Source organism: Cynocephalus volans, chromosome 3 (genome assembly GCF_027409185.1).
Source record: "Cynocephalus volans isolate mCynVol1 chromosome 3, mCynVol1.pri, whole genome shotgun sequence".
Classification (NCBI taxonomy): domain Eukaryota; kingdom Metazoa; phylum Chordata; class Mammalia; order Dermoptera; family Cynocephalidae; genus Cynocephalus; species Cynocephalus volans.
The window spans coordinates 175,602,221-175,808,253 of NC_084462.1; the positions used below are offsets into that span (position 1 = coordinate 175,602,221).

Below are 206,033 nucleotides of genomic sequence, written 5' to 3' on the forward strand. Positions count from 1 at the left end.
ACTCTGTCGTCATCATCCTCATTATTACCATGATTGTTATTATGTTTCATGGCTGTGCTTTGCAACCTACCTAGGGCTTTTACACACATGACCTCATTCAAGCCTCACAATGACCCATTGTTCCCGTTCAGTGGATGAGAAACCGAGGCTCAGAGAAGTCACTTGACCTGCCCAGAATCACCCCGGGGCCCATGCTCAGGCTCCCCAACCCCAAGGCTATTCTGTTTGTAGCCACAGTCTGCTGTGCGAATGAGGCCTGGGCTCCGAGCTGGCCTAGAAGAAGAGCCATGGACAGACGCGCCCGGCTCATGCCACTGTGTGAATGTGGGCATGTCACTTCACCTCCCTTCGTCTCAGTTTCCTCATCTGTACAGTGGGAACAAAAACACCCATCCTTCCTCCCAGGCATGTTGTCAGGACCAAGTTACCGAAAGCCCCGCAGCAGACTCGACCCTCAGCAGATCACGAATGTGGCTGATCCTGAAGGGTCAGATCTGGGCTGCAACTCCAGCCCTGGGGGAGGCCGGAATGAGACCAGCACATTGAGCAGGTCTTCCTCGGCACGTGGGACTCCTTAGGGGCTCCCTCTGCACACACAGAGAAGAGGCTCGGGAAGGAACAGCATGAGACCCCATGGGCTTCCTAATGTACATACAAGGGCTGCTGGGGTCACTCACTGGGCATCTGAGAAATCAGGGTGGATTGGCTGCCCGTGGCTGCTGTAACAAAAGACACAAGCCGAGTGGCTTAAAACAAGAGAGATTTATTCTCTCACAGCTCTGGAAGCTAGAAGTCGGAAGTCAAGGTGTCAGCAGGGCCGTGCTCCCACTGCAGGCTCAAGAGGAGGCTTCTTTCTTGCCTCTGTCCTAGCTTGCCGTGACTGCCAGCAAGCCTGGCATTCCTTGGCTTGTAGACGCATCACTGCAGTCTCTGCCTCTGTCTGCACATGGCCTCCTTCCCTGCATGTCCCCCCAAATTTCCCTCTTCTTATAAGGAAACCAATCATTGGATGGGGATCCACCCTAATCCAGTATTTCCTCATTTTAACTTGATTACACTAGCAAAGGCTCTATTTCCAAATAAGGTCACATTCACCAAGAGTTAGGACTCAAACATATCTTTTAAGGGGAAACAATTCCACCCACAGCAATTGATGTGCTTCGCTTTTCCCCTCTTGCCCTCTGGCAATACAGAACCCACCGTGTTCCTCCTGCCCTCAGGGATATATACATGAGTATTTATGTGCATGCATGTGTGTGCATGTGTGTGTACCCGTGCTATAAATTGCTGCAGGGCACTTTCTCGCTTTTTCGTAGTCACTTGGCAAAATACAGCCCCAGGTGTCTTAGAGTGGACACCTGGCAAGAGATTCTGAGATGGGAGTTCCTCGCAGAAGGTAACTGTGGGGTGCTCCTGGGGGAACCCGGCAGGAGTAGAAGGCAGGACTGGGCAGCGGGAGAAGCTGGCAGGCAGGCAGCTGTACCTGAGGCTCCAGCCAAAACCCCAGGGCACTGCAAAGGAAGATGGCCCTTGAGAACTGTCCCAAATCAAGGCAAGGGTGCCAGCCAGTCATTGGCTATGGACTGCCCCTTGGGAGGGGCCTGTCCTCAGTCAAGGCAACCCCTTGAAGCTGAGGGCAAAGCTCAGAGAGGGACACAGCTGGGAGCCATCATGCTCATATCCCCAGCAGCTGGAGGTAGGTGACTGGGTCCTGAAGAGGGGCTCGGGGAGAGCCACCCAGAACCCGCTGCACTGGGTAAATCCAGCACTCAGCTTGCTCCACACCAGCACCCTTAAGTCCACCGCGGTGAACTTCAACTGGCTCGTTGCCACCACCTGTCTGTCATACCATCGCCTGTCAGTCATACAGTGTCAGCAGTTCATTCACTAACCCCGCCCTGACAAGGACTCAACACCTTCCCATCAGTTCTCAAACCTCAGTGCCCCCTGCCCCTCCACCTCAGGTCAGGACCTCACCTCCTTTCTCATTGAGAAAACCCAACCAATCATTGGGGGTATTCCAGATTCCCAGCTATCAGCATTGGTAGTTACAGCCTTGACCTTCCTGCCCCTTTATTAAAGATGAGCTACCTTAAAGGTGGCCAGATGCTGTGTTGTCCAAACTTTCCTAACAGTGGAAGAGGGCACTGAAATAACACAAAGTGTTACACACACTGACAGATTGGTCCTACTGCACTGATGAGGTTGGAAAGTAGCTCCAGTCAAAAACTGTTTTCAAAAAAATCATGCATTTGGGCCGAGCCCGTGGCGCACTCGTAGAGTGCTGTGCTGGGAGCACGGCGACGCTCCCGCCGCGGGTTCGGATCCTATATAGGACTGACCGGTGCACTCACTGGCTGAGTGCGTGTCACGAAAAAACGACAAAAAAAAAAAAAAAAAAAAAAATCATGCATTTATAGAAAGGAAGGAAGAAAGGAAGGAAGGAAGGAAACATACACCAACAAATGGGTTGTATTATATTGATGGAGTTTTAAAGTAGTTCTAGTCAAAGCTATTTTCAAAAAGTCTTTTTTTTCTTTTCTTTTTTGAACATATTTTTTTAATTTAATAAGTACGTTCTAAGATGTTGTTGCAGGGGGCAGGTCTGGCCCATGGGGGTGGTGGGGGAGGCTTCTGCTCCCCGGCTCTGTCTCTCCAGCTTGGTTGCAGTCCCTAAAAAGTCTTTACATATATAGACATGTATGCATATTAAAGCAAAATAAAACATTTTCTTTATGCTAATTAACTGAACATTGAAAAATAACATAAAATCATTGTTCTTGTTACATATCCACGTGCAACAATCAGTTTCTTAAGCTCTCATCTGACTCTGATAGGGTGTCATTGGCATTTTCCTGAAGAATGTGTTTATTTTTCAGTGCGTTCTTATTATTTTTAGTTTTTCCATATAATTGACTGAAATCTTTTTCCTTAAATTTTAGGGTTAATAAACTTAAATTAGTGCCTTCAGTTGATTCTTCTCTTGGATTATAATATATTTAATTGAGAAAACGTCTCCTCCATAGATGCTGAGGTATCTCCTAAGCTCTCAGCAAATTCTACCAAGTAGAAGTTACACTTAAGTCCAGTTCTCTGCATTAGTTCAGCCCAGATATTTTCACGGGTGCTGACTCTATGCCATAGTTCGAAGTTCCTTTCTTTAACAACTGTTTTTACCAGACTACACCCTTAAAATAAGTTATAGATATTTATAATTTTTGAATGTTTTGTCAAATTTAGATGCTGCAAACCATAGGCTTTCTTAATTTCATCACATTTCTGTACAGAACATAAATTTATCCAATTAAAAAGATGCTTCCTGCAAATTGAGACATTCCAAAGCTCATTACAGAATTTCAAAATTATGTCTTGTGCAGCATTTGATTACCATCATTTCCTGTCTTGCTCTTTGAGTAACAAATTTTAATGACTTTTCTGCATGCAAGCTTTGTTTTTAATAACTATGATCTGCTAAAAGCTTCAAAAACTTGTTTTGGTGCTCCATTTATGGATTAACTTGATTAAATATTTCCAACTGATTTGGAGCAAAATTCAGCAAAAATCTAGAGATCTGTTTTAGCAAACAGTTTAGTAACATTTTAAGGCACTGAGACTCAGTGTCCTTTAAACTTGATTGATAATGGGCGTCAAGTAAAAAAAAAATGCTTAAGTTTAGTTTCTTAAAAACTAAACATCAACTTCATCACAAAAAGTTTCTGGTTCAGTAAATCTGTGCTTGTTTTAAAATTTTGTAAATTTTGTCAGACAACATCTATTTTAATTGCTAGAATATTGAAACTTATTCAGTGTGTACCATGACCTGTTCCAATTACATTTCCATTTCATTGGTCTCTTAGCTCAGTAAGAATATTGTTGTTACCGAGACACTGTGCCCCACCAAAATTTGTATTATCCTCACAAAAAATACAATAAACTTAGAGCTAGATGGTTAGTTTCGTTGGTTACAGCACAGTGTTATAACACCAAGGTCAAGGGTTCAGATTCCCACACCAGCCAGCCACCAAAATATATATATGTAATATATATTATTATATATAATATACATTATATATAATAACTTTATTTCCAAGGTGAAAATTTTAAACTGAATTTAGAATAGCTCTCACAAAAAGTCAGTTGTTTCATTTTGCCAGAATGAACTTCCAAAAGCTCCACTTGGATTCCATGAACTGAATAAAAGAATCAAATCATGATTGGAATTGACTGATTTTTCTATTTAAAGAATCTGAGGATACTGATATTAAACTGGCAGCACTTCACTGCTTGTGAAGTTCTCCTTCTGGGGCCAGTGCATAACCAGCCATCACTTCCATTGTTATATGTACACAAGAAAAAAAAGGAACTAAACATGATCTGAATTTACTTAAGTAGTCATTTGATCTAAGTAAAAAGCCACGTCTCCCGGAGTGATCTATAACAGCATCTTCTGCAATTACATGTGTGAAATCAGTGTCTTAGGGCATGATCCTCTTAAAATTGCTAACTTCTAAAGTAGCAGCTTTGAGTCTTAAGTTTTCTCGTGGTCAATGAAATCTATAGCAGTCAGTGTGGTGTAAATGTCAACAAATATTTTGTGCAAGTTACATGTTCAACATCAACTTACTTGACAGAAGGTCAGTACCTAAATTTTCATTCAACACTTTTTTTTATTTCCTCACTGCTGAAAGGGTTTATTGCAAAATTTAAAAGGATTGCTAAATAAAATAACAAATATATAGTTGTGTCTTGCAATAAATGACGACACCACTGTAACAAGAGCTTCCAGACTCCTCCAAATGCTCTGGCTCAGGACGGCTCAGCCTCCGCATGTCACGAAGTTTCACAGCCACCAAACCATCACTGCCCAAGTTTTCCACTGGCCTCCCAGAAGCTGGTCTCTTCTCTGTCTATTCTCTCTCCTGGTGATTTCATCTGGTCTTGTGGCTTTAAATACCATCCGGCTGATTGCAACTTCCAGTTGTGTATCATCATCTCAGATCTCGTCTCTGAATGCCACCAGACTTGTACACCTACTCGCCCACTAGATGTGCCCACCTGATGTCCAGGAGAGAGCTCAACCTTCACAAGTCCAAAATTGAACTCCTGGTCTTCCCCTGAAAAAACCTGTTCCATCTTCACTCTGCTGTCTCCATTTCTGTTGTTGATAACTTCATGTTTACAAGTGCTCAGGCCAAAAACCTTGACACCACTCAACTCCTTTCTCACACCCAAATTCAGCTGAAAATCATGGTGGTATTACCTTCAGAATATCACTTCTCACCACCTCCATGGCTACCCCTCCCCTGCTATCACCTGCTAACATATTTATTTAGGATGTTTACTATTTATCAACCCTCTCCTCCCACTGGGCTATAAGCACACAGAAGGCAGGGAATTTTTGCCTGTTTATTCACTGCTGTGTCCCAAATCCCTAGAACAGTGCCTGGCACATAGCAGTGGCTCAGTAAATACTCATCCAGTGGAGGAACCAGTGAATTATGCCCCAGTGTGAATGACTCAGTGTGTGAGTGACGGGAAAGAATGTCACAGCCAGAAGGGACTCTTCAGGTGATCGTGTACTCCTCAGATGAGGAAAGTCAGGCTCAGAGACATGAAGTGACTTACCTGAGGTCACACAGCCAAATAAACTTCCAAGATTAATTCTCTCTTATACTTTATCTTTTGTTAGATACTTCAAGGCTCTGCCTAGTCAAAGGAATCTCAAGCATCAGTGAGTAATGACAATAATGATAATAGTACTTAATGTTTATCGATCACTTATGACAAGTCAGAAACCCTCTTAAGCACTTTGTGTGTATTAACTTTTCCAGGTAGTGGAAGGATTTTTAGGTGCTGGAGCTCATCTGGAGCCTCAGAAATCCCACAGTGCAGGCAGTTCCTCACTCCACATGTGGGACTTTGTGGGTCCCCTGAGTTGGCTGTGGCCAGCTTTGCTGGCAGGCACCCACAAATCCAAATCCACAAGTACAGGATGTGATCCTTTCCCTCATGAGATCACAGAGGGCTGGGAGACATGGTCTACCCTAAGGAAGGAGGCAAGTTTTCCCTTTCTGTCATAATCCTTCCCCTGCTGAAACTCGGTGTAGGTGACTGCAAGGCAGGTCGGCTATGTGGCTGTGAACATGGCCTTTGTGGTCAGGGCAGACCAAGGTTCATAGCCTGGCGCTGTCTTACCAGCTAGGTCTCCTCCAACAGGCTGGTCACCTTCTCTGAGGCCGGCTCACTCGTCCACCCAGTGAGGATGAAAACTGCAGCAGAAAAGAGTAGACAGCCACAGAGCCTCTCTGATCAGACTGCCCGAGTTCATCCAGGCTCCACTACTGACCAGCCATGTGACCTCAGACAAGTGACTCAGGGTCTCAGCATTCACTTTTCCAAGTGGTCAAATGGAGATGACCACAGCCCCTACCCCACAGGGCTGCTGGGAAGATTAAGTCAGAAAACACTTAAATGTAAAACACTTAGAACGGTGCCTGGAACACAGAGACCATGTAATACATCATAGTTGCTATTCTGATTATTTTATTACTCATATTTTCAAGCCTAGCTGAGGAAGCTTCTCATTCTGGAAACCTTCCACCATTGCCCCCATTCTATCCTCCCTACCAGTCCCAGCCCCCAAAAAGCAGCTCCCCGCTTGGCTGTGCCTCTTCCTAGCCTCTGTTTAATTCTGTCTTAGGTCATGACCAATGTCTCCTTGTCTGCAACCCCTGCAGATGGTGAGCACCGTGAGGTTGGAGCTGTTCTGTCCTGTGTATCTCCAGCACCTTGCAACATGCTGGCACAAAGTAGGTGCTCATTAAATGTGTGTTAAATGCTAATAAAACAATATGGTCATATATGAGACTAATTGCCACCTTCCACTGAGCCTTTCCTCTATGACAGGCACCATACCAAGCACTCCATAGATACTACCACCAGCCCTTGTCACAATCCCACAAGAGGGATATGATGTGCTCAAGTTTTTTAAAAGGAGAGTAGAAGTCAGTAGGTCTAGGTAGCTCCTGGTTGTACCATGAATTGAACTCAGGTGTCAAATCTCTAGTCCCTTCCTTTAAACAAGAGGTCAGCAACTTTTCCTCTAAAGGAACAGATGACAAATATTATCAGCTTTGCAGGCCAGCCAGTCACTCAACTCTGTGTTCACAGCACAAAAGTAGCCATAGACAGTATGTAAATGAATGTGCCAATAAAACTTCATTGTCCAAAACAGGTGGCAGGCTGAATTTGACCAGTGGGCTGTCATTTGCCACCTTCTGCATTATTCTACATGCTGTTCATTTCAGGTCACTGTGGATGGCCTCCCAGACCCTCCTGGAGCTCCAGTCCTCCAACCAGAGCCAGCTCTCCCCTCCCAATGCCACATCCTGTGACCATGCTCCAGAAGCCTGGGACCTGCTGCACAGACTATTACCAGCATTTATCATCACCATCTGCTTCTTCGGCCTCCTGGGAAATCTTTTCGTCCTGTCTGTCTTCCTCCTGCCCCGGCGGCGACTGAACGTGGCAGAAATCTATCTGGCCAACCTGGCAGCTTCTGATCTGGTGTTTGTCTTGGGCTTGCCGTTCTGGGCAGAGAACATCTGGAACCAATTCAACTGGCCTTTCGGAGCCCTCCTCTGCCGCATCGTCAATGGGGTCATCAAGGCTAATTTGTTCATCAGCATCTTCCTGGTAGTGGCTATCAGCCAGGACCGCTACTGCGCACTGGTGCATCCCATGGCCAGCCGAAGACAGCGGCGGCGACGGCAGGCCCAGGCCACCTGCGTGCTCATCTGGGTTGTGGGGGGCCTCTTGAGTACCCCAACGTTCCTGCTGCGATCCGTCAAAGTCCTCCCAGATCTGAACATCTCTGCCTGCATCCTGCTGTTCCCGCATGAGGCCTGGCACTTTGCAAGGATGGTGGAGTTAAACGTTCTGGGTTTCCTCCTCCCGCTAGCAGCAATCGTCTTCTTCAACTATCACATCCTGGCCTCCCTGCGAGGGCGGGGGGAGGTCGGCAGGACACGGTGTGGGGGCCCCAAGGAGGGCAAAACCACGGCGCTGATCCTCATGCTCGTGGCCACATTCCTGGTCTGCTGGGCTCCCTACCACTTCTTTGCCTTCCTGGAATTCCTCCTACAGGTACGAGCCATTGGAAGCTGCTTCTGGGAGGATTTCACTGACCTGGGCCTGCAGTTGGCCAACTTCTTTGCTTTCATCAACAGCTGCCTGAATCCAGTGATCTATGTCTTCGTGGGCCGGCTCTTCAGGACCAAGGTCTGGGAACTTTATAAACAATGCACACCTAGAAGTCTTGCCCCAATGTCCTCGTCCCCTAGGAAAGAAATCCTCCAGCTTTTCTGCAGGAATTAAAACAGCCGTGAACCAAGAAGCTTGGCTTTCTTATCAATTACTTCTGACATAATAAGTACTATGGTGGTAGGCCAAATAATAACCCCCAAAGATATCCAGGATCTGGTCCCTGAATGTCACCTTATACAGCAACAGGGACTTTGCAGATTGTATTAGTCCATTTCTGTTGCTTATAACAGAATACCTGGAACTAGGTAATTTACAAAGAAATAAAATTTATTCCTTACAGTTTGGAGGCTGGGAAGTACAAAGTCCAGGGAACACATCTGGTGAGCCTTGTTGGTGATGACTCTACAGCAACGCAGGGTGTCACATAGTGAGAATGGCAGAAGTAAGAGAGAGCAACCTCTTCACTCGCTCTTTCTTTCTTTCTTTTTTTGGCAGCTGGCCAGCATGGGGATCTGAACCTGTGGCCTTGGTGTTATAAGGCTGTGCTCTAACCAACTGAGCTAACAGGCCTGCCCCTTTCTTGCTCTCCTTTTTAAGCCATCAGAACCACGCCCATTACTCCCATTAAACCATCAATGGATTAATCCATTCACTAGGGCATGGTCCTCACAATCTAATCACCTTAAAGGCCCCATCTGCCAATTACCAGAACAGGATTTCCCACTTCAACACTGTAACAGCAGGGATTAAACTTCCAACATGAGTTTCGGGGGAACAAACATATCCAAATCATATCACACATGCAATTAAACTAAGGATCTTGAGATGGAGAGATGATCCTGGATTATCCAATGGGGCCACATATAATCACAAGAGTCCTTTTAAGAGGGAGGCAGGAGGGTCGCAGTCAGGAGATGTGACAACAGAAGCAAAGGTCAGAGTGATGCAGAAAGGGCCTTGAGCCAAGGATTGCAAGTGCCCTCTAGAGGCTGGAAAAAGCAAGGAAAGGATTCTCCCCTAGAGCCGCCAGAAGGAATCACACCTGCTGATACCTTGACTTTAGCCCAGCAAAACTGAATTTGGATTTCTAACTTCCAGAACTGTTAGAAGAATAAATCTGTGTTGTTTTAAGCCATCTAGTTTGTGGTAATTTGTTACAGCAGCAACAGGAAACTAATACAAGTATCCAGTAAGAGTCTCATACCATTTCCATTTGTCCACTCAAAATCTTCTAGGTTAATTCTTAGGAATACAGAAATGATATAGCTAGAGATCCTATCCACAAAGAACTCACATGCATCAAAATATTACAATACAAAGAAGAAAATGAGAGATTGCATGAGCACACTACAGATCCAGCATCTGGAGCCTTCAGAGGGAAAGGTGACAGGTTCCCTCTCAGGTTATATGAGAAGACGTTGTGAAGGGAGTAAACTGGGAGCTGAGTTTCAACAAAAGGAGGAATCTGGAGACAGGGAGGAAGGGCTGGTGGGGAAATGTGTGTGCTGCTCACAAAAGAATACTGTGCGTGTTTTTGTTGAACACTTAATGCATCCGCGTTCCTGCTACCGGGGACCCAGCAGTGAGCCTGGCAATGTCTCTGCTCTTTAAGGAGCTCATGGCAACAGGGACGATAAGTAGGAGAGTGTCATAGCGTGGGATAACAGCCACCATCAGGGTGAGGGACGGTGCTACAAGAGCACAGAGAAGGGCATCCAGTCTGGGTGGCTGGGAGGGATGGTTAGAGAGGGTTTCCCAAAGGAGAAGACATAAGCGGAACCCCAGAGAACAAGCAGTTGGCCAAGGCAAACAGGGAAAAGGAGTGTTCCAGACAAGTGAAACAAACCAGGCCCAGAGGCAGGTGGGTTTATAGGTGAGGAGGGAGAGGTTGAACGTAGTAAAGGACAAGGGAGGTCAGGAGTTTGGGGTTGGAGGAGCATGGGCATGTTGGGAGGGGCTATGTTAGGAAAATGCAGGAAAATGGTCAGGGCCCCTCAGATGTTTAGAATCTTGCTGAGCATTTGATGTAAATAGGCACGTGTGCCCAGGTGTTCCTTGGTTATTGTCTAGTGTGATTGCGCATGTGCACCCAGGTGTCCTGGGTTATGACTTAAGCATAAAGGATGAGTGGCCCTGATCCACGCTGCCCCCCAGTCCTGGGATGTCACCGGGGAAGCCCCGGGGAGGACGCTACTGCTGCTGGAGGCTACTGCTGCTGCCGCCAGTGCCCCAGGGATGCCCTGAAAGGCTGCTGCTGTCACCACCGCTGCTGCTGAGGACTGAGCTCGTGTGGTCTGCCAACAGCTCCCGGGATCTTTCCCAATTACCTAGCATGGACCTGCATGTGAGGGGTCTGGTGACCCAGCCTGTACAACGGGTTTGAAGGGTCTGAGCCCTAGCCCTAGCTCTAACAATATAAATGGAAACTTAGTATAACTAAAATAATGAAACACTTTAGCTTTAGTCATTTGCCTTCCTCGACAACCGGCGTGGTTGTGTAGCTTTACAGGCTACAACAGTTAACAAGCAGAGAGCGCTCACTGGGGAAGCAGGGAGGTGCTCTGGGGGCTTAGAGGGCCCAGCCGAAGCTGGAGAGTGTAAGTTTGTCATGTGCATTTACTCTAGCCATGCTTGGCAGGCCCGAAAAAGACACTTGGATCACTCCAGAGCTGGGGTTTTGCCAGATGGACGGCCACGGTTCACAGGAGTTGGGGATGCTGGTCAGACTGTGGGGAATGGCTGAAGTACGGAACGAACACAGGAGGTGAGGGACATGGAGAGGTGTCGTGTGCTGAAGGACAGGTGCAGTGGGAGCCCCTGAATGACAGCAGCGATGTCTGAGGGAACATTCCAGAGGGAGAGCCACCCCAGGAGATGACGGGGCCACGTGTGGCCATGACAGATGAAATAGAAGGAAGAAGGGGGTGGAGACAACACAGTCAAGGAGCCGTGAGGTCAGGTCAGGGGTGGGCTGTCCACGGGGCCCCCACAGGCAGGCAGGACCTGCAAGGCCCTGGGAGGAGAGAGTCAGTGGGCCAGGAGACGCGTGCAAGGTCGGCTTCCACGGAATGCGGGAGAGGTGCCACGCGCACGGCCAGACCCTAGGACACGGTGGGGGCGTGAGCAGCCCCCACGGCTGCACAGGGAGGGCTGGTCCTCTCGGAACAGCAGCCTGATTCAGATTCCCTCAGGAAAGGAAGGAGGCCAGTGTTCCTGGAGCCTGGCGATGGGTCTAAGAGGCTGGCAGGGAATGGACCACCAGGACCTTAACTGTGATAACTCTGTGTTCTGTGCCTCAACCTCTGAAGGTTTCTCTGTAGAGAGCAGAGTGTGCTTTAGATGGCCTGAATTTGGATCAACAAGCAGGATCCAGTCTGCACCTTTTTTTTTTTTTTTTTTTTTTTGTCCTTTTCGTGACCGGTACTCAGCCAGTGAGTGCACCGGCCATCCCTATATAGGATCCGAACCCGCGGTGGGAGCGTCGCCGCACTCCCAGCGCCACACTCTCCCGAGTGCGCCACTGGCTCGGCCCTGTACCTGTTTTTGATTTGGACCACATGGTGTTTAAAAATGCTTTTGAGTTGATTACCAATATTTAAATTCCAGATAAGAATGCAGATTTCCAGCTTCTCGTGAACATTCGGAAGATCTAGCAACACTAGTCTTGCTCAGTCATCTCTTTTCATCTTCTTAACTCCCTTGGGAGGTCAACTTCATTGTGTCCATTTTCCAGGTGAGGAAGGAAAGGACATGGAAGGAAGATCGTGCCTGAAGGGCGGAGGCTGGATTCGCCCGCTTGCCTGACTCCAACACCAATGCGGTTTCCAAGCCCCAAGGCAGGAATTCAGGGGGCAAAGGCTCAGTAGCAAGGTGACAAGAGTAGCCGGGAATATCAGGCAGGAATAGAGAGCTGGAAAGGGAAAATAATATCCAGTCTCTCCCCGACTCTGTGTGAGTTGACCCAAATTGCCCTCTTTCCTTCCTTCTTACGTGCGTTAAGCTTGTGACATAAAATTTCTTTGTAGGGGTTGCAAGAAATAATCCCACATTCAAGCAGAATGTGTTGGCCTGTGAAATCAGAGAACATTGCTCACAGGCCTGTAGTTCAACTGGAGACCACAAACACACTCTCGGATAAGTCAGGCACTTGATTTGCAGAACACATAGGACATTTACCATAGCCCTGCAAGCAGCCCACCAAAGGAGAGAAATTGGCAAACCCACGCAGTAGGAATTCCGTTGCGGAAGGTCAATCATTTGTTTGCAGAGGGAGAAGTTCCTGCCTTGGTTAAAAAGATCAATGCTGTTGAAGAAGATACTATTTTTTTAATTCCTGTGTGTCTGATTGTCAGTCTCGCCTGGCATGTCTCACACCTGGGTTCAGCCCCACGCCGCACCTGGGACGCTAACCCCCTGGGTGGAGGGATGATTCAGCAAATGGTCTTCCAGCATCCCCAGCTCCAGTGCCCATGTGGGCTCCCACTCGTTCTCTGAGAAGGGCAAAGTAGAGATGTGGGGCCTCTTGTCCAATCCACTCCCACCTTTGGGCCTGTCCTGGGTCTACAAATCATGAGATTTATTGCTCTTGTGCTGCCCACCTCCTTCCCCCCACCCCCCATCCATCACCCCATCCCTCACGGGGACTGAGCAGTGCTAAACCCCTGCAAATCCCAGCCCCGGGAAACTCCCTGATGTCGCAGTGGCCACAGGTGGGCTCTTGTCCTCCAGAGACAAGTCATGAGCTTGATGAGGAACAGTGGGAAGTGTTTCAGACACCTCCTCCCCACCCCCCACTCCCGCCCCAGCTCCCAGGGTTCTGGGGGCTTGGCCAGGGCTGAGCCGAGCCTTCGGGTCTCTGCTGAGCTCCTCTCTGGTCTCCGTGCACCTTCAGGACCTTCCTGCTTTTTCTCTTTCCCACCAGCCCCCATCGTGAGTGCCCGAGAAGGTAGGGCAGGGTTTGGGGTGCCCTGTGCCCAGCCCCTTTCTTCATACTCTCTGGATTCCTTCTCAGCAGCCTCATGCCTCCCTGGCCCCCCTGGCTCGCCCCCGTGTTCAAGGAGGGTCTCAATGTGGGGCTGCTGACCGCACCACGTGGCACATCAGAAGGGCCTGGGCCTCTGGGTCAGGCACTGAGCTCCAGGCCCCCCTCCACCAGCATGGGAGCCTGGCTGGGCCACAGAACCCGGGCATCCCATCGATAAAATGGGAGGAAGAACAGCAGGTCCTCGTGGTCCAGTGGGCTGCCTCATGCCCTTTTTGGAAAGAGGCGATGAACCAAGAAAGAGAAAGAAAGGCGGAAAAGAGGAAGGGAGGAAGGGCAAACACATAGGGAGGCCCTGAGAGGAAGCCCACCGCGGCAAGCACACAGCAGGTGCTGTTTTCTCCTACAAGCTGGAAGAGGCTTAAATATCACCAAAATGACTGTCAAAGCAGGGCCCCTGAGTAAATCCAAAGAATCGTATTTCCTGACTATGCTATGGTACCACGCTTGTGTGAGATGTCACTACTGGGGAAAGTAAACGAAGGGTACAAGGGATCTCTCTGTATTATCGCGTGTGAATCTACTGAAAACTTGAAAGAAGAAAACATCAAGTTTACTCCCTTTGCTTTACAGCAGGGAAACCAAGGCCCAGAGATGGGCAGAGACTTGCCCAAGGTTACCCAGTGAGCTGGACTCCTACGGCAGGGCTCTGGCCAGATCCACACTGCCTGCTAGGCCCTGGGGACAGGTCTCAGACCATGAGGTCAGAGAAGGGGCCCGAGTGCCAGGGATCCCACCAACTGAGTGGACTTGAGGGCAGCAGAAATTCCCTGTGGCTGGGGTTGAAAGTAAGGCAGTGAGCAGGAAGCCAGGCTTACTTTCCAGGAGCATCAGGGGACAGAAAAGTATCAGAAAGGGTCAGTTGGGGCTCAGCAAGTATGAGGGGAATACATTTCAGGGTTTTAGTTGACAGGAAGCCCAGTGCGCTCTGGCTGCCAAAATAGCTGCCAACTCTTGGCTGCATTAATAGGAGTATAGCATCTAAAATGAGGAAGGTGATATCCCATTAACTTAGCACTGGACTGGGTCCATGAGGAGTATTGTGTCCAGCCCTCGGCTGATTCAGAAGAAAGAGATCAGATTGGTGAAGGATTCAACAGCATACCCTCTAGACAAAGGCCTGAGGGGGGTAAGATATGACTTATGGGTGGAGAGAGAGGAACAAATGTACTTAATGTGACCCCAGTAGTACCAAAGGAAAAGAAATTCCTGAGAAACACATTCTGACTTAATTTGAAGAAGAGCTTTTTGACACACAGCCCACGATAGAACCCATGGCCTTGGCTAACAGTGTTTTCTCTGTCTCTGGAGGGGCCCCACAAGGCTGCAGGGGTCTCTTGGCAGGATGTCACAACAAGGACCCAAGAAGCATTTACTGCACACCACCCTCGAGGAGCTTACTGCATGTAGGGGAGGCAGATAAGACTCATACACATCAGTATGAGATGTGTAATCATGGGGTGACCGAGTGTACCCAGGAGGAGTTCGAGAAGGAAAGGGGTGCCCCAAGCTGGGTCTTGAAGTTAAGTAGGACAATGAGGGTGTTGGCCACCTGCAGCCTTTCCCTCACCCAAATTCTCAGCCAATGAAATCAAGGGCTAAAAGAATTACACCAAGCCTAAGGGGTGACTGTTACTCTCTAAGCCACGTGAGTCAAAGGAGACTCTGAAAGGGGAGTGGCACATTCAGAGCTGCATGTTAGATGGAGAGCTTTCATGAGAATATGAAGGGTGGCTTGCAGAGTGCATCAGTTATCCATTGCTGTGTAACAAACCATCACAAAACTCAGTGATTTAGAACAACCACCTCAGCTTACAATTCTGTAGTGGCCCATTCAGGCTGGGTTCAGCAGGTGGTTCTTCTGCTGGTCTTGGCTGGGCTCCCTCATGCATCTGTGATCAGCAGCCAGCTAGTAGTGGCTCTGCTTCTGGAGGATGAGCAGGAGGGTGCAGCAGGCACAGGGCTGACCTCTGGTTGTTTAGGGATAATGATGCTAGACCATGGAGCACCCCAACCCTGACCTCCCCAACCTAAGACAGAATCAGAGCAGCTCACTCACTCACTGCTTTGCCTACACTTATTAAGTGTCCAGTTCATGCCATTAAATTGTGCTAGGCCTGAGGCGCAAAGTAAAATAAGACATTTTCCTACCTTTGGAGAGTTCATGGGATACAGAAGAGGTCATCTAGTGCAATGTGCTCATTTTACAGATGGGAAAGCTGAGGCCCCGAATGCTCTGTCCTGTCACATGGTGACAAGGTCAGTGTGAGGTCTGGGATCAAGTGCCAACCCTTCCACTCTGCCTAGTACCCTAGTACAGTGGTTCCCTAGGAAATTGTTCCTGGGAACATATTGTCTTTCAAACAGAAATGCTCTGGGGCCCATGTTGATGGGGGTGTGGCAGGGGCAGGAAATTCTTCCTCACTCTTCTGTGAGAGGCTTCACTGCAGCTCAACAACAATTCTAGTTCTCTACTCCTTCTGGAAAATGGGAGAACTGAACATCCTCACTCCATGAGACTAAGTGTGGCCTTCTCATGTGCTTTGGCCAATGTAAGGTGTATGTCACTTCTGGGCAGAAGAAGAAGATTTAAGATCACAGTTCTCCATGCTCTCTCTTTCTCGGCAGTAGTAAGCTAGAAGGTTTGTGTTAAGATGGGGGTGTCATTAATATCTGGAAATCCCACCAGTGTAGACTCCTGAGTGACTAAGAAGAGCAGAGCCCCCTACCAACCTACATTATACATGTAGTGTGACTCAAAAATAAACCTTTGTTTTAAACAACAGAGTTAGGGGATGTTTATTACAGCAGCAGAACCCAGCCCATCCTGACTGATTCTTCAGGTTTTGATTAGGAGAGATTTTTTCCTACACTTTTGATCTCCTACCCATCCCTTACTCTTCCCCATGGAAGAGGGGTGACTTATCTCATTGATTAGTTTAAAAAAAAAATTAGGCCTGCAGGGTCCAGCTCCTTTCTTCATTCTCACTCTTTGGGGAGTGCCCATCTGTCTGCAGACTCTGGTCCTCTCCCTGCCACAAGATGAGCCTGAAATTACAGGCTCTGCCCCAGTGGAAGATTCGTCAGCCTGGGCCTGTGTAGGTAAGTCGGCCTCATCCAGGATTCAGATTCAAGAAGTCCATGTGGCCACATGCCATAGGAACATCTTCCAGCTTAGCCCTGTCAGGAATAAAGATGACATTGTCATCCCCGTACAGTGATTCCTCTGTCTGCCTCATTTAGTTCAGCACTCAGGAGGGAAAACAGGAGTGCTCACAAGCCCCAGCTCCTACTATATCATCCATCCCTTATTACAAAGGACTCAAAATTCCAAATATTTCTTTCTCCTTGGGCAAACACATGAAAGCTCAAACGTGACATGCAAATCTGACTCCTAGGAGACTTTTCATGAAATCCTTAGTAACACCTTAGTGAGTGCTGACGCAAGGTTTCCAGCACTGTATATTTTGGTGCAGATAGTTCTTTGTTGGGGGGTGGGGTGCTGCCCAGGGCATTGTAGGATGGTTAGTAGCTTCTCTAGCCCCTCCGTGCTAGATAGATGCCAGTAGCAACCCCCTTCCTCCAGCCATGACAACCAAAATGTGTCCAGACATTAGCAAATGTCCCCTAGGGGGCAAAATCACCACCCTTTCCCCACTCACAGGAGGTTTTGAGGTTTTATTCATCATAGATATTTTTGCATTAATTTTGATTTTTTAAAAAACATTGCATTAAGTAATTATTTATTTTGACAACTGAGGTCCCCCCACTCTTAAATTTTGTGCCCTGGGGGAGTGTCTCATTTGCCTCACCTAATCCCAGCCCTGAGTGGGAGAATGGGGGCAGGGGGCGGCACAAAAGGTGAGTTGTACATCACTCTTCCTCCAGTAGAGGAATCCAGCAGAGAAGCTTCAACAGGCTTCTGTTTCAGCTCACCTTGAGATAACCCTCAGGGAAAGCAACCACGAAAGATCTTTATCTGAACATAAAGCATATTTCTATCCTCTCATGCCCCAAATATTCCTTATCAACCTGTCGTGACAGCCTCAGGGACTGAGAAAGGACCTGCTGTATGCTGCAGCTGAGTCCGGTATTCACAGGAAGAAATTAATCGTGAAATGGAATGACATTTTTATTTGGAATTTAAACAGTGTCCTCGAGAAAGAGGAAGCTGTCACGGACAAGCCTTGTGTAAGAGGATAGTTAGGATCTTTCCAGAGCCTTCCCACGTGCACGGGGTCAGAATTTGTACAATCTCTGATGCCGGTGCTTCGCAGGGGCGATTTCCAAACCAACATTCCACTGAGGAAGACAGCGGGCGTCCCCTGCTGGCACCAAAGATGGATTGCTCTTTCCCCAGAAATGATTCTGCACACATTTTCTTTTCTTTTCTTTTCTTTTTTTTTTTAGGTTATTCCCCATACCCACCCACCTTTAAAAAAAAAAAAAAATTCTTAAATGCTTTTTTAAACTTAATTAATTAGAGCTCTTCCACATATCTTGGTTGAGAAATATCACATACACACAACGTATAGACAAATGGACAGACAGAACTTGACCTTATAGCTTTCTCTGCACACATTTTCAAAGCAAGGCCTTACATGGGTGACAAATGATCTGCTCCAAGCAAAAAAGAACATGGAAACAGAACAAGGCAACGATTCATCTTGAGTGGGGTTGGTTAAGGATCTCTTCAAAAGGAAATTTTTTAAAAATTATAAACCGTGATGGTGGGTATGTCATGAGGTAATTGGCAATGGCCACCCACATTTTCAGCGGATGTCACACATCACTCACTCAGTTTTTCCCCTGTGGTGATTCATCCAACAGATGCACTCACAAGAAAGGGAGGTGCAGTGAACTGAAGTAATTGGCCCGGGTGAATCTCCGGGGCGGAGGGCTGGCTGAAACTCCAGTTCAGTTAGCACCAAAGCAAACAGGAAGGAAAGCCTAAGCCACTTTAAGAAAATCACTTTCAAAATCAAATCTGGTATGAAGGAGTGAGAAAGGTTTGAAGAAAATAGTATGTCTTGAAGGGGCGGATGTAAATTCTTCCGTTTAAACTGAAATGGAGAAGAGAGGGTGTATTAGTCAATTTCTATTTCTTATAACAAAATACACAGAAATGGGTGATTTGTAAGAACAAAATTTATTGCTCAGAATTTTGGAGGCTGGGAAGTCCAAAGTCCAGGGAACAGTTATGATGAGGGACTTCTTTGGGGGTGGATTTACCACAATGCGGTTGTCTCACATGGTAGAAAATGGCAGAGCAGAGAGAGAGAGAGATAGTTCCTCATTTACACTTCTTTTAAAGCCCTCAGAACCACGCCCATGACTGTCATTTTTAATCCATTCACTAGGCATGGTCCTCAGAATCTAATCACCTCTTCAAGACCCCACCTGTCAATTACCATAATAGGATTTCCCACCATCTTAACAATCACAGTGGGGATAAAGCTACTAATACATAAGACTTGGGGGACACAATCCATGTCAGATGAAGATATTCATTTGACTTTTAAAGTGTTAATTGTGGCTTTTTCTTGCAACTGGCTGGCATGAGGAACCAAACACTTGACCTTGGTGTTACAAGGCCACACTCTAATCAACTGAGCTAACTGGCCAGCCTGGAAGTGCTTATCATAAATGGAAGGAGGATTTCTGACTATGGAGCTGTAGCATTGGTGATGTGTTCAAAATAGCTTAGTGGTGGGCAGGGGGCTGTGCTTAACTTTTACTGAATGGTAAGCGTTTTATGGAGGTATTGACTTGAAGTCTTCATCACTGAGAATAATTTGGCCACATCTCAGCTGACAAAATGCTCACATTAGGGTTTTGAAAGCAAAGTTAGTACTTTGCACTGAGCAGTCATGTTTTCCTCTGTATCTCAGTGGGATCCAAATTTAAAAGAATGTTTTACTCTCTTCTGGTAGTCTTAGAAATTCTTCCTTATAAGGATGTGCTAGTGTTCATTTTTCTCAGTTATCTCCAAACCCAAAAGTCTTTCCCTCCAATACCCTCTTTGAATTTTATTTCCAGACACTACCCAAGATGAAATCAAATTTCCCTGTAACTAGGCAACCCTGAACATCAGGCTAAAAAGGGAGCCAACTCCCCCAGCCACCCCAAGTCTCCCCAGCCCTGTGTTTAATGTGAGGCAAGCAGATGTCCAAATGATTGCGGGATAGGAGACCAGGTGGTGTCTTCAAACCCACAAATTCCAATTCTAAAACAGCTCCAAGTGGTTTATGTTCCTTTCCTCAGCTTCATGAAACACTATTCAATCTCTTGGGAGCAAAACAAATTGATCTATATTTATAAGGAACAAATGGCTGGAATGATTAGCTGTGTCTCATCTATTTCATATTGGAGTTTGATGTCTTTCCACTGGGTTCTGAGCTCTCTGAGAGCAAAGAACATCTTTCTTTTCTAGCACAGGTCCTTACACATAGCAGGCATTCGGAAAACAGTAACAATAGTATCTAACATTTACATGGCACTTACATTGTGTCAGGCACTGTTCTAAGCACTTTGCATATATTTACTCATGTGATCCTCATAACAACCCTATTATCCCTATTTTATAGAGAAGGAAACTGAAACACAGAGAGGTTAAGTAACTTCCCCAAAGCCACACAGATCACAAGTAGCAGAACCTGGTTTCAGCCCCAGGTAGCCCAACTCTAAAATCTACATTTTTTGCCACTGTATCTGTGGTTCCCAACTTGCCTGCACATAAGAGTCACCTGGAGAGCTTTAAAAATACACCCCAGAGTTTATGATTTAATTGGTCTTGGATGTTGCCCGGGCTTTGGAATTTTAAAAAATCCCCCAGTGATTCTAATGTGCAGACAAGTGTTCAGAACCACTGCATTGTACTATACTGCTCATTCCCCAGCAAATGTTTGCTGAATGTAGTTGGTTTGCTCCATGTGGAACTGATTTCAGGAATATAGACAAGAGAGCCTAGGAGAAAAAAATCCTCCCTCTGGCCATAGCAAATTATTTGAGTGCAGCTGATTCTAATTCCAATAGAGTATGTGCTAAAGAGCATGGGTCTGGAGTCAGACATTCCTGGATCCAGATTCTAAATTGGTTGGTTATGAGTTGCAGGTAGCAGAGTCTGATTAGGTACTCCCTAACTCCAATTTCCTTCCTTCCTGGGCTCATAGCTGGACTTCACTACCCAGGTTCCCTTGGACTGGGTTGTGACAGGATTCTGACCCATAGAACATAGGCAAAAGTGATGTTTGCCTCTCCTAGGGCTGTCCATAAAAGCAGTCCTCCTCCCTATCACCTGCAGAGGTCCCAGCTGAGGATTTGAGGGCTCCAGGGAATGCAGAGCTACAAGATGGAAGGAGCCTGGGTTCCTCCCCTACTGCTTGAAGGAAAGCTGCCAGGTATTCAAGAGCCAGACTGGACTTTATGTAAATGAGAAACTTCTCTTTTGTTAAGCTGCTGAGATTTGGGGGTTTAGCTGTCATTACTGACTAGTGTTCCTTAACAAGTACGTTATGTGGTTTGGGATGGGTCACATATCCGAAGGCTCAGTTTTGTCACTGTAAGGGAAAATGAAATGGATAAATGGTCAGGATCCTTCAGGGGTTTGGAATCTTGCAGAGCATTTGCTGTAAACATAACTGGGCATGTGCACCCAGGTATTCTTTGGTTTTCTGACTCCACCCAAGTGTTCCCGGGGTTAGCAGACTTAAGTATAAATGATGAGTAGCTCTGATCCACAGTGTCCCCTGCCCCTGGGATGCCCGGGGGGGGGGGGGGGGCACAGGGAGGCTGCTACTGCTGGTGGAGGCTGTGACTGAAGGCTGTTGCTGCCAGGGCCCCCAGGATGCTCCGGGAGGCCACTGCTGCTACTGTGGATCTGCTGAAGGCTGCTGTAAGCTGCTGCTGCTGCTGAGGAAGCTGAGGACTGAGCTCGTGTCGTCAGCCAATGGCTCCTGGGGTCTTTTCCCAATTACCTAGCTCACGACCTGTATGTGAGGGGGTCTGGTGACCCAGCCAGCATAAGAGAGGACTGGTGACCCAGTTTGCCTATGAGGGGTCTGTGACCCAGTCTGTACAATGGGTTTGAAGGGTCTGTGGGCCCTAGCCTGACGGTCACCTGCAGAATGAAGATACACATGCAAATGAGACAATGCATGAGTGCTGGAGGTCTTCAATGCCCCTCCACATTCCCTCTCCCTTCCCTTCTGCCCTCCCCTGCACTCCGCACCAGGAGGCTGGGCCCTATGGACAGGACATGAGTGGGTTTGACCTATGGGAGGCTCCACAGGAGATGTGAGGGTAGGAGAGTGAAAGTGGAGATTTATCCCTCTGGCTACTTCACCTGCCTAGGGCCACAGCTCCTGTCAGGAGCCCCTGCTTCTGCTGCAGGTTTGTGAATCCCCTCTCCCTTTGTCCCTTCAGTCCTGTGGTGGGTGGGGCTCAGCGGTATTTCAATCTCAGGAGATGGGATGGGGAAGGAGGAGAGACACCCTGTTCCCAGAGAGCCATTGCCTCACTTGTCTGAGGCCCAGGACAGGCCCAAAGATGAATGTGGACTAGAGGAGAGGTACCAAATCTCTACTTGGCCCAGAGTCCACCCATGAGATGCCTATGGGTTTCCCTCACCCTACCCAGCCCGTGCTCTGTAAACAATTCCTTCCTTACAGCTGCCCGTCGCCCCTAGGGGCTGCACTTCCTGCCAGGGCCCTGGCTGATACTGAACGTGTTGAGTGCTGAGCAGTTGTCACTTAGTAAATGTTCAACAAATGTTGAACTTTTATTTCACATATACTCATATTTAAAAATTAATGTTACTAGTATTGCTAAAACCAAGAAAAAGTGAAATTACATTGAATAAAGGACATCTTTAAGTACTAACCATGCGATCTTGGGCAAATAACTTCCCCTCTCTGGGCTTCAGTTTCCTCAACTGCAAAGTGACTATATGGGACTAAATGACCACTAAAGTTCATGTGTTCATTCATTCATTCACCATCCACTGACTCCTTACTCTGGGCAAAGCAATATATATGTGTGTGTATATATATATATAGTACCCTGCCCTCAAGGAGGAAGGTAGACAGTAAATAGAAAAACAAATAATGTGGATTTACAAAACGAGAGAAGTTCCATAAAGTTTAAAAAGAAAAAAGAAAGAGGGTTACGCCACAATGAAGAATAAAGAGGTAGGTAGGGCGGCAGGGCCTGTCTGGAAATGGAAACCTTTAAGCTGAGATGTGGAGGAGCCCGGCAGAGCATCCAGACTCTAAGAAAGGGATTCGGACAGCTGCTAAGGCACTTGTGCTCTCCACAGGCTGCACATGACTTTCTCCAGGACAGCTTTCAGCCCAGTGGTTTTTAGAGGGGTTTTTGCCCCCCCCAGGGGACATTCAGCCATGTCTGGAGACATCTTTGGTTTTCACGGTTGGGGGAGGGAAGTTTGCTGCTGGCATCTAGTTAGTGGAGGACAGGGATGCTGCTAAGCATTCTATAACGCACAGAACAGTCCCATTCAACAAAGAATTATCCTGCCCCAGATGTCAAGTGCGGAGGTGGAGAGACCCTGTTTTAGCCCTCTCTCAGATTTTGATTTATTAGTGTTGAGTGGGGCCTGAGCTTCAGAATCTAACCTTTTTTTTTTTTTTTTTTTTTTGTCTTTTTCCGTGACCAGCACTCAGCCAGGGAGTGCACCGGCCCTTCCTATATAGGATCCGAACCCGCGGCGGGAGCGTTGCCGTGCTCCCAGCGCTGCACTCTCCCAAGTGCGCCACGGGCTCGGCCCGAGCTTCAGAATCTAAAGAAGGAAATTCACCAGGTGGCTCTTAGACCCTTGCTCATTGGCACACGGCAGAACTGACCAAGCAGTAACTGGGGCACAGCCAGGAGAGGGCAGAGGGGCTGGGGATGCAGGTGTGAAGACCAAGCAAGTTGTTTTTGGCTCAAAGACCTTGGGCCTTTAATGTCAATCTTCTAGTACAATTCCCTACTTAGTTTCCTAATTAGTGAAGTTTCCACTACATTAGACAGCTGCTCAAGTTGCTCTTCAATGAAGTACAGGAAAGAGCATGAGGTTGGGAGTCAAACCATGTGAACTTGAGCAAGCCTCTTGACCTCTCTGAACTTGTCTCCTCATCCGGAAAACAGTGACTGTAGTAACTGCCTCTCAGGGAGCTATGAAATTATGTAAAGAATACACTAGAATACCTGGCACACAATAAGCACCTCACCCCTTCCCTCTCTTTCACAAGAGCCGTGTGTGAATTGACTTGTCATTTCCCCCCAATTGTTCAAGGTGGACGGTTATGTGACATGTGTCACATCGAAACCTCTTTTAAAGTCATTTGTCTTTTAAAATACGTAAAATTTAACATATTCCTTTTATAAGTAAAATATTCCTCCAAATAGAACAGATTTATCAAGTATTTATCTAGGTCCATAAGACCAAAACTACAAGCTGTACTTGCCGCAAGTCCACACTGTTGGGATAAAATAACTAATATAGTGGATTAATATCCAAAAGGGGAGAAGAGGCAAATTTTAACATTATATACTCCATATATCTCAAAAACTGGTGGCAGATAGATATAAGATTTGCACTCAGAAATACCAGGATCATAGGAACATCATTTCCAAATAAGAGTGTCTGTCATAGACCTACCCCCCCCCAACTCAAAAAGTATTTTATACAGGCTTTAGGAACAGTTTTTGGCAAAAGACGATAGTATTTAAAGCAAAATCCAAAGAGCAAATATTTTAATTTCTTTCAAGAGTATTCTTAATTTTATAATATTTTAAATAGTCACACTAACAAGTTACATTGCCACAAAAATACTTGTACAGCATCAGTATTCTTAAAGTATTCACATCTATAGTTATGGTAATTAGGAAACTTAGCAACGACAGTCAATGTACACACAAATGTTCTTTTACTTGTGGTGAGTTAAACTCAGTGTCTAGAATAAGTAAGGCTGGGATCAACATAAAAACTGAACTCGACGCCCCTACCAAATTTCTCAATGAAAAAGCAAATAGTCCTGTGGGACCAACAAGTTATATTCAAACAATGCAAGACAAATCCAACTAGAAATTGGAAGCTGCCATTTCATACATACAAAATACATATGAAACAGCAAAGTAAACATTTTAAACGGAGGGGCTGCTATTTCAACCACCGGGGATATCAGAATGTAGTCAAGCCAGCTGACATCACATTTACAATCTCTTGAAATACAGCAGACAGCACTCTGGTGTGTACTATAAAGCAACATGCTTGAAACCAAGGGACCAGTGTTGTAGGAGGCCAAAATAACCCTCAACACCTACATTTACAAAAACTGCTGACATTTCAAAATACGAATTGTTGAAACAAATTCTCATCCCAAAAGAAGCCTATCATAGTAGTTGTGTTTGAATGCTTTTTCTATCTGATTTGCAGACACTATGATGAAAACAATTCTGAGTAAAACTGGCTGACTTGCAACTGTACATGTAATGTCTATTAAAGGATCCTGAAAATGTTGAAATAAATGTAAGTTGACATGAAAACACTACGTTTTTCTTATATGAAAAGAGTGACTATATCTTCCAGTAAACAAAAATAAGATTCCCCGGTAATGAAAAAGAAATCTTTTTATCCTTCATTATCTATACTATACAAATGATCTTCCTTTTAATCGAAGACTCAAAAATTTGTATCTGATTTATTCTATTTGATATGAATTGGTATGTCCACTTGATGCATTTGCAGATACAAAACAATATCACTTTGTGTTTGGACAGTCCCTTACTTTCATGGAACTTAAAGGACTTTATGGACTTCTCTCTGATGTCGTAAGTGTAGGTCAAGAGAAGTGAAAGGAAAAAAGGTAAGGGGTGCTCCTCATAGCCCTGCCACACGTCCCGCCCCCGGGTCTGAGGAATTACACTCAGTGCAGGTGTAAGCAAACTGAAGCAAAGTTGAGTGATTTTTCTTGTCATGCTTTTTACATATGTAAAATTTAAGACAAAATCCTGAAACCATTTAGTGCAAGTGTGGATTCCTCATTTGAAATCACTACTTTAAATTTCAACTCTGACTGCTGTCTCTCCACTCTGGTGAGTACACACAGTGCAAAGGACACAAATCAAAGGACACCTGAAGGGGGCACACCGCCCTTGGACAAATAGCCTCTGCAGGGGCAGACGTAGTTGTTTGGACTTTTTTGAAACTGAACGAAAGCCACCCAACTTACAAAACAGTTTTTAAAGGAGATGGTTAAAAAGTAATTTCCTCAAAGCCATAAATATTTCAATGGCATCTAAAAGTGACATATGGCAGGAGACAGGAAACACAGGTTTTTAGTATTTTGCCATCTTAGGCACACTGCTTCTTGGAAAGATTATTTTTTCTTAAACTGAGTTTTGCATTATAAAAATATTGATGTCAAATATATGTACTTAAGTGGAAATCCAATTTGTACCCAACATTTATTAAAATGAAAGTCTACTGCTATGATATCAAGAAGAAACATTGTGTTTTATCTATCTTAAAGGCAAATGTTCAGTGGACTTTTTTCTTGTAAATTACAGCAAGCTGAGGACAGACAGAAAGGGAAAATTGGGGGTTCCAAATCAGCCCCATTTGAGAAGACGACAATGCCATGGCCTTCTCTGCCTTTCTACTTGTGATGCACAGTGGTCTTAATGTGTTGATAGCACTGTGAGGTTCTGAAACTTGCTGACAGATCTGGATCAAGCTTGCTTACCTGGACTCCTTGGACTGACAACTATAAGGACTCAGCAGAGCAACAAGAAGACATGTGCAGTCTGCCTGGGTCAGAGGGATCACAGAACTCAACCACGCAGGCACTGTGACAGTGCAGAAATGGATTGTTCTAAAGTAGCACACAGCTGCTCCATGTGGGATGTGTGTACCAGTCTGAGGCGTCATAGGCCTGGGCCACTGTACTGAGCATTACTTCACATACCATCATACCATCATTCACACACACGCATGCATGGCCTAATCATCCAAAAATGCCCACTGGACTTTGTCTTAAGAAACCCCTTTGTTTACAGAGAGGGACATGGAGGCTTAGAGAGGATAAGTCTTGGCCAAGTTGTCCACTTGGCAAGTTGCAGATCTGGCAACTCAAGGATCCTGCACAACATTCTTTTTACTATGTCAAAAAGACAAAAGTTTGAAAAGACACTTTTTAAAAAATTAAGTATACTTAATAATGTAGAAATGTTCAAATATAGATAGGTCCTCTACAAACATGTCAAGTAAAGAGCATCTTGGCTAATCTGACAATGAATAGACCCTTGAGACAATCTTTCTGAGGCACAAGGTTTTGTTACCAAATGATGATTCTGTCAGTAGCAGGTGCAGGAGGACAAAACAGAGAAAGAACTATGAAAATTACATTATAAAGATATGTGTTTATATGGGATTTAGAAAATTTGTTAAAAGGGTCTATTTATGACTCAGAATGCAAGAGGAAGATAAATTATTTATTTCTATACTACACCTAGTTGAACTTAAGTATAACTATAGAAAGTATATTTAAAAGTTAGAGATTTAAAATTCTTAAGTTATATCAAGTGTTTTTCAGTTTGATTAATCATAACCACTATCATACATAGCATGAAGAATACTGGGGTTGCTGGGCAGGGTAGTCAGAATGTGCCCCAGAAGCAGGATGAGCCTTCATGGTAATAAACAGTATTATAACCTGTTAGCATTTAGTCAGGATCACACGCTATATGGACCCCATTTAATAGGGATAGAGTAACAAATGGTTCCATGATGCTTAAACAGGTGGTTCCTCTGAGCAATGCCCTTTTAAAATTTTCCAGCAATAAAAAGGAAATAAAATAACAATTAAATTGGATACTATATAACACAATGTTTATAAATTTTAAACATTTGGATTTTTGGTTTACATTGCTTTTCCTGCTTTAATTTCCTATAAAATTTAAAGAATGAAACTGATTTAACTTCATTTCTAAACCCCAAATTGACATGCAGTTCTGAAATCCAAATTTACCTCAATGATATTCCCCCTACTTTAAAAAATGAGAAGTCATAACACCCAACTTTAAACAGCAGATGAATACAAAATTCCACATTTTCTTTCTGCTAATCTAAAGTCTGGGATTGAGAACAATTTCCCTCTTCTCCTAAATAATGATTTACTTGATATTAACCAAAATCGATTTTGAGGAAGTGTTCCCAAATATCTTGGGGTAAATCATTGTATTGCACCTATGAATATGCTCTAAGAAAAGCAAAATATTCATGGAAGCATTAAACAATTTTACCTTTAAATAAAAATACTTTATTCATTCCTGTCAGGTTATCAAAATGTACACTGTTAACCAAGTAAAAAATGGTACTTTGAAATAGCTGACTAGGGCATATCTGGAGGACTTCTGGTAAATTTTAAAAGAATAAAAACCACTTCCAATCTCTCTTTCCACACATTCCTAACTAGCTTGCACTATACCTGCTTAAAATCAAACATATAAACAACCAAATGGGCCCCAGTTCATCAGAGAATACACACTTTCATTTACACTTACAATAAAAGAAACTATTACATTTGGGTTACCTTCTTTTGCCAAAAACTTTCAAATGATTTTACTCCTCTTTATATTTTGTGTAACTTTGTAAATTACATAAAGAATATAGCACATAACTTGTATTAATCTAAAACACACACACACACACACACACACACACACACACACACACACACACACAGGATAAAGTGCAACACCACAGAACACGTCTGCAACATTCACTTTCCCAAACCCCCACAGGAGGATGTTCTAGTAAATGGAAATAGTGCTGTTCTCAAGTGCATGAACACTAAATCCAACAGAGTTGGCTACTATTTTCACACTGATATTTATATGGAAAATCCTACTTGCTTTGCTTCCCCAGTGGCTTCTGTTTCTCATTCTCCATGAAAGTTTTGAAGCTGTGATTCTTTTTAAACCTTGAGGAAAAACCAACTCCCCAGAATTACACAAATAGTGCTTTAAGAATGTTCAAATGTTTTTTGAGCACTCTAGACTGTAGAAGGAGGTTTCCAATGATATCTCAGCTGTAACAAGGAGAATTATAGTTATTTTAATAAATATAAGCATTCCCCTAACTTGGCAACAAATGCTTTAAGGATTTTTGACCCCAGCCACCAAACATTTCTACAGGCAAGTACTAAACTAGCCCTAAAATGTCAGAAGTTTTTGGTTGCATGTTGTTTTGATATTAAATTATTTAACTAAAAAATGCTTTTGTTCCTGAGATGAGCACAATAAAATTAAATGAGTTTCCACTAAAGCTGCCAGTGGGACACTGGGCTCTTTGTAGCCACCCTCATTATCTTCATTAATCGTCACGCTGGAGACATCAGTCTTCCCCATGGCGCCATTTCTGTGACTCGTCTTGCCGAACATCTGGTCTGATTTGGTTTCTCATGCCACCTAGCACGTTTGATGTGGCTTCTGTGGCGACAATCAGAGGCTTCACCACGGCCGGAGGGATCTGGCGCAGGACCTCACCCACGGCACCGGTTACCCCTCTGCTCTCGTGTTCTCGAGCTGCCGTCTCATAGATGGTCTGAGCCGTGTCTGTGATTCCCTGTGCAGAGGGTGGGAGGCACGGGGAGAGAAGGAGAGTAAATTACTGGTCAGAAAACTCTAAAACTTATCCTTTAATACACTTTTAGTACAGTTAATCATTATGTTTGTAACTAAAAGAAAAAAATGCTTTTGAGAAAACCAGGATAATTATTTTTATGACAAAATTCTAATTATAAGGGAAACAGGCAATTATTGTGATTTAGTATTTTATTATGACGCTGGTCTGTGGAAAATGTAGCTACGCTACAATTTCACATAGGGAAGCTTACGGAAATATTTAAGAGTAGCTTTTCTGGAACTACTCCAGTTAAATCAAACTTAGCAAACAAAGCTTCTTGAATAAATATACCCACTAAAGGAATATAGTGATAGCTCCTTTGATTTAGTACAAGAAAACTTAATTCTACTAAGCTCCAGGAAATTATTTAATTTGTTTTAAATTACTGGCCGTGTATTCAAAAAGATAACTGTAGAACATTCAATTATGATAAAAAGCTAAATAGAATATTTTATTGTATTAAACAGAGAGAAAATTATGAGAACATAAAGCAGGAACATGTTCAATAATTAGAGACAAAGCTTCTACATCATTTTCCATCTTTCTTATAACTATATAACCTTAAGATAATCATAATTGCTAAGCTTTGAAGCTAAACGTGTAGGTCAGGCCAATGCGGTAAAACTTCACATGACTTTCAAAACTCCACAATTTATCTAACTTAAAAATCCCTGGAGACAGGAAGCACAGTTCCACTGTGGCAGCTTTCAATGATGGAAGAAATTCAATGATTTTCTCCAGGGAAATCAATGACCTTGCCCTAATCCTGAACCTAATCATCCCTTTGGCAAGCTAACAAGAATATCATTTCACTCAGTGCAGCATGCAAAAACATGTAATACTATGGGCATAAAAATAAACAAAATGAAGTTCAGAAAAACTAAAAAAAAAAATGGAAGTGCTATTTTTAAAACTGCCAGGGTACTTCAAAAAGTTTGCAGAAAATAGAATTAAAAGATAATGCAAACCTTTCCACGAACTTTTCGAAGACCCCTCATATCTAAAAGATAATAGCCAGTAAGAGAAACTGAGCACAGTAAAGAAAATACTCACAATTTATACATTTCTCTTCATCATCTTTCTCCCCTCTGTGCCGGTCCCCCTCCCTATCCCACTAACAATAAACAGGTGTTAGTTTATTATAGAATAATGATTAACACCCCCAAGTTTGGAAACCACAGAAATAAATTCAAATTTCAGCTCCATCACTCAGCTGTGTGACCTTAGACATGTCTTTAAATGGTAAATTGAAATACTGCCCACCTCCTTTGGTGACTGTTAGAATTAAATAAAATAATTCATCTGAAGAGCTTGACACAGCTTGGAAGACAGCAAGTGTCCAATAAATAATTCCTAGAGAACTACTGTTACCCTCACAACTACCTGACCACCACCAAACAGAATTATGAAAGGTAGGGCTTGGCAAACTTTTTCTGTGAAGGGCCAGATAGTAGAAATTTGTGGGCCACACAGTCACTATCACATATTCTTCTTTGTTTTTGGTTTTCTTTCTACCATCCTTTAAAATTGACCTGCAGGCTAGTTTGTTGTTACTGATCTGAAGGATGAGCCTATCTGTGAAATATATGAGACATTTTCTCTTCATCTTTGACTTACATCTAAAGTGAGAAAGAAATATTTATCACCATTTAGAAACCTCTATTTAAAAAAATCTTTTTATTTGGAATTCAGATTCAGTCTACTCAAGCACACCCTACCATCTCGATCCTTGCTTACCATTCTCACCTCCCTTTCCTCATTCTTCCTATTGACAGTTTTAGAGAAAGAGAACTGAAGTTTAGACCCAATTACCCAGGTCCAATCCTGGCTCCACTGCAGAGATAAATAAAGCAATGTATAAATATGTGTTAAATCTAGATGAAGAGTCCATGGGCATTTGCTTCCATCATTCCTTGCATGCTTCTGGATGTAAAGAGGGAGATCAGTCAGTCCACCTAATCACCACTCCTCGTGTGACCCTATCAGTCACAACTTTGCCCTCTTCTATCACCTCATGCTGTTGGTGGCACCTTACGCCACTGGTAGCAGTTCTGAATTCACTCCCAGGGGTTTCTCCCACATAAATTAAAACCATGAATGCTTTTAGGTGAAAGGTGGGAGAGCATGCAAACCAGTCCTGACTTGTCCACTCAAGTCTTCACCTACCTCCTTCACAACACTGTAGGCCTTGGCCACTCCTTCCCTCAGGTCTACTGGCTGGTGGGCTAACCGGTGATGAGGAAACCTTTTGGTCTTCTTGGGCTCAATAGAAAGGGTAGCAGGAGACACCATGTCATATGCAGTCTCTGCTGCTGCCTGGATCATTTTTTCAGAAGAAAGAAATGAATTAGAAGAAAGTCTGGAGAGTTGGGCACCAACAGCGCACTTCCTACAGGGAGTGAGGAAGAACAGCAGAAGGACTCACATGCCCTTTTTTAAATTTAGCCATGATCTCTTCATGCACATGTGGTGAAATAAATCCTCCACTAACCTTAATGGTTACAATTTACCTGAAATAGGCAAACAAATTTGACACTGTGTTCCACTGCTTTAGTCTATTAATTATCTAACACTAGACAGCTAAGCAATAAAACAAGCATAATATTAAATCACTACAAATAAAATATCTACTCTCAACATTTTATATATTTCCACAGTACTGTTTTAAAAACAACCCAATTGTTTTACAATGGCTCTTCTTCTTTGTACAGATTACGGTGGTCTAAGGAAAGATACCTGTATAGTTTGGACCATTCTGTTTGTTAGTTCTAGAGCAGCCATTGCTGTTGAGGTACCAAATGAAGCAGCGCCTCTCTGAAATCCCCTGACAATGCGGCCATCCTTCCGGTACTGCTCTATTGGTAACCAGACCAAGTCCTTCAGGCCTTGCACTAGAAGAGTCAACACACAGAAATCAGCTCAAATGCTGGAGTTTAGACCTTTGCCACCATTCTCATTCCAACCCTGAGGTTTCTAACTCCTGAAACTAGAGGCAAAGTTTTGTGTGAGTACACATGCAGATTTTCTAGAAAGATGGTCCTCACATAGACTCTCAAAGGCATCTATAACCCCAAAAGGGTTAAGAATCACTGATGAGGCAAAATAAATGATCTTTTGATTAAAGAAAAGAAAACTCACCTAATTGTACTAGTGAATGCATAGGCCCAACACCTCCCAGGATTCCTGGTAGCTGGTTCTTCTTAATGTCATTAAGCCATTCAGTGATTGCATATGAGAATAATTTGTCAACACCTAGCAAACTAGAGCAAATAACTATTAGTATATAGAATGGAGAAATAAATTTATAGATCTAGATAAATTTTGGGGGGGGGGGAGGTTTTAAAGACAAAAGAAAATTCACAAATTACAAGGATAAAATAGTTTAGATGCTCCCCAAACAGCAAAACATTTTTTAAATTTATAAATCCAATTATAATGTTAATAATTTCTACAAGGCTTAGGTAGTATGTAGTGTGTTTTTTCCACTGTTCTTATTTCTTGAACATCTAAGGCTCTGCATAGGATTAATCCAAATGTTACTAAGAACTGCAATCCTGTGACTTCCTGTCTTCTCACTGAATAAGCTAATTTATAACTTTAGAAAATTATTAAAAATATCCAAAACTGTAGCTATTTTTGAAAAATACTACTCTGTTCAAGTTACTTCTATTTCCTCAGAATAAAAATTAGCACCTAATCATTAAGGGTCCTCTAAAAACAACCTCTCTGCAGATAATACTGTAAATTTAAATTATGTATTCTTGCTAAAAATCTCAGTTTTTAATTTGCTATAAACTAATTTTGGTAACTTCACCTTCAAGCTTCATATAATAAATCAACTTACCCATGCCGATAGAAAAGCCTCTTCAGCTTTAGTTCAGAGCAGTTTAATTGAGCCAGACCAATCAAAATCCCAGCTAATGTACCCTTTAAAATTAAAAAAGTCCAGATTAGTCTGTAATTTAACGAGACACTCAACATTTAAAATAGTTGTTATTTTGAAAGCAAAGCAATATTTATTAATAACACTAAAACAAAATATTTACAGCAAAAATATGTATATTTTATAACATGTATGACCCAAGATATATCGAATTTTACTCATGGTACTTAAATAAATGATATTTAATTTACTTTAAAAACAATTAATTTTAAAAACCTTGTACTTCATTTCAAACATGTACATAAACTATGACAGAGCAAACTTCTAAAAAAATGAGTTCATTAGAAAAACAAATGAGATAATTTTGTAGAGTACATTTGAGCAGTTTCCAAACCTGATCCATTGATAAGTGTTTGCCATGATAATCAAGTCGAATAGGAACTTCTGATGTGAATCTAAATTCTCTGAAAATAAAGAGAGTAGTTATTTATATTTAAAGTTACTAATAGTTAAAATTAGATATAAATGAATTTGCTCAGTTGGAGAATAAAAACAAAACCACAAAAATACTTGTATTGTTAAGTATCTTAGGGCCTAAATGAATGTTTTTTAGCTCTACCTTGTTTTAAGGTAATATAACAACTAACAGATGTTAATCATCTTATAAATTGTATTTATTTTATTTAAATTTACTCACAAAAACCTTCCCCTAGTTTATAAAATGTTTATTCTCAGAAAAATTTATTCTGGTAGATATTCTCTGGTAGATAAACAGAGAACAAATTAATAAAAGCAACTTCAAGATTAAATCAGATAATTTAATCATTACCAAGAAGTAAGGTAATTATTTTAGCTCCATGGTGATACAGAGTCAGAAAATCTGGGCATGAATCCCAGGACCATCAGTTATATAAGATGCAATCGTGGGCAAGTAATTTAAACTCTCTGAGACTCAATGTCTTCATCGGTAAATTTTTTAAATGCCACCTACATTGGTAAATTTTAGTGAGAATTCTTGAAATTAATGCTTGTAAGTAGGATATTGACATACAAATACTGGAAATTGTGTGAAAATAAAATTATAATTATACACTGATGGTACACATCAAACAAAATGAGCTGGCTTCCTAAAGTGGACTGTAAACTGGATGTCTGGAACTTGAAACACTATTTTTCCCACAAAATTAATGTTGGTGGTTACATCCTAAGCCATCTCACAGAAGTCCTTAACCTACAATAAAAAGGAAATGCTGTATTCCAGCAATTCCAAGTCAACCCTCATCTTCCCAATACTTGTCTCCATTTGGTTCTCTGGGCAATACCCTCTCAAGAACCCCCGTGTCCTTTCCCACTCTTTTTTCCTCCATGGCACATATAACAGGACAAAACCATTTAATTATTTGTAAGCTCAATTAAATAAAGATTTTTGTCTTTGTTCACTGTACCTAGACCAAAACCTGCATACATATGTAAGTGCTTAGTAAATATTTGTAGAATGAATAAATTTTTATGGAAGAGGAAAGAGATTACTATGACATCCCTGGAAAATGCACTGGATCTTCTGGATTTGGGATTATGAAGCACTGTGTTCTAGTCCTGGTTAGGCCACTAATTGCGTGGTCTTGAGCAAGTCAGCTCACCTCTCTCTGAGCATTAACTTCCTTATCTGTAAGGTGAGTAATTTGGACTATATCACTGATAACCACCCCAGGGGCTTGGACCCTCTAGGAGCTTTTAAAAGTAGAAATGGAAATCTATAAGCTATTCTCAATATTTTAAGTAGTCTACTGAAAAAAATAAACATCTACCTAAGTCAGTAAGTAGAGTTAAAAAAAAAAATGTATCAGGACTGGCTGGTTAGCTCAGCTGGTAAGAGTGTGGTATAACACCAAGATCAAGCATTTGGATCCACGTACTGTCCAGCCACCAAAAAAAACAAAGAGTGACATATTTCTTTGCTTTTAGGCCCATGTTTACAAAAACCAAATTGGTAGTTTATAAGTGATTAATATAAAATAAGAATTCAAATTATCACTACATAATTTTTTAATGGAAAAAAAAATTTTTAATAAAAGGATCAATATGAGAAAATAATAAAAGAGGTTCTTTCTTTTTGGGGTGGAAAGGTTCAGAATTACTAGAAATCATCTTCCAGAATCTTTCAAATTCTCATATTCTATTATTTTTTTCTATTTTCATCAGTATACAAGACATTTAAAACATGACAACACTTTTAAATAGTAATACTGCCCACTTTGGGCCATACCTAAAGTCTAACCTCAAAATATAGAAGGAAAGACAGAAACCGGGCACCCTGGATGTCAACAGGAGAGGGGTACAGAAAACCAGGGAAGATAACTAATTGTCCCTCACCACAGAGGGGACTTTGATCTTCAATCCCTTCTCTTTCCTGTAGTGCCAAGCCTCTACCCATTCCATCAAGGGTGAGGAAATAAAGAAGATGGGAAGAATGGATGGGTCTGGAAATGAGGGATAAACTCCAGTGTTCTGAGTTCCAAGCAGTTGGGCAGCAGCCACAGCAAACAGCAGCAGTGCAGGGGACTTCAGTTTCCCAATAGTACCCACTTAGCCAGGGAGGGAAGGGTCCGGAAAGACACACTAGTCATGGCGAAGGGCAGACAGAGAAAAGTCGGTAGAAAAGTCCTATCAGGGAAAAGGCCAGCATGCCAAAGTTGGGGTGTGTAAAGGGAAAGAAGCAAAAAGACAACATCATGTTTGAGGAGGTACACAAACACTATAAAAGTGACTGGGAAGAAGGGGACAAAAGAGGAAAAAAGGAAGAATCTAGGAGGAAAGGGAAATTCCTGCCTAGAACCAACAGAGAGATGAATCCTGAACCAGGGTTACTATGTGCAAACGAGAAATCTAAGTTTGGTGGGGACCACATACAAATAAACACACCAGTTGATTATTTGACAGTAGAAAGAAAAGCTAATAAAACCTCATGATGACCAGTACACGTACACATTACAGAACGATCTTCAAAACTCTAAAATAACTTCATTTGTTATCAAAATCAAAGTATTTACCTAAAAAACACAGGCTGATGTGATGATGCTTCTTCAGCAAAGTCCTTCTCTTCCACCCCATTAACCACTTCCACTGAATTGGCACTATCACTGTGGGAAGGTTGCTTTGGCCCAGGGAAAGAAAGAACTAGATTTGGCTCCTTTGAGGTACTCAAATGCCTTGGCAAACTGCAAGTGACATCAGCTCCAGGAGACTTTTTAACTGAAAATGTAAAGAGTACCTTTGAAAATTTAGGTATGCTTCTTTAGAGCAGCCGTTTAAATCAATATTGATTCAACTTGTTTTGCTTCATTTAATTTAATAAATATAATTCCTGTTACAGAGAATATTTGCTTTCACCTTCTAAATTATTACTTTTACATAAACTACATTTGCATAAATTAACAAAAATAAACACAAACACATTTATATAAATGGGAATAAAGATTGTAAGTACATTCTCTGAAAAAGCCTCATTACAATCTAAATCAATTCAAGTACTTATAGCCTTTTCAAACTATTTGTACTTAATACCTTCTGGATCTGGAGTCATTAGAAGCTCTACTTCTGTAGAAAGACTTGTGAAGAAATCCTTCAGGAAGAACAAGGCATCCTAAAATTAAGAGATGCAATTATAACTAAAAGGAAAAAAAATACATCTATTTCTAAAACTATGATAAAAGTATCCTAAAGTCTCATATTTTGTTCATTATTCAAATATAGCTATAATTTATTGAATACTCTGTTTTGGGTATTATTCCTATTCTCTCTCTCGTCTTTCTCTCTCACCCATGCTCTTACACACACAGTCTTCCTGGCTAATTCTCACAATTCTATGAGAAAGTTAATTTATAGATGCAAAAACCAAAAAACAGAAGTTAAAAATTACAAAGCTAAGAAGGATTTCTAAATCAAGTACATTTTAGGTTTTCTTAGAAATAGAGCATTCTCATTCTTATTTGGCATTAGTTCTCATTCTAAATTGATAGTGGTAATATTACTAACAATAATTATAGCAGCTAGCATGTACCAGATACTTATTATGTGCTTTGAAGGTCCTTACTGACTTATTTCTGATTTTATGATTATGTTATACTGTCTTAACACATATTACTAATTGGACATAATGTTCAAAATAAAAATTAAAAATAAATAAAAATCATCATTCGGTGTGGTCTCTTCTGAAATCATATAATTATACATGAAAATGTACGGCTCTGTCATGACATTGTACCTGCCATTACCGGCAGCTTTATTTTGCCTACCTCACTCAAATCGACAAATACATTTTGGAGGACATAAAAATTAAATATATGAGGCCCTTCTTTCTTATTCTTCCTTTCCATTTAAAAAATAAATCCTAATTTAATGTAAAACATTAATACTGTACCAAAATGCAATGTGAAGGTGAATTAAAGAGTCACAATATTTGTTAGCACACCCAAAAAGTTTGACCCACAATTCCAAAGAAACTGATTGCCTACTGATCACATGTAAAGTATAAATGCTGCAAGTGAGAAGTATTTTCTAGGTAACATGGCATACAACAGACTGAGGAATGGGACTGAAGAACAAGCAGGTAGTTTCAACAATATTGTAAATATTCTGATTCTAAAGCAGGCTAGTGGATTCACGAATTGTTTATTACACTGTTATGCTTTACATATGTATTAATGTGTATATTACATATATTATTCATATTACACCCATTTATTATATATTACATATTCTTTATATTATATCAAATATTACATGTTAAATGTAATAGTACATAAAACGTTATTCTTTGGCCACTAGATGGTGATATTTTAATGCTACAAATGTTTTGACTCCAAGACTGCCTTCAAAAAACCAGAAAATTTCAGGTATCAATTTGTTCTTTAAGTAAAAAGGAAAACTAAAGACACAATGGTATTTACCCATTTTTTTTCACCACAAATGCGAAAAACAGGCAAAAGGATAGCAATCACCAGCTTTTTTAAATGTTCTCAAAATTTTCTGATTGGTATTTATGCTAAACTCTTTACAACTCAGTAAGACAAACAACCCAATTTTAAACTAGCAAAACAAAGACACTTCACAAAAGAAGATATACAAATGGCTAATAACCACATGAAAAAATACTCAACATCACTGGTCATCAGGGAAATCCAAATTAAAACTACAATGAATACAAAGTAACACAGCTAAAATGAAAAAGATGATACCAAATTTAGCAAGGATGTGCTGCAGCTCTCGTCAGTTACTGGTGGGAATGTACAATGGGACAGCCACTTGGAAAACTACTTGGCAGCTTCTTATGACAATTAAACATACACCTATCCTATGACCCCAGATACTCTGCTTGTGTGTGTGTGTGTTTACCTAATAGAAATGAAAACATATGTCCATAAAGACTTGTACGCAAATTTCATAACAGATTTATTCATAAGAGCCAAAAACAAGAAACAACCCAAATGTAAATCAGCAGGTAAGCAGATAAACAAGTTGTGGTGCAGCCACAAAGTGAACGCTTCTCAAGCAATAAAAATGAACAGACTGCTGACACATGCTATAGCACGGGTGAATCTCACAGACATTATGTTGAGTACAGAAGCCAAATTCAATTCCATTTATGTGAAACTGCAGAAAGGAAAAAACTAATCTATGGTGACTGAAAGATCGGTGGTGCTCTGGGTGGTGTAGACCGACTACAAAGGGACATAAGGAGACTTTGTAGGGTAAAGAAAATGTTCTACATTCGAATTAGATAGTAGTTACTCAAGTGTACAAATTTGCCAAAGCACCATTGTACACTTAAAATCTGTGCATTTTATATATAAACTATACCTCAATACAATTAATTTTTTATAACCTTAAAAAATTTGGTTATTTATGCTAAACTTCATAAAATATTTATGTCTAGCTTCAGGTCCTATAACAAAGGATATTAACAGTGTAATATGACTTAAAGTGTTATAAGAATTATTTTTAATGTCACCTCAAGCAATGATGATGAAAAACACAAATGTGCAAACTGGCGCTTATGCATATACATCCCATCGAGCCTCAGCTGAGAACTTATCAGAATGATCTCCCAGCCCAGCCCACAACCTGAGTTAGGCCCTCAGTGCCTTTACAAAAATCTTAACTGCCTTAACTCCATTGTACTCCCTAAGTCCCAGCCTAAACGTCACCACCTCCAGAAAGCCCTTCCTGATCATCCCTCACCCTTCCAAACTCCTGGCCTAGTTTTTAGGAGCCCTCTCCTGGTCAGGCATCATCCTGTGCCTATATTAAAATTATCTGTTTTATATCAGTATTCCCCACTATAAAGAGTTAATTGAGGATAGGGATATCTTACTCATCTTTGTATCCCCAGCATCCTACTACAGAAGCTGGGACATGGCAGGCATTCAGCAAATGGTTTTAAATTAATTAGCATATCTTCCCTACACAGGTTTCCAGGCAGGACAATACTAAAATGAACACTAGACTAGGAGTGCCAGGAAATGTGGCCCCTTCGTATTTCAGATCTCAAAAACTGCTTGACCATATAACTTGGTCATTTTCTTACCTCCCAGACAGGACTCATTCCATCTGTGTGGTTTACTGCCTACCCTGTGGGGACACTGAGCTTCAGAAGCAATTGCATTTAACTTCAACAGCAATGCAGCTTTTAAAAACACAAGAAAACAATGTGTTGTTTTACACTTAATGTCCACAATCAAGATGAATACGATTGGGATGAGCTCGGCAAGAAAACTATTACTCAAAGCACTATCACTCATCAACTGATTTGTTTTCACAAGGAAAAAACGAAGAACAGAAATACATGGTTCATTCTACGCAGATGACTGTTTGCTATCTCAAAATATGGTATGTTAATCTTAGCAGATGCAAACTAAAAAGGATTTTTTTGTTTAGTTATATACCTCATGAAGGCCTACATATGTGTAGCATGGCTCTGTTTCCCTAGGTTTTATGTCTTAGAGAATTATTTCCCATTCTTCCTCAGTATAGTAAGAAAATTTATTTCCCTGTTTCTCTAAGAATGATATTTCCCCATTTTAAAATCATAATGCTTTATAGTTCTATGGAAGAAATTACACTCAATACTTTTAAAAAGTGTCTATTAAATTGGGCTTGCTAAGTTTGGTAAAGTCATGCCATAATGATGTATCTTACTCAAAGTCTTGCCCACACTGGTGATTTCCACAGATCAATTTTTCCATAAATACTTCATTATATTTCTACTAGGACAATATATGAATAAATTAAAATATGGATATCAAAAGGTATTCTTCTCATAATGAGAAAACATAAATCTCAAGTTCTAATTGGCAAGTCTGACCCAGCTCAAGAGCTACGAGCATGAGTGTAAAGTTATGCTAAACTTCTGTACTTCATTTTCTCTGAGATTGTGCCTATATTTTGTTTACAGTATAAATATTATTTCAGCTCATTCCTGAAATACCTGTTCCTTGCTCTTAATGGGTTAGTCATTCAAGATTTTATTTAAATAACTAATGAACATTACTCAATCTATTATTTAAGCAAATGAACAACGCCACCCCATAAATAAATACTCTACTTCAAAACCTGAGTTCACATCAATATAAGGTATATCAAGAGGGCTTTGTTATCTCAAAGCAAATTATTTAAAAACTCCATTTATGTTCTGTAGCTGTTATGTGCTTCAGTTAATAACAACAACACTCCAAGGTCCAGGATTCAATTCCTTGCACTGACCAGCCACCCAAAAAATAATAACAACAGCAGTTAACATTATTTGATCCTTAACATAGTATGCCAGGCGCCAAGCTAAATGTTTTTCATACACTAATCTATTTCTTCATTTAAAATAAAAATTATGATACATTTATTACTATTTCTCCCATTTTATAAATGAGGAAACTGAGGTTAAGTAACTTATCCAAAGCCACACAACTAGTAAAAGTTAAGGAACTGATATTTGAACCCAGGTCTGCCTGTAAACTCATGCTCCTCACCACTACACTATACTTAAGCATCACATTTTTATATATCTTGAGTAAAGTTTCTGGGAGAGGCACCAACTGTTTTAAACAGCTCTCTAGATCACAGGAAAGCCCAGAAGAATTTGACGGGAAGCTTACTAGAATATGAGGAAGTGGATTTCTTTATGCCTCTCCATAAATCACTGTTATCTGTGACCTCTTCAGGTACCAATTGACTAATCTGTCCTTTTGCCCAGAGCATAAAGAATTCTCTTCCAGATGCTGTGATTAAAACACAATCCCTTATATCATTCAACCCATCAGGGAGTCCTTTAATATTTTAATAAAATATATGTACAAAGGGTCTTCAAAAGTTCATCAAAAGATTCTCACTATCTTTTCACTGCATTTTTCCACAAACTTTTTGAATTACCCCCATATATCTGAAATACAAATATGTATATGAGGACTAGTGAGACAAAGAACAGGCATTAAGTCCTAGATCACACAGATAATAATATCATCCTCTAGTCTCCTACTGCTGGTCAGAATAACTACAGTTCAGATTCCAAATGTCTAATGAATTTGCCCTGTTTTTTACCACAAGTTTGCTTTAATTATTTAACTTCCATAAAAGTTTGACAGTCATAAACACTATAATTTCCTTATTCTGAAAGTGGGGTACATGTCTAATCATAATTGCAGAAATCATGCTCACACTACAAACCTGGTCGATATTGAGGCGAAGAGGCATGAGAGCCACTCTCAAGCAGCATTCCTGTGGTGACCTGCCAGACTCTGGACGCACATGTAATGCTTTAATTGTCAACTACAAGACAAGAAAGAGAAAACCATTTTTCCCCAATGATATAATGACCTTGTTCTCACTAAAAATGAGAAAAGAAAAAAGAAAAAATCCTATTCCTATATGACAACAAAAACAGAACTCTTTACCCTCTTTCCCTAGAAGCCTGACTTAAACTTTTTTGGGTCACACTCCCCTTCAAGAATCTGATGAAAGATACGGACTCTCTTTAGAGGAAAAATTGCAAATGGATAATGTTTACTTACAAGAGTAAAGGAGTTTGCTGAGCCCTGGAAGCTAATCCATAGGCCTGTATTCCAATGTCAACTTCAAGAAGAACCTCCAAAGTCCTGAGCTAATCATTACGATCTTACTACGATGTAAACAGTATTAGAAATCTGGAATCCTTTTAGCAACAGTAAATATTTTGTGTAGATCACTATGGACTTGTGATTTTCCTCAGGTATCAATATATTAGCAATTACAGTTAATGGAGTCTACAACTGACATACAAAATAACTGCCTAACATAATACTTTAAGCAGCACATTTAAAAGAGATTTTTCATATCAAAAGGAGAAAAAACATCCAGTAATTTTCCCCACTCTAATTTTCCTGCAGTTAGATATAATAAAAACACTTTTCAAAAACTAGTAACACCACAAATGAGGGTTTAAATCTTACCATGTTGGAATGAGCTTTTCGAGGCATTTCCTTACTGCAATACAGGTACAAAAATTTATTCATTTGCGATGTTGCCAGACGATCTCGAATTTCAAGATCCTGCACGATGAACACCTGCCGGGAGACAGGGTGTTCTACGAGGCTGGAATCGCATTCTGGTTTGCATGCGGGGTAGACTTCATGCTGAAACTTCACCTTAGTAGACAAGAAAAAGGAACACAGAGAAATCTTTACATTTTATTTAAATTAGATTTTCTCTTTAAACCACAAAATATTAACTCATCATTTTCTATAAGTTCTACCTCAGCTTATAATTTCACTTTCAAATAAGTAAATAAGCCATTCCTTCATTTGTTCCCTCATTTATTGATTGATCTATGCACACCCTACCATACACAGATAAGCTTAATATTACTTACTTGACCTTGGTAAAATCCCTTATCCTTTTCAAACAAATCCTCAATAGGAGTAAGACAAAAAGTTATCATCTTGCATACCTATGAAATTTCTTGAAAAGGAATCAATGAAGGCAGGGTTCAAGTTCCAAAGGAATGCAAAGATGTGATTAAATATATGGAACTGTCATCACAACAATATTTCTATGGTAATTATCCTAAAATATGACACTTGTTACAATCTCAGACAAGCTGACAATTAAATGCATATAAGTCATCAGTGGTTTAGCTCTACTAGTCTCTATATCTTCAAAAGAACCTGCCATGTGCACTATTCGAATGCAGGCCCTTCCAGAAAAATACTCAAGGGTAGTGGTTTCCCCAAGTGTCCTAAGAAAAGTAGAAAACGCATTGCCTGGGAACTCACCAGGAATGCAAATTCCTGGGCCCTACCCCAGGACTTACTAAATCAGACACTGACGTAGGGCTCAGAAACCTGTGTTTTAATAGGCCCTCCAGGGGATTCTGAGCTGCTCAACTCTGAGAACCACTGCTAAAGGGGCTGCCTGGGAAAACAAAAACACCTCACTCTTCTCCAGAACATCTCAGGAAGAAAAAGAGGTAAGAATTTTTAAAAAGATCTTTGCATTTTTCCAATTCAAAGGATTAGGACTTAAGGCTCAAGAACGGGGGTTGGAGGGTAACCAAAGAACCCCCACTAGTGGTCCCACATAAGTGGATTTTTCCTCTCAAAACACCTTCTTACCTTACTTAATTGTATTTCCATTAAAAAGTCATGGTTCCTTCCTTTTCCCCCATATACCATATTACGACCATGTCTTGTGGGTGTGTGAGAAGGTGAACCATGGGGACTACTAAAATTGGGGGGAAGAAAAAGAAACCTTTTGTTAAAGGAATATTCAAAGAAAGTCAATGAATGACATCAGGAAAAATAATAAGATGAAAAGAGAAAATAAGATTACAGAACTATCAGAATGTTGTCACAAATTATATCACTATAAATCAAAACCATATCTTTTATACTTTGGAGACATTGAAAACACACATTTTATCATTGCTATTAGAGTAATCATCTGCTTGCTAAATATTCAGAACTACAGAAAACCTAATTATGGTGCTGGGGTCCAAATCACAGGATACACTTAGAAATGAGAGCTCCTTATAAGTTTCTTGTTACTTCAGAAACCCTTTACAGTCAGAGCACAAGTCCTAGAAATCCCAGTCAATACAGAAAAGAATTACAGTAAAGTCAGAAGTGTTTTTAAATCACTTTTAAGCAGAAAAAGTTGCTGAACTACTGTGCGAAATGTTACTGCCCCATGAAGCCTTTTATGCCACTCCCCACCCCAATAAGAACGTTTGCCCCGCTCTATCTGTTATCTCCACCTAATTCTCTTCTAGCACTGCAGAACATTCCATTCTTTAACACACTTCTCAGCACCTACTTTCTGCTCGGTGCCCTGCTGGATGCAAAGCAGGCACAGTCCCTGCCTGCTGACACGCTCACTTCACTGTCCTCAGTTCTGCACATGACTCTCCCTTTGGAACTAAGGGCAAGCACTGGATCTTATTCATTTTTGAGAATAAGCACATAGTAGATGCCTGAAAACTTTTGCTGAATGAAAATCATGTAAGTCATTTAAAATAAGATGGACATTTAAATTACATAGTTTTTATACTACTTTATTAATAATTCTTAAAATGTTAAATTCTATGTATTGTTCTATGAAAAGAATATAATGGCCTGCCAAATCAACTTATATAGAAATTAACTTACGTAGTATAACTTTTAGCTGGAGAAGTAGGAGGGACTGTTCCAAAATCCTTTCCTCCATAAAGATGCCAAACAAGAGAGACTTCCTTAACAACATACCGAATTATAGGAATGGGAAAGTGTAATGGGGCTTTGCTCGTATCTGTTTTCTTAACAGGCAGACTGAAATAATTGTCTCTTATCACAATTGCATCATCAACCATGACTTTTATAACTGGTTCTTCTTCTTTCTCCTAAAACAAACAAACAGGCAGCACATACTCTCTTCTCTAATTAGAAACAACTGATTATGCTGCATATCTCAAGGGTATTTCTTGATTCTACATTCTTTCTAATAATTTCAATATATAAAATGGGGTAATAATTACTGACATTAATTATCATATAAGATACTCTGCTTTATTAACCATAAAATGAACTCTCTGTTCTATGTAAACTATTCCATAAGGATTTTTATAGTTTACAATTTGGCTTTTACTACTTGTTTGATAATAAAAAGGCACAGATTTCGTATGTGTGTGTTTTGTTGTTTAATTTGTTGTTTAATTTAAAGTCACTGATGAATTCCAAACCAACACTTGATAAAATTCAACATACTGATCAAATTACCATGTATATTAATAATAGGTTTATCCTGAGTTTGATTGCTTTGATTTTTAAAATTTAACCAGACAGTTCTCAGAACTTAGTAAACAAATATAGTCACCTACTAAGTTACTACTGAGCAGTTTCCCCCAAGTAAATAAATAAATAAGTATATTATTATGATGATCCAATGATTACAACCAACCATCAGCCTTCACACAAACCACATCTTTCCCAATTCTTGGACTGGCAACAACTCTATGCAGCACATCTTTCTGCCATTTAATTTTATTACCTTTAAGAGTCATCTTACAACATACATCTGTAGTTCAACAATTTATGTAGGAAATTTCACAAATACAGAGCATTCTTCTCTGAGTCTCTAAGACATGTGTCATAGAAATAATAAAGTATAACACCCATTTACAAAGCGTCAACAGTAAATTACAAAATAAAGTCATTCTGAACTGTAAAAAGCTAACAAAATCTAAAGAATCTTCAGGTACCCTTTGGTCAGTTCAATTTGTGACATTATTTTAAGTCCTCAATAATGTTATCAATTTATTACCTGGACAGTTGCTTTTGGTGCAAAAAGAATGCAAAAGTCATCACTTTCAATGGGCACACCTGTCACTGTATCACTCATCAAGTGGTGAGTGAATGAGGCATAAGTGGGGCCGGGCTCCTGGGACACATTCCCACTCTCATCTGGAAACAGGAATAGGTCTGAACAACATGGCTCCTGAATTTGAGATTTGTCATCCAAAACACCTAGATGAAAAGAAAAGATTACATTTTGGGACACTTTAAAACATCACAACAATAACATTTATTAAGTATTTTAACCACGTGACAGATACATGTTATGTTGAGTGCTTTCACCTGATATCTCATTTCTTACAATAACCCTATGAATCCAAGGCTTCAAGAGAGCTCAAGTAACTTGTCCAAAAACACTTCAGCAAGAGGCAGAAATATATCAAAGATCACAAATTAAAAAAAAAAACTAATGATAAATTTGAGGTTCTGTAAGAAAATAGTAAATGATAGTGTCATATAGTAAAGACAGTTCCTTCTCAGTTATTTGATATTAGAGCAGCTCAGGAATTCAGCAGTGGGTACTTAGTGTTGACTGGAGTTTTGCTTTAGCTGGGATTTCATCTTGACAATTCTGACCTGCGGGTAGAGCTCTGGAAGAAATGTCTTGGGCAATAAGTACTGCAAGTGTAGGGGAAATTGGTTACATCTAGCAGATCCTCACCTAAAACTATAAGAAATCTCTGGAAAGAGAAAAGGGAAGAGGAAAACAGTTACCACACAAGTTTTGGGCAGGGGCGGGGGGCAGTGATTCCAAGCAATGCACAGAAGACTACTTCTCGGGGCACAGGATACCCAAACTGGACACCTGCTCTCAGGTAGCTCTCTCAATACGAAGGTCACAAAAGATGTTATGAGCACCAAAATCTGTACATGAACATACATTTTTATACATTTATATTACATATACCATCACTAATTCTTTCTCCATTCATTCATTCAAACCAAACATTGTGATGGGGCTGAGAACACTAGGATAAAATAGTGACATTTTAGTTTCAAGAGGCCCAAAGACTAGATTTTAAATTCTTCTATGGCAGCACCTCAGACTTACTCATCCTTTTAAGTGCCCAGTGCCTAGTACAGAATCTTGTGTATTGAAGCCACTCAGTACATACACATTAAATATTCTTTCCCATGTAATTAAGATAGGTGCTAATATTTATTACAAATAATGTAGTATACAGGAAGCTAGAAGTCCCAGTTTGCTTCTTTAGTTCTAATTTATCCTAAATTAGAATAAAAGTAACATTTCATGCTAAACTTTTATACCACCATGAAATAATTATTTATATTTTAAAATTAAGATTTCATAATTTATACAAACAGCTATGTCCATCTAACTAGAAAAAAATATTTTTGGAATAGATGCTCCAAAATATTCAGATGCTTCCATTTGGCTTTCAAGAATCTCTAATCACTGGGTCCCCGTCTCTGCTTATCCAACTTTACTGTCTAAGTCTTTTCAATAAGAAGGGAACTTTTGTTTCAGTAATAGCCTGAATATCACTGCTAGGTAAGGTTCATGCATGCCTTTGTCTGTGATCTGCTGATTTTAGTGACCTTGCCAAGAGTACCTTCTTCCTCCTCTCTACATACCTAAATCCTATCCACTTTTTAAAAGCCAACTCATCTCAGCTTCACTAAAGTCTAATGAAACTATTCCAATCCTTTTCAGAGCATAGTAGAGTACACAACACATTCTGAAGTGTTTTCATATAAGCGGGGCCTTCGATAGCTCAGTTGGTAGACCGAGGACTGTAGTGAAGTGTTTTCATATATCATGTATCAATTCTTCTAAGTACTAGCATCAGTCTAGTGCCAATTTGTTTTACTAGGCTATAAGCCACAGAAAACATAAACATTGTCTTCTACTTACTCTGTATTCCCCACATCACCCTGGCCAGTGTTATTTATCTACTAGACACTCAATAAATACAAGCTGACTGATAAATATACAACAAAATTCAGATGTGTCCTTCTTTAATAAGTTACCTATTGAAGAATTTATGAGAACACAAATAATGTAAACCTCAACTACAACATCAGTGCTCCCAGAGAAAAGGTCCTGCTCCTACCATTAGCCTGTGGTTTTAAGGGTGAAGTGGTTTGTTGCATGTCGATCTCCTCCATCGCATCACTCATCAGATCTCGTAAAATCTGTTGATCTGCTTCAGGAAGTGCTGGACCTCGTGAAGATGACTGACCACTGGAATCTACCTATAGCCAAAAAGCTTAATTAAAAATAACTGAATATGCTCTGAAAAAGCAAACTGCTTCCACTTATTTTATCCTAGAAATACACTAGATTTTACAAAAATACCAGGAACAGGAACATACTCATTTTTCTGTATTCTTCCCAGCAGCTGTTAAAATCATTTTAAGTTTTTAGTACTATTATCACCCTAATAACTACTGGCAAATAGAAATAAATGTGTCATCACCCCAAAGCCAGCACAGTGAACTGGGATCCTGAAGAGGCAATACATTAGGAGGAAGGAAAGGTTAAAAAACCATAGTAAAGCTGGGGAAGCGGGGATGGCAAAATATGTTTGATCTGCTCAAATACGATGACTGCAACGACTTTCACCCCCTTGAGACAAAGCCACTGTAGGTCAAAGCTTCATTTCTCGGACACCTAAGGAGAGCAGGAGACATACACGGGAGAAATCTACTAACTGATGATTCACAAAGTTCGACTGCAGCACTGATACTAAGCCATTTTGGTTAGTGAACTGTGGATTCACTAAATCTAGACCATGCTTTTTAAATGTGAGCATGACTCTAAAATGGAAAGATCCAGTTGCAAGGGATAATTTAAAATAACTTTTAATAAACTGGAGAATGTTTTTAAAAACAAAATGAAGAGTAGAGAGATGCAGTGTCATAAATCACTTTATTATCAGTGGGAATACAGCAGGAGCAAGGAGTCACAAACAGAAGTGTAACACAAATGAAATGTAAGATACTCCTGAACAAAAGATAATGCAATGCCAGACTGTTATTAACATACATAATCTCAGAGGACTGAGAATTCTAGCCATGAATAACAATGAAAAATAAAAAATGCTAAACAAACTGGACATTGTTCAATCTGGACATAACAGAGGTCAGAAAGGTGACACTTGTGGCATAACAAAGGTTTGACTGGGAACCAAAATATCTGGGTTTGTTGCTGTTTCTACTACTAATTAATGCAAATCACCTAAATTCCCTAGGTCTTGACTTACTCATCTGTAAAACAGAGATAATAATCTTTAACCTCTCTATCTCACTGGGTTATCATGAAGGGAAAAGAAAATCACATATGAGGAGTCTTCAAAAAGCTCATGGAGGGGCTGGCTGGTTAGCTCAGTTGGTTATAGTTCAGTGTTAGAACACAAAGGTCTAAGGGTTCAGATCTCCATACCAGCCAGCCACCAAAAAAAGTTCATGGAAAATATGTACTATGAAAAAACTGCATTGATTTAAAAAAAATTTTGCACAAAAATAAACATGTACTAACTTGTTATAACATGTCTGAACAGGATCTAGTTTGAGGCACTAAGAAGGAGAAGATATCAGTTTGAAAAGAGCCCTTATCGGGGCTGACAGGTGAGCTCAGTTGCTTAGAGCACAGTGTTATAACACCACGGTCAAGGGTTCAGAACCCCAAACCACCCAGCCGCCAAAAAAAGACATGAATTCTGTTAAAACTGAAGCAAGAACAAACATCAATTTTATGGTGAAGCTTGGGTGAAAGAATGGTGAAACCACTGATGCTTTATGAAAAGTTTAGGGGGACAATATCCTGAGGAAATCAGCAGTTTACAAATAGAGAACTCATGTTAAGAAGGGATGAGACAATGTTGAAGACAGAGCCCACAGTGGCAGACCATCCACATCAATTTGTGAAGAAAATATTAATCTTGTTTGTGCCCTAATTAAAGAGTACCAACCATTAACAGAAGAAATAATAGCCAACACCATAGAAATCTCAATTGGTTCAGCTTATGTAATTCTGACTGAAAAATTACAGTTCAGCAACTTTATGCTCAAGGGTGCCAAAATTGTGCACAGATCAGCTGCAAACAAGAGCAGAGACTTCAGTGGAAATTTTAAACAAGTTGGATCAAGATTCTGAAGCATTTCCCTTCAAAGAACTGTAACAAGAGATGAAACATGTCTTTACCAGTATGATCCTGAAGACAAAGCACAATCAAAGCCATGGCTACCAAACGTGGAAGTGGTCCAGTCAAAGCAAAAGTGGACTGGTCGAGAGCAAAGGTCATAGCAACAATTTTGGGGAATGCTCAAGGCATTTTGCTTATTGACTCTCCAGAGGGCCAAAGAATAATAAAATCTGCTTATTATGAGAGTGTTTTGAGAATGTTAGCAAAAGCTTTAGGAGAAAAATGCCTGAGAAAGCATTTTCCCCACCACAATGATGCTTCTGCTCATTCCTCTCCTCAATCAAGGACAGTTTTGCAAGAGTTTCAATGGGAAATCATTAGACACCTATCTTACAGTCTTGATTTGGCTCCTTCTGACTTCTTTTTGTTTCATAATCTTAAAACATCTTTAAAGGGCACCCATTTTTCTTCAGTTAATAAATGTAAAAAAGACTGCACTGATATGGTTAAACTCCCAGGACCCTCATTTCTTTAGGAATGGACTATATGGCTGATATCACTTACAAAAAGTATCTCAAACTTGATGGAGCTTATGTTAAGAAATAAACTTTGTATGTTTTATTTTTATCTTTTAATTCTGTTTTTCCATGAACTTTTTGAAGTCCCCTCATATGAGAAAGTACACCGAAAACTGGGAAGTATAAGAGGTAACAAATAAGGAAGATATTATTCTACAAATAAGCCTTCTGATAATAATACTAACATCTGCCATCTACCTTCTCATAGCATTTTTACATACAACTTGCATATAACAAGCACTTACATAATAAATGTTTTTTTTCTTCCCTAAGGACAGATGAAAATAACTTAAGTCTGGAAAAAGTATTGTGTTCATTGAGAAGAGTCATGCTCTGAAACAAAGAATATCAGATAGTAGAATGGTTTTTCAAAAAGGCCTAAGGAATCACCTTTCCAGATCCCATTATTCTGAAGATAAAGAACAGATAGATGACTTCAAAGTTTCTTTTCTGCCTTATGACTGTCATGAAGACCTCAATGATGTAAACACGTCACTCATATGTCAGGGATTGGGAAAATGACATTGCTGACTGTACCTGTGGCTTTCTCTGAGGGGCTCCAGGCTTCATTTCCGTCTTGGTAGGTGCATGTAAGTCACCGTAGCTTGCAATGTACTGAATGAGATTCATTAATGCAGCACAAGAGTCTGAGCACGTTCTGATATGGACAATATCACTGGAACAGTGTAACTCAAAGCGGGGCTCAGTCTAGGACAGGACACAGGGGAAAAAAGGATAAAAATGTTTTCCAAAGAAGAGACAAAATTTATTTTGCATAGATTAATATTAAATAAAATATATGGTAATTTGTCTTGCACCAGGAAAAAAATACTTATAATAACTCAATCTTAATTTTAAAATATTTTATCTTTTTTGAACAAAATTAGGTAAATGGAAAAAATTTTTATGGTAAACTCAATTTTTTCTCTCAAAAAAACAGGACTTAAAAGAAAAATTTCCATTTATTTTAATAACTTACTTGCTCTCCATCAGAATCAGACTTCACTGCAGTTATAGTTAATTCCAAAAGCCCCATATCCATCACACGAACATAATCTAAAATTTTTTAAAGTAATTAATACAATGTCTGAGTACAGCTTTCAAAAAATGTTTATCCAGCCAGTACCTAATAAAACTAGCATTTATTTAAAATTCACTGCAGATAGTGTTACAAATATTTATAACGAAATGGAAATATACTTTTATCCTACAAAAATCCTAAAGTTCAATTTATTTTAGTTAGAAACAAAATTTGTCTTACATTAAATAAATATTAGAAGTATATATAACTTGATGTACTTAACTAACATCATAAGAACATTACAACTTCAAACTGAAAAACCAACATCTGAAAAACATGATCATGATATACTTAAATATTCTTTAATCTTTAAGGATCCTTACAAGATCCTTAGTTCACTTGGTATTACCTCAAAGTTAAAATGCTTTAATATTCACACAAAAAATAAAGCAGCATTCATCTATTTCAGATTTCATTTTTTTAACTCTTACCTCTATTCAGATTTATAGTGACAGTATTACATTTGTCAGACAGATGTAAAGCAGCTTCATCCAAGATTATTCTGAGGAAAATAAGATAAAACCAATATATGAAGAACTAAGCTTTAAATACATACCACATGATCACTATATGCTTAATCTCATCATTCTTTCCAATATAAACATTATCAAAATCATATGCAGTTTCTAACTTGTAATTGTCATCTCACATTTCTTTTTAAACTCACTGTTTGAGTGTTAGGAATATTTAAATGGGGTATAAAATTAGATTAAATCATCTAATCAAATTAATTCTAAATTTCTGGCATTTTTTTTTAAATAGACGCCCAAATTCACAATTATGAAGTATATCGGGTATTATGGGAAGTTTACCATATGTTCTAAAAAGCAAACTAAGAATTGCAATTAATTTTTTTCACCAAAAAAGAAATGCAATAATGAAAAGAGTAGATGGGACAAGTCACCTAAGAAAGAAAAATTGAGTAATTGGATAAAAGGATATGACTATTAGTAAAAGAATGTTAATTTTAACAAAAGATTGACTTTAATAAAATGGTTTAGGTAAACATCAATTATTAAGTTTTAAACAAATATATTTAATATACAATGAAGTTTACACAGGTACCTGAGAGTAGAAGAAGATTTATCCAACGCCACAATACTAGAAACACTGAATGTTTCAACAGTAAGAAGAGATCGGATTGGCAAATAAAGGGGCCTAATACCGAAAAGAAACAACAGAACATCAACTTGATGCACCAACAGAAACTCTCTTAGAAAAGCATTTTGAACCTTAACTCTACTAAGTTATATATATATTTTTAAAACTTAGTATATATTTTAAATAATAAAACTTGGTTTTGTTCCATTTGTGAACTTACCTATAGTCAAGTGCACAGCTCCAAAGATGAACATGAAAAGTTGTAAATGAAGTTGGAGGATTATATCCCAAAACAGGTTCATCAGCAATATTCAAGAAGTATAAAATCTATAATCACAAAAATATAAAATGCCCTGCTTTAGAAGAAAAAAAAGTTTTGATATAATATCCTTAATACCAATGTGAAACAAAATATCTCACAGAAAAAGAAATCATTTAATTGGAAAATCATAATCCTAAGAGAAAAAAATCACTATTTGAAAGGAATTTGTTTCAGAAAGTACTTGTACAAAAAAGGGGGTAACTATGGAAGGTGATGGATTTGTTAACTTGTATGACTACAGTAATCATTTCATGAATATATTTATCAAAACATCACATTGTGCACCTTAAATATACTATACAACAAAAATAAATTTGAAAAAAATTACTTGCTAAATTAGAATTTGAAATGAGGAGGCCCATCCAACAATTCAAGTGCTATAGAAGCCTTAGAAAATTATGTTATGAAATTAATAACAAAATACGCATAATATAATTTCACACTATTTTACTTGGAACAATTCTTGAAAAAATACATTTAACTAAAGAGTGCTTAAAACTATCAGTATGGTTTCCTATATAACCCATTGTGGTGGGTGGGGGGGATCTGGTTTTCTATATGACTCACTGTTGGAGAAAGTTCTTTTTCTATAATTTATACCTAGTTCAGTCTGGAAACCAGTCCCTTTCACCAACGTCTGTTCTCTCATATTTCTAATCTAAGCAAATAAGGAGCTTATGCTAAATCTCTCCCTTATAACCAGCTACTGTTTATACTAACCATCTCTCTACTCCCACTAGATAGACAAGACAGATAGATAGACATCTCCATGTATCCTAAATGTTTTCATGAGAAAAGCACTTTAAAAACATTCAAGTTTTAAAATAATTTGTTATTTTCCCAGCACAATGAAAAAGTTTGTCTTTCCAAGAAACATGAGAAAAAAATCACAGCGCAATAGTTTTCATTCTCCCATAAAGAAAAGTTAACTTCTTATTCAAAGTTAGCTCTGAAAAACAACCAACTATATTTTGTTAGCATAAAGTTATTTAACTGGAAATTAATTACAGAAATACTGATAAAATGCTTTAAACCAGTGTCATATTATTGGCCTAGGGAATAATAGGGAAATCATGACAATTAAGGAACTTCTGGCTATAAAAGCATTAAACACACCATTTATTGCTCCCCTATGCCAGACACTCTACAGGTACTGGGACACAGAGTTTCTTCCCTTTCTTTAATGACATAAAAGACAACTCTGCCATTGAGAGGTTTTAGGGATCATAAGATAAAAATCAAGTACATTCTGAGGTGATAATAATGTTCTATTTCTTAACCTAAGAGGTTAAGACACAGTAGTGGTCAGTTCATGATAAATCACTGAGCTGAGCATTTATGACTTGTAAACTTTTCAGTATGTGTCTTATATGTCAACATAAAATTTAAAATAGATACCTACATAACCGCTCTCTTACCTGCTCATGCCAGCTAAGCCCAGAAGGTAGCATTCTGTGCTGAAGAGTGGCTCCTTTCAGTCCTACGGCAATGAGAAATTCCTATACAGAGCAGTAATACAAAGAACTACAGTTACCACCTATATAATCCTGTAACTCAAAAGTTTTTCCAACAAAATATATTTGTTGCACTTGATGCAATCATTTGTAGCTAGTAATCATATCAATAGCAAGTATTTAATGGTTTGAAAGTACAAAACACAAACCTTTGTATTGGACTCTGATTGATCAGACAATATTTTAACCGCAACAGAGAGCATATTCAAACTGTCTCCTCCAACACCATCTGAAGAAGTTCTGCTGAGGCCATCTTCTTCAGAGGAATAAATAGTAGGTTCCAACCAATGTGGGCGGGTTGAACTAGGTAGTCGTGTTTCTGTAGGAAGAATCACTCCATCTACTATGCCTAGATCCAAAATGAGGTGACAATATTAACAAAATGATTACTTGAAATTAGTGCACAGACCTCTATAATTCAAATCAAAAATCCATGTACTTCCATTGAATATATATAATCCTGGAGGCATGATGACCAAGAACCAGCTTGGCATTAATAATCCATTTCTCTCTGCTAATGTTAGAATGACTGACAGTGTACAATTTAAAAACAAACAAACAAAAAAACCCTAAGATTCTGAAATGCTAGAAAAATTAAATTTAAATGGGAAAAATCTCATAAAAATTAAGAATGTGCAGGTATCTCATGTCTATTCACAAGGTGACTCAGGCAACTGCTCAAAAAATGATAAGCTCTCTATCTGTAACCAAAAGGAAATATTCCTGAAGCAAGACTAAAGAACATGAAGTCCCATCAACTGATGAATGGATAAGATGCAGTATATCCATACAATGAGTTATTATTTAGAAATAAAAAGGAATGAAGTACTTATAAAACATGTACGAACCTTGAAAACATGTCCAATGAAAAGAGCCAGTCATTGTAGGATTCAATTTATATGAAACTTCCAGAATATGCAAATCCACACAGACAGAAAGTAAATAAGTGGTTGCTTAGAGCTAGGGGAGATAGGAGGGCTGGAGGGTTATAGCTAAAGTATATGAAGTATCTCAGGGTGATAAAAATGTTCTAAAATTAAAATTGACTCTGGTGATGGTTGCACAACTCTGAAATACTAAAAACCCTTGAAATGCACACTTTAAATGAATGAATTGTATGGCATATGAATTATATCTCAATAAAGCTATTATAAAATGAATATAAAGTTGACTTCTAATTTACAATAAGTATTACTTTGACAGTAGAATCAGAACCCCCCAGAGAAAATAATTTCTAATACCAAAGTTCTGTTCTCAATAGATTTTCTTTAGTAAACAAGAAATTTAAACATATCTAAACAGAAGTGAACAAACATTTGTCCTACCTTTGTGATATAGACTGAAACTGCTAGAATGAAGGCAAATGTAGTGCTTGTCATCAAAACCTTCATATTTTGTCACACAAAATAATGAACCATTACTGAACTCTAACCAGAATTCACCATGTTTGTTTTCCAGCGGATCTCCATCATCTTGCTAATAAAAAGATCAGAAAAACATAAAAGTCATTATTTAAATGCAGAAAAGTAAGAGTCTCCCTTGGCATGCAACTTAATTCAGCTCAGGAAAATCTCCTACATCGCAGCAAGGCAGTCTAATTCTTGAACCATTCAATATGGTGGTAAAAAGTAATAAATAATTTAAAATAAATAAATAAATAAATAAGTTTATGCATCTGCAAAAAAAAATAATAATAATTTAAGTGCCATGTAGGAACACTTCTGCCAAATTAATCTTTGTACTGCATTCTTCTTTATAACAGCCAAAGTACTAACTTCCACCCTTAGGAGCAGAATTAACAACTGTTTTCCAAAGGCAGGGCCATACAAAGTTTGATCTGCAATAAAAGCTAAGTTCCCATAGTTGCTGTCATCATGGTGTGCCTCAGAACACTGGTCTCTATCGGTTACTGAAACAACCTCAAACTACTTCAATCACTGGATGTATACTTAAAATAAGACATATTTGGAAAATAAGATTTATGTAAAATAAGATACATTTGGAAAAAACACTTTGGATTTGTAAACATTACCTTTACATCTGTGAACACTGCCATTAACCCATGGTTAATATTCAAAAGAACTGAGAGAAAACTCTGCGAATTCTTGTTCTGAGAGTCTGGTTTTTTTTTCCTACGGGAACGATAGTTTGGATCAACGGTAGAAAAATACTGCAAAGTCTCCTCCTCAGATCCACTTTCCTCATCTATGAGAAATAAACATACAATTACATGATTCTGATAGCTTACAAAATAAAATAGCAACTTAAAAATTATCAAAAAAATTATACTCTTATAACCTGCTTATTTTTATAAAGAATATGGCATGACAATAAAAATGTACTTTGTTTTTTTCTTTAGCCCTGAACTTCAATGTGTACATTATCACTCTAAAGAAAACATATTTAAGTGATAATGATATTCTCAATATACAGGTATAATTGGGAAAATACTCTTATAAATTACAAAACAAACAAAAAAAAACTATAAAATACAGTCACAGGGCTGGCCAGTTAGCACAGTTGCTTAGAGCATGATCTTGTAACACCAAGGTTAAGGGTTTGGTTCCCTGTACCAGCCAACCAAAAATAAATAAACAAATAAAATAAAATATAGTCACAAATGGGAAACATAGTCAAAGAAACATTTTTGAATCCATAAGTGAAAAGATTACTACTTTGTTAATTGATAAAGTAGGCATTTTAATTCAGAATAAATTTAAAATATATTACCATAGTGAACTGTAGATTTAAATGGACTAAAACTATCTTTGCTGAAGGTATTAATCAGTTGACTGGCTACTGAAAGCCCAATACCATAGGAAATATTTTCAAATGTCTCCACTGGTGAAGGAGCTGTTGGCTCCCACAGTAGCAAGTCATTAAAGATCCTATAAAAACAAAAGTTAAAAAATAAATATGTTAACTTGTAGTTCAACTTAAGACAAACTAAAGAATATCCCTTCAAGAGACCACATGAGCAAAAATCTTTTTTAATGATGAAATGGAAATTAGATCCTAAAAAAGAGTTTAAAAAAACAACAATTATGTGCTTTTGGTGGAAAAGTAACTAATATGGCTATAATGCACGGCAATGAGAAAGGAATCTGCATAATTAGATACCGAATTAGATACTTGCCTAGTTTTGCCTGTGTTTTATGCAATTTACAAACTCATATTACATATCTAAATATACTTTAAAGATGGAAGCTAATTAAAAATAATAACCCACAAAGAAAAAAAGGGAAGACTGTTCACATATACAAGTGTGAGAGCACTTCGTAAACCAGAACTGATAATTCATCTCTTGAGCCTCTCATCAATCCTGGGGCAGCCAGAGGAGAATAAATACTCTCACTTTATACTTGAAGAAACTGCCTCAAAAAGGTTAAGTGACCTGCCCAAGGTCACATAGCTACTTAGGGAAAGAGATGGGATGAGAGTCCAGATTATGTCCAGCTCCCAATTCAGTTTCTTCTCTAAATACAGGGCTTTCTCTCTCTTCAACAGAAAGCATAGCTTCCCTGGGAAGATTCCATGAGATAAAGAATGCACATGGAGCAGGAAATAAGGAGAGGATGACCCTTCTAACTAGCTAGAATAGCCCCATCAGTACTAGTGACCAATGGAGTGACAGGTGTCACAGCTAGGCTACCACTGCAGCCTACTTTCTCAAAGATATATCTGTCACTACTCAGATGCCCTTCTGCCCTAGCCTCCCCTCAGACCCACCTGCTAAGCTTTCAAGAAAACACAAACTTGGGCCGAGCCTGTGGCGCACTTGGGAGAGTGCGGCGCTGGGAGCGCGGTGACGCTCCCGCCGCGGGTTCGGATCCTATATAGGACTGGCCGGTGCACTCACTGGCTGAGTGCTGGTCACAACAAAGACAAAAAAAAAAAAAAGAAAACACAAACTTTACAATGTCCTCTAGGAAGCCTTTTGTTAGGTTTGGACCCATAGCATATCCTTCCCACCTACCTATTTCAATCACAGCACCTATAACACTCTACTTTTTTTCTTCTTTTCCCCTTCCTAGACTGCAAGCCCCCTGAAAGAGGGACTGTGTCCAATCTGTATATGTGCCTAGCCAAGCAGCTGTCACATAGCAGGTACTGACAGCTGACTAGGAAAGGACAAGTGGATGACTCACATGGAAGGACTGCCAAAGCACAGACTCATCGTAAAGCCTAGTGTGACTACCAATCAAGGTGCCAAGCGATGAGGCAGCTCTGTCCTTCCTGTGAGAAGCCACTTGCCAGGCTAATTCCTGAGCTTCTGAAGCCCTAGAAAGTATAAGCCAGGACTAAGCACAGTGACTCTTAGGACATTACAATCCCCACCCAAAAAGTCTCTTAATCACTATGTTAAGGATACTGGGATATAGGAATAAAAGATATTACATCTCAGACACACTGACAGCTATGTCTCAAAACTCTGTGGTACAAATTTGGCTTACTACTTCCTGGGCATATTACAGGACAAAGAAACAAAGAGTATAAATATAGATCTTGGTCTAAACTCCTATGTATATAAATAATGAAGGAAGAAAATTAAGAATTTTCTTAAGAAATGCTCTTCCTTTACCCTATTTCCTATGAGCATTCTCTTACCTTCACAGTTTAAAGAAAAGCTATTACTTTCAATAAAACCTGGAATTCATGGTATGTGAATTGTAAATGCAAGTTTCATACAATTTTAGTATGTTTTCCTTACTTATATTTTGGTTTAAACACAGTGTGGATACCATTAATACTATAAAACATTGGATGTTTCTAATATCAAGAAAGAAAACAATGCTTAAGATATTTAAGGACATATACCATGATTTTGTGTCTATGAGCCTGAAACATAATAGATGCCTAATAAATATTTGATTTAATGAAACAGAATTATTTTTTGTATTATATTCTAAAGGACTTTTGACATAGAAAAAATCCTTCTGTACCTGACATTGTCTTTCTAAAAAGAACCAGTAGACCAAGGCACTAAAAAGGAGTAAGCCAATATTTTAAATGTGTGAAGTAAAGGCATATTTGTTTAATTCCTTCTCAGAAAAGATTTAAAAATAAAATAAAATAAAAGGATGAAAGAACATTATTAAGACACTTAGTAAAATTTAAATGGGGTAGGAAGATAAGATGGTAGTACATATCAATATTAACTCCTGATTTTGACAGCTAAATTACAGTTACGTAGAATGTCCTTGTTTGTGGGAAATACACACTCAAATACTCAAGGTTGAAGGGGCACCAAGTCAGCAAATTATTCTCAAATGGTTCAGGGGAAAAAAACTCTTTGTACTGTACTTGCAAATTTTCTCTAAGTCTGAAAATGTTTGAAAATTGCAAAAATAATATTAATTTGAAAATATAAAGCCAATTATGGGGCAAAGAATTCACACCCTAAGGAAGTGAGACATGAGATTTATATGGTCCACAGAGTGAGGGAGCACTTCAGTATTTATGTAATTCCAGGGGCCTGAGACACCAGGAAGTGGGCGGAATAAGATAGAACAGAAACTCTCCTAAGCAACTCCCATGTAACCAACTACCCAGATTAATAGATACTCTAGTTTCCTAATTTAAGGAATCAACTACCCAATTACCCCCAACTGTTATAATGATGGACGTCCCCTCTGTGCTATCTGCTTGCTGCTGGCAAACCACTCTCTAGCATATCTGGGAACTTCTGCTCCTATCGGTTCAGTTATATAGTTTATTTATTCACCATGGATCGATTGTGTTTGGCCTCAAATTTCCTTGTATTTGTTACTGTAAGTACAGTTTAATTAAATACTTTGCTGATTAATTTTAAGTACGTAGTCTGGGGTGAAAAAAATCTTTAAAACCTACAAGGATTCACTTGGAAAAAAAATTATTTTTTTTTGTTTTACTTTTTAAAAAAACAGAACTAAAAATTGCAGACAATACTTCTTGGTATACTTTATGCAAAAAAGATAAGGGGGGTCCAATCATCAGCTCATACTCAAAGGAAAGGCCTTGCTCTATATTTTAAAAAGAAGTGGTAAATGAATATACATTTATAAATTGAATGTTTAAGGTATGTATTACTGTTCTTGATATTCTCATTTAACCAAAAGCAACCTGCTCAATCAATGTAGAAAGAGAAAGAAATCGGTCAAGCCCTTCTGACGTCTGTGCTGGACCTTGAACAAGTCCTTTCATTTCCCTCAGTTTTAACCCTATATGTGAATCAGCTCTTAGCAGACATCCCTCAACTATAAAATAAAGAGCCCAGAGACCAGTGGTTCCCAAACTATAGATCATGTGTAAACAAACACCAACAGTGAAACCCCTCTAAGGTGAATTTACACATTATCTGATACTACTGATAATGTATGCTATTTAATGTGGGCCCTGGAATCTTTCCTGGAACTTAATTTTCTAATTCTAAGACAACATTCAATGATAATCAGTGAGAAGACCCAGAATTTATTATTAGCAGTTAAGGAATAAAGGCCCAGGGATATCTGATACCAAGCAAACCTACAGCAGAAGCAACAGTTTGGAGATTTTGAAGATTAACAGAAATTAGAATAATCTGTTTACATGGGAGAAGCTAGAGATAATAAACTCTAAGAAATTCTTTTTTTAGAAATCCATATGACCATCTTTCAGGCATGCTATAGAAGAGATCCCTCGGTGGGTGGAAACTATAACAATGAGAGATGACTATTAAGTGCTTATTATATGCCAGACACTGTTCTCAGAACTGAGTTACGCTGTGAGACAAACACGAGTATCTTCTCCATTTTATAGATGAGGAAATGGGAGCTTATGGAAGCTATGGAAATTGTCCAAGGTCACCAGTGTATGACCTAGAATTCCACTTATTTCAACATATTTGCTTGATGAGGTATTTAAATATAATAAACTTAAATTTTTGTATACAAATTTATAGTTTAGAGTTTAGAATTCCTAAAAGATGCCTTTTTGAATTCTGAGAAAAGATGCTCTTTGTACAATGACTCTAGGATTCTGACCCTACTCCAGTATCTGCTAGCCCTCTATACATGTACCTCCTAACTCTTTTCATGTCACCACAAGTGTACAAAAGAAAGTACCTGCTCGTTAACCTGCAGTAAACTGACAGGGCAACCAGCCAACCTGCAGGCTGAGGGAAAAAATATCTCACACAGCAGTAACCCAGGCACCAGACACACTGGTTAGGAAATTCTGCTACCACAATAGCACGTTGTAATGGTAATAGTTCTATATTCACCATCAACACCATACAAAGTGCACTGAGATGACAGATAATATTAATGCAAGGAAAGAAAAGGAGGAAGGGAAGAAACAGGGAGGCAGGTACACAGAAAGTCTGATTCCAAAGACCCAACTAAATGTGTTTTAACTCACCTATTATAAAGCTTCTCATAAAAGCTTTTACTAGGTAGTGTTATATGAATATTTGGTAACGTAAGTTCCAGCACATAGTGAGAATTGCTGATTGCTTTATCCTGAAACTCTGTCATTTCTACAGGGTCTCCTGGCATCACCATCTAAAACACAATAGTTTAGTGCAGAAAAAGGAATAAAATAACTATTTTATGTTTAAAACAGTAGTAGCATCTTAACCTACCCATAGGACTTGGTATGTGAGCAAATAAATAAGCACATAACATTTAACTGGGAAAAATATACAGCAAAAAAATAAACAAACAGATATCGTTCAATCTTGGAGTTAAAAACCCAGCAAACACATTATACAAAGCATTGTTTAAAAGATAAAGAATTAAAACTGTTGCTATATGACAGAGGAGAGCAGTATTCATTTGTTGCTTGCTCACACTTTTATTTTACCTGTTCATTTTCAAACATTACTCTACGAGAAGAAAAAGGAGATGGAGCTGGTCTTCTCAGATCACAAACATCTTTCAGGGAATGAGCACCTCCTTCCTCTTCTTCCTGGTAGTGACCATCATTTTCTTCTTCTTCCTCAGCTGCTATTCTCTCCAAAATGGAATGCATAGCTGGTGGATTTACTTTCAGTACAATTCTGATAGCAAAGACAATAAACAAAAAAAGAATCAAGATCTAAGCATAAACAGCAAAATTTTAACTTTTGTTCAAATTAATGCAAAGACCACTGATTAAATCTTAATGATAGGATTACACTTCTCTACAAAGTCTAATTATGTCTAATGTAACACACTTATAAACACGTTGTAATCTTCAAAGTGTGAAAGTGAAACAAGTAAATAAAAGAAGGATATTAACATTTTTCCTGTGCAGACCAGTCCTCCCAACACCCTCAAAAAATTGTACTTGGCTAGCTGAAAGTCTGACCCATTGTGGGCCAAAAGGTTATTTTTAAATTCCATCAACATCCAACAAACTTTACCTTAGAATTCTAGTTATCGTTAAACCAAATCCTCTCACATACAGTCTGTTCAGCTATAATGGAATAATTGCCTACCCAAGTAACCTCATATTATATAAATTGTCCAAATGGCAAAAGGAGAAGTTGATCAGGGAATAGTTTCAGAACTGCAACGGCAAAGTTATCTCTTTCTCCAGGAATTCCAATAACAAATGCTATTGATATTTTGTAGTTACAGATCCTAAAAATCACTGAGCTAATGCAGCCTTTGACTACAAAAGCTAATGAGCTTTTACTCCAGAGTAATACCATTTATTTCCTAATCTTCTGCAGAACATGACCAGCACAGGCTTTTTATCCTCCTTTTTAATCACCATATTAATCCACTATTATTATGAGGCAGGGAACCCTCAAACAAAACAGCTGTGCTGCATCTATAAACACTTTTTTCCCCACTAAGTAGGTAGTCCCATTTGGTTCTAGTAAACTACCACAAACTGTTGCCTAATTTTTATATATCCTAATGTAAATTGTGCTTCCAAATTACTGAATTGAAGTAGATCCAATTCTTACGATGAAAACTCATGCTTATTATCAGGCATGGATTGCTAAAGCCTGTCCTAAAACTCTGACAGGTCTAACATATAGCAGAGAGAAGGTGTAAAAGAAGGCAAGCAGAGAAATAGCATAAAAAGGATCATTTAAATTCTTAGAGAACTTCCAAATAGTTTTCAATATAATAATGGATTGTTATTTCATGTAAACAAAGTTATTTTAAATATGATCCAAGCCCACTATCAGGCTAATATAATTTATGGAATGACTAATCTTGTCTAAGAAATCCTAAAGCAGTGGTTCTCAAAGTCCAGCTGCATACTGGAATCCCCTGGTATAATTTTAAACATACGCTTATGCTCAGGACCTATCCCAGAATCTCAGGGTGGGGCTCAAGAATCAGTATTTTGTAAAAGCTCCCCAGATTTAAAACGCATTGTCCTCTCCTAAAGCAATCACTGATTATAAAATTCATTTGACAATTAACTACATGGTGCCTTATGATATCTCTTCTACTGTAGCCTTGAAGTACTTTTAAAATGGTTAATGATTCTTCTGTCCTTCAAATTAGACTAAGTAACTGGAGACCACAGAACACATTTTATACTTCAATCTCTCACAATATCTAACACACACCTTTCATAGAGTAGTGCTCAACATTTATTTTTTATTTGATTTGTCCATCTTCCTCTGGGTTCTCTCATCAAGGCTGGATGTTTTTAGCTTAAATAAACATATACAACATTAAGTTCTACAGCATTTATTCATTTGTTCCTGTTTCATGGGTACATTGGGTAGACAGGAAGGGTAGATAATTTAAAGGGGCTGTTTTGTGTTAATAGCCAAAGTGTTGGTTAAAAGGACTACAGTACTTTATTTTTGAAAGGAAAATACCACTAAACCCATACATTTGTTCACTCACCGTGGCCAGTCAAAGTCATCTGATGATGTTGTATCTCCATCTATTCTGCTAGACACGTGGAAAAACTTAACAGATGGTTCTCCTTTCTCTTCCTGGAATGACCCTAATAAAACAAGACCAATTTACTGAAATACATTTCTAATCAAGTGCTTAAAAAAAAAAAAAAAAGATCTTTCTTCTTTGAAGGAGCAAAGATCCTCTCAATCAGGGACATATGCAACATTAAGTTCTACAGCATTTATTCATTTGTTCCTGTCTCACAAGTACATGGGGTAGATAGGATGGGTATAATTTAAAGATGCTGTTTTGTGTTCATACTCAAATAGTTAAATACCAACATTTGACGTATAAGGTGCAAAAACATGACATAGCAAATACAGCAGTTACCACTTACTGAGTGCTATTAATGATTAATTCTTCGTAAAAGAAAAATTTATGCAGTTAATCTACCAAAAGAAATATAAATACATTTATTGTATATTTTATACCAAGCACTGTAAGAACTACCTCTATTCAAAATAATGCTATACATGTTTTTTCATTTCATTTTACAAATAAAGATTGGCTTTCCTCCAGAAAGAGACTATTGCCACTGGAGATAAGGAATGATCAGATAACAGCTAAAGGCCCTTTCATGAAGTCATAATTGGCAAAAGTCAATTTTAAATATCTCTAAAGATATGTAAAACTCAGAACAAGGGAAGGGAAACTTTTGCAGCCTATTCCCAGAGAGGGGATAGCAGTCCGGGACTGGAGTCTGGTGGCAGAGGGAGGGTGCTATGGCAGAGGCAGGTGGCTTAGGAACTACGGAGTGTAAGATCTTCCAGAGTTCTTCATGGACTTGATTCACTCTACGTTTATGCACATTCCCTTCATTAGCTGACAAAAACAAAGTAATACAGGAAAACTCAAAACAAGTTTTACAAAGAAAAGCCATTAGAGATTAGTTAGTATAATGGTGGAAAGCTCAAGCTCTAGGGTCATATTTGGGTTCAAATCTTGACTCTGCCATTTACTACAACAAGAACTTAAAAGATACCTCCTTCTAACTCCACAGATTTTCTCATCTATTAAATTATCAAAATAATTGGAAAAATTAAGTGTATGGTGATTATGATGATTTAAGGAAACAAGATAATGTATGTGAAGTGCTTAGTACAGTACCTAATACATACTGGCACTCAACAAATCCTGGCTGTTATCAGCCATGCAACAAATAAGTGGTAGGGGATGATAAAAATGTAGGATAAAGCACTAAATTCCCCTGCAGAGAATAAGTATTTTAACAAAGTGAATAAATCATCATGTTTAGTAATTTTTTAAAAAACTGACTTATATCACATATTTGTATACAATACTGGAAAAAATGGGCTCTTATTTTCTAAAATAATGTTAATTTTATTATGGGCTGTCAGACACTTTCATGATGTAAGATGCAGTAGCAGCTTTTGTATCTAGTCTGGCTCTTTTATAAACACATTCAATCTTACCAACTAGTTCTCTAAAGGTAAGTTCCAACTTAATTTGTTCTGGAGTTGATCCTCCTATAAATTCAGTCTTAAATTCTAGATCTGTGAATGCTAAATGAAGGATCTCCTTCTGAAGCGACTTCTTAAACCACGGTCCTCTTTCTTGATCTGATCGAAGATCAGGTATTGGGAAGCGAACAGACAGGTTTAATGCTGGTGTGGCAACTTGTATTGATATCCGACAATTTGCAGGATTATGTGAATCATCTAAGAATACTTCAGTGAAAGCCTTGTGCTAAAACACAAAACAGCAAAAATATGCCAAAATATTAAATTAAATAAATAAGCATTAATAATGTAAATTAGTATTCTACATTACAATATGTGCAATCACTACTTCCCCATTCAGTATAATGCATTAAAATACAACTCAAAATAACTACTACCACATTAATTTAGTGTAATGAAATTTTATAATGCAACAACTATTGGCAAAAGTCGTAACTACTGGCAAAAGTTAAACCCTGATATAAAAAAAACAAAAATAAATCAAAATAAAAACTGAATCCAAGTGAAGACAGACATGCTTACAGAGGCATATATATCTTATTAAAAACTAAAGCAATAGCATATAAATTAGCCTATGAAAATATTCAATATGGTTAAAAATCATCATAGTATCCAACATTCAATTTGAAGGATTTATCTACCAATATGCTACTTTAAAGAGATTCTATGTGAAAACAGATTAATTATATGAAATACAAAGGCCCACCTCTGACTCATCTTTGTATTTACAGGACTAAGCCCAGAGCCTGGCACATCATAGGTTTTAAATAAGTATTCACTAAATAACTCTCCCTGAGCTCTTATCTAATCCAAGGACATGATCCCATCAAATGGCTCTTAAAAACCAAAAACATATGCACTATTTAACCAAAGCCATGTTATAATAAAAGGGTCAAAGAACATGCCATTCAAATAGAAGTCCAATTCTAATTTTTCTCTAAAATGTATTAAAACTAATAAAGCTTTATTTAGTCCACTGTAAGTGGTAACATTCCTTAATTTCTTGAATCAGTCTCTAACCTACTAGATTAGAAAGTTCTTTTCTTATGCTAGACTTGGATTTTTTTTTTTTTTTAAACATACACTTACTCAAATTTAATATCCATGTAAATGTCATCTGCCATATATATATATTTGGTGGCTAGCCTGTGTGGGGATCTGAACCTGTGACCTTGGTGTTATAATACCACGCTCTAACCAGCTGAGCTAACTAGCCAGCCTAGACTTGGGTTTTTAACAAAGCTATTCTCTCTCTCCCCTATTTGACTTTCTAATACTAACCCCCATCCTCAGGCAAAAATAAAACAAGAGATTAAACCATCATCCCAATACATCTATGGCTAATAGCAAACACAGAGACTCGCCACAGACCACAATCAAGCCTGCCAATTGGCATATTTCTATCCACTCATTTTCTATACATCAAGTTTATTTACACAGCTATAATAAAATTTATGTCGTATAATATATTCTACTTTTTCACTTAATACTTCTTGATGCGCCTTCTTCATGTTGCTACACCATTTAATAACCATCATTTAAAATAGCCACTTAGGGGCTAGATGGTTAGCTCAGTTGGTTGGAGTGTGGTGCTGATAACACCACAGTCCAGGGTTCGATCCCTGTACCAGTCAGCCACCAAAAAAATTTTTTTTAAATAAATAAAAGTCACATAAAATTTCATTCAGTATATTATCAAAACTTATTTAGCTAGTCTACCGTCAAGACATAAAAGATGTCTATATTTTTTCCATTATTATAAATAATGCTGTTTTAATAATATATAAATAATATATCCTTTTTAATCTATTAGGAATACTGAAGCTCAGAAATTATCCCAATAAGCCTAGCAGCTAACTATAATTATGATTAGCATCTGTAATTTTTTAATACTTACCAGATTAATATGCTTATTATATGAAGTATACATGTGAGATGCCATCATCTCTACTGTAGTAAGTTTTTGTGGTTGAAGCAAGGAATTTAACCTGTCCACAATACTGATATCCAGTTCACAACACACTGGATTTAATTTAATTTGTAATTCTGCCTTCTGAGGAACTGAACTAAGTCTTGCTTGATTGCCCTTAAAAAAGAAAGAGTTCAATCACTAACAATACTATAAAATTAGGTTAAAACTTTACAATTGTGATATAATATATATCAGATGGAAATTCACAGGTGGTAATTATACAAAAAGATCTCTTACTTGGGGTCCTCTAGTCTCAGAATGCTTATAATGAAGCTGAAGACACACAGGGGGATGGGAATCAGTTCCTTCTTTGGAATGGAACATTAAAAGCTTAAAAGCAAAGATGAAGATAAATTAAATATAAGATATTAAGTTATACATAATCACATGAATTAATATAAGTGCCAGTATAACAGTGGGAAGAGCTTTTTGAAATCAGAAATGCTGGGCCGGCCTGTGGCTCACTTGGGAGAGTGTGGTGCTGATAACACCAACGCTGCGGGTTTGGATCCCTATATATAGGGATGGCCGATTAGCTCACTTGGGAGAGCGTGGTGCTGACAATACCAAGTCAAGGGTTAAGATCCCCTTACCGGTCATCTTTTAAAAAAAAAAAACAGAAAGAAAGAAAGAAATCAGAAACACTGGCTTTAAGTTTCATTTTTGTCATTTACGAGTAATGTAAATCTTTGACAAGTTATTTAACTTCTGTGATACTTAGTATCTCATCTGCAAAACGGAGATGAGGTTTCCAATAAATTAATGCTCAAGAAAGTACTTTGAAAATAAAACAATATATAAGGGCAAAGTAACAGTAATAAATGTTATTTGACACTTAACATTATTAACATTAGCAGAATAAATGTTATTTTGAGTAATAGTCATTATTTAGTAACAGTAATACAAGTTTCTCTAGGTCACAATTTCACATTAGGAAAAAAATCAGGTTAATGGTAAATAAACACAAGACTTTCACTTATCCTGAAAAGGGCTTAGCACACAGCAGGCATTCAGTATTTGTTCAATAATAGAATTCTTCTGAAATGAAGAGTGCTTTGAAAATGAGTGAAATGAAGTCATTTGTCACATAATCTGTCTTCCACTCAAATACAGGTCAACTCTAAATTAAAAATTCTAACAGATTCTTACAATGGCCTTGAATGCCGTACTCTAAAATCTGTTCTCTCTCTCTCTCTCAATCTCTCTCTCTCTCTCTCTCTCTCTCTCTCTCTCTCTCTCTCTCTCTCACACACACACACACACACACACACACACACACACACACACACAAAGATAATGCTCTTCCTATGACTTCCTATACATTTTTTTAAAAAGTCATTGTTGTTCATACAATTCTTAAAAAGCAAGATAGATTTAAAGAATAATCTTAAAAGAAAGGTATCCAGCATTTACCTCTGTATAATGAGGAGGAACAGAATGAAAATCAGTTGGAAATAGGCACTCCAAAAACTCCATTTGCCCAATGGACATATCAGTACTAAAATACCGGGAAGCTGATCTTTGTCTTTGTTCATAGGATACTTTGATGCCAGTACCTATAAACCTGTTATTAAAAAATGCAGCACTGAAAAGTATCCACATACTTCTAGTTTAAAAAATGTATCATAACATATTTACTCTATGGCAACATAAGTAGTCAAGGAATAGTACACAAGTGCATTGTACATAACATATAATAATTACCCACCTATTCTGGCAAATTCAAGTTGTTAGCCGTAACTAACATTCCTTAGGATATTAATCAGAAAAATTGCTTCAAATTTCCCTCTGATATAAGTTAAAGAAATCTGTTGATGGGAATTTTTCCAGGATATATTTATTTCCCAACACTACCTTTCCTTCTTCCACATTTAAAATTTTACACTGCAGTGGATAAAATCTTTCAAATAATTGTGTAAAACATGTAAAATAGTTTCTTAAAATTATTTAAAAATTTCATATGATATTTTTAAAACTTTGATCAGTAGGCCCCAAATTAAATCTACCTCTAGTTTCTGTTGCTCCTGTTATAATTTCTATTGGCAAATATTAGAAACATTGTCAAAAATGGAAAGAAAAACATGTTTTATAGTGTTCAGGACCATTATAAACACTATGGTCCTGAACTGTAGGGTTTCTTTCACTAGGTGTCAAGAATACTTTGCATATCAATTTTAATATTTCAAAAAAGTTAAAAGCCCAACATATTTTCTAAAAGTTTTAGCATGTGTCTAAACCATTGTATAAAATATCACTCGACAATTTATAGATCACTTTCATGTGAAAATAAATAGTATTTCCATGTTACCAATACTATACTTACAAATCTGATTTATCTTCTCATCTAGTAGGGCTCAACCCATGAAAGGATCATTGGCTATTTGGACAGCTTTGATTTTTTTAAGCAGAAGTTGAGAATGTAGCATCCAAGCTCAGGATCAGCTTTGGTATTATGTCCCACATCATGGCCTATGGCACGTGGGTCATTTCCAAGTCCTTTCTCATTAGTTCGTTCCACTCTTACCATCACTATCATCTCTGCTAATGCCAGTGACAATAAGAACTGTTTTCATGATTGTAATGGTACCAGTAGGAACGATGGTAAAATGTGGTCAAAGAAACCAAACAAGACCAGGGCAGGCTACTAAAGAGATAATTTAGAAAACTCCAGATTCTATATTAAACATCTTTACAGCATTGCAAAAAAACCTGACTCATTTACAAATAAAATGTGAATTAGAAAAACAAATGCAGATAGGTATACATATGGATACAAAAGTCTACACTTGGTTCTTTTTCAAAGATCATTAACAAATATGAGAGTTTACCTAAGGTGATCGTGTGAGCAAGCTTCTGCAAATACTGCTCGGAAAGACTTAAAATCTTCTGTTGAAAATCTCGCTGGATCAATCTTTTCTATACAAGTAAAGAAAGCTATTGCCATAGGTGTCAATGGATTGAGGTTCAGTGATGTTTCAGGTGGAGATAAAGGATCAATGTGAAGCACAGAGACTGAAAAAGTTCCCACAGCTAGTCTGAAAATAAGTTCAGGCCTGGATTCATCCACTGAAACAGATCTAGATGGGAGTGCTGAAACACATGAGTTAAAATTATATATATATAAAATTTAATATTTAAAAACAATCCATTATATCAAAATTATAAAACATTCATATATTAGCTTAAAAAAACAAACAAACAGGTGATCACACAACAGTTTGAATGATATTAAGCAATTACAATAAAATGAAATAAACTGTTATATTGCTGCATCTTATATCCAGGATCCTTGATACTTGAAATACAAAAGAGTATGTTACAATAGTAAAGGTATGAACAAAGCTAGTGCATTAATATAACTACTGAAAAGTCAAGAAAACCAAAAGGTGTTCACCAAGTTTTCCTTTAAGCCTTGTATTTATTTCAATTAAATTTTTTAGAGAAGAAACTCGAGGTTCTCTTTCAAGGATATATAAACAGTGATACAAAAATCAAATGGTTGACTGAGACTCCTAAACTGCAATAATAATATAAGACTTATGGTATACTTTATCACTAAAAATAAACTAAGTATTTATATACACAACAAATACAATGAATGAGCAACTATATTAAAACACTTCACAGTGAATTGTCCAAAAAAGCTTCATTTTCTTTCTGAACTTTGTTAAATGGCCTAGATAAGAGAAAAAGAAAATGGCAAAGAGAATGGGATTTAAAAAGAAGAAACAAATATTTATTTTTTTTAATTTTTAAAAATTCCAGTAGAAACAACAAATGTCTTATTTTGTACTTACAAGTCTTCTGCAAAGATGCTGGGTGAACTAGAGTGGATGGAAATGTTGACCCTCTCACTGGCTGTTCTTTATGATGGTCAAGGAAATCTCCCCAAGTTGGCTGAAGCTATAAAATATGTTTTTTTAAAGTACATGAAAAAAGTGCAAATTTTTAGAAGCAACATTTCAAGAACAGAACAAAAATTAAATAATACTTTACCACAGTAGCACTTAACGGAGATCCTGCTGGGGTATTTGTGTATGTACTAGTTAATGATAACTCAAGGTCCATATTTGGTGGGTCCCCAAGGGGTGGAAGAGAAGACAGACTATGGGACATGTCCATATCAGCCATGGAGAAGAAAACTTCTTCTTCTAGAGAGAATTAAACTTTGTCACTTCTATTATAATCCCACCAATTCAAGTCTTTAAAGTAAGTTAACACACATTAATATAATCTGTCTTTAGATTATGTGAGATATAGTGATGCTCCAAATTTTATGGTACTTCCAATAGGGTAATTTATTTGAATCCAATATATTAATGACACAGGAAAAATTCAACTGAACATAAATTAACAAAAGGTTAAGCTATCCTACTGATGAACATGTTTTGTTTTATTTTAAAATATTATGATATGCAGCATTACATGATATATTTTTAAGTGTCATATGACAACTTAGCATTCAAAATCCAGATTTTAAAATAGTATAAATATATTACAACTTCTGGTTTCATATGGATGCAGCAGTCATTTCTTTTCTTAAAAAAAAAAGAGCCAACTACATTATTTAGAATTCTGTTTACATTTCAGTTCCTTCTTTCTGGAGATTGGTTTACCTTCATGCAAATGAAGTTTGTTATAGCCAAAATTTCTTGAGTAGGCTTTAATTTTTTATTTGGCTCAACATTCTATACTTAAATTGATACTTATTATTTATATTAGTGCTTATACATTCTGAAACATCTGTAACTGTTAGGTAAGCTGGGTAAAGATTATATTCACGTATAGTTAATGGAAAGATTAATAAAGAAAAGCTACCACTTAAAGGATTCTAACGTAAATCATTATGTAAAGACATAATAATTTGACAAAATGAATGATTACTTCCGATTTATCTTTCGTGTAAATTTACATTTTCATAAATTGACTTTCCTCAGAATAAATCACCACTTACAAAACAAAACTACACAATCAAAAAGACAACTTGTGCTGCTGCATCACTATAATGCTGTGCTTAGATTAATTTATAAATTAAAACTTTCTAATAGTATGGATATTCTGTCTTTTCATTGATAAACTCCTTTTCACAGCAGTCAAAGTTTAATTTTATCTGTTATAATGTACGATTCTGATGTCAACTGTTTGAGTTGCTTACCACGGCTAGAAGGTGTACGAGCCGTTTCTGTCTCATAAAAGCTTTGCTCTGAAGATACACCCACAGAGAGGGAATCTTTTCTCAAATAATACCGGTTTAATTCCATCTGAATTCGATATTCATCTTCCTGCTGCATGGGTCGATTTTTCTTATCTTTATTAGCTAACCCTATTTTGCTAGAATTTTCTACAAGGATACAAAAGTAAAGCAAACCAATAATTAAATTTGATGTTACTTACTTAAGCATTTCTTTCCCAAAACCCATTTATCCAATACCAATGGCAACTCAGCACCATAGTACAAAACCACCACTATTTAATAATAACAATAGTAAAGCAATGGCTTTCAGCAACTAGCCAGGAATCACAAAATCTTATTTCTGATCAATGAGTCATTAAAAGTATTTTTAAATGTGTGCCAAAAATTATAGTTTCTCAGCTGAATGAAGTACTATCCCCAACCAAAGCAGTAAGTCAGAACAATTCTGAAAAAGTTAAGAATGTTACACAAACTATCTGAACATAAATTTGTGCCATGGTAACAAAATTCAAAAACTCAATCAAACTTAACCATTTAGAATTCTTATTTACAATACATCTTTAATTTTGCTTATTCAAAAACAACAGACTTTCTTATATGTATGTTATATATTTTAATTAAAAAATTTTAAAGAATTAAAAATAATAATAACAACAAAGTTATACTTGCCTGGTCCAGCAATAGCTGCCAACATATCCAAAAGCAAGTGTACCTGCCTTGGTGACAGGAATAGATGAATAGAGTCTATCTGTCCATCAACATCCAACTTCCAAAAAAAAAAAAAAAAAAAAAACCTCATCACCATAAATTTTAGTATATTTTAATGCACTGAGATGAATATTGATTCTTTAGTCTTTGATTTCTTCACCTAAGATTCCTTCTACTAATTCACACAACTTAAATGAAGAGACTTAAAGGTCACCAAACTGTTGTGCTAAGAGGGAAAATCTTTCGGAGAAATTCCATGGTGGCAAGTCCAATATAATTTCATCTCTTTACATCTTCTGAATATTTAAGGTAATCGAGGAGGCCTTAAGACATAGTCTCCAAGAAAGAATATTAAGGTAACAGTAGCACAGTACTCACTGACTTTCAAAAGACCAAAATCATAATCCTTAAAGTTTGATTCAAACCACGAGCAAATAAAGTTGGCTTTCCTAACTTTGCCCACTGACCCTACACTGTGGTAGGGCATGTGAGGACTTTCTCTACAAACAGCGTGCCTCCTGCAATGCCTACTGTGTTCCACAAAGCCTACCCTCTCCTGAGCATGGCAGTGGAAGCTACAGCAGAAATGTGGATAGAAGACGGTACTTATATAAATGGACTTCCCTTCTCTTTTCCAACTCTTCACCCATTTTTTCTTCTAAAAATAAAATCTTCACCCCACTCTCTTCTTGATTCTTGTGGAGTATACTCTGCCAGAAGCAAACATTTACTCTCTACACCACATTCTAAGAAGTCAAATGTCTCTGCCTTACTTTTCATTCACCTCCTTAGTTCTAATATGCTAACACTCCTATTATCTTTATGCCATTTTACAACTGAAAAATAATTCAATCAATAAAACACATTTAAATTTAAATTTGGTTTCTTCCCTAGGAGAAAAACAAATACCTTCTAATTCTAAAAACAAAAAATAAATTACAAAGTGACTTTCAGAAATTTCCATGATCTGAGAATATAATACATGCTTCAATAATAATAATCATTATTATTACTTTTTTTTTTAGTATTGGGGTACTAGGCTAAATGCTTTTATATCTATGTCCTCTAATTCTTATTACTGATCCTGTTCTACAGATGAGGAAACAAGTTCACAAAGATTAAGTGATTTGCACAAGGCCATGTAACAAATCCAGAGCTGGGATCTTAACCTAGGCTGACCCAGATACAAAGCCCTCCCTCCTTCCATTGCATGGCTCCCCTCTGTCCTACCTATAGACTGTTTGTTTTATGGGGCTCTCTACTGAGTGCTGTGGTCCCAGGCTATAAACCAGGAAGGAATTAAGGCTGGGGAGAGTAGGAAAATGTGTTTCTAATTATATGCCAAATTTTAAAATTGCTTTTTAATTTCTTAGTATTGAAAACACAATCTCTGGGGCCAGCCTGTGGCTCACTTGAGAGAATGTGGTGCTGATAACACCAAAGCCATGGGTTCAGATCCCTATATTGGGATGGCTGGTTAGCTCATGTGGGACAGTGTGGTGCTGACAACACCAAGTCAAGGGTTAAGATCCCCTTACCAGTCATCTTAAAAAAAAAAAAAAGAAAAAGAAAACACAATCTCTGACCTTCATTAGAATGAATGACCAAGAGTGTTATTTCTAAGTCATAGAAATTAAAACGTTCATATTTCATTACTAGTACATTCTGAGTTTAGTATACAAAGAACAAAGTATATATTAATTACTTTTGGATATATAAAAGATAGAACATAACTAAAAAACGAATTTCAACTCAATATAACATGGTAACTGAAATAAAATACCTCTCAATTCAATACAGGCTGTCCCCTATTTTCATACACAAGTATAATGCATTCCTGAAAACACATGCTAAAATTGAATATGTGAAACACCAGATAAACACACTACTCAAGGAGGAACTATTCTCACAGAACTAAAAAGAAAAACATGAAATCTTTCATAACATTTTGAACCTACAGTTGAAAGACTTAAGTCTAATGAACATCAGAAAGAGATTAAAGATGTGACACTGAGCATCCCTAACTGATGTCACCTTTGTCTACACCGTATTAAGGATATGAAGTCCATGTTTCTCAATGCTACTACCCAGAACTTTTGTTTTTCCATTTAGCATTCACTTTCATTAAATAAGAACAAAATGTACTCAAATACTCAAGTTACTAAACAAAAGTTACCGTATAGGCAAAGATGGTCATACAAGGGTACTTCAAAAAGTTTATGGAAAGATTCATATTATTTTTTAATTCCATTTTTCTATGAACTTTTTGAAATACTGCATATCTCCAAATATTAAACTGGCTGGCTGACAATACCACCATGTAATATTTCCAGATGTTTACTTATCATCTAATATGCAGAACTCCAAAAGTAACATATAAAGGGCATTTACACAAATCAATACATAATGAGCAAAAGTTTGGGTTTGCATGAAGATCAAAAACATATGAATGTTAGGGTTTGGATCCCCATACTTCCAAAAAACATAAAAATGTTGAGGTCTATACATAATTGATCAAAACACAACTATAAAAGTTATTCCTATGATTCTTCCTTCTTAAGAAAATGGCAAATGCTCTCTAGGTCAAGATACTAAGGAAAAAAAAGAAATAGCAAATGCATTCCCCAAAGACACAGACATAGTAGGTTTCCAAGGATGTTAGCACAGCAGGGGATTCCCTATAGTTTTTACACACACCTATAACTATCTGCTCTATTAACAATTCCATCGTGTTATTTTATGAAGAAGTTTAAGACCTGTGAAAGGATTCTGTACCACCTGAAGTAGGACAGAACAGTAAACAAAGCGGGAGTAGTCACTAATAGGAACGTCTTCATTCTAATTATCACTCCAACTCTAATCAGGTGTTCCAACCCAAGAAAGGGCTTCTGGGGATTCCTCAATCCTATGAAAATCTTTTTATGTACATTCACATGTATTTAGTGGCTCCTCCTTCCATGTTCCCTCAAGAGTTTCTAGATCCCTCATTGTATCTTTTATTAAGGCAAAGATTGTATCCCACTCATCTCTGCATCTGTACCAAGAATTGCACAGGACTTGGCATACAGTAGTCACTCAAACATCTACAGCTAGGTAGATCAACAAATAAACAAATGAATATATCATTCTATCTTCCTAATTTAAACAACATTTTATAGAGTTTATACATAAAGTTAGTTTTCAAAGTATAAAAATAAGGGTCGACAAATACATTTTTAACTGACTAAATAAATTCAAGTTTCCTAATTGTCCAACAGAATGAATCAATATTGTTCCCTAAGAAACAAGTACAGTTGTTTTTATACAATGTCTTCAAAAAGCTATGAGACATAATGGAAAAAGTCATCTGTGCTCATAAATATTATACAATTATAAAAATGGTCATTCTGTCCAAAATATAGATGAGTAGACAGTTTTACATATATATAATTAAACAAACATCTTCCACAGTCAACTTCTTGCTTTCCAAATCACTTCTCCTTTGTAAACTTAATTTTATGATGATAGAAAGAGATCATTTAATAAATTCCTAATTATCTGAACTAATGAAACCATGCCTAATACAAAAAAGGGGTTTTTTTGGTTTGTTTTTGAATTGTTAGAATTGGGGAGAGTGAGTGTAAAAGGCAGCTCTTTATAAAACCCAAGTTGTAGCAACAGGGTAAAGGCAGTCTTCAATGAATTTTGTGACCTAAGGACAGAGGCACCAACTAAGAGTAAAAATGCTAATTCTGAGATGGCAGGTACCCTAAGTTACAGGATAACCTATGGTAATCAATCAGTGGGTCACTGAATAGATTAAAGAATACTTGTAGTTTTATTTTGGTTTTTACTATGGAGAATAAAATGAACACTGACCTTTGCTCCAGGAAGTACTTCATTCTGTTTCAACGTGAGACTCAACTCCATCCTACCAATTAACCCTCCAATCTGCACTGGGTCAGAGGGTGCTATCTCTGGTAAATTTCTAGTTAGTTGTGGGTGTGGCTCATAAACAATTTTGGGGTTCCAGCTAGGTGACAGCTTTGGCTCAGTTTCCTACAATAATGCAATAAAAATAAAGTAACAATTTAAAATACTTTAGTGTAAATAAATTAAAATGCAAAATATAAATGTCAAGAAGAATAACATATATGGAATGTAAAACCGTATTATGTTACAATGGATAAAACAGTATATTACAGAGAAAATGAAACACCGTAACATGTTAACACAGTACACTGGTAACAAAGGCTAAAGGCAAATCATGGAAAACAATTTTATGAAAAAAAGCACAATATCTGTTCAAGTTACAGCAATAAAAAAACCTAATAGAGATTGTATAATTAAGAAAACTTGATTTGTGAAATAACATGAAAGGTAAGTTACGGAATGACTGACTTATAAAAGGATTCTCTGCTCTTGGAAGGGATTAACAGAGTTCCTTAAATATAAAGCTTTTTAAAGACATGATTTATTAGATAAATTTTCAACAGTACACTCGCTATGTAAGGTAAATGTGAATACTGCTTGATTTCCTGTTTTTCTTGTAAAAGGATATTAGATGTAGTATACCATTTTCCCCCAAGACATACAAGAGTACTTCAAAAAGTTCACGGGAAGATTCATATTATCTTTTAATTCTGTTTTTCCGCAAACTTTTTTTTTTTTTTTTTTTTGTCTTTTTCGTGACCAGTACTCAGCCAGTGAGTGCACCGGCCATTCCTATATAGGATCCGAACCCGTGGCGGGAGCGTCGCCGCGCTCCCAGCGCCGCACTCTCCCGAGTGCGCCACGGGCTCGGCCCTTTCCACAAACTTTTTGAAGTACCCTCATAGTATCCAACATTTCTTTATCAAACTAATACACAACTAACTGGTAGGAAAGACATTAAGTATAAACATGAGTATTTTAAAATCTCTGAAATATATTTCCCCATTACTGAACATTTGTTAACTCTCAAAGCAGATGGAGACTCATTAACACATATTATCCTAACAAAATTTAACAGCCCTCATTTAAACCTTTTAAAAATCTATGATTACGTATTGGGGGTATTTTTGTTTAGTTTTTCTTACCACTGGTGCAGTTGAACACACTGGGGAAGATTTTGCTGATGCAGAAAACTCATCCCAGAAGAGAGACACTCCAGAGAGCTGAAGTAACTTGTGAGCAAAAGCTGTGGGTTGATGGACATTAATTCCTGAGGACTCGTCAGTCTCATCACAGTATACAGTTCTAAAAATTAAAAACAAAGAGAACTTACACAAAACTCCTAGAAAAACCTATTTGCAATGATAAGAAATACACAATGCTTTTTTAAGCTAAAGGGATTTTCAAGTGTTAGCACTTTTCAGAACACGCCCATAATGTGGGCCAGCAACACCATGCTCAACTACAGTAAATATTTTCATGAAGAGACCTTAGCTCCAAAAGAGGTAAATTTATGAGGCTCTTACATATGGGGAAAAAAATAACTTACTGAAGTTATCTTCAAGGAAAACAGTTCCTGCACTCTCTCACAAAACATCTCTTGGTAACAGTGAGACAGCATATGGCTCCAAATCACAACTCTGACATGAATGACATTTCTCAAATTCTTATACGTGTGACTAATCTTCAGTTTAAACAAAACACAAAATGTGGTTCTTAATGCGTGAGATTTTAGATATTTTTTAACACCATTTAAGGTAACACATCCTAACTTCAAAGATCTGTTAACAATAACTGTTTTACTAATAGGTATGTTCTATGAAAGACAAAAACCATAACATATCTGATTAAAATTCAGTAAAGGAACCCAATAGATACACAGAGTGTCTTTGGTGCTCAGTGGCCATACTTCATCCTGCTGAATTCTGTTGGCAGTTCATACGACATGAACTTAAGACATATTTTAACCTGAAATCAACACTAACATACTTCATCCTGCTCAATTCTGTTGGTAATTCATATAGCATTAAGACACAGGTGAACCTGAAATCAATGCTAAGGTGTGTACATATTTTAGAGCTATTTTTAGGGGGTCCAAGTGGGCATACACAGAAAACTAAAAGCAACTACTACTCTACTGTAAAATAAGTCCTCTACCTTAAAATATTAAGGTAGTAAAATATTATTTTACTACCTTAAAATAGTCCTCACAGAATCCTCAAAAGAAACAGTGGCCTTAGCCTTTCTCACCAAAACAGCACTTAGATTAAGCACAGCAAAGCAAAGAAGTCTTTCACATTAATGAAACATTCCTAAATATTACATCGTTCATATGAAAAACTGAAACTCTCTAACAGGAGTGCCTCAAATTTAGGTAGCACTCAAACACAGCTTCTGTATCTTAATCTACAGCTTCTGCATCTATGGATGCAACCAACAATGGATCGAAAATATTAGGAAAAAACTGCATAAAAATTGCCTTTTTCTTGTCATTATTCCCTAAACAATAGAGTATAACAATTATTTACACAGCATTTATGTTGTATTAAGTACTGTAGTAATCTAGAGATGATTTAAAGCATATAGGATGATGTGCATAAGTTATACTATGCCATTTTTTATCAGGGTTATGAGCATCCCAGAAATCCAAGAGAGGTCCTGGAACCAATCAATGGATACTGAGGGGCAACTGTACTTCTTATTTTGATTTGATATTAACAGAAAATTACTTGGAATTCACCACAGTATTATATATAATTATACTCCAACTGGTACTTTAAGTTTTCAATAATGGGATTAGAATATAACTTGGAGAGCAGCACTTTACTTTGAAATTATGAAATATTTTAATATCAGCCTCTAATCTCCAAAAGCATCTTGAAATTTAATGTGAGAGTTAGAACAGGGTCATTTGTTTTCAGATATAAGAATTCTTACCTTTCTATTCGAATTTCGAGTGCAGTTCCAGTTTTGGAATTTTCTGGCACATGTTCAATTCTTAAGACAGTATCTATAAAAGTGACTTTTACTCTTCTTAGTACTAGAGTAAACAAGTAATCATCAATGTAAGAGACAATACACATACTAAATAACTTCTAACGAAAGGAATATATATTAGTTTGATAAGAACTTACAAAACAAAAAAGCTGAATTTCTTTCCTTTAAAAATATCCCCAAATCCTAACACCAAGGTCCAGGGTTGGATCCCTGTACTAGCCAACCAAAAAAAAAAAATGAACGAATGAATGAACGAATGAATGAATGAATGAATGAATGAGAAAGAAGGAAAGAAGGAAGGAAAGAAAGAAAGAAAGAAAGAAAGAAAGAAAGAAAGAAAGAAGGAGAAGAGAGAAGGAAAGAAATAAAGGAAAGAAAGAAGGAATGAAGAAGAAGAGAGAAGGAAAGAATTAAGGAAGGAAGAAAAGAAAGAAAGAAGGAAGGAAAGAAAGAAAGAGAGAGAAGGAAGAAAGAAAGAAAAAAGGAAACAAGGAAGGAAGGAAGGAAGGAAGGAAGGAAGGAAGGAAGGAAGGAAGGAAGGAAGGAAGGAAGAAGGAAGGAAAGAGAGAAGGAAAGAAGGAAGGAGGAAGGAAAGAAAGAAAGAAGGAAGGGAGGGAGGAAAGAAAGAAAATCCCCAAATCCTGGGTTTTGTAATAAATATTTTGCCTTACAACACTTGGGGCAATGACTAATGCTATCTGTTGAATTCTAATCCCTTCATATGCAAGCATAATAAAATAAAGGAGAAACTAGGGTATGAAAGAAACAACAAGCAATTAACCTCAATTCTAAGGTTCTGAAGTGAGAACAGTAATTTTTAAAAAACTCACTCCAATGGATTTGCCTTACACAGGCTTATTAAATAAGGTACTAAAATCTAAAATTTTGAAAATATTCAATAATGCCAAACCTGTTTCAATAGTTTCAGCAAACTTTTCCAATCCTTCAAAAGGCTGGGATCCTTCTCCTTGTTCATCTGTCAGTTTCTGGCTAAGACATTCTTTTGCCAATTGCATACTGCTGGTCATGAAACTTGACCAATACATAGGCTCAGAACCAGTTGCTGCAAAAAGTATGGATTAATCCTAAATAATTCCTCAGAGTTACAACCATGCCATTTCTTAAAATAACACATTTCAAACAGATAAATTCTCAGTCCCTCACAAGATTTTTAACATCACGATGTTACCCAGGGAAACAATATTCTAGAAATTACTTTTGAGATTCAAACATTACATTATAACTGAGATAAAAAAAAAATCACAGATAAAAGTCCAGAGACATGTGTCTCATTGCATATTATATTTTTACCAAATATTAATTGGTGTATTCATTCAATAAGTATTTAATGGGCATCTAACATGCATGGTGCTGTTCTAAATATTACAGAGCAGGGGTTGACAGCTTGTTCTGTAAAAGGTCAGAGAGCAAATATTTTAGACTTTGTGGGCCACATGGTCTACTCACAACTACTCAACTCTCCCACTATAGTGCAAAAGCAGCCATAGAGAGCAAATAAATAAGCATAGTTGAGTTCCAATAAAACTTTATTTATGCAAACAGGTGACAGGCCCAATTTGGCCTGTAGGCCATAGTGTGCTAACTCTGCTGTAGGAGATAGAAAAATAAATTATGAATTCTACCCTCAGAGAGCCTACAATCTGGTGGAAGAAATAAGATATGACTAAAAGTATTAGTAGGCAACTACTGAATATCAACAGAAAACATTATGAAGTCTAAGAAAAGAAGAAAATTCTTCTAGCTGAAGGAATTAACAGAAAATCTGATAGAAGTAGCAGTGACATAGGCTTTGGAAATTAGTAAAAATGTAGATAAAACAGAAGAGCATCCTTGCAGGAGGAAACACACGAACTGTGAAAAATTCTTTCCAGATCTTCCCTCATGAGGAAATTCTACCACACCTCCTTCCATTATTCCAAACAGACTGACAGAGATTACTAGTTATTGCCTTCCAAAATGGAATTTAAAAGCCCTTTTAATGGAATATCTCAAAAGGGTCAAATATTTAAAAGTCTGATTTTCCATAGGGAAGTATTACATCTACTTAGCATGGTTAAAAGAATATTCTTGTAAATTAAATATCAGATTATTACAGAGGCTTTCTATGCATGCATTATCAATTTTCAAAATACAGGTCACTATAATTCTACTAAGAATAATTTAAACGTTGGTGTTTCGGGCAGCACTTGGGATTATAATTCTATCATTGCACACCTACATATCCTTCACCTGGGTTTATCAATGCTATCTAATTCCATCGTTTTTTTACACATATAAGTAGGTATTCTACTGTAAAGAAAAGCAATTCCTTCTCTCTGCCAACCTTATATACTTATTTATTTGTATCATTATGGATTTAAGGATTTTTTTAATTTAATGGGTTATAATCCATTACTATCATAATTATCTTTAATATTAAATTTGTCCCAGATGTGGCCAATGAAGCCCCTTAAAGCTCAGTCCTGTGTCCTTTTAACATTTCTCCATCAATCTTTGAGCACTCTTCCTTGCTTTCTGGCACAATACTTTAAATCTTTAATACAAGTCAGTTTAGATAATTGGTACAAATAATTAAGTAAACCAAATCATCTGTATACTACAGTTCCTGTAAGTAAACAGAGAAAGAAACAACTCTAAAGGTATAATCACACACATCCTAGATAGAGCCAAGTCTTTAATATTTTATCAACCGAAAATCTCACAAACACAATGCAAAGTGATAAATCAAATACTGAATTCAATTCAATTAGGTTACTTTCCCAATCTCTGAAAAAAATAAAAACAGAAACAAATAAAACAGAAATAAATAGCACACCTACCTAGGCGAGGTCTAGGTCGAAAGACCATTTCTAACCCTTTCACCTCCAGTGCACAATTATCCTGTAGCAAGGAGCCCCATGGAACTGACAGAGAAATTGACTGAATGAATCCTTCAGTGACTTCTAAAGGTGCATCTGCTGACTCCAGGATTTCATTGAGACACTAAAGAAAAAAGCCAAATTCAATTTGAAATGATACATATAAAAACACAAAATTGTTAACTTACTCAAAGATGCTGAATACATCCACACGTCAGGCATTGGGGATAAAGAAAGCAGAGAATAAGATAAAGATGATTCCTGGTCCTCACTAAGTTTACAAGATAGTATACCATGAAAGAGACACGTAATTAAAGTGTGATGAGTTGTATGACAGAGGAAATACATTGTGCTACTAGAGCACGTAATCATATCTAACCTGGAGATTCAAGGCAGGCCACCTGATGAAGTGCTGTTTTAAGGTAAGACCAGAAGTCTGAGAAGGAACTAACCAGGCCAGGCCAAGTGGTCCAGGAAGAGACAATAGCATGTGGAAGGATTAAAAGAAAGCAGAAGTTAGAGAAGTACAAGCATATATATTTGAGACACAAGAGTATTTGAAAAAGAAAAGCTGCTTTAGATTTTAGCAAGGTGCTTTAGGTTTTGCCAGCAGAGATAAGTCCAGATAGATAAGAGACAATGGGATCCAAAAAGCCTTGTAATGCCATTAAAGAATCTGAAATTTATCTCAAGATCAATGTGAAGTCATTAAAGGATTTTAAGCAAGGCACGGGCCGGCCCCGTGGCTCACTCGGGAGAGTACGGTGCTGATAACACCAAGGCCCCGGGTTCGGATCCCATATACAGATGGCCGGTTTGCTCACTGGCTGAGCGTGGTGCTCACAACACCAAGTCAAGGGTTAAGATCTCCTTACCGGTCATCTTTAAAAAAAAAAAAAAAAAAAAAAAGCAAGGCTACCTTGATGAGTTTCAAACTTTTAGTGGGCCCCTCTTGCTGACATGTAAAACCTTAATTGGAGAAAAGCAAAAACTCCTGCAGGAAGGTTATAATAGAAGTTATCGATATTGATTTGGCAAGGATAGCAACACTGAGAACAGTTAGAAGTAGAGGGATTTTTGAAATTTCTTTAGAAGCAGAATGAGTAATTGCATCATGAGGGATAAAGAAAAGAAAGAATTAAGAATGACATCCAGAAGGAACTAATAATGTACAAAATTACAGTTAGATATGAGACGAAGTTCTGGTGTTCTATTGCACAGTAGGGTGACTACAGTAAACAAGTGTATTGTATATTTTAAAACAGCTAGAAGAGAGGATTCTGAATGCTTTCACCACAAAGAACTGATAAACGTTTGAGGTAACGTATGCTAATTACCCTGATTTTATCATTACACAATATATACATCTATCAAAACATCACACTGTACCCCATAAATATGTGCAATTATTATGAGTCAATTAAGAATAAAATAAAACTTAAAAAAAAAAAGAGAACGACACCCAGGATGTTGGCTCAGGCAGTTGTTTATATAGAGGTACCATTTACGGAAACGGAGATGGAGATGGAGAAACCTAGAGAAGCAGGTTAGGGGTGAGATGAGTTCAGTTCCAAAGTGTGCAGTGAGGAGATATCTAGGTGGAGGTGTCCAGGAGGCAGCTGGATATTCTGGTCTAGAGCTTAGGAGCATCATCTGGACTAGAGATAGAGATGGACATTATAAACATAGGGATAACAAAAGCCACAGAGATGAGAAGAGATGCCTTTGGGAACTTACATAGAGTAAAATGATGGGAGATCTAACGCAGAACCCTAAGAAACACCAACATTTAAGAAACACTTTCAGAAGGAGGAGACCGCGAAGGAAACTATGAAAAAGGCAGACAAAGAAGAACAGGAAAAGTCAAGAATATCTCATGTCCCAGAAAACCATGGAAAGACAATATTAAAGAGAAGAGTGGTCAAGAGTGACAAAAACAAACAAGAAGTCAAAGATTTTTAAATGTGATTCAGTGATATTTAAAGTATTGTTGACCCCATCAAGAGCAATTTCAGCAGAGAGATAGGGCAAACCAGACTACAACAGAAGACAGATTGGATGTAAATAAAATTAGCAGAACAATTAAATGCAATTTGGTTTGTTTGTTTTTTACAGTGTGCTTTTTATTTTGTTGGTTTTTGTTGCTGTTTTTGCCTTTATTTTGCATTTTTTTGCCACTGGCCAGAACAAGGATCCAAATCCTGACCTTGGTGTTGTAAGACACACTTTAACCAAGGGAGGCAAGCCGACAATATACTCTTTAAATTAAAATAACAAATATTTGTTAAATGCCAGTTTACATGTAAAGTACTTTCTGTGTGCTATGTTGCATGGGGTAGTATTCTAATTCTTTTTCTTTACCCTAAAGCTAAATAGTGAGATTTGATATGGCTCATGTTTTATCTTTGGAGATTACTATTTTAAAAAGGCTTTCTTCAAGCTGAAGTTTGTGTAATCCTAAAGACTTTCCAAGGAATACATGGGCATGGATGGCTTTAAGGCATAAACATGCAGATCCTCTATCTCCAAATACATTCTCTCCTAAAACTGAGAAGAGTACATACAGTGGTGGCATCATATTGGGTCTCCTGTCCCACGGTCCCCTTGTACAATCTTCCTTCTCCCACTCAGTCAAAAAAGCCACATCTTTCTCCCTTCCTATATCCTCCTTTAGGTGCTAAGGCATAAAAACCTCCAGGCAGGGCCAGCAGTACAATTTCTGATCTTTCCCTATCTTATACAATTTTTTTGGCGTAAGAAAGTCAAAGAACTAAATGATACCACTACTGCGAAATCCCTCAGTTCTCATCTACTTATTTACAACATCAGTATTTCTCAAACTTGTGTCGATTTTAAAAATTTAGAATAAAATTTACGCTGAGCCTTACTGAATTCTCTCTGTAGATATATTCATCTATGGATGCATGAAATAATTAGGGAAGAGGAGAAAAAAATTAATTTTTAAGAAATTAATTTCCAATAAAAGTTTTTGTTTAAAAAAAAATCAGAAAAAAAATTTCTTGTGTTTAATTATCAAAATGTATAATAAATTTATATCAGTTTGATAAACTGCACACTTATAATAATTGTAATAACACAATCCAGAGGAAAAATCTTAACACTTAAAGGTTAATGATTATCTGAAGATACTGATAAGATGAATATGGTAAGCCCTAGAGTAACCACTGAGGAAATAACTAAAAAAAAAAAGATATTGTTAAAGGAAATATAACACTAGAAAATATTAATTTAATGCAAAAGAAAGCCCATTATCAATTTTAATTTATTCACATTTTTATCTAGAGAAATGATAACTATCAGTAAAATATTTAAGCATAAAATATATAAATTATGAGAGAATTTTACGTAAGGAGTAGAATGGACATTTGAGTACAATAGAAAAAGATACGATGTCAAATTTCCAAATATTAATGAAGAGCTTGTTCAAGTATTTTGAAATGGATAATGGTGGGTATTTAGATTCTAATAAGCAAAAAAAGTTATATTTTTTATAGCAATACTTCAACACAAGTTATCCTCTATAACTATTTAAACTTAAAATAAAAATTTGTTTAATCAAATTAAAAACATATAAGGGAATACGGTTTAAAAAAACAATTTAAGAGATAATTGAACAAATGTTTAAAGACCACACCTTTAAAACACAGCTTATATTCAGGTCCTAGCTCAGTCACTTACCAGCTGGATGGCTTTGGACAAGTACTTAACTTACGAGTCTTAACTTCCTCATCCTTAAAATAGGGCTAGTACCTATTTCATAGGGTTATTGTTACTATAAATGAGATAATACATGTAAAGCTACCATCATCGTTCCTGATACCAATTAAACACTTTTTAAATGTTGGCTATTCTTTATCTTCCATAGTGCTTACCTAATACAATTTTGAGCTTTATTAGAAATTCAAGGTGTGCTTGACAATTAAAGAAAAGCAAACATTACACGTTCCTTTTAATACTTATTTCTATAAGATTAACTGGGAAAAGAATACATCCTTGTCAATTTGAACCAAGGCATCAGAATTAAAATAGAGATACAATAGAGCATAACAATTTGCAAAAACTAGGGCTCGCAGTTAGCTCAGTTGGTTAGAGCTGGGTGTTTAGAACACCAAAGTCAAGGGCTGGGATCCCCATACTTGCCAGACACACACACACACACACACACACACACTGACTTAGATCAATTAACATTTAATTAGCACCTATTAATTTGTAAAAGGTCTTCGATTAATCACAGCAGAAACAAAACTAAAAAAAGAGAGTACGTTGGATTTTGTTGCTGAAAACAATGTCTATTAAAAATACTATTTTTTTAAAGTCATTATCTCCACAGGTTACGAAAGGTTTGAAAACATAGAAAGACTATCCCAACAAATCTAAAAGTCTTCTGAGCAAAGAGTTTGAAAAACAAATGGGTTTTAAACCCAATTTATACATATATATATATAAACCTATATATATAAACCTATATATATATAAACCTATATATATATATAAACCTATATATATATATATGCAACACTTTCCAATTAATTAGCAAAAATAATTAATTGAGATCAGGGAGGAAGGGAATGTCACTGCCAATTTGAACAAAATCCTTTACATAACTGATAGCTCAGAACTGAAACTTAGAGCCAATGATGCAATACTTCCATTAGGATCTATGAACCTTTGTAGGCATTTTTTTCAGTCATGAAAGTCAGTAAAAGTAAGTGTGAAAAGGAACTGAATCAGAACTTTGAATAGTTACGTCCAAGTGTCACATCAAGATCTTAGTTATCAACACGGCACACTAAAACAAATAAATCAACAACAGCATATGTTTACTGGATGTTCTGACATTCTTTTAGTCGACATAACCCTCATCTTGAAAGAGAACGAAACATAATCCTCATATTAAGTCTAGGCATAAACTGTTTTGCCAATGATCCTGAAGTCAAACTATAAAATTCAAATATCATCATCTCTGATTTCTCACAAGAATTAAGTAAAAACACACAAATGAAAGTGCCTAACACAATGCCTGACATAAATAGATGTTCAATAAATATTAACTGCCTTTCTCTTGGTCTAAAGCCATGTGATGTAATGAAGAAAGCATGGGCTTAGGAATTAGACAGGTTTGACCTCACACTGTACCACTTGCTAGCTGTGTGACTTGGGGCAAATTATTTAACTCCATCTGCAAAATGCAAATAATAATGCCCACCTTATAGGGTTAATGTGAAGTCATTAAAGAATAATGCACATAAAGACTCTTCACCCACAAAAGACATTTAATAAATGTCCAACAGTCCTCTTTCAAGAGTCTATTCATAACTGTACCAAAAGTATAGAATAACGTGTTGTTGAATTTAAAAATATCCATCAAATCCCTATCTTCTGGTAAGAATTATAGCAATACCTTGATACAGTACCTGGTTCCGTTTAATGAACTCAGGTGAAGTACTATGTCCAACATCACTTCGTTAATTATGGCAGCCTAATGTAGGACAGGGTCTTTCCACTACCTTGTGTACTCTCCCTAAAGTCATCCACTTACTGATGAAAGTATATGCTTATTTACACTCTCCACCACAAATTAATTTAAGGATAAGAATAAGGTGTTACCATAACTTAAGCTTTTCTATGGCTAAAGATGTAAGGGGAGAAGCCCCTCCAAACCCAAGGCTGAATATACTTTAAGTAAAATACTATGCACTGAATACACAAATGCGGGTAAAACTGTATCTGGTGAGTTGAAATATACATGAAGTACCTGCAAGACACGAGTCAACTCACAGCCTCTGGATGACATGTAGAAAACAGGTTTTAAAAATGTCTGAAAACTGCAGCTTCAGCGCTTTTGCAACACCGGCTTTTACGATCTGTCACGTGACGCAAACAGGCATAACTAAACAGCACTACTAGGGCCACACAGCCAGTCACAGTCTGGAAGCACAAACTGGCCTGGTAACCATATAATCAAGCAAAAGCAGGCAAACCGGCAGAGGAGGCCTTCACCTCACTTTTTTCCAGATGGCAAAATGCTGTTCCGAGACAAACAAGCAAACGCGGTGTGCAGGTAGCCAACCCAGAATAAATAACTAGGGATTCTGACATCCCAAAGGTCCTCTCCATCCGCAATCTTTCCGGAATGTCGCCCCATGAAATAGGGTGAAATTTGGTCGTCTCGGAACCCCGCGGCCCCTCACATCCCAACTGCAGGACTGATCACCTTTTCCCTGGACTCTTTTCAACCTGCTTCATAGATCCCGAAGCACTGACTCAATTTTTCCCATAGTGTAGACTCCATTACATGTGTTAAGTTTCTGGAACACGTGATTTGAGGGAGCAAACTTGCTAGAAACTAGATTAAACACCACTCTAACACATTTCTCTGAGCCCTGCCACACTTAGATCCAAACAATTCCCAGGGATGTGGACGTCACCAATCTTGGATGACACTCGGTCAAATCGCTCTAAGGAGAGCAGCGAGTCCCGCCCGGCTCGTCGCCGGCAGCTCTTACCCATTTGTCCAAGGGGACCTGGGCGAGGGACCCGGTGCCCTGATACAGGTCCAGGCTGAGCTGCTCCAGGCTCAGCTTCTCCTGCAGGAAGTGGCCCAGATACCTCTGCAGAAGGTACCGACAGGCCCTCTTCTTGATAGACTCCGAAAACGGCCAAGGCATGGTGAGGGGTGACAGCTGGGCCGGCTGGGGCTGCGGGCTGCGACGGCTCCGGCCTCGGGGTCCAAGCTCCGGCTCCAGGCCGCAAAGGCGGCGCCTCGCGTCCCGGCCGGCGTCTTCAGGCCGTGGCGGAGCCTAAGCCCGGGGCGGCCCCTTCATGCCCGCTCGGAGCCGGGCGTCCCTCAAGGCGACCCCATAACCTGCGCCGCGCCGCTCACGCTAGGCCTGGCGGGGACACGGCGTAGAGGAGTCCGGGTCGCCCCAGGCCCGGGGGCTTCCGAGGGGGTCCTGGTCGGCACAGAGAGAGAGTGCGAGGGAGCGCGGGGAGAGGCTACAGCGGCTGAGGCTGAGACTGAGGCAGACACTTCCACCGCCGCCGCGCGATGTATTTGTTGTCATCCGCGGGGCGCGCTCCCGGCTCTGGAGACGCTCCCAGCGCGTTCGCGAGACCCAGACTCCCCGCGCGCCGTCGGGCACTGGCGGAAGTGACGCCACACTGGGGGCCGGAGGAGGCGGGAAGAAGAGCCGGGAGCGGAACCGTTCCGTCGCCCAGGGGGCGGGGCAGACGGGGGTGGTGCCGGCTCGGCTCCAGTCGCCTCTCGCGGGAGGAAGAGGAGGATGCGGGCGAGTGCAGGTGAGCGGCTGCGGGGCCGGCTGCGGGCTAGCGCGCAGCCGCCGAGAGGGCTTGGGGGACGTGGGCGGGCGGTGGGGCCCTCCGGACGGAGACCTGGCGCAGCTGGGCAGGCCGCGAGGGGCGACGGGCAGAAAGGGCCCTGTGCCTGGGCTGACAGGGGTCTGGGGGCGGGTCCGGCCTGGGCTGTCCAGGTCCCCTCATACTCCGGCGCCCCGGAAACTGACGCTCTGGGGGCACTGGAGCCCCTCTCGAGCACCCCCACCCGACCCCCCCCCCCCCAGTATTGACCGGTGCCCACTGTCAGCGAGTTGTACGTCCCGCGCCTCGTTCAGGTATTGTTCGCAAAGCTTCCTCTTCGTCACCGTCCGTCTGGCGGTTAGCAGTTTGCACAGCGCTTCTCGTAGACGCCTACTTTGTCCTGGTTGTGCTACGCAAACGACCAGGAAGCTGGGTTTTCGAGACATTTGTGGGCAAAACTGCTCTCCCGGTCCCGCGGGAACCTCGGCGGAGCACTCGTGCTGGTGTGGGAACCTGCGCAATTGTATTTGCCTTTTAGGAGACGGCTCCTGCAGAGGCGGAGCCGGCTCTTGAGTTAGTCAACCCCCCGGGGCCTGGGTGCCGGGGTTCGGTGGCTCAGAAGCCGGATGTCCTGGGTTACAGTCCTTACACTGACACGTATGAGCCGAGCCACCTCGACCCGGCCACTGCCCTCTTGAGCCCCCTTTGCCAAGTGTGAGCGTGTTAGTATGTCCAAGGATTGTTAGGAACCATGAAACGGACGAACCAAAACTGAGACCTGAATTTAAATTGCTGTTTAATTAAGGATAGAAAATTAAGACCACCAGTTTAAGGAGTTAAACATCTACTATCTTGATAACTGTTTTATGAATACATTAGAAATACTAACATAGCCCAGAAATGTTGGGAGATGGAGAAAGACTGGGTTTTGTTTGCCGTAACCACCTTTTTGTTTTGGAACCAGTGTGCTCTCCAGTATATGTAGTTGCTTGGATTGTTAATCCCTCTCATTCTTTGTAGACTTATACCTAGTAATCTCAGTAACTTCAATTCCCTTGCTCTTCATTCAAAAATAATTGTTAAGTGTCCGTTGAATGAAAGTCACCGAAGTTGGTGGTGCGAAACATGTAAAGAAGAATCAGGCAAAACCTTCAGGGAGCTTATGTTCTGGAGTGGAATTTCCATTCATCTATTCTGTAAATATTTATTGATTATCTGCTATGTGCCAGGGACATGCTGGGTGCTGGGGATACAGCAGTGAGCAGATAGGTCCCTGCTTTTATGAAGCTTAGACTTTATCGAAGGGAGGAGAAACAGACAATAATCAGATGATATGCCACGTAGAGATAAATGCTGTAGTAAGGAAACAAAGGCAATGTAAAGGAAATTGAGGTAGGGGAGAGATTTGCCATTTTTATATAGGGTCTGAAGAGAAGGCCTGACTCACTTAATAAGATGCCATTTTAGCAGATACTTGGAGAAAGCTAGGAAGCAAGGGACCTGGGTACCTGGAAGAGTTGTTTTCCAGGCAGGGATAACAGGAAATGCAAGGCCCAGTCACAGGAGCATGCTTGATGAGTTCAAGGAGCATCAGGAGGGAGTGAAAGAAAGGGTGGAAGCTGAGGGAGAAAAGGGGAAGGAGCAGTCATATAGGGCCTTGTAGCCCATTGTAAGGACTTTGGTTTTTACCCCGGGTGAGATGGGTTTGAGATGAGGAGTGACATAATCTGGCCTAAGGTTTTACAGGATCTTTCTAACTGCTGTGTTGAAAACAGACTGGTGTGGGGGTGGGAGGGCCAAAAGTGAAAACAGCAAGATCAGTTAGAAGGACATAGCAGTAATCCAGGCAAAAGATGACTGTGGTTTAGACCAAAATGGTAGCAGTGAAGATGGTTAGAAGCAGTTGGATTCTGGATATATTTTGAGAATAAGACATGTTTGCAGATAATAATCATGATACTTGCCATAAAAGAAGTATAAACAAAGTGGTATGAAAAGTCAAAGGTGGGATCTCACCTGGTGGGGAATTAGAATAAGCCTTGGGAGGTTTGAACTGGACTTCTGATGAATGGGTGCAATTAGGGCTTTCAGTAACTGTTAAAAAAGTGGTTTCCTTTGCAACATAGAATTACATTCAGGCTATCCATAGGATGCCTGCAATTTCAGATATCAAAAAGGAAAATAAAAATTGAAGATTTTGCAATAACAAACATACTCCATTCAAAGTGTTAAGTGTATTGCCTTGTACATTTTATGCTTTCTAGGAGGAATTCAGCATAAATTTTAAGGTTTAGGACCTGTCATTATTACACCTTTAGCTCAAATAGGATACAAACTCATCCCAAGTCACAGTGCTATTTTTGGGTTTTATCAAAGTACCTATTACAAAATGTTAACACCTGGCATGAATTGAGGAAGATGAAAATAATTACTTACCCAAATATTGTCAGCTTTTTATGAATCATTTAAAGAGGTTTGAAGTGACAAGTTAGAAATTATATACCAGAAGCTTAATAGGTCATGTCAAAAATAATGATCTTTCAAAGAAATCCATGTTAACATGTGAAATAAAAGCCAGTGAGTTGTTGTTGACCTTTTTTTTTTAAGACTTGCACCAGAGGTAGGAATATGACGTCAGGGCTCCCATGTCCCTCAGCTCTTGGAAGAACCATACAAGACAGCAGCAGTTGCCACCCTACGCGATGTAAAGAACGCTGAACTTGGAATCCAACAGCTTGAGTTTCAGGGTTAGCACTTCTTTAAATATGTTTTAAATACTTTATTTTTAATATAGGATAATTGACAGATAATATTTCTTGAGCCTACCGGTGTCCAGCACTATTCTAAGCACTTTCCATATATTTACTCATTTAGTTTTCTCAGTATCACTCTCCCCTCCAATTGGCTGCAAAAGTTCAGCTGTTTGATAACAAATGCTCCCCCCATCCTCACCCTTACCCCATCACAGCACCCTGAGAATCATGGGTCTGACTATGTCTTGGTGAACAGGGGCAGCAGGTGAGGGGCTAGTCAGGTCTCTGTGCTCCAGGCCACTGACTCCTGGGAGCACAGAATCAGGCTGGGCATAGAGGCCTCTTCTCTGCCCAGACACCAGCAGGAGCTCCATCCAAGGGAGGCCAGGGCTGGCCAGAGGAGGAAGGGGAGGACAACAGAGGGGACTGGCCTATCACCAAGTTTAGGTCCTCTGGCCCAACTCTGCCATGTGCAGCTGCTGGGAGCTGGCCTTGGCTTAGCGAGGGGCCACCAGCACTCACACCGGCCTTGACTTCTTGGCCTTCTTCTCAGACCTCACAGCTTCATTGTGGGCTTTCTGCTTCTCTGCCAGTTTGTTGGCCCTACAGATTTTCCTCCTCTTGCCAAATATGATCTTGTTGTAAAAGTACTTCTTCCACTTCTTCATCATCACGATGGCCAGGCACTTGGCCTCACTCTCCTCCTCCTGGGCCAGCCACTGCTTGTCCTCCAACTTCACAGTGCCCACTGTCACCCTGGGCTTCTTCCCCTCTATTCTCTGCTCCTCCAGGGCTGTCAGTTGGGCCTCTTTTTCTGAACCAGCCTCCTCATCTTCCTCCTGTTCTTCATTTTCTCCCCCTTCATCACCATCACCTTCATTGTCTTCTTCCTCTTCCTCCTCCTCTTCATTCAAGTTTCCTGGTTCCTTTTCCCACTGCAGATTCGGCAGCTTCAGCTTCTCGGTTGGGATGTATTCCTCGTCCTCCTTGGACACAAAGGGCAAAAGGTGTGGGGCAGCTGCACCCCGGGAAGGTACTCTGCCACTGGGAGGAGGAGCCAGGCATTCAGAGTCAAACACCCACTTGGGCTGCTTGTAGTACCTGCCAGTGACAGAGGTCTGCTGCCCAGGCCGGTTGACAATCTGGTAGGTGTTGCAGGAGTCCATGACATCATAGGTGGCACCAATGCACAAAGACTTGTCCCAGGACACATCCTCCCCGAAAGTCCTCATGACAAAGGCCAGGCCCTCGCAGGACACCTTGCGATTCAGGAAGAACTTCAGGCCCTTAAAAAGCTTCTTGTGCTTTTCCTGTGCCTCCAAAAACAAAAACAAATTATACCAACAGATAGAGAAAGAGCTGGTATCTAAGTAATTTATTTTTGATGTTTTAAGGAATCATTTTTGGAAACTTTATACAAGATGATGTAATCTGCCAGAATAACTAATAGCAAGTGTAAGTTATTCCAATTTTTAAAAGTGCTGGCAACAGAATATTGCTCAGAATCTGGTAGAGAACCAACTTAGAGTTTAAATGGAAAGCAGTGGGGTTTTCTATTTTAAATGTCTATTTTTGTTTGTTTTTGGCAGCTGCCCAGTATGTGAATCTGAACCCTTGACCTTTGTATTATAACACTGCACTCTAACCAGCTAAGCTAACTGGCCAGCCCATATATCTGTTTAAATATCGATTTGTTTTATGTTATTTACAATGTACTTTATTTAAATATATTGCCAAATAATACTTATTTCCTAGGGGATTATATAGAAATAAGACTAATTTCTGAAATTTTTTTAACATTCATTTTTGAGAGTTTTTCCTTAGAATCTCATTTACAATTTCTTGTTTTGAAGAAAAGGTTTACAGAATTGTGATGTTGCTGCTTATTTATAGTTTTAAAAACTTTTCAGATTAGCACTATATTTCTTCACCCCGTCCTTAATCAACAAAAGCACAATGCAATTCTTTTGCCTCGATTTTTGATTGCTAGGTTGTGTATGTCTGTCATTGCTGAAAGCAGGGTGCAGAGTAATTTTATAAATTGATGTGTAAATGGAAAAATAGCCATTTTACTTGAATTAAAAGTACTCTGAGGGCCGGCCTGTGGCTCACTTGGGAGAGTGTAGTGCTGAGAACACCAAGGCCACAGGTTCGGATCCCTGTATAGGGATGGCCAGTCAAGCTCACTTGAGAGAGCGTGGTGCTGACAAAACCAAGTCAAGGGTTAAGATCCCCTTACCGGACATCTTTAAAAAAAAAAAAAAAAAAATGAAAAGTACTTTGTATTTTTAGTACTACAAATGATTCTGACATTTCAAAATAATGCCTCAAAGCTACCAAAATTAATCAGCTTTATTCATCTTTACTTTCAAAACAGTTGTTTGAAATGCAGATTAATTCAAACCTCTATTTCATTTGAAACTGACACTACTGGTTAGTTTAGCTACCAGTTTTTTTTAACTATCTTAATAATAGCCTTGTTTCTCTAAGAAAAATGTTTCTGCTTCCTACATCCTATACTTTCCAATATATCACATTTTTAATAGTTTTTTTTATTGCAAACATAATACATTTTCTTGTCACTGTAGAAAAAATAGAATATTAAAAAATTAAAGCCCACTATCAATAATTACCTTAACTTTTGGGCTGGCCCGTGGCTCACTCGGGAGAGTGCGGTGATGATAACACCAAGGCCATGGGTTCGGATCCTAGAAAAAATAATAATAATAATAATTACCTTAAGAAAGAACAATAGCATAACTGAAGTAAAAAGAGTTATAAAAACTTAAAGATGCCAATAATAAAGGTGTGGCCAAATATATATATATAAACAAACAAATAAAACTTAGAGAAGGCCTGACTCAGCACTAACCTTCCAACCTTCTACCAGCTCCTGCCTCTTCCTATTAACTTTATACTGCCAGACACAGTTCCTGGAATTTCTATCTTTTTAAATTAATTCCTTGAGTTAGGACAGTACTTCTCAACTTTTCACTTAAATGTTCCTCACTCAAATATTCCTGTAAGAGGCAAAAGAAACCCTAGTAGTATAGGGGTATAACCTAAAGAGGACATGGCTTGAGACTTCCAAACTGTCTTAGTCCATTCAGTGCTGCTATAACAGAATACCTGAGACCAGGTAATTTATAAAGAGCAGAGATTTATTTCTTACAGTTCTGGAGGCTGGAATGAGAGGCCCACATTTGTCTAGGGTCTTTCTGCTGCATCAATCCCATGGCAGAAGATGAGTGAGAGTGCGCAAGAGGGGGCTGAAGTTGCTTTTATAACAAACACTCTCGTGATAGGAAGCCCACTCCTGTGATGATATTAATCCATGCTTAAAGGTCCCACCTACCAATGCTATTTCATTGAGGATTAAGTTTCCAACACATGAACTTCGGGGGGTAGTTTCAAACCATAGCATAAACATTTGTGTTTTTTCCTTTAAAATTTTAGGCAGTTTTGCATCGTATTCCATAATATTGATACTATAACAATGTGAATTTTCTAAGAATGTCTCCATGTTTATCCTGTGGCTTTGTATTCCCCTTGTCACAGAGCTGAGTAACAGCTTGAGAAGCAGAGTTAGAATTTTTTCTGTGGTTTATTCATTCAGAAAATATTCAGTGAAGGGCTGGCCCATGGCCGTCTCACTCAGGAGAGTGTGGTGCTGATAACACCAAGGCCATAGGTTCGGATCCTATATAGGGATGGCCAGTTAGCTCACTGGGTGAGCATGGTGCTGACAACACCAAGTCAAGGGTTTAGATCTCCTTACCGGTCATCTTTAAAAAAAAAAAAAATTCAGTGAAGACCTTCTTTATGCCAAACACTTTGCTAGTGGTATAGACATCACAGGCCCCCATATTCCTTATTTGCACTGAGAAAAACTTATTTGCAAGGAGATATGATAAGTACGATAATACCAATGCAGAGATACTATTAAGGACAATATAGTGATTAAGTCTGTCTTGAGATCATTTGTGGAATCCTGTCTGAGCTGAAATTTGAAGGGTTAAAAGTCTTCAAGGTAATGTCAAAAGACATTTTTTTAAAGTTGAAAACGTGTATTACAGAAACATATGATAAGCATGTATCAAAATGTATGTAATTCATTAATGAAGGAACCAGCAAGATGGTAAAGTTGGTTCAGAGTAGTATTGGAGAGACCAAAGTCAAAGAAAGAAAAACTGATGGAACAGGATTTCAGTTAGTTCAGAACTGACTAGTGGGGTTTCCACTTCTGGCCAAGATAGAGTAAGAGACCACCCTATCTTAAATAACTAAAAAGTAGGCAAAAATATATGTAACAATGGTTTTCAAGACTTTGGGCATCAGGCAATGGACATTGATCCCTGGGAGGCAAGAAATAAGTGAGATAAGCTTATTACCCCAGTTTATGTCCTGGAGATGCTCTTGGTATGGCACTGAGAGGGAAAACCCAGGTAAAGCTTGACAGTCTTTCTGAATTGAGAAGATGGAGCTAGGAGCCCAGGAAGGCCAAGGCAGCTAGGACAGTGCTAGAAAGTAGAGAACTTTGCAGAGAGAAAGAGAGATGTGGATATATACAGAGGATCCCCCTCCAGCCTGTAACTGAATACTGATCAACCCATGGCTATGAGGACAGTATGGGGAAAGAACTACCCAAACAAGTTAGAGTAAACAATTTTCTGAGCTAAAGCAGAACCAGGGTGAAGGAGGGAGCAAAAATAAATAAGTAAATATAGCAGGACTAAGCATAGCTCCTGGTCTGTCACACAGAATGGAAAACCTCATAATTCACAGGGCATTGGTTAGTGTACTCAGAAAGGTTTTACCTCTAGTGGGACAAAATTAACCAGAGATTAAATGCAGATTTGGTATAGCCTAAAAAAGCCTAAACACATGTCCCAAAAGATTCAAGCTATTTACAGATAACTTAACTGTACCCCAGGACAATGTTCAATAATATTTATAGGAATATAAAAAATATCCAGCATCAAATTCACAATGTCTGGCATTCAGTCAAAAATACCAGGCCTATAAAGCAGCCGAATATAACCCATAATGAGGAGGAAAAATCTCAATTAAAACTAATCCAGAAGTAACACAATAAAATCAGTAGACAGGACATTAAAACACTTACTGTAACTGTATTTCATATGTTCAAAAAACTAGAGAAAAGATTGAACAAGTTAAGCAGAGACATGAAATGTTTTTTAAAATGATGAATTGATTAGAGACTGTAGAAGAAAAGATTAGCAAACTTGAAGACACAGCAATAGAAACTATTCAGAATGAAACACAGAAAGAAAAGAGACTGAAAAAATGTGTAAAGCAGAGGAATAGGACGCCTTCATTTGAACTAATATGCATGAAATTAAAGTCTCCAGAGAGGGGAGGGACAGATAAATGTGTGAAGAAATAATGGCCAGAGTTGTTCCAAATTTGTTGAAAACTATAAACCCACAGATGCAAGAAACTCAAGGAACCCCGAGCAAAAAAAGCATGAATAAAATTACACCAAGAGGAACAAAGATAACAATTTCAATTTTAAATTGACATTAGTTTTCTTATGAGAAACAATACAAACAAGATGATAGTAGAGAAACATCTTTAAAGATTTGTAAGGAAAAAAGACTGTCAATCTAGGATTCTATACCCAGCAAAAAATATCTGACAAAAATGAAGATGCAAGGAAAACTTGCTCAGATATTTCAAAGCTGAAAGAATTCATCAATAGTAGATTTACACTAGGGGAAATGACAAAGGAAGTCCTTCAGGTAGAAGGAAAATGATTCAGATCATATATGTAGATATAGATCAACACAAAGGAATAAGGAGCACCAGAAATATTAACTGTGGTTAAATATAAAATGCATATTTCTTATTATCCAAATTTTTTTGAAAAATAATTGGCTGTTTAAAGCAAAAATAACATGTATTATGAAGTTTCTAACATTTGTAGAAGTAAAATATATGACAAGGCTATACAGTATACTCATCAGATTTTTTTTTTTTTTTTTAAAGATGACGGTAAGGGGATCTTAACCCTTGACTTGGTGTTGTCAGCACCACGCTCTCCCAAGTGAGCGAACCAGCCATCCCTATATGGGATCCGAACCCGTGGCCTTGGTGTTTTCAGCACCACACTCTCCCAAGTGAGCCACAGGCTGGCCCTAAGATTCTTGTGCTGTATATGAAATGGTATAATATCAATTGAAGGTACATTGTGATAAATTAAAGATATATATTATAAAGTCTAAAGTAACCACCAAAAACATGCAACAAGAAATTATAGTTAATAAGCCTCCAAAGGATATAAAATAGAATCCTGAAATGTGGTCAGTCCAAAAGTAGGCAGAAAAATACAGAAAAGAAAATATAGTGTAGATGGGACAAATAGAAAACAAACAGTAATATAGTATATTTAAGCTCAACCATATCAATGATTATAGTAATCATATTAAACATAAATGTTCTAACCACCCCAAATAAAAGATAGAGTTTGCCAAATTGGATAAAAAAGCAGGACCGAACCATAAACCGCTAATAAGAAACCCACTTTTTATATAACAACATTATTTCCATTCTCAAGGCCTTAAAGCAACGTATTATATCAAAATCAAATTCCCATATCTATATGTCCGCACCCTGTCAAATTGAGCCTTCCCTACCTATCCATTATTCCGTTAACATTTTTCTCGTATTTCAGCTAGGCTAGTCTCTTTACAGCTCCTGCCACACCCCGTGCAGACATTTACTTAAGCTTTGTTGCTTAAGAAAATCCTTCACAACTCTCAAGACCTTTCTGCTTATCCATAATTATTTGTGCTTATTCCAGACCAGTTTTGACTGACCTGTTCCATGAGTCAAACCACATTGTAACTAACAATTATGTCATAGATCATGGAAAGTCAGAGCTCTTAGAACAGTGAGATATTTTCTGTCCATTTTCCTTATTTTATAGTTGAGAACCCCCGTGAGCCAAATGAGGTTGAATGGCCAACCCGGGTTCATACAAGTCTAGTGGTAGAGTTTGTAATAGGACCAAGATGTATCTTTATTTCTGTAATTATCAGCCACTTACAATTAAGTACATTTCTTTGGTTGTAATTATGATGTGTATGTGTGGCAGTAATATATGTAAATATGTCATGTGCCTGTCTTATTTCTCAAAATAGACTGTAAGTTACCAGTAGACATCTTTAATTGGTATTCTAGTGCTTATAAAAAAATGCTAGATATATTGATACACAGTGGATTATGATATTTGATTAATAGACTTAGAGTCTAAATAGACAAGATTGTAAAATGTAAGAATTCATCAGTTTTTACTATTTGAAACAATGATGGTTGATCTGCCTACACAGAGTAGTTAGGATTCAATTGTTATTTAAACAATTTTCAAATTTTGCTATTCATATAAAATAAGTTTAATTCATTGCCTTTACATCTGATTTTTTTCAACCATCATATAAACTCACTTCATTATCATATTATCTGCAAGTATACTGTAATGGATTGAATTATGTCCTCCCAAAACTCACTTGAATTGTGTCCCCCAAGTTTTATGTATTAGAAACTTGGCTCAAAAAAAAAAAAAAAAAAGAAACTTGGCTCCCACTGTGACTGTTCAGAGGGTAGGAGATCCTGTTATGGTAATTGAAAGGTGGAGCCTTGAAGAGATGATTGGATTGTAGGACCCTGCCATAGTGAATGGATTAAAAATGGTGGTCAGGGGCGTGGTTCTGAGGGCTTTAAAAGAAGAGAGAAGAGAGTCTTTCTCTTTCTTGGCCTCTGCTTTCTCTGCTCCACCATTTTCACAATGTGATACCCTGCCATCACTGTTGCCACCACCAAGGCCTTCACCAAATGTGTTGTTTGGACTTTGGACTTCCCAGTCTATGAAACTATAAGCAATAAGTTTTGTTTTCTTTACAAATTACCCAGTTCCATGTATTTTGTTATAAGCAACAGAAACAGACTAATACATACACACAGGGGTCTAACCTGTGCTTTCTGATGCAGTAGCCACTAGCTATTTAAATTTAAAAGAATAAAAATTAAACAGAATTTTAAGTTGAGGGAGAGGTTTAGGTCAAGGTGGCAGAATAGAGAGTCCCCAGTGTCGCTCTCTCCCACAAATCAATCAATTTACAACTATAAAAATGTAACATCAGCCAAGCTGGAGCTGCTGGAGCTCAAGGAAAGAGGAGGAGAGACTTACAGAGTTCATGAGGGCAGGAGAAACCACGATGAGAGAAAGAAAAAACTCTAAAGTGTTTCATGCCACGGCTGCTTTAAGGCTGGAACTGCTGAGCACATGGAGCAGTAGCTGGCAGAAGCCGCAGCTGTGCCCTTCAGATGGTGTTACTTGGAGGCGGCAGGGGAGAAGAGGGCCTCAGTGGCCCCTAGGACAGCAAGATCACTAATAGGGTTCCTGAGGACTGATGCAGGGGCAAGGAGCCAGAACAGCTGAAAAAGGGGAGCCATTCAGAGGCTGGTGAATCATTGCAAGAGACTGGCGCAGGGCCCACCCCATGGGAAATGTTTGGAGCACAGGCAGTGGGGGAGATAGGCCCACCAGGAGAACACTGGGACACAGCAAGGACAGCTCATCTGCTCCCCCAATCAGTGCAGGACCACTCAGAGGAGACTGATCAGGAGTATAGAATTGCATAGGGTACAGTTTGATGAAAAATCTCAGGCCCAGATCAGAGTTTCTACACAACCCAGGTGCACCAGGACTCTGGAGAACCCAAAGTACCTATAAGGTCAGCCATTAAACCCTGAGCTGCACAACAACCCTTCCCTAAGGAAACAGCAGCAAAGCAGCAATTTAGCTCAACAACACAGCTCAAGTCCTGGTTCCCACCGGAAGTTCCACCGTTTTAGAAGTAAGCAAAGGACAAAAAATTAGTTCTGGCCCAGGCACACCACCAGCGCCTTGGGGTCCGCCAGGGGACATGAGGTATGGAGCTGGGCACTGGACCCCTGCCCACAACCACTCATACCATCAGCACCTTGGGGCCCTACCCAGGAGCTTGGGACATGGAGAAGGGGGCCGGACCCCTCTCCCACAACCAGGCACACCATGCCAGCACATTGTGGCTTGCCTAGGGACCTGAGGCATGGAGAAGTGGACCAGACCCCCCCCTTCCCACAACCAGGTACACTGCGCCAGTGCCTCAGGGCCCACACGGGGACCTGAGGCATGGAGAAGGGGACTGGACCGCCCTCCCACAACCAGGCACACAGCACCAGTGCCTTGGGGCCCACCCGGGGACCCAAGGCTTGGATCTGGGGACCAGACCCCCCTCCCACAACCTGGCACACTGCCAGCACCAAGGAGCATGCCAAAAACATCAGCTCCATGTGGGTGGCCCACCACAGCCACCACAATAACCATTGCTGCTGCAAAAGCAGTTAGACACCACAACCACCATGCAGATGGTCCGCCAGCCACTGGAGTGCATTGACACAAGGAGAGTCACCAGCAGAGATAAAGAAAAGAAGAAGATGTCTTTCACCACAAAGCCCATTTCGGAGTGACAGAAAAAGCATCTGCTCTGTGATAATATTGGGGAACTGATCATATCTCTCAGCATTGAACAGATCATCTAGGCAACAAATCAACAGAGTAACCATTATTCTTTCAGAGGGAGAAAAGAAATCTAGGGTAATTAGAGGGGGGAGGGGGGAGAGAAAGGGGGATAGGGAGAGATTGGACAAGGGGCATAAAGAACAATTATGATTTGTAACAATATATATGCTAGTAATATTGATTTGATCAGCATATCTCAATGTCAAACCCCCAAAATATAATCAATTTTGATTCAATAAAAATTTTAATTAATTAATTAATTAAGTACCTCTGTCACACTGGCCAAACTTCAAGTGTTCAGTAACCACATGTGGTTAGTAGCTACTATATTGGACAGCACCAATGATGAACATTTCCATCATCACAGAAAGTTCTGTTCATCTAGAATTTCTTATATGATAATAAGTTATTTTGCCTACACAAAGGAAAACCAAAGATTTTTACATGATTCATGTTGATGGGTGAACCATTCTGGTAACCTGACAGCAGCTCTGATGTGTCAGTAGTAATTCTAGTAGTTGTCTCTTTGCTGAAATGGGCATGCAACCATCTTCAATGGTACAGGCTTCCGTAGTTGGGTATGTAGATAATCCATTGAGAATTAAGAAGAAAATATGTCTATTTCATTTTTACTTTCTGTTTAAATGCATATGTATGTGTTTCTTTGGGATTGTATTTATTTGGGGGGGGGAAAGAAAACGTTTTTTTTGCTCTTATTTTTTTTTTTTAATTGTACAGTTTTATGGGATGCAATTTGTTGTTTCAATGTATGTTTATATTATATAATGATTCAATCAGAGTAACTAGCGTATCTATCACTCTATTAGACCATTTCTGTTGCTTATAACAAAATACCTGAGACTGGGTAATTTGTAAGAAAACAAAATTTATTACTTGCACTTTGGAAGGCTGGGAAGTCCGAAGTCCAAGGAACACATCTGGTGAAGACCTTGGTGGTAACAATGACACAGCGGTCTCACATGGCAGAATGGCAGAGCAGAGAGAGAGAGCCCCTCATGCGCTCTCCTTTTAAAGTCCTCAGAGCCACACTTATGATCACCGTTAAACCATCAACTTATTAATCCACTTACTTGAGCATGGTCCTACTACCTAACCACCTCTTCAAGGCCCCACCTTTTAGTTACAGTAATATGATTCCCCACCCTCTTAGTTGAGTTTCTAATACATGGAACTTAGGGGACACAATTCAATCCACAGCAGTCTCCTAAACATTTATCATTTCTTTGTGGTTATGACTAGCTATTTTGAAATAGCAATACAATATTATTAGCTATCATCACCCTAGAGCACCAGAACTAATTCTTCCTATCTAACTGGAACTTTGTACCCATTTACCAATCTCTCCCCCTTCCCCTCTCCCTACTCCTTCCCCTTCCCTGTCTCTGTTAACTGCTATTCTACTTTTTTTTTTTTTCTTAATTGACCCATGATGATTGTATATTTTTATAGAGTACAGTGAGATTTGGGTACATTTATACGGTGTGCAATGATCATATCAGGGTAATTAGCATGTCCATCACTTCAAACACTTGTCACCTCTTTGTGTTAGAAATATTCACAATCCTCAATTAGCTACTAGCAGTTGTACAGTAATTTGTGGTTGACAGTAGTCTCCCTATATAACACTAGATCTTATTCTTTCTGTCTCTCTATAATATTGTATCCATTGACCACCCTCTCCCCATCCTCCCTACTTTCTCCCCTTACCAGTCTCTAGTAACCCCTTTTCTACTCTCCTGTGAGATCAACTTTGTTAGTTTCCACACGAGTGAGAACATGCAGTATTTCTTTTTCTGTGCCTGGCTTATTTCACTTAACATAATTTTCTCCAAGCTCATCGATGTTGTTGCAAATCGCAGAATTTCATCTTTTTTATGGCTAGGTAGTATTCCACGTGTATATATACCACATTTTCTTTATCAAATCAGCTGATGTTGGACATTTAGGTTGGTTACAAAACTTGGCTGTTGTAAATAGAGCTGCGATAAACATGGGACTGTAGGGATCCCTTTAAACATGTTAATTTCCTTTCCTTAGGATATATACTCAGTAGTGGGATTGCTGGATCATATGGTGGTTCTATGTGTAGTTCTTTGAGAAACCTCTATACTGTTTTCCATAATAGCTGTACTAATTTACATTCCCACCAACAATGTATATTAACAGTTCCTCTTTCTCCACATCTCACCAATATTGGTTATTTTCTGCCTTTTTAATAATAGCCATTCTAACCTAACTGGCGTGAGGTGATATCTCATTATGGTTTTGATTTGCATTTCTCTGACAATTAGTGATGTTGATGTTGAGCATTTTTTCATATACCTGTTGGCCATTTGTATGTCCTCTTTTGAGAAATGTCTATTCAGAATTGCCCATTTTTTAATCTGATGACTTGGGTTTTTTTACTATTGAGTTGTTTGAGTTTCTCATATACTCTGGATATTAATCCCTTGTTGGATGCATAGTTTGCAGACATTTTCTCCCATTCTGCAGGTTGTCTCTTCGCTCGGTTGTTTTCTTTGCTGTACAGAAGCTTTTTAGTTTGATATAATCCCATTTGTTTATTTTTGCAATTGTTGCCTGTGCTTTTGAGGTCTAATTCATAAAATCTTTGCCCAGTCCTATGTCCTGAAGTGTTTTCCCTATGTTTTCTTCTAGAAGTTGGAAATTTTTTAAACTGACATGTAATAATTATATATATTTATGGGTTATAGAGTAGGGTTTCGATACATGTATAAAATGTATGATGATCAATACAGGGTAACTAGCATATCCATCATCTCAAACATTTATCATTTCTTTGTGTTGAGAACATTCAAAATCCTCTCTTCGAGCTATTTCAAAATGTACAATAAATTTTGTTATAGTCACTTATTTACCTATTTTTAATGTTTTAATTGTGGTAGAATATGTATGTAAATACATACAATAAGGTGCTCAAAATATTTTGACTTATTGAGGTACGTAATGAAAAATTTAGAAACTGCTTTTCTAGTGTTCCATCAGTATGGCCACCCGATTGCTCTCTGCCTGCTTCTGTAATTCTGTCATCACCAGCTGACTTAATGTTTTCAAATTCCTCAAGAGAGGATCTGATTTGACAGGCCGGTCACCGTCCAGAATCAAGAGATTGGACAGAGCTCTTGACTCAGGACATGCATAAATAAGCCCCTTGCCAGACTTGAGATGGTGCCTTTAATTGAAACACCTATCCCCAGCATATTTGCTGTGATTATGATGCTAGAGTTAGAGTACAAAGCATGAAACCTATAATTAAGCAATCTTTCTACAGAAGGCAGGGAGCTTGGCAAGTAGTCTGGGCCTCTTTTAAGAGAACCATGTAAACTGTCTAGTACCTTACACTGCCCATATGATGTGTTTGTTAAAAGTAAATTAGGGCCCTCAAAAAAAAGGAAGGGTAGAAATCTCTTTGACAACCTTCATACTCTTTTCCTGCTGATGGAGTATAAACACTGTGGTAGACAGAATATTAGCCCATCAATGAGGTCCATCTCCTAATCCCCAAAACCTGCGAATATATTACCTTTTATGCCAAAAGGAACTTTACAGGTGCAATTTAAGTTAATGGCCTTGATTCAGAAAATTATCCTGAATTGGGTCCAAGTGGGCCCAGTGTAATCACAAGGTCCTTATTAGAAGGATACAGGTGCTGTGAAGAGTCAGAAAAAAGGAAACATGACCACAGAACCACAGGTTGGAGTGATGCGCTTTGAGGATAGAGGAAAGGACCATAAGCCAAAGAATTCAGATGGCCTCCAGAAAAGGCAGGAAAACAGATTGTTTTATGAATCCTCCAGAAGGAATAAAGCCCTGATAACACCCTAACTTTTGACTTCTCACCTCCAGAACAGTAAGACAATGAATGTGTGCTGTTTTAAGCCACTAAGTTTGTGATACTTTGTTACAGTAGCACAGGAAACCAATACAGACACATTTTGATATTCAAATTTTACAGAGCTCTTATTAAGCACTTTCTACAAGACAGGCACAAAAATATTCATCAGCATATCATCATCATCAGCAGCAGGGTTCCATTTTCTGAACTTTTTTTTACCTTCATAAGGCTGTTATAGAGATAAATCAATCACTACTTTTCATTTTGGGTAGATTCCTAAATTAGTTGGAACGATTTCTGTTGCCAGTAAAAGAATGAGAGTTTATTGGCTCCAACAAATTAAAAGTGTAAAGCTTGGTAAACCAGAATGGGCTTTGGTTGCGTTTTTCTGTGAATCTCTTGACTATTCTTTTCCCTTTGTCAGCATCATCCCTGGACTAGTGTCCCAGGAAGAATTCCGTGTGACTAGTTTACAAGTCTGTAATTGGAGATTAGTATCAGTCTTGGCCAAATTGGTTGGTTACTTTACTCAGTAGGGGAAGAGGGCATCATATAAAGTAATAACTAAAAATTTTATTAATTTGTATAATGCTTCAATAATAAAAGCTATCATTTTAATTTATATGAATCATCATCAAAGGTTCTGAATTTTTATACATCATTCAAAGACATTTCAGAGAAAATCTTCTAAAGTTCAGTCTTAGGAAAGGTGTCTTTCTCATTTTTGAAGCTTGGTACAAAAATAAAAAAAAATTAAAATAAAAAAGCTTACACAGCAAGAGTTTGGTGACCTACTTTACTATCCTGTGTGGATTTCTTCCATTCTAGTACTGGATTCTTCATCATACCCCATCATTAAGGTGCTAATTGCAATGAGTTCGACTCTTGCCTAAATAAAACTTTATAAGCTGTCAGGCTTTCTCATATAAACATATTTTACACATAATGATTATTATTTCTGACATCCATAATGGAGGTGCTTGATTACTTAAGCAAAATAAAGATGGTTGATATTCATGATGTTAAGGTATTTATAGTGGGCGGTCACATTTCCAAATCAAAAACTAACTTTGTAAAAATATAAAATAGGCCCATTTCTTATATATAATATCAAATATAATATTAAGCTGTGTATTGATTATTTTTAGAATAAGGTAGAAATGTTTAGAAAATCAAGTATTTTTATTGTCGTATACATTAAGTCAATTTTAGATTTCAGTTACCTGACAAATTGCTCCAGCAGTAATTGGTAATTGTATAATTACCTTGTATTGTTAGTAGTAACTAATTCTGTAAAATGCTATTGGAGACAAGATACATATCATTAGTTGAAATAGGATTGGAGGAATACATTATTCATACATTTGCTTATGTAATTTTTTAAAAATAGCTTTACATAGTTTATCTTAAATTGCCTTTAACAAATAGTTTTGATTTTTATAATATGCATATGACATGCAGCTATAGGGACTGTAGCTCTTAAAGATTTTTGCTGATAATTTAGAGCACTGGCTGCACACCAGAATCACTCAGGAGCTCTGAAAAAATACACGTCTCCCAGAGATTTTGATTCCATTTCTCTGCAGTGGGGTCAGTGCATTTGTATTTTTATAAGCTCTCCCAGGTGATTCTAAAGAGCAGCTGAGGCTGAGAACCACAAACTTAAAGGATTTCGGATATCACACAAATAGGGCACAAGTTAATAATTTCAGAAAAAGAATGATGTAACAGACATGGTATAAATAAATGTTCATAGAAGTTGTCAACATTATCAGAAAAAAAGTTGTTAAGGCTCCTTTTAAAAAATGAGTTTATTACTCATCAGGTCTAATTGGGAGGGTGGAGAAGAGGAACCTAGACCTTGACCACAGAGCTCAAGTAGAAAGGAAATGAATGTTTACTGAATACTGAGTGAGAGTGGTGCTACATTCAGGACAGCGGATTCTTAATCCATATCAGAGAAATAAAAATCTTAACTTACTTTTAAAGTCTTTCAGATAAAAATAAAGCACAATATCTTGTTCTGGAAAGCCCTTCTTATATTCCAAAGCAATTTCTCACTGATACATTTCAAATTTTAACAATATTCACTATCAGGAAAATCCTTTCTAACCTCAGTCACAGAAGAAGAGCTACCAGCCTGGCAGTAGTATTGGATCAAGGTAACATGAGAAATAAGATTTTTCAAAATACAATATTTGGGCCAGTTCAAATAAGTCATGAAAAGATGGGTTATTCAGTAAATGGTTTGGGGACAGTAGGCTATTCATTCGGTAAAAAAGCCATACAAAATAAATCCCAGATGGTTCAAAGAGTTGAATACAGATTGAGAATTTAGAAGACAATTTAGGGGATTTTTTTAATGTAACATGGGATAGGGAAAGCCTCTTAAGCAAAACCTTAAATCCAGATGTCATAAAAGGAACTATTGAGAGATAGTGTACTGTGGTAGATAACAACTTAAACTCCGATTTCAGATGACTTGGGTTAATTTCCATTTCTTTTTACAGCTGTATAATCTTGGAACTAAAATTATCCTATAAACTCCTAAAAGATGTTTACTCAAGGAAATACATATTAAAACAATGAGCTATCATTCTTTGCCTATCAAATTGGCATAAATTTAAAAGGTTTGGAAAGAATGTGGTAAAAAAAAAGAGTAAAGTCTCATATTCTATTAGAAGAGTATAAATCAGCAGCCCTTTTTTGAATAGCTAATTGGCAGTGTCTAGTAAAAGTTAAAATGACCATGCCCTTTGACTAAGTAATACCAGTTCTAAATATCTATCCTAGAAAAATAATTATACATTTAAAAATGAATATGTACCCCACAAATATGTATAATCATTTACATTTCAATTTTTAAAAAGTATGCACTAGAATTTTTACTGAGGCATTGTTCAAAATAGCTAAAAACTGTAAAATTGTAGGGCTGGCCAGTTAGCTCAGCTGGTTAGAGTACAGTGTTATAACACCAAGGTCAAGGACTGCAATCTCTGGGCCAGCCAGCTACCAAAAAAAAAAAAAAAAAAAAACTGTAATATTCTAAATGCTTATCAATATGGGAATTAACCTTTTAGGTGTAAGTGGAGAATAGAAATTTTTTTTTTGAAAATCCATAGGTGTCTGTAATTTTGCTGTGAAAACTACTGGAAATGGTTTAACACAATATTTTTCCTAAAAGAGATTAGCTAATTAGTGTTTTATACTAAGTAGCAATTGTAAGGCATAGCTAATTTTAATTAAATGGTCATATTTTGAATGTCTTTCCATAAACAAATTTTCTATCTACTTTTTTGCAGAATGGAAACAGACTATAATCCCATGGAACTAAGCAGTATGTCAGGATTTGAAGAAGGTTCAGAGCTTAATGGCTTTGAAGGAACTGATATGAAAGACATGAGGCTCGAAGCTGAAGCAGTGGTAAATGATGTTCTCTTTGCTGTTAACAACATGTTTGTCTCAAAAAGCCTGCGCTGTGCAGATGATGTGGCCTATATCAATGTGGAAACGAAGGAAAGAAACAGATACTGCCTGGAACTCACTGAAGCAGGTCTTAAGGTAACTTACTTTTCTTCTTAGAAAAAAAAAATCGTATCTTTACCACCTTATTAAAAGGAGATTGGTGGGGAGAGTGGGAAAGGGAAAGATGTAAAATGAGAACTGGACACTCAGTAATTTCCAAAAGTAATTTTTAAAGAAAACTTATTTCCTAGGAATTTTTAGACTGACTTTTTTTTTGGCAGCTGGCCAGTACAGGGATCTGAACCCTTGACCTTGGTGTTAGAGCACGGTGCTTTAAGCCTCTGAGCTAGCCAGACAGGCTATGGAATTTTTATTAATTTTAAATCTTTTGATCAGCATGGGGAAATTGATTTTTTTTTTTTGGCAGCTGGCCAGTATAGGGATCCAAGGAAATTGTTTTTTTTTTTTTTTTTTAAGAAAAAAGAAAAAAACATTTGATTTGCAGTGTATTTTGTTTTAATCATCACCTCCAAAGCTAATTTATTTCTCATCTGTAGCTAAATGTGTCAACCAAAATTATTCATTCTCTGCTTAATGTTTTGCAATTATTTCTAGGAAATCATTTCTAGAATTCTTTATAGAAGTAGTCTCAAATAAATAAATAATGATAAAAATATGAATTAATAATATATCATCTATCATGGCACCTTAATATAGTGGACCCTCATAATATGTGGGAATAAATAGGGTAAAAAACAGAAGCATGTTTGGGAATACAAAAATGAAATACTGTTTTTGTGTAGTTTTTGAAATTCCTTCTCTAAATTCCTTGTAGGAACAGGAATGGGTGAATCAAACCTTTTAAATCTTGAAAAAATAATTCTATAGGGAACATTTTGCTGGTGGTATTCCTGTGTTATAATAAATTGCTCAGATATTAAAGGTTGTATTAAAAATGTGAATATTCTAACTATTGATTGAATAATAGTGTCATTAGAAAATGACCTATGTAGGGCCGGCCTGTGGCTCACTAAGGAGAGTGTGGTGCTGATAACACCAAGGCCAACGGTTTGGATCCCTATATAGGGATGGCTGGTTGCTCACTTGGGAGAGCATGGTGCTGACAACACCAAGTCAAGGATTAAGATCCCCTTACTGGTCAACTTTTAAGAAAACAGAAAAAAATGACCTATGTAAACACTTGGGTTTTGTTTTCTGTACCAAAATGAAGACTAATTACTTATTAATTCACTGTTGCATTTCTCTTCTAGGTGGTAGGTTATGCTTTTGACCAGGTAGATGATCATTTACAGACTCCCTACCACGAAACAGTCTACTCCTTGTTGGATACGCTCAGCCCCGCTTACCGGGAAGCATTTGGAAATGCACTCCTTCACAGACTGGAAGCTTTGAAAAGGGATGGACAGTCATGACTAAGCTTTTTCCTTTCAGAGGGGGCTGCTGCTGGTACAGAATGTTGACAAAAAGCTTGAAATTCTTGCATATGTCATAGTAGAAAATGTACCTTTGGTTTTGTATCTTTATCACTTGCTTCAAATTTAGGCTCTTGACTCAGAACATTATTGACTAATGAATTGTCTTGGTTTCTTATTCATTAAGGGAATTCTGAGGCCATTCCTATGACACCATCATTAACACATTCAAATTTTTTCATTTATCTCTGCATTTCAAAACCTAATCAGTATTTCATTCTCTTATTATAGGGCTTTGATGCTGCCAGCACTCTCTTTTACATAGGAAGTTACATAGGATTTGCACAACAATATAGGAATTAGAATTACCTAATTTCAAACTTTGATTCAGCCTGCTAAATCAGGCATTTACTACTAGCTTGGACTGACTCTATATTAATTATTTTGCTATTAGCCTTATTGGAAACAAATTATCAACTAGTTTCCCCTGCACAAATTTTGAAATTCACTGCTTCACTTAATCTATTTATATTAGTAATATGGATTGATAAAGATTAATTAATTATATATTACTTAACTCTAGTATTAAGTGCAAAACAGGTACTGAAATAGTTCTTATTCCTTATTTGCAACAGCCAGCCAACTAAGCAGAGGATAAAACCGTTAGCAAATGAATGTAATAATTACTTGTTTCCAAGATAACCTAAAGCACATAAGCAAATACAGGAACAGGTTCCATTCTTTTTCTTAAAAAGCATCGTCAATGTGTGTGATTTAAAAGAAAGATTCTGGTTTCCTAGAAAACAATATTTTGGCCTGTGTTGATTCTTATTCTGAATGTTTGTTTACATAATATATAGTGTATATTCAGAAAGTATTTTTGCTTCAACGTTTACCTTCTATAATGTAGTGCTTTGTTATTCCCACAGCACCCCTCCTTCCCCAACAGATGTACAGTGTTCTGTCTCAGTGCTAAATGTGCAATGTAATATGAGTGCACTGAATAGGTTTGAAACCAAAGGATGAATGAAGCATTCAGAGACTTAATATTTGAAAAATGGATACTCTGTATTTTATATTTTATTACAGGTACTGATATTTATAAACCTAATAAATTGTACCATGCTGCTGCATGTTTTCAAGTACATGTTGAACAATAAGGATTTGGGGAGTTATGTTTTTTTAAATTGCCTAAAGCAGCTGCTGTAGGAATGTTGAACTAAAATTCTGCATCTGGACACAACTTCATAAATTTGTCATTTGCAGATTTGTTTATTTAAAAATAGGTACTTTTAGGCTCCGAAGATCATGTGGACCAGAGCAACTTAAAGTTCAGTTTGTGTCATTATGCATTGTCAAACTTATTTGGAATGCTTTAATTATGTTTTGTAATGCATGTTCATTTTCATCTTTATTTTCAGATGCTTATTAACTGTTTGGGCAATGAAGTCTAACTTCAGGTGAACTTTCATGATTAATCTCAGGCTAAATGTAAATTATATTTGTAAAGTTTGAATAAAATTCAGTTTACTCATTTTGAGTTAAGTATGAAGAAAAGTGATTGTTTGAAAATTGAAATTGTTCATTTTGTGATAAACGATTTATTCCAAGAGCTTCTGTTTCCATTTTGAATTCTGAAATGTTACATTTTGATTTGAAGTGAGTGAAGTGAGTTGCGCTTTTTATTACGATGAAAGAGAAACAGGGAGAGGACATTAGTAAAACTACACAAATAGGGCTGGTCCGTGGCTCACTTGGGAGAGTGTGGTGCTGATAACACCAAGGCCACGGGTTTGGATCCCTGTATAGGGATGGCTGGTTAGCTCACTTGGGAGAGCGTGGTGCTGACAACACCAAGTCAAGGGTTAAGATCCCCTTACCGGTCATCTTTTGAAAAATAAATAAATAAATAAAACTACACACATATACAGAGAACCTAGATATTAAAACCTCCATTTTACCTATACTGTTTAACCAGAAAAGTTAAGCCTTGATTTCACTTCTAAAGGAAAAAGAAAAAAACTTTAAGTAAATAACTCTTGGAGCTGGCCAGTTAGCTCAGCTGGTTAGAGCGCGGTATAGTAACACTACGGCCGGGGTTTGGATCCCCATACCGTCCAGCCGCCAAAAAAAAAATAATAAAATTAAAAATAAATAACTTACAAATCAGTAAGAAAAAAAAAATGAGAACAATGGGCGGGTGGCAGGGCAGAATGAGACCCAGGCTGCACGCGCCGGGCTACGGAGAAGAGCACTCGGGCGGGGACACCGCGCGACGCCCACGCCGCGGACCCAGCAGGGGCAGCCTCGGGCCCGGAGCCCCGCCCCCGCCAGGCACGCCCCGCCCCCAGAGAGTAGGACGGGGCCCGCCTCCTTAGCAACTGACGGGACGCTTTCGCCTTAGCAACCAGCGCGGCTCCCACCATGGCTCAAGAGGAAGCTGCTGCCCGGACGGAGAAAGTCATCCGGATCCAGAGGGTGTTTATAAACCTGCTGGACACCTACAGCAGCGGAAACATCGGGAAGGTGAGCGGCGGCGGCGGCTCAGAGCCGGACCCCAGCCCTCTGCGCCCCCGGCCAGCGAAGCCAGCGAGGGCCCGGCCACCGGGCGCTGTCGGGCCTCACCGAAGGGAGGGTCTAGTGTCCCGGGCACCGTCGATGCCCCCTGGACCCCAGCCCGCACCCGGGATAGACAATTGTGCCCACCTGGAAGCCCAGGTGTCTGGAGATGGCAGATCCAGCCCTGATTCCTCCCCTTTTAACGTGGGGAAACCGAGGCCGAAAGGAAGGAGGGGACTTGCCCAAGACCACATACAGAGTTGGGGGCAGGACCTGGGCATAGAGCCCAGCTCTCCTACCTTTTAACTGAGCTCTTTCCTCTCCGCCGCTGCCTCCACATAGTTGGGGGCCCTGAGTCCCATGAAGCTTTCTCACCTCTCTCCATATTTATTAGCCCTGGAAAATGAAACTATTCAAAAGGAGGACGCTGGGGCCCTTCATCTTAAAACGCTGTCCTCAAAAGAAGCCATGATTTTATCATTTTCCCCAGGAAGGACCCATTGATCTTAATGCTGTCCTGTGGAGCTACACAGAAGTCTAAGCTCACTCTGGGCAGACTTCTGTGAGGCCAATAGTTACACTTTCAGACAAGACAACGCTGCTTAAAATAGGGTAAGGCTACAGTACATACCATCTGTTTTAGTTTTCTAGGGCTGTAGTAACAAATTACCAGTAGCTGGGTTACTTAAAATAACATAAGTTATTTTCGCACAGTTCTTGAGGGAAACAAGTCCAAAATTAAGGTGTCCACAGGGCTGGTTCCAACTGGGGGCTCTGGGGAGAATCTGTTCCATGCTTCTCCTCTAGCTTCTGGTGGTTGCCAACAGTTCTTGGCACCCCTTGGCTAGTAGACCCATCATTCCAATCTCTGCCTCTTTCTTCAGTGTTGTTCTCCCCTGTGTCCAAATTTCCCCCTTAAGAACACTAGTCATTGTATTAGAGCCTACCCTAATCCAGTATGATTTCATATTAACTTGATTACATCTGCAAAGACCCTATTTCCAAATAAGGCCACATTCACGGGCTCTAGGAGAACAGGAATTTGGGGAGTGGAGGTGCCACTCAACCCAGTACGCCATCTAAAATTTACTAGTCAAAACACAGATTTTGGTATATAATTTCTATGTAAAAATACTGTATTTTATATAGTATGTAATTATATATGATAAACAAATATATGATATGTATATTATATGTCTACTAGAGAGGATTCAAAACATGATTCTACACTGCCAGAAAATGTAGAAAAGTAGGGGCAAGAACACAAAACTAAAACAATACATTAGCAATTTTTTTTTAAGGAAAGGAAGCCTTTGGGCCGACCGGTGGGTCACTTGGGAGAGTGTGGCGCTGACAACACCAAGTCAAGGGTTAAGATCCCCTTACTGGTCATCTTTTAAAAAAGAAAACAACAACAACAAAAAAAACAAGTATAGTGTGATCTTATTTGTGTTTTTCAAAAGGATAGATACTGATATAGAGAAAATAGATAAATAGATCGATTATCTATACTCAGAAAATATCTCAAAGGATAATCAAGAAACTGTCAACTATTATCATCTCTGGAATCTCTGGAGGATGGGATTCATTCATTCATGAGCACCTACTAAACGCTAAGCACAGTGAATAAGACAAAAAAAGTTTGCTGCCCTCAAGGACTCGTCTTCTGGAAACAGACAGGCAATAATTTTTCACATAAACAAGACATTTGAGTGATAAGTACTCTGGGGAAAGAGGATAAGATGACTGCTGGAAGAGAGCAGCTATTTTAAATACAGTTGCACGAAAGGGCTCTCTTGAAGGGTGACATTTAATATGGCATGCATAGGATGAGGATCAAGCCAAGGAAATAGTACTGAGAGGGCACAGCAAAGGTAAAATTTCCAAAGCAGGAATAAGCTGGGTGGTTTCTGAGAACAAAGTGGCTAGGGTGCAGTGAACCAGAGCTTCCAGGGCCAACCTCATTAGATGTGGCAGGCACCATGCCCAAGGCCCACAAAACTTTTAGGGGTCCAGAAGAGTATTTTAATTTCTTTTAAAATCAGAAAGAAACAAATGAAATTTTAGTGTCAAAGACTATGTTTGTCTTTATAGCATGCAGTCTTACAATACAATTTTTAGTGTTTTTTATGGAGGAGGGGCCCATGAAGGTCAGAACGTGGTGCTACTCAGCTCCTAAACAGTGATACACTCACAGTCAGCACTCCATAGATATTTGTTGCATAAATTACACTTGATCTTAGCCAAAAGGCTGAGAAGCGATTCTTGTTGCATAAATTAGTGAAGCAGAGTCAAGCACAGAGGTCCAGATCATGCGTGGCCTTGGTCAGGAGTTTGGTTTATATTCTAAATCCAAAGGAAAGCCATTGGAGTGTATAAAAAAGGAGGTAGCATGATTGAGATTAGGAATGAGAGAGGGAGGGGAGTTTAACTTTTTACTTTATGCCTTTTTAATCTCTGATTATTTTTTAAGACATAATACTTTTATCATAAAACTTCTTTTAGTATGCAGGCATCTTTTTCAAAAGCTTTTCAAAGAGGGAATTTTCTAGTTTGTCCTTAATTAATCAGGCCCTCTCTTTCTCAAATTCCAGGTAATTACTGTTAATCTGTCCTAAGCAACATGGGGGTGAGGATATGAAGCATATAAATGAAATGGAAGTCACGCGTCTCGTTTTCAGGCTTACATCCAGTTGGGCAATGCCACCCCAACCCCTTATCCCCCAGTTCCCTGCCCATGCAATCTTGGGCAAGTTACTTATTGCTGGGCATCAGTTTCCTCATCTATAAAATGGGATAATACAGTGGAATGTGTATGTGTAAGAGATAAATGAAAATATATATAATGTACCTGGGAGAAATATATTCCAATAAGAGGTTGAATCTGTCAGGGCCGGCCAGTGGCTCACTTGGAAGAGCGTGGTGCTGATGGCAACAAGGCCACGGGTTCAGATCCCTATATGGGGATGGCCGGTTAGCTCACTCAGGAGAGCGTGGTGCTAACAACACCAAGTCAAGGGTTAAGATACCCTTGCTGGTCATCTTTAAAAAAAAAAAAGAGGTTGAATCTGTCAATCTTGCATGCTAATTTGAACAGTTTTTAATCAAAGTAAATGATACTTATTTGTTTGGTTTTGTTATGTTTTTATTCTCAAGGTGTGGTAATGTCAAAATTATTTTTATATATTTAATATGTAATTTAAAATAAAATGGTTGTTTGCATATGTAAATGATTGTTTACTTATATATGAACAAAACTCTTAAACATTGGATAAGCCACCTCCAAGGATAGTTTTTGTAAAACAAGAAATGTTGCCAAGTTCGTTCTATTTCATTATTCAATATGGTAGCTGCTGGTCACATGTGGCCACTGAACACTTAAATGTGGCTAGTCCAGATGGAGATGTGCTATAAATGTAAAATGCACATTGAATTTCAAAGACTATGTATAAAACAAATTTAAAATACATCACTAACAATTTTTTATATTGATTACTTTTAAACTGATAATATTTAGAGTATATTGGATTAAATAAAACATTATTTGAATTAATTTCATCTTTTTCTTTTCACTTTTTTTATGTGGCTACTAGAAAATTTTAAATTACCCAAGTGACTCACATTACATTTCTATATACCTACTAGACAAGACAAACATCTTCACTGTAGCCCAGCTCCACATGTTGCTGGAGCAGGGCAGTATCCTTAAACAAGTTATTTAATTCAGAAGCACGTACTAGATTGAAAAAAAAAAAAAGCTATGTAAGCTCTCTGAGCCTGAGTTCCTCATCTATAAAATGGGGAATCATAACAGTATCCACTTCACCGTGTTGTTATGAGAATTAAATCGACTTAAATAAGATGACAGTTTGCAAAGCATTAGCTTTGCCTCTGTGGCATCTTGCAAGCCCTCGATAAAGAATAGTTTGTAGAATTATCATTCATTAGCTACCCTTGCTCTAATTTATTGTATTTGGGAAATTTCTGTTTTCTTGCAGTTTCTATCTAACTGTGTAGTTGGGGCTTCACTTGAAGAAATTACAGAAGAAGAGGAAGAAGAGGATGAAAATAAGCCAACTCTCCTGGAAGCCTCATCAGCCAAACTGAAAGAAGGCACATTCCAGATTGTGGGCACACTTTCCACACCCGAAAGCCATTGGCCCAACTTTGCCGTGGAGACATACTCTGTAAGTCCAGGTGGTTTTTGCTAGGAATAGACAAAGGGAAGAGTCACCTTTCATTGTGACACCCTTACAACATGTTACTCTTTCCTTCTCATTCCTTCCCTTCTGCAGATGTGGGGAGAGGGTGTAGTGAGGGGCAGGGCTGCGCTCTTGTCTTACTACTGTGGTGGAGATCAAGCACATTTTCTACACATTAAATTATTGGTGGAAGTTAAGACTTTAAATTAGACATTCTTGGAGAGGATGAATTGACTTGGACTTTCACACTCATAAAATTCTTCTCTAGACTGTGCGTAAAGCATATTCTACCCTGCATTACACAAGACAACTCTGTGTTATGGTGGGTGTGACTTGTGAAAGTGAAATATCCTTCAGTAAAAAGCCACTTACTTATACATGACACGTTTCTTTGCCCCCCATGGATTTGTCACCCCACTTCCCCTGGGTGACAGAGATGAAAGGATTACTCAAAGCCCATCTCCTCTGAGCAGTGAGAGACCCCAAAGTGGTTAATCTCCTGCCAGAACCCTCAAGCGAGAGGCATCCCTTCCTTGGGAAATTAACCCCGAATTGGGGTTCTCTTCCTGCATTTATTTTCCAGACCAGGAAGTTACAGGAAGAGAACATAGGTGGGGTTATAGTTTAACAATATAGGCTGGTAACTTTCAGTGAAACAAGTCAGATGATATTCCATTAGACAATTAAGTGATCTTACAGAAATTTCTCAGTATCTTTACATAACAATCAGTAGCTAGTCTGTCCTTGAGCCAGAAACCTTGCTGTGCCACAAATCTTTATCTTATACCAGAGACTTTATAGCCTGAGGAAAATTTCCAGTCTTCCATAAGGTTAATATTTGAAACTGCAAGGCTTCGGGAAACCAGGCCCTGTGAAGTACATTTGCTTTAAGAATCCTTTACATCTCCCCCCATTTTATTTATTTAAAAGAAAAAGCAAAAGCTATAGATCAGGTTGGCACAGTTAATACAAAAGCATTTAAAGCAAAGTTGGTATCATTTAGCATGGCAAGTCCTTTTAATTTACTTCAGGTGAGGACTGATGGTGTCATCATCTCTCAGGGCAGCTGCAGCGGCATCATTCCAGGTGCTGTGAATTGGGTGTAACTACCAATTGTTGAAACCCTGGAATGGGATTCTGCTCCATAAAATAGTTGATTCTGAGTCCAGAGAGTTTGTTATTGTTAATCTGTCCAGGACCTTACTGCTTTCAGAGGGTCTAGTCTTTTGTAAAATTTTTGATCAATTACAAGTCTTTTGTTTAAGAATAGGATGTCTCATCCAAGTTACAAACACCCTCTTTAAGGCCAGGAAAATTTAGAGAACTGCTTTTGTAGAGAAGATGTTATTTCCTCCTTTATGATCAAGGCATACCTCATAAAAGCATTGATGATCAATATCTTGATTGAAAAGGTCTTACTTTTCTTTGTCTAAATCTCTTGGTATTGGGAAGGCTCTTTCCCAGGTGGTGATTGAAAGAAGCACCTCTGCTCACTTTCTTTCAGTGATCTGCCCATCAGAGGGAAAGATGAACAGCAGGTTGAAGCAGCAGTTTAGGCCAAATTACGGCAAACATGAAAGAGAGATCAGCAACTTGGAAGTGAGACATGCTATCTTATATCCAAAGTCCTAAATTATATCCTGTTATAAAGAGAGAGAGAGTTAATTTTCATTGAACTTATAAAAATAGCCACATTGCCATAATAATCATAAGGATACTTAAAGTTATTAAATTTGGGGGGGATCACATAGGGAGAAAACAAATACTTGTACTTCTGTTTTAAATGACATTTTACCAAACTGTTGTTAGTTACAGATAGCTAAAGAGAGAGAGAGAGTTTTCTTAAATTTGGAAAACATTAGGAGAACCAGCAGTGTTTTAAAATAAGGAAATTATAAAAACCCATAATTCTTTTTAATTAATTTACCAATTAACTTTTGTTGTTTTGACCTTTGTGAGCAATTTCACAAACTCATCAGTTTTTTCATTAGAATTTTGGAACTTTAGTTTAAAGCTATGAACTCAAAGTTTGTCTGGAAACTGTACCTATCAGAGTTTTTTCATGGAATATTTGAAGACAGAACATTTTAAAATTATACTTAAACCAAGGTTATGACCGGTAGCATTTATATCAAGACACAGTTATTTAAGAACCTTACAATATTTGGAACACATATCTGTAACACCTTTAGTACTGACAATGTTTTCCCATATAGTCTAATTTATTAAATAAGCCAATTAGTTTTGATACATCTATTGTATATACTTTGAGAAATTCCAGGGCCCTTGGAATTCCTCAAAGTTATTTTAAACTTTCAGAATTTCGTGTTGGAAAGCTTTGTTAAATAACAAAAGGTTTAAATCATTTAGTTGAATAAGATCACAAATTACTACAAAAAATAAAACCAAAGTGACAAAGGGTTTTAAGAATCCTTTAAAGAGAGCACAAGAAATTATCATGAAATAAGTTTTTTAAACCAGTTATCTAAGGGACAAAGAAAACCTTTTACAACTTTGCATCAAGAGCAGTTAAGTGAAAAGACCTTTAGTTATCCTCTTTGATTAGTAAACCCAGGCAATGATGTGTGCTGATAAGAACATTTTTATACATTCAGGTTAGGAAATAGGTGTCCATTTATCAGAGCAAATTATACAAAGCCCAGTTTGAGTTTTAGCTATATTTACCAAATACATATTTATGGTTTCCCAGCCAAAAACTTGGTGTGTTAGATCTATACTCTTATCAGTTAATGCAAACTAGGGCCTATGCGATATTTGGCATAGGTTTCTTTTCACTAGCCATTTCAGGTCCCAGGTTTCCATGTGGCATTTGGAGCCATGTGGAGCTTAAGACAGAGGGCGGTATATACATAAAAGATATCATTTCTCCCAGCATGGCCAGGAGGCAGAGCTGAGATAATAAGGAGACATATTGACCTAGAGACAAATTTAGGTAAAAGGTTTGAATCAAATTTTGAAAATATGTTTATCAAAACTTTAGAAGATTTAAGTCACGTGAACTTGAAAAGTATACTTATTTATATAATGAGTGCGCATTAATTATAAGTCAATTTGGTACCTTGAGCATAACACAATTACACAAACAGACATGAACATATAGACATAACATACATCTTACACATGCATATATGCAGACATAAACCACAAGAGCAAACAAGGATCTTATAGGTTTTGTTCAAGATGTAAAAAAAAGCTCACTAGTGAAAAGGAGAGTCAGGTTTAGATTCTGTTATTTCCAAAAGACTTATTGGCGAGGCCTCACCCTGCCTTAAAGAAAGCAAGATAACAAATTTACATTGTAAAGCAAAGTATGCAAGCCCTTTCAAGAAGATGCAGAGAAGGGCCGGCCTGTGGCTCACTCAGCGGAGTGTGGTGCTGATAACACCAAGGCCACAGGTTTGGATTGCTATATAGGGATGGCCAGTTAGCTCACTTGGGAGAGCATGGTGCTGACAACAACAAGTCAAGGGTTAAGATCCCCTTACCAGTCATCTTTAAAAAAAAAAAAAAAAAGATGCAGAGAAGATTCTTTTTTTCTTCTTAGAAAATAGCATAGAATTCTACCATAGGATTTTGTGAAGAAGTACATAGATGAGACTAGAAAATAATTTAGAAGTCTGTTTAAAATGCCAGAAAATTTGAGACAATCTAGTTAAACAGGTAGATTTTAGTCTAGTTTTTGTTTTTTAAATGGGTTACTGAGCTCAAGAGCTGAGCCACCAATAAGAGATGAAACCATTTGACTCTTGAGGTTTTTAGGAGAAGAGCAGTAGACCCAAAATGGGTCTGGTTGGTACCATGGCTGCTTTTCTTCATAAAGCTCCAGAGTCTTCAAAGAATAAGAGTAGCACATGCAGTTGAGAAAAGAACCACTGCTTTTAAGAGAGGAGAGAAGCATTGTGCAGATAAGAAAGAAAAACATGCTCAAACAATACCAACGCTGTAAAGAAATATTAACTTCTTTTACTTTAGATTGTCCAATTTAAAGTTCTCTCAGTCACTGGCAAAGATTAAGTTTTATCCTTTTTTGGTGACATAAACATGTTTTAGTCTTTTGTTAAGGTCTTGGATAGGTCTCAGAGCAACTTGACATAGATTCCTAGTTGTTGGTGGGAAGCCTTAATGAGACCCATTGCATAATTAACCAGTGACCAATTTGTTCCCAAATTTTTATGTTAAGGCTCCTTTCCTTAAGGTATCAAGGACATGGTTGTTTAATATCCACTAACAGTTTTACAAGCTGCCATTCAGTTACTTATAGCCTGCTGCTTTAAGGAGACATAGGAGTTGTAATGTATGTTCAGTCTCCCCTTTTGTTAATGAATTATCCATATTTTAAAAGTAAAGAGAAGGAAAAAATATCTCCGGGGTTGAAAAGACCTAACTTTGACCTGCCGCAGGTGTGCAATCGTTAATCGAAAGCCACATAAGATTCCCTTACTGGGATGCATCTCCCTTATTAGGGACTCCCTTGCCGGGATGAACTGGATGTCCCTTTCCTCTCCAATGCTTGGCAGGTCAGTCTCTGATCCGTGGAGAACGTCCTCACATGGGGCACCATTTTGTTGCTTTGTTGCTTCACCCCCCATGGATTTGTCACCTCACTTACCCTAGGTGATGGAGATGCAAAGGATTACTAAAAGCCCATCTCTTCTGAGCAGTGAGAGACCCCAAAGCAGTTAACTTCCCTTGGGAATGCTCAAGCAAGAGGCATCCCTTTCTCAGGAAATTAACTCTTGCTTTTTCTTTTAAATAAATAAAATAGGGGGAGATGTAAAGGATTCTTAAAGCAAATGTACTTCACAGGGCCTGGTTTTCCAAAGCCTTGCAGTTTCAAATATTGACCTTGCAGAGGACTGGAAATTTTCCTCAGGCTGTAAGTCTCTGGTATAAGATAAAGATTTGTGGTACAGCAAGGTTTCTGGCTCAAGGACAGACTAGTTACTGATTGTTAATTAAAGATACTGAGAAATTTCTGTAAGATCACTTAATTGTCTAATGGAATATCATCTGACCTGTTTCACTGAGAGTTACCAGCCTATATTGTTAAACTATAACCCCACCTATGTTCTCTTCCTGCAACTTCCTGGTCTGAAAAATAAATGCAGGAAAAGAACCCCAATTCGGGGTTAATTTCCCAAGGAAGGGATGCCTCTCACTTGAGGGTTCTGGCAGGAGATTAACCACTTTGGGGTCTCTCACTGCTGAGAAGAGATGGGCTTTGAGTAATCCTTTCATCTCTGTCACCCAGGGGAAGTGGGGTGACAAATCTGTGGGGGGCAAAGCGACAATAACATACCATGGTAAGGACTGAATTGTGTCCCCCAAGTTTTATGTATTAGAAGTTTGATCTCCACTGTGACTGTTGGGAGGGTGGGAAATCCTATTATGGTCATTGAAAGGTGGGGCCTTGAAGAGATGATTAGATTGTGAGTACCCTGCCATAGTGAATGGTTTAATGGTGGTCATGGGTGTGGTTCTGAGGGCTTTAAAAGAAGAGCGCATGAGAGTCTCTCTCTGTCTGCTACACCATTCTGCCATGTGAGACCTCTGCATTACTGTCACCACCAAGGCCTTCACCAAATGTGTTCCCTGGACTTTGGATTTCACAGCCTCTGAAACTGCAAGCAATAAATTTCATGTTCTTACAAATTATGCAGTTTCAAGTATGTTGTTCTAAGTAACAGAAATGGACTAATACATACCATTATGTTGCTGTCTTATTGAGAAACAGTGCTGCTTCCATGTAACAAATTATACAACACAGTCCTTATCCTGAGACATTTAAATACCTTCAAGAAGATGTGTCCCTCTTTTCCTCCCAAGCTAACTTCTCTCTCCACCCAGCCTGCTACTCTCTGGACCCTACCATACAGTCTTATAAAGGCTAAATTCTGGAGCAGGTTTTTCTCTTTCTTCACCCAGCCTGTTCTTTTTATCCTTCATGATTTAACTCATGATGGCACCTCCTCCACAAAGCCCTCCCTGGTTCCTGCTTCTCCCCCATTCCCAGTTTAGTTTCTGAGCTCTTTTGTTATGCTCCCATAACATCCTTTACCTGCTTAGGTCATAACATTTCTCACACTTTATTGCCATTATTTGTCTATTGTGGGGCCTCAGAATATAACTGTCATCTACAGGGTAGAGACTGTGCCTTATTATCCTTGTGTTGATCGTGCATCTTTAGCAACTAGCACGATGACTGACACAAAGTGGCCCTCAATAAACATTTCTGAAATGAATGAAAGAGTCCCGTCCCAACATCTTTGGGATCTTTCTTTACCACTTATCCCCTTTCTGTCTCTTCTGGGTATTCACTTGCCACTGGCTTCTTCCTCTCCACCTATACACATGCTCAAATCTTTTCCCACAGTGAAAAATGCTTGATTCAGTCTCTTTCTCTGCCCCTGGTCCCTGCCACCGCTGAACTTCAGAAGGGGACCAGACAAATTTGCAGGCCTCATTACTTCACCTACAATTCCCTAGTCTGTCCACTTCTGGCAGGCTCCACCCCCACCACTTCACAGGAAATGCCCTGGCCAGTGTCACCAGGGATCTCCTAACTCTCAGGGGCTTATCTTCCTTGGCTTCCCAGCAGCAGCAGCCCAGCTTCCCAAGAGAAACTTTCCTTCCCTCTTTCTGCAACTGTGATGCCCTGATTTTTCTGTGCATCAGAGTGCTCATCCCCAAGTTCTTTTATTGACTCCTTTCTCTCTTTCCACCCTTTAAACAGAGTTTTCCGTGGAACTCTCACCTTTCTCATAATAGGTGTCCTTCTTATAGGTGTTCTTCTTTCTTGTCCAGTCCTGTGGCTTCAGCTCCCCATATAAGCCAATGCTTTTCGAACCTGTCTCCAGCCCTATTGACATACAAAAGGAACTGCCTTCTAGATCACTCCTGGTTGTACTGCAGGCATTGCTAAATCAACGTATCCAAACTGTATTTATTCCACCCCTCTATAAAACCACTCTGCCCTCTGTACTCCTGATCTTCATTAAAGATCTTCGGCTGGCTGGTTAGCCAGTTGGTTAGACCGTGGTGCTGATGACACTGAGCTCCAGGGTTTGATCCCTATACCAGCCAGCTGCCCCCCCAAAATTTTTTTTAATTAAAAAAAAAAGATCTTGCTTCCTCTATCAGTTGGGGCTGTTTTGGGCTAAGTAATAGGGAAAAAAATAACTAATAGGAAAAAAAAGGCAAGGCAAACTATATTAATAAATAAGGAAATTCATCAGCTTATGTAGCTGGCAGCCCAGAGGTAGAATGTTTTCAGGACTGATATGATCCAGGGGCTCCAGCACCTTTTCCTGCCCTTTCTTGAGCTCTGCCCTCCCCTGGGGGTGACTTCATCCTCAGGCTGGCAGCAAAGCTGCAATAATCCAGGGCCTTAGATTCATACACAATGACACCCTGATGAAGAAAACTTCCAGAAGGTCTCAGAGAAAGGAGGAAGAACAACCCCAGCAAGCATCTCCTTGAGTCCCCTGTCTAGAATTGAGTTATATGCCCTTTCCTGAACCAATCACTTGCCTTCAGATCAATAAGACTCATCCCCTAGGCCAAAGGATGGAGTTAATTATCCACAGGCTGCATAGAGCAGGATCTGAACAAAATTGGGGTTCTGGGAAAGAGGAAGAGGAAGTAGATGTTTGTAGACAACCAGCAGTGCTCCTTACATCATTCCTCATGCACTCACCCTCCACCGAAGCTGAAGGCCTCGGGTTGCTGTGGGCTCTTCCCTCACCCTTGCCTCCCACATCCTAGTGCTCATGGGATCCTCAACCCATCTCTTTGATAGCTCTCTAAGCAGCCCCTTCTTTCCATTCCCATAGCCATTTGCATGAGTTCAGATCATCATCTCTCACTATTTACCTGAATTTGACTCAGTGAATGTGTATTGAGCACCCCAAGGATCCAAGATGAACAAGGATCTCACAGCTAGCAGGGGCTCTGCAGCAGTACCGTAAACATGATGGCAGAGGTGTGCACACAGCAGCACCCAGGCCACTCTGAAAAGGGCAGCTGAAAAGTTTTTAGTCTTATCTATTGAGCCAGGCAAATGAAAGCTTCAAACTGTCCCTGCCAAACACACCGAGGTCCCCTAAGCTCCTCTGATCTTTAGGTCCTAGAGCCTCCAAAAGCACAAAGTCCTGCAGATGGCCATTTTTGGAAGGTTGGTACCTACTAGAGATGATGGGACTGAGGCTGGGCCTCCAGTGCCAAGTAGAGCTTGCCAAGCACATAAGGAAGGAATAAAACACCATACAAGAGGGAACACCTGGGAAAGTGTATGGCGTGCTTTGGAATAGAAAGTACCAGTTTAGCTAGAGCACGGGATGGGGGGAGCCCAGAGTAAGAAGCAAGGATAGCAGAAAAGGTGAGTAAGAGGGAAAACATTAGGTTGGTCCAGGTTGTAAAAGTTGCCTCCACCAATACATATGCTCAAATCTTTCCCACTGTAAAACACAGCAAACGATCTGCTATGCCCTGGGCATTCCAGACTCTTCTAGGTGAGCTCATATTAACCCTTTCAACCCAACTCAAATGTCAACTCCTCTGAGACATAATCACGTCTTCCTCCTAGTTCATCAAACCTCAAATGCAGCTCTGTGATAGCCCTTTCCATATTTGGGGCTGCCACATCAGGCTGTGTAGGTTGCATACTACCACAAGGGTACCTGGCTAAAGAAGTGAGTAGGGGCTGAATGGCAGCCTGTTCTTTTGGCTACACTGCGCCCCAGAGTGTATGCCTTCTTATAATTTTTCCACCAAGAGCAGGTTGCCTTTTTCTAATTTGTACAAAGGCTTCATGTGTGCTTAGTTGTGTCCTTGTCTACATAAGACTATAATTATTTGCTAAAAGTTTTCCCAGCAAAACACACACACATGATGCCCTGTAGTATCAGGAACTGTATATTATTCATTTTTACCTCTACCCTCAAGGTGAAAAGCAGGGCCCACAAATATTTGTTGGGAGAACAAATAAATGCATGAATGTGGTTACTCAACATCTGGTCAGGATGACTATTGTCTTGAAAATTCTTCATCTTCTTTATCTTGGACTGCATCTTGATTCTTCCTGTTCTTCCAGTGTTCTTTCTTCCTTTTGCCTGTGTGTCATTCCTAAATCTAGATCACCCCCAGGTGTACTAGGAGGGTAGTCCTTTCACACAGTCATGCTATTGATAAGGCTAAAATTGATGTTTGGATCAACATTGTCAGAGTGTCTTCCCTCTTGCACATTCAGTCCAGAAAATAAACTGAATGGCTGGTGTATGGGTTGAATTTTGTCCCCCCAAAAAGATATGTTGAGTCCTAATCCCTAGTACCTCGAATGTGACCTTACTTGGAGATAGAGTCTTTACAAAGGAAATCAAGTTAAAAGGTCATTAAGGTTGGACTGTGATCCAATATGACTGATGTCTATGTCACTGGTCTGTGACACATTTGTTTTATAAAAAGAGGAAATTTAGACACAGACATGTACACAGGGAGAATGCCATGTGAACATCAAGGCAGAGATCAAGATGATGCATCTATAAGCCAAGGAATGTCAAAGACTTCAAGCAAACCACCAGAAGCTAGAGGAGAGACCTGGAGCAGATTCTCCCTCACAACCCTTAGGAGGAACCAGCCCTGCTGAAACCTTGGTCTTTCACCCTCCAGAACTGTGAGACAGTAAATTTCTGTTGTTTAGGGCACTCAATTTGTAGTACTTTGTTAAAATAGCTCTAGCAAACTATTGCAAATGGTGCAAAAGGACTTAGAGAATAGGGCTGGAGAAACTAGCGGGCCAAGGTATGCTGTTGAATTGAACAAGGATGTGTTAACCTCACCAAGGCAGTCCTGTCCTTTCCTAAGGAAAAGCATCTACTTTCCTCTGTTCTCCAACCAAGTTGTGTGGTATGAGACCAAGTTTGATTTGAAAAGTTCTTCTTTAATGCAACTGGTCAAGGAAATATCTGATGCAGGGGACAAGGAAATAACAACAAATGCAAATCTTGGTTTGGAAATCCAGGGTCTTTTTAAGGTTTTTTGTTTGTTTGTTTGCTTGTTTGCAGCTGGCTGGTATGTTGATCAGAACCATTGACCTTGGTGTTATCAATATTGAGTTGTTATGGTTATCTTAGTACTCACCCATGCTATTGTCCTGTTGGGAAATGTGCTGGCATCCAAGCAGCAGGGAATGATTAGCTAAAACACGGTGATCACCAAAGTTATTTTGGCTCATGTAAGAACTTTACATTTTTAACCATTAAAAGTTTCTGTACTTTAAAAATATTCCCAACCGTCAACTGTAATAAGGTACCTTTCATCTAGAAAGAGAACAGATTAATTCCATCTTGAGGATTCTGAAACAATCCAGATTAATCACTCATCAGCACTTATGAGTGATTCATGATATATAATTTCTCAAATAATCTTACACAGAGTTTGAGTTAGCTTTAAATGCCTCATTCATCTTCTTCCAGTGTGTTCTAATTCTTCCCTTCTGAATTGGAGTTTAACAGCATGCATATATAGTACCTAAGATCATTGTGCAATTTTTTAATTATCTGTTCCAGGCTATTTTCACAAACTTCTCTGTTATTTGAAAACTATACACAGAAGAGAGCCAAACTTTCATTTTAAATAGAAATCCTTCTGCAAGCATTTCCTGTGGGACTCTTCATTGTAGCATATCTAATTTGGAAATTGTCATTCCACCTAAATATTAAGGTTACCTTGTTGGCTTCTTAAAGCAAATGACTGTCAATTTTCTTTTTCAGGCCATCTCTCGAGAAGACCTTCTTATGCGCCTGCTGGAGTGTGATGTTATTATTTATAACATCACTGAGAGCCATCAGCAGGTGGAAGAAGCCATATGGGCAGTCTCTGGTCAGTGAAGTGCACTCTTTTATCTTCAGGGATGCTATTTTTGTGCAGATTGCTTTACCTAAGAGTCATCTAATGAACACTAGGCAAATTAGGGCCATGAAAAAACTGGTCTGAGGGCCGATCCCATGGCGCACTCGGGAGAGTGCGGCACTGGGAGCGCAGCAGCGCTCCCGCCGCGGGTTCAGATCCTATATAGGGAAGGCCTGTGTGCTCACTGGCTGAGCGTGGTGCGGCTGGTCACAAAAAAGACAAAAAAAAAAAAAAAAAAAAAACTGGTCTGAGACTTACCTAAATGTATGAAATCCATGCTAATGAATATGCCTGTGAATAGGTACTTCTGAAGAATGGAATATTTTTAATCATCAGAAGAAAGGAGACATTAGCTTTAAAATTCGACCTTGATTCATTCCACAAGCACTGCTTAAGGAGATAGGGACAATGTACTAGAGATATACAAAGACAATGAAAGGCTTATACCCGTAAGGCACTTGTAGTCACACAATAGACCTAAGGCAGGCATGAGAAACTTCAATGCAAGATAGGGTCACTAGAAAGCTGTACACAAGAGTGATGTGACTGTAAGAGGAGAGGGAGTATTTCTAACTGTAAGGATTCCATCCATTCAACAAATGTTCCCTGATGGCAAAGGTCGGGGAGGGCGTGTAGAGAATGCTTGCATTTTGAAAATGCTTTGAAAAATGTAATGAACTCTTACGACCTCAGGTCTAAGAGAACAAAGCGGCATTTAGCAGTTTGGTGCTTTTGTGATTCATCTCCTCATTAAACCTGGAGCAAGGGAGAAAGCAAATTGTCTTATCTGAATAATTATTCTGGAATAGAACAACCAGAAAGGACACTCGGCATCTTACATTTCAATACCTTCGATATTTTTGTTTTATGCAGATTAGATCAGGGGTCCTTAAACTTTTTCTGTTAAGGGCTAGATAGAAAATATTTTTTGGATTTGCAGGCCAACTACTCTGCCATTGTAGAGGAAAAGTAGCCATAAACAACATGTAGTGAGTGGGCTGGGTTTCAATAAAACTTAATATAAAGAACAGGCAGTACTTTGCCCCTTGAATTAGATCAACAGCAAAACTATATTTTGGCTTAATTTCAAAGAAATGGAATGGAGCCTCAGGAATGACTGTACCATATGCAGGGAAATGATGACAGAAAAGTACTGTCTGTGGATGTGTGAGATTCCCCAAGAGCTTAGAATGTTTGATTTTTCATTTATAACTTAGTGCCTAAATTTCATCCAGTAAGATATAAATCAAAAACATACACATATTGTCAACTTTTGGAATAGAGCTTGTTTAAAGCCTACTTTCTGCATTTGGTCCCTTTGCAAATATTTATAGATGATGTATAATTGCACCATCTAAAATAATAATCCAAGCTAATGTTTATTGAACACTTACTTATTTTGTGCCAGGCTCTGAAAATTGATTTTTCTTATAATGTATACTTGCAATTTTCTTTAAACTTCTAATATTTTTTGCTGAAATAAAACCTGGACACATTTTGAAAATTAAAAAGCACAACAGGGTTTAGAATAAAGAGCAACAATTCACTGCATTTCCTGATGACCTTATCCCCACTCTCTCATTTAACCCAGTTTCTTTTAAAACAAAAAGATGCCTACATGGATGTCCCTTGATTGTGAATTTTGGACATGAGTCATTCCTGCTGTGACAGATGACTATTTTTTTTTTTTTTTTTAAAGATGACTGGTAAGGGGATCTTAACCCTTGGCTTGGTGTTGTCAGCACCATGCTCACCCAGTGAGCTAACCGGCCATCCCTATGTAGGATCCGAACCCGTGGCCTTGGTGTTATCAGCACCACACTCTACCGAGTGAGCCACGGGCCGGCCCGACAGATGACTATTGACCCTTTCATAGGACTACCCCACTGCCCCTCAAGGGAACTTAATCCTTTCTCAAACTTTGACCCAGTATTTATTTTTATGAGCTTTAAAATGTAAAGTACATTTTACTGCTTCCATCTTCATTCTAAAGAAGAGCTTTAAATAATTAGGAAAATTTTACTTCTCTATTTGGAGAAAAGGTTTTAACTGAATTACTTTGTTTTTGAGATATAGAATGTGTGTGTCTGCCAGGAAGTGTAGTCAGAGACCTTCAGTCTGTCACCAGAGTCACCTGGGGGACATGGGGATGGTGGGACTGTGGAGAACAGGAGCGGAGACTTGGTCATTTTACCTGATGCACATTCTTAGATTTTGTTTTTCTTTTGGTGGATATATATTACTTTTCAATAACATTTTATCAGATTATTTTTAATTGTTTTAGAATGCTCCTACCTTCACTTTCACAGATACTATGAAAGGAAGGCAAGATGATATGGGAGACAGGAATACATTATTAGAAATGAGAGAAAACATCTGCATATATGGGCAATGGGTGTGTTCAAAAGGGAACAAACAGATTGTTTTAGACCCATTACAAATATCATACATAAAAGGTCCAGCTAGAGGACCTCAAAGTGTGCCATGGATTCACAAAATAGGCCAGTCTGAAGCGCAGCAGAGCGGAAAGGTTGAAAGAGCAGAATTAAATTGAAGAGACAAGTTTTATTATTAGAATAAAAATAGAAAATAAAATTAACATTCAAAATTGAGATTAATACGCAAACATAGTTTACTTAGACTTAATGCAATAATGCTTTTTGATCTTAGGGTAGGAATCCATACATTTATTAGATTCAGGACAACAGCATTTCATTGTTTTGCTTGTTGCTTAGGGAATCACCTCATGAGACCAAAAATGTACCATGACAACTGTATCTCTTAGACCCTCTGACAACTTAATTGGATTTCACTTTATAGTTTAGATTTTGTTCTGGAAAAATATACATCATGAAGAATATTTTAGTAGAATCACTAGCTGAGATTCAATGCTTAAATGTGTAGAGAGCCCTCCTGCAAAATGACCAACGTTTTGGAAATCAAATACTCAGCCTTCTGTGCACCTCCATTCTAAGTGCCCATTCCTATGGATTGTTCACGACCAAGCATTCCCACCTTACCAATGCTCTCCAGCACACACTCGGCTCCCGTGGTGGAGGCCACTCTCCCCTCGGCCAGATGGAGTGGGAAGGGTAGATAGAGCCCAGATTACTCCCTCCCATGACAGCTTAAGCTAAACAGGGTTGCCTTTTTTGACATCTTAGGAGCGTCTTCCCTTCTGATCTGCATCCCCCATGCCCAACCTACTCCATGCATCCGGCCAGATGTCGTAGTGGGGAGAGCGCAGGTCTAGCAGCCAGGCTGTCGGGATTGGACTCTCAGTCCCATCACTTCCTCTATGGTTCTGGCAAAACTGTCCTCCATTTCCCCATCTGTAAAACACAGATAAGAGCAGTACCTATCACAGAGTCGGGAGAATTCAGTAAAGCCCTCCAAAAAAGTGAAAGCACACTGCCACAGGCCAGGAAATAGGAAGGGGCTAAACTTTTTAACTGAATTCATATGGCATCAGGCAACTGGCAGGAGAACTTGAATGACGGGGATGGGACAATGAGGCATCAGAGGTAACAGCACCCTGCTGTTAAGTTGCTCCTTGAAGAAAGTCCCACTGGTAACTAACAGTACACACAATTTCAAAAGCAAGTTCTGCACAGATCCAAATAACCCTTACACTTTTTGGCCCTACAGCACTGAATGAAGAAGTCAGCCATTTTGAAAAGCGAAAGGTATTTATTTTAGTATCCACGGTGATGACTTGGGCACGATCAAGACCTCTGGACCCTGTAAGTAGAGCATCAGCTTTCCTTTATGTACCATTTCACCTTTAATACCTTGTAAGCTGTATGCAGCAGGAACTTTCTACAGTGAGTTGTATATTCTTACACTCCTAAGTCCTATCCCACAGTAAGCACTCAACAGAGTCCATTGACCATAAGCACATTCAGTTCTAAGGGATTTCGTTGTTTTCTATGCCACTAAGAAAGAAAAAAAAATTCTGCTTATTAAATTATAGCAGTGCTTGCTTATCACTTATACTTTTTGTTTTAAACATATTAAAAGAGCTCTCTTTTAGACTTCTTTAGATCTATATTTTTGTCACATACATCCTTTTTTTTTTTTTTAAATAAAAATACTTTATTGTGCAAATCCCATGAGGGTTCTAATCTTAAGGGCCAAGCCCACAGTCCCTGGCTCCAAGACTGCTCTTTGATCCCACCCTGGCCTGAAGTGCCAGGGTCTCCTGTGGAGTGTGCAGGTGCCCACAAGTATGCCCATGTGACAGTGTGACACTGTAACAGCCTCGAGGTGAAGATAGGTGGGGCAGAGTGAGGTCCCCACCTGCCCAGGTTCAGGGTCCACAAGGGTCCACACAGTCCTTTCCACTGCAGAACATGTGGTACATGCTGGTGGGAGGGAACGTGGCCACGGCACTGCAGGGAGCCCACCTGGATGGCCGCCAGCAAGGCCAACCAGCCCCTATCATGCAACAGGGAGCTGGCTTCCACCTTCATATATGAGAACACGCCCAGACACAGCATCCACAAAGACTATCCCAGCAGAAGTGCCCATCATAGACGGGTGGGGGCTCAGGATCTCCAGCACCATCAGCTAGGCTCCAAAGAGCATGCCCAGTGGAGAGAGGCCACCCAGCCCTGCCAGGGACCTGCACAGTGTGGCAACGGCCAGGCAGCAGGCAAGGGGGTTGATGACACTGCCCAGCACAGCGGCCAGGTGCCCACAGGGCAAGCAGGAGAAGCTCTGCACAGCAGGCAGCACACCGTTGGTCAGCACATTGGTAATGGCCAGCAAGCCCAGCAGGCGGGCACCATGGGCCCAGAGCAGCCGATGGGCCTCAGGGTCTGGGCCAGGGGTGGTGCCCACCACTTGACTCAGGGGCTCCTGCAACGGTGAGGCCTCTTCTTTTTCCTTTGCCCCATACATTCTTGTACATATATTAAAACAAAAATATAAGCAAAATACAGTGGTTATGGTATTCCCAAAACTTCATTGTCAGAGTGCAAATCACACCTGAATCACACCTACATTCTGTCTTTTTCGACACCATTAACTCAGTATAAAACCTGCATCGTGTAATTTACCTGTAGGTACTTTCCTATAAAGCACATGGTTATTACATTGCAAGAAAAAGCGGACCGTAGTCATTCTTCCACCATTGCTTATTCTCTTTACTAACATCGAACTGACATTTGCTGCTCCATTTCTGTGCCTTTGCACCTACACAACACCTTCTGCTTCAGTGCTGAATCACAGTATAAACTTTTAAAAGACATTTTAAAAGGCAATTAAATCAACATGAGTAGTACCTAAATCAATGTGAAGTGACAACAATATGAACAGAGTGTTCAAATCACCCAGGCACCAGCAATAACAACGTCAATGCTTCCTGTTTGACCATAATGATTATAAGCCATTGTTTACAAGACACATTGTAATTTCAGAGACATTAAATGTGAAAAAAATGCATATGTTAGACTCATTGGAAAATATTATTTTTAAAAAGGAAATATTGGGCCGAGCCCGTGGCGCACTCGGTAGAGTGCTGCGCTGGGAGCGCGCGGGTTCGGATCCTACATAGGAATGACCGGTGCACTCACTGGCTGAGTGCCGGTCACGGAAAAAAAAAAAAAAAAAAAAAAAAAGGAAATATTTAGGGACTTATCTCTTTTATTGTACCAAATGCCATTTGTTCGTTTAGTTGTCTCTCCCTTGGTGGACTGAGAGATCCCTGAAGGCAGGGACCACAGGTTTTATGTCCTTTTTTGGTAAAGTTCACTCACCTACTCCATTTAGTTGCCATCACCTCAAGGAGCAGGTCAGGTAATTTTATTCCTATTAAGTTCCTTCCCTCTAGTTAAGTGTCTGCTACATAATAATCATTGGGCATCCAGCTAGCTGACCATTGTGCTGGCTTCGCGACTGATTTTCCCCAGTAACTTAAGCAAAATGGGAAATTGACTGACTCATAATTGAAGATTACTGTTGAACTTCAGGCACAGCTGGGTCTAGAGGCGTAAGCAATGTCCTCAGTACTCACTTACTCTTACTCTCTTCTGTTGCTTCTTTTCCCCTCTGAGTAGGCTTCATTCTCCAGGAAGCCCTCCCCTCCTTCTGACTCCCAGAGCTTTAGTTCTCTTCTCACTTAGGTCATGTTTCATCCCAAGACTGGAACGTGCTGATTGGCTAGGTCTTAGGTCATAGGCCTCACCTTGAACCAGCCACTGTGGCCAGGAGAATGTAGTGCTCTGATTGGCCTGACTTGCGATCATAGAACTCACTTCTAGAGCCAGGAATGATCAGCCCCCTACACTAAACAGACTGAGAGTGGAAAAGTGATAGTTCCCCCGAAAAAAGATGTGGAGAAAGGACTCCTGTGATAGCTCCTGGGTCCTTTTGGCATGCCCCTATCCTCTCACTTGGTTTTAATTTGAATTTTCCTACTGGCTAATGATGATTTAAAAGTCACATTTATTAAGGTATAATTTACATACAGTAAAATTAACCCTTTTTACTGTAGAGTCCTATGAGTCTTGGCAAATGCATAGTTGTGCAACTACCACAACAATCATGATAGAGAACATTTCCACTACCCCTTCTCAAATTCTCTACCTCACACCACCAAAAAGTCAATTCCAGGTGGATTACATAATTAAAAGTAAAAAGCAAAACTTTAATTTTAAAAGAAAAATTACAGAATTTATAGGGAAGGATTTCTTTTAAAAGACCCAATAATGCTATTAATTTTTTAAAAATTGATAAATTCAGCTGCAATAAAATTAATGAAGTATTTAGATAGAATGATACTGTGTTTGAGATTTGCTCTGAAATATTCCAAGGGTATAAGGAAGTAGCTGGGGGTATAGATATAACAAGATTTTCTATACAAGACACAGAAGTTTGTCCCCAAAAACTCTAAGATGAAGATCATGTGATGTGCTTGAAATCAGAGGGAGCTAAGCAGGACTTTTGGTTGCAAGTAGCAGAAGCAGATTTCTTCATCAGAAAGAGGAAGTTATAAAGATATAAACAATGTCTTACAAAATCCATGGACAGAGCTGCCACGGGGCATCAGGGATTGGGGACCTATGGGGATCTCAGTACATCCTTACCACTGCTTTTCTCTGCATCTATCTTCTTGTCATCATTGTAGGAAATCTTAACAACCAAGGGAACCAGTTCTAAGTAAAATAGTGAGTCACTAACATAATAAGGGTGGAACAAATTATTGTGTATTTATGACCTTTCAAAAGATATATCTTCAGCTCTCACTATGAAAAATGGCCTAACAGCAGCCCTTCTGGGCATCCCTGATAACACAAATGTTAGTCTCTACTGCTGTTTTCCAGTAAAAGTAACTCCAGGACTCTGTGGGAGGTATTTGTTTCCATGTCTTGGGTCAGTAAAAATCTGGGTAGACTTGGAACATGTTGTTGACACCGAAAAGCCAAGGTATTTTCAGAGTTGTCATGGGACATGCTGAGAAGACAAAGAGTGTTCCCTACTAGCCAAGTCGTGAGACGCTGAGCATCACAAAAATAATTCTGTGCTGGATGTTTTCCATCTGCCTTTCCAAACCCACTCTCCACCCTTCTCCACTGTGCTCTGACCTTACAGTCTAGCTCAGCAAGCAACCTTGCCCTCTGCTCCCGATTAGGTTAGGGCAATAGAGAGTACTGGTGGCAGGATGGGGTCAATGCTTGTGGACCTAGGAGAGATACAGAGCCCCCTATTACTGTGTGATTTCCCTACACCCTTCCTACATCTTTGTAAATAGTCCTGTTGTTAAACTCTCCTCAGATTATTTACTTTGAGTATGCTATTTCTTTCGAGTAAGTCTCCTTCCATTGGATGGCTTGGCCACCTTTGAGAATGGCCTCCAGGGCCATTGTGCAGTTCTGCATCAAGCCTGTGGAGGGGAGAAGCACAAAAGATCATGCATAGGAAGCTTTATGAACCAGGCCTGGAAGAGGTGTCATCACTTCTGCTTATACCTTTGAATAAAACCCAGTCACATGGCACACCTGGCTGCAAGGGATATGCAGTCTAGCTGTGTTTCAGGAAATCAGGTTGGTCCAGTCTCTGTCAAAGAAGAAAGTTGCCATGGGCCAGCCCGTGGCTCACTCAGGAGGGTGTGGTGCTTATAACACCAAGGCCACGGGTTCGGATCCCATATAGGGATGGCCGGTTAGCTCACTGGGGGAGTGTGGTGCTGACAACACCAAGCCAAGGGTTAAGATCTCCTTACCGTTCATCATTTTTTAAAAAAAAAAAAAGAAAGTTGCCAATTTTCCAGGAAGATCTCGTCCCTGATTAAGAGAGACTACAAGGAAGATACAGCCCTTCTCCCTCTGGGGTCATTGTCATGTCTGGATGTGACTCTTGGAACTGCTGCTACCAGTCTGAAGAGGAAATCCACACACAGAGGGAGCTATAGCTAAGAGGGCATCAGAAAAGCAGAACCAGGACACAAGTCCATGATGCCCAGAGCTGCTATACTTTGGAACGTTACTTATGGAAGGTAATGAAGTGCCCTGGTGGTTAGGCCATTTTGAGTAACTTGTTTTCTGTAACTTGCAGCCAAAAGCATCCTAAGATTGTCCTATTATTAACATTCATGCAAATTCTAATATTCTATCATATTCACCCTTCTTTTGTATCAAAACTGCATGTCATATATTTGAATCAGAAGAAAGGTGAATATGATAGAATATTAGAATTTGCATGAATTTTAATAAGCAGGAGAATCTTAATACATATGGGTTTTTTTCTTAGTACCTATATATTTTAAAAGTCTAGCTATGTATTTGTTTCTGTAAGTGTAAGTGAAGGGGGATAACCAGAGGTGACCCTGACTCAGGCAAATAGTCCAAAACAAGAAGGACTTATGGGCTCTGGTTGTCACACATAATAACCAGGTAAGAAGAGTCCAGCAAGTGATGTGCACGGGTGGTCAAACACAATGACCAATTAAAAAGAAGGTCCAACATAATGTCATAAGACAAAAGATGGCTCAAAATCCTAAATAATAATAATAAGATTACTCTGTAGATTCAGTTCTTCACCTCTTAGAAGGAGGAAGCCTCTAAGCAAACTTAGTAATTACACTGAGATGCTAATAAAGCAGACTGAGTTTCCAGGATTGCTGTCAGCTGTCAATATACAACAATGAAAGGGTAATGGGTACAATGCTGGCTAAAGAAAACATCAACAACTCACCATTTATTGGAAAGGCAAATGCTGCAAACAGTTTCAAGGAACTAAAACCTAAATGAAAGGCATGGGTTTAAAACATACTTAGATTTGTTGTAACAAGTGAAATTTTAGGACTGAAAGGAACGCAGACCAACATCTCAACAATCACTAGCCAAGGCTCATATGTGCACAACCAGGACTCTGTCCTAGCCAGGAATCAAGGGATGACATAGCAGAACCCACAGCCCTGGCTGGTTGGAATTTATGAGCTACAATGCGGCTGGCAGACAGAGACTGATCTCCTTTTCTCTCAGTCTCAGTCTCAGAATGTCAGGAAAGAGATTGACTTGCCATCAAAACCTGTGGCCAGAAAACCTTGCAGTGCACTTTGTGGAATGTGGTCGTTTCTGCTGCAGCTGAGAGGACTGAGTGTGTGGCAAATCCTAGACGACAGGTGTTGGGCGACAGTCACAGGGAGCGGAGGGGTTGGTTAGGCAGGCTGGCCACCGCGTCATGTTAGCCAAGACCATGGGATGCCAGTTCTCATTCATCCCGAAGGCAAAGCTGATTACACTGTTTCCAGACACCCTGGTAAGGAGGGTTGCCAGAGTTAGCAAATAAAAATATGGGACATCCAGTTAAATCTGAATTTCAGGTAAACAGCAAATAATTTTTTAGCATATGTATACCCCATGCAATATGGAAGACATACTTATACTAAAAAATGATTCATCTCTTTATCTGAAATTCAAATTTAGCTGAGTGCCCCATATTTTATCTGGAAACCCTACATGTGAACCACCAAACACATTTAAGGGGACAGCTATTGATAACAATATATATTCAGTGGTTCAAATCCCCTTGCCCACCAGCTGCCAAAAACAAAACAAACAAACAAAAACACCCAATATGTATTAATCAAGTATCTTCTACTCTGTCACCAGAATTGGGGTGGACTAACTTGATCTTCCCCTCAAAAACTAATTGTCTCCGTCTTTCTCCCAAGGGCATCCTTGTCATTTCAGCTGTTCTAACCTCACTCCGTCCCATCCATCAGCCAATCCATCAATAAATTCTGTTAATTCATCACCCAAAATATATCATAAACTCATCTAATGCTCTTTGTATCTGTGGAAACTTTCTAGCCCAAGCCACAGCCATTAGCTCCTTAGATTGTCTGGGTAGCTGGTGCCTTCCCTTGATTCCTTCCAATGCATTCTCCACACACAACCTAAGTGATCTTGTTAAAATGTAATTCACAGCTTGTTGCAGTCCTGTTTAAAAAGCTTAAAACCCTTCAATAGCCTTCTGTCACCCTTAGAATAAATCTAAACTCCTCAATATGATTATAACCCCTGATAATGTAGCTGTCACCCACCTCGTCCCCTACCAGTTCCCACTGTAGCTCCAGTCCTTTGGGGCTTTCTTCCTTTTTCTCAAACATGATGGCAATTGTGCTCCTACCTCGGGGTCCTCGTCCTGTGTTTCTTCTGCTTCTTTGATTAATTCCATGTAAGCTCTGAGCTCACATACTTTTTTTTTCTTTTAAAGATGACTGGTAAGGGGATCTTAACCCTTGACTTGGTATTGTCAGCACCACGCTCAGGCAGTGAGCAAACCGGCCATCCCTATATAGGATCTGAACCCGTGGCCTTGGTGTTATCAGCACCACACTCTCCCGAGTGAGCCACAGGCCGGCCCTTCACATACTTTGAACTGGTTCTTTAACTTAGACCAATGTGCTGTAATTGAAAGGTTCCATATTGAATGCTATATTTTTAAAACCCTGCTCCAACAAGGACCAGTAAATCTTGTTGGATTTTTGGCAGATCACTCTGTGGCATAGCTCTCAATTTTTCCCCTTGATTCTCCAGTAAGTTTTAATTTAGTTGTTTTGGATGCATCTCTCTATGGGACTGCATAGGAGGGTGAGTAGTGAGAGACTGAGTATGATGCACAGCTCAGTAGACTGTTAAGAAACCTTTTTCATCCCTGATTCCCAGAGTAAACCAATAGTTCATCTGATCTGATAAAACCAGTTTTCAAAGCTGGAGACAGAAACTTGTACATGGAATATTCTTATTAACATGTGATTAGTTGATGGGGGAGGGCCAGTGTGGAAAATAGAAAAAAAAAAAAAACCCACAATTTAAAAAAAATTTAATTTATTTTTTTATTGAATCAAAATTGATTATACGTATTTTGAGGGTTCAACATTGAGATATGTTGATCAAATCAATATTACTAGCACCTATATTGTTACAAATCGTTAATTCTTTATTCCCTTTCCAATATTTCCCTATCCCCCCTCCCTCCTCCTTCCCCCCGTCTAATCACCCTAGATTTTTTTCTCTACTTCTGAAAGAGTCATGGTTACTCTGTTGATTTGTTGCCTAGCTGATCTGTCCAATGCTGAAGGTGTGATCAGGTTCCCCAATATTATCACAGAGCAGATGCTTCTTCTGTCACTCTGAAATGGGCTTTGTGGAGGAGAGAGACATCCTCTTCTTTTCTTTATCTCTGCTGGTGACTCTCCTTGTGTCAATGCACTCCAGTGGCTGGCGGACCACCTGCGTGGTGGTTGTGGCATCTAGCTGCTTTCCCGGCAGCCATGGTTATTGTGGTGGCTATGGTGGGCCACCCACATGGAGGTTATGTTTTTGGCATGCTCCTTGGTGCTGGCCATATGCTGGTTGTGGGGCATGTCTGGTCCCTGGCTCCATACCTCAGGTCCCCAAGTGGGTCCCAAGATGCTGGTATGGTGTGCCTGGCTGTGGGAGGGAGGTCAGGTCCCCTTCTCCATGCCTTGGGTCCCTGGGTGGGCCCCGAGGCACTGGTGTGATATGCCTGGTTGTGGAAATGGGGTCTGGTTCCCGGTTCCAAGTCTCCGGTTCCCAGGCAGGTCCCAAGGCACTGGTGGTGTGGCTGGGCCAGAACTAATTTTTTGTCCTTTGCTTACTTCTAAAATGGAGGAACTTCCTGTGGGAACCAGTACTTGAGCTGTGTGGTTGAACTAAATTGCTGCTTTGCTGCTATTTCCCTAGGGAAGGCTTTTTGTGCAACTCAGGGTTTATGGTTGACCTTATAGGTACTTTTGGCTCTCCAGAGACCCAGGGGATCTGGGTTGTGCAGAAACTCTGATCTGGCCCTGAGTTTTTTCATCAAACTGCACCCCATGCAATTCTGCATTCCCAACTAGTCTCCTCTGAGTGGTCCTGTGCTGATTGGGGGGAAGATTGGCTGTCCTTGCTGTGTACCAGTGTTCTCACGGTGGGCACATCTCCCCCACTGCCCATGCTCCAAACACTTCCCATGGCACAGGCCCTGCACCGGTCCTTTGTGTTGACTCACCGGCCTCTGAATGGCTCCCTTTTTTCAGTTGTTGTGGCTCCTTGCTCCTGTGTGGGTCCACAGGAACTCTATTCATGGTCTTGCTGTCCTGGGGGCCACCAAGGCCCTCTTCTCCCCTGTCACCTCCATGTAACTCCATCTGAAGGGCAGAGCTGCAGCTTCTGCCAGCTCCTGCTCCATGTGCTCAGCAGCTCCAGCCTTAAAGCAGCCGCGGCCCGAAATGTTCCCAGCAGTTTTTTCTTCCTCTCATCGTGGTTTCTTCCCCTTCATGAATTCTGTAGGTCTCTCCTTTTCTTCCCCTGAGCTCCAGCAGCCCCAGCATGGCTGATGTTACATTGTTATAGTTGTAAATTAGTTGATTTGTGGGAGAGAGTGACACTGGGAACCGTCTATTCTGCCATCTTGACCAGAACTCAAAAACCCCACAATTTAAATTTAAAACTAAGGGCCAGCCCGTGGCTCACTCGGGAGAGTGCGGTGCTGATAACACCAAGGCCATGGGTTCGGATCCTATATAGGTATGGCCAGTTCGCTCACTGGCTGAGCGTGGTGCTGACAACACCAAGCTAAGGGTTAAGATCCCCTTACCGGTCATCTTTTAAAAAATAAATAAATAAATAAATAAACAAATAAATTTAAAACTAAAATTATGTACGTTGCAAGAACTATTAGAAATGGTTTATTTAATACCTTTATGGAATCGCAGTGACAACCCATGACAGTCTCTGCAAAATAAAAGACATTTGAATTTTTAATTTTCCCTTTTTTCTGGAATCATGGAGGGCATTGAAGAGAAGAAAGAAGGTTCCTGCTGTGGCAGAAACCCTTAAGAAAAAGCAAAGGAATTTCACAGAGCTGGAGATCAAATGCCTGAGAAAGAAGTTTGCCCAAAAGATGCTTTGAAAGGTGAGGAGGAAGCTTATCTATGAAAGGTAAGCACTATCACAAGGAATATATGCAGGTGCACAGAAGTGAGATTGGAATGGCTGGGATGGCAAGAAGAGCTGGCCACTTCCACGTGCCTGCAGAACCCAAATTGACGTTTGTCCTCAGTATCAAAGGCATCAATGGTGTAAGCCCAAAGGTCCAAAGGTGTTGCAGCTTCTCTGCCTTCTTCAGCTCTTCCATGGCACCCATGTTAAGCTTGACAAGGCTTCAGTGAACATGCTGAAGATTGTGAAATCATATATTGCATGGGGTACCCGAACCCAAAGTCAGTAAATGAACCAATCTACAAGTGTGGTTATGGCAAAATCAATAAGAAGCAAACTTCCTTGACAGGTAACACTTTCATTGATTGATCTCTTGGTAAATACGGCACCATCTGCGTGGAGTATCTGATTCATGAGATCTATACTGTTGGAAATAGCTTCAAAGAAGCAAATCACTTCCTGTGGCCCTTCACACTATCTTCTCCACGAGGCAGAACAAAAAAAAAGACCACCCATTTTGTAGAAGGTGAACTTGCTGTAGAGGTGAAGAGGGAAGACCAGATCAACAGGCTTGTTAGAGGGATGAACTGAGGTGTCTGCCATGATTGTTTTGTGCTCTGGTCAGTTAATAAACACTGACTGCTTTCAAGTTGAAATAAATAAATAAAATAGAATAAATTTTTAATTTTGTTTAGATTAAGTTTAAATTATAAAATTTGGGGCTGGTTGGTTAGCTCAGTTGGTACAGCATGGTGGTGACAACACCAAGGTCCAGGGTTCGATCCTGGCACTGGTCAGCCTCCCCCCGCAAAATAAAAATAAAAGAAAATGAATTTGGCTAGCTAACGCATTTTTTAAAAAATTAAATCACTTTTAAAATAAGCAGTAGATTTGTTTTATTTGAGCTTACAAGAACACATCTTTGGGCTTTGAAGTTTTATGTATGTCTAATACACCACATCTACTTCTTTTCTCTCTTATAGGATGATACTGAGGTTCCATTTACTGAAGAGGAGTATCGAAGAAGAAGGAATCATCCTAACTTTCTCGACCACATAAATGCTGAAAAAATGGTTCTCAAATTTGGAAAAAATGTAAGTCTAGAATAATAGAATATTTAGAGTAGCAAAATAATTTTTTGAGGTGGTATGCAATGGCTTCTTTCTCCTCATCTGTAATTACTCAACCCTCAATCCTGGTCAAGGTAATAGTTTTATCTTTTTTTGAGGGCTGTCTGCATGGACAGGGCTGTTTATGGCTTTATGTACATCATCTCAATTCTCTAAACATCTCTTTGTTTCGTTTCCTTGTCTTGACACCCATAGATCTCAGAGCTTCAGGCTCACTCCAAGATGCACTGTCCTTACGGGTCCTGGCCCAGGTTCTGGTCGAACCCACAGAGTTGAAAGCCCTATATCAGATCCCCAGCCACACTCAAGCCCTCACCTACTAAGAAGTCTGTGGGTCCAAATAATCACTTGGGCCAGAAGAGGCAAATAACTCAGAGTTGGAACAGGGAGAAGGGGAACCACATTTCCCTTGTTCCAGATTCTATCTCACTTGTTTCTTAAAACAACTCTGAAAAGTGCATATTAACCTCATCTTACAAATAAGGAGAAGGAAACTTCCAGAGGATTAAGGAATTTACTCAATGTCACATAACCAGGATTTTCCAAGCACTGTCCTGAGCACGTCTCGGCCTCATCTGATCTGCTCCTTACGACGGTATTGTCACACACATCATTATGCCCATTTCACTGATGTGGGAGCTGTGGGAAAGAGAAGTCAAGTGCAGGTGCTGTGATTCAAACCAAGATCCATTAGACACCGAAGCCTGTGGGGTTTTGTTTTTATTTATTTTTTTCCTGATTCCAAAACATCTTGACACATCGTTGGTTACCATTTATTAAGACACCTATAGCTGAGAAATAAATGTAAACAGTAATAATAGCTTATTAGTCCTCTATTACAGCAAAATTTATCATTTTGACATTTTGACCTATGTCCATAATAAGATTATTTTATTTCTCTTGACTTTTTTCAAAGTAGATGACAGGAATGCCCTGGTAATGCATAAATAGTAACAGCTAAAAAATTATGGAGAGCTGCTTCCTGTGTGTCTAGCACTCTGCAAAATGTTGTACTTACAGTATCTCACGTACAAGAGTACTTCACAAAGTTCATGAAAAGATTCATATTACCTTTCAAATTCTCTTTTTCCACAAACTTCTGAAGTACTGTCATATAATCCTCGAAATTCTGTGAAGTAGGTACTATTATCATCATCCTCTTTTAACTTACGTAGAACTTATGTGCGAGTAGAACCCCAAAAACCGCTAAAGGTCCATTACATTTTTCCCCTTAGTGGAATACCTGCACTGATATGTACAAAAGGACTTCAAAAAGTTTGTGGAAAGATGGAATTAAAAGATAAAAATATAAAATATGAACTTTATTTCTCAACATAAGCTCCATCAAGTTCAAGACGTTTTGTAAGCAATTATGTCAGCCATTTAGTTCATCCCCAAAGAATTGAGGGTCCTGGGAACTTAACTATGTCAAGGCAGCCTTTTTTACATTATTAGCTGAAGAAAACTGGGTGCCTTTTGAAGATTTTTTTAAGATTAGGAAACAAAAAACTCAGAAGGAGTCAAATCAGGACTGTAATATGGATGCCTAATGATTTCCCATCTCTTTGGCTAACACTCTGCAAACGCTCTCATAATAAGCAGATGTTATCATTCTTTGGCCCTCCAGAAAGTCAACAAGCAAAATGCATTGAGTATCCCAAAAAACTGTTGCCATGACCTTTGCTCTTGACTGAGCTGCTTTTGCCTTGACTGGACCACTTCCACCTCTCAGTAGCCATGGCTTTGATTGTGCTTTGTCTTCAGGACCGTACTAGTAAAGCCATATTTCATCTCCTCTTACAATTCTCCAAAGAAATGCCTCAAGATCAAGATCTTGATCCCACTTGTTTAAAATTCCCACTGAAATCTCTGCTCTTGTCTGAAGCTTATCTGTGCACAACAGTTTTGGCACCCATTGAGCGTAAAACTTGCTCAACTGTAATTTTTCATTCAGAAATTGTGTAAGCTGAACCAGTTGAAATGTCTGTGGTGTTTGGCTATTGTTTCTGCTGTTACTCGTTGGTCCTCTTCAGTTAGGGCACAAACTAAGTTAATTTTTTCCTCACAACTTTATGTGGATGGTCTGCCGCTGAGGGTTTCATCCTCAACATCATCTCATCCCTTCTTTAAAAAAGTTCCCCATTTGTAAACTGCTGATTTCCTTGGAACATACTCCCCATAAACTTTTCATAAAGCATCAGTGATTTCACCTTTTTTTCACCCAAGCTTCACCATAAACTTGATGTTTGTTCTTGCTTCAATTTTAGCAGAATTATGTTGCTCTGATAGGGACTCTTTTCTTTTTCTTTTTCTTTTTTTTTTTTAACTAAAAAAGATGACCGGTAAGGGGATCTTAACCCTTGACTTGGTGTTGTCAGCTCTACACTCTTCCAAGTGAGCCACGGACTAGCCCCATGGGGCTCTTTTCAAACTGATGATTTATCCTTCTTAGTGCCTCAGACTAGATCCTGTTTAGACATGTTATAACGAGTTAGTACAAGTTTATTTTGGTGCAAAAAAATTTGCAGTCCACGCATAGTTTTTTCATAATGCACATTTCCAATGAACTTTTTAAAGAACCCCCCATAATAATAGTTCTAAGAGGACACCTAGTGGTCTCAGAGGATATTACAATAGGAATTTCAAATGTACCCAAGTTCTGTCCTACTATTAAAAAATACATTTACTTCAGCAATCAAAACACTGTGAGTATAAAGCATTTGAAGGAAACAACATAGAAATAAGAATTCTAGCCCCTTTTATATCCATTAACTTATGACCTTAGCCAAGGTAAACTTTTGGGGTTAAAATTAATAAAATAAAGGAGCTAGATTAGATGGTTTAAATTTCTTCCAGTTCCACATTCTATATTATTTTATTAAATGATCAAGAAATCATAAATTTTATGTATAATTCACTGGTTGAAAATGTATGATCACATGCATAAAACTAATTTAAGTAAGTAGCAATCTAAAATGAAGAAATATTATCATCTTAACATATTTTTTATTATAAAAACATTAAAGTTGTCCTTTAAATCAAAATTTTAAATTTTAAATTTAGAATTCTTTAAAAATCAAAATTTCATTGCAAAAATTTATTCTTTTTACCATCAACTTACTTAATCACCCCTTTCTGAACAATTAATAAGATAAGGTTGATCGGGCCCATTTGGTCATCCCAGTGATCCTTTTTTAACCTAATGTCTTCCGTATGACAGATAGAGCCTTGGAAATAATCATTTAGCCCGCTCATTTAAGAAATATCCATTTTCACCCTACTGTGTGCCAAGCACGTTGATTAAGAAGAGCTGGCCTCACAACATGAACAAAGCAGATGTGGTCTCTGCACCGGGAAAGGTTGTAAGTATTCATGTACTGCTATCACATCTGCAGTCGTCACATTTATATTTACGAGCGTACTTCAAAAAGTTTGTGGAAAAATAGAATTGAAAAGTTACATAAATCTTTCTGTGAATATTTTGAAGTACCCTCATAAATACAGGATTACAAACACAAGAAGGTGGACTGACTTAGTATTTTGAGGCAAAGGAGAGCCCCTAATAATAATGCAAGTTGCCCTAACTAGTTCTCAATTGCCTAATACCAAACTTGGCTTTAACTGGTGCATCCATCTTTAAATGAGTTATACTGCTTATATAGAATATTTTGAAATATTGTATTTAAAAATACAATTATATTGACTTTAATTAGTACTGTGAATGAACCGGAATTGCCAATCTGTTTTTGCAAAGTCACTTAAATCATATAAAATAATTAAGTGGTCAGTGAGCATCTGTGTATATGATCCCAGGGGGACTGGGAAATCTACTAAACCCCAGTGGCAGCTTATGAAATTTGGTCTAAGAGATAAGTATCCTGCTGGCCTTTGACATTTATGTTCTCTGATCAACCCAAGTTGGTCATGAGAGCTTAAAAAAACAAAACAAAACAAGCTTCTGAATTTGCTTTAATAATATTGTATTTGGTATTTTTGCATTTATATTTGAGTTTACAAGTGACGTTGGCCTATAATCTCGTTTTCTTACATAGTCTTTTTCTGGTTTTATCATCACGGTTCTACTATCCACATATAATTAATGGGAATAATGTTTTCTTTTTTTTCTTTTTCTTTTTTTTTTTTTAAAAGATGACTGGTAAGGGGATCTTAACCCTTGACTTGGTGATGTCAGCACCACGCTCTCCCAAGTGAGCTAACCAGCCATCCCTATGTAGTATCTGAACCTGTGGCCTTGGTGTTATCAACACCACACTCTCCCAAGTGAGCCATGGACTGACCCTCTCTTTTATTAAATCTCTGCTATATTTGTACTGGCCCTCTTTCCAGGCCTAATATTTGTGAGGTGGGATCATTGCTTCCCCACTCCTCTGGTTTCCGTGAGGAAGGGTCTCAGTATTCTTCTAAATACTCCTATCTTCTTGGGCCACCCTTTCTCCCACCTCAGGAAGACGCCCTTATTGGTGGCCAGTGGAGTGGCCATGTCAGTCTGCCCTGCCCCTCTCCCGGCTCTGGGATCCGGCTGGTGCAGCTACCCTGTGTTGTGCTTTCTTCAACACCTGGGTTTTACAGAGACCGGCGCATGGTGGTGAGGTCTGTAGTTTTCCAGAGCTGCCTGATGAGTGGTTGGGAAAGTTCATCTTATTCTGGGTTCAGGATTACGAAGCCTGTCATCACTGCCCACCTAAGGCATGTCCTCCAGCATAGCTCGTACCTTTCATAAAGGTGGTATTTTGAGGGCCGGCCCGTGGCTCACTTGGGAGAGTGTGGTGTTGGTAACACCAAGGCCATGGGTTCGGATCCCTATGTAGGGATGGCCGGTTAGCTCACTGGGTGAGCGTGGTGCTGACAACACCAAGTCAAGGGTTAAGAGCCCCTTACTGGTCATCTTTAAAAAAAAAAAAAAAAAGAAAGATGGTATTTTGAGCTCCTTCTGCCTTTTCCTCCATTTCTCAGTTCATAACTCCAACAGGAAAATGGGTGTCTTTTTAAGCCGCCTCAGACTCCGACACTGCTGTTTCCTTGTGCCTTATCCCTTTCTTTCTTGATCAATCTTAACCGATTTTTCTATTTTATTATTATACAAGAAGTAGCTTTTGCTTGTGTTAGTTTTCTCTATATCTTTGTTTTCTAATTCTCTAATTCCTCTATTTTTATTATTATCTTTATTATTTCTTCTAATTTGGATTTATGCTATTTTTCTTTACTAGCTTCTTGAGTTAGATGCTAAGTTTATTAATATTTAGTCTTTTTTTGGGGTCGGCCCGTGGCTCACTCGGGAGAGTGCGGTGCTGATAACACCAAGGCCACGGGTTCGGATCCCATATAGGGATGGCCGGTTGCTCACTGGCTGAGCGTGGTGCTGACAACACCAAATGAAGGGTTAAGATCCCCTTACCGGTCATCTTTTTAAAAAAAAAAAAAAAAAAAAAAAAATATTTAGTCTTTTTTCCCTCTAATTAAGCACTTAAGGCCATAAATCTGCCACCAATTATGGTTTTAGCTGCATCCCACAAGTTTTGAAGTGCTCTGAATAGTATTTTCATTATTATCAATTTCTAAAAATTTTCTAAAGTCTATTAAAATTTATTTTTTGGCCTGTGAGTTATTACAAGTGTTTTTAGATTTCCTAATATATGGAGAAGATGTCGTATTTTTGTCATTGTTTTCTAATTTGATTGCTGTATGGTCAGAGAAAGTGGTCTCTGTGATGTTGATTCTGTAGCACTTGGTGTGTTAAAAAAATTATTCATGATACCTGTTAAAGATGGTAAGGTAGACTTTATTCAAAGGCAGCCATGGTGATAAGTATACGGACCACTGCAAATAGCGGTCCCGCAGTAGGGGAGAGAGATTGGACTCAACTTGACTCTAACAAGGACAAGTGGGATTTATAACCAAGGAGTAGGGTCAGTGATGGAAAATTACTAAGATAAAACATCAAGAATAAGGGGTTTCTGACTAAACTGACTTGATAGGATTATTGTTGAAAGCAGGCCAGGGTGATAAGATTTTTTTTTTTCCTGTTTAAGAGATTTATTGGAAGAATGATTTCAGGAGAAGGGGAGAGAGGCAAGCAGCCTAAGGCAGGGGACAGAAGCTAAGCAGGACTGCGGTCTCCTCTGGAGTCCAGCTTCCGTTTGCTCCCAGGGTAAGCTCTGGAGCAAGATTGTGGACAGACTTAGTCTCACCTAGGGTAAGGGAGTGGGCCTTTTGTACCCAGATGTCAATCAGTCATTGGGTGAGGTCTGTGGACAGGTGAAGTTGGGGAGGAAGTGTTGTAGCCTCTCTGGTCAGGGTTGCTCTTGTCTGGCCCTGGGCGATTCTGTGTAGAAATGGGCAGCAGAATTTTACAGGGTGAGAGGATATTGAGGGTGGTCAGACACTAAAGGTAGAAGATTTTCCCTAAACTCATTTAGCAGGATTCTTGTTCAAATTGGATTCTGCAAGGACAGGGAGGGCAGCCCAAGGTCAGACCTAGTCAGGCAGAGGGCTCAGAGGAGCCTGACTAAAGTTTTGGTCAAAGGAAAGATTCTTTGTCAGGTAAGATGCTTTGATACATATTACATACCCAGCTTTTTGTTTGTTTGTTTGTTTGTTTTATTTATTTAGTTAGTTAGTTATTTTAGTTTTTTTAGTTGTCTCAAGTGATATTTTATTTTTTATTTTTATTATTACCATATTCACTGTTACAAATTATACTACTCTTTATGCCCCTTAGCCAATCTCTGCCCTTCCCCGTCCCCTTCCGCCTCTCTTTTCCTTCTCTCTCCCCCCTTCTCCTCCCCCTCGCCCCTCTAATAACCATAGATTTGTCCTCTCCATCTGACAGATGAACTGTTCCTCTGTTGGTTTGCTGCCTAGTTGATCTGTCCAGTACTGAGACTGGTGTGATCAAGTCCTCCCCTATTATCATAAGTCAGATGCTTCTTCTACTACTCTAGAGTGTGTTTTGTGAGGACAGAGGACCTCTTTTTTGGTCTCTGCTGGTGCCTCTCCTTATGTCAATGCAGTTGAGGGTCTGGCGTTCCCTCTGCATGGCGGCTGTGACTGCTGCTGTAGAGACTAGCCGCTTTTGTGGCAGCCACGGCAGTTGCGGTGGCTATGGTGGGCTACCCGTGTGAAAGTGGTGTTTTTGGTGTGCTCTTTACCTGGTTGTGGCTGGGTTCAGCTTCCCTCAGCTCCGTACCTCAGGACCCTGGCGGGGCCCCAGGGTGGTGGCAGCAGCTTGCTAGTTGTGGCTGGGTTTGGCTTTCCCTGGCTCCACGCCTCATTATAAGATGTTGCAGAGCAGTTGGGGGAGGGAAGGAGAAGGGAAGGGGGAGGGGAAATAGGGTGGGAAGAGGAGGAAGGAGAGGGAACATGATCAGGGCCCACGGCCCTCCCCTTATTCTAGCAGGGGAGACCAGGGGGCTTCCAGCGTCAGCTGGGTCATCACTGGGCTGGATGCAGATGTCAGAGGGGTGTGGCTGAAGCCCTCAGCCCTCCACTGCCCTGGCTTGGGAGCCCAGGGTGCTTCTTGTGGCAGCCGGGTGATCATCGCTGGGCTGGTTGCAGATGTCGGGTGGCATAGCAGATGCCCTCAGCCCCCCCACTGCCCCAGCTCGGGAGCCTGGTGTGCTACTAGTGGTGGCTCAGTGGTCATTGCTGGGCTGGTTGTGGATGTCAGGGGGGGCGTGGTTGAGGCTCTTGGCCCTCCACCACCCCAGCTTAGGAGCCCAGGGCACTTACTGTGGTGGCTCAGTGGTCGTCGCTGGGCTGGTTATGGATGTCTTCTTTGTTTTCTCCCTTTGTGTGATTACAAAATGCTGAGCTCTGCTGGCCCGCTTTCCAACAAATTTCTCAGGGTAACCTGACCAATGGATTTCCTGAGTGCAGTTGTCATACTGGCTCAATAAACTCCATGCTTATATGTTTGGCCTCAGTTTCTTTGAGGCCAATAGCAGCATTTTTTATTACAAAAATTTAAAGTTTTTATTAATAAACATAATCATATTTTCTTGTGATTTATACAACTGCAATTTTTTAAAAATCCTGTAATCTTACATTGATTTTTAAAGATAGCACCTCTTTGAATTGTCAACCTCCATTTCCTTGAAGCTCATCATCACTCCTAAAAACCTCATTTAAATGAGTTCACAGAAAAATTTGGGCTAGTGCAAAGTCTATCTGTGTTCGAAACAAAATAAAAACAAAAACAAAAACAAAAAAGCAGGATTCATGATGGTATGTGTGAAATAGGAATTCACACTGGGAATACGCCTTACAATTTGGGAATTTGCACAACAGACACTGCTGTGCTTTTAGATTAACACTCATCTCTTACTATGAAATAGCCATCCTTGTCTCAGCAGGTGCCCCTTTACTGGGGTTTTACAGGCAGGGAAGGTCCCTCCAAGAGGGGCTTAATATTTGCCCCTCTATTGTGCCCCAGGTGTCTCACTGCCTAAAACCAATTGTTATGTTAATTTCTTGGCCCTGGGATCCCTGGATAAAGCAGGTAGTTTGAATTTGAAAGACAAATCCTTGAGAAGTACCTGCATACTTCCCCACCAAAGGGGGGTGGCAGTTTCATTGTCCACCACCTAAATGACTAAACAGTCTCTCATGTCAAAATTTGCAGTGATGAAAAAAAAAATTTGCAGTGGAGATGAGCATTTATTTAAATAGCCGTCCAAAGGAAAATGAGACAGCTAAGAAGCTTGATACCTTGGACTCCCTAGAGACTTAAACTCACAGATATTTATAGGGCAATAATTTGGGTCGGGTCTGGAGATCATGAAGGAATCTAATTTGTCAGCAGTGAAGTCAGTGCAATTATTTCTGGCATCAGGAGAAATGCCTTCCTTGGGTGAGAAATGTCTTCGTTGGCCCTTCCAAGTCGGGGTAGATGTGCTCACAAACAGGTCTGCAGTTACAGGTGGTCTTGGATGGTGTTATCTGTAGCCATTGTCCTGAGGAACAAACATCTAGTGATCATTCAATCATGTCTCATTTATGTTGCCTAAAGAAGCATATGTCAAAGTAATCTTATTTTCATTCCATAGCTAAGCAGGCATAAGGATTACTTCAGGAAACTTAACTGCCATGCTTGGTCAAGCCAATTATTTTTTGTCATTTCCTTTCTTAGGCCTAAGCCTGCACATTTCCCGAGGTCTGCAGATGGCAAGACCACATTAGCCTGCATATCCCAAAGGAGCTCCCGTCTCTTTGTGGGCCTGCTATTCGATTTACTTGCTGGTTAGAAATTCTTAAGGGAGCTTCTTTCCTTCCAGATCCTTGGCTGAGTTTGACATGTTTCTCTGTCATCTCCATTTGCCAGAGGGAACATTTTTTCTAGTTCATCCTTCACCGTGGTCAAACTCTTCCTTATTGTGGTCCACCTGCCATTCCTTATGGCAGTTCACACTCCCAACCCGATGACACTAAATGCTTTTTCTCCTCTACCCATAGGGATTTCAAAACACACTCTTGTAGAGACTGGCAACTTCCCAGGGCAGCCCCACTATCAGCTCTCGCTTACCACTACTGTTTTCTTCTTTATGTTTGACCCCTGAGGATATCCATTATTTTCTCGAGAATTCTGCCATATATGGAAGGTTGTTAGTGGCATTTTATTTATCATCTGTAGGTGTTTGTAGTAGGAGAAATTTTAGAATTTTTAGTCCACCATATTGCCTGAATCAGAAGAGGGAGACTCTTCATTTTCCTGAATATCAGTGTTATTATTTATCTTTAGTCACTGGCAGTTTTAGACATTTACTCCATTTTCTTATATTGTTATATAAATAGGATATTTATAATCTCAGTAATTTTGCAGGCTAAGTTATCAAAAACCAATTAAGGATTAATACCAGGGTCTGGCTGGTTTGCTCAGTTGATTAAAGCTTGGTATTATAACACCAAGGTTGAGGGTTCAGCCAGCAGCCAAAAAAAAAAAAAAAAAAAAGAATGCTAAAAATTATTAGAAACTTTACAACTTAACAGTTGTTGTAGTAGAATAACTTCTGATGCTCTTATAGTTTTCACATTGTGTGGATTCCATAAGACACAATTCATAAAAGTCATCCATGTCTATAGATTATGACACATTGGAATTGCCATTTTATGTTTATGTTTTATTTATACACTGTCTGTAATCAATAAGTGAGTGGAATGCTGTGGTGGATTTAATTATGACCCCTAAAACTCACTGAAGCTTGAATTGTGTCCCCCAAGTTTTATGTGTTAGAAACTTGGCTCCCACTGTGACTGTTAACAGGGTGGAATATCCTGTTACAGTGACTGAAGGGTGGAGCCTTGAAGAGGTGATTGGATTATAGGACTGTGCTGTAGTGAATGGATTAAAAATAGTGGTCATGGGCATGGTTCTGAGGGCTTTAAAAGAAGAAAGAAGAGAGTCTGTCTCTCTCGGCTCTCTCACTTGCTTGCTCTCTCTGCTTCCACCATCTTGTAATGTGAGACCCCTGGGTCACTATCACCACCACCAGATGGACTTAGGACTTCTCAGCCTCTGAAACTGTAAGCAATAAATTTCGTTTTCTTTATAATTCACCCGGTTCCAAGTATTTTGTTATAAGTGACAGAAACAGACTAATACATATACTTTAGGGGTTTTCTTCTCAAGCAAGTACAGGGTGTAGTACAAATATTTGTAACCTTGATTAGACTAAATTGTTTTGTACGTGTATTCCCAGTTTTGCATTCTTTGATGACTTTACCACAGAAAAGAAAAATAAATTTCTCCCCCATAATTTGGTATTCATTGCCCAATAAGATTCCCAAATGTAGAAGACAGCTTCACCAAAATATAAACAAGCCACCCAGACTTTGGCCTTTTCTAGGCTGATGCCACTATGTTATTCTTCATGACCCACGTAAGTCACAGGAAGTTAATTGCTTGGCATAATTACAGTTGTCCCTTGGTATCTTGGGGGATTGATTCCAGGACCCCGCAAACATCAAAATCTGCAGATGCTCAGGTCCCTGATATAAAATCTTATAGTACCTGCGTATAACCTAAGCATATCCTTCCATATACTTTAAATCATCTTTAGATGACTTATAATACCAAGCATGATGGAAGTGCTATGTAAATAGTTGCTATACTGTATTGTTTATATGTGTATTTTTTTACTGTTGTATTGTTATTTTTTGTTCTGAATACTTTTGATCCATGATTGGTTATCCTCAGCTGCAGAGCCCCTGGATACAAAGGGCCACTGCATTTGCTTGGGGCATAGTACTCCATGCTGTCTCGCTCTATTCCACTTCTCTAAGGGTCCCTGGTCCCCAGGGTGAGAATATTCTAGACCTCCTTCAAGCTCTTGGTACAAGCAAAAAATAAAATAAAATAACCTGTATGTACCCAGTTAAGTAAAATGGGAAGCATCAGTATCCAATTTTGGCCACTGTAGTTCTCAGTGCCTTTGTCCAAGTTGCAGTCTCAAGCTGGTAAAGGGAAAAGATTCAAAACACTCTGAAACAAAGTCACTCACAGTTAAAAATGTTTAACTGGAATCAATTCCCTCTTTAATTATTTTATTGGGGTAGGTGAGTAAAGAGAGAGCGTTTCTTTTTATCTTTTAGGCAGCTGCCCAGTGGGGGGACCCGAACCTATGACCTTGGTGTTATAAGGCTCTGCTCTAACCAACTAGGCTAACCGGCCAGCTCAGAAAGAGGATTTCTTAACTTCATTGCCCTCCGCACCTCCACATTTAAAATCTTTGGCCTCTGTTTCATTCCCCTTGTTTTGCAACGCCCACCCCCCAATTTCTCAGGGGCATTCTTCCACCGACCTCCGATCTAAACCCTCAACAGTTATCGGTCTCCCTGAAAAGCCACTGCATGCCTGTCTGGTTGGGGCTTGAGAGGGCCTGCAGGGTTATCTTTTTTTTTTTTTTTTTTAAAGATGACCGGTAAGGGGATCTTAACCCTTGACTTGGTGTTGTCAGCACCATGCTCACCCAGTGAGCAAACCAGCCATCCCTATATGGGATCCGAACCCATGGCCTTGGTGTTATCAGCACCACACTCTACCGAGTGAGCCACAGGCCGGCCCCAGCCTGCAGGGTTATCTAAACCCACGGGCTTTTAAAATCTTTTCGGGAATATTCTGTTGTCACTTTTCCTTGTATGGTTAGGAAAAGCCAGGGAACCAGGTTGTCTAGCTCATCCACAGGCCTACTTGTACAGGAATGCACATCAATTACAGTGATACAGTTCCTCCTCAAAACCCTCTCTTAAAATACAAAAAGATAAGAAGAAAGGAAGAACCCCACTCAGTGAGCCCAATTCTCCCCCACCATGGCATTTCCCATCTCTACTTGGCCTCAGCCTCAGTTCATCATTCCCACCTTCAATTTTCCAACATCTAACCTTCCACAGCCTAACACTAGGGCTGGATGGTTAGCTCAGGTGGTTAGACCATGGTGTTATAACACCAAGGTCAATGGTTTGGATCCTTCTACCAGCCAGCCGCAAAAAACCAAAAGACAAAATCTGGTAATGGTGGTAGTGGTGTCTTCATTAACAATCGGACATTAATCTTCATTAATAACCTTATTTGGGTGATGGATTAGCAAGAAGAGACCAGTCATACACATACACTCACAAATCACTCTTCTCAGATAATATTAAATTCCCAACTTAACTAACAAAAGATTAAAAAAAAAAAATCTGAACAGCAAGGTACAGGGTTCAATCCCTGGACTCACCACCACACACACAAAAAATATGATCTGTAGTGGGTTGGCTTATGGTAATCTGTGAGTTGAATGTTTAGTGGAACCTAGAGAAACTTTCTAGAGGTTACTGCACCTTTTACACTTTGACTTTACATCAGCAGTTCATAAAAAATTGCACCAACTGGTTTCTCGTACGCATGTGTGGCCTTGCCCGTTCCCGTCATCTTCCAGAGACTGCTGCCACTTCCACGGTGCTGATGAGATTCTGTGGTTGTATTCTGTATCCTTGAAGCTGTGCAGCCAGAGTGCTATTTGCATTTCCAAGAGCAACAAAAAATGAATAAGTCTTTGCCACGCTGAGTGCACGCCAATCAGAGAGGAGCCAAGATCTGTGGGGATCATGCACCCTGTGGTGCCATCACATGACCCAGCAGGTAGGCCTTGCTGCTGCCGCCCAACTCCATCCCCAGCCCTGCCAAGTGCACGCTGATCAGAGAGGTGCCCAGCCAGAGAGGCCCATGATCTTCGGAGACTACCTGCCCTGTGGTGCCAGCACACAACCCAGTAGGTAGGCCTTGCCACCACCACCCAACTCCATCCCCAGCCCGGCCAAGTGCGTGCTGACCAGAGAGGCACCTCCCCTGAGAGACGCAAGATCTGATGTGACCATGCACCCAAGGCACTAGTGGGCAACTGAGCAGACACTGAGGCAGCCATACGAAATTGGCAGCCCCAGCAGCATCCTAGCCAGACAATAGTGTCAAACCAGTGGACTGTGAAATTCCCTGCCACAATGACTAAACATCAAAGGAAATATACCAGAAATATGAAAATTCAAGAAAGTACACCACCAAAGGGTAATAACTCTCAACATCTAGATCCTACAGAACAAGAAATGTCTGACAAGGAATTTCGAGGGATAATTCTAAGGAAACTAAATGAGATACAAGAAAACTCAGCTAGACAACACAATGAAATGAGGAAAAGTATACAGGACCTGAAAGAAGAAATGTACAAGAAAATCAATGCCCTGAAAAAGAATGTAGCAGAGCTGGCTGAGCTAAAGAATTCATTCAACCAAATAAAAAGCACAACAGAGTTTAATCAGCAGGCTTGCAGAAGCAGAAGAGAGAACTTCTGAACTTGAAGATGGGCTGTTTAAAATAACATAGGCAGACAAAAAAGAAGAAGAATAAAAAACATTGAAGAAAATCGAAGAGAGATATCAAACAACCTTAAGTGCTCAAATTCCGAGTCAATAGGTATTCCAGAAGGGGAGGAAAAAGGAGATTGCACTGAAAACATATTCAACGAAATAGTGGCAGAAAACTTCCCAGGTATAGGAAAAGACACAGATCTTCAGATTCAGGAAGCTCAAAGATCCCCAAATGGATTCAACCCCAAAAGGTCTTCTCCAAGACATGTTATAGTCAAATTGGCAAAACTCAAAGACAAAGGGAGAATCTTAAAAGCTGCAAGAGAGAAGCGTCAAATCACCTGTAAGGGAGCCCCAATCAGACTAACATCAGACTTTTCATCACAAACCCTAAAACCAAGAAAGGAATGGGATGATATATTCAAAATACTAAAAGACAGATATTGCCAGTCTAGAGTACTCTACCCCACAAGGCTATCCTTCCAAAATGAAGGGCAAATAGTATATTTCTCAGACAAACAAAAACTGCAGGAGTTCACTACCACACAACCACCTTTACAGGAAATTCTCAAGGGAGTACTGGGTTTGGTACCTGAAAAATAACTACCACTGCCATAAAAACCCAAGAAAAATCTAAACCCAGGAGTAAAATAAAAATGGCAACAATAAAGAAAAAAAAAGTTTATCTACAACCCAAGGAACCAACAATTACAGAAAACAAACAGTAAATCAGAAAGAAAGGAACAAAAGATACTTAAGACATCCAGACAAAAATCAATAAAATGCTAGGAGTAAATCAACACTTTTCAATAACAACTCAATGTAAAAGGCTTAAATTCCCCAATCAAAATACACAGACTGGCTGACTGGATTAAAAAGGAGGACCCAACTGTATGGTGCCTTCAAGAGACACACCTCACCTATAAAGACTCACATAGACTAAGAGTGAAAGGATGGAAAAAGATTTACCATGCAAACAGAAATGAAAAACGAGCTGGAGTAGCTATTCATATATCTGATAAAATAGACTTTAAACTAAAAACCATAAAGAGAGATAATGAGGGCCACTACATAATGATAAAAGGACTGATCCATCAAGAAGTCATAACAATCATAAATATATATGCACCCAATGTCTGAGCAGCCAGATTTATAAAACAAACTCTATTAGACCTAAAGAAGGAAATAGACACTAATACCATAATAATAGGGGACCTGAACACCCCACTATCAATATTGGACTAATGATCTAGGCAAAGAATCAGCAGAGAAACACAAGATCTAAACAATTCTCTAGACCAATTGGACTTGGCAGATATCTACAGAACATTCCTTCCAACAACCTCAGAATATTCATTCTTTTCATCAGCACATGGATCATTCCTCCAGGATAGATCACATGTTAGGTCACAAATCAAGTCTCAACAAATTCAAAAAAATTGGAATTATTCCATGTATTTTTTTCAGACCACAATGGATTAAAATTAGAAATCAATAACAAACAAAATTCTGGAAACTATACAAACACATGGAAATTAAACAGCATTCTACTTAATGACATATGGGTCCAAGAAAAAATCAAACAGGAAATCAAAAAATTTATTGAAACTAATGAAAACAATGATACATTATACCAAAACCTATGGGATACTGTAAAAGCAGTACTAAGGGGGAAATTTATCACATTAAATGCTTACTTCAGAAGAATGGAAAGATGGCAAGTGAACAACCTAATACTTCACCTTAAAGAACTAGAAAAACAAGAACAATCCAAACCCAAAGTTAGCAGAGGGAAAGAAATCATTAAAATCAGAGCAGAACTTAATGAAATTGAAGCCCAAAAAACACTACAAAAGATCAACGAATCAAAAAGTTGGTTTTATGAAAAGATAAATAAAACTGACAAGTCATTAGCACAGCTAACTAAAAAAAAGAAGAGAGAAGATCCAAATAACAAAAATTAGAAATGAAAAAGGTGATATTACAACTGATTCATCTGAAATACAAGGAATCATTCGAGACTACTATAAACAACTATATGCCAACAAATTTGAAAATCTGGAGGAAATGGATAAATTTCTGGACACAGACAAGCTACCAAAACTGAGCCAAGAAGATGTAGAAAATCTGAACAGACCAATAACAACAAAGAAAAGCCCAGGACCAGATGGATTCACAGCAGAATTTCACCAAACATTCAAAGAGGAATTGACACCAATTCTCTACAAACTATTCCAAAAGATTGAAACAGAGGCAATTCTCCCAAACTCATTCTATGAAGCAAACATAACCCTGATACCAAAACCAGGTAAAGATACAACTAAAAAAGAAAACTACAGGCCAATATCCTTGATGAATATAGATGCAAAAATCTTCAATAAAATAATAGCTAACAGAATACAGCAACACATATGCAGAATTATACACCATGATCAAGTGGGATCCATCCCAGGGATGCAAGGTTGGTTCAACATATGCAAATCAATAAATGTGATACACCATATCAATAAAATCAAACACAAGGACCATATGATCATCTCTATTGATGCTGAAAAAGCATTTGATAAAATTCAACACTCATTCATGATAAAGACTCTCTATAAGTTAGGTATAGATAGAAAGTATCTCAACATAATTAAAGCCATATATGATAAACCCACCGCCAATATCATCTTGAATGGGGAAAAGCTGAAAGCTTTTCCTTTAAGAACAGGAACTAGACAAGCCCACTCTCACCACTCCTATGCAACATAGTGTTGGAAGTACTAGCCAGAGCAATCAGAGAAGAGGAGGAAATAAAGGGCATCCAGATTAGAAAAAATGAAATCAAACTGTCCTCTTTGCAGATGACATGATCCTATATATCGAACAGCCTAAAGCCTCTACAAAAAAATCCTTGTAGTTGATAAATGATTTCAGCACAGTAGCAGGATACAAAATCAACACACAAAAATCAGTAGCATTTCTTTTCTCCAATAGTGAACATGCAGAAAGAGAAATCAAGAAAGCTTGCCCATTTACAATAGCCACCAAAAAAATAAAATATTTAGGAATTGAGTTAACCAAAAATGTGAAAAATCTCTATAATGAGAACTACAAAGCACTGCTGAGAGAAATTAGAGAGGACACAAGAAGATGAAAATATATCCCATGCTCTTGGATTGGAAGAATCAACATTGTGAAAATGTCCATACTACCCAAAGTGATCTACAAATTCAATGCAATACCCGTCAAAATTCCAATGACATTTTTCTCAGAAATGGAAAAAACTATCCAGACATTTATGTGGAATAACAAAAGACCACACATTGCCAAAGCAATTCTGAGCAAAAAACATAAAGCTGGAGGCATAACACTACCAGACTTTAAACTATACTATAAAGCTATAATAACCAAAACAACATGGCATAAAAACAGACACACTGATCCATGGAATAGAATAGAGAATCCAGAAATCAACCCACACACCTACAGCCATCTGATCTTTGACAAAGGCACCAAGCCTATACACTGGGGAAGAGACTGCCTCTTCAGCAAATGGTGCTGGGATAACTGGATATCAATATGCAGGAGAATGAAACTAGACCCATACCTCTCACTATTTACTAAAATCAATTAAAAATGGGTTAAAGAAGTAAATATATACCGTGAAACAATAAAACTTCTTAAAGAAAACATAGGAGAAACACTTCAGGAAATAGGACTGGGCACAGATCTCATGAATATGATCCCAAAAGAATGGACAACCAAAGGAAAAATAAACCAATGGGATTATATCAAACTAAAAAGCTTCTGCACAGCAAAAGAAACAATTAACAGAGTTAAAAGACAACCAACAGAGTGGGAGAAAATATTTGCAAAATATACATCTGACAAAGGATTAATATCCAGAATATACAAGGAACTGAAACAACTTTATGACAAAAAAACAAGTAACCCAATTAAAAAACGGGCAAAAGAGCTAAATAGGCATTTCTCTAAGGAAGATATATGAATGGCCAAAAGACACATGAAAAAATGTTCAACATCACTCAGCATTCAGGAAATGCAAATCAAAACCACACTGAGGTACCATCTCACACCTGTTAGGATGACTAACATCCAAAGCACTGTGAATGATAAATGCTGGCGAGGTTGCAGATAAAAAGGAACTCTCATACATTGTTGGTAGGACTGCAAAATGGTGCAGCCTCTATGGAAAATGGTATGGATGTTCCTCAAACAATTGCAGATAGATTACCATATGACCCAGCTATCCCACTGCTGGGAATATACCCAGAAGAATGGAAATCATCAAGTTGAAATTATACCCGTTCTCCAATGTTCATTGCAGCTCTATTTACAATAGCTAAGAGTTGGAACCAGCCCAAATGTCTATCATCAGATGAGTGGATATGGCAACTGTGGTGTATCTACACAATGGAATACTTACTCTGCTATAAACAAGAATGAAATACTGCCATTTGCAATGACATGGATGGACCTAGAGAGAATTATATTAAGTGAAACAAGTCAGGCACAGAAAGAGAAATATCACATGTTCTCACTTATTTGTGGGAGCTAAAAATTAATAAATAAATACACAAACAACCAGGGGCCGGGGAAGAAGACACAACAATTACAATTCCTTGAAGTTGATACAACAAGTGAACAGAAAGGAGATTGTGGGGAGGGAGGGGGGAGAGGGTAGAGGGAGAGAGGTTTCGGTAATGGGCCACAATAATCAACCACATTGTATATTGACAAAATAAAATTAAATTAAAAAAAATAATAATAAATAAATAAATAAATAAAATAAAACAAAAGATTTTATAAAAAAATAAATAAATAAAATTTTTTAAAAATTGCACCATTTGAGGTTTTCTGGGTTTTTTTTTTTTTTTCTTTTTTTTTTTATGAGGTGGGGGAGGAGGAGGGGGAAGGCAGGTGGTTCTGGTAGACTCCGGAAAATCTGCTAAATTCTAAATGAGCTGTAACCCTCTCTCTGGGTATTTAAATTAAACATCATCAAGGCCACATGGTTACTAGATAATAAGGGGAAGGGTGTTAAAGGAAGACCAGTCAGTGCCCAGGTATCCTTAACTATTATCTACCCTAAGCTTTACAACATGCCAGGAAGTCCATTTCCCCACAGGGTAGCTGCTGGTACCAACGACTTTAAAAAACTAACATACTGAGACAAATTCTCCCAGTGCTTAAACTACTACTCTGGTGAGAAGTGGACAATCCATGTCAATTAAAATCCTTGCGTTACCAACCAGCTGCCAAAAAAAACAAAACAAAATCCTTGTATTAAGGCTCATTACCAAACTCCTTGGTTTTATGTACGTCTATCTTCCCTACTAGATAATTGAATATCCTTGGGCCTGGCCAGTTAGCTTAGTTGTATAAGTGTGGTGTTATAAGGCCAAGGTCAAAGTTTCAGATCCTCATACTGGTCAGTTGCCAAAAATAAAAAAGTAAAAGGGTCCTTGTGGAAGGACCTATTTGTAGCTCCTCCCTTTACGCCTCAGTGCCCTGCATAGAGCTTATAGATATTCAGTTCTCACAAATAATAAATTCTAGCTTTAATTTAACTGAGTCCTAATTATATATATATATATTTTTTTTAAAGATGACCAGTAAGGGGATCTTAACCCTTGACTTGGTGTTGTCAGCACCACGCTCACCCAGTGAGCTAACCAGCCATCCCTATATGGGATCCCCGTGGCCTTGGTGTTATCAGCACCACACTCTCCCGAGTGAGCCATGGGCCAGCCCAGAGTCCTAATTAAATTTTAAGTTGTCAGAGGTATTCCTGAGTAGTGTGGGGCTGGTGTTCCCCCTTTAAGGGATATTACTTCTGTGCTAAACAAAATCTTAGTACCCTGAAAGAGTTGATGCAACTTCCTAAAGTGCTTGTTTTAACTACTAAAATAATCTGCTTCAATATGATTACTAGTATTACATTCAGCTTTTTTTTCTGTATTTTATCAAACAGGCCAAAAAATTTGCAACTTACGTGGTTGCTGCTGGACTTCAGTATGGAGTGGAAGGAGGCATTTTACATACTTTTTTCAAGGTATGACTTTTCAATGACTGTGGATTTTTAAAAAGTGTTTAAAATAAAGGTACACAATTTGAAGGTATTTTTGATTGCTTCTAGATGTAGCTAGGTCAGTATCATAGCAGAAAATGAAGGAAAGTATGGATATCAACCATAACTACCTCTGGTTCTTTCCCCCTTACCTACAACTTGTATTTACCACTCTCGGAATAATAAAGAAAAGGATGGATCTCCCTTCATTCATGAGACAAATATTGATTGAGTGTCTACCATGTGCCAGGAACTGTTATAGGTACTGGGTATACAATAACATAATAAACAAGGTCATGGGTTCAGATCCCATACCGGCCAGCCACCAAAATAAATAAATAAATAACACAATAAAGTCTCTGTCCTAGCTTACATTCTAGTGGGGAGGAGGAGATAAAGATGATAAATAAGCCACTAAATGTTGAGTATTTCAGATATTGAAGCATGCTATGGAAAACAACAATGCTGAACTTTGTAGTGAGTGCCAAGGGTAGGATTGGGGGGCAGGAGTTTATGTCTTATATATGCTGGTTGAAGAAGGTCTTTCTGATGCTGTGACATTTGAGCAGAAAGTGAAAGGCCATGAAGGAGCTAGCCAATTTGCTTTCTGGGGAAAGAACATTCCAGGCAGTGCAAAGAACTGAGGCAGAAATGTGCTGGCTGTGTTTGAGGAGTAATAAGAACACCAGTATGGCTAAATGTGGGAGGACAGTTGGCTATGGGGTCAAAGAGGGAATGGGGACTGGTCAGTTAGCTCAGGCCAGTAGAGTGTGGTGCTGATAATGCCAAGGTCCAGGGCTTGATCCCTGTATGGGCCATTCACCAAAAAAAAAAAAGGATGGGTGGGATGGAGAGTCACATGGAGCCCAGCCTTGTAGCCCATCATGAGTCTTAGGTTTTAAAAGGATAAACTTATTCCTCTGCTGCGCTGAGGATGTACAACAGTGGGGCAAGGGCAGAAGCAAGAAGCAGACTGGTTAGGAGGTGGTGCCTAAGACCTGGATGAAATGGTGGGGATACTGAAAATTGTTCAGATTTTTGATATATTTTGAAGGTAGAGTCAATGGGATTTGTTCAAAGCTTGAAGTAAGGGTGACAGACTGAAAGAAAAGAATAACTTTAAGGATTTTGGTGTAAGCAACTGGAAGTATGAGATTGCCATTTACTGAGATGGGGAAGACTGAGGATGGAGTAGGTTGGGGGTGGTATGCAATGGGAAGTTCAGGAACTCATTTTGGGGCTTAATTAATCTTGAGATGATTGATAGCCAAGTATAGATACTGAGTAGGCTGTTGGACATGAGAGTTCCCATGGATGGTGTTTAAATCCATGGGACTGGACAATGTCACCTAGAGAGAGGATATGGAGAAGAAAAGAGGTCTGAGGACTGAATCTCAGGACACCCCAATAGATAGAGGTTACAGGGAAACAGGATGGAATCAGGAAAGGAGGCTGAGAAGGGTGCACAAAAGGTAAGAGGGAAAAGAAGAAAGTTTTTAAAAAGCCAAGTGAAAAAAGTGTTTCTGAAAAGGAAGAATGACCAATTGTATCAAATACTGCAGATAATCAAGACAGATGAGACCTGAGAATTGGCAACTGGATTTTGGGTGACTGGGTAGGACAAAAGTCTGATAGGAGCAGGTTCCAGAGAGAACAGAAGGAGATGAATTGGAGATGGTAAGGACAGAGAAATATTTTAAGGAATTTTGCTGTAAAGAGAGTGGTAGCAGAGAAAGAAAACAGGAGTTGAAGGGAAAAGTGTACTCAAAAAAAGTCAGTTGGATTGATTTTTTAATACAAGAGAAGTGACAGCTGAAGAAGATAAGCTCAAGAAAGCTCTTTCTCATTGTCTGTTCTTAGTGACTCCTCACCTACCTGACCACTGAATGTTGGCATTCTCGGGGCTCGGCCCAGACCCGTCTATCTTCTCCCTCTATGCTCTTTCCCTGGGTTGGTCTGTTATTCCCACAACTGGTACCAATGACTTACAACTTAGACCTCCAGCTGGGCTCTCTTTCCTAAGCTGCCTACTCAGCACCTCAACTTGAATGTCTGTCACAAATCCAGACCATCTATAGTAACCACAACCCTGCTCCTTCTGTTGAAGCAGGACAGAATAGGGACAAGCCCAGGGTGGCTTCTCATGAATATTCAGGCTGGATCAGCATTAGCCACCCTCCTTGTTTTGCAGTTAATGAACCCATAATGAGATGACCACAGCTTAACCACCCCACCAATCATAAAACTACACCTAGAACTTTGCAGTTTTTGAACAGAAAAAAAACACAGTGCCTGTGCACTAGGAGGAACAAAGTGCAGACTAGACCAAGAAGGGCAAAGTTAAGGGAAAAGTGACCCCACTGCACATGACCAAAAACTTCAGAAACTCAGGGATCTATGACAGGAAGCTGATGCCACCTTGTATCAGGCCTTTATTACCCTAGATCCTCCCCACGGCCAAATATTCCTCCCCTTAACTAGGATAGAGGACACCCCCATCCAGAACAATGTATAAACCCTACCCTTAGGAATCCACTGTGTGGACGCCCATGCACTCTCCTGTGTGTACTTTCACTTTGTAATAAAGCCCTACTGTTTGAACGTTTCCACTGTCTGTCCTTCTTCCTTTCCTTTCATAAAGGTGCTCGCTGCGATGCAGACCCCTCTCAGTCCTGAAAAGACTTTTCTTCATGGTTTGACCAAGAATGTAGAACTGATGTCCTGTAATGCTGTTACTGAACCAAGGTGGGGGGATTCATTGTCTGCTGAGCAAAAAAGACTAAAAAGTCCCTCAGGCCAAAATTTGCAGTGATAAAGATCAGAATTTATTTGAATGCCAGTCAAAGGAAAATGAGACAGCTAAAGAAGCTTGAAACCTCAGACTCCTGGGAGGCTTAAAATCACTGATATTTATAGGGCAGGAATTTGAGTAGGGTCTGGGGATTGAGTGGGATATCTGATTGATCAGCAGTGAAGTTAGCACAATTATTTCTGGCATCAGGAGAAATGTCTTCCTTGGCCCTTCCAAGTCAAGGTAGATGTGCTCAAAAGCAGGTCTGTGGTCACCGGTAGTCTTGGAAAACATCTCAGGGTTGGCCTCAGTCTGTAATTGATGTTTATCTGTAGCCATTGTCCTAAGGAACAAACATCTTGTTAGCATTAAATCATGTCTCTCCTATATTGTCTAAGGAAGTATATGTTAAACTAGTGCTGTTCTTATCCTAAAGCTAAGCAAGCATCATGATGACTTCAGGAAATTTAACTGTCACATGGTCGAGCAAATTGTCCTTTGTCATTTCCTCTCTTAGGCCTAGGCCCACACATGTCCCAAGGCCTGCAGAACACATAGGCCTGTTCAGCCTGCAGAGCCCAAAGGAGGGCTCTGCAGGCTGATGGGAAAAGACAAGGATTTGGACTCTACAGATCAGGGTTCTAATCCAGGCTCAAAGCCTCATAAGTGTAACCTCCTGCGAGATATTTTATCCACTAAGCGTTTCATCTATGCATTAATGATAATTACCCCCCACCGATGGGGGCAATTTTAAAATTTAACTCTCTTTTTGTGAGAATTACAGTCATCATGCATATGAAAGTATTTGAAAGGTTGCACTTTATTTCTCTTAAAAGGACTGGATTCTGAATCTCATCTGGACTGTTTTACAAAACATCTCCTCGAGGAGATTACTTCAGCAGATAGATAGATCTTTTGGATGCTTTGACTGTGGACCTGTATGTGAGCTGTAGTAGTCATGCACATATAACTGGGGTAAATGCTTTTGCTTTTCTTTCTTTTAGATAGCTTGGTTGGGTGAGGTTCCTGCATTACCAGTTTTTGGAGATGGAACAAATGTAATTCCAGCAATTCACGTTCTTGATCTAGCAGGGTAAGCATTCTCTCAGAGATATGGCTTTCTTAGAATTTATTAATGTGTTTGTTTGCAAGCTAACATTTATTGAGTGCTTACCCAGTGCTAAGCGCCTTGCATGTATTATTGTATTTATTCTTCTCAACAACCCTATGCAGAAGGTACTATCATCTCCATTTTGCATCTGATGAAATAGTGCCCACCTTCTAAAAGCTCCACATTACCAATGTCAAGTTCAGGTTCATCTCTTAGGAACTTTGTCAGCAGAATAGCAATGCCCTCCAATTCTGTAAAAGAAAGAACTTGATATATGCATTCTGGGGACATAGTTTCTTATTTCTTTGTCTCAGATGAAATTGATATGTCCAGCCCACCAGTTTTAAAAATCAGATGGCAAACTCTAAATGGGAAGCTTTTTTTTTTTTGACAATTGTAGGTAAAGTTGACACATATTTCGTACACGCAGAGCATCTCGACTCTGTGTCCAGACAGGTCTGGAGATCCTCCTCCTTTGAAGACAGTGACTTAAGCACTAGGTCAATGAGCGGCTCACTGTGTTTATGGTGCATCAGCTCTATGTTTCAGGTTCCAGGGGCTTCATTCTATCACTCCTGCTGCTGCTCATCCCCCAGAAGGGAGCAGTTTCTGCAGTTCTCTGAGGTTCTGGATTCCAGATTCCCTTATCCACTGGCTGCTAGTGAGTTAGTCACCATCCCACATGGATTTACAGATTTACTGGGAAACCAGTGAAGCTTAAACTTCAGGGCCACTCCCCTGCATGGATCCCTTCCAAGGTCCTGAACTTAATTTGTATTATTTTTCTTAAAGAAGGATCCCCTAAACTGTATAAGCTTCAGACTACACAAAACCTAGACCTGCTTCAGCCAACATTAACCCTGGGCTTGGAGGGGCCTAAATGTGCTCTTTTCTGCAGAGATTTTACGCTATTACATTACCAGGTTTTAAAGATGTGAGTCTCAAGGTCAAAGGTTTGGTTCCCTGCACTGGCCAGCCACAGATTAAAATAAAATTAAAATAAAGATGTGAAGAGTTTTTTGTTTGTTTGTTTGTTTTGTTTTGGGTTTTTTTTTTTGGCAGCTGGCCGGTACAGAGAACCAAATCCTTGACCTTGGTGTTACAAGGCTGCACTCTAAACACCTGAGTTAACCGGCCAGCCTTGAAAGGGTCTTTTACATTATTAAAAAACATACCTAACATTAATTCTTAACATCTGTCAAAAGACAAGTTTACAACAAATTTAGTTTAAATATTTCAATTGGCTTTATTGTGATTCTATAATCAGGCAACACTTCATTCCATAAAATAGAACAAGTGTTCCAGTGAGTCAAGCAGAAGAGGTTGGCTTTATAGTCAGGAAAAGGACTGAAGAAAGCAGAAGCAACAAACAAAAAGCAGATTGGCCATTTCAAAGTGACTTTTCTTGTAAGGTGGGGACAGGGAGACAGAACAATACAAAGACAACTGATTGATTAACATCAGGTTACTTCAGAATAAGGATTAGAGGATAGGGCACTTCATTATCATGCCCATTAAATCTGGTCTGTTTGGGAAATCAGAGTTTCGGTGACGTGGAACCTCAGCATAAGCGACTGCATTCTGATTTTTAGTATGGTCTGCTGGGGCCTAGTGCAGAAGCTCAGTTCAAAGCAATGGCCTCCCAATAATTTTATTTAATACATCTTACTTCCAAACAGATACATTATGAAGTGAAATTATTCTCATTTCAGAAGGACACAGGACCCCTTTAAGTAGCATTTTTTTCTGGAGGTTTCTTTGAAGATTGCCCAATATTTAACAGACAAAGAAGCTAAAAGCTAAAGCATTTTGAGAAAAAATGTAATAAATGTGAAGTGGACATTTAGTTTTTTTTTTTTTTTTTCTTATATTTGTTTTATATATAATGTACAGGGTTTTTAGATGTACTTAGTGGGAGACATAGGGAAAAGCACATCTGTCTACTCCATCTTCCTGGAACAATTTAATTTTAAGGTTGAAAATTTAATTCATAATGTATTTTAATCATATAAATTTCATCCAACAATATATACCAATATTGTTACTAACAATATGATGGCAGCAGCAAGATTTCTTTGTTCTTTTTGTCTACATTCCATCTTAATGTTGCTACACAAAAATCCATATGGTGAACATTTAAACTTTTAAGTTAATCCATATCATTAAGTACCATAAAGCAGACTGTCAAACAATACTATGGAATTTCTAGAGTTGAAAAGGCCAGAGACCGTGTAACTTGAAGCAGAATGGGGGCTAGAAAACATTCTGGTCTTTCAATTGAAGTGGACATTTAGAAGTGTGCATTTATTTTATTTTCATTTTAATGAAAAGGAAGCTAAAATGGAGCTGGAATCGACAGGCCATCGTGATAGAATTCTATTCACTATTGTTTCTGTCTGGAATTCTTTAATATGCGTTCCAGTCCCTGCTCTGCCTCTCACCAGCTGTGTCTGATCTTCCCATTTGTAAGATGGGGATAGTAATAGTATCTATCTAATAGGATTGTTGTGAGGATTCAGTGGAACAACACCTGTAAGCCCTTAGCGCAGTCCTGGCAAGGACTGAGCTAAGCCCTCAGAAATGTTGGCAATCATTAATTCAGAACAGGAAATCTGGGGGTCAGTCACTGTGTTGCTGTGTGACTTCCTTAAGAGAGCCACAGCTTCTCTAACTCTGTGTTACTTTGTAAAACACCTACCCCAAGACACTGTTGTGAGACTCAGATGAGCCAATGGATAGGCGGGGGGCTTTGTAGACTGGAAGTCCTGTCGGGGTCAAGTCCAATTGTTGGGAGGCAGTGCACCAGAAAGAAGATAGGACCCAGAGCCAGATGGATCTGACTTCAGATGCTGGCTCTTCTATATTTCCAGTAGCTCTTCAGCCTGAGAAATATCATTTAGCTCTTTAAGACCTTCCGCATCTATAGAGTGCAAATAATAATCCCAACCCTGACCTTGTTGGAAATTGTGAGATAATTTATTAAAGCAACAAATGCTATGCCTGGCTCACGGGAGAGGTGTTCAGTAAATTCTAGTTTACTACATCTCTTTTGCTTTTTCCCTCTGACAACTATTTTACCTGCTGGTCTGCAGAGTGATACAAAACATAATAGACCACGTTCCAAAGCTTCACTACCTGGTTGCTGTGGACGAGTCTGTTCAGACCCTGGAAGACATAGTCAAGGTACAGTAGTTTCATCCCATACTTGGATGGCATATCTTATATAGTTTTACCCACTAAAGAGTGGTTATAGAATCAGTTGTGCTAACAAGTCTGGGGGAGTCCTAAAATAGAATATCCTTAAAACTTAAGCTCACTATTTGCACATGTGGTATACGCTTTGGAAAATTACTACCAAATGACCTTTCTCCAGTATATACAAGAATTTTTCTTTCAGAAACAAGAAACACTATTGTAGGGCTTGAGTTGAGAGGATGGGATCATCACACCTCAGACACACACAAATGACACACCAGAATACAAAAATATGTCTCTGCAGACACTTATCCCAAACTACTGATATGGTCAGGTTCACCAAACCTACTGGCTACTTCCAAGAGCTCTAGGTGTGGGAGGGCTACCTCTGCAGTCTACACTGCTCTGGCTAAAGCGGCCACTTTGTAGCCTAGCTAGTGCTGCTAGTACAGCCTTCTCCTGCCCTTACCCTGGCCACAGCTTACTCATCTTTAAGATTCAGCTCAGGGGAAGGCCCATGGCTCACTTGGGAGAGTGTGGTGCTAATAAAACCAGGGCCACGGGTTTGGATCCCTATGTAGGGATGGCTGGTTGGCTCGCCTGGGAGAGCGTGGTGCTGACAACACCAAGTCAACGGTTAAGATCCCCTTACTGGTCATCTTTTTAAAAAAAGATTCAGCTCAGATATCTTCCTCTGTACCCTCCCTGTCTCCTTCCCACCTCCTGCAGAGGCCAGATGCCTCTCTTCCATACTCCCAAAATGTCTTAATCCATTTGGGCTGCTTTAACAAAATACCATAAACTAGGTGGCTTATAAACAACAGAAATATATTTCTTATAGTTCTGGAGGCTTAGAAGTCCAAGATCAAGGCAGATTTGGTGTCTGGTGAGGGCTTGCTTTCTGGTTTCATAGAATTTTCTCTCTCGATGTGTCCTCATATGGTGGAAGGGACAAAGGAGCTCTCTGGGGCTTTTATTTATTTTGTGTGCATATACGTGTGCATGTGTTTGATGGCCAGTACAGGGATTAAACCCTGAACTTTGGTGTTATCAGCACCACACCCTAACCAACTGAGCTAATCAGCCGGCTCTGGGGCTTCTCTTATAAGGGCACTAATCCCATTCATGCAAAGCCCTCATGACCCAATCATTTCCCAAAGGGCCCACCTCCAAATACCATCACCTTGGGAATGAGGCTCTCAACGTATGAATTTGGGAGGGACACAAACATTCAGACAGAATTACAGCAAATTCAGTTACTGATCTAATTGACCTTTTTTTTTTTTTTTTTTTTTTTTGTCTTTTTCGTGACCGGCACTCAGCCAGTGAGTGCACCGGCCATTCCCATATAGGATCCGAACCCGCGGCGGGAGCGTCGCCTCGCTCCCAGCGCTGCACTCTCCCGAGTGCGCCACGGGCTTGGCCCGATCTAATTGACTTTTATCCACAATTCGTGAATCAGGGCAGCCTCCATTATACATAATAGAATAAGAGCTCCCACTGGGTAATAGCAGAACAGTGGGTTTTGTAAGGTGGGAACAAGGAACAACAATAGAAGAAAAAAAACTGATTGGGTAACATCAGGTTACTTTTTTGTAGAGTTAACGAGGGAACTTCCTTATTACACTGACTCAGGTAGACTGGAATGTCCTGCTTTCAGAAAAAAAAAACTGATGTGTTTTGGAATCTGTCTGTTTCCTTAAAGTTTCAGTTTGATTATGTGGCATTTAGGATGAGTAACTCCACTGCTGTTTGGGGCATAGTGCAGGAGCGCAGTCCAAAACAATGGCCTCTCATAGTTTTTATTTAACAAGACCGTATAGCACAGCATAGGGACCAAAGGAAGCAACCCCCTGAAAGTTCTTGGAAAAATCACCTGATAAACACAGATTAACATGAAGAAAAGGTATAACGAATTTTATTTGATCATAGTTTTATGTGACACAGGAGCCTTCAGAATATAGGCCCAAAGGTATGTGGAAAGTTGTCCATATTTATACTTAGGTTCTACAAAGCAAGCATAGCCATATAGAAATGTGATTAGACAGGGAAAGTATGATCTAATGCTCATAGAATTAGTGGGTAAACCCAGCAAGGCCTGTCTGTTCAGATTCTTCTAGGCCTCTCTGTGTAGCATTCATTTCTCCAGGGTGTGAGGCCAGAACCTTTCTGGAACAGGGGTCTTATGACCTACAGTCAGACAAGGTAGATCAAGGAATTTCCTTACGGTCAGCTCCAAGACAGAGAGACAAGGGGGAAGATATATCTATGACCCACCTTGAGGAAGAGGAAATGTGGTTTCTATGGCTTGCCTCAGGGGAAAATGAGGCTGGGAGACCAGAGGGCAGGAGAAGGTCAGAGGGAAACTTTGCTTTTGAGGCTGCTTCTGAGGCCTTCACCTTAGGGTATGACTTTCTAGGCCCCAACAACAGAATTCCCGTTGCTGAGCGGCAAACATTCCACATGATAATTATCTGTGTACAGGTCTGTCTCCCTTTTTAAACTGGGAGCTCCTTGAGGCCAGAGACGGGGCCTTACTCATCTCTATCTCCAGTACCTGGTACACATTGATGGTGTTAAATATTTCTGGAACAAATAAGCAAATGAATACACTCACCACTGTAGGGGCCAGGGGAAAAACTTCCTCTTCACCCCTGAAGTTTCACTAAAATAAACTGAGAAACAAAGATTAATGTGAAGAAAGGGCATAGTAAATTTCGTCTTAACATGCTAGGGAGGGGCAATGCAGGAGAATGGCAGGAGAGTGATCACCCAATAACCTGGTGGGGCAAAGAAAAAGCTTATTCATAGGAGAGGGGGAGATGGGAAGGGAGACCATTCTTCTGAAGGACAGTAAATGATCAATAAAAGTTGAATGAGCCTGGGAGATATTATTTTGTGCAAAGTTCTGTCCAGGTGTGGTGACATCCCAGTCTCTTCAGTCCCTCCGGGTTGGTTCCCTCACCCCCACCTCCCAGCCCCTCTGCGGGTGACCATCCAGGGCAGGGATCAAACCCTAGACCTTGGTGTTATCTAACCAACTGAGCCAACCATGCTCTAACCAACTAAGCCAACCAGCCTGGGGGTGTTCTTTAGCAATTATTTGAGGAGATTCCTAGAAAGGGGATCTTAAGAGAATTGCATTTCTTTTGGGAAGAAGATTTCTTAGATAAGGAAATTCCAGAGAAAGTTCCTCTCTGCTTCTGGGGGAAGGGAAACAAGCCAAGATTAGAGAGACCTTGATTCTGAGGCTTATTTCTGAGACCTTTTAATTTTCTAAGCACTCAATGTGCCAAAGTGCCATATTTGAGGTAGTGTAAGACTGGCCCCAAAGCGCGAATCTTACTTGTTGGGAAGGCTCGTCTCGCAAAGACCAGGAGACAGAGATCGCTGCAATCAAGCAAGAGGTTTTTTTTATTCCAGCATGCTGGGGTCGCTCCATCTTCAGGACAGAAGCGGCCCCAAGCTCTTAACATGAGCACTTTTTATACAGTTTGGTAGGCAGACTTTGGCAACAGGATGAGTTGTATACAGCTTATTGGTCACCTGAGGTGACTTTTAAATTCATTGGTGGCTTTCAGGGGGGTGGTATACAGACAAGGAACTGGGGAATTGCCCAACAGCCCACCCCTTGTGTGGTTAGGCCCTTCCTGGAACTGGGTGAACTTTGGGCGGTTTGGGAAGTCCTTTATCTGCCCTTACCAGAAAGTCCCACCCGCAGGGGCTTGTAAAACCTTGCACAAGCTAATTACAGAAGCAGAAAAGCTAGTCAGTTAATATTTAAGGGTGGGGGAAGGGGTTCAGGTCCACAGTAATAGTTTTCTGCACCTCTATTTTGCAAATACTGAACATTTTTATTCAATTATGTTCACACTTACTTGAGGAATTTTATATAAAACCTTACAGATAAACTAAATATTTCTATTTTCTCCTAACAGTGCATCAGTAAAAATACTGGCCCTGGGAAAGTCCAGAAATTACCCAAGGAAAATGCTTTCCTAACCAAGGACTTAACAGTTAGTATATAAAAGGTTCTTTTTCTTTCTCTTTTTTAAATCTGTTTTCCTACTGTAAAAGAAAAAATTACAACAAATTTGGTTGAAGATCTCAATTGGCTTTATTGCAATTCTAGAATCCAACAACATGTTATTTCATATTGTGAGAAATGCCCTCACCCGTCCAAGGCCAAAGGATGGACACAGAGACAAGAGGTACAGCAAAGTGAAACTTTAATTATGGCCTTGCAAGTTTTGGGTGTTTGACGGGCAGACGCACGGAAAAGGGCTGTAGCAAGCAGTTTATTCCCTAGTGTGCAAATTGCTGCCCCTGCCTCCTCATCGGTTGGGGTGCACAATATTCCCAGATGATGTCTAAGATTACCCCGATTTATTACCCCTCTGTAAGAAATTTCTTTGTCTGAGGGCTCAGGACAAGTCCACGATAAAGGCCCATCAAAACCTCGTGAAAGGAGAAACATTAGGAAATGGAGAGAACAATAAAAGGCTATTAACTCATTACCATCTCAAGGAGAACTTTATCTATTCAGTAACCCCCCAGGAATGGGCTGGACCAATCAGACAACTTTTGGGCTGGGCCTGAATTATTTCTGAAAATGAATCATTTAGACTTTTTTTTACACTATGTTATTGCAATTCTAGAATCAGGCAATACCTTATTCCATAAAATAGAAAAAATGTTCCAATGAGCCAAGAAGAGGAAGTTGGTTTTATAGACAGAAAAAGGCTAAAGACAGAAACAGAGAATAAAAAGCAGACTGGTCATTTCAAAGTTACTTTCCTAGTTAGGTGGGGACAGGAAGACAGAACAATAGAAAAATAATATCAGGTTACTTCAGGCTGTCTCTCTTGTGGAAGGATTACAGCCTAGAGAACTCATTATCATATCTATTGAAGATTAAACTTGTCTTTAAGGGAAAGTGGGTGTTCTTTCTCCTGACTTCTTGAAAGGTCAGACCCAGCCTAAGTGGCATGGAATTTAGGAAGGGTGACTCCATTCTGATTTTTAGTCTGGACTTTTTGGGATCTAGTACGAGAACGTAAGACAAAACAATGGCCTCCTATGATTTTTATTTAACACTAAATAATATTGATTCTTGAGGGATTGAAATCAGAATGCCTGGTTTCCAAGCAACTCTAGATGTTCTACCCTTAGGCAATTTACCCTTCTCTTCTTGGACCCTTAATTTTATTTTCTGAAAAACCCTCAGGGGTCGTGGTCAAGAAAACATACTTGAGAGCTGTTTGATATGTAAAGTGCTTTGGCTTCTTTCTAAAATTCAGACAGCAGGCTGAGATTCCAGTTCCATCACAACAACAATGAAAAATAGGTTTTAGTTATGCAGTGCACTTTTTATCCTTGCTTGAGGAAGTAATTCTTTATAAGAATACTTTGAACCTTAACACTGCCCCTGAATATGTTTCTGTAAGGACTGATATCATTGGTTACCTTGAGGAGCAGAACTGGGTAGGTAGTGGTTAGGGGTCAGAGGGAATATTTTCCTCTATACGTTTTTGTTCTTTTGGCTCTTGAACCATGGGACTGCACTATTCAAAAAATAGATGCAATTAAAAATTTTAAAAAAGAAACCTTATACTTGGACTTCCAGTATCTTTCTACTCTTTGAGCTGCTTGTCCAGCCACAAGAGCCAGGATGCTGCCTGCCATGAGACAGCAGGCATGGGGAGGGTATAGAAATATGGTAGCATCATAACAGGTGCTCTGTAAATACTTAGTGCTGGATTAATTGACTTTCATGTTTAGTGAATATATATTATGTTTCCGTAATGACTCTATGGTTTTGGTCTGTTATACCTGTAGAAATGAAACAAAAAAGACACATCTCTCATGTTTTCTTATTTCTTAGCAAGAGTGTCTTGACCATTTGCTTGTCAACTTGAGAATGGAAGCGCTCTTTGTGAAGGAGAATTTTAACATTCGATGGGTTGCCCAAACAGGATTTGTGGAAAATATCAACAATATCCTCAAAGAGTACAAGCAAAGCAGAGGATTACTGGTAACTATAACTATTTCCTGTTTAAACTTCTGATTTCAGCAAAGTAAAAGAAACTTTTAGTGTAATTATACCAGCGAAAGTATTTTCTTTTTCCGACATCCAAATTTCTAATTTTTTTTTTTTTTTTAAAGATGACCGGTAAGGGAATCTTAACCCTTGACTTGGTGTTGTCAGCACCGTGCTCACTGGCCATCCCTATATAGGATCCGAACCTGTGGCCTTGGTGTTATCAGCACCGCACTCTCCCGAGTGAGCCACAGGCCAGCCCTCAAATTTCTAATTTTAAGTCGTTTTTCAAATTTGACAAATTTGTCCAGGTCTGATAATCTACACGCATATTATATTAATATTTGTCAACCAAAGATTAGAAATTTTAATGTTAACGTAATAACTGTTCTGCAAATTGAACATGAGAGTAAGCTCAGTGTCACAGAGTTGTCTATATGAGAAAAAATATCAGGTGCCTTGCTGGCCTGCCTGTTTCAGCCCTGAGTGTACATACAGGAAAGGGTAGTAGGTGCTTATTAAATTCCTGCTGAGTGAATGAACATGAACCAGAACATGAACTATCTGACTGGGGGGCAGATGCTTGCAGGGTGATGTGGCAGTCACCTCCATGGCAGGGCATGGAGGCGGCGGCTCTGGAGTCTCACAGAGGGACAAGAGTTAGCCAGCAAGGCACATCCCTGGAGTAAAAAACACTGTGTCTAGTCACAGATTGTTCAGAGCTCGCTGTATGTTCCTTATTCCCCTCTTTCAGCCAATTAAGATTTGTATTCTCGGTCCTCCTGCTGTGGGAAAATCGAGTATTGCTGAAGAATTGGCCAAGTACTACAAACTGCATCACATCAAACTGAAGGATGTTATTGCCGAAGCCATAGCAAAACTGGTAATGCTTTTAACAACTTTACTGGGAATTTTTACATTTTAAAAAGGCTTTTCTAATTGGTAAAGAGCCATAAAAACGGTTACATTGTGTAATGCTGAATATACTAATTATCCTGATTTGAGCATCACATATTGCACATCGGTATTGATAGTCAACGCTGTACCCCACAGATATGTACAATCAACTATGTTTCAGTAAAAAAATTAAAAATTTAAAAAGTAAATTAATTGAAAAAATGAAAACACTGGGCCGGCCCATGGCTCATTTGGGAGAGTGTGGTGCTGATAACACCAAAGCCACGGGTTCGGATCCCATATAGGGATGGCCAGTTCGCTCAATGGCTTAAGATCCCCTTACTGGTCATCTTTTTAAAAAATAAAATAAAATAAAATAAAATAAAAATAAAAATGCTTTTCTTAGTCTTGTAATAAACAAGCAACTAATTTTACATGTTGGTCTTCAAAGAGATTTGTTATTTTACCACGCTCAGCCAGTGAGCACACCGGCCATCCCTATACAGGGATCTGAACCCGTGGCCTTGGTGTTATCAGCACCACACTCTCCCAGGTGAGCCACGGGCCAGCCCGAAATTGTTATTTTAATTGAACTTTATTGGCCCCAGTTATGGAAAAATAGAATCCCACGGAGCTTTCCTCTGTGAAATGGAAGCATCTTTCACAGGTTTCCCTTGACATTTTGTCTGCCTCCGGTTATTGCTCAAAGCATATCTTGTATTCCGTCTGTTGACTGGAACTTTTTAGGCTTTTTATTCCTGTTTTATGTTGCCCAGAGTTCTATTAGACTGTTTACTTATTAACTACTTTTTATCTTTTTATTGGGAATGGTAGATACTAAGGTACATTTCCATAAACGATTACTAAAAGTGTTGATTTCCGCAAACTGTGTTTGCTTCAAGTAAGAAACAACCTAATACCTTAGAAAATATCTTGACTCTTAAGCAGTTCTGGCATTCACCCAGAGATAGTTTATTCTCCTAAAAATAGAGTAAGAAAGGCTTGAGGCTCTCAGTCATCTTTGTAGATACACGCATTGCAAACTTTTCCATGATCGCTGTTGCTGGGTATATTCCCTGTTGGGGTACCAGGCTTTTTCCAGGATTACTTGCCAGATGATTTGTGAGTAGCAAATCAATCCATGGCATCATCCAATTTGAATATCCCTGTGATACATAGGAGTCGATTGTTGCACCTAAAGAGAGAGCGGAAGGAGAAGAAGAAGCTGGAGAGGAGGAGGTGGAGGAGAACGTGGAAGATGCGCAGGAGCTCCTGGAGGGCATTAGGGAGAGCATGGAGCAGAATGCAGGTGATGCCCACACAGCACAGAGCTGCGCCTGTCTCCTTAGCAGTGGATGTTTGTAAAAGATGATTATAAAAGAATACGTTTGATCGGTCCCTGCACCAGCCAACCATCAACAAAACAAAACAAAACGGGGCTGGCCCGTGGCTCACTTGGGAGTGTGTGGTGCTGATGACACCAAGGCCATGGGTTCGGATCCTATATAGGGATGGCCGGTTAGCTCACTTGGGAGAGTGTGGTGCTGACAACACCAAGTCAAGGGTTAAGATCCCCTTACTGGTCATCTTTAAAAAAAAAAAAAAAAAAAGTGAAGTACAGAAATTATAACAACAACAAAGAAATTTCATTCACCCCCCACCCCAGGAAAAAAAGAAATCAGTGTTAACATTATGGTGACTATGTGATGGTAGAATGGAAAAGAACTTCCTATGTTAGAAAAAAAAAAAGATCAAATATGTGTTCATAAGTATTTTGCCAGCATCAAACATCATTAATCAAATGGCAAAGGACAAACCAAGAAAAAATATTTACCACTAATATGGCAAAGAGTTAATATCCTTAATATATAAAATGCTCAAGCAAATTGGTAAGAAAATCATTAAATCCTTAACAGGAAAAAAATGGATGAATAACATGTAACAATAATTCATAAAGAAAGAAATATAAATAGGTGGAAAAATATCCTTACTCACTTGGTAATTAATTGTAACCCGTTTGATGATCAAACAAATCACAGTAAGGGGTCACTTTAGACTCACACTCTGGGCATCCTTTCCCCACCCTTGGATGGAATTTCGGGCTAGTCCCATTGCAACTCCTACATGGTAGGTGAGTAGCATTTGTTTATTCATGCTTTAAGAAGTCCATTCCAATCAAATAGTCACAAACTGGGGTTTGAACTGAGATGTCTCTAAGGGGGCTGCTCCCCAGCTGGAAGCAGTCAATAGCAGTTATGAGGAAAATTATACTATTTCATTTTTATCCTTAGACAGTTGAGATCCTCAATCAAACTGGTTATTCTAGTATTGTCTGCAGACTAGTCCCGTGTACACCCCATGCTTTGGACTCATCCGATAGAGTTTCTCTCCCTGCCATCCTCTCAACCACGTTTGTTTCCTTTCCTTTTTCTCCCTCTTATTTACTCCTCCCCTCTTGCTGGTGGCTGTTTCTGGTTCTCCAGGGTTGGGCTGGGGTAAGCAGGGATTAGAGGAGGACAGAGACGTATGTGGCCGACTCAGATGTAAGCTGGCTTTGGTGACAGATGTTGTGATTGTTGCTCCTTCATCCTGTGGTGCTTTGACGGGCTCTCTAGATTCTCGCACTGGGAACCATCCACTGCTACCCTGCATGCACAGCCCTGAGGCCCTCCAGGCCGTCTCTGGTCTTCTGACATTCCAGCCTTTGCCCCTCGAGGTGGTCCTCGTCCCAGCTACTCATCTGCACCGTGGTTGGGGGCCTACTTTCCACCTCCTAACTTCATCACATTCTCTACAAAGTGTCAGCGTCAGCTACATTCCACTCAGGGGCCATGCAACTGCCCAGGGCCGTTGGACGGGGGCCACCTTGAGGAGGCTTCACTCTGGTCCCTGTCTTAGTCCCTATGCTTGTTACTCCCCCCTTCCACTTCAAGGTGTCTAGTCCCTCCACACCTTCCTCTGAAGTCCAGTTTACCTCTGCACCTCTTCTCCTTACCCCCGGCCAGCCCAATCTAGGTTTTAGAGTGGACACAATGGTTTTGTACATATATACCTGAGTGTCCACTTAAACTAGCTGATTATCTGAGTCTTGGTTTCTGCTTTGATGTGGGCTGGGCCAGGAAGAAATGGAATTTAGAATCCCAGAGATTACCCAGAGGGAAAGGGAGGTACATAGAAAGCAGATTAATACTTTGAGATATAAAGTTGCTTCTGCCTTGCCTGTGAGGCATTTGGGAACCCGATTCTGGTTTTAGAGAATCCAACAGAGTCCTGATTCCCACCTTTTAGGGGATGCAGAAGAAAAGCCTAAGATAAGACATTCCATTGTGAAGACACCTGTAGAAGGAAGTCTAGCAAGGCCTCATTAAGGGGTGGGGACTGGGATTTTTAGAAATTCACAGGTGTACATGGCCATGTGTACGTAAACCTTACGGTTAGGGTATAGGACCAGAAACAGGGCACTGGGAGCAGTGAATTATACCACCCCCTAGAGGAGAGGCAAGAACATTGAATATTCAGGCTAAGAGGACTAGGTAAACACTGAACATTATGTATTGACAGATATATAATTGGTCTTTGCAAGAACCCGAAAATCTTATCCAAGGGCTGAGTGTAACAGGATGGTGTGAAGTGCCATCTGAGCTCTTTTCATGCCCAGGGAGGTGACCACATAAAACAAGAATGAGTGGCTGACCGGTTAGCTCAGTTGGTTAGAGTGTGATGTTATAACACCAAGGTCAAGGGTTTGGATCCCCGTACCGGCCAGCCACTAAAAGTAAAAACAGAGTGATAGCAGAGACAGTGCTGGGCTGAGAACAGTCACTGAGTCTCCCAAACTCAAGAAGGACCTGTCCTTGGCAGGAGACTCTTCTCCCCCTAGGTGCAAGGGGGGCCAAACAGGTTCGTCAGCCTCTGTCAAAACAGGGACACTGGGAGAGAGCAGAGGAAGTGGTCTTTGGAGGGAAGGTAAAGTCTTTAAAACAGCGAACATACCTTGCCTCTCCCCTCCCTACTCGTCACTCACCCACCCACCCACTTTCTACAAGATTGGAATACTTCATTCAATCCTCTTTAACCTTAGATTTTGTGTTGTTTTTGTTTGTTTTTGGTTGCTGGCCAGCATGAGGATCCAAACAGTTGACCTTGGTGTTACAAAGTGGCGTGCTAACCAACTGAGCTAACTGGCCAGTCCTCCTTTAACCTTGGGAAGGTATTTTTATCTTCCTCAAGTTTGTCCAAAAATCTTTCCTAGTCTATTTTCCTGAAACTAGAACATGAACCTTGGTTATGTTTCGACAAAACAAGACCTTTAAACCCATTGCACTGATGTACCTAGAAATTCCACTGCATGAGGACACTGAGGTTAGCTCGCTTTTCCCTCACATGACCTCATTTATTATTAGATGGCTCCAGTGATTCTGGCAATACAAGTCTCATAGTCCCTCAGTAAGGCCCCTACTCATGTGTCCTGCTCATAATTCTGCTCCCATTGTCCACTGATAGTGCAGCCAAATTAAGGACTTTGTTAAACCTTAGAGTGCACTAATTATAGATTCTTTGTGCTCATTGTATACATTTCAAAAGCATTGTGGAATTATTGAATCTAGTTGGTGGGATTCCTGGTGATCATTGGACTAGTCTTTCAACCTTTCTGTAAGTTTGAGAATAAAAAGTTAAGGGGAGCTGGCCACTTAACTCAGTTGGTTAGAAGAGGCCTTATAACACTAAGGTCAAGGGTTTGGTTAGCGTTGTACCCGTTAGCGACCAACAAAAAAGAAAAAAAAAAGAAAAAGTTAAGGGGACAAAAGTCTGTCAACTTCTCAGTGTCTACTGTGCATAGATTATTGTAAAATCTTGGCATGTTTTAGTAATTACGAATATGAGTTAATATTAGTGAAAGAAAGTGAGCCAAGATGCTGGGTACCAATCAAGCTTTATGAAAGGAAAAGAATCTGCCCGGCTGTGCTCAAAGTGGAAGACAGCCCCAGATGTGGGAGGAGGGAGAGCTTATATGGACTGATACAATCAAGGAGGGGCATTATGCTAATGCGGAAGCTACGTGACTGTGGTGGAGAACTGCGCCCTTGCAGAAGCAAAAGGGTTTCTATTTTGCAGAATTCGCGAGGCTACTCGTAAAGAGAAGTGGGGAGGGGTTTGGTGATGGAGTGGAAGACAAAGCCGGTGGTGATTTTGTGCTTATTGTGTGCACAATGGCCCCAGTCATATCCAAGATCCATCAATTAGCATTTTAAATATTATTAGTATTTGAAAGATAGACTTAAAATTAAAAACAACAAAAAAGAGCTGGCTGTTAGCTCAGTTGATTAGAGCTCAGCCTTATAATCCCAAGGCCATGGATTCGGATCCCCTCATGGGCCAGCCACACAAGAAAAGAAAAGGCGGGTGACAGCAGCTGTGCTCATTCTGTTACCAATTTCTTGCTAATGAGTTCATTCTTTTAAAACAGAAAGGGGAAGTTGCCTGCCACAAAGCTCAACACTGGCCAGAAGTCATGAGATTATCTCTATGAGGTCACAGTTTTCTAGAGAAAGACGCTTGGGCTTGGCCGTTTGTGTACTTGGTCATGGCTGTAAAACATTCTATAGTTACCAAAAACTGCTACCATATGTCCGTCCTTGCTTATAGAAATGAATGGCAAAGCTCAATGACTGAAACAAGCCAAGGGATGCATCGAAGGGGACCGGAACTGAATTTCTGATTATGCGCCTTTACCTTAACAACGAAGTCTTTGAAAAATGAAAATACACTGCTAAAATAAAATCAGTCTGAATATTAGTGAACCCCTTGACAATTTTTTTAAATTGTAGATAATATATATTTTTTTAAATTTATTTTATTTTATTTTAATTTATCAATATACAATGTAGTTGATTTTCATTCTTGACAATTTTTTTATTTGGCCTTATTTCTTTGCACCATTGTGAACTTTATTGGGAAGTCATGTAAAATTATTTGGAGGAATTTCAAATAACACTTTTGATCATTTTTTTGTCTCAGCCATAATATTTATTTTATTTTATTTTATGTTTTGGCGACTGGCCCGTCTGGGGATCCAAACCTTTGACCTTGGCATTATCAGCACTATACTGTAATAATGGAATATTTAAATTTTTTTTTTTTTTTTAAAGATGACCGGTAAGGGGATCTTAACCCTTGACTTGGAGTTGCCAGCACCACGCTCAGCCAGTGAGCAACCGGCCATCCCTATATGGGATCCGCACCCGCAGCCTTGGTGTTATCAGCACCACACTCTCCTGAGTGAGCCACGGGCTGGCCCCAAATATTTAAATTTTTGAAAGACACAATTATTTTCTGAATCCACTACTGCCTAATGATTCATGTGACACTGAACGTCAGAAGGAGAGGTTTTTTAGTTAGATCATCTTATTGTCAGTAACAGAGCAATAAAAAGAAGCCAAAAAGTATTTATTTTACATTATAGATCCACTGTAAACTAAAAGTGTAATACATACCCTGGGAAGAGCCTCAGAGATGAGTTTCTCTGACTTGCCACACTTACGTCACTGTGACGTACAGCAATGTAAAGACAGAGCTGTGTCTGGAACATGATAGCTGTTCAACAATCACAATGGAGTGATAGCTGAATATTGCAGTGGACTTGCAGTGTTACAGGATACACTCAGCTCCTGGCTGAGGCTCCCCAAAATTGATACCAAACTCACAGTTCCGGCTGCCTGCCCCCAGACAAAAGCAAACCAATCAAAAGTCAAATGTTGGTGAAAATGGAAGTCAGCTTTTATTCAGGAATACCAATGACCTGATAAGAGATGTTAAGCTAACCCATCTCTCTGGTAAACCTGAAGTAGACTGGCCAGGCTAAAGCCATCTCCCCAGTCAACCTGAGAGAGGATGGCCAGGCTAACTCCATCTCAAAGACTCAGGTTTACTGAGGGGTTTTTAAAGAGGGGTTTGAGAGAATGGAATGTGGGAAGTGAAAAGCAGGAGAGGAGACATAAGATACAAGGGGTCCATGTCTATGAGTCAGGTACAAAGTCTCGACAAGGCCTTGGCTGGTTTCTGTTCTCATCTTTGCTGTTATCTCAGTACGCTGCAAGATTTTGATTTGCTCGGAGTAGAATCAGCTCTTCTGCAAAGTCTTCTGCATACATTTCACTTAGCAGAGCTCTGGCTGACTTGGCAGGTGCCCAAGGTCATCTTCCAGTCATTTGGCCTTGATCACTTCACAAAATTCTGCAAGTCTCAGAGAAAGATCTGTTAGCTTTGCAACGTACTGATTAACTTCTCAGTCTTGTTTTCCTATTTAGCAAGCAAGATAAGAAAGCCAGGGGATGGGAAGAAAGAGCGGAGAGAAAAAAAAATACTGTTCTTTTAAAAATCTCTTCCTCCCCTGCAGCCCAGGCAGTTTTAGGTCCCAACATGGCTTCAATCCTGCTCACTCCAACAGCATCAAATTGTCATTTAACTACTGTGCCAGTTTTAGAACAAACTCCTCCCTTCTCAACTTGCCCCAAGCAATTCCAGTAACCCAGTGTTTGGGACTTTAGAAGGAACTGTCCAGTGGAGCTGAGGTCAGAAATGCCAACTGAAAAGTCAGGGAGCAGGTGGGCCACATTCTTTTCTGCAGCATTAAAGATAAAAGTGCCTTTGAGGGTCAGGTTAAATTTGATTGTTATTCAAATCCAGCAAATATTTATTGAGCACCTACTTTTAATAAATCACATGCTAGCAACATACATGGAGACCATCTCACTTAATTCTCACGACAGAAGCATTTATTGTTGTATATTAAGGTTATAGAGGTGTAAGAAAAAAACTTCATTGAGTAGACAGGCGGGTGGGCGCTCTGCATTGCTCCCCTTACTCCTCAATCAACTCCCAAAAGTTGTGATCACAGAAGAACATTTTGAAAGTGCAGACGTGCAGACATCAGTGTTTGCATGAGTTCTTTCTTGTAGACAAGCTCACTGGGTTCTCCTGCTTTATTGTGCATTAGAATTCACCTGTCATGTTCCAGATACAAAGTCACACATTTTTACTTTAAGGGCAAAATAGGGATTTTTTTCTTTTTTTCTTTTCTAAGATGACCCGTAAGGGGATCTTAACCCTTGGCTTGGTGTTGTCAGCACCACGCTCAGCCAGTGAGCCAACCAGCTATCTCTATGTAGGATCCGAACCCGTGGCCTTGGTGTTATCAGCACCGCACTCTCCTGAGTGAGCCACGGGCCGGCCCTACAAATAGGGATTTTTTCAATAGTACCTTTGACTACACAACAATTTTCAAGATAACTTTAGAACATAACCCCCATATTGAATGTGACTCCACAGTAATTTATTTTTTTCTTTTTATCAGGCCGACTAGAAGATCAATATATAATTAGATTTATGAAAGAAAAGCTAAAATCTATGCCTTGCAGGAATCAGGGTTATATTTTGGATGGATATCCAAAGACTTATGATCAAGCAAAAGACCTATTCACTCGTAAGTTTGAGTCTTTGAGTGTTTATATTCGCAATAGTTACAACTTTATTGTTCAGAGAAATAGTCATTCAATTAAAATAAACAAAAATTTGAGAGACTTTTTTTTTTTGAGTCTTGGCTCATTTTTTATTAGGTGCACAGCCTTTTAAAAGTTTTAAAAATTTTATTTTATTGTGGTACGGACAATTAACATGAGATCTACCCTCTTAGATATTTAAGTGTCCAAACATTATTGTTGACTCTAAAGTGCTATGTTGTTCATCAGATCTCTAGAACGTATGCATCTTGCAGGATTAAAACTTAATGCCCGTTGATTACTAACCCTCCTTCCCCACTCCCCTGACCTCCAACCACCACTCTCTCATTCTGTGAATGTGACTACTCTAAGTACCTCATGTAAGTGGAGTCACATCAGGCAATATTTGTCTTTCTGTGACTGACTGACTTCACTTAGCATAATGTCCTCATTACGTTCATCATTCCTCAACCTGTTCCTCCATGTTGTCGAATGTGTCAGAATTTCCTTCTTGTTAAAGGCTGAATATATGTATGTATATACCACATTTTCTTTATTTAATCATCTGTCAACTGTCAACGGACATGTAGGTTGTGAGAGTACTTATATTTGTGTAATGCATGTCTATTTATGGCTAGTTTTCCTTAGTGGTTGCTAGTTAAGATATTTGAATTTTTTGTTGTGATCCATAATAATATGTTAATAAACATGACAACAAATGTCTTGTTTTATTAGACGAAGATGAGGAGGAGGAAGAAGAAATCAGAGGCAAAATGTTTCCTTTTGATAAATTAATTATACCCGGTAAGTTTAAGATATTTCTCCAAGATCACATTAAAAGGAATGCTGTTTCGTATTTCTTTTTGCCAAAACAATCTTTTTGAGTTTAATAGAGTATATCTTTCATTTTTTAGGGAAAAAATTGAGAAGATGTATTCAAGTACAAACTTACAAACTAGAGAGTCCACTGCTTGTAAATGTCAGGGATATTAAAGTTATGAAACGAATAGAAATCCCTTTGAGAACATTCACTTCTGCTGTTCTCCCCTTAACAAAAGCAAAAAGTAGCAAATCTGTTGATGGCTTGACAGTCACTTGGCAAGACCGCCAGGGGCTGGGTTACCACACCTCCTTCCCCACGCTGTTTTTGGTGCTTGCGATGCCATCAGCTTTTCCAGAAACGTGGATCGTGAATTGAGATTGGGAGGGAAAAAGCTTTTCGATTCATTGTTAATGCCACAACAGTTTTAATCTATCACATATTTACACAGAGGCATTCACAATGCACTCTTGAAAGCAAAGCATATTCAACTTGTTACACAACAGGATTTACTTAGTACTGAGCAGGCATTTCTTGTGACCTTCCCGTGAACTTTAAAGTTTTGTTGTTGTTTCTATGAGGTGTACTTATAGGGAATCATTCTGGGTCAGGCTCTGAGAGGAAGCAAATTTTTCACGATGGCCTTGGCCACTGATCTGGGCACCAGTGTACTCTGGTCCTGCTGTTGAAAAGGCCCGAGAATAGCAACTCTCCTTGGAAAATTTATTTCACTGAGCTGCATTTAATCTTTCATTCATTCAACAAATATGCATTGAATTTGTTCTAGAAGCTGGAGAAACAGCTGTTTTTATAGTTTTCACAGTTTACAGGTGGGTAAAATGATCCCCATCATTAAAATGATCTGTGTGTTGAATTTGATAAGCACTGACTGTGTTGTATTGAACGTAAATGTTTCATAGCTGGTGGCATTAAGTGAGAAAGCAGCTGGGTCCATAGAAACTAAATTCCAAGGAGAGTCCCCCTTTTTGTTAATTTGGCAAACCAGCCATCAAGGCATTTTGCTCATAGCCATGGCTCTCTTTGGGAGCCTGTGCATAATTGTGCTGGAACAGAGGCAAGTTGAGGATTGACTAGCAAGCTGATGACATCACAGGATCATCAGATATTTGTATCTACAATTTCTGCTGCTATTATTAAAAAGAAGGAAGGAAAAAACAAATGAAAGAAAAATAACAGACTGCACAAAACACTGATTGGTTGGGCCTCGTAGGGTGGTCTCTGGAGACACGGTGATTTGAATGCATTTATCCTCCAAGAGAGCAGCAAGAAAACCAATCTTTTTTTTTTTTTTTTTTTAAAGATGACTGGTAAGGGGATCTTAACCCAGTGAGCTAACCGGCCATCCCTATATGGGATCCAAACCGTGGCCTTGGTGTTATCAGCACCGCAGTCTCCTGAGTGAGCCACGGGCCAGCCCCCAAGAAAACCAATCTGACAGGCCTTTTGCGGCAACACGAAATCCCGGCTGGTAACCAGACAGATGTTTTGGTTAGCAATAACTGTCTGTTCACCAGCGCCCTGCTAGTTAGCTCCACAGTATTGTGCCAACTCCGAAAATTCTCCTTCTCCCTAGAATTTGTTTGTGCACTGGATGCTTCGGACGAGTTTCTGAAGGAGCGGGTGATAAACCTTCCTGAGAGCATCGTGTCGGGAACCCACTACAGCCAGGACCTATTCCTCCGGGCTCTGAGCGACTACCGGGACATCAACACTGAAGATGAGACTGTCTTCAACTATTTTGATGAAATTGAAATCCACCCGATACATATTGGTATGAAATAAACTCAAGGATAATGTGAATTTTGTTTTGTTTCATTTTGGGTGGCTGGCCGGGACAAGGATCTGGCCTGGACCTTAGCGTTATCAGCACCACTCTCTAACCCACTGGACTAAAAAGCCAGACCCAAGAATAAGGTAAATGTTGAGAGTCGGGACCTCCCAGCAAACCTGGTGTGTGTCTAAATGGGATTGTGGGGCTGATCGAAGATGGGGGGAGTATAACCATGTGCTGGGGCACAGAGAGCCACAGGATAAACAGGGCACTCCTTCTGGCAGTCATTTTACTTGGGGATTTGGTGATGGGAGGGTGTTATTATTATATGAAAACATATGGGTAGGGCCGGCCCATGGCTCACTCGGGAGAGTGCGGTGCTGATAACACCAAGGCCACGGGTTCGGATCCCATATATGGATGGCCGGTTCGCTCACTGGCTGAGCGTGGTGCTCACAACACCAAGTCAAGGGTTAAGATCCCCTTACCGGTCATCTTTTAAAAACAAAACAAAACAAAAAAAAACACATATGGGTATATTGTGAAGTCGAATGACAAAGTGGCAAATGTTTTAAAGGACACTGCAAAGAAATGTGTGTTTGCTGCCAAATGCTTTGGGCCATTCCCCTAGGTTCCTTGGGGGTGGCGTTCTGTCCCTGTAGCATTGCCAGGCACTGGTGCTCTTCATAGACCCGCCTCCCTCCTGAACTTTAGACCTGCCGGCTCACTCTCATAGCTACCCAGAAAAGCAAATAGCCTTTTATCTCATTCCTCCTTATTTCCTGTAAACACATAACTCAGAGCTTAGCACACAGCAAGCACTCAGTAAATATGATCTCACATCAACCTCATTTTTATCATCATTTCTGACTCCAGATCTGAGCTTTCATAGCTGTTTCTACTCCCCTTGACTTGGTGAGCCCCTGAAGTTTTCTTTCTGATTTTCTGGATCTTGACACTTCTTCCCAGAGTTTGAACTTTTTCCTGTTCAAGTAGGCTAGCTGAGATGATTAATTTTTATGGGTTTAAAATGTATCCCAGGGCTGGCTGGTTAGCTCACTCCATTAGAGCTCATTGCTGATAACACCAAGGTCAAGGGTTCAGATCCCAATACTGGCCAACCACCCAAAAAAAAGAAAGAAAGAAAATTTATCCTAGAATCGTTGATTCTCAGAAACAGAAAACAGAAGGAACCTTGAGGTCATCCTGCCTGGCCTCCAACAGGTGCAGGACTTTCTTCTGTGGAAACCTCTGACAGAAGTGTCCCAGTCTTTGCTGGAAAACTTCCAGAGATGGAGAGCTCATTACTTTTGAGGGGGTCCATTCCCCCATCCATCTGCTCAAGTCAGCAGTGATTGTTAGAATTCATAGACGTAAGTCCAAATCTTCCAACCCATGTCTCTCACACTCTGGTCTAATATTTGCTCATGACAAAAGAAATTCTGAACTAGGCTGGCAACTAGAAAAGGAAACCCCAGGGTGTTAATTTACTATCACAAATTTATAGTAATAAAGAATTTTCCTAGTTAGTCAGGCCTAGAATATAAGTATGTGTTGATCTCTCTCCTGGTCTTTAAAGATGTAGGAAAACTTGAAGATGCTCAGAACAGACTTGCTGTCAAACAGCTCATCAAAGAGATTGGGGAGCCTCGAAATTATGGCTTAACGGATGAAGAAAAGGCAGAAGAGGAGAGGAAGGCTGCAGAGGAGCGCCTGGCCAGGGAGGCTGCTGAGGAAGCTGAACGTGAGCACAACGAGGCTGTGGAGATGGCAGAGAGGATAGCTCGCTGGGACGCGTGGGTGAGTGTGTGCGTGTGTGCGTGTGAGTCTGTGGGGGTGGAGGCAGGGCTGGCAAAGCCACTGAGCCAGGTCCACTTCCCATCCTGCTGCAGAGAAATGTCAGGAAAATAGTCCCAGCAACTTTTTTGTGTTTTTTGTCATATGGACCATTTTGAAAAAGATATCCATGGTGTTTTGCTTAGTATTAACAACAAAAACTAGCCATTGTCAGTACTATTAATAGTACACATTTCTGGGGCTGGCCAGTTAGCTTATTTGATTAGAGTGCAGCATTATAATACCAAGGTCAGGGGTTTGGATCCCCATATAACCAGTCACCAAAAAAAAAAAAACCACACACACACACACATTTCTGTAAATTTGTAATGTTTTACTACATGTCAACCTTGTGAATTGATTTGATTTTCCTCCATTTACCCATCTAACCTGGGTGGTCAGCCTCCTTCCACCCCTCCTCATTCTCCAAATCACCAAGTCTAGTGTATAGGATATTGACTAAGAAGTTATTAATGAGATAGAAATAAAACACATGTATTTCACAGGACCAAAGTCCTTAGCATAGAAGGCCAAAGCCTCCAGTTTAGGCGGCCAAAGCCCAACCCTTTAGAAAAACCCATAGAAATGGTAAGGTTGAGAAAGACCAGAAAACTTTCACAGGACTAAAGCCTTTGATGTCGATAAGAGAACTGAAGCACAGTGTATTAGTCCGGGTTCTCCAGAGAGACAGAATCAATAGGATATGTTATAATTATATGAGAGGAATTTATTAGGGGAATTAGCTCACGTGGCTATGAAGAAAAGTCCCATGACAGGCCGTCTATAAACTGGATGCTGGTAGCGTGGCTCAGTCCAAGTCCAAAGGCCTCAGAACCAGGGAAGCTGATGGTGTCCTTGACGTAAGTCCTGGAACCCAAAGGCTGAAGAGTCTCAAGCTCTGATGCCCACGGACAGGAGAGAAGAGAGTGTCCCAGCTCCAGCGGATCAAGAGAGAGAGAGCTTCACCTCTTTCCTCTGTCTTTTGTTCTCTCTGGACCCCCAGTGGATTGGATGGTTCCCACCCACACTGAGGGTGGGTCTTTCACACCCAGGCCACTCAGACTCTCATACTAATCTCTGCTGGAAACACCCTCATGGACACACCTGAAAAGATTGCTTTATCAGATTTCTCAGCATTCCTTCATCTAACCAAGTTGACATCTAGAATTAACCTTCACACACAGAGAAAAGTGATTATCCTGGGGGCAGTTGCCCTTCATTCAGCTAAACTTAAATGATGGGAAAGTATGTAAGTTAAAATCTTCAAGGATATTCTGCTGGATTAGTTAGCACCTGCGGGACGTTGGACATCTTGCCCTAAGGTGTTTCTTTGAGTTTCGTGGGGAATTAAGCACTTTGGTGATTAATCTCATTGTTTCCTTCTATATGTCACATAGCTTAGTTTTGTGACTCCTTTTGATGGTAAATTACTTGAACTATTTAAAATTGCACATGGTTTCATGAAGATTGTCATGTAGCCAGTTTATTTATGTTTTCACTATGATTGATTAACCATCTGTTTTTCTTCTGTAACTTTCTTTCTTTACAATAAAAACTGAAGCAAAAACTGACTCGAGGCTATGCCTTGGGCTTTCCTCTCTTGAAGGAGTTTCCTTGGTGCAGTCCCTTCGGGCTTCTTACTGCTCTGAATACATGGGCTCTGAGTAATCATTTGAATCTCTGTCCCTCTGCGGGAGGTGACAGTCTAGTAAGTGGATTCTGCTTCCAAAAGTAGCACTGACTTTCGTCCACAGCTCTCCACTTCCCCTGATCAGGGTCAGAGTTTCTCACAAGAATTATGTGGTCTCAGTGGTCTCCTACCTCCCCTCCTGTCCATCTCCAGTGTGTTCTTATGCTGCTGCTAGGAGAGCCTTCTAAAATGCAGATCTACCACAGCCATTCTGTTTAAACCTCTTCACAGGCCATTCATCACCATTAGACAAAAGTCCAAACTTCTTATTGTGACACAAGGTCCTTTGTGATCTAGCTATTTCTATTATTTCCCAGTTTCAGACAATGCCCCAATGGTCTTCTTGCACCTTCCGCATGACTTCACTTGCCTCCGTTTTTCTTTTCCTGGTCACCATATATAAAATCTCAACCCTTTCCTCTCCCCACATGTCATATCTCCTTTTATACTTTTTTCATTTTCCTCTTTGTACTTATTCTATCTATAGTACTATATGAAGGAAAGTGAGCTGAGATGCTGGTATCGTTCAAGCTTTATTAAAGAAAGAAATCTGCCAGGCTGTACTCAAAATGGAGGACAGCCCAGGGCTGCCCTGAAAATGGGGGACAGCAGAAACAATGGGTATGCGAGAGTTTATATTAGCTTTTAGGCACAAAATTTATGGGGGGGGAGGGACCATTAGGTTGATGTAACTGGGTGGAGAACTGTGCTGATGCAGAAGCTGGAAAGTTGTTTCTAAATCAGGAGGCTTCTCATAAAGGGAAGGGGGGAGGGGCTTGGTGCTGGAGTGAAAGATGAGGCCGGCAGCTATTTAGTGCTGGTGCTTATTGTATGCACAATGGCGCCAGCCACGTCCAAAATCCATCACTATATATTGTATTGAATTAATTAATTGATTTCTTTTTTTGCTGGCTGGCTGGTAGGGGGATTCCAACCTGTGACCATGGTTTTGTAAAGCTGCACACTAAACAACTGAGCTAACCCACCAGCCCCCTGTAGTATATATTTTGTATATTTATCTTGTTTCTTGCCTTTTCTCTCCACAGAATTTAAGCTACATGAGGACAGGGGTCTTTGTCTATGTTGTTCACTACCGTATTTCTAATGCCCAGAACAGTGCCTGGCACGTAACAGGCATTCAACAAATATTTGTGGAATGAAGGAAGGGAAAAAGAAAGAATATCTTTATGCACACATCTTTGGGTGCTTGATTGATCTCCTTAGCATAAATTCCTAAGGTTTACTGGGTCACACAAGATGTGGTTTAAGTTTTGATACGTATCTTTTTCCTATTTTGATATCTGGGTTTGCTGTCTTGCTGAGAAAGACCACCTTTTAAACAAATAATATCAGTCGGGACTCTATCTTGTAAGTAACAGAAAAGCAAACTCAAAATGGCTTAGACATAAAGAAAACTTATGGATTCACATAATAGAAAAGTCCAGGGGTAGGGCTGGCTTCAGGTGAGGCTTGATATAGTGGCTCAAATGATGTCACAAAGGACCTGGGATCCCCTTCTCTGCTCTGCCTTCCATGGTTAGCTTCATGCTTAGGCTTCACCTGATATGCCCATCCTTAACTAATGTCCATGGCCATAAGGTGGGCTGGAATGATGAGCTTAAGTCCCACCCAAACCTAACCGCTAGGCTGAGAAGAGAAATTTCTCCAAGGAAATCCAGAATTATTATTCCTGAGACAGGGAGGGCTGTATGCTGAGCAAGGAATAGCACATGTCACTACACCAGTACCCTCCAGACTTTCTAATAACACTTCTATGATCCCTTCACTCCCCTCTTCTTTTAAAACTTTATTTCATCTGGGTAGTTAGAAATTATTGTTTTGGTGTAAGAAGTGATCAAGTTATTATTTTCTAAATTACTAGGCAGTGGTTATAACACCATTTATCTTTTCCCTGATGACTGAAAATGCCATCTTTATCATAAGGTGTTGAACATTTTTAACGTTATCTAGTTCTAATGCACTCTGGTTTAGTTGTGTGAAAGTGCTCTCTGTACATTTACCCCAACCCCAAATGTTCTGTTGTAGAATAAACAACTAGAGGAAGTGAAAAGAGAAGAAAGGGAATTACTGGAGGCTCAGTCTATTCCCCTGAGAAACTATTTAATGACCTATGTTATGCCGACTCTTATGCAGGGCCTAAATGAGTGTTGTAAGGTCAGACCGGATGATCCTGTTGATTTTCTGGTAAGAGATTTAATTTTTTAAAAAATACCAATTTGAAAATAAAATATGCTAGGTTCTTAACAGAAAACCAGTTGAGATAGAGAAACTGTGTATCTGGTTATTTGGGAAATAGCTTCTAATACATTCACAGTTTATAATAAAATTTTTATTATTCATTTGAAAATAAAACGTACTTTTATCTATGTTTTTAAATTTATTTTTTTTTAATTTTACATGTTTATGGGGTACATTTTGTTGTTTCAATAATGCATATATTGTATAATGATCTAATCCAAATAATTAGCATATATGTCACCTAAACATTTATTGGGTTTTTTTCTTTTTTAAAAAAATATTATTTCTCATCTTTCACATTTATCATTTCTTTGTGGCTATAACATTCAAGATCCTCTTTTCCGGCTATCTTGAAATATATAATACAATATCATAAGCTATTGTCACCCTAGAACACCAGAACTCATTCTTCCTATCTAACTGGAACTTTGTAACTCTGTACAGCCCACCAACCTTTCTGGCCCCCCTCCCCCTCCCTTTTCCTGCCTCTGGTAACCACTGTTCTACTCTCTATTTCTCTCTTTTTTCCCTGTCTTTTAAATTTCTTCTTTTTTATCGACCCATGATAATTGTATATATTTATGGAGTACATATACTTTTATTTTTAAATTGTATACACTAATAGCACAAACACATGACTAATAATATCTTGTAAATTGTTGACTTGTCTTTTTTTTTTCCTTTCAATTGTAGGCAGAATATCTCTTCAAGAACAATCCTGAAATGCAGTGAAGCTTTAAGGAATTTATGTCATATAGCTTTACAAAGCTAGAGATCAACCTAATGTTGTAATTTGAAAAGTTGCTTTTAAAAATGCTTTTCCAGCCTTTGGAAAATTCTCTTTTTTCTGTAAACGAATATTCTATAAAATAGAATCATATAAAAACTCTATATGGCAATGAATGACTACTTCATTAAAACTGTATTTGAAAGGTAAATTGAGGCATCTGTGTGTAAGCTGTGGGACAAATATTGATTTACTATTCTATTCTTAGGTCAGTTCTAAGTATTTTGCCTCTGCACACTAATATTTATAGTAATTTAATTTATAGCATGAAGAAAATCAGTCTATATATTATTATAACATGTAGGCTAACAAATTTACACAATGGGTCATGGCCCCAGTACTAATGGTGTTAGAAATGGAAATAAATTAGAGTGGTTTATGCTTTGTTGAGTTGCAGTAAGTCACACATGACTGGTTTCTGCAAGGCTGCTTTTGAGTTCAGGATCAGGATCCCTGCCGAGGAGTCAGAGAGAACTGTCAACTTTGTGGTAGAAAAATTCATGTAACAAGATAAATAATTCTGATATTGGTGATAATTAGAAAATTGTTGAATATTTTCAACAAACTAAATTTATAACATAGTCATAAGCTATCAATCCCTATGTCTTTTCCAGCTCTGAAAATCACGTAAAATTCCTAGAATTACCCTGAACGAGAAATTAGTTTAGGTTTATTTTAATGGCATATATATATTTCACCCCTTTAAATAATGTAATATAAATATAACTGCACTATTTTTTTCATTGTAGTAAAACACACGTAAAGTCGAATTTATTTACCATTGTGATGATTTAAAAGTGTACATATGGTTCATTGGCACTAAGTACATTCACAATGTTGTGCACTTACCACCACTGTCCAGCTCCAGAACATTTTCATCACTCCAGATAGAAACTCCGTACTCATTCAGTGGAAAATAGTCACTTCCCATTAACCCCTCTCCCCAGCTCCCAGTAACCAGTAATCTGCCCGTATGGATTTGCCTGTTCTGAATATTTCATATAAATGGAATCATACAATATGTGGCCTTTTGAGTCTGGCTTCACTTATTGATGGACATTTGGGTTGTTTCCACCTTTTGACTGCTGTGACTAGAACTGCTGTGAACAATGTGTATGAGTTCTTGTCTGACACCTGTTGTTGATTCTTTTGGGTAGATACCTAGGAGTGGAATTGCTGTCATATGGTAATTCTATGTCTAACTTATTCACAGCCAAACTGTTTTCCCACATTGACTGCTTTGGTTTACATTCCCACCAGCAGTGCAGAACTCTAATTCTCTGCGTTCTTACCAGCATTTACTATTTTCTGTGTGTGTGTGTGTGTGTGTGTGTGTTTATTTATGGTGATCCTAGTGGGTGTGAAATGATATTATATTGTGACTAAGCATCTTTTCATGTTGCTTCCTGGCCATTTGGGTATCATCTTAGGAGAAATGTATATTCCAGTTCTTTGCCCACTTTTTATTTGGGTTGTTTATCTTTTTGCTGTTGAATTGTAAGAATTCTTCATATATTCTGGATATGAGACCCTTATCAGATATATGACTTGCAAATATTTTCTCCCATTCTGTGGGTTGTCTTTTCACTCTGTTGATTGTGCCCTTTAATGAACAAAAGTTTTTAATTTTGAGGAAGAACAATTTACCTATTTTTGTTTTTATGTTTCACTGCATTATTTTTGACCCTTACATTTTAATTGAAAATACCAAGTTATGGCTGGCCAGTTAGCTCAGTTGGTTAGAGCATTATCCTGTAGCACCAAGGTCAAGGGTTTGGATCTCTGGACCAGTCAGCTGCCAAAAGGAAAACAAACAACAAAAAGAAAATACCAAGTAAATAAAGAGAATGCATTTTCAATAGTTTGAAATTTTTAGTCTTTACAGTAGTTACATTTTTATGCCTTCATTTTATGACCTTGCTTCTTAGTTCACTGAAAAAAACCTCAAGCAATCAAAAGAGGGTTTCTACATTCTCCCACTACCAACTTAACTCTGCCTTCACTTCTGCTGCACAGGACAATTGTCTGTGCTCCTGTTTAAGGTCAACCCCAGCTTGTGCCCTGGATCTTGTGCCTTCTCACATAATCATATAGGAGATTCTGCTCCTATAACTGACCCCTCTCTCTCTCGTAGCTTAATTTTTCTCTCACTTCTGGATAATCACCCTTAGCTTTAAACAGATGTACTAGCTTTCATACTCCAATATAAAACAAGACAAAAACAAATTAAAATGCAAAACCCTTCCTAGATCTCCACATCATCCTACAGCTGTGGTCCCAATATTCTGCTCCCCTTCATAGCAAGATTACTAGTGAGCTCCACACTTCCAAATCCAAAGGTCAATTCTCAGGCCTCCTCTTACTTGGCTTCTCACACCCTCTGACACATTCTATCATTTCTTCCTGGAAATACTTTCTTCCTTCCTCCTGAATGTCTAATAGGCATGTCAGACTTTAACACAGCCAGCTCCAATTCCTGATCACCCTCCTTTCTGCCCTCTACCTACCTCTTGCCCTCCCATCTTCCCATCTCAGTTACTGGCAACTCCATCCTTCCAGTTGCTCAGGCCCAAAACCCTAGAGTCATCCTTGACTCTTTTCTTTTTCTCTTACCCAAATCCTGTTCATTAGTGCATAATATTGGCTCAACTTTCAAAACATATTCTGAATATGTCTGCATCTCATCCTTCCAACATGACCACCTGGTCTAGGACATCACCATTTCTCACTTGTGTTGCTGCCGAAGCCTCCTCAATTGCCCGGCTCCTTCCTGTGACTACTCTCAGCAGGTCAGCCAGAGGAATCTCGTTAAAAGACAAGTTAGATCATCTCAAAGCTTTTAAGTGCCTTCCCATCTCACTCAGAGTAACACAAAGTTCTGACCTGGGCCTGTGAGACCCGAACTGACCCCTCGTGACCTCACTGTCCCCCTCACTTTACTCCTTACTGCCAAGTATACTCTGGGGGCCTTTGCCTGGAACACTCTGCCCACACATACCCACATGACTCCCTTTCACTTCATATAGGGTTCAGCTCAAATATCATCTCAGAGAGGCCTCCCTAGATCATCCTTTCTGTGGTCACTACTCTGTTCCTTTTCTCTCCTCACATTTTATATCATATGTCCCTGTGTTTACTATCTATCTCCCCCACTAAATGTAAGCTCCATGAAGGTAGGGACTCTGTTTTGTTTTTCTGTTTCTCTAGATAAAAAAGTACATAGTACATGGTAGGGGTCTGTGAAGTATGCATAAAACAAATGTACTTCACAGGGCCTGGTTTTCCAAAGCCTTGCAGTTTCAAATATTGTCCTTGTAAAGGACAGGAAATTTTCCCCAGGCTATATAGTCTCTGTTGTAAGATAAAGAATTGTAACACAGCAAGGTTGCTTGTTCAAAGACAGACAGGTTACTGATTGATATGTAAAGATACTGGGAAATTGCTATAAGAAGAGAATGTTTGCTAAAATCAAGCTTTTGTTAGTGGGTCGACTTATTGCATTATAGCATGTCACTTTGCCTGTCTTACTGAATGTTATCAGCTTCTATTGTTAAATTTGTTAAACTGTACTTAGAAAAAACTCCACCTATGTTCTCTTCCTGTAACTTCCTGGTCTGGAGAATAAATGTGGGAAGAGAACCCCAATTCGTGGTTAATTTCCCAAATGGAAGGAATGCCTCTATCTTGAGGGTTCTGGGAGATTAACCCCTTTTTGGGGCTTCTCACTGCTCAGAAGAGATGGGCTTTGAGTAATCTTTGGTGGCTCCATCACCCAGGGGGAAAGGGGGGACAAATCCATGGGAGGAAAGCAACAGGGGTTCAACTTAAATGCTATTTAAATTTAATTTAAATGAAATTTTGTCATACACCCATGTGTTTTTAAAAATAATTAATTCAAATCTCCAGTTATTCAATAAAGTCCATAATCTATTTACATTTCCATATGGGTGTGATGGGACACTTAAGGACCTCTGAGGATCCTCAAGAGGCCACATTAAGTGACATTAATCTTGGCAAATTCACCATGAAATCTAACCCTCAGCTGGGCAAGTTAAGAAGAGGGATTTCAGCAGTGTCTCAGGACAGATAGGACCCTGAGATAGGACTTGTCTTCACTGATTTCCCAAGAGATGTGTAATGAAGACACAGTACCAATTTATTTACAACAAGAAATATAATTGTCAAGTGAGTTAATACTTGCAGCCACTTCACCAGTATATTCCCTTCTTGGAAGCAGATTCTATGAAAAGGCAAGTGACCAAGAAGTGCTTGGGAACACAAAACCAGGACAAGGCACAAGCCTCTGCTAGTCTTATATATCCATCCCTGCCATACCTGACAGGTGGCACAGTCCTTCCTGACAAGTGCACTTTTTCAGACACCATTTGGATAGGCAGTGATGATTTCTACCTGTGTGACTTTCCTTGAAATATTCCCATTTCAGATCTATTAATATATTTACTCTTTCAGGTTTTGTAAGTTAGGGCACATTTGCTCCCTTTTAGGCAACTTTTCATGTTTCTGGTTTGATACATTAAATGTCACTTTACAATTAAGCTTTCTTTTTTTTTTTTTTAAAAAGATGACCGGTGAGGGGATCTTAACACTTGACTTGGTGTTGTCAGCACCACACTCACCCAGTGAGCAAACTGACTATCCCTACATAGGATCTGAACCCACGGTCTTGGTGTTATCAGCACCGCACTCTCCCGAGTGAGCATGGGCTGGCCCTTACAATTAAGCTTTCTGAAGGCACTGAAGGCCTTTTTTTTTTTCTCTCCAAAATCTGAACAAGCCAGCCTGTCACTGCTAAATATCCTTTCTATATTCCTATATTTGGATACACATCTTCCTATATTACTTAAAAGAGTCGGTATCATTTACAATAAAATAGGAATAATCTAAGGAAGATGTGTAAGACCAATACACTGAAAATCACAGGATATTGCTGATAGTAATTAAACATGAAATAAATGGAGAAATGGAAGGATAAACCATGTTAATGTTTTGTAAAGCTCAATATTGTTAATACTTCAATTCTTCCCCAAGATGATATGTAGAGTCAATGTAACTCCAATCAAAATGCCAGCTTCTTCTTTCCTTCCTTGCTTCCTTCCTGCCTTCTTTCCCTCCTTCCTCACTTCCTTCCTTCCTTTTTGGTGGAAATTGATAATCTGATTCTAAAATGTATATAGCAATGCAAAAAACCTAGAATAATCAAGAAAATCTTGAAGAACAACAACAAACCTGAAGGACTTACCTGTCCAGATATCAAGACTTATAAAGCTACAGTAATTAAGACAGACATACAGATCAGTGGAACAGAGGAAGGAGTCCAGAAACAGATCCACACATTTACAAATACCTGGTTTATAGCAAAGGGATCATGGCAGCTGAATGGGGAAAGTATGGTCTTGTCAATAAACAGTGCAAGTCACTGTAGATCCACATTTTTTTTTTCTCAAAAGATGACTGGTAAAGGGATCTTAACCCTTGACTTGGTTTTGTCAGCACCACGCTCTCCCAGATGAGCCACAGGCTGGCCCTGAAATCCACATTTAAAAAACAAAACAACAACAACAACAACAACAACAAAAAACAAGGGCTGGCCAGTTAGCTCACTCAGTTAGGGTTAGCTCACTTGGTCCCCCAAGGTCAAGTGTTCAAATCCCCATACTGGCCAGCCGCCCCCCCCAAATAAAATAAAAATAAACAAAACCTTGACCTCTACCTCATATGACACACAAAATGATTTTGAAATGGATCATAGAACTAAATGTGAAGGTCTAAATAATAAAGCTTCTAGAATACAATAAAACATGAGAGAAACTATTCATAACCCTGGGGTGGGGAAAGATTTCTTAAGACAATATCAAAAGACTGAAAAGGCAAGTCTCAGAATAGGAGATGACATTTTCAATACATACACATGACAGAGGACTTATAGTTAGAATATATAAAAAAAATTCCTATGAGTCTACAAGGCTAACAACCCAATTTAAAAATAGAAAATTTGAATAACCATTTTATAAAAGAGGATATCTGAATGACAAATCAGCATATTAAACAATGCTCAAATTCATTAATCATCAGAGAAATGCAAATGAAAACCACAAAGAGATTCTACTACAACCCTGTCAGGTGGCTGGAATTATTATTTTTTTTAATTTATAATTTTAAAAATTTTATAATAATTATTATTATTTTTGGCAGCTGGCCAGTAAGGGCATCTGAACTTTTGACCCTGGTGTTATCAACACTGTGCTCTAACCAACTGAGCCAACCAGCCAGCCTCCAGATGGCTGAAATTAGACAGACTGATAATACCAAGTGTTGGTGAGGATGTGGAGCTAATGAAACCCACATTCATTGCTGGGGGGGAGTATAGATTGGTACCATCACTTTGGAAAACCATTTGGGAGTACTTTCTAAATATGCATATACACATTACCCAGCAATTCTACTACAAGATATATAGCCAAAAGGGATGAGTGCTTATGTCTACCAAAAGACACATACAAGAATGTTCAGAGTAACATTATTCATAAAAGCCAAAAAGTGGAAACAACCCATATGTCCATCAATAGGAAAAAGACATGTTGCCGTATACTCACGCAAGAAAATACTACGCAGAAATGAAAAAGAATGTTACCTTCAACAACATGAAGAATCTCACAGACATGATGTTGAATGGAAGAAATTAGATACGAGTGTAAATACTGTGTGATTCCATTTATATGAAATTGAAAAAGAGATATAATTAATCTGTAGTAATAGAGGTCAGAAAGGTGGTTACCTGGTGGTGATGACAGTGTAGGGTCCTCCAGCTCCCCTGCCTTTCTGTGTTCTAACCAAAAAATTACAATGCCTTGACAACTCTGTGAACCAGCCAGCCGCAGGTTTTTCCCAGCAGACTTGAACCCAAACTGGGGGCTTGAACATTTCCAGGCTCTGATAAAGTTATCTAGGTTGTTGTTGCCTGAAACGCTGAAAGAACCTGGCCTGGAGCTGACCCAAATTTCTTTTTTTTTTTGTTTGTTTTTTTTCTTGGCAGCTGGACTACACAGAGATTGAACCTTGGCCCTTATCAACACCAGGCTCTAATCAACTGAGCTAACTGGCCAGCCCCCTGAGCTAAATTTCTTAAACCCTCACATACACTGCATGCCCTGCCCCGCTCGATGTGGCATAACTAGGTAGAACATCTCTTTTCTCTCACTGTCCATCACGAAGATATGCTGCAGCACTTTGCATGTAAGCTCCCTTAATAAGTGCTTCAAATTGATCACCTGGCATTTAGTACTTCTTTCTTTTTTTCAGCAGCCAATTGGTGTGGGGATTCAAACCCTTGACCTTGTGTTATAACACCATGCTCTAATCAACTGAGCTTACAGGCCAGCACAGTTTAGTTCTCCTTTTTTGAAATCTCAACACGCCCCATCACTGGATTGTTTGGAGTACTCCCTTTTGGGAACTCCCCTGACGCTGCTTTGGGGGGTCATTCCAGCCACAAGTTTCCAGCCACAGGACGAAACAGGCAGTGATAGACAGTTATGGACTAGAAGAAAGCTTGCTGGCATGCTGGACATTTACTATATCTTGATTTAAGTGATAGTTCTTAAGTATGTGCGTAAAAATTCATACCACATAATAGAAAAAGAGTGTTACAGAGACGGGGGACAAGTATCAAGGCATTAATATTTGTACACTTTATTTTTTATTTTATTTTATTTTATTTTGTTTAAAGATGACTGGTAAGGGGATCTTAACCCTTGACTTGGTGTTGTCAACACCATGCTCACCCAGTGAGCAACCAGCCATCCCTATATGGGATCCAAACCCGTGGCTTTCATGTTATCAGCACCACACTCTCCCGAGTGAGCCACAGGCCAGCCCCAATATTTGTACACTTTATAAGGTGTGCTTAAATAGTTTTGTTTTCAAAGGAGCTGTTATTCTACCTTAAAATAATAAAGTATAATATCTATTCCTTTTTTTTTTGTAATATGTTCTTAAAGTTAAAAAAACAACTGCTGTTTAAAATGTAGACTTGTCGGGCCGAGCCCGTGGCGCACTCGGGAGAGTGCAGAGCTGGGAGCGCAGCGACGCTCCCGCCGCGGGGCCGGTGCACTCACTGGCTGAGTGCCGGTCACGAAAAAGACAAAAAAAAAAAAAAAAAAAAATGTAGACTTGTTCATAGCCATAGAGTTTCTTATATCCACTTCAGGAAAGAAAAATATCACTTTAATTCCCATAAAAAAATTTAGGGTCTTTTATATTTTAAAAAATTGAAAATCAAAATGCCATCTAAATTCTTTATTTAGAATCTGTTTAGGTGTGGCACAATATTAGGTATTTTACAAAGTAGTTTACCTGATATGGCAGGCAGACACTAAGATGGCCCAAGGATCTCTGCCTGATGGTATACAGGCCTTTGTGTAATCGCTTCCCTTTGATTGTGGGTGGGACCTGTGTCTTGCTCCTATCCAATAGAATAGGGCAAAGCTCAGGTTACATAAGATTGCGCATGAGATCATGCTAGCAGACTCTACTGCCTTCTTGGCTTGCATGCTTTGATGAAGCAAGCTGCCATATTGGACAGGTCCACATGGAAAGGAGCTGATAGCAGCCTCTAAAAAACAGCTGGTGAGATACTGAAACTTGCAATTCAACAGCTGTGGGGACCTGAATCCTGTCAACAGATGCATGAATGTGGAATGTACCCTTCCACAGTTGAGACCTCAGGTGAAACCCCAGCCCTGTATGACACTGTGAATGCAGCCTTGTGCTAGTCTCTGAAGCAGAAGACCCAGCTAAGCCATGTCCAGATCCCTGACCCACAAAAACTGTTTGGTAGTAAATGTGTGTTGTTTTATTTTGTTTTTGTTTTTGGTGGCTGGCCAGTACAGGGATTGAACCCTGGATCTTGGTGTTATCAGCACCATGGTCTAACCAACTGAGCTAACTGGCCAGCAATGTGTGTTGTTTTAAATAGCTTGACATTTGTGGTAAATTGTTATACAATTCAATTGTTATACAATTCAATTTTATACAATTGAATAGGCATCCTTACCCTCCAGGAGTTAATAATCTGAGATGATCACTTTTATTTTACTTACTTATTTATTTTTTTAATTTTTTTATTTTTTAAAAGATGACCGGTAAGGGGATCTTAACCCTTGACTTGGTGTTGTCAGCACCACGCTCAGCCAGTGAGCAAACTGGCCATCCCTATATGGGATCCGAACCCAGGGCCTTGGTGTTATCAGCACCACACTCTCCCGAGTGAGCCACGGGCCGGCCCTACTTATTTATTTTTTTAAAGATGACTGGTAAGGGGATCTTAACCCTTGACTTGGTGTTGTCAGCATCACGATCTCCCAAGTGAGCCACAGGCTGACCCTGAGATGATCACTTTTATGGAGTGAATGTTGTATCCCCCCAAATTCATATGTTGAAGCCCTAACACCCACGTGATTGTATTTGGAGAAGGGTCCCTAAGAAGGTAATCAAGGCTAAATGAGGTCATAAGGATGGTGTCCTGATTTGATAGGATTAGTGTCCTTATAGAAGAGACACCAGAGAGCTAACTTGCTTTCTCTTTACCATGTGCCATATCAAGAAGGTGGCCATCTACAAGCCAGGAAGAGAGCTCTCACTAGAAACCAACCATGCTGGTACCTGATCTTGGACTTCTCAGCCTCCAGAACTGTGAGAAATACGTTTCTATTGTTAAGCCATGTTTGCGATATTTTGTTAGGGCAACCTTAATTCTTTAAGTGCCAGCGTGTCAGGCACTGTTTTACACTTTGGGCTTAGAGAAGTTTGAACAGTACAATCAGGATCTCTCCCTTCATGGAGCTTAGATTTTAGTGAGTATGACAGAATAAATAATAAAAAAAATTAATGAGGAAGATGTGTGATAAGGACTACAATACAAACACAGTATAGATGAGGTGGTCTGGGACAGCATCTATGAGGCGGTGACATTTGAGCTCTGACTTAATGAGAACGAACAAACCAGGAAGGACTGAGGGCAGCACTGCAGATGAGAATAAGTGTGGAGGCTCTGAGGTGGAGAGGAGCTGAGCATGTTTAAGGAAGAGAAAGAGGCCAGTAGAGTTGAATCACAGTCAGGAAAGCAGAAGAGTTTGAGATGAGATTGGAGAGAAAATCAAGAGCCCAATCATGCAGGACCTTG

The 206,033-nt window shown here is 39.4% G+C and overlaps 4 protein-coding genes and 2 pseudogenes across 9 annotated transcripts in view; 4 read left to right on the plus strand and 2 right to left on the minus strand.

Moving 5' to 3' along the window:
• Nucleotides 1-9,329, plus strand: part of BDKRB1 (bradykinin receptor B1) — an 11,460-nt gene extending 2,131 nt beyond the window's left edge. Inside the window, exons 2-3 of one of the 2 annotated variants that reach the window (XM_063091508.1) lie at nucleotides 6,738-6,809; nucleotides 7,308-9,329. In XM_063091508.1, coding sequence (XP_062947578.1) covers nucleotides 7,318-8,376 — 1,059 coding nt within the window. In that variant the 5' untranslated portion in view covers nucleotides 6,738-6,809; nucleotides 7,308-7,317 and the 3' untranslated portion in view covers nucleotides 8,377-9,329. The remainder of the gene's footprint in view (nucleotides 1-6,737; nucleotides 6,810-7,307) is intronic. The other variant, XM_063091507.1, reaches the window with a different exon arrangement.
• A 14,782-nt stretch (nucleotides 9,330-24,111) lies between these two features.
• Nucleotides 24,112-90,550, minus strand: ATG2B (autophagy related 2B). 2 transcript variants are annotated; one of them, XM_063089121.1, is made up of 42 exons: nucleotides 89,982-90,550; nucleotides 83,413-83,575; nucleotides 81,483-81,635; nucleotides 80,513-80,615; nucleotides 78,721-78,880; nucleotides 77,522-77,701; nucleotides 73,625-73,721; nucleotides 72,917-73,102; nucleotides 71,758-71,912; nucleotides 71,559-71,664; nucleotides 70,590-70,851; nucleotides 69,175-69,325; nucleotides 67,999-68,091; nucleotides 67,687-67,875; nucleotides 65,742-66,015; nucleotides 64,252-64,354; nucleotides 62,255-62,450; nucleotides 61,811-61,953; nucleotides 57,164-57,321; nucleotides 56,466-56,638; nucleotides 55,759-55,909; nucleotides 54,583-54,782; nucleotides 54,338-54,418; nucleotides 52,818-52,924; nucleotides 52,562-52,654; nucleotides 51,928-51,998; nucleotides 51,395-51,471; nucleotides 50,953-51,123; nucleotides 47,804-47,945; nucleotides 45,697-45,899; nucleotides 44,547-44,776; nucleotides 43,515-43,623; nucleotides 42,354-42,548; nucleotides 41,593-41,694; nucleotides 36,442-36,520; nucleotides 35,928-36,129; nucleotides 33,272-33,341; nucleotides 32,839-32,921; nucleotides 32,133-32,254; nucleotides 31,731-31,885; nucleotides 31,161-31,310; nucleotides 24,112-28,934 (listed from the first exon to the last, which is right to left on the minus strand). In XM_063089121.1, the coding sequence occupies exons 1-42, from the start codon at nucleotides 90,141-90,143 to the stop codon at nucleotides 28,704-28,706; spliced, it is 6,231 nt and encodes a 2,076-aa protein (XP_062945191.1). In that variant the 5' UTR covers nucleotides 90,144-90,550; the 3' UTR covers nucleotides 24,112-28,703. The 2 variants fall into 2 exon arrangements, with proteins under 2 accessions (XP_062945191.1, XP_062945192.1); XM_063089122.1 differs by lacking the exon at nucleotides 67,999-68,091.
• Nucleotides 90,551-90,699: 149 nt separating this feature from the next.
• Nucleotides 90,700-113,386, plus strand: GSKIP (GSK3B interacting protein). Its single transcript, XM_063091219.1, has 3 exons — nucleotides 90,700-90,774; nucleotides 110,311-110,569; nucleotides 111,745-113,386. Exons 2-3 carry the CDS (start codon nucleotides 110,312-110,314, stop codon nucleotides 111,904-111,906), a joined length of 420 nt encoding a protein of 139 aa, XP_062947289.1. The 5' UTR covers nucleotides 90,700-90,774; nucleotide 110,311; the 3' UTR covers nucleotides 111,907-113,386.
• Nucleotides 113,387-114,330: 944 nt separating this feature from the next.
• AK7 (adenylate kinase 7) lies at nucleotides 114,331-195,777 on the plus strand. Of its 4 annotated transcripts, XM_063091594.1 has the most exons (18): nucleotides 114,331-114,432; nucleotides 118,464-118,652; nucleotides 129,458-129,566; nucleotides 133,245-133,339; nucleotides 144,034-144,144; nucleotides 164,021-164,101; nucleotides 167,912-168,000; nucleotides 171,111-171,201; nucleotides 175,152-175,229; nucleotides 177,098-177,247; nucleotides 178,008-178,136; nucleotides 179,330-179,459; nucleotides 186,504-186,632; nucleotides 187,384-187,452; nucleotides 189,063-189,260; nucleotides 190,840-191,060; nucleotides 194,833-194,991; nucleotides 195,739-195,777. In XM_063091594.1, the coding sequence occupies exons 1-18, from the start codon at nucleotides 114,331-114,333 to the stop codon at nucleotides 195,775-195,777; spliced, it is 2,169 nt and encodes a 722-aa protein (XP_062947664.1). The 4 variants fall into 4 exon arrangements, with proteins under 4 accessions (XP_062947664.1, XP_062947666.1, XP_062947667.1 ...); XM_063091596.1 differs by lacking the exon at nucleotides 187,384-187,452; XM_063091597.1 differs by lacking the exon at nucleotides 175,152-175,229.
• Nucleotides 133,906-134,489, minus strand: LOC134371774 (solute carrier family 52, riboflavin transporter, member 2-like; annotated as a pseudogene).
• LOC134373975 (large ribosomal subunit protein uL30-like) lies at nucleotides 142,895-143,641 on the plus strand (annotated as a pseudogene).
• Nucleotides 195,778-206,033: the final 10,256 nt, after the last annotated feature.

Excerpts from the sequence above, each read along its gene's own strand:
- ATG2B (XM_063089121.1), bottom strand. The coding sequence starts at position 90,143 with ATGCCTTGGCCGTTTTCGGAGTCTATCAAGAAGAGGGCCTGTCGGTAC. Across the intron at positions 71,665-71,757 it reads CTCCGTTAAGTGCTACTGTG|CTTCAGCCAACTTGGGGAGA; the intron begins GTAAAGTATTAT and ends CATATTTTATAG. Across the intron at positions 28,935-31,160 it reads CCTACAGTGTTGTGAAGGAG|GGAATCACAGACACGGCTCA; the intron begins GTAGGTGAAGAC and ends CCCTCTGCACAG.
- GSKIP (XM_063091219.1), top strand. The coding sequence starts at position 110,312 with ATGGAAACAGACTATAATCCCATGGAACTAAGCAGTATGTCAGGATTT. Across the intron at positions 110,570-111,744 it reads TCACTGAAGCAGGTCTTAAG|GTGGTAGGTTATGCTTTTGA; the intron begins GTAACTTACTTT and ends TTTCTCTTCTAG.
- AK7 (XM_063091594.1), top strand. The coding sequence starts at position 114,331 with ATGGCTCAAGAGGAAGCTGCTGCCCGGACGGAGAAAGTCATCCGGATC. Across the intron at positions 133,340-144,033 it reads GATCAAGACCTCTGGACCCT|GATGATACTGAGGTTCCATT; the intron begins GTAAGTAGAGCA and ends TCTCTCTTATAG. Across the intron at positions 187,453-189,062 it reads TGATAAATTAATTATACCCG|AATTTGTTTGTGCACTGGAT; the intron begins GTAAGTTTAAGA and ends CCTTCTCCCTAG.